Source organism: Homo sapiens, chromosome 2, assembly GCF_000001405.40.
Source record: "Homo sapiens chromosome 2, GRCh38.p14 Primary Assembly".
Taxonomy (NCBI): domain Eukaryota; kingdom Metazoa; phylum Chordata; class Mammalia; order Primates; family Hominidae; genus Homo; species Homo sapiens.
The window spans coordinates 98,975,476-99,263,833 of NC_000002.12; the positions used below are offsets into that span (position 1 = coordinate 98,975,476).

The 288,358-nt window shown below is 38.9% G+C and overlaps 6 protein-coding genes and 1 pseudogene across 48 annotated transcripts, besides 17 other annotated features; 4 read left to right on the plus strand and 3 right to left on the minus strand.

The window, feature by feature from the left end:
• Positions 1–21,785: 21,785 nt before the first annotated feature.
• TSGA10 (testis specific 10) lies at positions 21,786–179,491 on the minus strand. Of its 26 annotated transcripts, XM_006712781.3 has the most exons (22): positions 151,573–151,614; positions 144,945–144,976; positions 143,302–143,326; positions 143,076–143,211; positions 142,069–142,284; positions 135,375–135,440; positions 133,914–134,081; positions 133,358–133,516; positions 130,052–130,222; positions 129,884–129,961; positions 128,492–128,643; positions 105,807–105,922; positions 103,184–103,338; positions 97,543–97,598; positions 96,231–96,399; positions 93,413–93,523; positions 89,464–89,649; positions 59,755–59,964; positions 44,805–45,007; positions 43,061–43,165; positions 42,725–42,874; positions 21,786–22,746 (listed from the first exon to the last, which is right to left on the minus strand). In XM_006712781.3, exons 7-22 carry the CDS (start codon positions 133,962–133,964, stop codon positions 22,722–22,724), a joined length of 2,097 nt encoding a protein of 698 aa, XP_006712844.1. In that variant the 5' UTR covers positions 133,965–134,081; positions 135,375–135,440; positions 142,069–142,284; positions 143,076–143,211; positions 143,302–143,326; positions 144,945–144,976; positions 151,573–151,614; the 3' UTR covers positions 21,786–22,721. The 26 variants fall into 26 exon arrangements, 22 of the variants coding, with proteins under 22 accessions (XP_006712844.1, XP_047301887.1, XP_047301888.1 ...); XM_047445931.1 differs by lacking the exons at positions 143,076–143,211; positions 143,302–143,326; positions 144,945–144,976 and adding exons at positions 178,816–178,952; positions 179,362–179,491 and having other exon boundaries at positions 151,573–151,701; XM_047445932.1 differs by lacking the exons at positions 143,076–143,211; positions 143,302–143,326; positions 144,945–144,976 and adding exons at positions 178,816–178,970; positions 179,362–179,491 and having other exon boundaries at positions 151,573–151,701.
• Positions 65,049–66,248: an enhancer, noted in NCBI's record as "MED14-independent group 3 enhancer chr2:99656987-99658186 (GRCh37/hg19 assembly coordinates)". NCBI's record gives its function as "activates an origin of replication core promoter dependent on BRD2, BRD4, P300/CBP and CDK7 cofactors, and independent of MED14, by STARR-seq in HCT116 cells {active_cell/tissue: HCT116}" and the evidence as "EXISTENCE:reporter gene assay evidence [ECO:0000049][PMID:35650434]".
• Positions 65,448–65,727: an enhancer, noted in NCBI's record as "active region_16272". NCBI's record gives its function as "activates an Ori minimal core promoter by ATAC-STARR-seq in GM12878 lymphoblastoid cells {active_cell/tissue: GM12878}" and the evidence as "EXISTENCE:reporter gene assay evidence [ECO:0000049][PMID:35858748]".
• Positions 106,324–107,082: an enhancer, noted in NCBI's record as "NANOG hESC enhancer chr2:99698262-99699020 (GRCh37/hg19 assembly coordinates)". NCBI's record gives its function as "activates a minimal SCP1, AML or CMV promoter by ChIP-STARR-seq in naive H9 embryonic stem cells {active_cell/tissue: H9 hESC(naive)}" and the evidence as "EXISTENCE:reporter gene assay evidence [ECO:0000049][PMID:30033119]".
• SMC3P1 (SMC3 pseudogene 1) lies at positions 126,538–127,608 on the plus strand (annotated as a pseudogene).
• Positions 165,492–165,561: a silencer, noted in NCBI's record as "silent region_11805". NCBI's record gives its function as "represses an Ori minimal core promoter by ATAC-STARR-seq in GM12878 lymphoblastoid cells {active_cell/tissue: GM12878}" and the evidence as "EXISTENCE:reporter gene assay evidence [ECO:0000049][PMID:35858748]".
• Positions 165,632–165,941: a silencer, noted in NCBI's record as "silent region_11806". NCBI's record gives its function as "represses an Ori minimal core promoter by ATAC-STARR-seq in GM12878 lymphoblastoid cells {active_cell/tissue: GM12878}" and the evidence as "EXISTENCE:reporter gene assay evidence [ECO:0000049][PMID:35858748]".
• Positions 166,163–166,969: an enhancer, noted in NCBI's record as "H3K27ac-H3K4me1 hESC enhancer chr2:99758101-99758907 (GRCh37/hg19 assembly coordinates)". NCBI's record gives its function as "activates a minimal SCP1, AML or CMV promoter by ChIP-STARR-seq in naive H9 embryonic stem cells {active_cell/tissue: H9 hESC(naive)}" and the evidence as "EXISTENCE:reporter gene assay evidence [ECO:0000049][PMID:30033119]".
• Positions 166,232–176,194, plus strand: C2orf15 (chromosome 2 open reading frame 15). Of its 2 annotated transcripts, NM_001317992.2 has the most exons (5): positions 166,232–166,462; positions 166,810–166,926; positions 171,552–171,647; positions 171,927–172,018; positions 175,008–176,194. In NM_001317992.2, the coding sequence occupies exon 5, from the start codon at positions 175,084–175,086 to the stop codon at positions 175,357–175,359; it is 276 nt and encodes a 91-aa protein (NP_001304921.2). In that variant the 5' UTR covers positions 166,232–166,462; positions 166,810–166,926; positions 171,552–171,647; positions 171,927–172,018; positions 175,008–175,083; the 3' UTR covers positions 175,360–176,194. The 2 variants fall into 2 exon arrangements, with proteins under 2 accessions (NP_001304921.2, NP_653307.2); NM_144706.4 differs by lacking the exon at positions 171,552–171,647.
• Positions 179,099–179,720: an enhancer, noted in NCBI's record as "H3K27ac-H3K4me1 hESC enhancer chr2:99771037-99771658 (GRCh37/hg19 assembly coordinates)". NCBI's record gives its function as "activates a minimal SCP1, AML or CMV promoter by ChIP-STARR-seq in primed H9 embryonic stem cells {active_cell/tissue: H9 hESC(primed)}" and the evidence as "EXISTENCE:reporter gene assay evidence [ECO:0000049][PMID:30033119]".
• Positions 179,099–179,829: a biological region, named in NCBI's record as "H3K27ac-H3K4me1 hESC enhancer GRCh37_chr2:99771037-99771658".
• Positions 179,110–179,309: an enhancer, noted in NCBI's record as "active region_16273". NCBI's record gives its function as "activates an Ori minimal core promoter by ATAC-STARR-seq in GM12878 lymphoblastoid cells {active_cell/tissue: GM12878}" and the evidence as "EXISTENCE:reporter gene assay evidence [ECO:0000049][PMID:35858748]".
• Positions 179,370–179,599: an enhancer, noted in NCBI's record as "active region_16274". NCBI's record gives its function as "activates an Ori minimal core promoter by ATAC-STARR-seq in GM12878 lymphoblastoid cells {active_cell/tissue: GM12878}" and the evidence as "EXISTENCE:reporter gene assay evidence [ECO:0000049][PMID:35858748]".
• LIPT1 (lipoyltransferase 1) lies at positions 179,492–187,662 on the plus strand. Of its 7 annotated transcripts, none has more exons than NM_145197.3 (4): positions 179,492–179,576; positions 180,826–180,951; positions 181,252–181,379; positions 186,482–187,662. In NM_145197.3, the coding sequence occupies exon 4, from the start codon at positions 186,483–186,485 to the stop codon at positions 187,602–187,604; it is 1,122 nt and encodes a 373-aa protein (NP_660198.1). In that variant the 5' UTR covers positions 179,492–179,576; positions 180,826–180,951; positions 181,252–181,379; position 186,482; the 3' UTR covers positions 187,605–187,662. The 7 variants fall into 7 exon arrangements, 5 of the variants coding, with proteins under 5 accessions (NP_660198.1, NP_660199.1, NP_057013.1 ...); NM_145198.3 differs by lacking the exon at positions 181,252–181,379 and adding an exon at positions 182,822–182,937; NR_037935.2 differs by lacking the exons at positions 179,492–179,576; positions 181,252–181,379 and adding exons at positions 179,599–179,893; positions 180,007–180,069.
• Positions 179,630–179,829: an enhancer, noted in NCBI's record as "active region_16275". NCBI's record gives its function as "activates an Ori minimal core promoter by ATAC-STARR-seq in GM12878 lymphoblastoid cells {active_cell/tissue: GM12878}" and the evidence as "EXISTENCE:reporter gene assay evidence [ECO:0000049][PMID:35858748]".
• Positions 179,910–179,989: an enhancer, noted in NCBI's record as "active region_16276". NCBI's record gives its function as "activates an Ori minimal core promoter by ATAC-STARR-seq in GM12878 lymphoblastoid cells {active_cell/tissue: GM12878}" and the evidence as "EXISTENCE:reporter gene assay evidence [ECO:0000049][PMID:35858748]".
• Positions 180,020–180,069: an enhancer, noted in NCBI's record as "active region_16277". NCBI's record gives its function as "activates an Ori minimal core promoter by ATAC-STARR-seq in GM12878 lymphoblastoid cells {active_cell/tissue: GM12878}" and the evidence as "EXISTENCE:reporter gene assay evidence [ECO:0000049][PMID:35858748]".
• MITD1 (microtubule interacting and trafficking domain containing 1) lies at positions 185,952–205,583 on the minus strand. Of its 9 annotated transcripts, none has more exons than XM_011510581.4 (7): positions 205,356–205,583; positions 198,440–198,541; positions 196,035–196,171; positions 195,868–195,954; positions 195,062–195,177; positions 194,075–194,135; positions 185,952–186,193 (listed from the first exon to the last, which is right to left on the minus strand). In XM_011510581.4, exons 1-7 carry the CDS (start codon positions 205,579–205,581, stop codon positions 186,047–186,049), a joined length of 876 nt encoding a protein of 291 aa, XP_011508883.1. In that variant the 5' UTR covers positions 205,582–205,583; the 3' UTR covers positions 185,952–186,046. The 9 variants fall into 9 exon arrangements, with proteins under 9 accessions (XP_011508883.1, XP_016858803.1, XP_047299232.1 ...); XM_047443276.1 differs by lacking the exon at positions 185,952–186,193 and adding an exon at positions 192,160–192,237; XM_017003315.3 differs by lacking the exon at positions 185,952–186,193 and adding an exon at positions 192,301–192,372.
• Positions 205,251–205,390: an enhancer, noted in NCBI's record as "active region_16278". NCBI's record gives its function as "activates an Ori minimal core promoter by ATAC-STARR-seq in GM12878 lymphoblastoid cells {active_cell/tissue: GM12878}" and the evidence as "EXISTENCE:reporter gene assay evidence [ECO:0000049][PMID:35858748]".
• Positions 205,401–205,630: an enhancer, noted in NCBI's record as "active region_16279". NCBI's record gives its function as "activates an Ori minimal core promoter by ATAC-STARR-seq in GM12878 lymphoblastoid cells {active_cell/tissue: GM12878}" and the evidence as "EXISTENCE:reporter gene assay evidence [ECO:0000049][PMID:35858748]".
• Positions 205,651–205,700: an enhancer, noted in NCBI's record as "active region_16280". NCBI's record gives its function as "activates an Ori minimal core promoter by ATAC-STARR-seq in GM12878 lymphoblastoid cells {active_cell/tissue: GM12878}" and the evidence as "EXISTENCE:reporter gene assay evidence [ECO:0000049][PMID:35858748]".
• Positions 205,709–224,086, plus strand: MRPL30 (mitochondrial ribosomal protein L30). Of its 2 annotated transcripts, NR_028356.2 has the most exons (7): positions 205,709–205,774; positions 210,702–210,779; positions 212,702–212,782; positions 219,276–219,422; positions 219,641–219,714; positions 220,098–220,281; positions 221,679–224,086. NR_028356.2 is itself a non-coding variant. In NM_145212.4 (6 exons), exons 2-6 carry the CDS (start codon positions 210,729–210,731, stop codon positions 220,228–220,230), a joined length of 486 nt encoding a protein of 161 aa, NP_660213.1. In that variant the 5' UTR covers positions 205,709–205,774; positions 210,702–210,728; the 3' UTR covers positions 220,231–224,086. The 2 variants fall into 2 exon arrangements, 1 of the variants encoding a protein (NP_660213.1); NM_145212.4 differs by having other exon boundaries at positions 220,098–224,086.
• Positions 205,918–206,090: a silencer, noted in NCBI's record as "fragment chr2:99797856-99798028 (GRCh37/hg19 assembly coordinates)". NCBI's record gives its function as "represses an EF-1alpha promoter that drives an FKBP-Casp9 reporter gene in an ReSE screen in K562 erythroleukemia cells {active_cell/tissue: K562}" and the evidence as "EXISTENCE:reporter gene assay evidence [ECO:0000049][PMID:32094911]".
• Positions 224,087–266,770: 42,684 nt separating the features above from the next.
• Positions 266,771–286,047, minus strand: LYG2 (lysozyme g2). Of its 2 annotated transcripts, none has more exons than XM_017003751.3 (7): positions 280,128–286,047; positions 279,545–279,662; positions 278,743–278,815; positions 271,205–271,345; positions 269,787–269,983; positions 268,524–268,662; positions 266,771–267,007 (listed from the first exon to the last, which is right to left on the minus strand). In XM_017003751.3, exons 3-7 carry the CDS (start codon positions 278,783–278,785, stop codon positions 266,889–266,891), a joined length of 639 nt encoding a protein of 212 aa, XP_016859240.1. In that variant the 5' UTR covers positions 278,786–278,815; positions 279,545–279,662; positions 280,128–286,047; the 3' UTR covers positions 266,771–266,888. The 2 variants fall into 2 exon arrangements, with proteins under 2 accessions (XP_016859240.1, NP_783862.2); NM_175735.4 differs by having other exon boundaries at positions 278,743–278,810; positions 280,128–280,191.
• Between the last annotated feature and the right edge of the window lie 2,311 nt (positions 286,048–288,358).

The window sequence follows — 288,358 nt, forward strand, 5'->3', positions numbered from 1 at the left end:
TGGTATAACTGTAGAGTTCTTCTCCTTCCTTCTCTGAACTGATTTATAAAGCAATTATATAGAACAATATGTATATAATTACATTATTCGGTTTATAACATACAGAAATAAAATATATTTGGAAAAACAGCAGTCCCTCCATATCAGGAGGGAGGGGATACATTCCAAGACTACCAGTGGATGCCTGAAATCAGACACAGTACCAAACCATATATACCACGTTTTTTTTGATGTGATAACCAAGATGCCTACTAAGTGACTAATGGGTGGGTTGCCTATATAGCATGGATATGCTAGACAAAGGGATGATGTGAGTTTTCATTACACTATTCAGAATGGCATGCAACTTAAAGCTTATGAATTATTTCTGGAATTTTCCATTTAATATTTTCAGATCGTGTTGGACCATGGGTAACCATGGGTAACTGAAACCACAGAAAGCAAAACTGCAGATATCAAGAGAGTACTGTAATATCACAAAGGAGGTGTGTGAGAACAGAACTTTATTGGAATAAGGAAATAACACTAGTTGGTAATTTGAAGTCAAAAGAAGAAATAAGGAGAACCGAAAATAAAAAATAAGAAGGTTAATTTTTAAAAACCCTCTATAAGACTTGTGCTTTTCTTTTTTCCTTGAGCTTATTTAAAAGACATAAAATTATAAGAAGTAAGCATTATAACTGTGTATTACTGGGTTTGTAATATATAAATACTACATATACACATATATACACAGATGGAAGGGCAAAGAGTTATATGGGGTAACACTTCTATAAGTCATTAGAATTAAGTTAGTAAAAACATGAAGTAGATTCTAATAAGTTAAAATGTATACTGTAAGTCATAGGGCAATCACTAAGGAAATAACTTTTAAAATATCACGTAAAAATTAGGTCAATTAACATGTTAACTAGAAAGTATTCACTTAATGCAAAAAAATACTAAAGGAACAACACAGGGAAAACAAAACATGAGATATATAGAAAACAAAATATTAAATAGCAGAGGTAAATCTAACAATATCAATAATAATATTAAGTGTGAATATAAATAAAAAAATTCAATCAAAAGACAGATAGACTGAATGTGAAAAAGTGATCCAACTATATGCTATCTACTGAATACACTTTAGATTAAAAAAGATAATAGATTAGGCCAAGGCAGGTGGCTTACCTGAGGCCAGGAGTTCAAAACCAGCCTGGTCAACATGGCGAAATCCCATCTCTACTAAAAATACAAAAAATTAGCTGGGTGTGGTGGCAGACACCTGTAATCTCAGCTACTCAGGAGGTTGAGGCAGGAGAATTGCTTGAACCCAGGAGGTGGAGGCTGCAGTGAGCTGAGATTGTGACACTGCACTCCAGCCTGGGCAACAAGAGCAAAACTCCATCTCAAAACAAAACAAAACAAAACAAAATATATATATATAATATATATATATTCAATCTTATATATATAATATATATATTCAATCTTATATATATAATATATATATTCAATCTAACATATATATATTAAATTGAAGGCAAAAAGACTGAAAAAATATATTATGTAAACAGCAACCATAAGAGAACTTGAATGGCTATAAAGTATCAGACAACATATAAATTAAAACAAAAAATGCTATCAGAGGCAAAGAGAGAAATTTTATAATTATGAAAGAATCAATACATCAGGAAGACATAACAATTATAAACATATATGCACCACCTAAAAACGGAGCCCTAAAATACATAAGGCAAAAACTGATGGAGTTGGAGTGAGAAATACACAATTCAATAATAATAGTTGAAGACCAATATTCCACTTTCAATAATGGATAGAACAGTTGGCAGTAGACAAGGAAACACAAAAATATGAATAACACTATAAATCAAGACATAACTGACATCTACAGAACACTCCACACAAAAACAGTTTAGTACACAGTGTTCTCAAGTGCACATGGAAGATTATTCAGGACAGACAAAATGTTGGGCCATGACACAAACCTCAATAGATTTTTAAAAGATTTAAATTGTATAAAGTATATTCTTTAGCCACAGTGAAAATAAATTAGAAATTGGTAACAGAAGGAAATTTAGGAAATTCAAAACTATGTGAAAATTAAATAAGATTATTTATTGATTACTCCTGAATAATCAACAGGGCAAAGAAGAAATCACAAAGGAAATTAGAAAATGTTTTGAGATAAAGGTAAGAGAAAAACACAACATATTAAAATTTGTGGTATGCAGCTAAAGCAATAAAGGGAATTTTAAAAATTTATTTAGTAGAGGAAAATTTATAGCTACAGGTATTTAAGTAAAAAAAAATCTTAAATAACATAACATTTCATTTTAAGAAACTGTAAAAAGAAAGAGAAAATAAAATCCAAACAGGAATAGCTCCAGTCTACAGCTCCCAGCATGAGCAATGCAGAAGATGGGTGATTTCTGCATTTCCAACTGAGGTACCGGGTTCATCTCACTGGGGAGTGGCAGACAGTGAGTGCAGGACAGCGGGTGCAGTGCACCGAGTGTGAGCCAAAGCAGGTCGAGGCATCGCCTCACCCGGGAAGTGCAAGGGGTCAGGGAATTCCCTTTCCTAGTCAAAGAAAGGGGTGACAGATGGCACCTGGAAAATCGGGTCACTCCCACCCTAACACTGTGCTTTTCCAAGGGTCTGCACACCAGGAGATTATATCCTGTGCCTGGCTGGGAGGGTCCTACGCCCACGGAGCCTCGCTCATTGCTAGCACAGCAGTCTGAGATCAAACTGCAAGGTGGCAGCAAGGCTGGGGGAGGGGTGCCCACCATTGCCGAGGCTTGAGTAGGTAAACAAAGTGGCCAGGAAGCTCGAACTGGTTGGAGCCCACCACAGCTCAAGGAGGCCTGCCTGCCTCTGTAGACTCCACCTCTGGGGGCAGGGCATAGCCAAACAAAAGGCAGCAGAAATCTCTGCAGACTTAAATGTCCCTGTCTGACAGCTTTGAAGAGAGTAGTGGTTCTCCCAGCACGCAGCTTGAGATCTGAGAACGGACAGACTGCCTCCTCAAGTGGGTCCCTGACCCCCGAGTAGCCTAACTGGGAGGCACCCCCAAGTAGGGGCAGATTGACACCTCCCACAGCCAGGTACTCCTCTGAGACAAAACTTCCAGAAGAATGATCAGGCAGCAACATTTGCTGTTCACCAATATCCGCTGTTCTGCAACCTCTGCTGCTGATACCCAGGCAAACAGGGTCTGGAGTGGACCTCCAGCAAACTCCAACAGACCTGCAGCTGAGGGTCCTGACTGGTAGAAGGAAAACTAACAAACAGAAAGGACATCCACACCAAAACCCCATTTGTACGTCACCATCATCGAAGACCAAAGGTAGATACAACCACAAAGATGGGGAAAAAACAGAGCAGAAAAACTGGAAACTCTAAAAATCAGAGCACCTCTCCTCCTCCAAAGGAACGCAGCTCCTCACAAGCAATGGAACAAAGCTGGAAGGGGAATGACGTTGATGAGTTGAGAGAAAAAGGCTTCAGACGATCAAACTACTCCGAGATTAAGGAGGAAGTTCGAACCCATGGCAAAGAAGTTAAAACCTTGGAAAAAATTAGACGAATGGCGAACTAGAATAACCAATGCAGAGAAGTCCTTAAAGGACCTGATGGAGCTGAAAACCATGGCACGAAAACTACGTGACGAATGCACAAGCCTCAGTAGCCAATTTGATCAACTGGAAGAAAGGGTATCAGTGATGGAAGATCAAATGAATGAAATGAAGTGAGAAGAGAAGTTTAGAGAAAAAAGAATAAAAAGAAACGAACAAAGCCTCCAAGAAATATGGGACTATGTGAAAAGACCATATCTACGTCTGATTGGTGTACCTGAAAGTGACGGGGAAAATGGAACCAAGTTGGAAAACACTCTGAGGGATATTATCCAGCAGAACTTCCCCAATCTAGCAAGGCAGGCCAACATTCAAATTTAGGAAATACAGAGAATGCTACAAAGATACTCCTCGAGAAGAGCAACTCCAAGACACATAATTGTCAGATTCACCAAAGTTGAAATGAAGGGAAAATGTTAAGGGCAGCCAGAGAGAAAGGTCGGGTTACCCACAAGGGGAAGCCCATCAGACTAACAGCTGATCTCTCGGCAGAAACTCTACAAGCCAGAAGACAGTGGGGGCCAATATTCAACATTCTTAAAGAAAAGAATTTTTAACCCAGAATTTCATATCCAGCCAAACTAAGCTTCGTAAGTGAAGGAGAAATAAAATACTTTACAGACAAACAAATGCTGAGAGATGTTGTCACCACCAGGCCTGCCCTAAAAGAGCTCCTGAAGGAAGCACTAAACATGGAAAGGAACAACTGGTACCAGCCACTGCAAAAACATGCCAAATTGTAAAGACCGTTGAGGCTAGGAAGAAACTGCATCAACTAACGAGCAAAATAACCAGCTAACATCATAATGACAGGATCAAATTCACACATAACAATATTAACCTTAAATGTAAATGGGCTAAATGCTCCTCACACATAACAATATTAACCTTAAATGTAAATGGGCTAAATGCTCCAATTAAAAGACACAGATTGGCAAATTTGATAAAGAGTCAAGACCCATCAGTGTGCTGTATTCAGGAAACCCATCTCACATGCAGAGACACACATAGGCTCAAAATAAAGGGATAGAGAAAGATCTACCAAGCAAATGGAAAACAAAAAAAGGCAGGGGTTGTAATCCTAGTCTCTGATAAAACAGACTTTAACCAACAAAGATCAAAAGAGACAAAGAAGGCCATTATATAACGGTAAAGGGATCAATTCAACAAGAAGAGCTAACTATCCTAAATATATATATGCACCCAATACAGGAGCACCCAGATTCATAAAGCAAGTCCTTAGAGACCTACAAAGAGACTTAGACTCCCACAAAATAATATTAGGAGACTTTAACACCCCACTGTCAACATTAGACAGATCAACGAGACAGAAAGTTAACAAGGATATCCAGGAATTGAACTCAGCTCTGCACCAAGCGGACCTAATTAGACATCTACAGAACTCTTCACTCCAAATCAAGAGAATATACATTCTTTTCAGCACCACACCACACCTATTCCAAAATTGACCACATAGTTGGAAGTAAAGCACTCCTCAGCAAATGTAAAAGAACAGAAATTATAACAAACTGTCTCTCAGACCACAGTGCAATCAAACTAGAACTCAGGATTAAGAAACTCACTCAAAACTGCTCAACTACAGGGAAACTGAACAACCTGCTCCTGAATGACTACTGGGTACATAATGAAATGAAGGCAGAAATAAAGATGTTCTTTGAAACCAATGAGAACAAAGACACAACATACCAGAATCTCTGGGACACATTCAAAGCAGTGTGTAGAGGGAAATTCATAGCACTAAATGCCCACAAGAGAAAGCAGGAAAGATCTAAAATTGACACCCTAACATCACAATTAAAAGAACTAGAAAAGCAAGAGCAAACACATTCAAAAGCTAGCAGAAGGCAAGAAATAACTAAGATTAGAGCGGAACTGAAGGAAATAGAGACACAAAAAACCCTTCAAAAAATCAATGAATCCAGGAGCTGGTTTTTTGAAACGACCAACAAAATTGATAGACTGCTAGCAAGACTAATAAAGAAGAAAACAGAGAAGAATCAAATAGATGCAATAAGAAATGATAAAGGGGATATCACCACCGATCCCACAGAAATACAAACTATCATCAGAGAATACTATAAACACCTCTATGCAAATAAAGTAGAAAATCTAGAAGAAATGGATAAATTCCTTGACACATACACCCTCCTAAGACTAAACCAGGAAGAAGCTGAATCTCTGAATAGACCAATAACAGGCTCTGAAATTGAGGCAATAATCAATAGCTTACCAACCAAAAGAAGTCCAGGACCAGAGGGATTCACAGCCAAATTCTACCACAGGTACAAGGAGGAGCTGGTACCAGTCCTTCTGAAACTATTCCAATCAATAGAAAAAGAGGGAATCCTCCCTAACTCATTTTATGAGGCCAGTATCATCCTGATACCAAAGGCTGGCAGAGACACAACAAAAAAAGAGAATTTTAGACCAATATCCCTGATGAACATCGATGCAAAAGTCCTCAATAAAATACTGGCAAACCGAATCCAGCAGCACATCGAAAAGCTTATCCACCATCATCAAGTGGGCTTCATCCCTGGTATGCAAGACTGGTTCAACATATGCAAATCAATAAAACGTAATCCAGCATATAAACAGAAGCAACAACAAAAACCACATGATTATCTCAATAGATGCAGAAAAGGCCTTTGACAAAATTCAACAACGCTTCATGCTAAAAATTCTCAATAAATTAGGTATTGATGGGACGTATCTCAAAATAATAAGAGCTATCTATGACAAACCCACAGCCAATATCATACTGAATGGGCAAAAACTGGAAGCATTCCCTTTGAAAACTGGCACAAGACAGGGATGCCCTCTCTCACCACTCCTATTCAAAATAGTGTTGGAAGTTCTGGCCAGGGCAATCAGGCAGGAGAAGTAAATAAAGGGTATTCAATTAGGAAAAGAGGAAGTCAAATTGTCCCTGTTTGCAGATGACATGATTGCATATCTAGAAAACACCATCGTCTCAGTCCAAAATCTCCTTAAGCTGATAGGCAACTTCAGCAAAGTCTCAGGATACAAAATCAATGTGCAAAAATCACAAGCATTCTTATGCACCAATAACAGACAGACAGAGAGCCAAATCATGAGTGAACTCCCATTCACAACTGCTTCAAAGAGAATAAAATACCTAGGAATCCAACTTACAAGGGATGTGAAGGACCTCTTCAAGGACAACTACAAACCACTGCTCAATGAAATAAAAGAGGATACAAACAAATGAAAGAACATTCCATGCTCATGGGTAGGAAGAATCAATATCGTGAAAATGGCCATACTGCCCAAGGTAATTTATAGATTCAATGCCATCCCCATCAAGCTACCAATGACTTTCTTCACAGGATTGGAAAAAACTACTTTAAAGTTCATATGGAATGAAAAAAGAGCCCACATTGCCAAGGCAATCCTAAGCCAAAAGAACAAAGCTGGAGGCATCACACTACCTGACTTCAAACTATACTACAAGGCTACAGTAACCAAAACAGCATGGTACTGGTACCAAAACAGAGATATAGACCAATGGAACAGAAGAGAGCCCTCAGAAATAATGCCACATATCTACAACTATCTGATCTTTGACAAACCTGAGAAAAACAAGAAATGGGGAAAGGATTCCCTATTTAATAAATGGTGCTGCAAAAACTGGCTAGCCATATGTAGAAAGGTGAAACTGGATCCCTTCCTTACACTTTATACAAAAATTAATTCAAGATGGGTTAAAGACTTACATGTTTGACCTAAAACCATAAAAACCTTAGAAGAAAACCTAGGCAATACCGTTCAGGACATAGGCATGGGCAAAGACTTCATGTCTAAAACACCAAAAGCAATGGCAACAAAAGCCAAAATTGACAAATGGGATCTAATTAAACTAAAGAGCTTCTGCACAGCAAAAGAAACTACCATCAGAGTGAACAGGCAACCAACAGAATGGGAGAATATTTTTGCAATCTACTCATCTGACAAAGGGCTAATATCCAGAATCTACAATGAACTCAAACGAATTTACAAGAAAAAAACAAACAACCCCATCAAAAAGTGGGCGAAGGATATGAACAGACACTTCTCAAAAGAAGAGATTTATGCAGCCAAAAGACACATGAAAAAATGCTCACCATCACTGGCCATCAGAGAAATGCAAATCAAAACTACAATGAGATACCATCTCACACCAGTTATAATGGCGATCATTAAAGAGTCAGGAAACAACAGGTGCTGGAGAGGATGTGGAGAAATAGGAACACTTTTACACTGTTGGTGGGACTGTAAACTAGTTCAACCACTGTGGAAGTCAGCGTGGCGATTCCTCAGGGATCTAGAACTAGAAATACCATTTGATCCAGCCATCCCATTACTGGGTATATACCCAAAGGATTATAAATCATGCTGCTATAAAGACACATGCACACGTATGTTTATTGTGGCACTATTCACAATAGCAAAGGCTTGGAACCAACCCAAATGTCCATCAATGATAGACTGGATTAAGAAAATGTGGCACACATACACCATGGAATACTATGCAGCCATAAAAAATGATGAGTTCATGTCCTTTGTAGGGACATGGATGAAGCTGGAAACCATCATTCTCAGCAAACTATCGCAAGGACAAAAAACCAAACACCGCATGTTCTCACTCACAGATGGGAATTGAACAATGAGAACACACGGACACAGGAAGGGGAACATCACACCAGGGCCTGTTGTGGGGTGGGGGGAGGGGGGAGGGATAGCATTAGGAGATACACCTAATGTTAAATGACGAGTTAATGGGTGCAGCACACCAACATGGCACATGTATACATATGCAACAAACCTGCACGTTGTGCACATGTACCCTAAAACTTAAAGTATAATAAAAAAATTAAAATAAAAAAAAGTAATGTCAAAACCGCAAAAAAAAAAAGTTACTTGAACTTGTTTTGCACTGTTATTTTATGAGGCCCTGTAAACTTTCTTCTCTTTTGATATGTTTATTCCTGTGTGAGATAGCATTGCTTTAAATTTTCACTACCTGCTAACTAAAACAGCCTCAAAATGAAGCTGAAGATGTGATGTACATAGACTCACCCTAGTTTTCTTCTCAAGAATAGTTAAACTGACTTGAACATTTTTTATTCCAGTAGAATCATGAGTGGTTTGAAAGTTGTCCCTTGCCAAGAATCCTTAAAACTAGTATATTAAAAAGCTCAGGATCCTAAACCACCAGAGAATTATGAGTGACTGTCATTCACCAAAAATACCTCACATATGATATTAATAACACAGTCCAGGTCTTCTGAATATTTTTTCCAGGTGAAGATAATAGTTTAAGATGTAATATTTACAAATCTTCATGTACACCCAAGTCAGTTCGAAATATATTTGCTTAATTTGCTTCATGTATGTATCAGTCTGTGGCTGCTTTTAACTTTTGTGTTTAATGTCAAATATTTAAATTTCTTGAAATGAGTTTGCAGCTTCTAAATCCAAGTGCTTAGAATGGTGCTAAGCACATAGTAAGTTTTCAATATATGCTAACATCCTTATGGTATCATTCCCTTACTTATCCCATAGAGAAATTGAAAAGGACACAAAGAAGACCCATGCCCCTTTTCATTAGTACTTTCTGATATTAAGACTACTTAAGGCCGGGCGTAGTGGCTCATGCCTATAATCCCAGCACTTTGGGAGGCTGAGGCAGGTGGATCACTTGAGGTCAGGAGTTTGAGACCAGCCTGGCCAACATGGTGAAACCCCATCTCTACTAAAAAAACAAAAAATTAGCCGAGCATAGTGGCAGGCACCGGTAATCCCAGCTACTCGAAAGGCTGAGGCAGGAGAATCACTTGAACCCGTGAGGCGGAGGTTGCAGTGAGCTGAGATGGCACCACTGCACTCCAGACTGGGCAATAGAGCAAGAATCAATCTCAAAAAAAAGACTATTTAAAATTCTTAAAATAATTAATTTACCAAGCACAGCAGGGCTGCAAATTCACTACTGTTAAGAATTCTAATATGTCTTAAATGGTATATTTTAAATAAGTTTAAATGTTTATGTGTGCTAAAATATAAATGCCTTCTCTTTATTTTCAGTGGACAGTTGAACACCAGATTTTATTTTATTTTTTTCAACTTAACTTTAGGGGTACATGTGCAGGATGTGTAGGTTGGTTACATAGGTAAACATGTGCCATGGTGATTTACTACACAGGTCATCCCATCACCCAAGTATTAAGCCCAGTGTCCATTGGCTATTCTTCCTGATGCTCTCCCTCCACCCCCAACAGGTGCCCAGTGTGTACTATTCCTCCCCATGTGTCCAAGTATTCTCATCAATCAACTCCCACTTATAAGTGAGAAAATGCAGCGTTTGGTTTTCTGTTCCTGCGTTAGTTTGCTGAAGATAGTGGCTTCCAACTCCATCCATGTCCCTGCAAAGGACAGGATCTCATTTCTTGTTATGGCTGCATAGTATTCTATGGTGTATATGTACCATATTTTCTTTATCCAATCTATCATTGACAGACATTTAGGTTGATTCCTTTAGGTTGATGACTTTGCTATTGTCAATAGTGCTACAATGAACTTATGCATGCCTGTATCTTTATAACAGACGGATTTATATTCCTTTAAATATATACCCAGTATTGGGATTGCTGGGCCAAATGGTATTTCTGCCTCTAGGTCTCTGAGGAATCACCACACTGTCTTTCACAATGGTTGAACTCATTTACACTCCCACCAGCAGTGTAAAAGTTGAACATCATATTTTTTAAAACCCTCAAATCTCTCACAGTAGAAAAGGCAATGATTTTGAGCAAAATTCTTATATATTAGTATTATCTCTTTACTGTGCTTGTCCATATTTCTTGGCTCAGTACCAAAGCATTTGTTAAGTGAGGGAGGTTTAGCCAGATTGATACTTGTAAGCACAACATGTGAAATATTATTTCCTGAAATGATATCATCATGAATGACATAATGCTGAAACTCAGACATTCTGAGAGGTAAGTCAGACTGTAGTGTGCTGTTTTAATATGGATTGACATTTTCTTCATGGCCCTACTTTTTTAATAGTCTACTCATCATTTCCTTCAATGCATTTTCTTATGGTGGAATGGTTTGGTCTATTATTACTGAATCTGCACTTATTCTTCTGTATAAATTAAATAACTAAATAAATTACACCATGAAATGAACGTGTCCCTCTCAAAATCAGTACCATGCTCTCTCCAGATTGGAAGCATTTTGTTTAACATTTTCAGATACAATCCAGGAGCTTTGAGGTCAACTGAGAAGAAAAGGGGAACTGTGCCCCAGTTGAAGCCCAGAATCCTTTGCATTTGCACCTTGTGAACGCAGAGAGTATAAGAGGCTGGTTAGAGGAACCTGAAGAGAGGTTCCCCATGCATATGAGATAAGGAGCTTTTGGAAGACAAAGATGACTAATAATTATAGCTAACAGCAGAAATACATATATAATTATATTCACACACAATGTGTATTTGTATGTACATATATACACACATCTATAAATATACATAAATATTCATTTTTGCTTTAAAGATACAGTATTTAAACTTATTTTTGTTTAGATATTTGCTCATCCTCAAATAATTAACAGAGGTTAACATTCAAAGGGAAAAATGACCTAGACATTCCAATAGATGACAAGTTAATAAAAGCCAATACAAATGTGACTCCTTAAAAATTAATGCCAAAAAAGTTAATGCTATGGCTTATTAAAGTAGAAGTAAAATGCTCAGTTCAAGAGTGGTTATAACTATGCTGTGATCAGTTAATTTCTCTGAAGACAATGGGCTCAAGCTACAATTTTGCCAATTTTGTTGATATTTTGTAAGAACCGACTTTTGATTTTGTTGCTTTTCTCTACTGTTGTTCTGTTCTCTATTTCATTTATTTCCACTGTGATCTATATTAGTTCCTTCATTCTGCTTGCTTTGGATTTAATTTTCTTTTATTATACTTTAAATTTTAGGGTACATGTGCACAGCGTGCAGGTTTGTTGCTTATGTATACATGTGCCATGTTGGTGTGCTGCACCCATTAACTCATCATTTAGCATTAGGTATATCTCCTAATGCTATCCATCCCCCTGCCCCCCACCCCACAACAGGCCCCAGGGTGTGATGTTCCCCTTCCTGTGTCCATGTGTTCTCGTTGTTCAATTCCCACCTATGAGTGAGAACATGCGGTGTTTGGTTTTTTGTCCTTGCGATAGTTTGCTGAGAATGATGGTTTCCAGCTTCATCCATGTCCCTACAAAGGACATGAACTCATCATTTTTTATGGCTGCATAGTATTCCATGGTGTATATGTGCCACATTTTCTTAATCCAGCCTATTGTTGTTGGACATTTGGGTTGGTTCCAAGTCTTTGCTATTGTGAATAGTGCTGCAATAAACATACGTGTGCATGTGTCTTTATAGCAGCATGTTTTATAATCCTTTGGGTATATACCCAGTAATGGGATGGCTGGGTCAAATGGTATTTCTAGTTCTAGATCCCTGAGGAATCACCACACTGACTTCCACAGTGGTTGAACTAGTTTACAGTCCCACCAACAGTGTAAAAGTGTTCCTATTTCTCCACATTCTCTCCAGCACCTGTTGTCTCCTGACTTTTTAATGATCGCCATTGTAACTGGTGTGAGATGGTATCTCATTGTGGTTTTGATTTGCATTTCTCTGATGGCCAGTGATGATGAGCATTTTTTCATGTGTCTTTTGGCTGCAAAAATCTCTTCTTTTGAGAAGTGTCTGTTCATATCCTTCGCCCACTTTTTGATGGAGTTGTTTGTTTTTTTCTTGTAAATTCGTTTGAGTTCATTGTAGATCCTGGATATTAGCCCTTTGTCAGATGAGTAGATTGCAAAAATGTTCTCCAATTCTGTTGGTTGCCTGTTCACTCTGATGGTAGTTTCTTTTGCTGTGCAGAAGCTCTTTAGTTTAATTAGATCCCATTTGTCAATTTTGGCTTTTGTTGCCATTGCTTTTGGTGTTTTATTTATTTTTTTTTTTGTAAGAATTTATTTATTTATTTTTTTAATTGATCATTCTTGGGTGTTTCTCGCAGAGGGGGATTTGGCAGGGTCATAGGACAATAGTGGAGGGAAGGTCAGCAGATAAACAAGTGAACAAAGGACTCTGGTTTTCCTAGGCAGAGGACCCTGCGGCCTTCCGCAGTGTTTGTGTCCCTGGGTACTTGAGATTAGGGAGTGGTGATGACTCTTAAGGAGTCTGCTGCCTTCAAGCATCTGTTTAACAAAGCACATCTTGCACCGCCCTTAATCCATTAAACCCTGAATGGACACAGCACATGTTTCAGAGAGCACAGGGTTGGGGGTAAGGTCATAGATCAACAGCATCCCAAGGCAGAAGAATTTTTCTTAGTACAGAACAAAATGAAGTCCCCCATGTCTACTTCTTTCTACACAGACACAGCAACAATCTGATTTCTCTATCTTTTCCCCACCTTTCCCCCTTTTCTATTCCACAAAACCGCCATCGTCATCATGGACCGTTCTCAATGAGCTGTTGGGTACACTTCCCAGACGGGGTGGTGGCCAGGCAGAGGGGCTCCTCACTTCCCAGAAGGGGCGGCCAGGCAGAGGCACCCCCCACCTTCTGGACGGGGCGGCAGCCGGGCGGGGGCTGACCCCCACCTCCCTCCCGGACGGGGCGGCTGGCCGGGCGGGGGCTGACCCCCCACCTCCCTCCCAGAAGGGGCGGCTGGCCGGGCGGGGGCTGACCCCCCACCTCCCTCCTGGACAGGGCGGCTGGCTGGGCGGGGGCTGACCCCCCACCTCCCTCCCGGACGGGGCGGCTGCCGGGCGGAGATGCTCATCACTTCCCAGACGGGGTGGCTGCCGGGCGGAGGGGCTCCTCACTTCTCAGATGGGGCGGCTGCCGGGCGGAGGGGCTCCTCACTTCTCAGACGGGGCGGCCGGGCAGAGACACTCCTCACCTCCCAGACGGGGTCGCGGCCGGGCAGAGACGCTCCTCACCTCCCAGACGGGATGACGGCCGGGAAGAGGCGCTCCTCACTTCCCAGACTGGGCAGCGGGGCAGAGGGGCTCCTCACATCCCAGACGATGAGCGGCCAAGCAGAGACGCTCCCCACTTCCCAGACGGGGTGGCAGCTGGGCAGAGGCTGCAATCTCGGCACTTTGGGAGGCCAAGGCAGGCGGCTGGGAGGTGGAGGTTGTAGCTAGCCGAGATCACGCCACTGCACTCCAGCCTGGGCAACATTGAGCACTGAGTGAACAAGACTCCGTCTGCAATCCCGGCACCTCGAGAGGCCGAGGCTGGCGGATCACTTGTGGTTAGGAGCTGGAGACCAGCCCGGCCAACACAGCGAAACCCCGTCTCCACCAAAAAAATACGAAAACCAGTCAGGCGTGGCGGTGCACGCCTGCAATCGCAGGCACTCAGCAGGCTGAGGCAGGAGAATCAGGCAGGGAGGTTGCAGTGAGCCGGGATGGCAGCAGTACAGTCCAGCTTTGGCTTGGCATCAGAGGGAGACCGTGGAAAGAGAGGGAGAGGGAGACCGTGGAGAGGGGAGAGAGGAGAGGGGAGAGGGGAGAGGGGTGTCAGGCTGGTCTTGAACTCCCAATCTCGCTTTTGGTGTTTTAGACATGAAGTCCTTGCCCATGCCTATGTCCTGAATGGTATTGCCTAGGTTTTCATCTAAGGTTTTTATGGTTTTAGGTCAAACATGTAAGTCTTTAACCCATCTTGAATTAATTTTTGTATAAGGTGTAAGGAAGTGATCCAGTTTCAGCTTTCTACATATGGCTAGCCAGTTTTCCCAGCACCATTTATTAAATAGGGAATCCTTTCCCCATTGCTTGTTTTTCTCAGGTTTGTCAAAGATCAGATAATTGTAGAAATGTGGCATTATTTCTGAGGGCTCTGTTCTGTTCCATTGGTCTACATCTCTGTTTTGGTACCAGTACCATGCTTCTTTGGTTACTGTAGCCTTGTAGTATAGTTTGAAGTCAGGTAGCATGATGCCTCCAGCTTTGTTCTTTTGGCTTAAGATTGACTTGGCAATGCGGGCTCTTTTTTGGTTCCATATGAACTTTAAAGTAGTTTTTTCCAATTCTGTGAAGAAAGTCATTGGTAGCTTGATGGGGATGGCATTGAATCTATAAATTACCTTGGGCAGTATGGCCATTTTCACAATATTGATTCTTCCTACCCATGAGCATGGAATGTTCTTCCATTTGTTTGTATCCTCTTTTATTTCATTGAGCAGTGGTTTGTAGTTGTCCTTGAAGAGGTCCTTCACAGCCCTCGTAAGTTGGATTCCTAGGTATTTTATTCTCTTTGAAGCAGTTGTGAATGGGAGTTCACTCATGATTTGGCTCTCTGTCTGTTATTGGTGTATAAGAATGCTTGTGATTTTTGCACATTGATTTTGTATCCTGAGACTTGGCTGAAGTTGCCTATCAGCTTAAGGAGATTTGGGGCTGAGACGATGGGGTTTTCTAGATATGCAATCATGTCATCTGCAAACAAGGACAATTTGACTTCCTCTTTTCCTAGTTGAATACCCTTTATTTCCTTCTCCTGCCTGATTACACATAATTGTCAGATCCACCAAAGTTGAAATGAAGGAAAAAATGTTAAGGGCAGCCAGAGAGAAAGGTCGGGTTACCCACAAAGGGAAGCCCATCAGACTAACAGCTGATCTCTCGGCAGAAACTCTACAAGCCAGAAGACAGAAACTCTACAAGCCAATATTCAACATTCTTAAAGAAAAGAATTTTTAACCCAGAATTTCATATCCAGCCAAACTAAGCTTCGTAAGTGAAGGAGAAATAAAATACTTTACAGACAAACAAATGCTGAGGATTTTGTCACCACCAGGCCTGCCCTAAAAGAGCTCCTGAAGGAAGCACTAAACATGGAAAGGAACAACTGGTACCAGCCACTGCAAAAACATGCCAAATTGTAAAGACCATCGAGGCTAGGAAGAAACTGCATCAACTAACTAGCAAAATAACCAGCTAACATCATAATGACAGGATCAAATTCACACATAACAATATTAACCTTAAATGTAAATGGGCTAAATGCTCCAATTAAAAGACACAGATTGGCAAATTGGATAAAGAGTCAAGACCCATCAGTGTGCTGTATTCAGGAGACCCACCTCACATGCAGAGACACACATAGGCTCAAAATAAAGGGATGGAGGAAGGTCTACCAAGCAAATGGAAAACAAAAATAGGCAGGAGTTGCAATTCTAGTCTCTGATAAAACAGACTTTAAACCAACAAAGATCAAAAGAGACAAAGAAGGCCATTACGTAAAGGGATCAATTCAACAAGAAGAGCTAACTATCCTAAATATATATATGCACCCAATACAGGAGCACCCAGATTCATAAAGCAAGTCCTTAGAGACCTACAAAGAGACTTAGACTCCTACACAATAATAATGGGAGACTTTAACACCCCACTGTCAACATTAGACAGATCAACAAGACAGAAAGTTAACAAGGATATCCAGGAACTGAACTCAGCCCTGCACCAAGCGGACCTAATAGACATTTACAGAACTCCCCACCCCAAATCAACAGAATATACATTCTTTTCAGCACCACACCACACCTATTCCAAAATTGACCACATAGTTGGAAGTAAAGCACTCCTCAGCAAATGTAAAAGAACAGAAATTATAACAAACTGTCTCTCAGACCACAGTGCAATCAAACTAGAACTCAGGATTAAGAAACTCACTCAAAACCGCTCAACTACATGGAAACTCAACAACCTGCTCCTGAATGACTACTGGGTACGTAACAAAATGAAGGCAGAAATAAAGATGTTCTTTGAAACCAACGAGAACAAAGACACAACATACCAGAATCTCTGGGACACATTCAAAACAGTGTGTAGAGGGAAATTCATAGCACTAAATGCTCACAAGAGAAAGCAGGAAAGATCTAAAACTGACACCCTAACATCACAATTGAAAGAACTAGAGAAGCAAGAGCAAACGCATTCAAAAGCTAGCAGAAGGCAAGAAATAACTAAGATCAGAGCAGAACTGAAGGAAATAGAGACCAAAAAAAACCCTTCAAAAAATCAATGAATCCAGGAGCTTTTTTTTTTGAAAAGATCAACAAAATTGATAGACTGCTAGCAAGACTAATAAAAAAGAAAACAGAGAAGAATCAAATAGATGCAATAAGAAAGATAAAGGGGATATCACCACCAATCCCACAGAAATACAAACTATCATCAGAGAATACTATAAACACCTCTACACAAATAAACTAGAAAATCTAGAAGAAATGCATAAACTCCTCGATACATACACCCTCCTAAGACTAAACCAGGAAGAAGTTGAATCTCTGAACAGACCAATAACAGGCTCTGAAATTGAGGCAATAATTAATAGCTTACCAACCAAAAGAAGTCCAGGACCAGACGGATTCACAGCCAAATTCTACCAGAGGTACAAGGAGGAGCTGGTACCAGTCCTTCTGAAACTATTCCAATCAATAGAAAAAGAGGGAATCCTCCCTAACTCATTTTATGAGGCCAGTATCATCCTGATATCAAAGGCTGGCAGAGACACAACAAAAAAAGAGAATTTTAGACCAATATCCCTGATGAACATCGATGCAAAAGTCCTCAATAAAATACTGGCAAACCGAATCCAGCAGCACATCGAAAAGCTTATCCACCATGATCAAGTGGGCTTCACCCCTGGGATGCAAGGCTGGTTCAACATATGCAAATCAATAAAACGTAATCCAGCATATAAACAGAACCAACGACAAAAACCACATGATTATCTCAATAGAGGCAGAAAAGGCCTTTGACAAAATTCAACAGCCTTCATGCTAAAAACTCTCAATAAATTAGGTATTGATGGGACGTATCTCAAAATAATAAGAGCTACTTATGACAAACCCACAGCCAATATCATACTGAATGGGCAAAAACTGGAAGCATTCCCTTTGAAAACTGGTAGAAGACAGGGATGCCCTCTCTCTCACCACTCCTATTCAACACAGTGTTGGAAGTTCAAGTAACTTTTCAAGTAATCTGGATACCTTTCACTCCCAATCAAAATATCAAGCAAACAATGGAGAATTAAAAAAAAAATCTATACTGTTAGAAAATACAAAATTAACATCTTCTTTTTTTTTTTTTTTTTTTGAGATGGAGTCTTGTTCTGTCGCCCAGGCTGGAGTGCAGTGGCACGATCTCAGCTCACTGCAACCTTCACCTCTTGGGTTCAAGTGATTCTCCTGCCTCAGCCTCCCAGGTAGCTGGGATTACAGGCACCCGCCACCATGCCTGGCTGATTTTTGTATTTTTAGTAGAGATGGGGTTTCACCATGTTGACCAGGCTGGTCTTGAACTCCTGACCTCAAATCCGCCTGCCTGGGGCTCCCGAAGTGCTGGGATTACAGGTGTGAACCACTGCGTCCAGCCCACAAAATTACCACCTTATATCCTTAAAGGGTTGAATTTTATTTTGTAAGAACTAGACCCTATCAATAATGGATTATGATACTACATGGTCAGATTAAACACTAACCTCTAAGACCTAATTCAGAAAATAGCTTGAGTACATGAGGACTGAGCATCTCATGCTCCAATGTTTTTGTCACATGAAGTACTTTATTACTATGGGATCACACCACTCTCAGTGATTTACTATTTCAGCTAACCTATGATGGTAATATATATTGCCTTATTCAAAAATTTTCACACTTTTTTAGTTAAATTAAAAGAGGAACAACTAAAATTGCATGAATTAAAGTGGTTAGAGCAACAATCACATACAAGGTACTTCATGTTTAGTTGTTATTCAAAATTTTAAGTGCATTAGTGTAGTAAAAAGACTAGGCAACATTGTTTTCTGGAATGCCATGGTTTATAAGACAAAAAATGTGACCTTTTAATTGAAAACAGCTTCATAAATAACAGATATATCGTGTAAACCTTCTGAGTATCTGTTACTCTGAAGAATTACACCCATACTTGAATAAAATCTTGGTAAATCCAAGAAGCAACAAAGAAGCCTCAAAGTGAAAGTTCTTCAGAAAGCACAAAGAGATGATGAAGATTCATTGCTTATTGGCAAATACTCCAGTTAGTGAAAACACTATGATTGGCAGGCAATGATCATAAAAATCACAGCCAAAGATAAATGAGGCAGAAGAGCAAGGTGGTTAACAGCATGGTCATTGGCATAAGACAGACACATGTGTTCAAAGACCATGACTCAGATACTTATTTGCTTTGTGATTATATACAGGACAATCATATAACTTCTTTGAGATTCCATTCTCCTCTCTTTATACCCATAATATGGAAAAAATCATATCTATGTCACTGGCTGTTTGGGGAACTAATTACTTTCGTTCTCCAAAACTTAGTGATGAACTAAGAATAACTATATTTATTATTAAAGAAGAAAAGTTAAAATAAGAAAGAAGATGGCAGAGTAAAAACAGTGTGATGAAAGGTCATCAGTTTACAACAAAAACAGATCGGCAGTGATATAGCTGATGGGGTGGACCCTGCAGGGACATGATAAACAACATGCAAACAGCCCAATAACCTCACAGATGCCCCTAAACTATGCAAAGGTATAACAATCAAAAGAATGCTCAAGTAGGCTGCATGCCTTATGAAAGAGCAAACCAAGATTCACTCACTTAAGTTGTTTCTGAAGTTACCACCATAGGTAGCACACAAAGGTACATAATTCACTTCAGTAACTGACTAGAAAAGACCATTTATAGTAACGTGTAAAACATAAGGAATGTTACAAAACCAGAAAATAGATGAGTGTATTTGAGGAGCCATCCTATGATCCTAGAGAATCAAAGCAAGCAACATAATAAAAATGCACAAACTCTACGGGAGTGGGGGCGGGGAACAGCTGGTTGCCATGGCTCACACCTGTAATCCCAGCACTTTGGGAGGCTGAGGTGGGAGGATTGCTTGAACCCAGGAGCTCGTGACCAGCCTGGGTGACATAGTAAGACCCCATCCGTACAAAAAGTTTTTAAAAATTACCTGAGCATGATGGCATGCAACTATGGTCCTCACTACTGACCTGAGGCTGAGGAGGGAAGACAGCTTTATAGCCCCAAAGGGTTGGATTTTATTTTGTATGAACTAGACCCTATCAATAATGGATTATGATACTATATGGTCAGATTAAACACTAACCTCTAAGATCTAATTCAGAAAATAGCTTGAGTACATGAGGACTGAGCATCTCAGCTCGAATGCCATGATCGCACCACTGCACTCCAGCCTGGGCGACACAGCAAGACCCTGCCTCAAAAACATAAAATAAAAATAAATAAAAAATAATTAGAAAGAACATTTAAATGCATTTGAAAGAGACAAGTATAAAATAATTTGATTGAGTAGTATAATAATCATATATTTAAGTTAGGTCCACAAAACTCAGAAAGATGATTGGTTAGTCTTCAGAATTGGGTCACAAACTAATACTTATTACACAAGAAATGCAACTTTGAGCATAGCCTTTGGGAAGCTAAGGCGACTCTATTAAAGATGACAGCAAGGATTTATGAGAAAATGAGTAGGAAGACAGAAAAGAGAAAAGTAGCAGATTCTTATGATAGTGTTATTTTAAAATATTAATATATTTCAAGTATCTGAATTCATAATTTTAAATAATTTTTGAAGCAATAACTATTTAGGAATCATAATTGACTTCAAATCCAGTGGCTTCCACTCATAGTCTTTTTTTCTTCTTTTATTGCTCCAGGGTGAATGACTTATAATCATTGTGGCCAATATTTGTACAGAGTGTCAGCTAGAAATTTTCTTTACATCATTTACACTTTTAGTTGATTCAAATCTAAGCTTTTAGTAGCTGATATCATTATCAGAACATGTTTAATTAATTCATTATGCCCACTGGTTGCTAAACTGTAATAAGGGAGATGAACTCTAATAGTAATAATATACTAAAGATCAAAAAGATAACACCTGCTCCTTTTGAAACTATAGCTTATGAACTTCAGAATGGAGCCTCGTGTGAATGCCTTGCTCCTACTTCCAACAGAAAGTTGCATGATGTCTCAGATAAACCAAAGAAAAGACAGAGTTCCGGTGGTGCCTGGAATTTCAAAATAGGGTTTATATACAACAAATTTTAGATTTAAATTACTCAGAGGGTTAACAATTCTTTTTTCACAAACACCCTTACTTTAGCAGGAGTAGGTGTTTCATATTGAACATGATATTTGAAAGCTGAGAACTCTTTTTCAGGAGACTTCCTTGTCATCCAAGGAAGAATATGTTTGGTATAGTTTCATATATTGTATTTACATTAGGCAGTTTCTATCATAGCAACAGGCTATTAAATATTTATATCAAGCAATTAGAATCTCATTTAAAATAACAAATGTTCTTGAATATTACCAAAACAAAAATCTTTTCTTTGAAATTTTAACATACAATGCAGATGAATTTTCTCCTTCCTTTAGATAATGATGGTCCCTTTATACTTACTATATAATTGTCCCATATAAATGTTCTGTAATTAATGGCACAAGGCAAGTAAAGCATACTTTCAAACATGGAAATATTTTCTTACATACTTCATTCCTGCTTCCCTCATGCTCCCTTCTCACATACTGCCCTCCATACATAACATGTATTAAGTGCATATGACAGTAACATTCAGCTCTTTATCAGCTCTTCTAGGTGGATAGATTAAAGTTAATGTGATGATCTAGTGCTAAGGTCATTGAGTCACCCAATAAAGGTGAATTTTTCATGTTTATCAACATATTATTTAATAATAGCAAGGACAACTTTTTGCATATTATTTTTAAAAATGCTTATAAGAGGGCATTTTACTTTAAATTATTAATTCTTTAACCAATCTGTAATTAATGTCTTAAACCAGATGACTGAACCCAAAGGTTTTAAAAAAGCAAACCACAGTGAATATGTAGCATGAAATTATAGTAAAATATCAGCATGCTAGTGATTAAACGAAACCTAAATCAGAGCACTTTCCTACATCACTATAGTCATATTGAATAGTAACTATATAAAATGAGAAATTGTCTACATCATATGAATACTATTAATGACAAGCCTTTTTTTATTAAAATGGCAAGAATACAAATAGTTTATATCAGTAAAATACAGTAGCATTCAGGCTCTAATATGAACATTACATCAAAGCCTATGGATAGATAAGGTAAGAGATTTAGGAAATTGGGGGAGGAAGGAAACATCACTTATCTTATTACTCCAGATTACAGACAGCTGCCACAGACAATAAAATAAAATCGCAATTAAGTTGATTGCAGTACTTGAAAGAAAACTTATTAAAAATAAAGATTTTTAATAAAATCTTACATTCTTGACAGATATACCATCACCTACCTTTCTAAAAGCAGTAGTAGTAAACACAATTGTAGAATATGTATGTTACTTAGTCTTTGAGTGGTACAATACTATAGGTTTTAAAACCCTGACAACACTCCTACTTTCTGCTGCTTCAATATCAGATTATGGCATGGAATTCATGTAAGGTTGGTTCCAAAATGGAATATCAGATCCCAGACCAGTATCAGTAAGTTGTACCCATTTTGGCACAGATTTTCCAGCCATGAAAACACAAATCACAAAGAAAAAAAATTAACCAACCAATTATTTGAGATACCAAGAAAGGAAAGGAAAGCAGTTTTGTAAAAACACTTTTCCCTGTTTTAATAAGCTTCTTTATTTACTCCAGATAGTGAACAGAATAGTGTTCAATAGTGAAGTAAGCAGATTTTACACTCACTATCACTGCATGGATAGAAAGAGCCATATACATTTTTGTTTTTATAAGTCATCTCAGATCACTGCAACATGGCACATTAGAACAGAGATTCAGAGACACAAAGTTAATAAATACATTTAACATTGCCAAGCATTTAAAAGATAAATGCACTCATGTAGCAAAAAAAAAAAAATCAGTTTGTAACTTTGACCTTTCTCAGGGATGTGAAGAATCATTTCAGGTGTCAGAAATCTCTGTAGCAAAGATTCCTATAAGAGAAAAAATCATGCTGATTAATATTTTTAATTCAACTTTTTCAACATGTGTAACAAATTTATTCTAGTAAGTGTATCACTTCAGCAAAACGTAAGATTTTTCTTCATTTCTATGAAGGAAAACAAAAAACAATATATTTTTTCACTCAGTTTTCACAAACTGGTACATTCATACCATGGAATACTATTCAACAATAAATAGGAATGAACTATTGATACTTACAGCAGCTTGGATGGATCTCACGGGCATTATGCTGAATGAGAAAAGTTAATCTGAAAAGGTTATCTCAAAACGACAGAATTATAGAGATGGCGAAGAAAGTAGTGTTTCCCAGGAGACAGGGAGATGAAGAAGGTCAGGGCTACAACTATAAATAGGCATAATGAGGGAGTGAATTCTTTGGTGCTGATGGAACAACTTCACATCTTGATCATAGTTGTGCTGTGTGTGGATTGTAAAAAATATATATATACACATACAAACAAATGAGTGCATCTAAAAACTAGTGAAATCTGAATAAGGCCTTTAGACTAGTTAATCACACTGTGCTAATGTCAATATCCCAGTTTGTAAGATACTCCATTATAGAAGCTGGGGTAAGGATATGTGGGACTGTCTGTGGTATTTTTGCAACTACTTGTGAGACTATAATCATTCTATTTTTATTTTTTAATTACTATTTTTTGGAGACAGAGTCTCACTCTGTCACCCAGGCTGAAGTGCAGTGACATGATCTCAGCTTACTGCAACCTCTGCCCCCAGGTTCAAGCAAATCTCATGCCTCAGCCGCCTGAGTAGCTGGGATTACAGACATGCGCCACCACGCCCAGCTAATGTTTGTATTTTTAGTAGAGATGGGGTTTTGCCACGTTGGCCAGGCTGGTCTCAAACTCCTGGCCTCAAATGATCCTCCCACCTCAGCCTCCTAAAGTTCTGGGATTATAGTCAGGAGCCACTGTGTATGGCCAAGACTATAATCATTAAAAAAAAGTACCTGTGGTACATCTATACTATGGAATACTACTCAGCAGTTAAAAGGAATATGTGACAACTACTAATACATGCAACAACCTGGATAAATCTGAAATATATTATGCTGGGTGAAAGTCAACCACTAGAGGCTGCATACTGTATGATTCCATTTACATGACAACCTGGGAAAGGCAAAACTAGAGAGGCAGGAAACAGAGCAGTGGTTAGAGGAAAGTAAATTCAATGTGATGTCTGTTGTCTAGATAATAGGTGTCAGTCAAAGGACACCATTTGAAACTGAGAGTAAAAGATTAAGTGAGAAAAAAGGTGATTAAGGGCATTGTTAATCATATTAATAGAAAGGTAACAACTAAAATAAAATAAACTTTCATAAAAGCCAAAAGAAATTTGTTAAAAAGCAAAGAAGACTGATCAAATGAAGAAATACAACAAATATCACATAGTACAGAAAGTAATTATAACTATTGATGTGACATAACAGTCATATCAATAATGTAAAAGATTTTAACTCATCTATTTTATTTATACTGTTCTATTCTATTTTTGAGACAGGGTCTCATTCTGTTGCCCAGGCTAGAATGCAGTGGCATGATTATGGCTTACTGAAGCCATGACCTTCCAGGCTCAGTTGATCCTCTCACCTCAGCCTACCAAGTAGCTAGAAATACAGGCACGTGCCACCATATCTGGCTAATTTTTTTTGTGTGTGTATTTTTTGTAGAGATGGGGTTTCACCATTGCCCAGGCTGGTCTGTAACTCCTAGGCTCAAGCGATCTGTCTGCCTCAGTCTCCCAAAGTGCTAGGATTACACGTGTGAGCAACCACGCCCAGTGTAATTCACCTATTTTTTAAAAAGATTTTCAAAATGGCAGGGTGTGGTGGCTCATGCCTGTAATCCTAGCACTTTGGGAGGCTGAGGCGAGTGGATTACCTGAGGTCAGGAGTTTGAGACCAGCCTGGTCAACATGGTGAAACCCTGTCTCTACTAAAAATACAAAAACTAGGCCAGGTGTGGTGGCTCATGCCTGTAATCCCAGCACCTTGGGAGGCCAAGGCAGGTGGATCACCTGAGGTCAGGAGTTCGAGACCACCCTGCCCAACATGGCAAACCCCGTCTCTACTGAAAAAAAAAAAAAATGAGCTGGATGTAGTGATGGACACCTGTAATCTCACCTACTCAGGGAGGCTGAGGCAGGAGAATCACTTGAACCTGGGAGGTGGAGGTTGCAGGGAGCTGAGATCCTGCCATTGCACTCCAGTCTGGGGGACAAGAGTGAAACTCTGACTTAAAAAAAAAAAAAAAAAAGGGGATCGTTCCAAGATGGTCGAATAGGAAGAGCTGCAGTCCACAGCTCCCAGCGTAAGCGACACAGAAGATGGGTGATTTCTGCATTTCCAAGTGAGGTACCAGGTTCATCTCACTGGGACTTGTTGGACAGTGGGTGCAGCCCACAGAGTGTGAGCCAAAGCAGGGCAGGGCATCGCCTCACCTGGGAAGCGCAAGGGGTCGGGGAATTCCCTTTCCTAGTGCTCGGGACACTCCCACTCTACTACTGTGCTTTTCCAGTGGTCTTTGCAAACAGCACACCAGGAGATTATATCCCATGCATGGCTCGGTGGGTCCCACACCCATGGACCCTGCTTACTGCTAGCACAGCAGTCCGAGATCGAACTGCGAGGTGGCAGCAAGGCTGGGAGAGGGGCATCCACCATTGCTGAGGCTTGATTTGGTAAACAAGGCAGCCTGGAAGCTCGAACCGGGTGGAGCCCACCACAGCTCAATGAGGTCTGCCTATCTCTGTAGACTTCACCTCTGGGGACAGGGCATAGCTGAACAAAAGGCAGCAGAAACTTCTGCAGACTTAAACGTCCCTGTCTGACAGCTTTGAAGAGAGCAGTGGTTCTCCCAGCATGGAGTTTGAGATCTGAGAACGGACAGACTGCCTCCTCAAGTGAGTCCCTGACCCCCTAGTAGCCTAACTCAGGGACACCTCCCAGTAGGGGCAAACTGACACCTCATACAGCCAGGTGCCCCTCTGAGATGAAGCTTCCAGAGGAAGGATCAGGCAGCAATATTTGCTGTTCTGCAGCCTCCGCTGGTGATACCGAGGCAAACAGGATCTGGAGTGGACCTCCAGCAAACTCCAACAGACCTGCAGCTGAGGGTCCTGACTGTTAGAAGGAAAACTAACAAACAGAAAGGAATAGCATCAACATCAACAAAAAGGACACCCACACCAAAACCCCATCTGTAGGTCACCAACATCAAAGACCGAAGGTAGATTAAAACCACAAAGATGGGGAGAAACCAGAGCAGAAAAGCTGAAAATTCCAAAAATCAGAGTGTCTCTTCTCCTCCAAAGGAACACAGCTCCCCACCAGCAACAGAACAAAACTGGACAGAGAATGACTTTAACGAGTTGACAGAAGTAGACTTCAGAGGATCAGTAATAACAAACTTCTCCAAGCTAAAGGAGGACGTTTGAACCCATCGCAAAGAAGCTAAAAACCTTGGAAAAAGATTAGACGAATGGCTAACTAGAATAAACAGCATAGAGAAGACCTTAAATGACCTGACGGAGCTAAAAACCATGGCGCGAAAACTACATGACGCATGCACAAGCTTCAGTAGCCAATTCAATCAAGTGGAAGAAAAGGTATCAGTGATTGAAGATCAAATGAATGAAATGAAGCAAGAAGAGAAGTTTAGAGAAAAAAGAATAAAAAGAAACGAACAAAGCCTCCAAGAAATATGGGACTATGTGAAAAGACCATATCTACATCTGATTGGTGTACCTGAAAGTGACGGGGAGAATGGAACCAAGTTGGAAAACACTCTGCGGGATATTATCCAGGAGAACTTCCCCAATCTAGCAAGGCAGGCCGACATTCAAATTCAGGAAATACAGAGAACGCTACAAAGATACTCCTCGAGAAGAGCAACTCCAAGACACATAATTGTCAGATTCACCGAAGTTGAAATGAAGGGAAAATATTAAGGGCAGCCAGAAAGAAAGGTCCGGTTACCCACAAGGGGAAGCCCATCAGACTAACAGCAGATCTCTTGGCAGAAACTCCACAAGCCAGAAGACAGTGGGGGCCAATATTCAACATTCTTAAAGAAAAGAATTTTCAACCCAGAATTTCATATCCAGCCAAACTAAGCTTCGTAAGTGAAGGAGAAATAAAATACTTTACAGACAAACAGATGCTGAGAGATGTTGTCACCACCAGGCCTGCCCTAAAAGAGCTCCTGAAGGAAGCACTAAACATGGAAAGGAACAACTGGTACCAGCCACTGCAAAAACATGCCAAATTGTAAAGACCATCGAGGCTAAGAAGAAACTACATCAACTAACGAGCAAAATAACCAGCTAACAACATAATGACAGGATCAAATTCACACATAACAATATTAACCTTAAACGTAAATGGGCTAAATACTCCAATTAAAAGACACAGACTGGCAAATTGGATAAAGAGTCAAGACCCATCAGTGTGCTGTATTCAGGAGACCCACCTCACATGCAGAGACACACATAGGCTCAAAATAAAGGGATGGAGGAAGGTCTAACAAGCAAATGGAAAACAACAACAACAAAAAGCAGGGGTTACAATCCTAGTCTCTGATAAAACAAACTTTTTTTTTTTTTTTGAGAAAGAGTCTCACTCTGTCGCCCAGGCTGGAGTGCAGTGGTGCGATCTTGGCTCACTGCAACCTCCACCTCCCAGGTTCAAGCAATTCTCTGCCTCAGCCTTCTGAGTAGCTGAGATTATAGGCAAGTGCCACCATGCCCGGCTAATTTTTGTATTTTTAGTAGAGACAGGGTTTCACCATCTTGGCCAGGCTGGTCTTGAACTCCTGACCTCGTGATCCACCTGCCTCGGCCTCCCAAAGTGCTGGGATTATAGGCGTAAGCTACCGTGCCTGGCCTAAAACAGACTTTAAACCAACAAAGATCAAAAGAGACAAAGAAGGCCATTACATAATGGTAAAGGGATCAATTCAACAAGAAGAGCTAACTATCCTAAATATCTATGCACCCAATCAATACAGGAGCACCCAGATTCATAAAGCAAGTCCTTAGAGATGTACAAAGAGACTTAGACTCCCACAAAATAATAATGGGGGACTTTAACACCCCACTGTCAACATTAGACAGATCAACGAGAAAGAAACTTAACAAGGATATCCAGGACTTGAACTCAGCTCTGCACCAAGTGGACCTAATAGACATCTACAGAACTCTCCAACCCAAATAAAAAGAATATACATTCTTCTCAGCACCACATCACACTTATTCCAAAATTGACCACATAGTTGGAAGTAAAGCACTCCTTAGCAAATGTGAAAGAACATAAATTATAACAAACTGTCTCTCTGACCATAGTGCAATCAATCAAATTAGAACTCAGGATTAAGAAACTGACTCAGAACTGCACAACTACATGGAAAGTGAACAACCTGCTCCTGAATGACTGCTGGGTAAATAACGAGATGAAGGCAGAAAGATGTTCTTTGAAACTAATGAGAACAAAGACACAACATACCAGAATATCTGGGACACATTTAAAGCAGTGTGTAGAGGGAAATTTATAGCATTAAATGCCCACAAGAGAAAGCAGGAAAGATCTAAAATCGACACTTTAACATCACAATTAAAAGAACTATAGAAGCAAGAGCAAACACATTCAAAAGCTAGCAGAAGACAAATAACTAAGATCAGAGCAGAACTGAAGGAAATAGAGACATAAAAAACCCTTCAAAAAATCAATGAATCCAGGAGCTGGTTTTTTGAAAAGATCAACAAAATTGACACACCACTAGCAAGACTAATAAAGAAGAAAAGAGAGAAGAATCAAATAGATGCAATAAAAAATGATAAAGGGGATATCACCACTGATCCCACGGAAATGCAAACAACCATCAGAGAATACTTTAAACACCTCTATGCAAATAAACTAGAAAATCTAGAAGAAATGGATAAATTCCTGGACACATACACCCTCCCAAGACTAAACCAGGAAGAAGTTGAATCTCTGAATAGACCAATAACAGGCTCTGAAATTGAGGCAATAATTAATAGCTTACCAACCAAAAAAAGTCCAGGACTAGACAGATTCACAGCCGAATTCTACCAGAGGTACAAAGAGGAGCTGGTACCATTCCTTCTGAAACTATTCCAATCAATAGAAAAAGAGGGAATCCAGATGCAATAAAAAATGATAAAGGGGATGTCACCACCGATCTCACAGAAATACAAACTACCATCAGAGAATACTACAAACACCTCTACGCAAATAAACTAGAAAATCTAGAAGAAATGGATAAATTCCTCAACACATACACGCTCTCAAGACTAAACCAGGAAGAAGTTGAATCTCTGAATAGACCAATAACAGGCTCTGAAACTGTGGCAATAATAAATAGCTTACCAACCAAAAAAAGTCCAGAACCAGATGGATTCACAGCCGAATTCTACCAGAGGTACAAGAAGGAGCTGGTACCATTCCATCTGAAACTATTCCAATCAATAGAAAAAGAGGGAATCCTCCCTAACTCATTTTATGAGGCCAGCATCATCCTGATACCAAAGGCTGGCAGAGACACAACAAAAAAAGAGAATTTTAGACCAATATCCTTGATGAACACTGATGCAAAACTCCTCAATAAAATACTCACAAACCAAATCCAGCAGCACATCAAAAAGCTTATCCACCATCATCAAGTGGGCTTCATCCCTGGGATGCAAGGCTGGTTCAACATATGCAAATCAATAAATGTAATCCAGCATATAAACAGAACCAAAGACAAAAACCACATGATTATCTCAATAGAGGCAGAAAAGGCCTTTGACAAAATTCAACAACGCTTCATGCTAAAAACTCTCAATAAATTAGGTATTGATGGGACGTATCTCAAAATAATAAGAGCTACTTATGACAAACCCACAGCCAGTATCATACTGAATGGGCAAAAACTGGAAGCATTCCCTTGAAGACTGGCACAAGACAGGGATGCCCTCTCTCACCACTCTTATTCAACATTCTGTTGGAAGTGCTGACCAGGGCAATTAGGCAGGAGAAAGAAACAAAGGGTATTCAAATAGGAAAAGAGGAAGTCAAATTGGCCCTGTTTGCAGAAGACATGATTGTATATCTAGAAAACCCCATTGTCTCAGCCCAAAATCTCCTTAAGCTGATAGGCAACTTCAGCAAAGTCTCAGGATACAAAATCAATGTGCAAAAATCACAAGCATTCTTATACACCAATAACAGACAGACAGAGAGCCAAATCATGAGTGAACTCCCATTCACAACTGCTTCAAAGAGAATAAAATACCTAGGAATCCAACTTACAAGGGATATGAAGGACCTCTTCAAGGACAACTACAAACCACTGCTCAATGAAATAAAAGAGGATACAAACAAATGGAAGAACATTCCATGCTCATGGGTAGGAAGAATCAATATCGTGAAAATGGCCATACTGCCCAAGGTAATTTATAGATTTAATGCCATCCCCATCAAGCTACCAATGACTTTCTTCACAGAATTGGAAAAAACTACTTTAAAGTTCATATGGAACCAAAAAAGAGCCCGCATTGCCAAGGCAATCCTAAGTCAAAAGAACAAAGCTGGAGGCATCACGTTACCTGACTTCAAACTATACTACAAGGCTACAGTAACCAAAACAGCATGGTACTGGTACCAAAACAGAGATATAGATCAATGGAACAGAACAGAGCCCTCAGAAATAATGCCGCATATCTACAACCATCTGATCTTTGACAAACCTGACAAAAACAAGAAATGGGGAAAGGATTCCCTATTTAATAAATGATGCTGGGAAAACTGGCTAGCTGTATGTAGAAAGCTGAAACTGGATCCCTTCCTTACACCTTATACAAAAATTAATTCAAGATGGATTAAAGACTTACATGTTTGACCTAAAACCATAAAAACCTTAGAAGAAAACCTAGGCAATACCGTTCAGGACATAGGCATGGGCAAGGACTTCATGTCTAAAACACCAAAAGCAATGGCAACAAAAGCCAAAATTGACAAATGGGATCTAATTAAACTAAAGAGCTTCTGCACAGCAAAAGAAACTACCATCAGAGTGAACAGGCAACCAACAGAATGGGAGAATATTTTTGCAATCTACTCATCTGACAAAGGGCTAATATCCAGAATCTACAATGAACTCAAACGAATTTACAAGAAAAAAAACAAACAACCCCATCAAAAAGTGGGTGAAGGATATGAACAGATACTTCTCAAAAGAAGACATTTATGCAGCCAAAAGACACATGAAAAAATGCTCATCATCACTGGCCATCAGAGAAATGCAAATCAAAACCACAATGAGATACCATCTCACACCAGTTATAATGGCGATCATTAAAGAGTCAGGAAACAACAGGTGCTGGAGAGGATGTGGAGAAATAGGAACACTTTTACACGGTTGGTGGGACTGTAAACTAGTTCAACCATTGTGGAAGTCAGTGTGGCGATTCCTCAGGGATCTAGAACTAGAAATACCATTTGACCCAGCCATCCCATTACTGGGTATATACCCAAAGGATTATAAATCATGCTATTACAAAGACACATGCACACGTATGTTTATTGTGGCACTATTCACAATAGCAAAGACTTGGAACCAACACAAATGTCCATCAATGATAGACTGGATTAAGAAAACGTGGCATATATACACCATGGAATACTATGCAGCCATAAAAAATGAGCTTATGTCCTTTGTAGGGACATGGATGAAGCTGGAAACCATCATTCTGAGCAAACTATCACAATGACAGAAAACCAAACACCGCATGTTCTCACTCATAGGTGGGAATTGAACAATGAGAACATTTGGACACAGGAAGGGGAGCATCATACACTGGGGCCTGTTGTGGGGTGGGAGGAGGGGGGAGGGATAGCATTAGGAGGAATACCTAATGTAAATGACGAGTTAATGGGTGCAGCACAGCAACATGGCACATGTATACATATGTAACAAACCTGCACATTGTGCACATGCACCCTAGATCTTAAAGTATAAGAATAAATAATAAAAAAGAGTGTAAATTTCTCAAAAAAATTCACAATGACTCATAAAGCAAAACTCAAATCCATACTGTATATAAGAGATATATTTAAAATGCAGTTACTCAAAAAAGTTAAAAATATTTACCATGTAAATAGAAACAACAAGAAAATAGGAGTGGCAACACTAATACCAGACAAAGTAGAGTTCAGCAAAAGAAAAAAATCTAAATGCATCAGAAAAGGACACTTTATAAAAGCCACATTCCATGATGAAGAATGACAGTTCAGAATATCAATGCAACAAATAAAACAGCAAACCACCTATATAAAGCAAAATTTAGAGGATATGGAAAAAGCAATTAAAACATACTAATAATAGGAGACTTTAGAACACCACTCTTGATATAAAACAGGTCAGATGAACAAATATTAAACAGTGATATAAAAGATCTGCAAAAAATGAAAAAGTGGAGGTATTTACACCACAGAAATTGGCAAGTGCTACAGATCAGGGCCTCCCCCTCCTCTCTTTGGAAAGCCAGTTTACCAGCACACCACTGAGCTATCCCTACAGAATTAAAAATACCACATAGCCTCTATAATTAAATAGTGTGGGACTGCACATGAATAGGCAGATCAATGGAATAGAAATAGAAAGTCCAAAAAGAGATCTGAATGACTGGGACAAAGAGTCTTTTAAATCAATGATCTTGCAACTTGATAGTCAGTTGGAAAAAGATAAAATTAGATCCATTTCTCAAACCATACATAAAATAAACTCCAAATGAATCAGATATCTAAATGCAAAAAGTAAAAATATACAAGTACTAAAAGAAAACATTCCTCTACTATCTGGGGAGAGAGAAAGATTTGCTAACTGTGAATAGAAATCCAGATGCATTAAAGGAAAAGCTTTAAAATCTGACTACACAAAAATAAAAACTTTATAGAGAAAAAGGCAATACAGTAAGATTAAAAGACAAATGACAAAAAAGTGAGAAAATATTGGTAGCATATATCACCAATAAAGAGATAATTTCTGAAATGTACTAAAAATTTTTTTAACAAAAAGATCTAAAGTCCATTAGAAAAATAGACGAAGAAATGAATAGCTAATTCCCAAAAAGAGATATAATAATAGCCCTTAAACCTATGAAAAGATATTCAACTTCACTCACAATAAGAGAAATGCAAATTAAAGCTACACTGAAATACCATTTCTCATCCACCACAGTGGCACAAATTCAAAAGCTTGACAGTGTGTTCTATTAGTGACGCTGTGGGGAAACAGTACTTTCACACATTGCTGAAGGGACTGCAAAATGGAGGGGAATGTGGCACTGTCTAACAAAACTACATGTGTATTTACCCATTGACCCAGCAATCCCACTTCTAGGAATTTATTCTGAAGATACTGCAACATGAGAATACATATGTACAAGATTATTCATTACAGCCTTGTTTGTAATTGCAAATTATTGGAAACTACCTAAATGTCCAAGTTTAGGAGGTGGGTTGCATAACTATGGTACATCCATACACTGGAGTAGTGTGCACCTGAAAAAAAGGACTAAGGAGAATCTCTATGAATCAATATGGAGAGATTTCCAGGAGATAGTGTTAAGTGAGAAAAGCAAAGTGCAAAGAAGCATGCAACTTTTTGCATAAACAAAGAAAGATATGTATCTGTGTATCATTAGCACAAAACCACAAAGAAAGGGGGTGGAGGCATGGCTGATGGGATGGAAGGCATAAAGAGAAAGTGACACTTCTCTTAGTATTATTTTTTGCAGAGTGTTGACCTTCAAAAGCATGCTAATCTACATATTCAAAAATAAAATTAAGTTGAGGAAAAAACTAGGAAGTGGAAATATGAAAAATGAAAGCAAATTGAAACAAATGAATCCAATGTTACTTACAATGAATACCATGACCAAAATAAAAGATGGAAAAAAATTAATCCAAATAAGTTACAAACTCAGTATTTAACTAAATGCTCTCAAGACTTGGGCAAGGTAGCATACAGGCCTAAGAAGGAAGAACTGCAAACAGATTCTGAGCTTTTAAAAAGTTGGCCTGTTCAGGAGATCGAGACCATCCTGGCTAACACGGTGAAAACCCCGTCTCTACTAAAAATACAAAAAATTAGCCGGGCATTGTGGCAGGTGCCTGTAGTCCCAGCTACTCAGGAGGCTGTGGCAGGAGAATGGCGTGAACCTGGGAGGCGGAGCTTGCAGTGAGCCGAGATCGCACCACTGCACTCCAGCCTGGGTGACAGAGCGAGACCCTGTCTCAAAAAAAAAAAAAAAAAAAAAAAAAAAGTTGGCCTGTTTATTGTGGTGACATCGGTGAAGAAATTTTGAAACTATTGTAGATGCATTCTGGGATTGAGCAAATTAGTAACTACATTGATATTGTTGAGTAAACATGTTAATGTTGAGCCAAGGTTCTCACTGTAGAAGAAAGAACATATATATAAGTAATGGAAGAAAGCAAGGATGAAACCTGTGGGCATGGTTTGGAGTTTTGTTTATATTTTTAAATGAGCCTCTGTGAGTGTGTGTGCAAGTGTGTGTGTCTGTGAAGAAACATGCAAGCATGTGAGCACATGAGCCACCACATGTGTATATAAGAAAACAAATGGGGTAAAATTTTTTAAATAGTGAGTATGGGTAAAGGGCATGTAGATGTTCTTTGTATTCTTATTTTTGTAACTTTTTGAAAGGTTGAAATTGTTTCCAAATAAAAAGTTTTTATGAAATTTGTGATACATAGAAATATATCTAAAATATTTTCCTCTAAAAAACAAGCTGATTACTTTCCTAGAACATATAAATTTTGTGGTGCTATAACAACCAATGTTTTGTAATTAAATGAAAGAAGTTAATGTAGAAATAAAAAGGAAATCAAACTCTTAAAATACAATTTATGGGGCAGATGGAGTATGGCAGATAGGAGACAGGTCTAACGTGCAGCTCCCACATGGAAGGACAGAACAGTGTTAGAGACTCATATTGTGATCTTTTGCTCCAAGATTCACTGTAGGAATATACCAGGAAAACCAAAAGAATTCACATATCCTTCGAAAGAAGTGGCATGCTGCTGCCAATTCCATGAAACAGGTGAAAAACTGTGAGTTCCCAAAGTGTGAGAGGGAAGAAAACCTACCTCCGAACACGTCCCCACTGGGGAATCTAAAAATCCACATCACGGGAGAAAAATTTAACCTTATCTAGAGATGAAAGAGATTTATGGAGTCACGTAAAGTATAAAAGTAGAAGTAGCAGCAGGAAGTGCCTTGCACACACTCCCAGTCTCCAGCTCAAGCCCAGGGAAGCCAGCAATGGCTTCTCACAGGTGTCCTTGGGAAGGCAGCCAGCAGAATTGGGGAGGGGTCACAGAGTGAAGGAAGCTCCCAACTGAAATTGGTAGTGGTTTTGACTGGGCACAAATTTTCTTGAGCAGAGTCCAGGGGACGAGTGGAAGCTGCTGCAGATAGGAGCCAGGGCAAGAATAGCCAGACAGGGAAGGGCCAGGTTCAAATGCTGTGCTTGCTTTTTCAGTGGGGTAGCTCACGGCCTGGGGCAAAATCTGAGCAAGGCACTGCAGGAGCGAGGCTGGCCTTGCCAACTACATGGGAGCTGGGCAAGGCCTCTTGCTACTGGCTATTCCCCACTTCTCTGGCAAACTGTATGATACAGCAGAGGTGGCCAAGATCCCCTCTATAACATAAGCCCATTGGCCTGAGAACCATACCCCCATCCCCCAAGGTGGCCGTGGCAAGCCCTGCCCAAGTAGAGTCTGAGCCCAGACCCACCTAACCCTGCCCCGACCTAAAGTGATGCATCACTTTCCTGTCACCTCTACTAGAGCAGGTACTGGTATCCATGCTGTTGCCAGGCTGTAGTACGGTGGTGCAATCTCTGCTCACTGCAACCTCCGACACCCGGGTTCAAGCGATTCTCCTGCCTCAGCCTCCCAAGTAGCTGGGATTACAGGCATGTGCCACCCACCTGGCTAATTTTTGTATTTTCAGTAGAGACGGGATTTCGCCATGTTGGCCAGGCTGGTCTTGAACTCCTGACTTCAAGTGATCTGCCCACCTCGGCCTCCCAAAGTGCTGGGATTACAGGCATTAGCCACCATGCCCGGCCAAAGACAGGTCTTTAGAATTAGCCCAATCAGACAAAGACAAAAAAGAATTTTAAAAAATGAACAAATCCTCCAAGAAATTTGGGATTATGTTAAATGGCCAAACCTAAGAATAACTAGTGTTCCTGAGGAAGAAAAGAAATCTAAAAGTTTAGAAAACTTATTTGAGGGAATAATTGAGGAAAGCCTCCCTGACCTTGCTGGACCTCCTCCCTGACCTTTAAATGTGCCTCTGCAAGTATGTGTGTGTGCAAGTGTGTGTGTGTCTGTGAAGAAACATGCAAGCATGTGAGCACATGAGCCACCACATGTGTATATAAGAAAACAAATGGGGTAAAATTTTTTAAATAATGAGTATGGGTAAAGGGTTTGGAGATCTAGACCTCCAAACACAAGAAGCTCAAAGAACACCTGGGAAATTCATTGCAAAAAGATCATCACCTAGGCACAAAGTCATCAGGATACCCAAAGTCAAGACAAAGGAAAGAATCTTAAGACCTGTGAGACAAAAGCATCAAGATAAACTATAAAGGAAAACCTATCACATTAACACCAGATTTCTCAGCAGAAACCCTACAAGCCAGAAGGGATTGGGGTCCCATCTTTAGCCTTATGAAACAGCCAAGAATTTTGTATCCAGCAAAACTAAGCTACATAATGAAGGAAAGATAAAGTCATTTTCAGACATGCTGAGAGAATTTGCCACTACTAAACCAGCACTACAAGAACTGTTTAAAGGAGTTCTAAATCTTGAAACAAAACCTCAAAATACATCAAAATAGAAGCTCCTTATGACATAAATCTCACAGGGCCCATAAAACAATAACACAATGGGGGAAGAAAACACCAAAACAAGGTATTAAGGCAACAACTAATGTGATGAACAGAACAATACCTAACATCTTAATACTAATGTTGAATGTAAAGAGCCTAAATAGTCCACTTAAAAGATACGGAATGGCAGAATGGATAAAAATTCACTGACTAAGTATCTGCTATCTTCAAGAGACTCACCTAACACATAAGGACTCACATAAACTTAAGGTTAAAGGGTGGAAAAAGATATTCCACGCAAATGGAAAGTGAGCAAGAGTAGCTATTCTTATATCAGACAAAACAGACTTTAAAGCAACATCAGTAAAAAAAAGAAAAAGAGGGACATTATATAATGATAAAAGGAATAGTCCAAAAGGAAAATATTGCAATTCTAAATGTATATGCACCTAACACTGGAGCTCTCAAATTTAGAAAACAATGACTATTAGACCCAGGAAATGAGATGCACAGCAACACAATAATAGTGGGAGACTTCAATACTCCACTGACAGCACTAGACAGGTCATCAATACAGAAAGTCAAAGAAACAATGAACTTAAACTATACCCTAGAACAAACGGACTTAACAGGTATTTACAGAACATTCTACCCAACAACTGCAGAATATAAATTCTTTTCTTCAGCACATGGAACAATCTCCAAGATTGAACATATGATAGGACACAAAGCAAGTCTCAATAAATTTAAGAAAATCAGATTTATATAAAGTATCTTCTTTTTTAACTTATCTTTTGTAATTTTTTTGTCTCATTTTCATTGAGTTCTGCTCTGATCTTTGTTATTTCTTTTCTTCTGCTGGGTTTAGGTTTGGTTTGTTCTTGTTTCTCTAGTTCCTTCAGGTGTGACCTTAGAGTGTCTATTTGTGCTCTTTCAAACTTTCTGATGTAGGCACTAAATGCTATGAACTTTTCTTAGTACTACTTTTGGTGTATCCCAGAGGTTTTGATAAGTTGTGTTTCACTATTACCTCTCAGTTCAAAGAAGTTTTTAATTTCCATCTTGATTTCACTGTTGACCCAAAGATCACTTAAGATCAGATGATGATGATGATGATGACAATAATAATAATAATTATTAATTTTTTTGAGATGTAATCTTCTCTGTTGCTCAGGCTGGAATGCTGTGGCGCAATCTCGGCTCACTGCAAGCTCCACCCCCTGGGTTCACACTATTCTCCTGCCTCAGCCTCCCGAGTGGCTGGGACTACAGGTGCCTGCCACCACGCCCGGCTAATTTTTTGTATTTTTAGTAGAGACGGGTTTTACCATGTTAGCCAGGATGGTCTCAATCTCCTGATGTCGTGATCCGCCTGCCTCCGCCCCCCAAAGTGCTGGGATTACAGGCGTGAGCCACCGCACCCAGCCTGAAGTATCTTCTTAAACCACAGTGGAATGCAACTGGAAATTACCTCCAAAAGGAACCCTCAAAACTATAAAAATACATGGACATTAAATAATCTGCTCTTGAGGCTGGCTGCGGGGGCTCATGCCTGTAATCCCAGCATTTTGGGAGGCGAAGACAGGCGGATCACTTGAGGTCAGGAGTTCAAAATCAGCCTGGCCAACATGGTGAAACCCTGTCTCTACTAAAAATACAAAAATTAAGGCTGGGCGCAGTGCCTCATGCCTGTAATCCCAGCACTTTGGGAGACTGAGGCAGGCAGATCACCTGAGGTCAGGAGTTCAAGACCAGCCTGGACAACATGGTGAAACCCTGACTCTACTAAAAACACAAAAAAATTAGCCAGGCATGGTAGCAGACGTCTGTAATCTCAGCTACTTGGGAGTCTGAGGCACAAGAATCGCTTGAACCTGGGAGATGGAGGTTGCAGTGAACCGAGATTGTGCCATTGCACTCCAGCCTGGGCAACAGAGCGAGACTCTGTCTCAAAAAAATAAATAAATAAATAAAAATAAAAATAAGCCCGGCATTGTGACGCATGCCTGTATTCCCAGCTACTTGGGAGGTTGAGGCAGGAGAACTGCTTGAACCTGAGGAGCAGAGGTTGCAGTGAGCCGAGATCATGCCACTGCACTCCAGCCTGAGCAACAGAGCAAGATTCCATCTCAAAAAAATTAATAATAATTATCATCATCATCATCATCATCTGATCTTGAGTGATCTTTGGGTCAACAATGAAATCAAGATGGAAATTAAAAACTTCTTTGAACTGAGAGGTAATAGTGAAACACAACTTATCAAAACATCTGGGATACACCAAAAGTAGTACTAAGAGAAAAGTTCATAGCATTTAGTGCCTACATCAGAAAGTTTGAAAGAGCACAAATAGACACTCTAAGGTCACACCTGAAGGAACTAGAGAAACAAGAACAAACCAAACCTAAACCCAGCAGAAGAAAAGAAATAACAAAGATCAGAGCAGAATTAAATGAAAATGAGACAAAAAAATTACAAAAGATAAATCAAACAAAAAGCTGGTTCTTTGAAAAGATAAACAAAATTGATAGACCACTAGCGAGATTAACCAAGAAAAGAAGAGAGAAGATCCAAATTAGCTCAATGAGAAATGAAACAGGAGATATTACAACCAATACCACAGAAATACAAAAGATCATTCGAGGCTACTATGAACACCTTTACACATACAAACTAGAAAATCTAGAGGAGATGGATAAATTCCTGGAGATATACAACTCTCCCAGATTAAATCAGGAAGACATAGAAACTCTGAACAGACCAGTAAGAAGTAGAGAGATTAAAACAGTAATAAAAAAATTGCCAATAAAAAAAGTCCAGGACCAGATGGATTCACAGCTGAATTCCATCAGACAGTCAAAGAAGAATTGGAACCAATCCTATAGAACACTACTGCACAAGATAGAGAAAGACGGAATCCTCCCTAAATCATCCTATGAAGCCAGTATCACCCTAATTCCAAAGCTAGGAAAGGACATAACAAAAAGTGAAAACTATAGACCAATATCCCTGATGAACATAGATGCAGAAGTCCTAAACATCAAATTTGCTAACTGAATCCAACAGCATATCAAAAAGATAATACACCATGACCAAGTGAGTTGCATACCAGGTATGCAGCAATGGTTTAACATATGCAAGTCAAAAAATGTGACAGATCACATAAACAAACTTAAAAACAAAAATCATGTGATCATCTTAATAGATGCAGAAAAAGCATTTGACAAAATCCAGCATCCCTTTATGGTTAAAACCCTCAGCAAAATTGGTATAGGAGGGACACACACTTCACATAGATAGGTAATAAAAGCTATCTATGACACACCCACAGCCAACATTATACTGAATGGGGACAGTTGAAAGCATTCCCCCTGAGAACTGGAACAAGACAAGGATGCCCACTTTCATCGCTTCTATTCAACATAGTATCTGAAGTCCTAGACAGAGCGATCACACAAGAGAAACAAATAAAGGGCACCTAAATCAGTAGAGTCAAACTATCACTGTTCACTGACGATATGATCATATACCTAGAAAACCCTACAGACTCATCCAAAAAGCTCCCAGATCTGATAAATGAATTCAGTAAAGTTTCAGGATACAAAATTAATGTGCACAAATCAGTAGCACTGCTATACACCAACAGCAATCAAGCTGAGAAACAAATCAATAACTCAACTCCTTTTACAATGGCAGCAAAAAACAAACAAACAAACAAAAACACCAACTTAGGAATATACCTAATCAAGGTGGTGAAAGAATTCTACAAGGAAAACTACAAAACACTGCTGAAAGAAGTCACTGATGACACAAACAAATGGAAACACATCCCATGCTCATGGAGAATCAATATTGTAAAAATGACCATACTGCCAAAAGCAATATGCAAATTCAGTGCAGTTCCAATCAAAGTACCATAATCATTCTTCACAGAACTAGGAAAACAATCCTAAAATTCATATGGAACCTCAAAAGACCCCACATAGCAAGACTAAGCAAAAAGAACAAATCTGGAGGCATCACATTACCTGACTTCAAACTATACTACAAGACTATAGTTATCAAAACAGCATGGTACTGATATAAAAATAGGCACATAGACCAATGAAACAGAATAGAGAACCCAGAAATGAAGCCAAATACTTACAGCCAACTGATTTTTGACAAAGCAAACAAAAACATAAAGTGGGGAAAGGACATCTTATTCAACAAATGGTGCTGGGATAATTGGGAAGCCACATGTAGAGGAATGAAACTGGATCCTCATCTCTCACCTTATAAAAAATCAACTCAAGATGATCAAAGACCTAAATCTAACATCTGAAACCATAAAAATTCTAGAAGATAACATTGGTAAAAGTCTTCTGAACTTTGGCTTAGGCAAAGATTTCATGACCAAGAACCCAAAAGCAAATGAAACAAAAACAAATATAAATAGATGGGACTTAATTAAACTAAAAAGCTTCTGCACAGCAAAAGAAATAATCAGCAGAGTAAACAGACAACCCACAGAGTGGGAGAAAATCTTCCCAAACGTGCATCCAGCAAAGGACTAATATCTGGAATCTACAAGGAAGTCAAACAATCAGCAAGAAAAAACAAAACAAAACATAATCCCATCAAAAAGTGGGCTAAGGACATGAATAAACAATTCTCAAAAGAATATATACAAATGCCCAACAAACATATGAAAAGATGCTCATCATCACTAATTATCAGGGAAATGCAAATTAATACCACAATGAGATACCTACCTTACTCCTGCAAGAATGGCCATAATTAAAAAATCAAAAAGCATAGATGTTGGCATAGATGTGGTGAAAAGGGAATGTTTTCATTTACACTGCTGGTGGAAATGGAAACTAGTACAACCACTAAGGAAAACAGTACAGAGATTCCATTTAGAACTAAAAGTATAACTACCATTTGATCCATCTATCCAACTACTGGGTATCTATTCAGAGGAAAAAAAGTCATTATATGAAAAAGATACTTGCACACGCATGTTTGTAGCAGCATAATTTGCAATTGCAAAAATATGGAACCAGCCTAAATGCCCATTGACCAACAAGTGGATAAAGAAAATGTGGTATAAATACACCAGGGAATACTACTCAGCCATAAAAAGGAACGAAATAATGGCATTCATAGCAACCTGGATGGAGTTGGAGACCATTATTCTAAGGGAAGTAACTCAGGAATGGAAAACCAAATATCATATGTTCTCACTTTAAGTGAGAGTTAAGCTATGAGGATGAAAGTTATAAGAATGATACATTGGGCCGGGCGCGGTGGCTCACGCCTGTAATCCCAGCACTTTGGGAGGCCGAGGCAGGCGGATCACGAGGTCAGGAGATCGAGACCATCCCGGCTAAAACGGTGAAACCCCGTCTCTACTAAAAATACAAAAAATTAGCCGGGCGTAGTGGCGGGCGCCTGTAGTCCCAGCTACTTGGGAGGCTGAGGCAGGAGAATGGCGTGAACCCGGGAGGCGGAGCTTGCAGTGAGCCGAGATCCCGCCACTGCACTCCAGCCTGGACGACAGAGAGAGACTCCGTCTCAAAAAAAAAAAAAAAAAGAATGATACATTGGACTTTGGGGATTCAGGGGGAAGGATGGGAGAAGAGTGAGGAATAAAGGAGTACACAATGGGTACAGTGCACACTGTTTGGGTGTTGGATGCACCAAAATCTCAAAAATTACTGCTAAGGAACTTATCGGTGTAACAAAAAACCACCTGTTCCCCCAAAACCATGGAAATAAAAAAATATATAATTTATGCAAACAGATAAAATATTAGACCTTTCACTTTAGTATAATATATATAATTCTAATTTAATTATCAAAATCCTGTATTTTATATCAATATATCTTGGTAATCATGTTTAAATATCACTATTAAAGATAGACTATTGAGTTTCCTTATTACCCCAAATGTTCACTATACTAGATACTGCTATTTGATCTCAAGAGAATGGATCCTTAAATAGACTCACTCTTCTAATGATCGATCTAGGCCTCGGTCAGGAGATCGATGGTGAGCACGTTCTGGTGAATGACATTTTGTATTTGGCTTCATTGTAGAACTCATATGATAAGCATTACTTGAATAATTTTGGCGGCGAAGTTCTTGTACGGCCCTCTCCCTAAAGCAAAATAGTGATGCTTTAAATTTTATATCCAGCAAAATTATTAAAACTATCATAAAACTAGCTCAATTCATACTTGAAAATCTAACCATCATGAAAGAACTAAAACCTCTTGTTACCTAAGAAACAATGCTTTCCATGCTGAAAAGCATTGTTTTTGAGCTTGCATAGAGATAAACTTACCTTTCAAAGCGCTCTGTTCCTAGTTGTCTTTTGGTAATGTCTAAATCAGCTTCCAATTGTGTGACAACATTTCTGAACTGGGCCACATCTCTACTCTGGATGGCCCTGTTTAAAAGAAGATAAGAGTTATAGTTGACTAAACTTAAAATATGGCTATGATTCTGGGGTACATGAAACCATATTGATAGTGGTTTCTCAGCTGGATCCAAATCACATTGTGATTTTTATGGCCAGATTTATTAGTACATCTAAAATATGCCCATGTTAGACATAGTAAGTATGCAGAGTAGCCTACTTGAAAAGCCTAAGCAATCCCAGTCCCATTTAATTAGTTAATCCTTCTCTGTTTCAGCTTCCCTGTGGGAACATATTATACATCATCTGTCTATACTACTTACTATAAATTGTTTTTTATGTAAGTACTTAGAGGTATTCTATAAAGTAGTGGTATGATCAAATAATTAACACCGGAATTCACTAGCTCCATGATTAATATGGTCTGTTTTATATATATCTATTCAACCAAGTGCCTTATAATGAAATTTGACATACACAATCTTCAATTTAATAGAATCTTCCTTAAGGCTAAAAAATGCCTCAAAAAACCTGTAATAAGGCACAATATCATAGGGAAGATAAACATTGATGAATGCCACTCACACAGAACATTCTATCCTCTTCACTTGCTTTCAGGATAGTATCATAGACTGCTGAAATCTAAACTTTAGAGACTAATAACAAACACTTCTCATGCTAATTCTAAGTGTTAGTATTTACCAGCCAGTCTAAAACAGAGTATAGCCCTTAGGGTGGAAGTTTTGGCGTATTTCACAAAAGGTAGATTTCCACCTACCATCCTGAGAAAGTGATCCTGCAAAACCTGTTGAAGGAATCATAATAGGCTAGCTACAGTAATGGAAAAGAAGGACTCAGTCACCGCCACTATAACCTGAAAACAGTTTCTGAAGGAAACTGGCCCTGGCTCTGAAGCCCTTGCCTAGTCAGGGGCTCCTAGGAGTGGCTGATTGCTGAGACCATGCTTCTTATCCTTCCCCATGTCCTGACCTCAGATGTGAGGACAGAGTGGAGGCTGGATGAAAAGTGTTACAGATGGGACAGGTAAGAACAGGGGTTAAGGGTCCCCCATCAGTTTTTATGAGAGATGATCAAGTTTAATAGAAAAAAAATTCACTATACAGGGAGGCAATTCCACCCAATTCTCCAGCCAAATGTCTTTTAATAAGGTGCTAGGAGTGCTAGAGATCCTAAAGAAAAGAAAAAGAAAGAAAAGAAGCCAAAATCAATGTCCTGGGAAGTCTTCTGTATTTTGTGAATGCAGGTGTTCTTCTAGGTATCCAGTACATGCAATAGGTACAAAAGAAAATATGATGTGGCAAATGCAAACACTAGGTTGCAATATATTGGTCTAAATATGAAAATTCTTCTGGTTTCAAACTGGTTAATTTTTTTTCTCATTTTGTTATATTTCCTAAAGGCAGTATTTTAGATCAGACATTCTATCATACTCAAAACTCTGTTGGAAAGAATCAGTAGAGATCATTAAACTTAAATTTAGATAAGAAAAACATAATAGAAAAAGTACCACCTCTTAGGCAAATCACAGTATTTCTGATCCTTAGGCAAAGTATAGAAGGCAAATTCTCTAAATTCTAGCTTAAAATTTCTACTAAAGTACCAAAAAATTAAGATGTATGACTTTACTTTATATTGCTAAACAACTCACATTTTATTTTCTGCCAAACAAAGGTGTTCTTTAAGAAGCTGAATTTCAGATTCTTTTTCTTGAAGTGCTATCTGAGACTGATATTCTTTGTCTCGATTGGCCACCAGCAAAGCTTCTAGATTCTGCATGGAGATTCTCTCATTTGCCATCTGACTCCTCAGGAGTTCAATTTCAGAATGAGCAGAATCTAACTCATTCTCCCTCTGTTCAATAACAAGAAGATATCTACACTTATTCCCATTAATTCACTTAACTATTATATTATCAGGGACTCACAAAATTTTCATAATCTGTTATAAACTGGCAACTACTTTTAATGTGATTTGAAATTGTGTCCCTCCTTCTTACCAAATAAACACACCACACATGTATGTATAGTATCACTTTCTCCATCTCTCTGATCATATCAGAAAATTCATTAATTTAAGAAAAGGCTTATTAATTTCAAACTGCAACCAGTTTCTACTACCAGCTTTGATATTTCTTTATATACTCCTGCAAGACTGACAGGATGATATCTGTGAGCACTGCTTTGTCCTGAGTTAGGTGAGCTACATGCTTATAGAATGTCATTGGACTCCATAATTAAGGAATATAAGGAGTAATCTCTTATATTCTTATATAAAGAGTAATCTCTTATAGTCTCTTAATATAATTAATAATTATATTTAATAATGTAATTAAATATAATTATAATTAATATAAGGAGTAATCTCTTATATTCTCTTGCATAAACTTGTGGAAAGCTTCCTTTAGAAAATTATCTTGAGCCTTAAAATATGCTCAGTGAGACAAATGTTTTTTAAAAAGGAGGAAGAACAGTCACTAGTATTTAGAAAACAATTATTCCTTATCTTGTAATATACATAACAAATTCTATATGCATTTAAAAGTTAAATTTGAAAAGGTAAGCTTTAAATTCCAGTGAAAAGAAATAAAAATGAAATTACATGGAAGGGAGATAGGTAGGTAGGGAAATTTTCTAAGCTAGATACAATGCAAAAAAAAGTTTCATCACATTAAAAAAATAAACATTTTGATAGTCAATATAAACTTAACCAAAATTTGAAAGGAAACAACTGGAAGACAAATAAACTTAGTAAATCAAATTAATAGCTTATATCTCTACTAACATAAAGAACGCATATAAACTGATGAGAAATATGAGCTAAATGATAATGATCAGAAAATTTACAAAAGGAGAAATACAAGTAAATTATAAACGTATGGGGAAAATTTACCCTTACTAGTAATCAAATAAACTAAAACAAGATGCTATTACTAGTTCAGGGCTTCTTACCTCAACATTACTGATGTTTTGGGTTGGATAATTATTTGGAGTGGGGGCAGCACTATGCATTACAGGATGCTTAGCAGTATCCCTGGCCTCTGCCCAATCAACGCCACCAGCATTCCCCACTCTAGTCATGACCACCAAAAATGTCATTACTAAATGCACACTGGGAGCAAACTCTCTTTCAGCTGAACTGGAAAAACTCTACCAAAGACACTGTTCTAGTCTATCTAGTCTATTCTAGTCTATCGCAAATTTGTTAGTTTGTGTTAATGAACATTACATTGGGCAATGGCAATCTCATATACTTTGCTGGCAGGAGTAGAAAATGGACCGTGATTTTTTTGACAATAGCTTTTTTGAAATATAATTCACATGCCATCAATGATTTTTAGCATATTAACACAGTTGTACAATCGTTACCACAATCTAATGTGAGAACTTTTTCATCATCCCAAAAAGAAACTCAAGGTTGGGCATGGTGGCTAACACTTGTAATCCCAGCACTCTGGGAGGCCAAGGTAGGTGGATTGCTTGAGCTCAGGAGTTTGAGACCAGCCTGGGCAACATGGTGAAACTCCATCGCTACAAAAAATTCAAAAACTTAGCCAGGCATGGTGACATAGGCCTGTAGTCCCAGCTACTCAGCAGGCTGAGGTGGGAAATTGCTTGAGCCCAGAAGTTGAGGATACAGTGAGCCAAGATGGCACCACTGCACTCCAGCCTCGGCCACTGAAGGAGACCCTGTCTCAAAAAAAAAAAAAAAAAAAAAAAAAAAACACCCAACACAGAACGTTCTCTGGCCCTAGGCAACCCCTAAACTATTTTCTACTATTTGCCTTATTCTGGGTATTCCATATAAACGGAAACAAACAATGTGTATGCGGTCTTTTGTGACTGGCTTCCTTTATTAGCACAATGTTTTTAAGAGTTATCGATGTTTTAGCAGGATCAAAACTTCATCACTTTTATTGCCTAATAATATTCCATTGCATAGATAAACCACAGCTCTATTCATGAGTTAAAAATATTTGACTTATTATACTTTGGGACTATTATAAATAATATTGCCATAAAAATTTGTATACAAGTTTTTGTATGGACATGTTTTCATTCCTCTTGAATAGATAGAAGTGACATTTATGAGCTGTAAGGCAATCTAATTTTTAACATTTTGAGGAACTGACAAAATGTTTTACAAAGTTGCCTTACTATTTTACATTTCCACCAGCAATGTATGAGGGTTTCACTTTTTCCACATTTTTGTCAACATTTTTTATCTTCTCTCTGATTACAGCCATCCTAGTGGTTGTGAAATAGTATGGTTTTGATTTGCATTTTTCTATTAATGATGTTCAGCATCTTTTCATGTGTTTATTGGCCATTTATGTATCTTATGTAGAGAAATGTCTATTAATATCCTTTGCCTAATTTTTTAGTTGGGTTATTAAGTTTTTTGTTTTTTGAGACAAGGTCTCATTCTGTCACCCAGGCTGGAGTGCAGTGGCATGAAGATGGCTCACTGAAGTAAACCTCCCACCTCAGCCCCTCAAGTCTCTGGGAATACAACTGTGCACCACCACACCTGGTTAATTTTTGTATTTTTTGTAGAGATGGGTTTTTGCCATGTTGCCCAGGCTGGTCTTAAACTCCTGGGCTCAAACGATCCTCCTGTCTAGGCCTCCCAAAGTGCTAGGATTAGAGGCATGAACCACCACTACATATTTTGAATATGAATCTCTTATCAGATATATGGTTTGCAAATGTTTTCTCACATCTTGTGCATCGTCTTGCCACTTTCTTGATGATATCATTTGCAGCACAGAAGGTTTTTTTTTTTATTTTGATCAAGTCTACTTAATCTATTTTTTTTGTTTGTGTTTTTGATGTGTATTTAAGAAAGTGCTGCCTAACCCAAGGTCACAAAGATTTACTTCTGTGTTTTCTTCTTAATACAGTTTTGGCTGTTACATATAGCCCTATGATTCATTTTCAGTTAATCTTTGCATGTGATCCAACTTCATTCTTTTCCACATAGATATTAGGTTGTCCCAACGCCATTTGCTAAAAATACTATTCTTTCCTCATTGAATTGTCCTAGCACCTGTATTTTGAAAAATCATTTGGGCACAAATGTATAAACCATTTCTGGACTCTGAATTCTGTTCCATCAACCTCTATGTCTTTCCTTATGCTAGTACCACATTGTCTTGATTACTTCAGTTTTGCAGCCAGTTTTGAAATCAGGGAAGTGTGATTCTCCAACTTTCTTTTTCTTTTTCAAGATTGTTTTGGCTATTCACTTGCACTTCCATATGAATTTTAGATCAGTTTGACAATTTCTACAAGACACCTGGGATTCTGATAAGCATTGCATTAAATTTGTGGATCAGTTTTGGGAGTAATGCCATCTTAACAATGATAAGTGTTCTGGCCCATGAACATGGGATGTGTTTCCATTTATTTAGGTCTCCTTTAATTTCTGTTGACAATGTTCTGTAGTTTTGTAAAGTACAAGTATTTGTCTTTTTTTTTTTAGACAGAGTCTTGCTCTGTCACCAGGCAGAGTGCAGTGGCATAATCTTGGCTCACTGCAACCTCTGACTCCCTGGTTCAAGCGATTCTCCTGCCTCGGCCTCCCAAGTAGCTGGGATTACAGGCACGTGCCATCACACCCAGCTAATTTTTGTATTTTTAGTAGAGATGGGGTTTCACCATGTTAGCCAGGATGGTCTTGATCTCCTGACCTCATGATCTGCCCACCTCGGCCTCCCAAAGTGCTGGGATTACAGGCATAAGCCACCGCGTCTGGCCGTATTTGTCCTTTTTTAATGCTACCCTTTTTGATGCAATTCCGTTTGATATAATTTTTTTTTCAGATTGTTCATTGTTAATGTATAGAAATAAGAAATATGATAACTGGATATTGATCTTGTGTCCTACAACCCTGATGCTCATTAATTCTAATACGTTTTTAGTGGATTCTTAGGATTTTCTATATTTCAGATCATGTCACCTGCGAACAGAGATAGTTTTACTTCTTTTCCAATCTGGATGCCTTTTATTTCTTTTTCTTGCCTAACTGCCCTGCCTAGAACCTCTGCTACAGTGTTGAATAGAAAAGGCAAGGTGGGCATTCTTGTCTTGATACTGATCTTAGGGCAAAATCATTCAATCACCACTAAGTACAGTGTTTGCTGTGGGTTTTTCACAGGTGCCCTTTATGAGGTCAAGAAAGTTTCTATTTCTAGTTTATAGAGTGTTTTTATCAGGCAAGAATGTTGGATTTTGCCAAATGCTTTTTCTGCATCCATTGAGAAGGCTGTGTGGTTTTCGTTCTTGATTCTGTTGATATGATGATGTATTAATTGATTTTTCAGTTGTTAAACCAACCCAGCATTCATGGAATAAACCTTACTAGATGGTGTAAATTTCGTTTTATGTGTTGTTGGATTCAGTGTTATAGTATTTTCTCGAGAATTTTTCATCTGTATTCATAAGAGATAATGGTCTGCAGTTTTATTTTCCTGTGAGGTGTTTGTCTGGCTTTGGCCTCAGGGCAATAATGGCTTCATAGAATGCATTAAGAAGTGTTGTCTTCTACTTTTGGAAGAGTTTGCAAAAATGCTGGATCAATGCATCTTGAATCATTTGGAAGAATTCACAACTGAAGCCATCTGGGCCTCAGTATTACTTTATGGAAGTTTAAAAATTTCTATTTTCACCTCTTTAGGTTACAGGTTTATTCAGATTTTCTACTTTTCCTTAAGTCAGTTTTAATAGTTTGTGTTTTTCTGGAAATTTGTTGATTTCATCTAAGCATTTAATTTTTGGCATTCAGTTGTTCATGATATTCCCCTATGATACTTTTTTTATAAGGTTAGTAGTGATGTCCCTTCTCTTATTCCCGATTTTAGTAATTTGGCTCTGTCACTTTGCTAAAGATTTGTCAATTTTGTTGGTATTCTGAAAGAACAAGCTTGTGGCTTCTTTGATTCTTGATTGTTTTCACTTAGTTTCTGTTCTAATCTTGATTATTATTTTCATTCTTCTTGCTGTGGGTTTAGTTTGTTCCCTTTTTCCAGTGTTCTAAGTGGAAGGCTAGGTTAGTGACTTAAGAGTTTTCTTCTTTTTTAATATAGATAGGCATTTATAGCTATAAATTTCCCTCTAAGTACTGCTTTAGCTGCATCCTATATGTTTTGACACAGTACATATTCATTTTCACTAATCTCAGAGTATTTTCTTTTTTTCCTTTGTGATTTCTTCTTTGACTCACCACTATTTGGGAATGTGCTGCTCAATTTTCATATACTTGTGAATTTACAAAATATTCTTCTTTTATCAATCCCTAACAATTCCATTGTGATGGGAAAACATATTTTGCATAAGTTCAATCCTTTTAAATCTATTGAGGCTTATATTATGGCCTAATGTATGATCTATTCTGGAGGATCTTCCATGTTGAGAAGACTATGTATTCTACTGTTTTTGGAAGAGTGTTTTATAAATTTATGTTAATGCCAATTTGGTTTTTGTGTTGTTGAAATCTTATATTTCCTTGTTGATGTTCTGCCTAGCTGCTCTCTTCATTATTGAAAGTGGGGTATTGACATCTGCAACTATTACTGTTGAACTGTTTATTTACAGCTCAATACAGAAATGTTATTCCTACATAGCTGTTTTTCTTCCTTTTCTCACTAGTGATATTAGTCTTACACTTACATCTATATATGTCACAAGCCCAATGATATATTGTTACAATTATTACTTTTAAATGTTATAGCTTTTAAAGAAGTTGATAGAAGAAAGGACAACAAAAATATACAGTCAGACTTAGTAGCTCTTTTTTTTTTTTATTTTTGAGATGGAGTCTCACTCTGCCACCCAGGCTGGAGTGCAGTGGCATGATCTCGGCTCACTGTAAGCTCTGCCTCCCAGGTTCATGCCATTCTCCTGCCTCAGCCTCCCAAGTAGCTGCGACTACAAGCACCTGCCACCACGCCTGGCTAATTTTTTTGTATTTTTTTTAGTAGAGACAGGGTTTCACCGTGTTAGCCAGGATGGTCTCGATCTCCTGACCTCGTGATCTGCCCGCCTCAGCCTCCCAAAGTGCTGGGATTATAGGCATGAGCCACCACGCCCGGCCCAAAGCAGCTCTTTTAAATATGTTCAAAGAAATAAAGGAAGTCATACTTAAGGAGGTAAAGTAAGGCCATAAATGGATGAATTGATAAAGAAAACGTGGTATATATACAAAATGGAATACTATACAGCAGCGGTCCCCAACCTTTTTGTCACCAGGAACTGGTTTCATGGAAGACAATTTTTCCATGGACAGCAGTCGGGGTGGGGATGGTTTTGGGATGAAACTGTTCCACCTCAGATCATCAGGCATTAGTTAGATTCTCACAAGGAGTGTGCAACCTAGATCCCTTGCATGCGCAGTTCACAATAGGGTGCACGCTTTTATGAGAATCTAATGCCACTGCTGATCTGACAAGAGGTGGAGCTCAGGCAGTAATGCTCACTCACCCACCGCTCACCTCCTGCTGTGCGGCTAGGACTGGTACCAGTCTGTGGTAACAGGCTATGGGCCCGTACAGGTCTGCGGCCCAAGGGTTGGGAACTCCTACTATACGGCCTTTAAAAAGAAAAAAATTCTGTCATTCATGGCAACCTGGGTGGAATTGGAGGACATCATGCTAAATGAAATAAGCCAGGCAAAGAAAGACAAATACTGTATGATCTTACTTATAAGTGGAATCTAAACAAGCTGACTTTATAGAAACAGAGAGTAGAATGGTGGGAGGAGGAAGGATGGAGAAAGGGGAGATGTTGATCAGAGTCCAAAGTTTTAGTTAGACTGGAGAAATAAGTTTTGGTGATTTATTACATTGCATGGTGACCACAGTTAATAATAATCTACTGTATAATTCAAAATTGCTAAAAGAATAAAATTTTAATGATATCATGCAAAAAATAAGTTGATAAGTTGATTGATATGTTATTAGCTTAATTAAACCTGTCTGCCATACATACATCAAATCTGTCTACATACATAGACCAAAACATCACATTATACTCCATAAATATACATAATTATTATTTGTCAACTAAAAAAAGAAAGAAAAAAGTAAAAGAAGGCCTAATAACAATGTCTCATCAAATAGAGACTAATAATAAGGAAATAATAAGCTGCTCTAAAAGACAGTTTCTTTTGTTTGCTTTATTTTCCTATGGATGGGCTGCATTTTCCTGGCTTTTTGAGGGTTAAATTTTTGTTGTTGAAAACCAGAAATTTTAAATAATATATTGTAGCATCTCTAAATACTGATCCTCCCCATCTTGGGGCTTGTTATGGTTGGCTTATTTCCTTATTTATTTGTCTGGATTGTTTCTATGATGTCTGTTTCCCTTGCGGTATATAGCCTCCGATGTTGCTCCTCAGGGTATGCACATAGTTACCCCGATCCCTTCCCATGGGCATTTACACAGTCATTCTAGCCCCTCCCGCTAGGATGCAATGGATTTAGCCAGGCTCTCTTTGACTGTCTCTCTCTGATCTCCCTGTTAAGTGTCTGGCTGGTCTGTCCCTACTGGTATCAAATCCAACTATTAGCCTCTATTAATTGCTAGCTGACTGTTCTATTTATTTTGATAATCAACTGTGGGTTACCTTGCTTCACAGTCTGATCCAATTACATTTGATCCCTTTGCAGGGGTACTACTTCCCAACCCAAGCGTTGTTGAGGTACGATTGACAAATAAAAATTATATATACTTAAGGAATATAACATGATGTTTTGATACACACATACATTATAGAATGATTGCCACAATTAAGCTAACTAACATATCCATCACCTCTCAACTAGTTACTGTTGTATGTGTGTGTTAAGAACACATGAGATCTATTCACAGCAAGTTTCAAGTATACAGTATATTAACTGTAGTTACCATGCTGTACATTAGATCTCCCAAACTTATTCACCTTGTAACTGAAAATTTGCACCCCTTGTCCAACGTCTCCCTTCTTCCCCTACTCCCCTCACCCCCAGCCCCTCATCACCACCATTCTACTCTCTGTCAAACTCACAGAAGGGGTAGTTTTGAGGCAAGTTTTTGAGGCTTGCTCTGATCCCAGAAGGGCTCTTGTTAGCTGCTGCTGTCCATGGTTCTCTATTCAACTTCTAACTGGTCTATTGTTTCCATTTTTGTTTTCGTGATGTTTCCTCTTAATTGTGAAGCAGTGGCTTTTTGAAAGCTCGTTGGCTGTATGTGCCAAAATTTCCACTTGTGGGAATCCATCTTAAGGATATAATGCAAAATGTGATAAAAGTTTTACGTAAAAAAATTTTCCATGTTGTTTTATACAATAAAAATTTTACATTTTTTATACAGAAATGGTAAAAAGTAGAATAATCCATTTAATATATTATTTTGCAACTATGCAAAAGAACACAAAAATCTGGCCAGGAAAAGAAAAGGCCAGAAGGAAATGTGACAAAATGTCTATAGTGGGAGAAAGTACCTTATTCTAGTTTTAGGTTCTGAAATCCATTGTAGCCTAAGGTGATGACTACATTTTTAAAAATCCTTTGCTTCCTTCAAAAATTATATGAGATTCTCCAAAGCACTTCTCATATTATGCCTAAGGAAATCACCCATAACATAAGCATTCATTAAAAGATGCTAAAGGAAGAATATTTGGAATTCATGTTCTCAAAATTCCTTGAGAAGAGTTAGTTAATAGATATGGTATTAATTTAGAGATAGAAAATCAAGACCAGGGTATATTATATAGTGTGAATTATATATCAACAAATATATCTCAGTAAATGTATTTAAAAAAAAAGAAAAGCAAAGAAAACTAAGACTGAACAAAAGGTCCAGATAGTGCTTTAAACTATTTTTATAGGAGAATGAAGGTGGCAATATAGATATTTTTGACCCTAACTTCTCTTTTCTTATTTAAAATTACCTGAATGATCTCAGGGATGGAAGGCTGGTTCAATATTCAAAAACAATTAATGTGATCTATCATATTAATAGGCTAAATAAGAAAAATCATTGGATCTTATAATTAGATGCTGAAAAAGCATTTGACAAAATTCAATATCAATCTATGATAAAACCTCTTAGAAATATGGGAATAGAGGGGAAATCCCTCTACTTGATAAAGAACAACTGCAAAATACTACAGATAACACTAGTGGTGAAACACTGAATGCTTTCTGCCTAATATTGGGAAGAAGGTAAGATGTCCACTTTCACCATTCTTAACTGACACCGTGCTTAAGTACGAAACAGTGCAAGAAGGCAAGAAAAGGCAAACAGATCAGAAAATAATAAAACTGTTCTTATTTTCAGATATAGTGGTTGTTTACCTAGAAAACCCCATGGAATCTGCAGGAAAACTCCTAGAACTAGTAAGTGGATTTGGCAAGTTCATAGGACACAAGATAAACATTCAAAAATTAAAATTGTTGGCTGGGCACGGTGGCTCATGCCTGTAATCCCAGCACTTTGGGAGGCTGAGGCAGGCAGATAACTTGAGGTCAGGAGTTCGAGACCAGCCTGGGAAATATGGTGAAACCCCGTCTCTACTAAATACACAAAAATTAGCTGGGTGTGTTGGCACATGCCTGTAATCCCAGCTACTCGGGAGGTTGAGGCAGGAGAATCACTTCAACCTGGGAGGTGGAGGTTGCAGTGAGCCAAGATAGTGCCACTGTACTCCAGCCTGGGGGACAGAGCAAGGCTCTGTCTCAAAAAAAATTAAAATTATTGGCTGGGCATGCTGGCTAACGCCTGTAATCCCAGCATTTTGGGAGGCTGGGGCAGGAGGATTGCTTAAGGCCAGAAGTTCGAGACCAGCCTGGGCAACATAGCAAGACCCCATCTCTACAAAAATCAAAATATTAGCCAGGCATGGTGACACATGTCTGTAGTGCCACCTAGCTACTTGGGAGGCTGAGGTGAAAGAATTACTTGAGCCCAGGGGTTCAAGACTGCAGTAATCTGTGTGCCACTGCACTCCAGCCTGGGTGACAGAGTGAGACCCAATCTCTAAAACCAAACCAAAAGAAAACAAAAAACAAAAATCAATTGTACTTCTACATACTAGCAAGGAACACGTTGACAATGACATTAACACTAAAATACCACTTACAATAGCTCAAAAAAAGAATACTTCTTTTTATTTTGTAGGTGGAAATCCAAACATGTACAGAACTTGCATGCTGAAAACTACACAGTTAACAAAAGAAATCAAGGAAAATCTAAATAAGACATACCACGTTCATGAATTGGAGGCCTTAGCATAGTAAAGATGTTAATTCTCCCCAAGTTAATGCAATTTTAATGCAATTCCTATCAAAATTCAAGCAGGATTTTTGAAGATATAAAAAGATTATTCTAAAATTTATGTGAAAAATCAAAGAGATTAGAATACCTAAAACAATTTTGAAAAAAAAAGAATAAAGCAGATGAACCTAAATTAAAGACTTAATATATAACTACAGTAAACAAAATTCTGTGGTATTGGGGGAAAGACAGATACATAGGTAAATGTAAAAGAATAGAAAACCAAGAAATAGACCCACACAAATATACCCAATTGATTTTTCACAAGGGTACAAAATCAATTCAATGGCAGAAAGATAGCTTTTTAAACAAATGGTACAGAAGAAGGTGGATACTCATAGGCCAAAAAAAAAAAAAAAAAAAAAAAAAAGAACCTCTATGTCAACCTCACACTTTACGCAGAATTAACTCAAAATGGGTCACGGAATTAAATGTGAAAAATAAAACTATAAAACATTTAGAATAAGAAGTAGGAAAATCTTTGAGATTTAGAGCTATAGCAAATAATTTTTAGACTTAAAGCCAAAAGCACAATCCATAAAAGGAAAATTTATAAATGCGACTTCATCAAAATTGAAAACTTTTTAATTGAGAAAGACCCTGTTAAGAGAATAAAAACCACAAGCCACATACTTAGTGAAAGAAAATATTTGCAAACCACATGTCTGATAAAGCAGGAGTCCCTAACCCCTGGGCCACAGACTGCTACCAGTCTGTGGTCTGTTAGGAACCAGGCCACACAGCAGGAGGTGAATGGCAGGTGAGCCCGCAAAGCTTCATCTGTATTTACAACTGCTCCCCATTACTCGCATTACTGTCTGAACTCCACCTCCTGTCAGATCTGCAGCAGCATTAGATTCTCATAGGAGTGGAACCCTATTGTGTTCCACAGGCAAGGGATCTCAGTTGTGCACTCTTTAAAGGAATCTAATGCCTGATGATCTGAGGTGGAGCTGAGGCACTGATCTTAGCTCTGGGGAGCTGCTGCAAATATAGATTAACATTAGCAGAGAGGTTTGACTGCACAGAGACCTTAATAAATCAATTGCTTGCAGACTCATATCAAAACCCTATTGCTGAGTGGCAAGTGAAAATTAAGTTGCATCTGGTAGTAGGCTTTATAGTGGCAAGTGAGTTGATGTGCTTCAATTGTACAGTTGCATCTAGTGGCAGGCTTTAAGTCAGAATCTGACACTTATTTTAGTCTGCATGTGGCCTGCCCATTTTTTTATTTACCACTTCCATCCGTGTCTCTTTCCTGCACTGAGTACTTGTCTCAGTCATAGTTTTGGTAAACCCACAAGCTAACCATAGCCAAAATGAGTAAAAAACAAACATCACTAGAGAGCTCCTTTGAAAAGGGCAAAAGACCCAATGATGAGACAGCAGAAGAATCTAAGACTATCAACAAAAGGAACGCTGCATTTAAAAGAAAATACCAAGTCCCACTTAAATTACGGGTTCATTGCAACAGGTAGATTCACATTCTCCAAGTCTACTTTGTATAATATGTAGTGACCGGCTATCCAGTGAAACCATGAAACCTTCAAAACTGCTTTGCCACTTGGAGACCAAGCACCCTGTATTAAAAGACAAGACTTTGGAGTTTCTCAAAAGAAAAAAAATGTGAACACAAAGAACAGAAGCAATTATTAAAGGCCACCACTTCATCAAATGTGTCTCCACTGAGAGCATCATTCTTAGTGGCTAAACACATTGCTAATGCTAAGAAGCCCTTTGCTATTGGTGGAGAGTTGATCCTGCCTACTGATAAGGATAATGTCATAAAATTTTAGGAGAGGCTGAAGTTCAAAAGGTGGCACATGTTCCTCTTTTGGCTAGCACCAATAACTAGATGAATTGATGAAATAACAGAGGATATTGTGAGACAATTGTTAGAGAGGATTAATGAGTCACCGTGGTATGCAATCCAGGTTGACGAGTCTACGGATGTTGACGGCAAGGCAACAATGCTTGTTTCTGTGTGATATATTTTTCAGGAGCATGTGCATGAAGACATGTTATGTGCGCTTTTGTTGCCAACCAACATCACAGTTGCAGACTACTCAAGTCTTTGAATGACTACACATCAGGAAAACTGAATTGGTCATTTTGTGTCAGTATATGAGCAGATGGCAGTGGTTGCCATGGCTGGATAGCTTTCTGATTTCATTACTTGGGTCAAAGAGGTCGCTTCTGAATGTGAGTCTACACACTGTGTCATCTATAGAGAAATGCTGGCTATCCAAAAAATGTCACCTGAACTTAACAACGTTTTGCAGGATGTGATTAAAATTATCAGCCACATTAAAGTACATGCCCTTAACTCATGTCTGTTCGCATAGCTCTGTGAAGAGATGGATGCAGAGCAAACACGTCTTCTCTTATATACAGAAGTGAGATGACTTTCTAAAGGTGTATCACTGGCCAGAGTTTTTGAGTTATGAGAGCAACTTCAGAGATTTCTTTCAGAAAATGTCACCACTGGAAGCACATTTTAGTGACAGAGAATGGGTCTCAAAACTTGCTTACTTGTATGACCTATACAGCCTGCTCAACAAACTCTATCTGTCACTTCAGGGGAGAATGACAACTGTGTTCAAGTTGGCAGATAAAGTGGCTACATTCAAAACTAAACTGCTGTAATCCCAGCACTGGGAGGCTGAGGTGGGCAGATCACTTGAGGTCAGGAGTTCAAGACCAGCCTGGCCAACATGGTGAAATGCTGTCTTACTAAAAATACAAAAATCAGCCAGGTGTGGTGGTGGGCACCTGTAATCCCAGCTACTTGGGAGGCTGAGGCAGGAGAATTGTTTGAACCCGGGAGGCGGAGGCTGCAGTGAGCCAAGATCACGCCACTGCACTCCAGCCTGGGTGACAGAGCGAAACGAAACAAAACAAACAAAAAAAGCCAAACTGGAATTATGGGGGCAACGAGTGAACACTGGGATTTTTGACATTTTTCAAACATTAACAGAGATTTTGAAGGAGGGTGAGCCAGGGCCTTCTTTCTCCCAGTTGGTGTATGATCACCTAGCTCAGCTTTCAAAAGAGTTTGAGCATTACTTCCCAATCACAAAAGACCCCTGAACTTGGAAGGAATGGATCTGCAACCCATTTGTGAATATGCTAGGTGAATTGACTTTATCCATGCTAGAAGAGGATCAACTGCTTGAGAGTGCAAATGATGGTGGCTTTAAAAGTATGTTTGAGACAACTTCAAATCTCCATACATTCTGGATTAAAGTCGAGGAGTTCAAGACCAGCCTGGCCAACATGGTGAAATACTGTCTTACTAAAAATACAAAAATCAGCCAGGTGTGGTGGCGGGCACCTGTAATCCCAGCTACTCGGGAGGCTGAGGCAGGAGAATCGCTTGAACCAGGGAGTCGGAGGTTGCAGTGAGCCGAGATCATGCCACTGCACTCCAGCCTGGCGACAGAGTGAGACTCCATCTCAAAAATAAAAAAAATAAAGGTTCAATAGGGTTTGGTAATAACAGAACTTTAAACATGACCAAAATTTTCCACTATTTCAAATACACTATGCATCTTCTATACATACCCCTTTAAAATTCGGGCTCTATCTCTCCAGCCACTTCCTCCCATGCATGCTACACTAGCCATTACAAAGTACTTATTATTCACTCCATACCCTTGTCTGTGTTGTTTTTCCTTCTGAATGGGATGCCTCATTCCTTTAGAGCTCCTGAGTATCTCCTTGTGTACTCCTCCCTGATATTCCTGGGCTGAATAGAAATTTCCTCTATAAAGCTTTTAGTGTCTCTTATTAATATATCATTCATTACAAATTATTTGTATGTCAATGGGAAGTCCCTGAGGACAGGAACCTATATCTTTTGAATATTATACTCCCTGTGGCAAGTAGAATGTCAGGCACAAAGTAGATACAATCAACTGAGTTACAGTTAAAAGAACCCGGCCAATTAGTAAATAAATTTAGCTTAAAAGAATATCATTAAAGTTACAATTTAGCTAAATAAACCTCAACCTCATGGTTCTTTGCTGATCGCTATGTCAATGTGTTTTATGATTCTGCTGGCTAAAAGTAAATGCAAATTACATGCTCAAAGGAAGAGTTTCTGTTACAGTCTTAAGTTGTCTGGAATACAGCTGTCATAAACTAACCTCTTGGATTTTAAAAATAAAATCTAAGTTCAAAGACATGGATTCATGTAATATTACATAAAAAAGAACTTACTTTTCCAAAATTATACTAACTTTACAGTAATAGCAATTTTAAAGATTTTTAAAATATATTACATACCATTTCTATTTCTTGATCTTTAGCAACCAGCTGTCGATTAAGAAGTTCTTTGCTTGAGTCAAGTTTAATACAGAGTTCCCTAGTAGAAGACAAATCTGCAAGAGCGGACACTTTTTCAAACTGAACCTTCTGAAGCTCCTCTTCCATTTTTACAACAGATTTATGTAAGGTAGAAATCTGGGACTTGTAAGACCTTTCTGCATTTAAGTGCTGTAAGAATAAAATTATATATATGTATGTATACATATATATTAAACTGGAAGGAAACTATAACATGGAAAAATGAAGTGGGGCAAATCTAAGAGTAGTGCACTTAGATTGTATGAAGTTTAAATAATACAGGTGGTAACAATATGTACAAAACAGTCTAAGATAAATTCAGGTTTTGACTTTTTTTTTTTTTACATAAAATTCATGAGCAGGATGGTCAACTGGTCATTCTTTTTAATGTACTTAGGAAAAAAAAACCTTTCCCACTTAAAAGTCTCCAGCCCCAAAACTAGTTGAGATATATCATTTGACCAACAGTTTTACCTATATTAGCCAGTTTCAATTATTTTATAATACAAATGCTATTGTTGTTGTTAAAAACAAAAATGCTAGCCACTGTTTTATTCACAACATCTGTTTTTGAATTCTTGACTGGCATGTCAATTTCAATCATAATGTCATAAAATGAAAACTGATAACTCTTTAACACTTACTAATACCTCTGAGGGAAAGAGACTAAGGGCAAGTATAAATTAAGTATATATCCACATTATAGGAAATAAGAGTGTGTTTTTAAAACTATGAGATTCAAGTTACATAAATGCTTTCGAATGTTCAAGATAATTCCACCCCCACCCTTTTCTTTCAGAAAAATGTCTTATGTAAGTGCACTGCCACCTACAGAGAAGTATTTGTTTGCTATAATGTGAAGACAAGTAGAACTGAGAGGCAAATAAATTTATGTGTTTTTACAAGTGATTTTACAAGTGTAAAGCACTAGAATTTGCTCCCATTATAAGTTATTTGGCCATAATTCACTCCTACTTTCTCTCTATCTCTTCCCTTCCTTCCTCACTCACTCTTTCTTATTCTCCAAGCCAACTTTTTATCCATCCTTCCATCCACCCACCCATTCATCACATATATATTGAATATACTCTATGTTCCAGTCACTGTGGCTAGGTACATATTCGATGGTATGTGGTATCTGCTCTAATGAAACATCCAGACTACTAGAGAAGTCATATATTAATCAAATAATGATACAAATAACTATATAAATACATACAAAGAAAATATAATTAATACCCTAAGAGAAAAAACAAAATGGAATTATATAACATGCTCGATTAAAACCAGAAAAGGCAGAAGAGCAGCTGAAGACTAAACAAACAAATGAACGGGGCAATAAATTAAAGATACTTATAAATATGGGAAATATTAATCCAACTATAATTACTTTAACTGTGACTAATCTATATACCCCAATTAAGACAAATGGTCAGAGTGGATAAGAAAACAAGATCTACTTATTTAGCTACGATAAATTAATATTAATATTCAAATGTTAATGCTAATAAAAGGAAAGTTGGGGTAGCTACATTAATTTCAGACAAAGCAAATTTCAGAGAAAGGAAAATTATCAGTAATAAAGAGAGGGCATGACATAATGATTGTAAAAAGTTAATTTTCAAAGAAGACATAACAATCCTTAATGTGCACATTCCTAACAACAGAGCATGCCAACATACGTAAGCCAAAAAAATTGATAGGATGGCAAGGAGAGATACCCATATCTACTATTCTAGATTACTATTATAGATTATTATTGGAGAATGCAACACCCATGTATCAGTAACTGACAGATCAAGCAGGCAGAAAGTCAGCAAGGATACAATTCAACTGAACAGCGTTATCAATCAATTGGATCTAGATATTTACAGAGTACTTTATCCAAAAACAGCAGAATACACATTCTTTTCAAGCTCACATGCAACATTCACTAAGACAGACTACGTATGCCCTATAAAACACATCTAAACAAACTTAAAAGAGCAAAAATCATACAAAGTATACTCTCAGATCACAATGGAGTTGAACTAGAAATACATTAACAGAAGGATAGTTGGAAAATCCCAAAATATTTAGAAATTTAACAACATACTTCTAAATAACACATAGGTCAAAGAAGAAATCACAAAAAAAATTTAGAATATTTTGAATGAAACAAAAATTAAAATATAACTTACCAAAATTTGTGGCATGTAGTTAAAGCAGTACTTACAAGAAATTTATAGCACTGAGTGCATATATTAGAAAAGAAGGAATATCTAAAATCAATAACCTGGCCGGGTGTGGTGGCTCACGTCTGTAATCCTAGCACTTTGGGAGGCCGAGGCAGGTGGATCGCCTGAGGCCAGGAGTTCGAGACCAGCCTGGCCAACATAATGAAACCCTGTCTCTACTAAAAATACAAAAAATTAGCTGGGTGTGGTGGTGGGTGCCTGTAATCCCAGCTACTCTGGAGCCTGAGGCAGAAGAATCATGTGAATTCAGGAGGCAGAGGTTGCAGTGAGCTGGGATCGCGCCATTGCACTGCCCCTGGTCAACAAGAGCGAAACTCCATCTCAAAAATAAATAAATAAATAAATAAACACAAAAGAAAGAATCTTAAGATCTGTGAGGCAAAAGCATCCAGTAACCTATAAAGAAAAACCTATCAGATTAATAGCAGATTTCTTAGCAGAAACCATACAAGCTAGAAGGGATTGGGGTCCTATCTTTTACCTCCTTAAACAAAACAATTATCAGCCAAGATTTTGTCTCCAGTGAAACTAAGCTTCAAAAATGAAAAAAAAAAAAGTTTTTTTTCAGACAAATGCTGAGAGAAGTTGCCACTACCATGTCAGCACTATGAGAACTGCTGACAGGAGTTCTAAATCTTGAGACAAAACCTTGAAATACACCAAAATAGAATCTCTTTAAAGTATAACTCTCACAAGGCCTATAAAACAATAACACAATTAAAGAAAAACAAAGTATTCAGGCAACAAGTAGCATAATGAATAATAGTACCTCACATCTCAATACTAACATTGAATGTAAATGGTCTAAATGCTCTACCTAAAAGACACAGAATGGCAGAATTGATAAGAATACACTAAATAAGTATCTGATGTCTTCAAGAGACTCACCTAACACATAAGGACTCATACAAACTTAAGTAAAGGGGTGGAAAAACATATTCCATACAAAATGAAAACCAAAAGCGAGCAGGAGTAGCTATTCTTATATCAGACAAAGCAAACTTTAAAGCAACAACAGTTAAAAAAGACAAAGAGGGACATTATATAATGATAAAAGGAAGAGTCTAACAGGAAAATCTCACAGTTCTAAATATTTATGCATCTAACATTGGAGCTCCCAAATTTATAAGCAATTACTACTAGACCTAAAAAATGAGATAGATGGCAACACAATAATAGTGGGGGACTTCAATAGACAGGTCATTAAGACAGAAAGTTTAAAAAGAAACAATGGACTTAAACTATACCCTAGAACAAATGCACTTCACAGATATTTACAGAACATTCTACCGAACAATTGCAGGACATACATTCTATTCATCAGCACAAGGAACATTCTCCAAAACAGACCATATGATAGGCCATAAAACAAGTCTCAATAAATTTTTAAAAATCAAATTTATATCAAGTATCTTCTCAAACCACAATGGAATAAAACTGGAAATTACCTCCAATAGGAACCCTCAAAACTATAAAAATATATGGACATTAAATAATCTGCTCTTGAATGATCTCTGGTTCAACAATGAAATCGAGATGGAAATTAAAAAATTATTTGAGCTGAACAATAATAGTGCCACAACTTATCAAAACCTCTGGGATACAGCAAAAGTGGTACTAAGAGGAAAGTTCATACTATTAAATGCCTAAATCAAAAAGTCTGAAAGAGCACAATCTAAGGTCACACCTCAAGGAACTAGAGAAACAAGAACAAACCAAACTCAAACCCCGCAGAAGAAAAGAAATAACAAAGATCAGAGCAGAATTAAAATGGAAACAACCAAAAAAAAAAAAACCACTACAAAAGATAAAAGAAACAAAAAGCTGGTTGAGAAGATAAACAAAGCTGATAGACTATTAGTGAGATTAACCAAGAAAAGAGCAGAGAAGATCCAAATAAGTCCAGTTAGAAACGAAATGGGAGCTATTACAACCAATACCACGGAAATACAAAAGATCATTCAAGGCTACTATGAACATTGTTACATGCATAAACTAGAAAACCTAGAGGAAATGGATAAATTCCTGGAAATATACAACCCTTCTAGATTACAAGCAGCAAGATTCAAATGGTAAAAAACAAAAAAAACAAGAAACAAAAACAAAAAACTGCCTGCCAATGAAGAAAAGTCCAGGACCAGATGAATTCACAGCTGAATTCTGTCATTCAAAGAACTGGTACCAATCCTACTGAAATTATTCCACAAGGCAGAGAAAGAGAGAATGCTCCCTAAATCATTCTATGAAGCCAATATCACACTAATACCAAAACTAGGAAAGGACATAACAAAAAAAGAAAACTACAGACCAATATCCCTGATGAACATAGCTGCAAAAATCCTCAATAAAATACTAGCTAGCCGAATCCAACAGCATAACAAAAAGATAATACATCATGATCAAATGGGTTTCATATCAGGGATGCAGGGATGGTTTAACGTAAGTAAGTCAATAAATATGATAGACCACATAAACAGAATTAAAAACAAAAATCACATGATCATCTCCATAGATGCAGACAAAACATATGACAAACTCCAGTATTCCTTTATCATTAAAACCCTCAGCAAAATCAGCATAGAAGGGACATACCCTAAGGTAATAAAAGCCATCTATGACAAACCCACAGACAATATTACCGAATGGGGAAAAGTTGAAAGCATTCCCCCTAAGAACTAGAACAAGACAAGAATGCCCACTTTCACTACTTCTATTCAACATAGTACTGGAAGTCTTAGCCAGAGCAATCAGACAACAGAAAGAAATAAAAGGCACCCAAATTGGTAAAGAGGAAGTCAATTGTCACTGTTCGCCAATTATAGGATCATATACCTAGAAAACTCTAAAGATTCATCCAAAAGCTCCCAGATCTGATAAATGAATTCAGTATACAAAATCAATGTACATAAATCATCACTGCTATACACCAACAGTGACCAAGTTGAGAATCAAATCAAGAACTCAACTCCTTTTACAATAGCAAAAACAAAAAACAAAAAACAAAAAAACACAACTTAGGAATATACCTAACCAAGGAGGTGAAAGAGCTCTACAAGGAAAACTACAAAACACTGCTGAAAGAAATCATTTATGACACAAACAAATGGAAATACATCCCATGCTCATGGATGGGTAGAATCAATATTGTAAAAATGAGCATACTGCCAAAAACAATATACAAATTCAAGGCAATTCCTATCAAAATACCATCATCATTCTTCATAGAACCAGAAAAAAAAAAACCTAAACATCCTAAAATTCGTATATGACTAAAAAAGAGCCAGCATACTGTAGAAAGTAGAAAAGTTAATCTTCAAAGTTCGTCTTGATTTAAAAATAAAATAATAGACACTAGGAATAACAGTTCCTTACTCTAAAGCCTCCTATCAACTATTAGTTCTTACACTTTAGCCCAGTTAGTTGCTTTGGCTTACTCAGGCATGTCTGGACAGGCCCAGGCAAGTCTTAGCTCATAGCTTATGCCCCTTCCTTATTTGGAAATGTTATTGTTTCCTTAAACCTTTCATAAGCAACTTCCTCTTCTTTGTTCTCTCTTGCACTTACCTATTTAGGAAAGTTTTAGGTTATTAGCAAATTGGGTATCAGTTTAAGATTGTGAGGTCCAGCTCCAGCCAATGGATGCAGGACACTGCAGTAAGGATGACCCAAATGCATAAGAGATAAACATGTCTGCTTTTCCTTTGCTCAAGTGTGCTCTCACCATTGTTCCATCTGCAATGGGCACCCTTTCTGCAGAAAGTAAAAATGGCCTTGCTGAGGGAATTAAATTTATGTTCAAGTGCTATTTCTTTGCGACACCAGGGAACAAGCATTTCTAACAATACCCAAAGCAAGACTAAGCAAAAAGAACAAATCTGGAGGCATCACTTACCCAACTTCAAACTATACTACAAGGCTATGTTACCAAAATAGCATGGTACTGGTATAAAAATAGGCACATAGACCAATGGAACAGAATAGAGAACACAGAAATAAAGCCAAAACGTACAGCCAAGTGATCTTCGAGAGAGCAAACAAAAACATAAAGTGGGGAAAGAACACCTTATTCAACAAAATGGTGCTGAGATAATTGGCAAGCTATATGTAGAAGAATGAAACTGGATCCTCACCTCTCACCTTATACAAAAATCAACTCAAAATGATCAAAGACTTAAATCTAAGACCTAAAACCATAAAAATTCTAGAACATCGGAAAAACCCTTCTAGACATTGGCTTAGGCAAACCCTTCATTACCAAGAACACAAAAGCAAATGCAACACAAAGATAAATAGATGCGACTTAATTAAACTAAAAAACTTCTGCACAGCAAAAGAAATAATCATCAGAGTAAACAGACAGCCCCCAGAGTGGGAGAAAATCTTTGCAAATGACGCATCCAATAAAATAATAATATCCAGAATGTACAAGGAACTCAAACAAATCAGCAAGAAAGAAACAAACAATCTGATCAAAAAGTGGGCTATGCACATGAATAGACAATTGCCCCCCCACATTTTTTTTTTTTTTTTTTTTGAGACAGGGTCTTACTCTGTTGCCCAGGCTGGAGTGCAGTGGTACTGTCTCGGCTCACTGCAACCTCTCTGGTTGAAAATGACATTTTTATAGATAAACACAAACATTTTGAAGGTTTGAGTCACTCGCTTTGTGAGGCTTGGCCAGTGTTATATTGTTCTCTTCACAGCCTTTGTGAGCCAAGACAGGTCTTTGAGTTGAGATGTGCTGGGGCGCAGGTCTTATGTGGTACCACATTCTAGAACAGAAATGACTGGGTGCATTTTGTTGGCCCTGGGGCATCCTAAAAGGGCCCCTCAGTAGGGAAGAAAGCGCTGTAGACGGGACATGGCCAGCCCATCCAGCAGAGAGGGCCCAGCAGGTAGCACGGAGAAGGCTGGTCAGCTGTCTGGGGCTCTGACCAGACGAGATTTCCCTCACCTCAGTCAGGCTGCTCTTTGGCCACTGTGTAACATGGCTTGAAGCTGGGTACTGCAGTAACTGTCTCTACCGTCAAGCCTAGGAGTGGAACAGGAGCAGATCTCTTACAACATTTGGGGCATAGCTTTCTGAACTTCTGTCTGTGCTATACTGACTACACATACATACGTATATGTGCAAAAGTGCATATTTACCTGAAAGAGGTACTGTCTGCATTGTTTTGTGAGCTTTTTTTTTTTTTGAGACGGAGTCTTGCGTTGTGGCCCAGGCTGGAGTGTAGTGGCGTGATCTCAGCTCACTGCAACCTCTGCTTCCCAGGTTCAAGTGATTCTCCTGCCTCAGCCTCTCAAGTAGCTGGGATTACAGGCATGCACCATCATGCCCGGCTAATTTTTTTTAGTAGATACAGGGTTTCACCATGTTGGCCAGGCTGGTCTCAAACTCCTGGCCTCAGGTGATCCTCCCGCCTCAGCCTCCCAAAGTGCTGGGATTACAGGGATGAGGCCACCATGCCTGGCCCCATTCTTTATTTTGTAAGATTGAGGAGAACACATTTTCAAGCAACCAGATGTCATAATTAACAAGCAAAACTTCAAAGTAGGCATTAAAAATATGTTCAAGGACCTAATGATGCATGGTTAATGAAGTAAAGGAAGATATGATGACAATGTCTCATCAAATAAAGATTATAAAAAAATATATAAATCATTTTTTTAAAAGAACAAAATGGAATGTCTGAAACTTGAAATTACAATAATTGAAATGAAAAGGTTTCCCAGAGGGTCTCAGCAGTGGATTCTGAACTGGCAGAGGAAACAATTAATGAATTTAAAAAAGATTGATGAAGATTATGCAATTTGATGAAGAAAAAAAGCAGAATGAAGAAAAATGAACAAACCTCCGAAAAATATAGGACACTATTAAGCACACCAACCTACATATAATGATAGTAGTAGAAGGAGAGGATATAGAAAGGACCAGAAGAAATAATTGAAAAAATAATGGCTGGAAACTTCATAAATTTCAAGGAAAATTTTCATCTTCATATTTAGCATGCTAAATAAGCAAGTAGGATAAAAGCTAAGAGATCTACAATCAGACACATCATTATAAAAATGCTGAAAGCAAGGAAAATATCTTGAAAGCAGCAAGGGAAAAATGGCTTGTCAATTGCACAGGAACTCCAATAATATTAACAACTGGCTTCTAAGCAGAAACAATGGAATCCAGAAAGCAGTGATCTAACATATTCAAAGAGCTCAAAAAACAAAACAACCCAAAATACCAAGAATTCTTGTCAACCAAGAAGCCTACACCCAGGAGAACTACCTTTCAGAATGAAGGGAAAATCTCTACAGAAATGCTACAAGCCAGAAGAGAGTGGGAGCCAATATTCAACATTCTTAAAGAAAAGAATTCTCAACCCAGAATTTCATATCCAGCCAAACTAAGCTTCATAAGAGAAGGAGAAATAAAATCCTTCACAGACAAGCAAATGCTGGGACATTTTGTTACCACCAGGCCTGCCTTACAAGAGCTCTGAAAAAGCACTAAAATTGGATAGGAAAAACTGGTACCAGCCACTGCAAAAACATACCAAATTGTAAAGACCATCAACACTATGAAGAAACTTCACCAACTAATGGGCAAAATAACCAGGTAGCATCATAATGACAGGATCGAATTCACACATAACAATATTAACCTTAAATGTAACTGGGCTAAATGCCCCAATTAAAAGACACAGACTGGCAAATTGGATAGTCAAGACCCACTGGTGTGCTGTATTCAGGAGATCCATCTCACGTACGAAAACACACATAGGCTCAAAATAAAGGGATGGAGGAATATTTACCAAGCAAATGGAAAGCAAAAAAAAAAAAAAAAATCAGGAGTTGCAATTTTAATCTCTGATAAAACAGACTTTAAACCAACAAAGATCAAAAGAGACAAAGAAGGGCATAAAATAATGGTAAAAACATCAATGCAACAAGAAAAGCTAACTATCCTAAATATATATGCACCCAATACAGGAACACCCAGATTCATAAAACAAGTTCTTAAAGACCTATGAGAGACTTAGACTCCCACACAATAATAGTGGGAGATTTTAACACCCCAATGTCAATATTAGACAAATCAATGAGACAGAAAATTAACAAAGGTATTCAGGACTTGAACTCAGCTCTGGACCAAGCGGACCAGGCAGACAACAGAACTCTCCACTCCAAATCAACAGAATATACATTCTTCTCAGCACCTCATCACACTTATTCTAAAATTGACCATATAATTGGAAGTAAAACACTCCTCAGCAAATGCAAAATAACAGAAATCATAATAAACAGTTTCTCAGACCACAGTGCAATCAAATTAGAACTCAGGATTAAGAAATCCACTCAAAACCGCACAACTACATGGAAACTGAACAACCTGCTCCTGAATGACTACTGGGTACATAACAAAATGAAGGCAGAAATAAAGATGTTCTTGGAAACCAACAAGAACAAAGACAGAACGTAACAGAATCTCTGGGACACATTTAAAGCAGTGGGTAGAGAGAAATTTATAGCACTAAATGCCCACAAAAGAAAGCAAGAAAAATCTAAAATCGACACCCTAACATCACAATTAAAAGAACTAGAGAAGCAAGAGCAAACAAATTCAAAAGCTAGCAGAAGACAAGAAATAACTAAGATCAGAGCAGAACTGAAGGAGACAGAGACACAAAAAACCCTTCAAAAAATCACTGATGCCACAAAGATACTCCTCGAGAAGGGCAACTCCAAGACACATAATTGTCAGATTCACCAAAATTGAAATGAAGGAAAAAATGTTAAGGGCAGCCAGAAAGAAAGGTCGGGTTACCCACAAAGGGAAGCCCATCAGACTAACAGAGGATCTCTCGGCAGAAACTCTACAAACCAGAAGACAGCAGGGCCAATATTCAACATTCTTAAAGAAAAGAATTTTCAACGCAGAATTTCATATCCAGCCAAACCAAGCTTCAAAAGTGAAGGAGAAATAAAATGCTTTAAAGACAAGCAAATGCTGAGAGATTTTGTCACCACCAGGCCTGCCCTAAAAGAGCTCCTGAAGGAAGCACTAAACATGGAAAGGAACAACTGGTACCAGCCACTGCAAAAACATGACAAATTGTAAAGACCATTGATGCTAGGAAGAAACTGCATCAACTAACGAGCAAAATAACCAGCTAACATCATAATGACAGGATCAAATTCACACATGACAATATTAACCTTAAATGTAAATGGGCTAAATGCTCCAATTAAAAGACACAGACTGGCAAATTTGATAGAGTCAAGACCCATCAGTGTGCTGTATGCAGGAGACCCATCTCATGTGCAGAGACATACATAGGCTCAAAATAAACGGACGGAGGAGGAGCAAATGGAAAACAAAAAATGGCAGGAGTTGCAATCCTGGTCTCTGATAAAACAGACTTTAAACCACAAAGATCAAAAGAGACAAAGAAGGCCATTACATAATGGTAAAGGGATCAATTCAACAAGAAGAGCCAACTATCCTAAATATATATGTACCCAATACAGGAGCACCCAGATGAATAAAGCAAGTCCTTAGAGATCTACAAAGAGACTTAGACTCCCACATAATAATAATGGGAGACTTTAACACCCCACTGTCAACATTAGACAGATCAGCGAGACAGAAAGTTAACAAGGATACCCAGGAATTGAACTCAGCTCTGCACCAAGCAGACCTAATAGACATCTACAGAACACTCCACCCCAAATCAACAGAATATACATTCTTCTCAGCACCACACCACACTTATTCCAAAATTGACCACATAGTTGGAAGTAAAGCACTCCTTAGCAAATGTAAAAGAACAGAAATTATAACAAACTGTCTCTCAGACCACAGTGCAATCAACTAAAACTCAGGATGAAGAAGCTCACTCAAAACCACTCAACTACATGGAAACTGAACAACCTGCTCCTGAATGACTACTGGGTACATAACGAAATGAAGGCAGAAATAAAGATGTTCTTTGAAACCAATGAGAACAAAGACACAACATACTAGAATCTCTGGGACACAGCTAAAGCAGTGTGTAGAGGGAAATTTATAGCATTAAATGCCCACAAGAGAAAGCAAGAAAGATCTAAAATTGACAAACTAACATCACAATTAAAAGAACTAGAGAAGCAAGAGCAAACACATTCAAAAGCTAGCAGAAGGCAAGAAATAACTAAGAACAGAGAAGAACTGAAGGATATAGAGACACAAAAAACCCTTCAAAAAATCAATGAATCCAGGACCTGGTTTTTTGAAAAGATCAACAAAACTGATAGACCACTAGCAAGACTAATAAAGAAGAAAAGAGAGAAGAATCAAATAGACGCAATACAAAATGAAAAAGGGGATATCACCACTGATCCCATAGAGATAGAAACTACCATCAGAGAATACTATAAACACCTCTACACAAATAAACTTGAAAATCTAGAAGAAACGGATAAATTCCTGGACACATACACCCTCCCAAGACTAAATCAGGAAGAAGTTGAATCCCTGAATAGACAAATAACAGGCTCTGAAATTGAGGCAATAATTAATAGCTTACCAATCAAAAAAAGTCCAGGACCAGACGGATTCATAGCTGAATTCTACAAGAGGCACAAGGAGGAGCTGGTACCTTTCCTTCTGAAAGTATTCCAATCAACAGAAAAAGAGGGAATCCTCCTTAACTCATTTTATGAGGCCAGCATCATCCTGATACCAAAGACTGGCAGAGATACAACAAAAAAAGGATAATTTTAGACCAATATCCCTGATGAACCTCAATGCAAAAATCCTCAATAAAATACTGGCAAACCGAATCCAGCAGTACGTCAGAAAGCTTATCCACCATGATCAAGCGGGCTTCATCCCTGGGATGCAAGGCTGGTTCAACATATGCAAATCAATAAATGTAATCCATCACATAAACAGAACCAAAGACAAAAACCACATGATTATCTCAATAGATGCAGAAAAGGCCTTTGACAAAATTCAACAGCTCTTCATGCTAAAAACTCTCAATAAACTAGGTATTGATGGGATGTATCTCAAAATAATAAGAGCTATTTATGACAAACCCACAGCCAATATCATAATGAATGTGCAAAAACTGGAAGCATTCCCTTTGAAGACTGGCACAAGAGGGGGATGCCCTCTCTCACCACTCCTATTCAACTGTTGGAAGTTCTGGCCAGGGCAATCAGGCAGGAGAAAGAAATAAAGGGCATTCAATTAGGAAAAGAGGAAGTCAAATTGTCCCTGTTTGAAGATGGCATGATTGTATATTTAGAAAACCCCATTGTCTCAGCCCAAAATCTCCTTAAGCTGATAAGCAACTTCAGCAAAGTCTCAGGATAGAAAATCAATGTGCAAAAATCACAAGAATTCTTATACACCAATAATAGACAAACTGAGGGCTAAATCATGAGTGAACTCCCATTCACAATTGCTTCAAAGAGAATAAAATACCTAGGAATCCAGCTTACAGGGGACATGAAGGACCTCTTCAAGGAGAACTACAAACCACTGCTCAAGACAATAACAGAGGACACAAACAAATGGAAGAACATTCCATGCTCATGGATAGGAAGAATCAATATCGTGAAAATGGCCATACTGCCCAAAGGGATTTATAGATTCAATGCTATCCCCATCAAGCTACCATTGACTTTCTTCACAGAATCAGAAAAAAGCTACTTTAAACTTCATATAGAACCAAAAAAGAGCCCATACAGCCAAGACAATCCTAAGGAAAAAGAACAAAGCTGGAGGGATCATGCTACTGGACTTCAAACTATACCACAAGGCTACAGTAACCAAAACAGCATGGTACTGGTACCAAAACATATATATATACACACACACCAATGGAACAGAACAGAGGCCTCAGAAATAACACCACACATCTACAACTATCTGCTCTTTGACAAACCTGACAAAAACAAGAAATGGGGAAAGGATTCCCTATTTCATAAATGGTGTTGGAAAAACTGGCTAGCCATATGCAGAAAACTGAAACTGGACCCCTTCCTTACACCTTATACAAAAATTAACTCAAGATGGATTAAAGACTTAAACGTAAGATCTAAAGCCATAAAAATCCTAGAAGAAAACCTAGGCAATACCATTCAGGACACAGGCATGGGCAAGGACTTCATGACTAAAACACCAAAAGCAATGGCAACAAAAGCCAAAATTGACAAATGGGATCTAATTAAACTAAAGAGCTCTGCACAGCAAAAGAAACTGTCATCAGTATGAACAGGCAACCTAAAGAATGGGGGAAAATTTTTGCAATCTATTCATCTGACAAAGGGCTAATATCCAGAGTCTACAAAGAACTTAAACAAATTTAGAAGAAAAAAAACAGACGACCCCACCAAAAAGTGGGCAAAGGATATGAACAGGCACTTCTCAAAAGAAGACACTTATGCAGCCAACAAACATGAAAAAAAGCTCATCATCACTGGTCATTAGAGAAATGCAAATCAAATTCACGATGAGATACCCTCTCACACTAGCTAGAATGGTGATCATTAAAATGTCAGGAAACAACAGATGCTGGAGAGGATGTGGAGAAATAAGAATGCTTTTACACTGTTGGTGGGAGTGTAAATTAGTTTAACCATTGTGGAAGACAGTGTGGTGATTCCTCAAGGATTTAGAACTACAAATACCATTTGACCCAGCAATCCCATTAATGGGTATATACCAAAAGGATTACAAATCATGCTACTATAAAGGCACATGTGCACGTATGTTTACTGCAGCACTATTCACAATAGCAAAGACTTGGAACCAACTCAAATGTCCATCAATGACAGACCGGATAAAGAAAATGTGGCACATATACGCTATGGAATACTATGCAGCCATAAAAAAGGATGAGTTCATGTTCTTTACAGGGACATGGATGAAGCTGAAAACTATCATTCTCAGCAAACTAACACAAGAACAGAAAACCAAACACCGCATGTTCTCACTCATAAGTGGGAGTTCAACAATGAGAACACCGGGACACAGGGAGGGGAACATCACACACCGGGGCCTGTCAGGGGGTGGGAGGCTACGGGAGGGATGGCATTAGGAGAAATACCTAATGTAGGTGACAGGTTGATAAGTGCAGCAAACCACCATGACATGTGTACACCTATGTAACAAAGCTGCACATTCTGCACATATACCCCAGAACTTAAAGTATAATTTAAAAAAAAGAAAAAAAAAAAGAAAAATACATTCCTAGAGAAACAAAAAGTGAGAGCATGCCTTGTTGGCAGATCCACCATATAAGAAACACTAAAGGAAGTTCTTCAAACTGAAAATAACTGATCACAGATGGTAATTCAAAACCACACACAAAAAGCAAAGAACAACAATAAAAATAATTATGTAATTATAAAAGACAGTATAGCTGCATCTCTTTTCCATCTGAACTGATTTTAAAATCAATTATATAATATTACATAAGATGATACAAATATAATTGTACTATTGGTCCTATAACAGATGAAATACAATATATTTACCAATAAATGCACAAAGAACGTGGGTGGGAGCAAAGCTTTATTGGACTAAGGAAATGAAAAGAGACAAACTCAAAGCCAAAGTAACAATGAAGACACCCAGAAATGGGAGGGCGAGGGAAGGCTAACATAACAAAAATCTATAAATATATAGTTGCCCTCATTTTTCCTCTCAGGTTTTTAAAAAGACACACAATTGTATAAAGTTATAATAGCAACAATGCATTGTTTTGTAGTATACAGAAAATCCAAAATACTCCAAAATCCGAAACTTCTTGAGCACTGACATGACATTCAAAGGAAATGCTCGTTAAAACATTTCAGATTTCAGATTTTCATATGTATTTTGAAAAGCGCAACTAGTAAGTAAAATTCAAATATTCCATAATCAGAAAAAAATCCAAAATCTGAAATATTTCTGGTCCCAAGCATTCTGGATAAGGGATTCTCAACCTGCAATATGTATAACAGTAATAGAAAAAAATGGAGGAAAAGGGAATAGAACTATGTAACAGTAACAGTTCCATATATCATCAGAATTAAGTTAGTATAAACCTGAAGTAGATTCTGGTAAGTTAGATGCATGTAGCAAACACCAATAATTCACAAAATGCAGGGATGAAAATCACAAAAAAATTTTTTAATGTTTTATTAGATAATATACACTTAATGCAAAAGGAAACAGTAAAGGAGGAATAGAGGAACAAAAAGGCATAAGTCATATAGGAAAAAGTAAAATGGCAGATATAAATCCAACTACAGTCATGTGACACATAATAATGTTTTGGTCAATGATGGACCAGCACACATGATGGTGGGCCCATAAGATTATAATATCATATTTTTACTGTGCCTTTTCTATATTTAGATATGTTTATATACACAAATACTATTGTATTACTATTGCCTATGTATTCAGTACAGTAACATGCTGTACAGGTTTATAGCCTAGGCACAACAGGCTATTCCATATAGCCTAGGTGTTAGGAGATTAAACCATCTAGGTTTCCAGAAGTACACTCTATGATGTTCACACAAAGAAACTGCCGAATGGCACATTTCTCAGAATATATTTTCATCATTAAGAGACACATGACTGTATATCAATAATATTAAATGTAAACTGATAAAGCAATTTAATCACAAAAACTGAAAAACTAAGTAAATAAGCAAGGTTCAACTATATGCTGTCTGTAAGGGACACACTTTAGTTTCAAAGTCAAATAGAATGAAACTAAAAAGATAAAAAATATATCATGCAAAGAGCAACATAAGAAAGCTGAAGTGGTTATGATAATATCAGAGAAAACAGACTTTTTAAAAATGTTACTAGAGATAAAGGAGGACATTTTACAGTGGTAAAGGGTCAAGGCCATCAGAAATGCGTAAGAATATACGTATATATGAACTCAGTAACAAAGCACTAAGTAAATGAACCAAAAAGTGACAGAAATGAAGGGAAAATGATAAAATTCAATGCTCATATTCAGACTTCAATACAGCACTTACAATAATGTTACCACAATAAGGCAGAAGATAACAGGTAAATAGAAGACTTAAACAACATTATAAACCAATCAGGCCTAGAAGACATCTATAGATCATTTCATCAAACAAAGTAGAATACATATTTTTTTCAAGTGCACATGAAACATTCTCTAGAATAGACACTACACTGGGCAATACAACAAAATCAAGAAATTTTTTTAAGCTGTAAAAATATAAAGTATGTTTTCCAACCATAATAATAAAATTAAATTAGAAATGAATAACAGAAAAAAAGGGGAAACTAACAAATATGTGGAAATAAAAAATATAGTCCAAAATAACCAATGGGACAAAGAAGAAATCAAAAGGAAAATTGGAAAATACTTTGAGATTACTTAAAATGAACATACAACATACCTGAACTTATGAGCTGCCGCTAAAGCAGTGCTTAGAAGAAAATTGATGCAGGTAAGTACCTATCTTTAAAAAGAAAAAAAATCTCAAATCAACAACCTAACTTCTTAAGACACTAAAAAAGAAAGGCAAACAAAATCTAAAGCAAGCAGAAGGAAGAAGAAATAAAAATATAAAGGATTGGAGCAAAAATTATAATAATAAAGACTAGAAAAAATAGTAGAAAATATCAATGAAACTAAGAGTTGATTTCTGAAAAGATAAACAAAACTGAGAAAACTTTAGCCAAACTAAGAAAAAAAGAAGTCTCAAATATACAATTATAAATGAAAGAAGAGACACAACAAGAAATACAAAGAATCATAAGTGACTACTGTGAACAATTATATGCCAACAAATTGGATAACCTAGAGGAAAAGAATAATTCCTAGAAATATACAACCTACAAAGATTGAATCATGAAAAAAAATTTTTTTAAAGCCTGAAGAGACCAAAGCAAGTAAGGAGATTAAATCAGCAATAAAAATAAATCTGTCCCAGAACTTTGGGAGGCCTAGGAGGGCGGATCACGAGGTCAGGAGATTGAGACCATCCTGGCTAACACGGTGAAACCCCGTCTCTACTAAAAATACAAAAAATTAGCCGGGCGTGGTGGCAGGCGCCTGTAGTCCCAGCTACTTGGGAGGCTGAGGCAGAAGAATGGCGTGAACCCAGGAGGCGGAGCTTGCAGTGAGCCAAGATCGCGCCACTGCACTCCAGCCTGGGTGACAGAGCGAGACTCCATCTCAATTTAAAAAAAAAAATTAAAATAAATAAATAAATAAATAAATAAATCTTGCCAGGTGCAGTGGCTCATGCCTATAACCCCAGCACTTTGGAAGGCTGAGGCAGGTGGATCACCTGAGCTCAGGAGTTCAGGACTAGCCTGGGCAACATGCCCATCTCTACCAAAAACACAAAAATTAGCTGAGCATAGTAGCGTGCACTTGTAGTCTCAGCTACTTGGGAGGCTGAGGTAGGGGAATAGTTTGAGCCCGAGAGACAGATATTGCAGTGAGCCTTGATGGCACCACTGCACTCCAGCCTGAGGGACAGAAGCAGACCCTGTCTCAAAGATTAAATAAATAAATAGTGTATTCCTGATAGTTAAGATTTAAAAAAAAAATCTTACATCAAAAAAAAGCTCAAGACCAGATGGCTTCATGGGTGAATTCTACTAAGCATTTAAAGAACTACCACCAATCCTCAAATTCTTCCAAAAAATTGAAAAGAAGGGAAGACTTCCAAATTCATTTTAGTGGTCAGCATTATCATGATACCAGAGCAAGACAATGTTTTCTACAAATTTTCTACAAGGGAACTACATGCCAATATTCTTCCTAAATACAAATTCAAAAATTTCCAAAAAAAAAAAAAATACTAGCAAACAAAATTGGATAACATGTTAAAAGGATCATACACCATAATCAAGTAGCATTTATCCCTGAGATGCAAGGATGGTTCAACATATACAAATCAATCCATGTGAAAGGCCACGTTAACAGAATGAAGGATAAAAGTCGTATGATAATCTCAACACATGTAGAAAATGCATTTGACCAACTTCAACGTCCTTTCATAATAAACATAAAAAAGCTCTAAAGAAACTAGGTATAGAAGGTATGTACCTCAACACAATAAAGGCTATATATGACAAGCCCACAGTTAACATCATACTCAGTGGTGAAAAGCTCCAACAAAAAATGGTTAGAAGTAATAAATTCAGTAAATTTTAGGATACAAAATCAACATACAAAGATCAGTAGCATTTCTATACACTGACAGAATGGAAATCAATAAAATCAATAAAACAATCCCATTTATAATAGCATAAGAAAAAAGATGCTATATGTTCACCGAAAACTATAAAACACTGATGAAAGAAATTGAAGAAGACACAAATAAATGGAAAGATATTCCATGTTTACAGATCAGAAGAATTAATAATGTTAATGTTCATACTACCCAAAGCAATCTACAGATTCAGTGTAATCCCTATCAAAATTCCAAGAGCATTTTTACAGAAATAGAAAAAAAATCCTAAAATTCATATGGAACCACAATACACCCTTTAGACAAAGTAATCTTGAGCAAAAAGAACAAAGTTGGAGGCATCACACTACCTGATTTCAAAATACTACAAAACAACAGTAATCAAAACAGAATGGTAGTGCCATAAAAAGCAGACATAGAGACCAATGGAACAGAATAGACAGCCCAGAAATAAATCCATTCATTTACAGTCAATTGACCTTTGACAAAGGTGTCAAGAAGATGCAGTGGAGAAAGGACGATCTCTGCAAATGATAATGGGAACACTGCCTATGGAGAAGAATGAGATTGGACCCTTATTTCAACATATACAAAAATCAACTCTTAATGGATTAAAGACTTAAATATAAGACCTGAAACGGTAAAACTGCTAGAAGAAAATGGAGAGGAAATGCTTCTTGACATTGACCAGGGTAGTGATTGTTTTGGATATAATTCCAAAAGCATAGGCTTCAAAAGAGAAAATAGAGAAATGGGGTTGGATCAAAGTAAAAAACTTCTGCATAACAAAGAAAAGTGTGAAGAGAAAATCTACAAAATGGGAAAAAATTTGTAAACCATACAGCTGATAAGGGCTTAATATTCAAAATATACAAGGAATTCAATAGGAAGAAAACAAATAACCCAATTTAAAAATGGGCAAAGAGCCTGAATAGACATTTCTCAAAAGAAGTCATACAACTGGCCAACAGGTATGTTAAAAAACACTCGACATTGGTAATCATTAGGGCAACATTGCTAATTATTAAAGAAATGCAAAGTAAAAACCACCTCACACCTGTTGGAATGGCTATTACAAGAAAGACGAAAGATAAATGTTGGTGAGGATATGGAGAAAAGGAACCCCTTCCCTTGTACACCATTGGTGGGAATGTAAATTAGTATAGCCATTATGGGAAACAGTATAAAAGTGTCTTTAAAAATTTAAAACAGAACTACTATATAATCCAGCAATCCCACTTCTGGATATACATCCAAAGGAAATGAAATCAGTATGTCAAAAAGACATCTGCATTCCCATGTGCTCTGAATTATTTACAATAGCCAAGATATGGAATCAACCTAAGTGTCCATCAGTGGCTGAATGGATAGCAAACTTGTGGTATATAGATATACAATGAAATACTATTCAGCCTTAAAAACAAAGAAATCCTGCCATTTGTGACCACATGGATGACCCTAGAGGTTCATTATGCTAAGTGAGATAAGCCAGGCACAGTAAGACAAACACTGATCTCGTTTATATGTGGAATCTAAAAAAGTTGAGCTCATAGAAGCAGAGAGTAGAATGGTGGTTACCTGGAGCTGATAGGGCAGGGTGAGGTGAGAGAAAGCTTCAGTTAGACAGAAAGAATAAGTTTTGGGGACAATAGTTAATAATAATGTACTGTATGTTTGAAAATTACTAAGAGGGTAGATCTTAAATGTTCTCACCACAAAAAAAAAAATGGCAAGCATATGAGGTGCTGGATATGTTAATTAGCTTGATTTAATCATTTCACAATTTATACATATATTAAAATATCACATTGTACACTGTAAACAATACAATTTTTTATTTGGTAGATTATACCTTAATAAAACTGGTGGGGGAATAAAGCCAGGCAGAGTTCCTACTGCCAGAAAGAGAGAGGGAGAGAGAGAGAAAGAAAGAAATTAACAAAACAGCCAGGCAGAGTAGCTCACACCTGTAATTCCAACACTTTGGAAGGCTGAGGTGGGAAGATCTTGAGCCCAGGAGGTCAAGGCTGCAGTGAGCCGTGATTGCACCACTGCATTCCAGCCTGGGCAACAAAGCAAGACCCTGTATCCAATTAACAAAAAAAAAAAAAAAAAAAGGAAGAAAAGAAATTACTGAAATAAAGAAAATAACAATAGTCGGCCAGGCGCGGTGGCTCACGCCTGTAATCCCAGCACTTTGGGAGGCTGAGGAGGGTGAATCACGAGGTCAGGAGATCGAGATCATCCTGGCTAATACGGTGAAACCCCGTCTGTACTAAAAATACAAAAAAAATTAGCCAGGCGTGGTGGTGGGCACCTGTAGTCCCAGGTACTCGCGAGGCTGAGGCAGGAATATAGCGTGAACCCGGGAGGCAGCGCTTGCAGTGAGCCGAGATCACGCCACTGCACTCCAGCCTGGGTGACAGAGCAAGACTTCGTCTCAAAAAAAAAAAGAAAATAACAATAGTCAACACAACCAAGTAACCAAGTTAGTTTCTGAAAAGATCAACTAAATTGACAAGTCTGTAGCTAGATTGATCTAGAAAAAAAGACTCAATTAATAGAATCAGAAATGAAATAATGTAGTAACGCAATCCTTACATACTGCATTAGTAGTAATGTGACCTTACTGAAATGAAATAGATTATAAAAATACACTATAAACAACTGTATGCCAATAAATTAAATATCTTGGATGAAATGAACAAATTCCTAGAAAACACAAACTAGCAAAACTGTCTCATGAAAAATAGACTATCTGTATAGATCTATAACAACAAAGAAATTGATTAGCAATTTTAATACTGCCCATAAAGAGGTAATTTTAAAACTTCCCATAAAACTTCTCTACCAGATGGCTTTACTGGTAAATTTTTACCAAACCTTTAAAGAAGAATCAATGCAAATTCCATACAAACTGTTTTGAAATACAGAAGAGGAGGAAACATTTTCTAACTCATTCTATGAGGCCAGTCTCACTCTGATATTAAAAACAGACAACACATTACAAGAAAAGAAAATTACAGACGCTCCTAGAAATACACAAAATCCTTCAAAAAAAAAAAAAAAAAAACTAGAAAGCCAAATCCAGCAACATAAAAAATAATTACATACCATGACCAAGTGGGATTTATCTAAAAATGCAAAGTTGGCTTAGCATATGAAAGTCAATTAATGTAATATACTATATCTATAAAATAAAGAAAAACTACATGATAATCTCAATAGACACAGAAAAAGCATTTGACAAAATCCAACACCCTTTTTGATAAATACACTCTTCAAAGTAACAATAAAAGGGAATTTCTTCAGTGTCATAAAGGTTTTCTATAAAAAACCAACAGCTAACATCATACTTGATGGTAAAAGATGAAATGCTTTCCCCCTAAAATCAGGAACAAGATAAGGATGCCCCTTCTGGACCCTTCTATTCAACACTGTACTAGAAGTTCTAGCCAGGGTAGTTAGGCAAGAAAATAAAATAAAAGGCATCCAGATTGGAAAGGAAAAAGTAAAAACTATCTCTATTCACAGATGACATGATCTTTGATATAGAAAATCCACCAGCCCAGGTGACAGATATAGAAAATCCTAAGGCATTCACTAAAAACTTTTAGACTTAATAAATAAGTTCAGCAAGGTTGCAGGATACAAGATCGATATACAAAAATCATTGTATTTTTATACACTTGCGATGGAGAATCTGAAAATAAAAATAAGAAAACAATTCTATTTACAGTTGCATTCAAAATAATAAAATACTTAAGAATAAAATTAACACAAGAAGACCTAACTTATACTCTGAAAACAACAAAATATTGTTGAAAGAAATTAAAGATCTAATAAACGAAACTACACCTTGTGTTCATGGATCAGAAAACTTAATATTGTTAAGACAGCCATATTCCCCAAATTGATCTACCAGCTCAGCATAGTCTCTATCAGAATCCCAGGTGGTTTCTTTGTAGAAATTGACAAGCTGATCCTAAAATTTATATGAAAATTCAAAAGTCTCAGAATAGCCAAACAATCTTGAAAAAATGAAAACAAAGCAGGAGGACTTTCACTTTTCCATTTCAAAAGCTACTACAAAGCAATAGTAATTATGCCAGTGTGGTACTGATATAAGGATAGACATACAGATCAATGAAATAGAATTAAGAGTCTAGAAGAAGCCCATGTGTCTATGATCTATTGATTTTTGATAGAGGTGCCAAGACCATTCAAATGGTGGGGGGAGGGGAGAAATAGTCTTTTCAACAAATGTTACTAAGATAACTAGATGGACACATGCAAAAGAATGAATTTGGACCCTTACTTCATACCATGTGAAAAAAAATGAACTAAAAATGCATCAAAGACCTAATGGAGGGTTTGGTGGTGATAAAGGGTACAGTGATTCTTTTCAAAGTGATGAAAATGTTCTAAAATTGATTGTGGTGATCATTACACAACTCTACGAACATCTAAGCACTATTAAATTGTATACTTTAAGTGGATAAACTATATGGCATGTTAATTATTCTCAATAAAGCTGTTACAAAAAATAGCAACACAAAAATATGTAGAATACAGCTAAAGCACTGTGTAGGGGAAAATACATACCTTAAATGCTTAGAAAAGAAGAATGGGCTAAAACCAATGACCTAAGCACCTACATTAAAATACGAAGAGAAAAATTAAACATATATTATTTAGAAGGAAAGAAATAATAAAGAGAAGAAATCAATGAAATAGAAAACTAGTTCATTAATAGAGAAAAATCAATTAAATTAATACTCCTTCTTTGGAAAGATAAACATAAATGATAAACTTCTGGCTAGACTGATGAAGAGAATAGAGAAATGCTACAAATTACCAATAACAAGAATGCAAAAAGGAATATAACTACAAAGTAAGAACAAATTTGCCTACAAATTTGACAACTTAGATGAAATAGGCAAATCCTAGCGAAACAGAAATTACCAAAATGACCTAAGAAATCAGAAATCCTGGCTGGGCATGGTGGCTCACGCCTGTAATCCCAGCACTTTGGGAGGTTGAGGTGGGTGAATTATGAGGTCAGGAGTTCGAGACCAGCCTGACCAACATGGTGAAACCCTGTCTCTACTAAAAATACAAAAAATTTGCTGGGCATAGTGGTGGGCACCTGTAATCCCAGCTACTCAGGAGGCTGAGGCAGGAGAATTGCTTGACCCAGGAGATGGAGGTTGCAGCAAGCTGAGATCACACCAGTGTGCTCCAGTCTGGGCAACAGAGTGAGACTCTGTCTCAAAAAAAAAAAATAATATATATATATATATATATTTATATATTTTTATATATATATATATATGCAATCTAATAATGTATGTTTAAAAATACATCATGACCTTGCACCACGAGTGCAGCCTGGGTGACAGAGCTAGACCATGTCTCAACAAAAAACAAAACCACCATGACCTACTATCCAGGAATTATTTTTTAAAGCAATGTATTAGCCAGTTTAACAAACTAAAAAATTAAAGTGATATGACCATCTCAATAGCTGCAGAAAAAGCATTTGATAAAATTTTATACCCATTCATGATACAAACTCTAAGTAAACTTAGGCCAGGCATGGTGGCTCATGCCTGTAATCCCAGCACTTTCGGAAGCCGACGTGGGCAGATCACCTGAGGTCAGGAGTTCGAGACCAGTCTGGCCAACATGTCAAAACCCCATCTCTATTAAAAATACAAAAAAAAATTAGCCAGGCATAGTGGCAGGCACCTGTAATCCCAGCTACTCGGGAGGCTGAGGCAGGAGAATTGCTTGAACCTGGGAGGCGGAAGTTGCAGTGAGCCGAGATCACGCCACTGCACACCAGCCTGGGCGACAGAGCAAGACTCAGTCTTGGGGGAAACACACACACACAACTTTAAGTAAACTTGTAAGACAAGGGAATGTTTTCAACTTGACAAAATGCTTCTACAAGCCCGGCCAACATGGTGAAACCCCGTTTCTACAAAAAAATGCAAAAATTAGCCAGGCATGGTGGCACGCTCCTGTATTCCCAGCTACTCAGGAGGCTGAAGTGGGAGAATCCTTTGAACCCAGGAGGCGAAGGCTGCAGTGAGCCAAGACTGCGCCACTGCACTCCAGCCTGGGCGACAGAGCGAGACCCCATCTCAAAAAAAAAAAAAAAAAAAGCTTCTACAAAAAACCTGCAGCTAATATCATATTCAAAGATGAAACACTGAGTCCTATTTCCTTATGGCTATATATGAGGCAAAAAATATCCACTCTCACCACTTTTATTCAATACTGATATTTGAAGTACTAGGCAGAAGAAAAAGGCGTTCTGAGAAGAGTAAAAGAGAAGAAGTAAAACTATCTTTATACATTTAAGTCATAATTGCATACGTAGAAAATCCTTTTAAAATCTACAAAAACCTACTAGGACTAAAACATTGAATTTAAACAATGTTACAGAATAAAAGGTCACAAAATTCTATTCTACTTTTGTGTATAGGCTATCAAAACCTGGAACATAAAATTCAAGAATAAAATATCATTTTTACAATGGCATTGTAAAGACTGAGATATTCTATAAGAGCCATAAAAAACCCCATGAGATAATATGGGATACATTTAACAAAATATATTTAATACCTATACACTGAAAAGTACAAAACATTGTTGAGAGAAATAAAAGACCTGCCTAAATAAATAAATGAGTGGATACACCATGTTTATGGATTGGAAGACTCAATATTGTTAAAATCTCAACTCTTCCCATACTGAACTGTATATTCAAAATAATGCTAATCAAACCCCAAGTAGGTTTTTTTTCTGTAGAAAATGATATGCTCATTCTAAATTTATGTGGAAATGCAGAGGACCCATAGTAGCCAAACATTTGAGGAAAGAACACATTTGGAGGATTTAACTAACTCATTTCAAGATCTACCATAAAGATATATTAATCAAGTCACTGGGTTACTGGCTAAGGATAGATGTATACCCAGAAGAGAGTATAGAAACAGATCCACACATATATGATCATTTGATTTTTGTGAAAAATTTGTAGATAATTCAATGATGAAATAAGTCTTTTCAATAAGTGGTGCTGGATACCTTCATATCTGTATGAGAAAAAATGAACCTTGACCCTTATCTTACATCATACACAAGTATTAATTCAATTGTAGCATAGATCTAAATATAAAATCTAAAAATATAAAATTCCTAAAAGAAAGTCTATGCACCTTGGTGCATGCAAAGATTTATCAGGACATAGAAGTACAAAGTATAAAAAGAAAATTGGTAAACTGGACTTCATCAAAAATGTAAAACTTCTGCTCTTAGAATGATTTTATTAAGAAAACAGAAAGGCAAGCCAATGACTGGGAGAAAATATCCAAAATCTAAAGTGTTCAAAAAATATCTACAATTTAATAACAAGAAGATAAACATGCCAATAAAAAGATGGGCAATAGATTTGAACAGCTACTTCACAAAAGAAGATAGACTCATGACCAGTAAGCATGTGAAAATCTGTTCAACATCATTAGTCGTGAGGAAAAGGTAAACTAAAATATGAATGTGATAACCTTACTCATCTATTAACAATACCAAGTGTGGGAGAAGATTTAGAGCAACTATCACACAGTGCAAGCGGGAGTGTAAACTGATATAACCACTTTGTTTTTTGTTTCCATCTCCTCCAGCATTTATCCTTTGTGTTACAAATAATACAATTAGACTCTTTTAGTTATTTTTAAATGTACAATAAATTACTGTTGACTATAGTCACCCTGTTGTACTATCAAATACTAGATATTATTTATTCAATTTGTCAGGTTTTTACAAAGTTAAGCATACTTACCATATAATCCAGCAATTCCACTCCTAGTTATTTATCCAAGAAAAATGAAAACTTACATGAACGCAAAGACTTGAACACAATGTTCACAGAAATTATATTCCTCACGGCCAAAAACTAGAAACAACCTGTTATGGACAAAACTGTGTCCCCTCCAAATTCATACGTTGAACCCTAACCCCCTAGTGTGACTATATTTGGAGATAGGACCTTTAAAGAGGTAATTAAGGTTAAATGGGGTTATAAGGATAGGATCCTAATCCAACATGACTGGTGTCCTTATAAGAATAGGGAGAGACACCAAGGATGTGCATGCACAGAAGAAAGGCCATGTGAGAATGTAGCAAGAAGGCAGACATTTGCAGACCAAGGAGAGAAGCCCCAGAAGAAACCAAACCTTCCGGCACTGTGATCTTAGATTTCCAGTCTCCAGAACTGTGAGAAAATCATTCAGAGGGAAATAAACAAATCCACAGTTACAGAGGAAGATTTTAACATGTCTTTCAGTATTTGAGAGATCAAGAATACAAATATAGTAAGGATTTATAAGACTTGACTGACACTATTAACAAGCCTAATCTGTAAATATATATAACATACATATATGTGTCCACCAAGAAGTGAGCACAGATGCTTTTCAAGGTCATGTAGAATATTATCAAATATTGATTACATAATCTGCCACTAAGCAATTCTTAGCAGATAACAAAGAATTAATTATCATAAGCCATTTTATCTGATCACAATATTAGAAACATTAGACAATAAGATATTAGACACAACAAAGTAAAAATAGACTAATAACCTCAAGTCCCCTGCACATTGGAAAGTTTTTTAAAACTTCAGGTCAAGTGTGGTGGCTCATGCCTCTAATCCTAGCACTTTGGGAGGTTGAGGTGGGAGGATCACTTGAGGCCAGGAGATCAAGACCAGCTTGGGCAATATAGTAAGACTCCATTGCTACAAAAATATTAAAAATTAGCTGGGTGTGGTGACTCACACTTGTAGTGTTAGCCACTTGGAGGCTGAGACAGATGGATCACCTGTGCCCAGGAATTGGAGGCTGCGGTGAGCTATGATTGTACCACTGCACTCCAGCCTAGGAACAGAGTGAGACTCTGTCTCAAACAAACAGACAAACAAACTTTAGTAATTAAAAATAAATCATAATGAAACGAGATGATATTAAAAACTGAATGGCAATGAAAGGATTATCTCAAAACTTGTGGGCTGCAGGTGGCTGCACCCAAAAAAATAGAAATTTCCAGTCTTCAATGCATAGAAAAGAAATAAAATCATGAAATCTGATACATTTATTCTAAAATTCATCTGAGACAGGTTAATAAGGACCAAGTACAGTCCAGATAATTTGAGGGAACATTAATTCTTCCAGATATCAAGACTCAACATAAAATTATAATAGCTACAAGAGTGTGTTATTGACAAGGGGATAAATTGACCAATGGAGCAGAATGTATGGGAACTTATTTTTATGACAAAGTAGACTTGACTTATATTTCAGAGAAGAAAGGACAACGGATATCTATTCACAAAAATAAAAATTATATGTCTACTTCGAACTGCACAAAATCAATCTCAAGCAGGTTAAAGTCCTAAATGTAAATGGCAAAATTTCACATACTTTCAAACATTTAGAAGAACTTTTAAATGAAAATATAGGAAAATATCTCTCTGGCCTTGGGATTGTATAGGATTTCTTAAAGAAGACATAAAAGTATAAACTATATAGGAAAATATTGATAATAATTCTGAGTATATCAGAACTGAACATGTCTGTTTATACTGCAAGGAAGGTGAAAAGACAAGCCACAGACAAGGACAATATAATTGTAATATCTTTAAGAGGATTATTATCAAGAATACATAGAGAATTCCGTTAAAAATCAATATGAAGGCAGGGTGTGGTGGCTCAGGCCTGTGATCCCAGCACTTTGGGAGGGCAAGGTGGGTGGATCATGAGGTCAAGAGATCGAGAACAGCCTGGCCAACATGGTGAAACCCCATCTCTACTAAATACAAAAAAAAAACTAGTTGGCCAGGGTGGTGCGCACCTGTAGTCCCAGCTACTTGGGAGGTTGAGGCAGGAGAATCACTTGAATCTGGAAAGCGGAGGTTGCAGTGAGCCAAGATCACGCCACTGCACTCCAGCCTGGCGACAGAGCGAGACTCCATCTCAAAAAAATATATATATATGAAAAAGATAAGCTATGCAATAGAAAAATGGCCAAAGTTTACAAAAATTTCATTCAAGAGAAATTCAAGAAAATGTTCATAGAGGAAGAATCCTAAATGGCAAAGAAACATGAAAAGGTCCTCAATTTCACTTGCAATCAAGGAAGCACAAGACAAAAAGTATGGAAAAAATTGTCTGACAATATCAAGTATTGATTCACATTTGAGAAAATAACTCAGGATTTCTTATGGCAGAATGACACTTTAGAGAGCAATTTGACAAAAACTTAGAAGAGCTGAAATTGCACATATCTTGGATCTACTCCAGGCATATAGCTTTTTAAAATTCACTTCCAGGCATAAATATAGGGAAACATGTAGTCAAGGAGAAATGTAAAAGGTTTGTTGCAGTGTTTTATCACAGAAAAAAGTGAAAAAAAATTAACTTTCCTTCAATATGGGAATGAATTTTAAAAAGGGAATATTTATACAATGAATATATGCAACTGTTTGAGTAAAGCAGTACACTATATATATATCAAAATAGATGTGTCAAAATTATAATATTGAGCAAAGAGGGCAAGTTGCAAATGAATATCTCCAACTATGTTTGTTTTCACTTAAATAAAAACCAAAACATACCAAATAACATTATACATTATTTGTGGGTGTAAGATTGTAGAAAAAGTATAAACATATGCAAAGGAGTTAGACACACTGACAGGAAAGTTATGCACACCAGCAACTAGGGAGGTAGGAGGGAAAAGGATGAGAGAAGTTTTATCTGTAATGTTTTATTTCTTTAAACAAGGAGACATTTGAAGCAAACATGGCAAAATGTTAGTATCCTTACATGTGGGAGCTGGGGATATGTTTATCTGTTTTGTTACTTTTGCACTTTTATGGTATGTTTGAAATAGTTTCTAATTTTAACAAATGCTAATGATTGTTCTGGATGTAGGGTAGATAAGAGATTGTAGAAGAATCAAAGTATAAGGAGAATGGTTAGCATGCTACAATTCACAGTACATTTAAATAATTTACGTGTTTGTTCATACATTTAATTTATGGAAGGCCAAACAAAACTCTTTTAAATATGATGCAGGATGTATTATAAGCATATTTTTCCAAACTTACTTGCTCAACCTCTCTGTTGAGGGAATCTACTTTTTCTTTTAATCTGTTACCCTCTGCCTCAGCAGTGATAAGTTCCAGTTTGAGGGTATTGTTATCTGCCTCTGATTGACGGGCTTTATTTTCCCAGTTTTCAGCATCTTCATTGGCTTTTCGAAGTTGTTCCATCATTTGCCGGTTCTCAGATTCCTGAAAAGCAAACTTTAGCTATTACTTTAAAATGCTGAACATATGATAAAAATTAAACATTATTATCCAAGTCATTGGGAATTCACTTGCCATGAGAAGCGTTTATAATAGAACCCTGAGGAAATATATCTATACTCTTAGTTTAGAAAACAGGTCATCCTGTAATTAACAAAGACTGCAATCAGCATCTGCCCTGGCTCCTGAGTAACACTCAGTGAACACTAGTAAATAGTAAATTTAGGTAAATTACTCTTTTCTTCAAGACCTGAATGAATTTGTTCTTATATTTCCTTTTGTTTGAAGTCCTCCACAGCCTGCTTTTCCCATATGTCTGCTTACTGACTACTTGCTGGTCTGGATTCTGAGCCTCTGACCTTTCGTACTGGTGTATTCCCTTGTTCTTGACCAATTTACCGGGCTGTGCTGGCTACAGAGCTTCTGAGTACTTGCATATTTTAAATGTCAGCTTCTGATAATTTCCTGTCTGGTGTCTGCCTTTTATTCATAGCCCCAGCCTTAATTATCTTGATCATGAACTGTTCTATGATTATCTTTTACCTGCTAGTCTAGTAACTTTCCCTGCCAGTCTAGTAACTTTCCTGAAATTGCTCAGAAGTAAACTATCAAACCTATGCCAATAAACACTAGTTGTAAATATGCATTCATGTATAAATTGAGCATACAATAAGAACCAGATTTTTTGAACTTTCAAAATTCTATCATGAGCAGAGTAACTGAAGTAGGGTCTGATTTCTAGTAGGGAAATAAGGAGGGAAAAAAATTCAGCTCCACAAACAATATAATAGACCGAGTAATCATTATTAGGCTATTTAAAAAAATATTTTATTATGGTTTGGTGAATTCATTCTAAAAAATTAGTTGTAATTTTGGTAATTTTTTAAAAGGCACTAGATCTCTTTCTCTCCTGTTAATAAATAGTGCACGTCCCTATCAGAAATCCTGGGCTAAATAAAATGACCAAATTGCAATAAATAATGTCTAATACTCCTTTCAAATCAGATAAGCCATTTCCTGATTATGTTTACTGGTGGAAATTCAGCTAATATTGCCACCTTGTGGCCTCTAATGTGAAAGATCTTTGCCAAGTCTGTGTTAGTCAACAATATACTAAACTACCTTATTGGCTTTCAAGATTCAGATACTCCAACTGTGTCAGCAGGAACCTGATATGTGTTTTCCATGATTGTACTAACAATCATAGTTGTGTACAGAGTATGTACTTGGAGGGTGCTTGTACAATATACTTAAACGAATTGTATTCACATTGATCTTTACCCTCTTTAACTTTGTGCAGTACTTACTGTCTATGTCATTCACTTAAAACTGCCTTACAGCTTTGTGTTGCTAGGTGTGGATGTAAAGCCTCCCTGATAACACCTTGTATTTCTCTAAAGCAGGAACCATTTTTATATTAAATTTAGTTCTGTGACCAGGTAGTACATTATTCAAAGTGAAAAGGGATTCCGTAGAATGTCTCTCCTGTCCTCCAACCACCCAGTGCTCCCTCCTTCTTGGCAAGCAGAAAGCATATTTTACCCTTTTTCATATCCTCCCATAGAGGCCAGAGCAGTGTTGAGCATGAGAGGCAACACTATAAAGAAAATGAAACTGTTCTTTGGTATTCTCTATTTCCTGCTTTCAGGATCTCTTTACTTCTATATGGTGCCTCCCCTGTATCCACAGCTCCCTCTGGCCACCCACAAGTCTCACTGCAACACTCCGTAGGCCTCAGCTGGAATCCTTTGCATTTCTTGCCTAAATTATGGTTACAACCTCTTCTAACTGCTCTCTCCACTTCTGATTTTGTTACCCTTCTGGTTTATTCTTGACGTTTCCAAAATAAACTTCCTAAAAGGCAATCCTTAAATAACTTATATGTTTTAGTTCTAACAAAAGCTTCTGAAAATAGGGTTCAAAGAAGGTCTTTCTTACCTCTCCTTTATCATCCACTTGTACACACTACTCTACCTACAGGACCTACTTTTTCCCCTACACCTTTGCTCATGTTGTTCCCACTGCCTGGCAGTCATTCTGTTTCCTCTCCATTTTTCATCTCTGGCACTCCAGCACCTAGCACGCTGCATGAATGAGTGAATGAATGAAGTACTCCACACTTCTTGATGGTCTATCCCTATCAAAATGGATCCGTGGTTCATTCTCTCCGGGCCTGCATCCATCCAGTGTTATGCAATCTCATAAACAAATTCATACTAGGATGCTAAAATCCCCAGCACTTCGGAAGGCCGAGGTGGGAGGATCACTTGAGCCTAAGAAGCTTGATGTGTGATGTCTGAAAATATAATTCTAGAATCTAAAAGTTATAATCCCTAATGGTGGAATTTCAGGTAATGTTACTAACAGACAAGGGAGATAAAGGGAAGTGTTTAACACTGGCTGAAAGCTTACTATGTTAAATGTTGCTCTGGGGTGAGTGCAGTGGCTCATGCCTGTAATCCCAGCACTTTGGGAGGCCGAGACAGGTGGATCACTTCAGGTCAGAAGTTCGAGACCAGACTGGCTAACATGGCGAAACCCCGTCTCTACTAAAAATACAAAAATTAGCCGGGCATGGTTGCATGCACCTGTAACCCCACCTACTCAGGAGGCAGGAGAATCGCTTGAACATGGGAGGCAAAGGTTGCAGTGAGCCACGATTGCACCACTGCACTCCAGCCTGGCAATACAGTGAGCCTGTCTCAAAAAAAAAAAAAAGTGTTGCTCTGGATATTCATTTATTTATTTCTGACCTATTCTAGAATAGATTCAGATGGCTCACTGTGCTAGGTGTTTTAAATTATCTCACTTACTTGGGTGTTCTTCCCGATTACAGATGGGAAGAATCAGAGAGGCTGAGTAGCCTGCATAAATAAAAAGCCTTTTGTTCATTTATGGTATTACATTGCTGGAACCTTAAAATCAGGAAGTGTAGGAAACCACGTGCTTTTCCTACACAGGCTGCTTGCTGCCTGAAAGCAAGGATTGCAATTTAGAAATCCTTAGAATCTCTTCTGTCTCAAAGCCCTTAACAGTACTATGCATACCATAAATAAATGTTCAAGATATGTTTGTGGACTGACATGAAATGATAAAATAGTATAGGTGGATTGATTATTATAATAGGTATAGTGTTACCTACATACCACTCAAACCATTAATGGGAACATCCTCCCTCAATTTTAGATAATATTTTACCTAATAGACATATCTAAAATCCTCAGTAAAGCTGCCTGTTTATTCCTGAGTTGCCACACATGCACCACACTTATTGGAGTCATCTGATGTCATGTACATGTGCCTGGTCAAATGATTGCTAACAGAGAAGTGTGAGGAGAACCATCTGCCTTGTGGTCCTAAAAAAAATAGATGGTCCCATAACAGGGTAACCAATTCTGATCTGCTACATAATCAGGTGGAACCTCTTTTGTCAGAGGTTTATAACTGGAAACCCCACCACTTTCAATTAATTATAAGCGAGGTCAAATTGATTTTAGCCCTTTGTCCATCATCCAGTTAGGAAGATTCTGCTTGTCTAGAGTGGCAGAGTTGCAAAACAAAAGGGGCATATTCTCCAGGCATCTTTCTGAACATTCTAAATATGTAGTTAACCCACCATTGTCAAAACTAAAATATACTATGTATTAAAGAAAGCTTTGATTCACCTGTCGTTCTGAGTATACCAACTTCTAAATTAACTCTAGTGAAAACTAAGTATCATGAGCAAAAAGAAAAAAAAAATACATACTTCAGACTTTAATATATTCTTCAGCTTGTTAACCTCCAAATTAGTATCTTGAACCTTCTGTTTTATGTCATTAAGTTCATTATGAGTGTCATTCAATTTTTTGGACAGTGCCTACGAAAAAAAGATAGGTATATTTGACTATGAAAAATAAAAAATTTCTATATCTCAAAAATACCATAAACAAATTTTTAAACACTTGGAACAAATAAAATTAACATACCTAATATATAAACTCATATAAAAAAAGAAAACACATAAGCCCAATAGCAAGTGGGCAAATGACCCAAATAAGCAATTCAAAAAAGGAAGCATAAGTAGGTAAGACCTGAAAAAAACTCTACTAGCAACTGAAGATATGCTAATTAAAACAACACATTACTATTCTGCTTATCAAATTAATAAAGATTTAAAGCTATTCAGCTATGGTAAAGAATGGGCATTTCCATGTACTACTGGAGTAAATGTAGATTTGCAGAAAGCAAATCTGTGATCAGGAATCTGGTGATGTATCAAGAGACAATTTTTAAATGCTCATAAAAACAAGAAAGACAAAAATGTTGATTATTTTTGAAGGTGGGAAATGGCACATGGGGATTCATTATATTTGAAAATGTCTATTTACATTTTTTTAATTTAAAAAAGAAACCTCAGCTGGGTGTTTTTCCTGTAATCCTGGCACTTTGGGAGGATCACTTGAGCCTAAGAGTTTGAGACCAGCCTGAACAACATAGTGGGAACCCAACTCTACAATAAATAAATAAATAAATAAATAAATAATAATTAAAAAGAAACCTGATAATCTGTGATTCACTCTGAAATGAAATCTAATAAAATTTAATGAGATGCTGTCATTAAGGCATTTGTTACAGTGACAATATTTATTCACATTAAGTGAATCATGCAGTAAATAATAGTATATCTACATAGTGGCATAACCACATAATGGAATATTACATACCTGTGAGAAATGTTTGGAATGATTTTTAATAATACAGGGAAATATTTGCCTATGTTAAGTGAAAAAAAAATCGTGCTAAAACACAAAAATACCTCATTATCCCAATTTGTTAAAAATTGTGGTATCAAGGATAAATTTTTTTTAAGTTTCCACTTTCTCGTCTTCTGCAATACTGGTTCTTAACCTGTGGTCCACAGAGAGAGACCTCTCTTCTACCTTGGGCCTATGACCATAACGAAGAAAAAACTACTTTTGAGCATATGTAAATTGTTATGACAACAGTTTTCTTCTGATTATAAAAAATGTTTACAAAGTTTGAACAAGGCAGGAAAATGCTTACAATATTATAGTAAGCTAATAATAGCTATAAAATATTTATTGAGTGATATACTGGACAGTACAGTAAGTGCTTTCCAGGTATAGTCTCACTTATTAACCATTTTTACAGATGCTACAGAGACTCAGAGAAGTTGGTTTATATGATCACACACGCAGAGAGCAAGATTCAACCCATGTGAATCTTACTCGACTCTACTGCCTCTTCATGTAGAAAAAAGCATGATCTAAAGTGATAGGTGATTTTATCCCACTACATTAGAAAATGTGTATAAAAATAGTGTTAAAATTTTTAAGTGCACTGTATAGCAATTAAAAAAATATGTCAAATATAACAGTAACTGAGTATCAAAAACATGGGGGCTTTTCTAAACTCTTAACTTTTTGTTTAGAAAAAAGACTTTCTATAATAAGCTTCTATTTCTAAACCAATCAAAAAAATAGAAACTAAATTTCTAGGTTTTCATAAATAAGATATATCCACCTTTAGCCCATATGCTCTAGCTGTAAAGAGTACACAAAGGCAAACCTTACAAATTCCCATGTTTTGGTTTTTATTGCTATTCATTAATTTTTTAAATAAACTTTTAGAATAGTTTTAGATTTACAGAAAAGTTGTGAAGACATTATAAAGGGCACCTCTATTGTTAACATTTTACATTAGTATGGTGCATATGTCACAATTAATAAGCCAATATTGACACATTATTATCTGAAGTCCATACTTTATTCAGATTTCTTTCCTTTTTTACATAATGTCCTTTTTCTATTCCAGGATCCCATTATTCATTTACTTTTAAACAAAATACTTTAACATCTCAGATAATTTTTTATGATTAACAAAGTATTACAGCTTTATAGCTGTTTAAGTAAATTAATAATCTTCAACAGTTAAAGAACACAGACTTTCAGGATGCAAACTAAACACACTGAAAGTGATACAAAGTGGGGAAAACCATTTGGTCTTAAAAATTTTGAGAAGGGAAGAAATTTTCCAAATAGGATTTTTAAATGTTCACGTTAAAATAAATGTTATTGGAAATGAGAACTGCAGATTAGACTTAAATATATTGCCTTAGGGAGAAAGAGTAATTATAAGAGGAACTTTCCTAAAAAGAATCACAGTGCTAATGAGAACCAAAAAACAAGGCACAGTCCATACATTCATACTTAAAACAGAATAATATGTAGTCCATTTTTTTAAAAAAAAAACACCTATTCTTTTCTTTAAGGTTTCTCAAGGTTTTTATTCTCATTTTTTGATTATTCAAATATTTATCCTTCAGCAAGGAAGTACTAAGCTTTAATACAAATATAGCCCTGTTCTCTCTTTTCTTTAATATTTAACCCTTTGTGTCTGAGAATTCCATTTAAAAATTATGTGGCCTATTTTGTTATTTTTTAAAAAAAAGAAAAGGCTAGTTCCAGTGTCTGAGCTCTTCTATAAAATAAAATGAGGGCTGTTCCTCACAAGAAATTCATATTTTTTTTTCTTGGAGAAAATGATTCTAGGAACAAGTGTACCTGGTTTTCTTGTTTAGCTTTAGCAAACTGTTCCTGGAGATTGTCATTGTCATGAGCCAAGATATCTCTTTCCCTGGCGATCTGGGCCAGCTCATCATTTGTCTCATCCAATTGCCGACGCATTCTGGAAACGTCTTGTTCACACACAATTAGGGCCTCAGTACACTGTCTATTCCACAAATCAAAGAGTACATAAGAAGAGACATTTTACTGAAACAGAGCAACAAATTCTCACAAGACAGAAGATGGACAGTTAGTATGAAAACATTTGAAGAGATTTTAAACACGTTTGAATTTATAGGAATAAATACTGCAAAGACAGTGCATTAGAGTTTCTCAATGTTGCCATCATTTCGCTATGAAAAGGATACAAAGTATACATAATAGTCAATGATTTGCCAAATATTTCAAAACTTCTTACATCAAGTATTAGGAAGGCTTTCATCCTACTTCTGTTATGGCTTAGTCTCCTTTACAGATTCCTCTTCCTCTGCCCACTTAAAAATTAATGCTTTTCAGGGCTCAAGCCCTAGCCTCCCAATTATTCTCACTCTAACCCTTCTCTCAGACAAACTCTATTCATATCCATGGTTCCCAACCCCATCTAGATCCAATGACTCCAAAATAATTATCTCCAGTTTTAGACCCTCTGTTATACTCCAGACTTATATTTAACTGCTTACTAGACATGTCTACAATAAGGTCCCAAAGGTTCTTCAAATTCAGAGGTAAAATCATTTTTTCTCCTCATACTTTCTTCATGTTCAGTATTTGTCCCTGGCCAGAAACTTGGCATTTTCCTGGTGTCTCTCCCTCATACAAAAGCATTTCACTCCTTCTGTCCCACAACTCCTAAACCCCAATTTATCACCACCTCTTCTGCTTAGGTATCTTTCTAACACAAAATTCTCCTCAGAATTCTTTAATGATTTCTTATTGCCCAAAGGATATAACCAATACTCATTTGTCTGTTACACAAGCCTCTGCCTGCCTATTTAGTCTCCTCCCTTCACTTCTCCCCTTACACTCTAGGTTTCAACAACACTCACCCACTTGTAGGTCAAGAGGCTTGTCAACATGATCTGTGGTTCTTTGCTATTCTTTCTACTTTAAATGCCCTTCCCTTCCCCTTATTTTACTTGGCAAACACCATCCCCTCTTTTAGTTCCTTAGACAGACTTAGGCCTCCTTTGATGAGAGAGTTAGCACCTTACACGTATCATTAAGCCCCTTGTTTCTTACTATCTTTGTACCTAACATGGTACTTGGCCCCCCAGTAAGAGCTCATATATTTGTTGCACGACTGATTTACCTTGATGCCTGTTCCATCTCAGCAATGATATTCTTCATGCCTGAAATGGTCTTTTCCTTGAAAAATAATATAAGTATTAAATAAAAAAATCTTAAGCTGTTATTTCTGTTAAAATTGAATGAACAAAAAGAAAATTTCCCTTTCCCTTTAGGTTTCCATTTGGTTTTAAAAACATGTATGTCCTATTCTTTTCCACACTTTAAAGCCTAGTATATCAATGTGAATATTTGCACTGGGTAAAAATAGATTATGTTCATTAAAGTAAAGGCTATACTTAGGTGTAATTATGAGATCAGTATATCAAATTCTTTGTCAAAAGATATTTTATGCAGTCACCCAGCAATACAAGAACCCTATAACCACCTGTTTTTGGAGGCAAACCAATGGTTTGGCATTGGAGTATTGGCATTTTATACTGGGATTTAGAACTGGTTCTCTTGCTCACATTCTTTATGTTATAAAACCCAGAGAAGCCAATCATGTATACCTAAATTTAGTTTTTAAGAATAATTTTGATTAAGTGTATTATTTATATTAGCCAGCAACAAAATCTTCAAAAAGCTGTTCCAATCCAATTACTTATAGAAGTATACTACTGATATTTAGGTGAGAGCTAATAAGAAGGTAAGCATTAGGCCTCGAGCAAAGGTAAGAGAAATAAACTATATTTTCCTTTTTCAAAGGCGTGATGAGGGAGTAGAAGTAGTGGAGTCAGTCAAGGCAGAAATGGGTTTGAATATCTTAATGCCTTTAATACCATTCCCACACCTCTTTTTAAAACTTCCATTGACCCTGAACTAGTCCAACTATAAACAGATACTTAGAGCTAACATTAGCCCTAAAAAAGTAAGAAAGTTATTTCACTAAGTAATAACTAGATTTCACCTTGCCATTTGAATTTTCAAATTTTAAGTAACTAAGTAAAAAGATTTTTAAAAACCCAAACCTATATTTTCCAACCAATTCTGTTCCTGTTTCTTTTCTTTTTTTTTTTTTTTTTTTTTTTTTTTTTGAGATGGAGTTTTGCTCTTGATGCCCCGGCTGGAGTGCGAGGGCGCGATCTCGGCTCACTGCAACCTCCGCCTCCCAGGTTCAAGCGATTCTCCTGCCTCAGCCTCCCAAGTAGCTGGGACTACAGGCATGCGCCACCATGCCCAGCTAATTTTTTGTATACTTAGTAGAGACGGGGTTTCACTATGTTGGCCAGGCTGGTCTCAAACTCCTGACTTCAAGTGATCCACCCACCTCGGCCTCCCAAAGTGCTGGGATTACAGGCGTAAGCCACTGCGCCCGGCCGTTCCTATTTCTTTAGCGTTAGTTTTACACATATTTGCGTGTGTGTGTGTGTGTGTGTGTGTGCTATCTTCCTTTATTCATGTGCTCTTCTCCAGGGTATTTTTAGCTACAGTTTCCCATTCTGCTTTCTCATGGAATGGTACAGATTCCACATCTGGCAGTAATAGATACTGGTGTGTTGTTAAAATATGCATTAAAAAAAAAGTTAAACCCCTTCAAGAAGGACAAGCCAACGAAGGAAAAACTAAAAGACAAAATACTCCATAAAATGGAATGTTTACACATTTTTGAAATATAATTTAATACATTTCTAAACAAATTCTGAAAAGCTAGTTGAACTAGTGCTTTTGAAAGTCTTTACTTGAGGCCGAATGCGGTGGCTTATGCCTGTAATCCCAGCACTTTGAGAGGGTGAGGCAGGCGGAACACGAGGTCAGGAGTTTGAGACCAGCCTGACCAACATGGTGAAACCCCATCTCTACTGAAAATACAAAAATTAGCCGGGTGCAGTGGTGGGCGCCTATAATCCCAGCTACTCAGGAGACTGAGGCAGGGAATCACTTGAACTCGGGTGGCGAGGGTTGCAGTGGGCTGAGATTGTGTCACTGCACTCCAACCTGGGTGACAGAGACTCCGTCTCAAAAAAAAAAAAAAGTCCTTTCTTGATTAACCTTAAAATATGTTTGATAAGCCTAAAAAGGGCTTCACTTTATCAATATAAGTGCATCTTAAAAAAAAATACTCTAGAAACATTGTAAAGTATCCAGGGCAACAAAATTTCTGGGTTGAATCCAATAACATATACTCTTAGCCTATTTTTCTCTTAATATGACCCTAATACCACCATTTCTCAAATGTGCCATCATTCCTTGTACAACCTCAGTATGTTCTAAGATGTATTCCTTGTACAACTTCAAGGTTTAACAATTTTTTAAAATAATATTTAATATTTCTTATTCAACCTCATATGTTGTCCAACTAGGGATGTAGATTCATGTTAACTGTCAAAATTCAGTCTGGACAGGATGGTGCTAAGTATATTTAGAAAAAATAAACTATAACTTTATTCAAATAATTCTGGTTTTTCTTACCCAAAAATCTATGAAGTTGCCATTGAGTTTTCTAATTTTAATTGGTAGCAAGTAGTAAAACATCTTTTTAAACCATGGATACTAGAAAAAAATCACTTTATTCACTATAATGTAGACTTTTCCATGCTAATTTATTTCTGTAATCTCTATATGAACAGTATTAGTTTTCACTGAGTAGCCTTTGTTAGTTCAGCTCTGAGGTATCATTATAGAGAACATTTCCTCTTTTGATTGCCTAATGGTACCTTGCAAGTTATTTTCCCTACAGAGGATGGATGTGTTTACTTTCATAAAATCTTATACAAAGTTCTTGATTTTGAAGTAGACTTGTAACTCAATATTGCTTGTGAAGGAAATATAACATTGTTACGGTTCGCAGAATGGAAGAAATGTGAAATATTAGATATAGCACAAGAAAATGAGATTTTGAAAGATGTGAAGAATTTTGCTTCTAAATGTTAGTGTTGTGAAAGGAAATCATGCTTAAATATTCAAAAATGTTTTGAATATAATGAGAAGCAAAATTCTACCTAAAAAACCTAAAATTTCAAAACAATGAGTCAGCCTTTTCCACAAGTATTTACCATCTCATGCCCTTTGATGACCTCAATTATGTTCATGATTCCCAAATCTATTAACTTTAATTAAATTTTCCTCCAAACCTAAAAGTCCAAGAGCCTTTAAATATTTCAATATTTCACCTACATAACCCAAAGACAATTCAAACTCAACATGTCAATAACTTTCCTTTCTAAGCCTGTTCTAGTTCCTGTTTCTTCCTTCATACATAGGAACTATCCATGTGATTCTTAAGCCAGAAACCATACCTTGTCAATTTTACTTCCTTAAGAGACCTATTTCTCTCACTGATACTCCTACTATTCTAATATAGCTCTCAACACTGTTTTCTTAACTAGTGTCCCTGTCACTACTCTCATTTCCCTATAATCCATCTTTTATACGAATTTACAAATGCCAGAATATTTGTTATAAAATAAAGACCTAATTGTAACATTTCATTATCATTATTTCAGTGACCCTCTATATCCATGATGATAGATCTCACACTCAACATCACATGTACTTTTATGATTTTTTTGCTTAACTATCCCATCTCTTCATGTATCTATATCTCTATGGGATATAGATATAGATACATGAAGAGATGGGTTATATACATATATACACACACACATACACACACTGTAAGGTTGCAATGAGCATCACAGCAGAGAAGGGACTGTATGCCTATCCCATCTTTTCTTTGCCCTCCCATATCTATCTCTCTACAACCTGTTCTCTGGCCATGCTAAACTATCAGGAAGTCTCATGAAATTCTCATGAAAGCCACTGGACTCTCACTTAAGCTGTTCAACCTGTCTGGATCACCCTTTCTCATTGTCTTCTTTCCCTGACTACTATCTAGTCATTCTCCTGACTACTATCTAGTCATTCAGTGACTACTATCTAGTCATTCAAATATTCTCCTGACTACTATCTAGTCATTTTTCAGGGTAGTCCAGGCACCATCACTTAATGGAAGATTTTTCCAGACCTTCCTCCTCCCTTAACCCAATTCCCAGGCTGAATCAGGTGTGTTTTTGCCCAATTCCAACAACACATTGTGCATATGTCATTATGGCACTTAATGTATTCTGTCATAACAGTATCTTTATCTCTCTCCTTATTACACTAGAGGCTTTGAGAAGGCGGACCATTCACCTTTTTTTTTTTTTTTTTTTTTTTTTTTTTTTGAGACAGAGTCTTGCTCTGTCATGCAGGCTGGAGTAGGATGGCACAAACTAGGCTCACTGCAACCTCCACCTCCCAGGCTCAGGTGATACTCCTGCCTCAGCCTCCCAAGTAGCTGGGACTACAGGCATGTGCCACCATGCCCCTGCCTCACCCTCAGTTTCTAACATAACATCTGGTACATGTCAACAAATGTTTGTTGAAATAATGAATGGATGGATGGAAACATAAATTAATGAATGAGTTACCTTAGTAATAAAGTAAACTAATAAAGCCCTTATTCCAATGATGCTGCTTTTGCTTAAGATATTTGTGAAAACAGCTTAGGAACTGCTTTCAGAAATCAGTTTATAAGCTAGAAAATAATATCAGTATCTCTGCCTTGTTGGCAACACCTTTTATTTATTTTATTTATTTATTTTTGAGACAGAGTCTCGCACTGTCGCCCAGGCTGGAGTGCAATGGCCCAATCTCGGCTCACTGCAAGCTCCGCCTCCGGGGTTCAAGCGAGTCTCCTGACTCAGCCTCCTGAGGAGCTGTGATTACAGGTGCCCGCCACCACGCCCAGCTAATTTTTTGTATTTTTAATAGAGACGGGGGTTTCACTATGTTGGCCAGGTTGGTCTCGAACTCCTGACCTCATGATCCGCCCTCCTCGGCCTCCCAAAGTGCTGGGATTACAGGCGTGAGCCACCGCACCCGGCCTGCACGCGGCCGGCAACATCTTTTTTCAACAACAAAAATGTGGGATGGAGGTTATCATCCAGCTTTATTCACCAGCCCTATATGATCTATTCTCAAAGCCTGAGGATGATGTAAAAATGTGCTCCTAGGGCAGGGTGCAGCGGCTTATGCCTGTAATCCCAGCACTTTGGGAGGCTGAGGTGGGCGGATCACGAGGTCAGGAGATTGAGACCATCCTGACTAACATGGTGAAACCCTGCCTCTACTAAAAATACAAAAAATTAGCCAGGCGTGGTGGCAGGCACCTGTAGTCCCAGCTACTCGGGAGGCTGAGGCAGGAGAATTGCTTGAACCCGGGAGGCGGAGCTTGCAGTAAGCCGAGATCGCGCTACTGCACTCCAGCCTGGGCAAGGGAGGAAGACTCCCGTTTGAAAAAAAAAAAAAAAAAAAAAGTGTTCCTAGTTCTAAACACAATTACAAAGGGTAACTACCTGAAAATATGCTTTTAAGAAGAAATCAGTCTCACTACTTTATTGTCATGCTTTATATTTTGATATCTGAATTAGTTCTTGCCAATTGATATTAATTACTAATTCATGATAGAAAAATCAACTTAAAATATTAGCTACTAGATTTGTACACATGCTTCCTAAGACTATCTTAAAATATTTCAAAGTCAGATTTTGAAGTTCCAGCTTCTAGAAAAACATTTGAGAAAATTCAAATATTTTATTCAGATTCTAGTTCTTTTAAACCATAGTTTAACATTTAACATTTCATTTAAACGTTTCTTATAAACCACAGTTCTCAGAACATACTTTCATTGCCAAACTCTCTCCAAGGGATGCAATATTCTCAGATTTTTTATCCAAACATGCTTGCAGGCATTCCTTTTCTTTAGCCAGATCATTGAGGGTTCCACCAAGAATGCTGATTTCTTCTCGCTGTGCAATATTTTGCCTTGTAAAGTTATCTATGTATGCAATCATAAAAGTGTTGTTTTAATCAAAATAAAATCTTTTTTCTATTTCAAGCAGATTATCGTACTTTTTGAACTTCTCCTTACTTCTAATATATATTATATTCAATTACTAACAATGAGTACTATATCCCAAATTAAAAAAATTTTTTTGGTTAAAAACTACAGTGAATCACAAAACTCTAAATGATGCATAAACACAAAAGCACAATAACAATGAATTAGAATAGTGAAGGAAAGCTCTACATCGCAAGCTGTCAAAGTAGACTTAATGTATGATGGGAAAAGAGAGAGTGGGTGGATGAAGTAAGTGGAATATCAAAACAATCTGCGGCATTTCTCTCCTGTAGTTTCCCCTCCCCTCCCTCTAGCCTAGAATCACTGTTGTATATAAAGTTGGTAAGTAACAAATCTTAATAAAATATTCAATTAAGTCATCTTTAAAGTAAAATGTCTTCTAATATTCTGGTATTTCTAAAGTAGTGTTATAAAAATTCCTAGGAAAAAAAATCATCCCAGGAAGTATGATTCAATCTGTGAGAACTCTTGCAAGCCAGTGTCAACGTTGAAGGCCTGAATGATTGGTACAGAAGAATAGTTTTCAAATTGTGGTTTCTCAACCAGCACCATCAGCATCACCTGGGAAATGTACATTCTTATGCCTCCACTCCAGACCTACTGAATCAGAAATTCTGGGGGAGGGCACAGCAATTTATGCTTTAAAAACTCCTTCTTTCCCCAGTGATTCTAATGTATAATGAGGATTGAGAACCACTCGTCTAGAGGAGTTTACCTACTCTAGGTATTAGATTTACCTACAGAAACTGTTAGAGACACAAAAGCTCTGGTTCTAGCCTACTTCAAGGAGGCTGGCTCCAGTGATCTTTATTAGCTCTCAAGGTGATTCTGACACAGATGAAAGTTTGAGAACCACTGGTCTAGAGCTCTACAAGGGAAGCTCTGTTAGACAGACTTCTAGGTTAATCCCTACTAGGTTAATACCTGTGAGGGCCATCCAGGAGCAGTGCTATGGGAGATAATACCATATTGTCATATGCCAAAAGCTTGATCTATATAGTACTGGAGAATACACCATGTCTCTTTTTGCAGGCAGTATTGCCTTTAAGACAACCCGCATGTTTTGTGTGTCCTGATATCTGAGTTCATTCCCACTGGCAATCAAACAATCAATACATCTCTAAAATAGCTCTAGTATCTCCTAGCTTAAAAAAATTATCAACCTAACAGCCCACTCAAACTATTACCTTATTTTCTTGCTACCCTTTAATAGCCAAACTTCTTGAGAGACTTCTATTCTTTTCTGTCCTGACTTCACTTCCCATTTATTCCTCAACCCACTCTATCTTCTACATCCAACACTCCATTCAAACTTTTTTTTGGTGTTACCAAATCTTCCAATGTGCCAAATCCAATCAATATTTTTCTTTAGCCTCACTTATTTCACTTCTCAAAAGTGTCTGACAATTGATCATATCCTCCCCTTTTAAAAACACTTCGCTTTCTGGTCTTCCAAAATAACACTCACTTCTGGGTCTTCTTCCTACTTCTTTGGCTTCTTGTTACTCAGTCCTGGATCCTCTTCTCATTCTCTATATTTCCCTAGGTAATTTCACGGTTTTAAAATATCATTTATATGCTGATGTGTCCCAAATATGTATCTTTCTCTTCTGAGACACAAACTTAAATATTCAGCTGCTTACCTTAGATCTTTATTGGGACTTAAAATACCCAAATGTGAGTTCTCCTTCAATATTATCTTTTATATTTCTGTTTTAATATTTCCCGGTTTGATAAATAGTATCTCCATCTACCTAGTTGGTTATACCAGACATTCTTGAACTATATAATAGCAAGTGTTAACAATATTTCCTCTGCTTTAAAATAGGCTCTTCTATAGCCCTGACCAAAATTTTACCCTGTAAGATTAAGTTAGGACCATATTTTCATACTGATCACTAACAAGAAACATAAATAAGAAACTTTAAAAAAGTAACTTTCTCTATAAACCCCAGTAATATCATAGACATAACTAACACTATCCCCTTGGTGATAAGTGAGTTCTCGCTAGACATAACTAAACATATGTACACTTTCCACCAAAAGTAATATATAGGTACTGTTTCATTACAGCAGCTATGGACAAGCTACAATATTACACAAAAAATTCAAATTTAAGTTATCATCGTAAGTTTACAAACTGTTGCTGCTGAGTTTAGCTATTACTTCATTGATAAATTTTAACTTATCACTAAGTACTTATGGTGCTAAATCTAAAAAATTTTGCTGTCAAAGAAAAATGAATTTCTCTACTATTTTTTATTCATAAACTTAGTTAAGGGCTTGTTTCCAAGTTTTTCTATGTTATACTGAAGAGAAGAAAATACATCTTTGCTACCAAACTTAAGAAAAACTAAAAGTAATATTAAGAGAAAAAAACTCACCAATTTTTTCATCCAAGCACATAATTTTCTCCTGAGTAAGCTGTAGCTCATATTTTTTCTTAGCAAGGTGTCGCTGAGTATCAGAAAGATCTTTTTCTGTGTTTTCATACAAAAGTCTGCAAATATTTTAATAATAAAACTAATTCTGAAATTTTTGTTTTGTCATCTTGTAGTGTGTTTAAATCTAAAAACTTTTAAGGACACTAATATATTTATTTCCTCTTAATATTTTTATACAGTTTTAATATTTTCATTATAAAACCAGGAAGTTTAAAAAATAAAGGGTAAGAAGGGATCTTCAATCCACCACTCCAACATAAGCTACTATTAGCATTTTGGTCATAATACCTTCCTTAGGTCCCCTAATGCCAAATCAGAGCAATCAGATTAGGAACTACTATGTTAGCTCTGGTTGGGGTTTGTCTGTCTCAATAGCCTAGGGTTTTATGTTTTAATTCAGAAACAAGATGAGGCCATAGAGATGTCTGCAACACAGGAAATAGAACTAAGGTGTCCCATGTAAATATGGAGAGATATACCATTAGTGAGAAGGTCAGACTAGAGAAAAACACCTTGTCAATTGCTGCTAGGCTCAGGAAAATAATAACAACTGTAATGCCTAACCTTGTTTTTTACTAACTCTATTTTTAAATTTTCCCTTTTTGTCTCCTTAACTACCTAGCCTTGTTTCCCATATAAATAAGACTCTCCCTTAGCTGGGAAAGCCGGACAAACTCCATTTGGCCCCTTGATTTACAAGACATTAAGGGCTCCTTACCCGACCCCCTTCCTCAAGGAGTTAACCTGTGTAAGCAGACCCTCAGCATTTCAAAGGAGCCAAATTAACTGATAAGGTACTGGAACAAACAATGTGTGAAGTTCCCAGGATTTTGCTCAAAAAGATAACAACATAAAGCCTTGAGTCTGTGTCCAGCATAGCATCCATATCTAACAAAGGATTTAGAGCCCCGCACCTGGTTCCGTTGCTTTTTTTTGTAACCATTTGCCTTTTAAATTGTTAATCTCTCTGTAACCATTTGTTTTTTTGATTCTTGCATGTTTTTACTTCTGTAGAATTATTGCATTTGAGCTCCCCTCCCCTTCCTAAACTAAGGTATAAAGTTAATCAAGCCCCTTCCTCGAGGCTGAGAGAATTTTGAGCGTTAGCCGTCTCTTTGGCCGCCGGCTTAATAAAGGACTCTTAATTCGTCTCAAAGTGTGGCGTTTTCTCTAACTCGCTTGGGTATAACACAACAAAGAGTCTTAATCTCAATCTAAGCATCAAAATAAAATTTGGTTCCCGATTGGTCATATAATCAGGAACCCCTTGCAAAACTCTGGAGGCATGCTCTCAACCCAAGCACAGAACTAACCCCAGACAAAGGCCTATGGAAAAGGATCTCATAATTCAAAATTTAAAAATACATCAAGAAACAATCCAACCTTAGTGGGAGTCAAAAGACACACAAACTAAATTAGATCCCTAAGAACTTCAGACTACAGCACTATCAAATAGAAACTTAGAAATACATGTGTTTAAATACAAACACATAAAATAATAGGATATATAAAGAAAAAAATAATCAACAAATTTGGAAAAGAACCAAATAGAACTTCACAAAATTAAACTAACATCAAAATTTTAAAGATTACAAAACTCAGTGGACAAGTTAAAAATACAGAATAGACACTGTGAAAGAGATAACTGGTAAACTGGGGAAAAAAACAGATCAGAGGTCCTATATTAGAGCACAAATAAAACAATGAAAAAATACAAAATAGAGGTTAACAGACATAAAAGACAGAATAAGAAGGTCCAATATTTACCAAATCAAAATCCCAGTAGGGAAGAATAAAGACAATATTCAACAAAATAATACCTAATAAAAGATGAAATCCAAGACTAAAGAGGTATTAACCTGTATCTATTAAGACAATTATAAATGGGGGAGGATAAAAGGACTTAAAAGGAGACAAGATTTCTATACTTTATGCAAACTGATAAAATGTGACACCAGTGGATCGTGATAAGTAAGTACAATTCACAGAGCAACCACTGAAAAATCTATAGACACTCAAAAATACTACAGATATCAAAAATGGGATTCTAAAAAATGTCAAGTAATCCATGAAAAGGCAGGAAAACAAAAACAGAGACATGAGAAACAGAGGAAAGAAACAAACGAAAAACACCCCCAAAAAATAACATGGAGAATTGAGCCCTACCAATAATTATATTAAATGCATATGGTCTACCTTATTTTTAACAGCCAAAACCTGGAAAAAATCAAAATGTCCCTCACCAGGTGAATAGCTGAACAAATTATGGTACATTCATACTATGGAATGTTACTCAGCAATATTAAAAAGTAGCAAAATTTAATACTTGGCTGGATCTCAATGGCATTATTCTGAGTTTTCAAGCGAATCTTGAAAATCATGGCTGTATGACTCTTCCTATAACATTCTTGAAATGACAAAATTACAGAGTTGGACAACAGATTAGTGTCAGATATTAGGGATCATGGTGGGGGAAGAGGAGATGTGACTGTAAAGGAGTAGCATGAGGGATATTTTTGCGGTAATAGACTTTCCGTGTCTTGAATGTGGTAGTAGTTACATGAAACTACATATGTGATAAAATGACAGAACTATGCACACACATTGTACCAATGTCAATTTTCTGGCTTTGATATTGTACTATAGTGATATAAAATGTAATCATTGTGGGAAAGTGGGTGACGGGAATACATCGACTTATCTGTATATTTTTGTAACTTCCTACAAATTATGAAATTATTTTAAAGCAGCAAAACAAAAAAAAGTCCTAGAGTTAGGCTGCACAATTATGCCAATTAAATTAAAATCTCTGGGAATGAGAATTAACATCACTATTGTTTTTTAAAGCTCCTCATTTGATTCTAATATGCAGCCAAGGCTGTTAAGGAATGCATCTGATATGGTTTGGATGTTTGTCCGCTACAAATCTCATGTTGAAATGTGATTTCCAATGTTGGAAGTGGGGCCTGGGGAAGAGATGACTGGATCACGGGGGCAGGTCCCTCATGAATGGTTTAACACTATCCCCTTGGTGATAAGTGAGATCTCGCTAGTTAGTTCACATGAGATCTGGCTGTTCAAAGAAATCTGGGACCTCCCCTTTTCTCTTGCTCCTGCCCTTGTCATGTGATGCACTGGCTCCCCCTTTGCTTTCCACCAAGATGGCAAGCTGTCTCGTGCCCTCACCAGAAGCAAATGCCAGCACCATGCTTCCTGTACAGCCTGCAGAACCATAAGCTAAAATAAATTTCCTTTCTTTTAAAATGACCCACACTCAGGTATTTCTTTATGGCAACACAAGAATAGACTAATAGAGCCTCCTGATGTCTCTTCATCTAGGGTAGCAAAAGGTGAAAAACTGACAAAGCAGGTGTATATGAGGCAGAAAGTGATAGTGGTTTTATGGCATCAGCGTCTCTCCCATCCCCCCATACCATGAACTCAAAGAGGCTGATATTGTTAGTCACCCAAGAGCATTGTTTTACACAATAACTTATATCTCCATGGCAAAATGTGTCCCAGGGCCAAAATTATAAGACATTTGAGATGGCCAGTCATTTAAAAACGAAACAAAACCCACTGATTACAAAATCAAGCAGAAGCTGGTATATTAGAATAAGTGCATCCAGGCCGGGAGCGGTGGCTCATGTCTGTAATCCCAGCACTTTGGGAGGCCAAGGTGGGTAGATCATGAAGTCAGGAGTTTGAGAACAGCCTGAACATGGTGAAACCCTGTCTCTACTAAAAATACAAAAATTAGCCGGGCACAGTGGCATGCACCTGCAATCCTAGCTACTCAGGAGGCTGAGGCAGGAGAATTGCTTGAACCCAGGAGGCGGAGGTTGCAGTGAGGTGAGATCGCACCACTGCACTCCAGCCTGGGTGACAGAGTAAGACTCCGTCTCAAAATTAATTAATTAATTAATTTAAAAAATGCATCCAAAAAAGTAATTAGCCCAAAAAAATTTAAAAGAAAGGAGAAGCCAGGCATGATGGCTCATGTCTATAATCCTAGCACTTTGGGAGGCCAATGTGGGAGGATCACTTGAGGCTGGGAGATCAAGACCAGCCTGGGCAACATAGGAAGACCCCCATCTCTATAAAAATTTTTTTAAAAATTAGTCAGGCACAGCGGCACATGTCTGTGGTCCCAGCTACTTGGGAGGCTGAGGCAAGAGAATCACTTGTGCCTGAGAGGTCAAGGCTGCAGTGAGCTGTGACTGTGCCGCTATACTCCAGCCTGGGCAACAGAGGGCAATCCTGTCTTTAAAAAAAAAAAAAAAAAAAAAAAAAGTTGTTTTTTTGGAGGTTCTAGAAAAATTTAAAAAACTAAAAGACACTGCTAGATATTATCAATATGAAAAAAGACAAGGAAAAAAGTTACAAATAACAGTTATAAGAAATGTAGTAGATGAAGTTAAAAAAAATACATGTTGTAAATAGTAGAATGGATACACTTGATAAATGAATTAGCACACTGACAACAAATTGAAGAAATTTCAGTAGAAGGATAAACAAATAGAAAACAAGAAATAAATGTAGAAGACTTACCAAAGCTGACTTTGAGACTTACTACAGTATTCAAGATGGTATGGCATTAGTCTACGGATCAACAGACTAATAAAGCAGAATACAGAGCACAGAAATAGACCACAGATATATGGTCAATCGATTTTCAATAAATACACCAAAGCAATCCAATGGGGAAAGGAAACAATTGGTGCTAAAACAACTGCATTGCCCTGAGTGATGAAATATTCTGTACAACAAACACCCATGACAGGGGTTTACCTACATAACAAACCTATACATGTACCCCTCAACTTAAAAGTTGAAAAGTAAAATAAAATGAACAAAAACAAACCAAAAAACACAATTGTATTCTTTTGTGGAAAAAAAAGAACTCTGACCACTACATGACACCATACACGAAAAACCTAACCATAAAATGTAAAATTACAATGCTTTTGGAGAAAGCATAAACATGTATGTTAAAAGTTTTAACCAATCCTGGTAATCAAATCCAACCAAATCAGAATCTACTATGACCAAGTGGGGTTTACCCAGGCATGCCAGGTTGGTTTACAATTTGAAAACTAAAAATTAATCAATAATAACTCATCATATTAACAGACTGATAAAGAAATAATTATGATCATATCAACAGATGCAGAATAAGCATTTGACAAAATCCAATATCCATTCTTAATAAGAACACTCAGCAAATTACAAATAGAAGACACTTTTTCCAATCTCATAATAGGCATCTATGAAAAGCTTATTGCTGACGTTACAAAGATGAAAGGCTGAATTGCTTTCCTTCCAAAACCAGGAACAAAACAAGGATGACTGTTCTCATTCTTCTGTTGAACACTGTACCAGAGGTTCTACCAAGTAAATAAGGAAAGAAAAAGAAACACAAGGCATTAAGATTAGAAAAGAAGCAAAACTCTTAATTCACAGGTGACATGATAATCTACATAGGAAATCCTATAAAATCTACCAAAAAACTGAGGCTAGATGTTCAAGACCACCCTGGACAACAGCAAGACCCTGTGTCTAAAAAAAAAAAAAATTTGGGGGCCGGGCGCAGTGTCTCATGCCTGTAATCCCAGCACTTTGGGAGGCCAAGGAGGGCGAATCACGAGGTCAGGAGATTGAGACCATCCTGGCTAACACAGTGAAACCCCGTCTCTACTAAAAATACAAAAAATTAGCCACGTGTGGTGGTGGGCACCTGTAGTCCCAGCTACTGGGGAGGCTGAGGCAAGAGAATGGCGTGAACCCGGGAGGCAGAGCTTGCAGTGAGCCAAGATCATGCCACTGCACTCCAGCCTGGGCGACAGTGCAACACTCCGTCTCAAAAAAAAAAAATTTTTTTTAGGCCAGGCACGGTAGCTAATGCCTGTAATCCCGTCACTTTGGGAGGTCGAGGCAGGCAGATCACCTGCAGTCAGGAGTTCGAAACCAGCCTGACCAACGTGGAGAAACCCTATCACTACTAAAAATACAAAATTAGCCTGGTGTAGTGGCGCATGCCTGTAATCCCAGCTACTTGGGGGGCTGAGGCAGGAGAATCGTTTGAACCCGGGAGGCGGAGGTTGCAGTGAGCCGAGATGGCACCACTGCACTCCAGCCTCGGCAACAAAAGTAAAACGCCGTCTGAACAAAAAATAAAAAATAAAATTTTTTTTAAATTGGCCAGGCATGGTAGCGCATACCTTTACTCCCAGCTACCTAGGAGGCTGAGGCAGTAGAATCACTGGAGCCTAGGAGTTTGAGGCTACAGTGAGCTGTCATCGCACCACTACTGTCCAGCCTGAGTGACGGAATAAGACAGTGTCTCTAGAAAAAGAAATACTAAAATTTTTTGTTCATCAAAAACAAAGCAATTACAAGCAAAAAACAAGCCACAGACTAGTTTAAAAAAATCATACATTTCAGATAAACGGCTTCTACAATAATGCCTACAAATAAACAATAAAAACCACCAAGCAAAAAAATGAGCAATAGAACTGAACAGACACTTAACAAAAGAAGATATATAAATGGCACACAAACAGGCACTCAACATCATTAGGAATCAAGAAAATACAGATTAAAACCACACAATTATACCTCTTTACATCCAGTAAAATGGCTAAAATTAGAGACTGAAAACACTAAATGTTGCTAAGGATATGGATGGAACAAAGTAAACTCTTATACAACCTTTCTCACATGGGGTTCTGTGGGAGAAAGAACTAGATAAAATTAATTCAGTGACTATTTTCTCAATTCTCTCAAGGATAGCCCAAAGCTAGTACAATTCTAGACTCCTATGAATCTAAGAGAGATGATAATTCGGTGTAGTAGTCCCCTCTTATCTGTGGTTTCTCTTTCTGTGGTTTCAGTTACCCACAGTCAACTGAAAACAGAGAGACCACATTCACATGACTTTTACAATATGTGGTTATAATTAGTTATTGTTGTTATATTTTATTATTAGTTATTGTTGTTAATCTCTTACTGCACCTAATTTATAAATTAAATATTATCATAGGTATGTATATTTAGGAAAAAACACATAGTACATATAGGGTTCAGTATTAATATCTGTGGTTTCAGGCATCCACTGAGGGTCTTGGGACATATCCCCCCTCGATAAGAGGGGACTACTATACATACAATAGGTATCTTAGCAAATTAGAACTCAGTTCTCATTCTCTCTGAAAGGCCTGATTTAAAAGGGCTGCATTATAAATTGTTACTGGGACTGTAAAATCACACAATCACGTGGAAAACTGATCATTCCTTATGAAATTAAATGCATGCTTACCATGTAACCCAATAATTCCACTCTTATTTATTCAAGAGAATAAAAACATATGCCCATAAAAGGCATATGCAAAAATTTTACAGCAGTCTTATTCATGAATTACAGCTAAAAGTGGGTGACTAATCCAAATATCTATCAACAAAGTATTAATAAAAGCATGTGGTTTATCTATACTATGGACTACTACTTCACAATTTTAAAAAAGGATTGTGGTGGGGAAAATGGCAGATAGGAGGCAGGACTAATTTGAAGCTCTCACTCAGACGAACAAAGCAGTGTGTGGAGACTCACGTTGTGAACTTTTGCTTCAAGAACTACAGAAGGAACATACTAGGAAAGCCGAGAGAATCCACAGACCCTTTGAAGGAAGAGGATTGCTCCTGCAGGACCTGAGAGACAGCCCACATAATTTGAGTGCCCAAAGTGGGAAAGTGGGAAATGGGGATCATCCACCCCTGAACACACACCTTCACTGGGGAAAGTGAAGGTCCAGATCACGGGAGAAGGATTTGACCTTACCTGGAGCTGAGATACTTTAGAGAGCCAAGCGAAATACAGGAGTAGAGTAAGCAGCGGGAAGAGCCCTGTGGGCTCTCTCAGTCCCCAGGGAAGCCATCTCTGACATTGTCTCACAGGGGTCCTTGGGGAGGGCTGCCAGAGGAACTGGGAAAAGACCACAGGGAGAAGGAAACTTCCAACTGAATTTTGTAACAATTCCAACCAAATGTGAACTTTCTTGGACAGAACTCAGGGAAAGAGGTGAAGCTCAAGTGCAGATGCAGGCAGGAGGGGTGGCACAAAACCTGAAAGCCCTGCTTGCTTTCTCAGCTGGGAGGCTGGTAGCCTGGGGCAAGTTCTCAGCCCTGCTTGCCCACTGCCTGGAAACAAACTTGGTGTTGTTGGTGGGGAGGGCACAGTGGGAGTGAGATTGGCCTTTTGGGTTGCATGGGAGCTGGGTGAGGCCTGTAATTGCTGGCTTTCCCCCACTTCCCTAGTGACCTGCATGACACAGGAGAGGCAGCCATAATCCTCCTGGGAGCATAACTCCCTTGACCTGGGAACCACACTCCCATCCCCCAGAGCAGTGGTAGCAAGCCCCACCCAAGGAGAATCTAAGCTCTGACATGACTAACCCTGCCCCACCTGAGGGTCTTCCTCTATCCACCTGGTAGCTGAAGACAAAGGTCATATTCTCTTGGGAGTTCTGGGGCCCCACTCACCACCTGATCCTCCCTATACTACCATAGCTGATGCTCTCTTGAAAGTGCCACCTCCTGGCAGGAGGCCAACCAGCACAAAACCAGTGCAATAAACAACAATAATACAACCAAGGACCCTCACAGAGTCCATTTCACTCCCCTGCCACCTCCACCAGAGCAGGTGCTGCTATCTATGGCTGAGAGACCAGAAGATGGTTCATATCACAGGACTCTGTACAAACACCCCCCAGTACCAGCCCAGAACCTGGTAGACCCACTAGGTGGCTAGATACAGAAGAGAAATAACAATCACACAGTTTGGCTATCAGGAAGCCACATCCCTCTAGGAAGAGAGAGAGAATACTACATCAAGGGAGTACCCCATGGGACAAAAGAATCTGAACAGCAGCCCCTGAGCCCCAGATCTTCCCTCTGACATAGCCTACCCAAATGAGAAGGAACAAGAAAAACAATTCTGGTAATATGACAAAACAAAGTTCTTTAACACCCTCAAAAAATCACACTAGCTCACCAGCAATGGATCCAAACCAAGAAGAAATCCCTTTTAGATTTCTTCTTGCCAGAAAAAGAATTCAGAAGGTCAGTTATTAAGCTAATCAAGGAGGCACCAGAAAAGGGCAAAGTGTAATTTAATGAAATAAAAAAATGATACAAGATATGAGGGAAGAAATCTTCAGTGAAATAGGTAGTATAAATAAAAAACAATCACAACTTCTGGAAATCAAGGGCACACAGAAATGCAAAATGCACTGGAAAGTCTCAGCAATAGAACTGAACAAACAGAATAAAAAACTTTAGAGCTTGAAGACAAGATTTTCAAAATAACCCAATCCAACAAAGACAAAGAAAAAAGAATTTTAAAAAAATGAACAAAGCTTCCAAGAAGTTTTGGATTATGTTAAACAACCAAACCTAAAAATAACTGGCATCCTGCGGAAGAAGAGAAATCTAAAAGCATGGGAAACGTATTTGGGGGAATAATTGAAGAAAACTTCCCTAGCCTTGCTAGAGACCTAGACATCCAAATACAAGAAGCTCAAAGAACACCTGGGAAATTCATCACAAAAAGATCATCACCTAGGCACATAGTCATCAGGATATCTAAAGGCAAGACAAAGAAAAGAATATTAAGAGCTGTGAGGCAAAAGCATGAGCTAACCTATAAAGGAAAACCTTTCAGATTAACAGCAAATTTCTCAGCAGAAACCCTACTAGCTAGAAGGAATTGTTGTCCTATCTTCAGCCTCCTTAAACAAAACAATTGTCAGCCATTAATTTTGTATCCAGTGAAACTAAGCTTCATACATGAAGGAAAGAGTCTTTTTCAGACAAACAAATGCAGAGAGAATATACCACTACCAAGCCAGCACTACAAAGAACTGCAAAACGAGCTCTAAATCTTGAAACAAATCCTCAATATACATCAAACAGAACCTCCTTAAAGCATAAATCTCACAGGACCTATAAAACAACACAGTAAGTAAATACATACATGCATGCATGCATACATACATACATAAATACCAAGGTATTCAGGCAGTAAATAGCACAATGAATAGAATAGTGTGTCACATCTCAATAGAAACATTGAATGTAAATGGCCTAAATGCTCCACTTAAAAGATACAGAATGGCAGAATTGATAATTCACTGAACAAGTATCTGCTGCTTTCAAGAGACTCACCTAACACATAAGAATCCACATAAACTTAAGGTAAAGGGGTGGAAAAAGACATTCCATGCTAATGGACACCAAAAGCAAGCAAGAGTAGCTATTCTTATATCAGACAAACAAATTTGAAAACAACAGCAGTTGAAAAAGACAAAGAGGGACATTATATAATGATAAAAGGCCTTGTCCAACAGGAAGGTATCACAATCTTAAATATAGAACAGTTACTACTAAACCTAATAATTGACATAGACAGAAGCACAATAATAGTGGGGGACTTCAATACTCCACTGACAGCACTTGACAGGTCATCAAGAAAGAAAGTCAACAAAGAAACAATGGATTTAAACTATACCCTAGTACAGGACTATACCCAAATGGACTTAACAGGTATTTACAGAATATTCCACCCAACAACCACAGAATATACATTCTATTCATTAGCACATGGAATGTTCTTCAAGATAGACCATATCATAGGCCACCAAACAAGTCTCAATAAATTTAAGAAAATTTAAATTATATCAAGTACTGTCTCTGACCACAGTTGAATAAAATTGGAAATCAACTCCAAAAGGAACCTTCAAAACCATGCAAATACATGGAAATTAAATAATCTGCTCCTGAATGATTACTGGGTCAACCATGAAATCAAGATGGAAATTTAAAAATTCTTTGAAGTGAACAATAATAGTGACACAACCTATCAAAACCTTTGGGATACAGCAAAGGCAGTGCTAAAAGAAAAGTTCATAGCTTTAAATGCCTACATCAAAAAGTCTGAAAGAGCACAAACAGACAATCTAAGGTCACACCTCAAGAAACTAGAGAAACAAGAACAAACCAAACCCAAACTCAGCAGAAGAAAAGAAATAATAAATATCAGAGCAAAATGAAATGAAATTGCAACAAAAAACACAAAAAAATTCATCAAAAAGCCAGTTCTTTGAAAAGATAAGTAAAATTGATAGACCATTAGCGAGATTTAACTAAGAAGACAGAAGATACAAATAAGCTCAATTAGAAATGAAATGGGAGATATTACAACTGACATCACAGAAATACAAAAGATCATTTAAGGCTACTACAAACACCTTCACACGCATAAACTAGAAAACCTAGAGGAGACGGATAAATTCCTGGAAATATACAACCCTCCTAGCTTAAACCAGGAAGAATTAGAAACCCTGAACTGACCAATAACAGGGGGATTCAAATAGTAATTTAAAAATTGCCCACAAAAAAAGTCAAGGACCAGCTGAATTCTATCAGACATTCAAAGAAGAATTGGTACCAATTCTACTAAAACTATTCTACAAGATAAAGAGGGAATTTTCCCTAAATCATTCTATGAAGCCAGCATCACCCTAAATACCAAAACCAGGAAAGGACATAACAAAACATGAAACTATAGACCAATATATCTGATGAATATAGATGCAAAAATCCTTAACAAAATACTAGCTAACCAAATCCAACAGCATATCAAAAAGATAATTCACCATGATCAAGTGGGTTTCAAACCAGGGAGGCAGGGAAGGTTTAACATACGCAAGTCAATAAATGTGACAGACCACATAAACAGAATAAAAAACAAAAATCACATGATCATCTCAATAGATGGAGAAAAGGCATCTGACAAAATCCAGCATCCCTTTATGATTAAATCCCTCAGCAAAATCAGCATAAAAGGGACATACCTTAATGTAATAAAAGCCGTCTACGGACATACCCACAGCCAATATAATACGAAACAGGGAAACACTGAAAGCACTCCTGCTAAGAACTGGAAAAAGAAAAGGATGCCCACCCTCTCCACTTCTATTCAACATAGTACTGGAAGTCTTAGCCAGAGCAATCAGACAAGAGAAGTAAAGGGCATCCAAATCAGCAAAGAGGAATTCAAACTGTCACTGTTTGCTGATGATATGATCGTAGACCTAGAAAATCCTAAAGACTCCTCCAAAAAGCTCCTAGAACTGATAAATGAATTCAGAAAAGTTTCAGGATACAAAATCAATGTACACAAATCAGTAGCACTGCTATACACCAACAGCAATCATGCAGAAAATCAAATCAAGAACTCAACACCTTTTTTAATAGCTGCAAAGAAAAAAAAAACAACTTGGGAGTATACCTAACCAAGGAGGTGAAAGATCTCTACAAGGAAAACTATAAAACACTGCTGAAAGACATCACAGACGACACAAACAAATGGAAACATGTCCCGTGCTCATGGATGAGTACAATCAAAAATGTGAAAATGAACCTACTGCCAAAAGCAATATACAAATTCAATGCAATTCCCATCAAAATAACACCATCTTTCTTCACAGAACTAGAAAAGACAATCCCAAAATTCATATGGAACCAAAAAAGAGCCCACATAGCCAAGGCAAGACTAAGCAAAAAGAACAAACCTGGAGGCACTGCATTATCCAACTTCAAACTATACTACAAAGCTACAGTTATCAAAAAAGCATGGTACTGATATAAAAATAGGCACTTAGACGAATGCAACAGAATAAGAACGCAGAAATAAGGCCAAATGCTTAAAGCCAACTGATCTTCGACAAAGCAAACAAAAATATGAAGTAGGGGAAAGGACACCTTATTCAACAAATGGTGCTGGGATAATTGGCAAGCCACATGTAGAAGAATGAAACTGGATCCTCATCTCTCACCTTATACAAAAATCAACTCAAGATGGATCAAGCACTTAAATCTAAGACCTGAAACCATAAAAATTATAGAAGATAACATTGAAAAAACCCTTCTAGACATTGGCTTAGGCAGTGACTTTACGACCAAGAACCCAAAAGCAAATGGAACAAAAACAATAAGTAGGTAGGACTTAATTAAACTAAAAAGTTTCTGCACAGCAAAAGAAACACTCAGCAGAGTAAACAGAAAACACAAACAGTGGGAGAAAATCTTCACAATCCATATATCTGACAAAGGACTAATATCCAGAATCTACACGGAACTCAAACAAATTAGCAATAAAAAAACAAACAATCCCATCAAAAAGTGGGCTAAGGACATGAATAGATAATTTTCAAAAGAAGATATACAAATGGCCAACAAACAAATTAAAAAATGCTCAACATCACTAATGATCAGGGAAATGCAAATCAAAGACAAAATGTGATACCACCTTACTCCTGCAAGAATTGGCCATAATCAAAAAAATTAAAAACCAACAGATGTTGGTGGGGATGCAGTGAAAGGGACCACTTTTACACTGCTGGTGGGAATGTAAACTAGTACAACCACTATGGAAAACAGTGTGGAGATTCCTTAAAGAACTAAATGTAAAACCATTTGATCCAGCAATCCAACTACTGAGTGTCTACCCAGAGGAAAAGAAGTCATTATACAAAAAAGATACTTGTACACACGTTTATAGCAGCACAATTAGCAATTTCAAAAATATGGAACCAGCCCAAATGTCCATCAATCAATAAATGGATAAAGAAATTGTGGTATATATATACCATGGAATACAATCCAGTCATAAAAAGGAATGAAATAATCACATTCGCAGCAACCTGGATGGAACTGGAGACCATTATTCTAAGGGAAGTAACTCAGGAATGGAAAACCAAACATCTTATGTTCTCACTCATAAGTGGGAGCTAAGCTATGAGGATGCAAAGGCATAAGGATGATACAATGGACTTTGGGGATTTAGGGGAAAGGATGGGAGGTGGGGTGAGGGATAAAAGACTATAAATTGGGTACAGTGTATACTGCTCGGGCTATGGGTGCACCAAGATCTCACAAATCACTGAAGAATGTACTCATGTAACCAAACACCATCTGTTCCCCAAAAACCTATGGAAATTAAACAAATAAAATAAAATAAAAAATAAAAGGTTCATATTAGAAATATTAAAGATTGTACTATTAATACTTTTTTAAGTGATAATGATTCTTTAAAAAATTCTATTGAAACAAGCCAGATACAAAAAAGTATATACTTTATACTTAAAAAAGTATATACTTTAGTGAGATTTAACTAAGAAAAGAAGACAGAAGATACAAATAAGCTCAATTAGAAATGAAATGGGAGATATTACAACTGACATCACAGAAATACAAAAGATCAGACAGAGTTTCGCTCTGTCACCAGGCTGTAGTACAGTGGTGCAATCTCGGCTCACTGCAACTTCTGACTCTCTAGTTCAAGCGATTCTCCTGCCTCAGCCTCCCCAGTAGCTGGGATTACAGGCACACGCCACCACGCCCAGCTAATTTTTGTATTTTTAGTAGAGACGGAGTTTCACCATTTTGGCCAGGCTGGTCTCAATCTCCTGACCTCGTGATTCACCAGCCTCGGCCTCCCAAAGTGCTGGGATTACAGGCGTGAGCCACTGTGCCTAGCCAAAAAAAAGTATATTGTATCAGTACGTATGTAGGCAGCCCCAACTTTGACAGCCATGCAGGACCACAAAAATGACTGTACAAGCTGTCCAGGCAAAGTAATCTTTAATAATCAATGAGAAAAATAATTTTTCCATAATTTTTAAATTTTAAGTCAAAATATAACTTTATTACTGTCATTTATAAGTGTATAGCAAAATTTTAAAAACTAGTATTTATTGAGTACATTGTAAATTAAAACATTAGGTACATTGAGAATTAACATGTTTTATTCTTTATAAAAAGTTTATCAAGAGTAGTTTGAACAGTGCTTGCCGCCCCTTATCAAAACAAAATACAGAGCAAGCATGTTTTTTATGTCTTGGCAAGTTGTTATACACCTTTCTAAGTTTGGATCAGCTTCCGTGTTTTACCCTTTATGCTTTCAATGGCATGAAACATCTCGGAGAGTTCTTTTAATGTGATGGCTTTTGCCAATGTCACGTCTACTGGGCTGCCTTCATCCTTTTTGTCACAATCACTTTCTTCAATTATGTTGATAAGGTTGCCTTTATTAGTTTCCCTGGCTGCATATCTAGAATCTCTTTAATGGCAGCAGTGTCAACATTTCCATGACAGCTATTTCTTCCTTAATTCCCTTTACATTTGACTCAAATTTTGCTTCCAGTGTTGTAACTCTTGGTTTCTTTGTAGCATTTTCATCTTTGATGGCCAATTCCCCCCTTTCAACTATCCATTTTATAAAATGTCACATGTTCATCACTGGGAAACGAGGAGGCAACAGAAAACAGACTTTGCTATCTAAGCATAAACTGATTAACATGTCACTGATCAATCACCCACACACTTTAAAAGAAGTGATGTGATTGGTCACTGGTCATGATTTATATCTGTTATTTTCTTAGGGATTTGTAGATTAAAGAGCTAGCAGTAAGTTTGTACTTCATGCAATTACTCACAGTAATTACTCTGGTAACTGAAACTGTGTTGGTAGAGAACTGATATTACTAAACTAAACCCTACTAACCAAATTAATGCATATAGAAACCATGCAAAGTGGGGACTCCCTCTAAGAAACCCAGATACAGGCAAAATTTACCTATGGTAATAAGTGTCAGGCAATGGGGAGGAGGAGAACTGACTGGAAAGGAGAATAAGGAAACTATCTGGAGGGAAGGAAACGCTCTGTATCTTTTTTAAAGTATGGTTACACAGTTATATACAATTGTGTACATTCATCAAACTGACCATATGTTATTGCATATTAATGACCTGAATCTGAAAATATATATATATAGGACCCCAAAAACTTAAATTCAGACAAAATTCTAAAATAAATTCTAAAGGATATTTTTTCTAACAGAAAATAAAGGACCCCAGATCACTCAAAGGCAACAAAAGGAATGAAGGGCAATGAAAAGAATAAATGTACAGGTAAATCTAAACAAATATTGACTGAGCAAACAACAGTAAGTGTTTTATTCAGTTTATATATATAGTTATACACACATGTATGTATATGTGTTATTAAAATATTTGGCTAAAAATGGTACAGAAGTTAAGATGGGTAAATGGAGTTACTGTTCTAAGGTTCTTGCAATTCTCAGGTAATCACTAAAAGAATAATAAATGAGTTTATGACTTCTAGAATGATTTCTAAGCTGACAGAAAACAATAAAATGATTTTTTAAATACCCCATCAATCCAAAAGAAGGCAAGAAAAGAATCATACAATTGATAATAACAGAAAGCATACAAGACATTAGATTTAAACCCAAAGATATAAGTAAATAAAATACAAATGGACCAAATGATCCAGTTAAAATACAAAAGATGTCAGATTAAATTTTAAAAACTTAACATATGCTATTTGTGAAAGATGTCTAAAACATAAGGACACTGAAAGGTTGACAGCAAAAGAAAATATTTTTCATGAAAATGAATACTGAAAGAAAATTGGTATAGCTATGTTAATATCACACAAAGAGGTAAGAAATATGAGTAGAGATAAAGAAAGTCACTTAGTAATAGAAAAATTGTAAACGTATATGCACCTAATAACATACCATCAAAATATATAATGAAAAAATTGACAGGTCTCCAAGGACAAAAAATTTTTATACAGAAAATAGTAAATATCAAAACCTTTAGAATATACCTAAAGAAGTATTTTGAGGATAATTTAAAGCTTTACATGTTTCTATTAGAAAAAAAGGCCTAGCCGGGCACGGTGGCTCACACCTGTAATCCCAGGACTTTGGGAGGCTGAGGTGGGTGGATCACGAGGTCAGGAGTTTGAGACCAACCTGGCTAACACGATGAAACCCTGTCTCTACTAAAAATACAAAAAAAATTAGCCAGGCGTGGTGGCGGGCACCTGTAGTCCCAGTTACTTGGGAGGCTGAGGCAGGAGAATGGCATGAACTTGGGAGGTGGAGCATGCAGTGAGCCGAGATCGCACCACTGCACTCCAACCTGGGTGACAGAGAGAGACTCTGCCTCAAAAAAAAAAAAAAAAAGAAAAGAAAAGAAAAGAAAAAAGAAAAAAAGGCCTAAAAAGTAAAAATGTAAACATTCATCTGAAGAAAATTCAAGAAAAAAAGAAATCTAAAAAAAATAGAGGAAAGGAAATAATAAGAACAAAAGTAATGAAATAATAAAAACAAAAAACAAACAATAGGATCAAAACCAAAGCAAAATGTTGGTCTTTGGAAAAAACTAATAATAACCACCAACTGCAGAATAGAAAAACAGGAAATAACTACAGACTCTATGTACATTCAAATGTCCACAGGATATTATAAATAACATTATACTAAACATCCTTTTAAATTTAGACAAAATGAAAACTGCTTACATATATATACTAACTTGCGTAAGAAGGAAATTCTAATTATTTCTTTAATAAATAAATGAAATAAAACCTTCCCTTAAAGAAGAGATCCAAATGACTTTATTGGTAAGTTCTACAACTCCAATCTTATACAAACTGTTCCACAAAATGACAGAAGAAAAAATGAATTGAAAAGAGTATTATAGTATGAGTTTACATTACCTTGCTATCAAAATCTGATTTTAAAAAGCCATAAGAGACAGCTGGGCGTGATGGCTCACACCTGTAATCCCAGCACTTTGGGAGGCCAAGGCAGGTGGATCACCTGAGGTCGGGAGTTCAAGACCAGCCTGACCAACATGGAGAAACCACATCTCTACTAAAAATACAAAATTAGCTGGGGGTAGTGGCGCGTGCCTGTAATCCCAGCTGCTCGGGAGGCTGAGGCAGGAGAATCACTTGATCCTGGGAGGCGGAGGTTGCGGTGAGCCAAGATCGCGCCATTGCACTCCAGCCTGGGCAACAAGAGTGAAACTCCGTCTCAAAAATAATAAAAAATAAAATAAAGCCATAAGAAAGGTAAATTATCAGCCAATCTAAATTACAAAAATAGATGTAAATATACAAAACAAAGTATTAGTTAACATAGACCAACAATAAGTAACAAGCATAATATAGTGTGACCAATCTATATTTATTCTACCCTGTAAAGTTGGTTTAGTATTACAAAATTAATCAGTGCAAGTTCACATTTTAACAGAATAAGGGAGAAAAATAATGTGACCATCTAAATACATGAATAAAAATTATCAGATCAATTTCAACATTCATGTATGATTTTTTAGTATCTGGGCAAAATAAAAATAGGAGAAAATTTTCTTAAATCTAATATTACATAGTTATCAAAGAACCTACAAGAAATATATTGAATAGTTAATTAGAAGTAATTCACATATAACAAGGCAAGAAAAATAAAATGTATAAGAATTAGAGAGGCAGGAAAAGAATACTTGCAGATAACATGATTTTATGTACACAAATAAAAAAACTTCTGTAGGTGGGTTATTAAAATTAATGAAAAGTTAGCAGGACTGTTGGATACCACACCAAAATACAAAAATCAATTTTATTTTTACATAACAGCCACAATTTTTAAAAACAGTTAAAATCATCTCAAAATACTGAGTACCTACGAATTTAACAAAATAAATGTAAGACCTCTCTACACACAAAAAATAGGAAACATTATAGAGCAAAACTGAAAAATATAGAGAGATATACAATGCTTATGGTGGCCCAGAAGACTCAAATAACATAAAAATAAATGATTTAAAAATTAATCTATGATTCAACTCAATGCCATTAAAATCTTAATAGTGTTTTTCTTTTTTGGGGTGGACTTTGACCAGCTCACTCTAAAATTTATATGAAAATTGAAAATGCAAAGGGCCGGCAATAGTCAAGACTTTCTTGATGAATAACAAGGTAGATTTGTTCTTATAGGTTTAACACTTTTACAGTTATAGTAATTAGGAAAGTTTTGTAATGGTACAAGAACCATGTAAAAGACAAATGGAACAGATTATTGACCCTAGAAATAAACACATACATAGATATTTATTTTTAAGAAAAACATCTCTGCAGAGCAGTGAAGGACAATCTTTTCAACAAATATTACTGGGAAAATTGAGTAATCATGTATTAAAAAGCAAAATAAAACAAAACTTGACCACTGCCTCACAACATACACAAAAATACACTCCTGGTAGGGCCGGGTGCGGTGGCTCACGCCTGTAATCCCAGCACTTTGGGAGGCCGAGGCGGGCAGATCACGAGGTCAGGAGATCGAGACCATCCTGGCTAACATGGTGAAACCCCGTCTCTACTAAAAATACAAAAAATTAGCCAGGCGCGGTGGCGGGCGCCTGTAGTCCCAGCTGCTCAGGAGGCTGAGGCAGGAGAATGGTGTGAACCCCGGAGGCAGAGCTTGCAGTGAGCCGAGATTGTGCCACTGCACTCCAGCCTGGGCAACAGAGCGAGACTCCGTCTCAAAAAAAAAAAAAAAAAAATACACTCCTGGTAAATTACACATATAAATATGAAGATAATATAGGAACATACCTTCATGATCTTAAGGTACAAAAATATTTTCTCAGTTAAAAAAAAAAGCATAAATTAGGCTGGGTGAAAAAAAAAAAAAAAGCATAAATTAGGCTGGGCGCGGTGGCTCACGCCTGTAATCCCAGCACTTTGGAAGGCCAAGGTGGGCGAATCACGAGGTCAGGAGATTGAGACCATCCTGGCTAACACCGTGAAACCCCATCTCTACTAAAAATACAAAAAAAATCAGCCGGGCGTGGTGGCGGGCACCTGCTAAGGCAGGAGAATGGCGTGAACCCGGGAAGGCGGAGCTTGCAGTGAGCCGAGATTGCATGACTGCACTCCAGCCTGGGCGACAGAGTGAGACTCTGTCTCAAAAAAAAAAAAAAAAAAAAAAAAAAAGCATAAATCAAATGGGAAAGATGAATAAATCTGACTACATAAATAACGTCTGTTAATAAAAAGATACTTTTATTTTTGTAGAGACAAGGTCTTGCTATGTTGCCTAGGCTTATTTCAAAGTCCTGGCCTCAAGTAATCCTCCTCCCTTGGCCCCTCAAAGTGCTGGGATTACAGGCATGAGCCACTGTCCCCAGCCCAAGACAAGCTTTCTTGGAGAACATCAACAGTAGGCTAGATGAAGTAGAAAAAAATAATTTGTAAACTTGAAGGCAGGTCATTAGAAAATACCCAGAGGATAAAAAAGAAAAAAGAGTAAAAAGAAATGAAGAAAGCCTATGGGATATATGGGACACTATCAAGAGAGCTAACATTAACAAAGAATTATAAAAACAAAAGGAGAGAGAGAGAAAAGAACAAAAAGATAAAGAACTAAAGATTCAGCCTCAAGAAAGGAGGAAATTCTGTCATATGCTACAACGTGGACAAACACTGAAATTATGCTAAGTGAAATAAGACAACCAGAGAAATACTACTCAATACTCCACTTACAAGATGTCTCTAAACAGTTAAACTCAGAAACAGAAAGTAAAATGGTAGTTGCCAAGGATTGACTGGAGGGGGAAATAGGGAGTGCTGTTCAAAGGATACAGAGGTTCAGTTGTGCAACACGAAAAACTCTAGAGATCTGCTTTACCACACTGTTCTTACATTTAACAATACCGGATTATACACTTAAAATTTTGTTAACAGAATTAAAGAAGTACAGCCATGTTAACAAAAAGGCTTTGGATCAGTTTGTAAATTTCTCTGAGCAGAAAGAAAAGTTAATAAAGCGACAAGAAGAGTTAGATAGGGGTTACAAATCGATCATGGAGCTGATGAATATACTTGAACTTCGGAAATATGAAGCTATTCAGTTAACTTTCAAACAGGTATCCAAGAACTTCAGTGAAGTATTCCAGAAGTTAGTACCTGGTGGCAAAGCTACTTTGGTGATGAAGAAAGGAGATGTGGAGGGCAGTCAGTCTCAAGATGAAGGAGAAGGGAGTGGTGAGAGTGAGAGGGGTTCTAGCTCACAAAGCAGTGTCCCATCAGTTGAGCAGTTTACTGGAGTTGGAATTAGGGTGTCATTTACAGGAAAACAAGGTGAAATGAGAGAAATGCAACAGCTTTCAGGTGGACAGAAATCCTTGGTAGCCCTTGCTCTGATTTTTGCCATTCAGAAATGTGACCCGGCTCCATTTTACTTGTTTGATGAGATTGACCAGGCTCTGGATGCTCAGCACAGAAAGGCTGTGTCAGATATGATTATGGAACTTGCTGTACATGCTCAGTTTATTACAACTACTTTTAGGCCTGAACTGCTTGAGTCAGCTGACAAATTCTATGGTGTAAAGTTCAGAAATAAGGTTAGTCATATTGATGTGATCACAGCGGAGATGGCCAAAGACTTTGTAGAAGATGATACCACACATGGTTAATTGGAAAATACTACTTACTGGTTTGGGAGTTGTGTATAGTAATATGATTCTCATACCCAGAACTGTAAATATAAACCTAAATATTTGGCCAATAGTTTTCAGACTTAAAGCATCATAGTCCTTTTATATTTGTCTTTGTATTTTATAAGATACTCTGTAATGTCATGTTTGTACTTACAGTTTTAGAATTTAATTTCCTGTACAACTTTTTGTAAAATGTTCTGCTCCTATTTTAAATGTTTTGAAACATGCTAAATATTCTTTCCTAATTATTTTATCGCTTATACTGCCTTTTTTATAGCTTCAATTAAATAATTGGTTTTATGACTAAAAAAAAAAAAAAAAAAAATTGTTAAGAAAGACCAGGCCCGGTGGCTCATGCCTGTAATCTCAGCATTAATAGGAGTGTGAACTACTATTTTTCTTTCTTAAGTTCCGGGGTACATGTGCAGAACATGCAGGTGTGTTACACAGGTAAACATGTGCCACGGTGGTTTGCCGCACAGATCAACCCGTCACCTAGATATTAAGCTATTACTATTTTTCAATGTTCATAGATGCAATGAAATTCAACCTTACTGAATCTGTAGAACCTCTGTTTCTCACAGCAACAGATACTAAAAGTAAAACCACTCATGTAGAGGTCTTCAAAAACTCATTCTCCCAAGCTTATTGCTGTAGGCTGCTTCAATTGATACATCTTCGGCAACCATGCCAGTACACAGGAAAGGCTAAGTATAGTACTTGCATTCAATTAATAGATGCTCCATCACGTGCTCCTATTTCTCTGTTACGGCTTTTCATTATATTCTAAATCACCCTTTTTCTAAGCAACTGCCAAACCTGTGCTTTGTGTTTTCTTATACTGTTCATATCCCCAAACAGAATTTAAAGTTATAAAGGTAAACAATCAAAGTCAAATATATTCTGTACCCAGAAGAGCTTTGTAAAAGCTATTTCAGTTAAAAGTTGAAGTTTTTTACAAATGTAAAGTAAGATTACTAGAAGTGTGATTCCTAGTTAAGTGTGGCATTACCAGCCTGTGATTGAGCTCAGGAAAATTGTTCACTGTGTGCCAAGGGTTCCTACAACTGCTTTTCAATAATCCTCTCAGAAACTGAACTCAACAAATAATTTTCATTATAAAATACACTATAAAAAGCAGAGCTATAGTTATAGTAAACTGTTGGTTGTTTAAAGGTGATTTAGTTTACCTCAAAGAATTATTCTCTGCTTTTTGTCTGCCAAGTTCACTTTCGGTATCCATTGCCTTTCTTGCTAGTGATTTCATTTCTTTTTCCACAGTGCTTATGGTTTCCTTCATCAAAGTCATATTTGACATTTGCTCCATACGTTCATCATCAAGCTATACAAGTAGAATGACAAGGTTACTGCCATCACTAAAAACACCTTAGTAATCTTCCTGAAGGGCATACTCCCTCTGTACAAACTGGTTTATGGCAAGACTGACAGGATGAGATTATCAGGTTAGACCTGACTGCTGTAGAAGGTTTTACAGATAAGGTGTTGTGAAGTAGGACCAAGGAAAAGCCACTGCAAAGTAAAGCTTATCACAGTATATCAGTCTATATTTTTCAATCTGGTTCAATTTGACTATAGTATAAATATGCTGTTTGCAAAAGAATTTATTTGTTGCCCAACATTAATAAATTACACATATAATGTAGAATTATGAAAACAAAAATTATTTTCTCCTGTCTAGTAATTTTTTTTTTTTTTGAGACAGAGTATCGCTCCATCGCCCAGGTTGAAGTGCAGTGGCGCGATCTCGGCTCACTGCAATCTCCACCTCCCGGGTGCAAGCAATTCTCCTGTCTCAGCCTCCCAAGTAGCTGGGACTACAGGCGCATGCCACCACACCTGGCAAATTTTCATATTTTTAGTAGAGACAGGGTTTCACCATATTGGTCAGGCTGGTCTCAAACTCCTGACCTTAGGTGATCCACCCGCCTTGGCCTCCCAAAGTGCTGGGATTACAGGCATGAGCCACCGTGCCCAGCCCCTATCTCATATTTTTAACTCATTACAATAAAACAGTACAGATGAACTTATAAATATATTCAATTATATTTGGTAATAGAAAGTTAAATTCTCTTATGTTTATATAGTGACAATATCATCAATATATATTCGTAGCAATATCAAATCTGATTAGGAAAAAGGTGATGTTTCACATTTAAATTTAGTTTAAATAAACTTTGCTTATAATTTTTATTTCATCATAATTTTCTCTCCTTATCCACTCTTTAGGTAGAATAAACCATTTTCTTTACATCTGGCAATATTATCTTTAACAAAATATGGAGATGAGAAAGTAGATAAGATCCCTGAAAATGAATGCCTAATGATTTTTTTAAAGTACATACTTTGCAACCTAACACCAAAAAACATTTACTCACATTTTTAGAAGGAAATAAACAAATGAAAAAGTGACAATTTACACTATAAAATACCTTAAGTATTTTAGGACTATAAACACTATCTTAGAAAAATAAAATAACTTCTCTGAATACAGAAAAAGGAGAAAGGGGAAAGCCATTGAGTGTTTATAGCCAAAAGAGACTTTTCTTTTTTTTTTTTTTTACATTATGAACTGTACACTCCAGCTCCTCTATCCTTTGTTCCAGGTGAGCCTTCTCATTAAATGCTGTCTCTTGAGCAATCTGATTAAAAAGCAAAAACAAAATAAAGTGATTTCAATATCCCTGAATTTGTGTTTCACATATATTCACGTAAATAAAATCCTTTCCAACCTTTAGCCTCTCCCTTAGACTATCTCGTTCTGTGGTCATTCTTCGTAAATCAGTAAAGGCTACATCTCTTTCAGTCTCCACTCGCCGGAGAATAGCATGTGCCGTTGTTGATTTAGGACTCTTACAGCTTTTCATCATTTCTCGTCGAAGTCGGGTAATTTCTTCCTGTGCCTATTATTTAAATCATAGACTTTGGTTGAACAAGCTTTAGAACACATAAACATAAAAAATTTTATGTATCTAGCCAGTTAAAATGCAAACCTACATCAACATGCATGCAGCAGGGTAATGGTATCGCTTTTATTTTAAAATAAGCTTATACAAATAAATGAAAATGAATATATTTAAATAGAAGTTCATGTTACAACATCTTTGCCAAAAGTCTAAAATAAAATTAATTTGGAGGAAGTCATTGCAACAGAGAATGTTTTGCTAAGAAATATATTTGGTATACTCCATTTATTCATTTTGTAGTGTAAATTTAAATTCAGCACAATTTAGACAGACTACCGGTTTAATGAATATTATCATAGTGTTTCAGTCTTCCTAAATATAAATGCATATGCCATTCCTATGTCTTGGCTACTTCTGCCCTGACAGAAAGGCCCACCAATCCTTACTGATAACCCAACAGAGTCTCTGCACGTCTGTTCAACCATCCTTGGGTCCCAAATCTATTCCAAACCTGCAGATTATTTAATATCACAGTTCGCTGCACAGGTCTCTTTTCCTCTTGATTTTGATCACTGTCTATTCAGATAGTCTCCAAGCCCCAAAGGAAAATATATAACTTCCCAATTTCCACAGCTAAGCCTTCACCAGAACCCCAAACCTCATCTCCTAAAGTGTCTTCTAAGATCTCCCTGACTCAATTATAATTATTTCTTCTCATCTTGAATAGTACCCTCTCCACTGGCACTTTCTCCCCTGCCTTCAGTCATGTACAGTGCTCCCTTATCTTGAAAACCTGTCACTTGATCCTGCTGACCAATTTACCATCCTATGTCTCTTCTTCCTGCGACACATTAAAAAAAAAAAGTCCCATGGTCTATAACTATTGCCAATGGTTCCTTACCATCCATTCTATCACCCCAGAACAACCTGGCTCCCACCCTCCCACCTTCTGTGGAATTTCAACTAAAGACCTAACCAAATATAATGGTCTTTTCTCAGTTCCTGTTCTCCTTGATATTTCAGTGGTCTGTTGCTGCTCACAACATCCTTCTTCTTGAGATTCCTTCCTCCCTTTTAACATTGTTCCTCCCTAGCTGTCTGTCATCTTTGTCTCTTTCAAAGGTTCCCTTCTGCATCTTGAATATTATAACTTAACGTTTCTGCTCCTCTATGTACAGTTTTCTCATTCAGAGACTTCATCCACTCTGAAGGCTCGAAGCTCACCTCTAAGCAGATGACTTCCAAAGCTAACTATTTAACTCTTGCCTCTCTCTACTCCAGTCCCACATTTCTTACAGTCTGATGGCAATTACGACCTGAGTGTGCTATCATTATCTTACTCTGTCTAAAAACAAACTCACATCTTTTTCCTCAAACCACCAATGACTCTCCTATTTTTTATTTTATTACCACATTGCTGAGTCATTCAAGACAGAATTTTAGTCACTGTCATGCAACCCTCCTTCTTCCTAAAAGCAAATCATGTCAAATCTTCCTTCACAGGGTCTTTTGCATCTGTCCCTATATTTATCTCCATTGAAACACCCTTGCTTAGTCCCTTAATGCCTTATATGTGCACTAGTGTAACAGCCTTCTAAAGAGGAGTCCATGGTCTCTCCCTCCATCAATTCTCTCAAAGGAGAAATTGTTAAATAAGAAGACAGTATAGAAAGATTATGTGAGAAATAAAAATTTGCCATAAGGTTAAAATTGTAAAATTGTAAAAATGATACTTTGTTCATATTTTGCCTGCCTTTAAAAAAAAAAGATTGTTTGTTGCTTATGAAGCAAAATATAAACCCCATATAAGGCCCATTGAACAGCCTGTACCATTTAGTCCAGAAGTCAGCAAGCTATATATAACTCACAGGCCACATCTAGCCTGCCTCCTGTAGGTCTGTAAGTGGAGAAATATTTTTGCATTTTTAAATGGTTGGGGAAAATATCAAAAGAGTATTTTAAAACAAGTAAAAATGATGTGAAATTCAAATTTCAGTATCCATAAAGTTTTACTGTAATACAGCCAAAGTTATTCATTTATGTATTGTCCAAAGCTGCTTTCACCCTACAACAATAGGGCTGATTAGTTACAACAGAGACCACATGGCTTGCAAAGCAGAAGATATTTTTTGTCTGGGCCTTACAGAAAAAGTATATTGATTCCTGCTCTAGTGCAATCTTACCTTTCAAGTCTTAGCTCTCTCCCTTCTCCACTGACACATACCCTCTATTCTAGTCTTAAACCAATTTATTTATCTGCTGATTTTCCTACCTTTATCCTTTGCCTCATACCATTCCTTTAGTTTGGATTGTTCCTTCTAGCCCCTTTCAGGGTAATAGAAACTCCATTCATTTTTCAGGGCTCACACTTTGTATCTTTTAATAAAGATTTCCTTGATCACCATATCTAAAAATGCCCACTTCTTTTGTTTCTTATAATATCTTCTAGACCACTTAATAAAAATCAATAAATACAATATACTTTATCTCCCTAACTAGACTGTAAATTTATAGGAAAACATGGTCAGCATCTTATCATTTTTCTATCCCTTAGAGTAGTGAGCCTAGAACCCTGTGTATAGTAGCTATAATTTGTTAAAAAATTGTGATACTTTTAAAAGAAGTTATATGGGTGATTTATAGGATTTAATACTTGTTGGGTTAAAGAAGGTATTTGATTAATAAAAGCTATGCAATTCTAAGCTAGAAAGCAGAGATAAACTACATACTTCTTTTATTCTCTAAAATTAAGCAAATTATATAAAAGTTCCTAAAGTGATGTGATAAGGTGTGGCAAGTTCAAGGTAAAAAGGTCAGGATTTGATCTTTTTACCTTGAACTCATAACAACTTATCATTTAACGGTTTCTTCATATCTTATTCCAAAAATAAGACTATTTTTATACATGTGTATGATTTTTGGCTATGGGGATAACATACGTGTGTACTCACATACCTACTGTATTGGAAATGTACTACATTTCATTAAGAATATCTTAAAAACATATGTAATCCCCAAATGTTAGATTAACTTGATTTGCAGGTTTAAGCAGTCTCATAAAACTCAAAGAAGAATTACATAACTCTAGAACTCAATGTTATTACTTATATAATTTGTTTTTTGTAAGTTTACCTGTTCATAAAGAAGGAAGATCTTGTCTCTCTCAGATTTAAGAACCTTGACATTACCCTGAATTTCTGCCAAATGGCGCTCATATTTTTCCAGCATGCATTTAAGTTCTTCACGATCTCTTGTTGTTGTCTTCAAAAGTTCTACATCACAGTTTGCACCCTATAATTATATAAGGAATTTGAAATCTTCTTTGATATATAGTACTGATAGAAAGGTGCTACTGATGGTAGTGCCCAATTTCTATTTAAGAAAATAAGACTATATAATGAAAGGAAATTATAAAAAATAAGTTTAAAAACCACATCTTTTTAAAACAGCTTCATTCCAAATTATTCCACATTTGCCTGATTACCTCCCAAGTGCTAATTATGCTGAGGATAAAGAACCAATATCAGTAGTCTACTGTGCCATCAAAGAGACCTCTGTCTCTCAACCCCTTTGAAACAGCAATTCACAGCAAATCAAAACAAATTATTTTCAAATTAGGTAAAACAAAGAATAAAAGCCAGTGTCTGGGCAACAAACTCCAAAATATTTGTAAGTTTATAAAACCTACCCGGGCAGTTGGTGATGGGCGTCTTGGACTTTTAGACCTACTTCGCATCATCTTTCTCAAATGTTGAGCTTCACTCTTATAGTGATCTTTGTCTGCTTCCAAAGTCTTGACAAAGGAATCAAGTCTAGAAGGAGATTTATTTTGTGCTTTTTCAGTATCTAAAATTATCTTGCCAAAGAGGAAAAAATTAGACCATTATTTCAAGCTAAACTATAGCATCATTTTCTAAGTGAAATTGAAAACAAACAGGATCCTTAAAAACATTTAATTTGGTATTTTTTAAATACAACATTTAAAAAATTATATATCAGTAATTTTTAAAAAGCAGTTAGATATCTTTCTTTTCCAGGATTTCTGGGTATGCTATATTTTAACTGAAAGATAATTTTGGAGAAAAAATGGTAAAGAAATTTTAGAGAGGCCAGAAATGTCCACAGACCTAGCACACATCCTAGAAATGGCATGGATTTGCTTTAGAAAAACATATGCTACTAGGCTGGGCATGGTGGCTCATGCCTGTAATCCCAGCACATTGGGAGGCCGAGGCGGGCAGATCATGAGGTCAGGAGTTCAAGACCAGCCTGGTCAACATGGTGAAACCCTGTCTCTACTAAAAATACAAAAAAATTAGCTGGGCATGGTGGCGTGCACCTGTAGTCCCAGCTATTTGGGAGGTTGAGGCAGGAGAATCATTTGAACCCGGGAGGCGGAGGTTGTGGTGAGCCGAGAATGCGCCATTGCACTCCAGCCTGGGCAACAAAGCAAGACTCCATCTCAAAAGAAGAAAAACACATGCTACTACTAAAGCAACTGTTATAGCATCTAAGTTTTGTCCAATATTGTTCAATGCGTGAATAAATTAACTGAATGCTGGATATTCCATACTTGTAAGCATTCCCACAAATTTGCATTCACTTTCATATATTTAGAAACACTTCTTTGACAACATTTATTTAACAATACTTTATTGGGAGAAAATTATAGATATACTTTCAGATAGAGGGTTTTAAATATTTTAAATAACACTAAAATGTTTAAACAGAACAGTTTTCATTTCACATTGTTAGATAAATAAAACATTGTTTGGAATTATGTAACAAAATTTATGGCTTAAAAGTATTTACTATTAAGGGGGATAAAAGTTAATGTGTAAACAAACTTCATATTTTGAGAATTATTCAGTCATCATTTTAAATCAATTAACAGATAAGGACATTAATAAAACCAACCAAAAGTTGTTCTTTGCCTCTAGGAAACAAAGGAATAGTGATGAAAGCAGCAAAAAAAAGTCACTCTTACAGATGGGGGTTCCCCTGTGTCCCTAGCAGTTGGTGCAGATTTTAGAAAACAAACATATTTTATTCCTCACAAAACGTGTGAGAGCCAAAGATATAATTTTTTATAGCTTACTGACCAAATAAAAATGATTCCGTAACACATATTTATGAAAAATGTACTTACAGATTTAAGCCTTTTTATTGTATCTTCCAATACTATAATATTATTTTGCTGGCAAATGAGATCAATCTGAAGAAAAAGTAAAAAAAAAAAAAATTATTTCTATTAAAGATGTTTAAACTAATTGGAAAAAGAACATCAAAAAAAAGGAAGCCACTTAAAATAAAAACATGAAGGCAGTGAATATTTTAAAGAAGAAATAACCTGTTTAGCAACCTTTGATGATAAAAGATAAAAGATGATTTACCCAGAATGAAATAACAATTCTCTTAAATTCAATCTTTTGTATAAAATGTTAATTGATTGTATTTTACCAAATTATTCCCCATAAACTGGAACAAAATGTTAGTACTAATTACAATTCTGAAGATAATAGGAAAGCAATAAAAGAATGACTAGAATAAAATAAGTTGACCCAAATTACCCCATTCAGAAAAGATTGCTTTCTCTTCTGAACTCAACTGCTTAGTTCAATTCAATCCACAAAATACTTTTTGTATCAATTTATGACAGTGAACATACCCAGTCTTATAAGATAGGTACCTATAGTCATATATTTAGCATATGACTACATTATATGTTCCTACAGGACAGTGACTAAGTTTTTATGCAAAGCAGTAAAGTTCTTTGCTAATAGCATATTCACTTAATGTATTTTGCAATTCATCAACCTTTCCCTCATTATTCTAAACTGCATCCTGATCTTGCCTACTACATTTTTAATTTGAATTCTCTGGAATTATTGTACTTCATTTGTCCTTTAGACCAACGTTCTCTTCTACGATTTTTCTGGCAGTCATATTTTAAGTTTATGAAATATTAAGGGGTGCTATTATTTGCAACGTTTTTCTCACAAGTGAAGTACTTAGAAATAGAACATAATTACATAGAGTTTGGATAACCTTATGTATAGCCTTGAATAGACAATTTTCAATGTTTTAATGTATACTACTAAGTAGACACTAAAAAGATACAGGTCTACTCTGAATGTGTTAAGATTTCCACATTAAGTATAAAAATTCACTCTGCAAAACAGAGTATCTGGTATGACACATTCTCATAAAAAATAAATTTATACGCAGACATCCTACATATAAACATAACCAAATAAACTGAAGATTATGTCTAGGTATAACAAGGTATGATTATGGTAGATGTTATTTTCTTCATTTACTTTTCTATATGGACTAAAATTTTGTATAATAAATATGCATTAATTTTACAGTGATTTAAAAAAATGTTGATTCCACTCTGAAAAACAAAATAACTGGCCCAAATGAAAAACTGCTAACTCAGTGTTTTCACTTACTTAACAATTAATGAATGCCTACTACCTGCCTGCCATTGTGTTATGTGCTGGGTAAAGTAATGAATAAAAAAGGTAAAAATCTCTGCCCTCATGTAGTATATATTCTAGCCAAAAAAAGAAAAACAAAAGATAATAGTCAAAATATGTTAGTGATTGCATCCCTCAAAAAAATAATACAAGGAGCGCTCACGTTCTAAGCACTTGAGTTAAGTAAACAAGAGAGACAAAGATTTCTGCCTTTGTGGATTCTACATTCCAGCTAGAATAGACAATAATAAACCTAACAAATAATTATATAGTATACTAGAAAAAGAAGAGCAGAGTTAAGGATACTGGGAATATTTATGGAGGAACAGGTTGGAATTTTAAATAGGGTGGTCAGGAAGTCCTCATTGAAAGGTGACCTTTGACCAAAAACTTCAGAGGAAAGGAAGTCAATCATGTGAAAATCTGGGCAAAAAACATTGCAGGCAAAAGTTACAGCTCTAACAAAGGTCCTAAGGCAAAAGAAGGTCTGGTTGGTTCTAAGTATGGAGACCGGCATGGCTGGAGCACAGTGAGGGAAGGGGAAAGGAACAGCAAAGTGCTACAGGGAAAAATAAAGCGAAGGAGAAAGACAGGGAGTGTGTGCAGGGAATGTGGGGATGGGTATTTCAGAGCCCGCTGTGTGGAAGACATTGTGTAAAGTCTTTGTTGTCCCCCACCCCACCCTTTGTTTGTGGGGGACAAACAAAGACTTTACACAATGTCTTCCACACAGCGGGCTCTGAAATACTTTTTATTGAATCACACACAAAAGTAACAATAATGATAAGGACTATCAGAGATCCAGTCCAGTAACATAGCCCCTAGGTCAATTAAAAATATAAATTATAGGAAGAAATAATGGTAAAATTTTAATTCTGCTTCACATTTCATAGTGTCATGTTCAATTATCTGGGAAATGCCATGTTAACACATGAATGATAAACAACTCAAGATGAGAGAATAAACGAAGGCATATAGTTGAGGTGGTTTTAATGTATGTCCACAAATTCTAATACTCCTTCCTTCAATAGCTGGAGCTTAATTTCCCTCCCCTAGAGTGTGGGTTATACTTAGTGACTCACTTTTAAAGATTAGAATATGGAGGAAGTGATGAGATATAACTTTTGAGACTGGGTCATGCTAAGCCCTGCAGATCCTCCTTATTATCTCTTGGATTGTTGGCTGGGGGAGAGGGGAAGGTGGAGGGAGAATAAACTTCCACAAAGAATACATGAAGCAACCCTAGAGAGAGGTCCACCTAGCAAGGAACAGGCCTCCTGCCAATAGCCAAAAGCCATCTGAGTGAGCCATCTTAGAAGTAGATCCTCCAGTAGCAGTCAAGCCATGACTGTGGCAATCAGCTTTTTTGTTGTTGTTTTTTGAGATCGAGTCTCTCTTTGTCATCCAGGCTGGAGCGCAGTGGCGTGATCTCGGCTCACTGCAACCTCTGCCTCCCGGGATCAAGCAATTCTCTGGCCTCAGCCTCCCGGGTAGCTGGGATTACAGGTGCCCACCACCATGCCCAGCTAGTTTTTTGTATTTTTAGTAGAGACCGGGTTTCATCATATTGGTCAGGCTGGTCTTGAACTCCTGACCTGAAGTGATCTGCCTGCCTTGGCCTCCCAAAGTGTTGGAATTACAGGTGTAAACCACCAGCCCTGGCCATCATCTTGATAACAATTTCCTGAGAAACAGTGAACCAGAACAACCCAGCTAAGCCACTCTTGAATTCCCAACCCAAGAACCTGTGAGGTATCAATATTTGTTGTTTGAAGGCATTAAGGTTTCAAAGTAATTACATAGCAATAGCCAATAGTTAATATTGAAAATATTTTAATGAAGTAAATCATGGAAGAAGTTACTGTTGACCTTTAAAAATAAGACTAAAAGTAAATACTTCCCAGTGAATACATTTAATACTATCTCAATTCCAGACAAACTAACAGTAGCTTTAGCCTCAGACTCTACCTCCGCATACCCAGAGTATAATCTTAAACACTAGAAACCCAAATATTTTTTCTCAGCAATCGAATTAGAAATCTTGTTTCAAGTGCCACCCCACAAATTAGGCAAGGAATCTCTCCCACATAAATATAAACCTAAAATGCATATCTAATGTCTTAGGATGATGACAACACACACTGGAGTTCATATCCCCAGTGTTGGTTTTGCATCTTTCTAATCCCCATTCTACTTGGGGACATTCACTTAACTGAGGTTGGTGATTTCCTCATTTCAGGGCATTCTACCAACCCAAAGGCCTATTTCCATTTTGTTCTCTCTTTATTAAGTTTCTGATGTTTTTCCTGTGTCAGCAATGGTATCTCTACTCCAAGACTTACTGCTTACCTCTTTTTCACCCAATAGCTTTCCAACCCTCAAATACACCCAACATTCCACATTATTTATGAAGATCTATTTTCTAGAAATACTCTTTGCCAAACCAGGCAAAATTCCACCTGTAAATTTAATACTTACAGTTTTAGGTAAATCCTAGCTCTTATATTTTAGATGTTTTCCATTCCAAAAATTCTTCCTTTTGAAAGCAGAGAATTTACCCTGACATAGTACTTACTCTCTCTAGAACATAAACCCTAACAACCCTTTAAAAGTGATGTGATGACTTCTAAACAGGGCATTCTCATTGTTGGAATTCAGTCAACTTGGTTTCCCGCAGTCTGGGAAGGAGTGCAGTTAATTTTTAATTTGAAAACAAAAACAAGGAAGACATACTAAAACTCTTCAATATTGATATATATATATTTTTTTGAGATAAAGAGTCTCACTCTTTTGCTCAGGCTAGAGCGTGACGTGATTTTGGCTCACTGCAACCTCTGTCTCTCAGGCTCAAGCTATTCTTGTGCCTCAGCCTCCCAAGTAGCTGGGATTACAGGCGTATGGCAACACGCCCAGCTATTTTTTTGCATTTTAGTAGAAATGGGGTTTCATCATGTTCACCAGGCTGGTCTCAAACTCCTGGCCTCAAGCGATCCACCTGCCTCGGCCTCCCAAAGTGCTGGGATTACAGGCATAAGCCACCATGCTTGGCCCAATTTTGATAATTTTTATAATTAAGACAGATGGAAATCAATTTACCATTAAACTGTGAATGTTACTTTAAAAAAAGTAACAATACATTCCACCTGAAGTGGCATTAAAAAATTAAGTTAAAAAAAATTTTAAAGTAACAATACAAACAAAAGTATTGAAAAATGTTTAAAATATTCAAGCTACTTTTAAATATCCTTCAAATACTTTAACAGCATCCATTTGAAGATAAATAATTCAAAAGTTAAAAACAAATCATTCTTATCTAGTATTTCAAGCAGTTCTAAGGACCTGTTCCAGACAACATGGTTAAAGAAGACTGTATCCTTAAAGTAATAACTCGTGTATTTAAATATTGCACTATTATGGCCAGGTGTGGTGGCTCATGCCTGTAATCCCAGCACTTTGGGAGGCCAAGGTGGGCGGATCACTTCAGGTCAGGAGTTCAATACCAGCCTGGCCAACATGATGAAACCCTATTTCTACTAAAAATATGAAAATTAGATGGGTGTGGTCGTGGGTGCCTGTAATCCCAGCTACTCGGGAGACTGAGGCAGGAAATCACTTGAACCCGGGAGGTGGAGGTTGCAGTGAGCCGAGATCGCGCCACTGCACTCCAGCCTGGGTGACAGACGGAAACTCTGTCTCAACAACAACAAAAAAGTTCTATTATTTGACTTTCCACTAATTTAAACTCATCCATTAAGCAGTCTCAATGAGGTTACTGCATAAAAATACATACAATCCTAGAGGTCATCAATTGGACTCATATTTCAAATTACTTTAACAGTGACTTCAATAACGTTTCACCTGATAATTTAATTGCTTTATTATTTGCTATAAGAGTCCTGTTACATTAAAAGAATGTTTAAGAAATAACACGTAATAACAATTAGCTTTGGGAAATTACTCTGTTACAGACACAATTTACTAATTTGGTGATTAATAAAATCAAGACAAATAAGCATGTTCACAAGCTATCATTTAAAAATTCAACAGGTTGTTTTTTGGCCTTCAAATATGCTCTATCTTGCTTATCAGCCATTAGGCAGCAATGGAGAAGTGAGACTGTCATTTTATAATTACATTTAATCTCTAGTTTCTAAATTTCATGGCAAAGTACTCAATCAAGAAAAAAAATGTTGATCAAAATATCATAAAGCTACAGTAACTAAAACAATGTGATGGTGGCACAGAAAAAGGCAAATGAATCAATGAAAACAAATAGTCCAGAAAGTCACAGATATCTGAGAATTTAGTATCTGTTAAAATGATATGTCAAGTCAGTGGAGAAAGGACTAGGCAACCCTACCTCATATTAGAACAAAAAGAAACTAGCAGTATCAACAGAAGGAAAACTATTAAAAAGTATTAAAAGAAAACTTTAGAAAGTATATCTGTAGTTCTTGAGGTGAAAAAAAAACCTTCCTGAACAAGAACCAAATCTCAGACATCAGTAAGAAAAAAAAAAGATTGGCAAATTTTCAAATGTTAGTTAAAAAAAAGTTTTAAATTGACTTTTTATTGATACATAATAATGGTACATGTTTATGGGGTACATGTGATATTTTAATACATGCATCAACGTATACTGATCAAATCAGGGTAATGGGGATATCCATCACCTTAAAAATTATTTCTTTGTTCTGGGAATACTCCAAATCTTCTCTTTCAGCTATTTTTAAATATGCAATAAATTGTTAATGATAGTCACCCTACTGTGCCATCAAACACTAGAATTTATATCTTCTCTATAACTGTATTTTTGTACCAATTAACCAGCCTTGATTCCATATCTTGGCTATTGTGAATAGTGCTGCCATAAACACGGAAGTGCAGATACCTCTGTGACATACTGATTTCCTTTCTTTTGGATGTATACCCGGCTGCGGTGTTGCTGGATCACATGGCAGTTCTATTTTTAGTTTGGTAAAAATCTTTTTTAATGGGTATTGAAATCAATTACATATGTGAAAATAGACGAAAATAAATGTATCTATTAGTTTGTAGATATCTCTGCAGAGGAGAGAGGAATTGGGAAGTGGGAGCAACATTTAGTTCACGGAACATTCCTGTTGCTTTCAAATTTTTTACAATGACTGCATATTACTTAGGAAATGTTTTGAGTAGAATTTGTTAAAAGAAGTAAAATGTGAGAAACAATTTAATCCTTAGAACAGACATTTAAATATACTGTCAAATCTAAAAAGCTTCCAAATTATACAAATGAGAATGCTACTTTTTCCATTGCATTTAAAAATTACATGATGTTTAAAGTAAAATTAAAATCCTTATCCGTGGTAAATCTGGTACCTTGGCTTCTTCAAGTTCCTTGTTGGCGGAATCCACCACAAAATTTTTCTCTTTTTCGAGTTGCTCTGCTAGTTGGTCAATTTTAATCAATTCTTTACAAAGATGCTCATTGTGGCTGGTTAAATCATCTACTTGACTGCTTACCACCTCCTTACTATCCAAGAGTTTCCTAACATATTCTTCCAAGCCATGATTTGTCTGTTTGAGATCTTCAATCTGTTATTATCAGAAAAAAAATCACATTAAAATAATTCCTTAGCTTTTTTCTGGGGAGCAGCTGTGTGACTGGAATCAGGAAGGGAGATTTGCTTCCCTGGCAAAGAAACTTAACTCTATACCTTTTTGTGCCTTCTGAATTTTGTACCATGTGAATGTATTACCTATTTGAAAAAATATATTAAATAAACATTTTAAATTTTATAGCAATATCTTTCAAGACAATTTATAGTTTATTTTAAAAAGAACTTAATTACTATTGATTTTTAGCCAATCTATTAGAAAAATGGCCAAATATTTATATCTGCAATAAAGAAACTTCAATAGCTTTGAAATTAATTTTAATACCATTAAGAGTTCTTTTAATTAAATTTCTAATTATTGTTATTAAAATATATTAACTCTTTTAGGCCAGGCATGGTGACTCACACTTGTAATCCCAGCACTTTGGGAGGCTGAGGCGGGCAGATCATCTGAGGTCAGGAGTTTGAGACCAGCCTCGCCAACATGGTGAAACCCCATCTCTACTAAAAATACAAAAATCAGCCGGGCATGGTGGCGAGTGCCCGTAGTCCCAGCTACTTGGGAGGCTGAGGTACAAGAATTGCTTGAACCTGGGAGGCAGAGATTGCACTGAGCCCAGATCCTGCCACTGCACTCCAGCCTTGGTGACACAGCAAGACTCTATCTCAAAAAAAAAAAAAAAAAAGTATATATACATATATATATACGTATATATATGTGTATTATTAACTTTTTAAAAAGTCCTTTTGAAAGTATCAGTAACTTACTTGACTAAGCTAAATATCAAATCAATCAAGTATTTGCTGCCTAATGTGGAGGAACACAGCTTTCCTTCCCAGCCCACTATCAAACCATCAATGGATGAAGAAAAGGGCCTTTTCTATCACAAAGGTATCCAAATGCCTTTAAAGGAAAAAAAAAATTAGACCCATTGAACAATGATTATGTCAGGAACTATATTAAATTCCAAAAATACAAAGATAGGTTAGATACCTGCCCTCAGGGAACTCTTTGTTTACTTGAGGAAATACAAAGACAACATGTTAAGTGCAATAACAAAAATAACTACGAGGTAAAGTCATGGTACAAATTCTTTTCCATAGTACTTGTCTCTCATTGTGTATTTAACAAATATTTATTGAGCACCTATTGTGTCTAAGATACTGTGTTAGTACCCTGTAAAAGATGCATTAAAAACAACAGCAACAAAAAAAAACACTCGCACACAGAAGTTTCAGTCTGTAAGGAGCATCTGAAATTGCTAAATACCTGACCTCTTAGTTCTAGCATTATTCTTGCCCTGAGGTTGCCCTTTTCAAACAGCTATAGAGTTATCGTCTTCCAAACCATTAAAAACAAAGTTGTCTTCAAAAAAACTTTATAAGTTGTCACTACATAAAAATATCCTAAGTCATGAATTATTTTTAAATATGCTACAATGCCATTTATTGTACCCAGTAAATAGCCCACCAAGAGGCATAATTAAAGTCATTATTTTAATCCAGTGTCTCCTACTCTCTTCTCTTTTGGCCTTCTCCCATCTGCTCTCAAAAATTCTTCGAAAATGCAAATTTGAGGTCATTCCTATAACCTTATGTTGCCTCATGACACTGAGAATGAAATTTTAAAATGCCATTTATGATCCAACTCGACTTAGCTGTCCAACCTAACTTCCCACCACCAGACACACTATAAAAAACAATCTCATTAAATTCATTTAAAAACTTCTTTTAGGGGAGTTATTGAAATGTACACACTTGAAATTGAAGTGTTATCAAAGAACCCTCCTTATGAGAATCCTCAAGGAAAACCCTACTTAGGCTTCAATTTCAGGAAAATACGTGCCTTTTTTGGAAACCTGGTTTGTTCTTACCCTAACAATCATTAATTATTTAACTAATATTTCTATTTGCCTTTGCCTCTAGAAATTTTAAAGCTTAATCCAAAGCCCACCTCTAGCAACATGCACAGAAACTAGGTACAATGATCTGTTCGTTATTGTCATCCCAGGCTTTCACTGTTTACTTATTTTACCCTACCCTTATTATTTCAGCTACTTTCTTTTAAAACAAACAGACAAACTACAGGACGTGAAACAGATAAACTTCAAGTTGTGTTTTTCATCTTTGTTCGTGGCTTTTCCTATGCCATGTTTCTCAGCAACAAGAGCACACTAAAAATGTCTGTTAACTTCCCACTGCACCAGGAGATGTTCTTGGTGCTTCTCCTTTCCAGTATGTGTGCCCATAAAGCCTCTTATATAAGTTTATCTCAATATTTTATAAGATGCATTAAAATCATTTATTTCCCTGTCCCTTCTACTAGATTCTAAACAACTTAAAAGACTGTATTGTCTCATTTCTGTATCAACACATCACTTGTTTCTGCATCATTTATTACGTATCTCACATATAATCCTCAAATTATTAAGTAAGCAAATAAAACAAATTATTAGTAATATAAATGAACACTCCCCTCCCTTCTCTCATGAACTTTACTTTTACTCAATTCCAAGACAAAAGTACTTTAGAAGAGGCAGTCTGGAGTAACACAAAGGATATGGGCTCTGGACTTCGGCAGAGTTAGGTTTAAATCCTGTTGTAGTTCTTTACCAGTTATGTAATTGGGGAATTTACCATATTTTCTTGATCCTAGAAGATGCACCTGACTTAAGAAAAAAAATAAATGAGAGTCTCTTGAGTTTCTTCTGTTAAAGGGACAGAATGCCTAGAATTTGCAGAATTGTCATTAGACATTATATAAGAGCTCAAGTAAAATTTCCAGTATTATAGGTACTCAATTAGTTTTGTTAAAAATTTTTATTTTTAAATAAGATTCACAGGAAGCAAATGTAGTACAGAGAAGTCTCATACGCCCTTTACTCAGTTTCCGCTGATAGTTGTGTCATAAACAACATAGTATATCATACCCAGATACACCATGTGCATGGTGTTCTATATGATTTTTCTCACATGTGCAGATCTCTGTAACTACCACCTCAAGATATAGAACTGTTCCATTACAACGAGACCATTCTTCTGCTGCCCCTTTATATTCTCCTTCCCCGCCCTCAATTCTTCCCACCAATGTGTACAATTTTGTCATTTTGAGAATGTTACATAAACAAAATCATAGAGCATGTGATCTTTTGAGATTGCTTTCTTTCACTCAGCACAGCGTCCTTTAGATCCACGCAAGTTGTTATTTGAACCAAATAGGATCATTCCTATTTATTGCTGAATAATATTCCATGGTATGGAATACCACAGTTTAACCATTCACCAATTAAGGAAAACTGGTTGTTTCCAGTTTGGGAATATAACAAAGCCGCTATGAACAACTGAGTAGGATATAAGTTTTGAGTAGATATAAGTTTTCCTTTCTCTGGAATAAATGCCCAGGAGCACAACTGCTGGGTTGTATGGTAAATGTATGTTTAGTCTTACCAAAAACTGCCAAATCATTTTCCAGAGTGGCTGTACCATTTCATATTCTTACCAGGAATGGATGAGTGATCCAGTTTCTCCTCATCCTTGCCAGCATTTGGTATTGTCACTATTTTTTATTTTAGTTACTGTATTGTTATTTCATCATGGCCTTAATTTGCATTCCCCTGATGTTTACAGAGGCTGAACATCTTTTTCTAGTATACCAGACATCCTTCTGTGAAGTATATATATTCATATATATATATGTGTGTATATATATTTGAGACAGAATCTCATTCTCACCCAGGCTGGAGTGCAGTGGTACAATCTCAGTTCACTGCAACCTGCCTCCTGGGTTCAAGTGATCCTCCCACCTCAGCCTCTCAAGTAGCTGGGACTACAGGCATGCACCACCTGCCTAGATAATTTGTGTAATTTTTAGTAGAGATGGGGTTTTGCCATGTTGGCCAGGCCGGTCTTGAACTCCTGGCCTCAAGTGATCCATCCACCTGCCAAAGTGCAGGGATTATAGCCACGAGCCACCACACCCGGCCAAAAACTTCAATTTTGATTAAGTCCATATTACCAATTTTTCCTTTTATGAGTCATGCTTTTGGTATCATATCTAAGAACTTTCCATCCAAGCCTAACTTCCTGCAAATTTTCTCCTATGTTACCTCCTAAAAGTCTCATAGTTTTATGTTTTACATTTACATCTATGGTCCATTTAATTTTTTATGAAGTGTGAGATTTAAGTGGAGGGTAACTGTTTTCCCTGTATCTAAATGCTCCAACACCACTTGTTGAAAAGACTATCTTCCACTGAACTGCATCTGCATCTCTGTCAAAAAATCGTTTGGCTGTACTTGTATAGGACTATCTCTAGATTCTCTGTTCTGTACCATTCATGTATGTATCTATCCCTCACCAATATCACAGTCTTGATTACTGTAGTTATAAGTGTTGAAATCATGAAGAGTTTTGTTTTTGGTGCCTTCCTGTGGATTATCTCAACATTTTTTAGAATTCTACGTTGATTTATTTATAGTGTTTCTGAGTGTAACTCTTGTTTGATCTTTTTCTACCAGTTGTTCTAGGCATTACATTATATATACAGAACTTATCATAGCCTACATTTTAACAGTTCAAGTGAAAGTACAGAAACCTTACCTGTTAGCTCCCTTTACTCTCCCCTATTAATAAAATAATTTAAATATTTCCTGTACATGCATTTAAAACCACATTCGACAGTTAAATACAATTTTGTAAAATTAAAAAAAAATTTGAATCGGAGTAGTGGCTCACATCTGTAATCCCAGGACTTTGGGAGGCTGAGGCAGTGGATCACTTAAGAATGGGAGTTCAAGACAAGCCTGGGAAACATGGCAAAACTCCATCTCTACCAAAAAAAAAAAAAAAAAAAAAAAAAATCAGCCAACCATGGTGGTGCATGCCTGCAGTCCCAATTACTTGAACGGCTGAGGTAGGAGGATTGCTTGAGCCCAGGAGGCCAAGGCTGCAGTAAGCAGAGATGATGCCACTGCACTACAGCCTGGATGACAGAGCAAGACCCTGTCTCCAAAAAAAAAAAAGAAAGAAAGAAATTCTGTTTCATTTACCCATATTTTTTGCTCTATATATTGTTCTTCCTTCCTACTGCTCCAAGATTACTTCTTTTATCACTTCCTTTCTGGTTAGAGAAATACTTTTAGCTATTCTTTTAGGGTAGCTCTGCTGGCACAAATTATCTTAATTTTTCTTTATCTGAGAATGTCTTTACTTTCCCTCAACCTTCAAGGATACTTTCTCTGGATATAAAATTCTGAGTTGACAGGTTTGCTTTTTTCTAGCACTTGAAAAATGTCGTGCCACTTCCTTCTTACCTCCAGTTTTTCAGATGAAAAATAACTGCTGTCACTTGAATTGGTGTTCTTCTATAGATAATGCATGGTTTCTCTCTGGTTACTTTCAGGATTTTTTTAGTGTCTTGGCATGCATTTCTTTGGGTGACTCCTGTTAGGTATTCCATCACCTTCTTTCATCTGTTTTATGTCTTTGTGTCAAATTTGTGGGAAATTCAGCCATTATCTCATCAAATTTTTTTAGCACCACTTTCTCTCACTTTTTTGTCGAACATAGTTTTACCTGTCTCTGAGGCTCTATTCAAATTTTTTTCCATCTATTTTCTCTCTGATGTTCACATTAGGTAATTATTTTTCTAGTCTCGTGTTCACTGATTCATTCCTCTCCTCCATTCTATTGAGAACATTGAGCTTTTATTTTCAGTTACTTTATTTTTAAAGCTTGTTTTATTGTCACAAAATATATATACATAATTTTCATTTTAACATTTTTAAAGTATATAATTCAGTGGCATTAAGTATATTCACAATGTTGTACAACCATCACCACTACCTATTTCCAGAATTTTTTTATTCCCCTCCCCCAAAAAACTCTGTACCCATTAAACAACAATTCTATCTCCATAATTTGCCTATTCTAGGCAGAGGTGGAATCAAGCATTATTTGTCTTCCTATGTCTGGCTTATTGTACTTAGTATGTTTTTGAGGTTCATTCATTTTGCAGCATGTATCAGAATGTCATTCCTTTTTGAATCTGAGTTATATTCCATTGTAAGCACATGCCATATTTTGTTTATCCATTCATTTGTTGACATTTGGGTTTTTTCTACCTCTTGGCTACTGTGAATAATGCTGCTATGAGCATTTGTATATACGTATCTACTGGAGTCCGTGTTTTCAACTCTTTAGGATATATACCTAGGAGTGGAATAGCTGGATCATATTATTAGTCTGTCTTTAAAATTTTGAGAAACCATCAAATGATTTTCACCAAGGTGGCTCCATTTTACATTCCCATCGGCAATGCAAGTGTTCCAATTTCTTCACATCCTCACCAACACTTGTTATTTTCCATTATAACAACCACCCTAATGGGTATGAAGTGGTATCTCATGGTTTTGATTTGCATTTCTTTAATGGTTGATGATGTTGAGCATCTTTTTCATGTATTTATTGACATTTGTATATCTTCTTTGGAGAAATGTCTGTTCAAGTCCTTTGCCCATTTTTGAATTAGATTTTTCTGGGGGGAAAGGGGCTAATTGTAGGAGTCCTTTGTATATTCTAGATATTAAGCCCTTTTCAGATATGTAATTTGGAAATATTTTCTCTCATGTAGTTAACAGACTAAGTTTTTGGAGTAGTTTTAGGTTTACAAAAAATTGATTAGGAAGTACAAAGAGTTCCCACACACTCCTCTCTCTCTTCCTCAACACAGTTTCCTCTATTATTTACATTTTGTATTAATGTGGTATATTTGTTACAATTGATGAAATAATACTGTTACATTATATATATATATTTTTTTGAGACAGAATCTCGGTCTGTCGCCCAGGCTGGAGTGCAGCGGCATGATCTTGGCTCACTGCAACCTCTGCCTCCCGGGTTCACACAATTCTCCTGCCTCGGCCTCCTAAGTAGCTGGGACTACAGGCACCCACCACCATGCCCGGCTAATTTTTTTCTATTTTTAGTAGAGACGGGGTTTCACCGTGTTAGCCAGGATGGTCTCGATCTCCTGACCTCATGATCCGCCCGCCTCGGCCTCCCAAAGTGCTGGGATTACAGGTGTGAGCCACTGCGCCCGGCCTACTGTTACATTATTAATAACTAGTATCTATAACTTACCTTAGGGTTCACTCTTGGCGTTATTCATTCTGTGAGTTTTGACACACATAGGATGACATGTATCCACTATTAGTATATCATACAGAATAGTTTCACTCCCCTAAAAATCCTGTGCTCCACCTATTCATCCCCTCTCCCTCCAATTCCTGGTAACTACTGCTCTTTTTATGGTTTCTATAGTTTTATCATCTCCATATAGTTGGAATCATACATTTCGTAGCCTTTTCAGCTTTGTAACATGTTTTCAAGGTTCACTCTGGGTCTTTTCATGGCTACGTAGCTCATTTTTAAAATACACTGAATACTATTCCACTGTATAGGTGTACAACAGTTTGCTTATCCATTCATCTATTGAAAGATATCTTGGTTGCTTCCAAGTTTTTGGCAATTATAATAATGCTGCTATAAACATTCATAGGCTGATTTTTGTGTGGACCAGTTACTTTATTTTTTAGTTCCAAAATGTCCATTTGGTTCTTCTTTACATCTCTTATTTTTTCCTGAGACAACTTTTCTTCATTCGTTTCCAGCATGTTCATAATTGCTTGCTGAAGCATTTATATGACTGCTTTAAAGTCCTTGCCAGATAATTGTAACATCCGTTCCATTTCAGTGTTGGCTTCTCTTGTCTTTTCTCAAATCTTCCTGATTCTTTGGATTACAATGCCTTTTTTAAAAATTGAGACCTAGCATTGTAAGACTCTGGATCTTATGTTTTAGCAGGCCTCCTGTGACAATGCTCCAACTAAAAAGAAGGGACATTGCCTTATTTCTGTTAGATCAAAGTAGAAGTCCAGTTCCTCTACTTGGCATCTGTTGATATCTGGAAAGGGTGGTGTTCCTAGATACTGCTAGGCAAGAATGGGAGTTCAGGCTCCCCACTAGGCCTCTGCCATTACCACCAGCCTGGGAAGAATCCCAGAGGTGCCTCATTACAGTTCCCTACGTGTCCCCCACTGACACCATGGATGGGTGGCCTTTACTGCTGATAGGTGGTAGAAGTTCAGGTCTCCACCACAGCAAGAAGGAGTGCCTCTTACTATAAAGTAGGAGTAGATGGCTTGGCTCCTCATGTTGTCTCTGCTGACATCACGGGGTTCAGGGCCTCCTTATCCCCTGGTGAGGATAAAAGTCCTAGTTTCCCACTTAGCCTTCTCTGATATCACCCTGGTGTGGGAGGAGTGGGTAGGTGTAGGCACAAGTGGGGCACAAGTGTGTAGGTGAGGCACAAGTGGGGCTCCTTGTTATAGTCTGGCAAGCGTGGAAAGTGTAGGCTCTTTACTTGGCCTGAGCTGGCAGGAATGGGGCTGTAGTTTTTTCTGTGGTATTTGCTTGGAGTGGATAGTTACTCTCTTAAAAGTTGTCTGCCTTGATAGGCTGCTCCTTTCCTGGTCCTTTTCTTCGGTCTTTCTTTTGTGCCTATTGTTATTTCTAGTTGCCAGTTTTTCTAGCAGCTGTCTGCGACATACGGAGAAAAAGAAACCCAGGAACAAACATGTTGTTCTTTGTGTCTTGAGATCCTTAGCCAATGTTCCTTCTCCTCTCCACCTTTCAAAGTCTTAAATTCTTTTATACATAATGTTCAGAGTTTTTAGCTGTACTTAGCAGGAGGAATAAAAAAAAGTAAGTCTACTCTATCTTCCTGGAAAAAGAAATCTCTTTTAATAGCCTTTATTAATAGCTATATTACATGTCAAGCATCAGGAGAACAGGAACAATACTGAACTTGAAGTTCAGAGAATTGAGTTCAAATCCCGGCTAACACGGGAGTTTGGAGAAATCGTAGTTCTGTCACTTGTTACTCAAGTGTCATAATTATTTAACCTCTTAGAACTTCAGCTTCCACATCTATAAATGGAAACGGCATCACTTTTTCGCAAGTTGGGGATGATTAAGTAAAAACTGTATACCTGAAAACATCTGACACAACACTTGACACGTAGTTTGCACTCACTGACTCTGACTCTATGTTTATCAAAATGGTTAAGATAAAAATTGAATGATTTTAGACCCATAACATTTAAATGAGCTCTGAATTAGTAGTTATTTATTCTCTATCTTCTTGTTTCAAAATAGGCTCCCACCCCAAATTAAGTCAGGAAAATATGTTGTAACTAAACGCAACCTGTAATTTCAGTGTCGAGATGAATCTATCTTGGTTTCTCACTTCTTGTTCTAGCTGGAGAGTATTCTGGTAGTTTTCAGCTTCAGAAACTGGAGCCCCTAGACCAAAATCATATTCTTTGGTGGTAACCTAGTACAAAGAATGGGAAATAATACAGAGGCATTCAGTTTAAAACAGCTCTGTGATTTCTTACATCAATACATTTTGAAAATTGATAATATTCTTAGATTTTTTTTAACCATTTCCCACCAGCTAAGAGGATTTCATCAAACTTTACCTTCTTAAAATTTATAAAACTTTTTCTGTGTGTTGTCCAAATGGTACTGAACATGCTTTTCAAAGACATTCCCTACACTATCCTTTTGGTAATCATGGTTCTACAGAAATATGGATCAGTAGCAAATTAAAGAGTCTACCTCTAGGCTTGTGTTGTCCAAAATAGCTATTAGTGAGTTACGTTTGCTGTTGCTACTCTATACAAGAAAAAAGGTTTGCAATTAATATCACAAAGAGTGAATTTCCTGAATATAGAAATAATCCCTAGAAATAAAAAAGATTAAAAAAGTACTCTAATAGAAAAATTGGCAAAGAATGTGAACATTTACAGAAACGGCTCCTAAATATTAAGATGTTCAATCTCAACCTTTAGTGACACAAATTAAAACACTGAGATACCCCCTTTTAACCATCACATGGCAAAGATCAGTAACATGGATATAGCGTCCTTACGTATCACCGGTGGGAGAGTAAACTGATACAATATTTATGGAGAACAATGGTATAAAATCTATCAACATGACAAATGCACATAGCTTCTGTTCAAATAATTTCATTTCTAGAAATTTATACTACAGCTATATATATGTACACTTATGCAAAATAACAAATGTTAGAGATTTTTCACTTTAGCATACTATACATACTATTCTGCATCACGCTATTTTACTTGACAACATATCTTAGAGACTGTGTAACTTAGGAAAACAATTTTTTCTTTCCTTGAATCAAGGCTACCATTGTGTTAAAAAAGAATTTGTTATGAGCATCTTAGATCTTTCCTCAAAACACAGCTGCTGTTCTCCAAAATCCTACCTAGGGAATTACAGAATCAGGATCTCCCCAGTCACTGACCTTATGATGCACTCTGTGTAACCCAGCACTTAGACAGGCCGGCAGATTTATTTCCCTTTTTTCTCTTCTCTAAACAAGACACAACTCTTCTTCATTGCAACAGTTACTGCCCCACCTGGAACCTCAACATTAGATCTCACAGAATATTTCAAATTATGAAGCATTTAAACCCCCAGGGGCTGGACTGAACTCCTAACTACCATTTCTTACATGGTTTCTGTTAAAAATGTATTGCTAGTTATAAACATGATTTAGAATAACAGAATGAAACGACTCCTCACTAGAGCAGTACTGTTCAATTTTTACTGAATTTAAGAATCATCTGGGAATGTTGTGTGAATGCAGATTCTTATTTACAGGCTGAGATTTGACATTTCTATAAAGCTGCTTGGAGATCCCTATTTGGTTGGTACAGAGACCACATGTTGAATCATGCTGTGCTGTAATTTCTGATTTATTTGAATAGCAAGGATCTATTTAAGTCTAAACCCATCCAATATTCAGAGTACTTCTGTAATTTTGTCCCTTCCTACTTCTCCAAATTTACCTCCTACTTGATACCTCCAAGAATCCCTCTATGAAAGACAAACTATGCAACACTTAAGGGTCTCACCCTGTCACCCAGGTTGGCATGATCACGGCTCACTGCAGCCTCGAACCCCAGGCCCAAGCAATCTTCTCACCCTAGCCTCCCAAATAGCTGGGAACACAGGCATGTGCCACCACAATTGGCTAATTGTTTTAAATTTTGTAGAGTCAGGGTCTCCCTATGCTGCCCTGGCTGGTCTTTAACTCCTGGGCTCAAGAGATCCTCCCGCCTAGGTCTCCCTGGGATTACAGGCATGAGCCACTGCACCCAGCCAACACATTCTTAATACATATATTCAAAAGTATTTTATCATCTGTTCAATGAGCCTTGCCCTCACTATTTTCTCCATTTAACTTAAGACATTTTTAAGGCTCAGCTGGAATTCCATATTCTCCAGGTTTTCTCTGTCTTCTCCACTGCATAATGATCATCTCTTAATTGATATTTATATATATAGAAGAATTTATGTTCTAAATTTTTCTGGATGTCTTCCTCACACATTTATTAGACTCTTAAGAACAAGCAATGTCCAAAAACTCTCTCTATCCCCATTAACCTGCACAGTTATTTACGTAATAAAAAGTGTCAAAAAATTTGTTGAGGTTGATAATGAAGCAGTGTGATAAAGCATACAAAATTAAACTTTCTTCCTCCTCTTTGGTAAACCGAATAAAGTGGGGCTTTTGCAAAATTACCTATCAGGCCCAGCTAGGAATTAAAAATAGCAAGAGACCACAAGTCCACCTGACAATCCTAACCAATCATGCTGGAGTTGCTATCCTCCCTCCACCAGCTTTGGGGGCAATATCACTAGAGGAAAGACACATCAGTGTATCTGAAATTCCCATGCCTGGTCTGCCAGCTTCCCTACCTCAGGCCACATAAATATCCTCAACCTTGCTGCAATCTCATCATTAGAATGGAACTTGTGCTCCTGTACCGTTCTCAGAGAAGGCAAGTGAAACAATGTTCCTTCTTAAAAAAAATTATTTTTTCTTTTTTATGCTATCCCTCCCCTAGGCCCCCAACTCCCTGACAGGCCCTGGTATATGATGTTCCCCTCCCTGTGTCCATGAGTTCTCACTGTTTAACTCCCACTTATGAGTAAGAACATGCTGTGTTTGGTTTTCTGTTCTTGTGTTAGTTTGCTGAGAATGATGGTTTCCAGCTTCATCCATGTCCCTGCAAAGGACATGAACTCATCCTTCTTAATGGCTGCACAGTATCCATGGTGTATATGTGCCACATTTTCTTTATCTAGTCTATCATTGGTGGGCATTTAGGTTGGTTCCAAGTCTTTACTATTATGAACAGTGCTGCAATAAACATACATGTGAATATGTCTTTAGAGTGACTTATAATCCTTTGGGTATATACCCAGTAATGGGATTGCTGTGTCAAATGGTATTTCTGATTCTAGATCCCTGAGGAATCGCCACACTGTCTTCCACAAATTAGTTGAATTTACACTCCCACCAACAGTGTAAAAGCGTTCCTATTTCTCCACAACTTCTCCAGCATCTGCTGTTTCCCGACTTTTTAATGATCGCCATTCAAACTGGTATGAGATGGTATCTCATTGTGGTTTTGATTTGCATTTCTCTAATGACCAATGATGAGCTTTTTTTCATGTTTGTTCGCTGCATAAATGTCTTCTTTTGAGAAGTGTCTGTTCATATCCTTTGCCCACTTTTTGATGGGGTCGTCTGTTTTTTTCTTGTAAATTTGTTTAAGTTCCTTATAGATTCTAGATATTAACCTTTTGTCAGATGGGTAGATTGCAAATATTTTCTCCCATTCTGTGTTTCCTGTTCACTCTGATGATAGTTTCTTTTGCTGTACAGAAGCTCTTTAGTTTAATTAGATCCATTTGTCAATTTTGGCTTTTCTTGCCATTGCTTTTGGTGTTTTAGTCATGAAGTCTTTGCCCATGCCTATGTCCTAAATGGTATTGCCTAGGTTTTCTTCTAGAGTTGTTATGGTCTTATGTTTTATGTTTAAGTCTTTAATACATCTTGAGTTAATTTTTGTATAAGGTGTAAGGAAGGGGTCTAGTTTCAGTTTTCTGCATATGGCTAGCCAGTTTTCCCAACATCATTTATGAAGTAGAGAATCCTTTCCCCATTGCTTGTTTTTGTCAGGTTTGTCAAAGATCAGATGGTTGTAGATGTGTGGCGTTGTTTCTGAGGCCTCTGTTCTGTTCCATTGGTATATATATATTGGTATATATCTGTTTTGGTACCAGTACCATGCTGTTTTGATTACTGTAGCCTTGTAGTATAGTTTGAAGTCAGGTAGCATGATCCCTCCAGCTTCGTTCTTTTTGCTTAGGATTGTCTTGGCTATATGGGGTCTTTTTTGGTTCCATGTGAAATTTAAGGAAGTTTTTTCTAATTTTGTGAAGAAAGTAGATGGGGACAGCATTGAATCTATAAAATACTGTGGGCAGTATGGCCATTTTCACAATATTGATTCTTCTGATCCATGAGCATGGAATGTTTTTCCATTTGTTTGTGTCCTCTCTTATTTCTTTGAGCAGTGGTTTGTAGTTCTCCTTGAAGAGGTCCTTCCCATCACTTGTAAGTTGTATTCCTAGGTATGTTATTATTTTTGTAGCAATTGTGAATGGGAGGTCACTCATGATTTGGCTGTTTGTCTATTACTGGTGTATAGGAATGCTTCTGATTTCTGCACATTGATTTTGCATCCTGAGACTTTGCTGAAGTTGCTTATCAGCTTAAGGAGATTTTGGGCTAAGACAGTGGGGTTTTCTAAATATACAATCATGTCATCTGCAAACAGAGACAATTTGACTCCTCTCTTCCTATTTGAATACCCCTTATTTCTTTCTCTTGCCTGATTGCCCTGGCCAGAACTTCCAATACTATATTGAATAGGAGTGGTGAGAGAGGGCATCCTTGTCTTGTGCTGGTTTTCAAAGGGAATGCTTCCAGGTTTTGTCCATTCAGTATGATATTGGCTACAGGTTTCTCATAAATAGCTCTTATTATTTTGAGATACATTCCATCGATACCTAGTTTACTGAGAGTTTTTAGCATGAAGGGGTGTTGAATTTTATCGAAGGCCTTTTCTCCATCTATTGAGATAATCATGTGGTTTTTGTCATTGGTTCTGTTTATGAGATGGATTATGTTTATTGATTTGCGTATGTTGAACCATACAACTTCATCCCAGGGATGAAGCCGACTTGATCATGGTGAATAAGCTTTCTGATGTGCTGCTGGATTTGGTTTGCCAGTATTTTATTGAGGATTTTCACATCGATGTTCATCAGAAATATTGGCCTGAAATTTTTTGCTGTTGTTGTTTCCCTGCCAGGTTTTGGTATCAGGATGATGCTGGACTCATAAAATGAGTTAGGGAGGATTCCCTCTTTTTTCTATTGTTTGGAATAGTTTCAGAAGGAATGGTACCAGCTCCTCTTTGTACCTCTGGTAGAATTCAGCTATGAATCCATCTAATCCTGGGCTTTTTTTTTGGTTGGTAGGCTATTAATTACTGCCTCAATTTCAGAACTTGTTATTGGTCTATTCAGGAATTCAACTTCTTCCTGGTTTAGTCCTGGAAGGGTATATACCCTTCCAGGAATTTGTCCATTTCTTCTAGATTTTCTAGTTTATTTGTGTAGAGACGTTTATAGTATTCTCTGATGGTAGTTTGTATTTCTGTGGGATCAGTGGTAATATCTCCTTTATCATTTTTTATTGTGTCTATTTGATTCTTATTAGTCTGGCTAGCGGTCTATTTTGTTTATCTATTCAAAAAACCAGCTCCTGGATTCATTGATTTTTTGAAGGGCTTTTCGTGTCTCTATCTCCTTCAGTTCTGCTCTGATCTTAGTTACTTCTTATCTTCTGCTAGCTTTTGAATTTGTTTGCTCTTGCTTCTCTAGTTCTTTTAATCATGATGTTAGGGTGTTGATTTTAGATCTTTCCTGCTGTCTCCTGTGGGCATTCAGTGCTATAAATTTCCCTCTACACACTGCTTTAGCTGTGTCCCAGAGATTCTGGTATGTTGTGTCTTTGTTCTCATTGGTTTCAAAGAACTTAATTCTGCCTTAATTTCGTTATGTACCCATTATCATTCAGGAGCAGTTTCTATACAGTTGCGTGATTTTGAGTGAGTTTCTTAATCCTGAGTTCTAATTTGATTGCACTGTGGTCTGCGAGACTGTTATCATTTCCATTCTTTTGCATTTGCTGGGGAGTGTTTTACTTCAATTATGCGGTCAATTTTAGAATAAGTGTGATGTGTTGCTGAGAAGAATGTATATTCTGTTGAGTTGGGGAAGAGAGTTCTGTAGATGTCTGTTAGGTCCGGTTGGTCCAGTGCTAAGTTCAAGTCCTGAATATCCTTGTTAATTTTCTGTCTAGTTGATCTAATATTGCCAGTGGGGTGTTAAAGTCTCCCACTATTATTCTGTAGGAGTCTAAGTCTCTTTGTAGGTCTCTAAGAACTTGCTTTATGAATGAGGGTGCCCTGTATTGGGTGCATATATATTTAGGATAATTAGCTCTTCTTGTTGCATTGATCCCTTAACCATTATGTAATGCCCTTCTTTGTCTTGTTTTGATCTTTGTTGGTTTAAAGTCTGTTTTATCAGAGACTAGAACTGCAACCCCTGCTTTTTTTTGCTTTCCATTTGCTTGGTAAATACTCCTCCATCCCTTTATTTTGAGCCTATGTGTGTCTTTGCATATGAGATGGGTCTCCTGAATACAACACAACAATGGGTCTTGACTCTTTATCCAATTTGCCAGTCTGTGTCTTTTAGTTGGGGCATTTAGCCCATTTACATTTAAGGTTAATATTGTTATGTTTGAATTTGATCCTGTCATTATGATGCCAGCTGGTTATTTTGCCCATTAGTTGATGCAGTTTCTTCATAGTGTTGATGGTCTTTACAATTTGGTATGTTTTTGCAGTGGCTGGTATGTTTTTCATTTCCATGTTTAGTGCTTCCTTCAGGAGCTCTTGTAAGCCAGGTCTGGTGGTGACAAAATATCTCAGCATTTGCTTATCTGTAAAAGATTTTATTTCTCCTTTGTTTATGAAGCTTAGTTTGGCTGGATATGAAATTCTGGGTTGAAAATTCTTTTCTTTAAGAATGTTGAATACTGACCCCCACTCTCTTCTGGCTTGTAGGGTTTCTGCAGAGAGACCCAATGTTAGTCTGATAGGCTTCCCTTTGTGGGTAACCCAACCTTTCTCTCTGTCTGCCCTTAACATTTTCTCTTTCATTTCAGCCTTGGTGAATCTGACGATTATGTGTCTTGGGGTTGCTCTTCTCGAGGAGTATCTTTGTGGTGTTCTCTGTATTTCCTGAATTGGAATGTTGGCCTGCCTTGCTTGGTTGGGGAAGTCCTCCTGGATAATATCCTGAGGATATTTCCAACTTGGTTCCATTCTCGTCACTTTCAGAGTATACCAATCAAAGGTAGGTCTGGTCTTTTCACATAGTCCCATATTTCTTGGAGGCTTTGTTTGTTTCTTCTCATCCTTTTTTCTCTAATCTTGTCTTCATGCTTTATTTCATTAAGTTGATCTTCAATCTCATAGCCTTTCTTCCACTTGATTGATTCAGCTATTGATACTTGTGTATGCTTCACCAAGTTCTCACGCTGTGTTTTTCAGCTCCAACAGGTCATTTATGTTCTTCTCTAAACTGGTTATTCTAGTTAGCAATTCCTCTAACCTTTTTAAAGGTTCTTAGCTTCCTTGCATTGGGTTAGAACATGCTCCTATAGCTCAGAGGAGCTTGTTATTACCCACCTTCTGAAGCCTACTTCTGTCAATTTGTCAAACTCATTCTCTGTCCAGTTTTGCTCCTTTGCTGGCGAGCAGTTGTAATCCTTTAGAGGAGAAGAGGCGTTCTGGTTTTTGAAATTTTCAGCCTTTTTGTGCTGGTTTTTCCTCATCTTCATGGATTTATCTGCCTTTGGTGTTTGATGTTGGTGACCTGCAGATGGGGTTTCTGGGGTTTCTGTGTGGACGTCATTTTTGTTGATATTGATGCTATTCCTTTTGTTAGTTTTCCTTCTAACAGTCAGGCCCCTCTGCTGCAGGTCTGCTGGAGTTTGCTGGAGGTCCACTCCAGACCCTGTTTGCCTGAGTATCACCAGCAAACAGCAGAAGCTGCAGAACAGCAAAGATTGCTGCCTGTTTCTTCCTCTGAAAGCTTCGTCCCAGAGGGGCACCCACCAGATGCCAGCCAGGGCTCTCCTATATGAGATGTCTGTTGACTCCTGCTGGGAGATGTCTCCCAGTCAGGAGGCATGGGGGTCAGGGACCCACTTGAGGCAGCAGTCTGTCCCTTAGCAGAGCTTGGGCACTCTGCTGCTCTCTTCGGAGCCAGCAGGCAGGAACATTCAAGTCTGCTGAAGCTGCACCCACAGCCACCCCTTCCCCCAGGTGCTCTGTCCCAGGGAGATAGGAGTTTTATCTATAAGCCCCTGACTGGGGCTGCTGCCTTTCTTTCAGAGATGCCCTGCCCAGAGAGGAGGAATCTAGAGAGGCAGTCTGGCTACAGCAGCTTAGCCAAGCTGTGGTGAGCTCCACCCAGTTCGAACTTCCCACCAGCTTTGTTTACACTCATTTGGAAATGCAGAAATCACCTGCCTTCTGCATTCATCTCACTGGGAGCTGCAGACAGAATAGAACAGTTCCTATTTGGCCATCTTGCCAGCCACTAAAAAATTATTTTTAATTTATTCTTTATTTTTTTCAATGTGAAGTCTAAAATAAGGAAGAACTTTTATTCTCAATTAGGAAGTCACACAGCAGAGTGGTTAATATCATGTATTTTGGTATCAGCCTGCCTACATTCATTATCCTAGTTCTGCCACATCTTAGCTGTGTGATCTTGGGCGACCTGGTTACTTCTCTGACTATAGCTTCCTCATTTATAAAACAGGGATGATAATAAGAGTATCTGCATTGGCTGGGTGCAGTGGCTCATGCCCATAATCCCAGCACTTTGGGAGGCTGAGGCGGGCGGATCACCTGAGGTCAGGAGTTTGAGACCCACCTGGCCAACATGGTGAAAACCCATCTCTACTAAAAATACACAAATTAGCTGGGTGTGGTGGCAGGCACCTATAATCCCAGCTACTCGAGAGGCTGAGGCAGGAGAATCACTTGAACCTGAGAGGTGGAGGTTGCAGTGAGCCAAGATTGCACCATTGCACTCCAGCCTGGGGGACAAGAGCGAGACTTCGTACCAAAAAAAAAAAAGGGTCTGCATCATAGAGTTGCGTGAGGAGTAAATGAATTAATATATGTTTTAACTTTAGCACTTAGAATAGTGCCTGGCACATGATAAGCACTATATATATTATTTACTATTATTACTAATTCCTCTCACTGAGTCAACTTATTTAATTGGCTATCAAGTCCTACTGCTCTTTTCACTAAAAATTATCTCAGTTACATTTCTTCCATCCCTACTATCACTGTTTTAGTTCATGCTTTCAGACTGTAGCAGTCACATGTATTCACTTTATATGTAAACTTATAAATAGCTAGAATAAGAATGAACCAGAAATATGTTTCTGGGGATAAAAAGATGTAAAACAAATAGAATCTTACAATTTCAACCCTAAATGAATCTAGGAAAGTCCAGAACAAATAAATCAGAAATTACACCACAGCATGATTACTGCTACATCAGAGTAATGCACACAGATGCTAAGGTAACACTGAGAAAGAAGCTACAAAAAAAGTATTTCTGCCGGGCGCGGTGGCTCACGCCTGTAATCCCAGCACTTTGGGAGGCCGAGGCGGGCGGATCACGAGGTCAGGAGATCGAGACCATCCCGGCTAAAACGGTGAAACCCCGTCTCTACTAAAAATACAAAAAAAATTAGCCGGGCGTAGTGGCGGGCGCCTGTAGTCCCAGCTACTCGGGAGGCTGAGGCAGGAGAATGGCGTGAACCCGGGAGGCGGAGCTTGCAGTGAGCCGAGATCCCGCCACTGCACTCCAGCCTGGGCGACAGAGCGAGACTCCATCTCAAAAAAAAAAAAAAAAAAAAAAAAAAAAAAAAAAAAAAAAAAAAAAGTATTTCTGACTTCTACTTCTTCAAAAAAGACTTAGGATCTACTCTTCATTCCAAAAGAACTATGAACATATCCCTTCTGGAGCACTTAATGCATTATATTACTTTTATGGGATGTCCACAGCCATGGCTACTTTAACGTGTCTAAAACAGACTTCCTTTTTTTTTTTTTTTTTGAGACAGTCGTGCTCTGTCACCCAGGCTGGAGTGCAGTGGTATGATCTCGGCTCACTGGAACCTCCACCTCCCAGGTTCAAGCAATTCCCTGCCTCAGCCTCCCAAGTAGCTGGGATTACAGGCACCTGCCACCATGCCCAGCTAACTTTGTATTTTTAGTAGAGATGGGGTTTCACCATCTTGGCCAGGCTGGTGTTAAACTCCTGACCTCATGATCCACCCGCCTCAGCCTCCCAAACTGTTGGGATTACAGGCGTGAGCCACTGCACCCGGCCAAGACTCTGCCTCTTAATGTGATCACCTTAGGGGTTAGAATTTCAACCTAAAAATTTTGTGAGGACACAGAAATTCGGACTGAAGCCACACATTAGAGGAACAGAAAGAAAAAGCTATTGGGCGAACAAAGAAGGGAGTACTAGATCTTGTAAGTGAAGACAAGGGCCAAATCATGTAAGGCCTTACAAAGTTTGGATTTTATTTTTAATTGCAGTGGGAAGCCATTGGTGTATTTTTGAGCCAGGATCATCTTATTATAATTTTCTTTTTCATTTTTTTTTCCCTCTCCCTTCTCCCCTCCCACAGGATCTCATTATTTTGAAGTGATTGATATGATATCAGTGTGGAGAATAGGTTGTAGGGAGCAACAGTGGAAGCGGAAAGATAGCAGGGAATGGTTGCAGTATTTTAGGTGGGAGATGATGGTGACTTGGACCAGGGAGGTGGTAACAAAAATATAGAGAAGTGGATGGATTTAGGATATATATTTGAACCAACAACATTTGCTAATAAATTAGAAGGGATTTATTGCAGTGAGCCGAGATCGTGTCACTGCACTCCAGCCTGGGCAACAGAGTGAGACTCCATGTCAAAAAAAAAAAAAAAAAGGCACAGCCATGATGAGTTGCCTGTATATAATAGGCCCCAGAGAGCTCCCTTGCCCCTTCTAACATATGAGGACAGAGTCTGAAGGTACCATCTATGAACCAAAAAACCTCAGACATTGATTCTGCTGGCAACTTGGATCTTAGAATTCCCAGTCTCCAGAACTGTAAGAATTAAATTTCTGTTGCTTATATGTTATTTCATTATAGCAGCCTGAATGGACTAAGATATTTGCCAGTAACATTTGACTTCAGGTCCTCTGCTCTTGCTTTTCCTCTCTCAGGAACACTTTCTACCCAGCCTTTCACATGGCTATCTTCTCACCCTCAGCTCTTTGGCTGAAATGTCAGAGGGTCTTCCCTGACTTCTTACCTAAAGTAGCCTCTCTCCTAGTCACTCTCTCAAATAAGTGATAAGCTATTTGCACTTATCACTACTTGAAATTATATCATTTGCTGACTTGTTTACTATCTCCCCATACTAGAATATAAAATTCAAGAGCTCTAGGCTTTTGTCTTGTCTCTGTTTTATCCCTAATGCCTTAAAAGTGCCCAGCACAAAGGTGAAACGCAATAAAACATTTTCAAAATAAGAAAATTTAATGATTCGAACAAAGCAGTTTCAATGGTGGGTGAAAACAAGTCTGAAGGGGACTAATGAATGAATAGTAAAGAAAAAGAAATGGAAAATGTAAACTTCTTTTAGGAAGCATGATTGTGAGAGGAAGAGAGGTACAACAAAGGTGGAAGACAACCAAGGTTGTGGAAACGTCATTATGGGAAGAGAAAAACTTGTTCCTTAATTCTCTTTACATAAGGATCCTCTTTCAGAATTAAAAGTCCTGCATCCTCTCCTCAGAAAAATGCAAATACACCTTTACAAACAATTTCAGGGGATTTAAGACTCTATAAGGTCCTTGGACTCCAGGTGAAGAAGCCCTACAGTACAGAAACAATGAAGATTCCTAAGGCATGAGTTAATGTTAATTGATGGAGAAAGACAGCTGAGGTAATAAGAGGAAACCCAGATAAAGATGTATTGCCCCGACACAAGAAAGACAAAAGCAAGGACAGGTGAAGATTTAGACACTTGTAATCCCAATAATCCCAACACTTTGGGAGGCCAAGGCCAGAGGATCACTTGAGCCCAGGAATTTGAGACCAGCCTGGACAACATAGTGAGTTCCTGTATCTACAAAAATTAAAAAATAAATTAGCCAGGCATAGTGGCATCCACCTGTGGTCCCAGCTACTTGGGAGGCTGAGATAGGAGAATCACTTGAGCCCGGGAGGTCAAGGCTGCAATGAGTCATGATCGCACCACTGCACTCCAGCCTGAGCGACAGTGAGATCATGTCTCAAAAAAAAAAGGTAAGTGTCATGGAAATCTGAGGAAGTTTCTGTCTGGTTGAATTTTAATTTTTCAGTGAAACAGGAGCTAAGATTATATAATAAAAAGTATCATCGGTGTTGAGCAAAATATGAAGCACATAATATGTATTCAACAAATTATTGATTTTTTGATAGAATGGAAAATACTGGAGTACTTCAATGGAATTCTGAAATCTGGTTCCACAAAAGCTTACTACAGTTGAGGTGGGTTTTTCTTTTTAAAAATATTGTCTCCAAAAGTGTAGACTTATAGACATTGAAGTAGAAAGGAACTGCCTCACTAACAGAAGGATGTGGAAAACCATACAAGATTTATGAATAATTCTGAGAGAGTATTTTATATAATAAAAATAAGTGGATAAATATTTTGGGAAACAATCAGCAAACTAAATACTGCGAGCAACAATAAAGATTAATCTTAAAAAAAATGTTGAGTAAAGAAGCAAGATGTAAATGAATACTTAGTACAATTCCATTCGAAGTTCAAAAACAAGCCAAACTGTAATGTGCATGTTCACATACAATGATGTGAAACATTAAGGAAAATCAAGGAAGTGGCTATCTTAGAAGTCAGGAGAGTGGCTATCTCTGGGGAGGGAAAGAAATATGTAATCTGAAAAGGTGATAAATAGTAATACCTCTAACTGCCTCTGTGTATGGAGGACTTCAAAACCAAATCGTCCTAAACAAACTAGTCTAAGCAACTCAAAAAGAAGACAGAAAAGATCTCCCAGAGAATCTCTACACCTGATTATATTCTGGGCTACAGGCAGTGATTTTTCTTCAGAAGGTAAACAGTACGCGAGATATTGTGGAAGCTGCCATTAAATAATGCCAAAGTTTAGGATTTAAAATTAATATTTAATTAATGTACCGTCCTAGTTATTTCCCACTAATTAAGACTGAAGAGTTTGGCTCATTAATCAATTAAAATACAAACAAGAATCTGTCTTATCCTGGAAGCAGATTCGAATGCGACATCCTACTTCTATAACTAACCTGTTTTTTTCTACTTACAAACCTATTGTTATTCTACTTATGTCCTTACACGTAAACAAAGTATACTTGAAATGCTGAACACCAGTACAGAAAATTTTAAACAAGGAAATCTCCTAGGATATAAGGTCCTGGAATGGAAGAAGGAAAACGTTGGGACACTATAATCTATGCAAACTTTCCCGAAGCTGCGAAAAAAAAAAAGTGAAAAAAAACCATATTTCTGTGAGTTTTTAGGTATCAAGTCCATGATCACCTAGTTATCCAATTTAAGTCTCAAATAGTTTTTCAACAAAAGCCAGCTTTCCCTGCCTTTACTGTGTATAATTTTTACTAAAATTATCTGAGATTTTCATGCAAATGCCTATGTAATCTCAGCCTTTCACCACCCCAAGTCTAGAAAGAGGCTCAGAAATGAGCGATCGGGAGTCAGGCTGAACTCCCAAATCTGTGACTTCCAAATTCCTCGGCTCCACCAGAGCTTCCAGAGCGTTTCTAAACTGAACAGTCTCCCCAACAACCAAGCGGAGAGCTGCGGGAGGACGCGAAGCAGTGACCATAGGAACTGGGCTCAAACCTAACCTCCCAAGAAACAGGGGCAACTCGTGCTGCCGAGCTTCCGGCCGGCAGCTGTGCCCGCCGCTGCCCCTCACAGCCGCTCCCGCTGCTAGCGCCCAACTCCGCCCGCCACGGCCCCGCACCCGCCACTCCTGCCCGCTTGCAGCCGCCTTCTCAGAGACCTTCCAGTCCAGTAGCAGCACTCTCCCCACCCCGCGCACCTCCGCAGCTTCTACCTGGAGCTCCGGGTCCCTCCCCGGGCTCCTCGGCCCGCCGTCCTGCCCAGAGCTCATCCCCGCGACTGTCAGCTCTCGGCCTCAGCGGGGGATACAAGAACCGCCCACTCTCCATCCTCCGCCCCTTTCTCCTCCCTTCCCACCCCCAAATCGTCCTGGCCCCGCCCCGGCGGATCGGAGGAAGGACGGAGCCCGCGGGAAGGAGGAGGGGGCGGTTAGCGCCAGCCAGTGCCGCCGTGGCCCCGCCCTCACGCTCTGTACCGGAGTGGGGCTCGTCTTCCACCTCCCCGGCGCCCCAGCTTTGCTTCCGTCCCGCTCGCCCCCAGGCCCGGTGCGCACGCGTACCTGGCTCGACCTTCCTTCTCGCGGGGTCTACAAGCCGTGCGCGCGCTCCTACGCACGGAGCGACGCGTACGTCTACCTGCCTGCCTTACAGGGCACCTAGGAGGGACCCCTTCCTGGCCCATCCGCGCCGCGCAGGCGCACGCCCACGCAGCGCCTAGACGCCCGAGCCGAGCGTCCCGTCTCCTAGTAACCAGCCGCTAGCCCCCTTTTCCACGACTCATTTCTTAATCTCTGCCTGAGGCTGCCGCACCTGGATGGAACGCGCATGCGCAAGGCTGTCTCTCGCAGCCCCGCCTTCCCTCAGCTTGAAACACCTGCTGCTTCGCGGCGGTGGCTTTGTGCCACTTTTCCCAGGGCTTGGGCATCATTCTGGACCCATGTTCGGTGAACCGGTTACTCTCAGAGCTGCTTTCGGGCGCAGCTCCTGCTGCAGCCAGGGCCCGTTTTAAGAGAGGCTTCCAGGTCCAGCCCTCCCGCTGCAGCCTGCAGGGAGCGAGCCGGCCTGTCCCGGTGAGCGTGGGCAGCCTGGAGTCAGGGGAGCCTGGGGACCACGGCCTTGGTCAGCTCTGCACGATCAGGGCTGAATCAGGAAGTGGCAGATCTAGCAACAAAGTCCAGATTCCTGACCGATATTCCTTCTCCACATGCCAGTCCTTTTCCAAATCCCCTCACCTTAAAGTGACAAATGAGCTTTTTAGTGAAAAAGAATGAGCGCTGCATTCTTCTACCAATTTTTTGGAGCCCAGAATGGGGGGGAAAAAAGTCTTCTTAATTTTTCTTAATACCTACCATGTCCCTTCTTAAATAACTCAAGAGCTTCTGGATGATAATGGTGACTTTATCTCCTTTTCCTGCAGATGACATAGACACTAGGTTTTTACAGCAATTCTCTGATGACCTTGATATGGTAGAACGCTGTGTATTTCAAGAGTAAGCTCTCGTTTGAGGAGACTAACAATTCCTGTTTTCGCCAGGTGAGTACTCATTTTTCCCCCCACAAGATATCATTGGCAGGGATAAACAACTTTTGTGTAGAACAAATTTAGTCATAAAAATACATTTAATATAAATGCCATGTTTTTCCAATGTCTTTTCATCGTGTTATTACATGGTCTCATATTTTGTCGCATTTATTTTCAGATATCATATACTTTGTAAGTATAATTAGATACCAAAAAAAATTAAGTGTCCCTGTTATTTTAGATTAAGAGGTTAGAGGACACAAGGAGCACATATCCTCGGAAATGTAATTTTTTAAATGCACAAAATAACAAACTGAGAAGTTATGTTAGAGGGAATAATGTATAATCTCATTTCCTCTTCAGATACTAAGATTATTTTGAATACATTATCTAGCATTATTAAAAACAAATAGGAAAGAATGTTCTAAGTTTAAAACTATCAGCTGGAGTTGAAGACTTCGGGGGTGGGGAGATTATTAATATAGGAAGTAGGAAAGTACTTCCCTTATAGAAAGAATAAGAAAAGTTTAAGCACTTATGTATGCCACCTAGACGGTACTGAAGATTATTTGGAAAGAATATAAGGAAATGATCATTTTAAGGCCAAAAGAGGGTGAAAAGATTTTCCTTTTTTTTCCTATCAAGAACTGTTGACTTTCTCCCCTAACCTGAGAAAGTAAAAATTTCCTTCCCTCTGTGGAAACCCAAGGGGTAGTGAGTGTCCCACCCTGCCCCAACTAAACCTTTTTTTTTTTTTTTTTTTTTTTTTTGAGACAGAGTCTCACTCTGTCGCCCAGGCTGGAGTGCAGTGGCACGATCTCGGCTCACTGCAACCTCCGCCTCCCGGGTTCATGCCATTCTCCTGCCTCAGCCTCCCAAGTAGCTAGGACTACAGGCGCCCACTACTACGCCCAGCTTTTTTTTTGTTTGTTTTTTGTTTTTTGTATTTTTAGTAGAGACAGGGTTTCACTGTGTTAGCCAGGATGGTCTTGATCTCCTGACCTCATGATCCACCCGCCTCAGCCTCCCAAAGTGCTGGGATTACAGGTGTGAGCCACTGCGCCCAGACTTTTTTTTTTTTTCCTTTTTTTTAAGACAGAGTCTCACTCTGTTGCCCTGTACCCAGGCTGGAGTGCGTTGGCATGATCTCAGCTCACTGCACCCTCCACCTTTCAGGTTGAAGCAGTTCTCCTGCCTTAGCCCCTTGAGTAGCTGGGACCACAGGTATGTGCCACCATGCCCAGCTAATTTTTGTATGTTTTTGTAGAGATGCGGTTTCACCATGTTGCCCAGGCTGGTCTTGAACTCCTGGACTCAAGTGATCCACCCACCTCAGCATCCCAAGTGCTGGGATTATATGCATGAGCCACTGTGCCTGGCCCAGGCTAAGCCTTATATAGTACCCTGTGCTTGCTCTCTCGTGACAGACACCTTCTAAGGTCTTGGTTTTCTAGTCCCTTAATTTTTCCATCATTTCAAAAGCTTCACTACAAAAACCTCTGTTATTACTATTTTTTGTTTTGTTTTCACTGTCCTCTTCCTGATCCCCTCAAAAAAAAATCTGGGACTCCAATTCCATATGTGTTAAGCCACTTGATCTTGTTCCACAGCTCACTGATGCTGTGTTCCTTTTTTTTGTTTGTTTTTTTGAGATGGAGTCTCGCTTTGTCTCCCAGGCTGGAGTGCAGTGGCGCGATCTCCGCTCACTGGAAGCTCTGCCTCGCGGCTTCACGCCATTCTCCTGCCTCAGCCTCCCGAGCAGCTGGGACTACAGGCGCCCACCACCACGCCCGGCTAATTTTTTTGTATTTTTAGTAGAGACGGGGTTTCACTGTGTTAGCCAGGATGATCTCGATCTCCTGACCTCATGACCTGCCCGCCTCGGCCTCCCAAAGTGCTGGGATTACAGGCATGAGCCACCGCGCCCGGCCTGTGTTCCGTTTTTTAAATCAGAGAGTTTCCTCCTTATGCCGAGGCCTGAAAGTTCCAGGCAATGTCCATTCATAGGGCTCACTTTATTTCCTGTTTCTCAAGGATCACTCTCCCGAACTGCCTGTTGTCCAATATCTAAAAGCCATTGCTTCATGTGTTTTGTGTTTTGATGCTGAAAGCAGGCGGGGCACGGTGGCTCATGCCTGTAATCCAGCTACTCGGGAGGCTGAGGCAGGAGACTTGCTTGAACCCGGGAGGCAGAGGTTGCGGTAAGCCGAGATCGTGCCATCGCCCTCCAGCCTGGGGGACAAGAACAAAACTCTGTCTCAAAAAAAAAAAAAAAAAAAAAAGATGCTGAAAGCATGAGGATAAGTCTGGTCTCTGTTACTCCATCATGACTAGCAGCAGAAGTCTGCCATTCTTCACAGTTCCAGGCCCCATGTCACTAACTATCCTCAAGGGATGTGGTTTGCAATGCAAAAATTGCTTCAGGCTGGGGGAACTGTAAGTGCAAAGGTCCTGAAGCAGGAGAAGGTTTGGCATAGAATATGCTTGAGGAACAGCAATGGGGTGATAGGTCTGGGGTCGAATAAGGCAAAGAGACAGGAGAGAGTGCTTGCTAGTAGAGTTGTTTGCTACGGCTGTGCAACAATTTACCACACACTTGGTGTCTTTAAGCAACACAAATTTATTATCACACGGTTCTGGAGATTTACAAGTTCAAATTGGGTCTCACTGGGCTAAAATCAAGATGTCAGGCAGGTCTACATTCCTTCTGGAGGCTCTAGGGGAAAATCCCCTTTCTTGCCTTTCCAGCTTCTACTGGCAGCCCATGTTCCTTGGCTTGTGATCCCAGTCTATATTCAACGCCAAAAATGGCCAGTCAAGTCCTCCTCACATTGCATCATGGCTAACACATTCTACCTCCCTCTTTCACTTCTAAAGACTCTTGTGTGGCAGGTGCGGTGACTCACACCTATAATCCCAGCATTTTGGGAGGCCAAGGCAGGTGGATCACTTGAGGTCAGGAGTTCAAGACCAGCCTGTTCAACATGGCAAAACCCTGTCTCTCCCCAAAAATACAAAAATTAACTGATCGTGGTGGCAGGCACCTGTAATCCCAGCTACTTGGGAGCTGAGGCACGAGAATCACTTGAACCCAGGAGGCGGAGGCTGCAGTCACCCTAGATCACACCACTGCACTCCAACCTGGGCAACAGAGTGAGACTCTGTCCCAAAAAGAAAAAAAAAAAAGACCCTTGTGATTACATTAGTACCACCCAATTAATCCAGGAGAATTTTCCCACCCTCAGAGTCAGCTGATTAGCAACCTTAATTCCCCCTTGCCACATAACATAACATAGTCCCAGCTTCTGGGGATTAGGACAAAGACATCTTTGAAGACTATTATTCTGCCTACCACAGCTGGGGACCAGATATGTAGATAATTTTTTTCTCTGATATGGGAAGCAACTAGAGTGTGTTGAGCAGAGGACTGCTGTGATCTGGGTTTTGTTATAAAAGGTTCAAACCAGTCCAGGCATGGTGGCTTACGCCAGTAATCCCAGCACTTTGGGAAGTGGGAGGATTGCTTGAGTACAGGCATTCGAGACCAGCCTGGGCAACACAGTGACACCCTGTCTCTACAAAAAAAATGAATTTTAAAAATTAGCCAGATGTGGCCAGGTACGGTGGCTCATGCTGTAATCCAAGCACTTTAGGAGGCCAAGGAGGGCAGATCACTTGAGGTCAGGAATTCGAGACCAGCCTGGCCAACATGGCGAAACATCGTCTCTACTAAAAATACAAAAATTAGCCGGGCATGGTGGCAGGTGCCTGTAATCCCAGCTACTCGGGAGGCCTCAGCAGGAGAATCATGTGAACCCAGAAAGGCGGAGGTTGCAATTTCTTTGCAACTTGAATTTCTCTGATTCCTAGTTAATTATCTGTTTGGGATTCCTCAATCTGTGAATTATGTTTTTATATCCTTTGCCCATTTTTCTATTGGGTTTTCTTTTTCCTTGCTAATTTCTAGGTGTTCTCTTTTTATTCCAGCCATTAAATACCATCAGCTTTGGACACAGAAAATATCTCCTTCCAGTCTCTTATCTATCTTTTTGTTTATATTTTTTTCATTGAATAGAAATTCTCAATTATGAGTAATCAAACTCACTGTTTTCCTCCCTTATTGTTTAAGCTTTTTAGTCTTGTTCAAGAAATCTTTCTTCACTCCAAGGTAACAGATATTTTCTTCTATTGCATTTACAGTTCTGCCATTCACATTTAGGTCTTTAATGCATTTGCACTCCACTTTTTTTTCTTTTTGAGACGGAGTCTTGCTCTGTCGCCCAGGCTGGAGTGCAATGGTATGATCTCAGCTCACTGCAACCTCCACCCCCTGGGTTCAAGCGATTCTCCTGCCTCAGCCTCCTGAGTAGCTGGAATTACAGGCACCCGCCACCACACCTGGCTAATTTTTGTATTTTTAGTAGAGACAGAGTTTCACCATGTTGATCAGGCTGGTCTCGAACTCCTGACCTCGTGATCCGCCCACCTCAGCCTCCCAAAGGGCTAGGATTACAGGCGTGAGCCACCGCGCCCAGCCTACTTCTGTGTTTAAGATCCTGCTTATGTCCACATAGTTAGCCAATGTTCACGATACCATCATACTAAACTTAGTCTGTTCTATCTCCTTTGTCTTATAGTGCCACCTGTGATATATGTGAAGTTCCTGAAATACCTAAGTCCAAGTTACAGCTCTGTCATATTCTACTGATTATTTGTTCCTGTACCTGTACAAGGTTATTTTTATTACTTTCACTTTGTGGCATATCTTTTTGTTTTTTTTAATTTTTTTCTGATAGGGATGAGGTCTCCCTATGTTGCCCAGGCTGGTCTCAAACTGCTGGACTCAAGAGATCTTTCCACCTTGGCCTCCCAAAGTGCTGGAATTACAGGCGTGAGCCATTGTGCCCAGCCGCGTAGCCTATCTTAATATCTAGTAAAGAAAGCCACTTTGTTCTTTTTCTCCAGATTGATTTATCTCTTTATGTACCTTTATTCTTACATATATATTCCAGATTTCTTCTTGAATGGCAACCTAAATGCCAGTCCAAAGAGGCCCCCAATAGACTTGTTCACCCTTCATGTCCTCAACTCTGGGGAAGTTAAGGTAAGACTCACAGGGCCAAGTCTACCCTATTATACTTGGTTCCTCCTCAGTCCTTTTATTAGATTGAAGTTTAATGTGCAAATTGATAATTATATGTTACCATTCTTTTACGTTTGTTGATTTCAAATGCCATGTTTTAGAGTTTTGTGTTTTTTAAAACGTTTTTTCAATTTTGTATTTTGAAAAAGTTTTAAACCTACAGAAATGTAATAATAATAATATGTAGAACAACTTTTTAAGCTTTACCTCCTAGATTTAACAGTTGTTAGCATTTTGCATATTTTACTGTCTTTCTGTATCTATGTATCTATCTATCTATTGCTAAACAATTTGAGGGCAAGTTGCAGATACAATTCTTCACCCCTAACTATTTCAGTATGTATTTCCTAAGAACAAGGACATTGACTTATATAACCACAATACAATTATCATATTCATGGCATTTATCACATTGATCCAATATTATTATCTAATATTGTCCCATATCCAAATGTTTCAGTTATCTAAGTAATGATCTTTGTAGTACATTCCATCCCCTTCCCAATTCAAGAGCATTGGTTGCATCTGAAATAATGTATCTTTAGCCTCCTTTAATCTGAAACAGTTCCTCAGCCTCTCTGTGTCTTTCATAACATTGACATTTTTAGGTAGAAGCTATTTGTTTCATAGAAGATACTTCTGTTTGGGTTTATCTGATTGTTTCCTCATGTTTAGATTCAAGTTATGCATTTGACAGGAGTATTTCCTTTCTAAGAAAAAGAGAAACCAAATAGAATAAACTCAATTTTATTCATTTGAAGGCAGTATTAGATATTCCTTTGATGAGGAAGAAAAATTCATCTTCAAGTTCCAAATCTAAAAATCAAATATACCCATATTTCAGAATTTCATCAGAGATATTAAAAAATTTAGCTAAGTTGTATTTGAGTCCCAGAAAGCCAAATATATACTATTTACCTAATTGTTATATTAATATTTGAGTAAGTACTATATTTAGGCTACTACAGTAGACCCAGGACTCTGTTTTGTTATAAACACTGATATTCAGTCACAAATATGGATAAACAGGGTTTCAAGATGATTCTTTAGAAATGTTCAGTCAGTAATTACAGCTTGATGAGTATGAAATTGTAAACTATCAAAGATACCACAGTAGGTAAATATTAAAGACATAATACATTCTAAAAAGTGGGTGAGGCTGAGCGCAGTGGCTCATGCTTGTAATCCTAGCACTTTGGGAGCTGAGGTGGGTGGATCACCTGAGGTCAGGGGTTCAAGACCAGCCTGGTCAACATGGGGAAACCCCGTCTCTACTAAAAATACAAACGTTAGAGTTTCTGTTTGGGATGATTAAAAGTTCTGGAGATGGATGACCATGATGTTTGCACAAAAATGTAAATGTACTCAATGTCATTGAATTGTACACTTAAAAGTGTTTAAAATGGTAAATGTTATATATATTTTACCACAATAAATAAAATATAGACTGGAAAAAAAATAAATAAAAATAAAAATAAAAATACAAACATTAGCTGGGCCTGGTGGCGGGCACCTGTAATCCCAGCTACTCAGGAGGCTGAGGCAGGAAAATCACTTTAACCTGCCGGGTGGAGGTCCAGTGAGCCGAGATCGCACCACTTCACTCCAGCCTGGGTGAAAGGGTGAAACTCCATCTCAAAAAAAAAAAAAAAATGGGTGAGGGATTTCGATCGAAGCTGTGGAATCTGCTCCAGATCTCAGGTTGCTACTATAGCATCTTGGGTAGATCACTCTTCTCCAGTAAGCCCTGGGCTTTCTCAAACCTTTTCTGTACAGGAAGCCTGTCCCTTCTGCCATCCTGGTCAACTCTGCCTACCAAATTCCTGCCCATCTTTGAAAGCGAAACCCTAACCTAGGCTCCCCTCCTTTGGGAAACTTCCCAAGGCCTCCCTCCATGCTACATGATCATCTTTTTTTTTTTTTTTTTTAAGACGGAGTCTCGCTCTGTCGCCCAGGCTGGAGTGCAGTGGCGCGATCTCGGCTCACTGCAACCTCAGCCTCCCGGGTTCACACCATTCTTCTGCCTCAGCCTCCCGAGTAGCTGGGACTACAGGTGCCCGCCACCACGCCCGGCTAATTCTTGGTATTTTTAATACAGATGGGGTTTCACCATATTAGCCAGGATGGTCTCGATCTCCTGACCTCGTGATCCACCCACCTCAGCCTCCCAAAGTGCTGGGATTACAGGTGTGAGCCACTGCGCTCGGCCGATCATCTCTTTTTACAGACTAGACATCCTTAATCACAAGTATCTTTTTTTTTTTTTTTTTTTTTTTTAAGACAGAGTCTCGCTCTTGTCGCCCAGGCTGGAGTGCAGTGGTGCAATATTGGCTCACTGCAACCTCCGTCTTCCAGGTTCAAGCTATTCTCTTGCCTCAGCCTCCTGAATAGCTGGGATTTCAGGTGCATGCCACCACACCCAGCTAATTTTTGTATTTTTAGCAGAGATGGGGTTTCACCATGTTGGCCAGGCTGGTCTCTCAATCCTAACCTTTGGTGATCCACCCGCCTCGGCCCCCAAAGTGCTGGGATTACAGGCGTGGGCCACCGCACCCAGCCAATCACAAGTATCTTTATAGGACATCTTTATTTTTTACAGAAAATAAAGTACTAGCAGAGTACTTGGCCTTCAGTCGTTATTTCTTTAGCCCATTAGTAATGAATAAAGAGGTTTCGCTAGCAAGAATGAAAGAAAGGACTAAGAGAAGCTCTACTATTTTCTGAAAGGTGATAAAACATACAATCAGATAAATTTCCTTTTAAAAAGACTTTCAAATAAATCTTTAGAACCTGCAAACCCTCCCACAAAGAAAATGTAAACACTGAAAGGTAGGAGGCAATTTTACTTTATATTTCTAGTATCACCACAGCTTTTCATTCAAACAAACATTGCCATGAAGTTAGGGAAATTCCTGCTGCATTCACTTGTTACTTTTTTTTTTTTTTTCAGTAATCAAGTTGAAGAAACACTTCCACTACTTAAAAAGGTACCTGCAAATTACTTTCACATTTGTTCAGCTATCCTAATGGGATTTTCACTTAGTAAATCTGCTACTCAGGTATCTGCTATACATATGGATTCAAAAGTGGATGATCACTTAATACGAGGGACTGAAAAAAGCAGGTTGGAACCAGCGACTCAGTTATTTCAAAACACCAAGAAAATAAGATTAGAAGACACAAATCAAGAAAACTTTACAAGGATTGAAGGGACTGGCACAGGATCTCTTTCTGGGAAAGCCTTGGGTTCAGTGGTATATGTCAAAGAAAGTGATGGACTAGAAATGACAGATGTGGAATGAAGCAATTTGTACGTATTACCAAAGAAACCAAAAACTGCCTTTGACTAAGGGGGGTGTTGAAAGAGAACTTAACCTTATTAGGAAACCCTGACAAAATGATGGAAGACTATTGCCTTATTTTGCACTATTTGTGAATCATCTTACACTGCATTTTTTTATGATGCTTATTCAAAAGGCAGTTGCTTTAGGGTGAAAAAGCCTTCCAAGATTCAAAGCAGATTTCTCTGGTATTATATTATATCCTTCTTAAAAACCAGAGTTTTTAAGTAACAGTATTTGAATGGCATCAAAACATTTTCATTTTAATGTATTTCTTTAACAAGTGGTTAAAAAAAGTGTCCAAGCAGCCGGGCGCAGTGGCTCACACCTGTAATCCCAGCACTTTGGGAGGCCAAGGCGGGTCAATCACCTGAGGTCAGGAGTTCGCAACCAGCCTGGCCAATATGGTGAGACCCCATCTCTACTAAAAATGCAAAAAGTTAGCCAGGCATGGTGGTGGGCACCTGTGATCCCAGCTACCTGGGAGGCTGAGGAAGGAGAATCGCTTGAACCCTGGAGGCGGAGGCTGCACTGAGCTGAGGTCATGCCATTGTACTCCAGCCTGGGCAACAAGAGCAAAACTCCGTCTCAAAAAAAAAAAAAAAAAAAAAAAAGTCCAAGCAATGTGACATCCGTATTTCACAATATTTCTGGTGTATCAGTTTTGTATGTTACATTTCCATTTTGGGATTCTGCTTTATGATACTTTACTTTCTTACATTTTGCATTTTTGTTCTGTAAAAGATCACTGCCAATAAACTGCAAAAGACCAATAAATTGCATATCTTCAGAAGGATTTCACATTTTAAATCGTGCCTTTAAAACTGCTTTTTCCCCCCACATAGAATCCATTTTAGAGTTAGAAAAGTGTTCTTTCCAAGTGTTAATAGTTTGTCTTGCAGATGGTACCATTTTATGTCACCAATATTTAATATGAGAAAAAACAACCTGTTTAAAAACCTTGTTTTGTATATCAGTTATGAAAATATCTGGTAGTTGGAAATCTCTTTAATATTCATTTTAAAAGAGGAAAGGGCATCTTTTCCGGGGGGAAGCTATATTTTATTAATCAGAAAAATACTAAACAAATGTGTTTGTAGGGAATATTGAGAGTGAAAAACAATTGTTGAATGGGACATAAGCCAAAAAGACAATGCTTTTTATTATTTACAGAACGTAATTCTTTAGAAGAGAAAAAAAATACATAAATCATTCATTTGTTCACCTAGCCTGGCACTGTGCTTGGTGCTGGAGATACAGTAGTGAATAAAATAGCCAGTGCCTTGTAGAGTTTTGTGCCTGTCTACTAGGAAAGACAGGAGATTATACAGTAATTATATAAGATGCAAATTGTGATATGCCATGAAGAAACGTATAGCATTCAGAGGGACATAACACAACACAAGACATACCACATAAAACTGATTTTTTTTAAGATGGTCTCACTCTGTTGCCCAGGCTGGAGTGCAGTGGAGCGATCATAGCTCAGTGCAGTGTCGAATTCCTGTTCTTAAGCGATCTTCCTGCCTCAGCCTCCTAGTAGCTAGGATTACAGGCATGTGCCACCATACCCAGCATGTTTTTGTATTTTTTTAGAGACAGAGTCTTACAATGTTACCCAGACTGGTCTCAAACTCCTGGCCTCAGGTGATCCTCCCACTGGGCCATAAACTTGATTTTAACGTGGGAAATGGGAAAGCGTATCTCAGGACATTTTTGAAAGCAAGTTGATTAAGAAAGTAAAGAAACAGAATGGCTACTCCATAGAGCAGCCTCTGAGGACATTTATAGCTTTTGCAGTGACATGGTTGTCTAAGTGAATGATGGTGATGGTCATAAAAGTGGAGAGAAGGGGATAGAGTCCAGGTGAAGTCTGACAGGATGTAGTCATGGTTTGGAAGCGGAAAGTGAGGAAGAAGAAAGGGCTTCTGGCAAAAAAGGCTTTAGCCTTTATGCATGCAGGATCCCTGGGGGGAAAGAGTGAGTTCAGGAGCATGGCTTTTAGACTTACCAGGTTTACAAGGCAGTTGTATCTATGGAACTAAAAAATATAAATTTTGAAGTTGTATACAGAAATGGTACTTAGAGCCATAGAATGAATGAAATTGCTTAAGGAAAATGTAGTGTGAGATAAAGATCTGAGGAACTCCAACATTTAGGGCTGACTAGATCAGGGTAGCTGGCAAAGGGGACTGCGGAGTTGGCAGTGAGGCTGGAGGAAAACCTGGCAAAAGGGACTGAGGAGTTGACAGGGTAATGTCAAAGTTGTCCACAGGAATCTCCAGGTTGAGGTAGTCAAATGAACACTTAGATGAATACTGAAAAGTCCAGTGGATCTAGCAATATGAATGTCACCCGTGACCTTAGCAAAAGCACTTTTGCTGGAATAATGGGGAAAAGCCATTTTGGAGTACGTTGAAACAATGAATGGGAAGTGAGAAAGTAGATACTGGATGTATAGCAGTTTTTCCAAGAAGCTTGGCTCAGAAGGGTAGCAGACAGGATGACAAGTGGAAAGAGAAATGAGGTCACTGGAGGATTGTTAAAGAGTACAGCATGTTTGAGTGTCACTTGAAAGGTTCCAGTGGAGAAGCTGAAGAAGTAGGTAAAGGTAAGAATAACCAAGGGACAGAAGTCCTGGAGCAGGGAGGAGGGAATGGGATTCTTTAAAACCTCTTCATCAAGAAACTAGGAAAAAAAACCAAAGTTGTACCATCTCAGATTTCAGAGAAAGGGAATTTAGAAGGAAGTAATATAAGCAAAGAGCAACAATATTCTGTGACTGTTTTTAATAATAACTAGGAAAATTCCTAGTGCAGTTAACTCTGAACAAAATTCATTCCCACCTGCATAATACAAGATAGACTTACTCAGAGTGACCTTGGTAAAAGGTGTGATAATAAAGAAAGGAGGTGTCATTATGTCTTCATTGTAGCTTTATATGAAGCCCTGGTCATTTACCGTATCAGCATCAGCAAACTGAACACTGAATGATTCTTACTCCAAGAGGCAAGTCTTAGTGGTTTCTATTTTAACTGAAGGAGAGATTAATTTCTGTGCAAGGTTGAAAAAGGTGACCACAAATTCTTTGGGCTTCTTTCATCAAGAGGTGAAGTCCATTACCCCACGCCTTAACTCTGGGCTGGCTTTGTTGTTGTTTTGGCCAATAGAATATGGCTGAGGCGCTGCTTCCAAGATTAGGCCTGAATTGAGATGCCCTAGCAGCCAGGCAGCACCTGCCAGAGCATGAATAAGGCTATCTTGGACCGCCCAGCGTAGCCAACCTGTGCTGAATGAAGCCACATGAATATGCCCAGGAGAAACTAGCAGAAGAATCACCCACCTTGCCCACGTTAGAGATATAAACCACTATTTGAGGCAGTTTGTTATGCAGCAAAACTTAGCCGAAACTATTACCTTGCTACCTTGACTGCTGGTGTAATTTCCCATCTCATGGAGTCACAGAGTTTTCTTGCCAACTGCAGTGAGTTGGCAAATGGGAATGATCAGTAGCCTCAGTGTGTTTTCTGATCCACTCCATCCTGTATTATCATCTGCGAATACCGTTTTTCCTTTAAATGCAATGTGTCTTTCAAAGCTGACTTGAATTTCTCACCTTTCGAGTTACCTGCCATTTGGACTCACTTATTTGGAGGAGATATGTAAAGACCCAGCGTAATACCTGTATGCTCAATAAAAAGTATTTGCTGGTACTCCTTCCTGCCCGTCGTGTGACCTGACTGCTCTGGGCTTCTGGGGGCTCCCCCTAAACTCGCTCCACGAAATGACCCCTCCAACCTGGCACGCCCGCTCTCCTACCTTCGCCCAGGGCTGGCCGTTATCTCTGTGCTGTCACGCGGGGAAGTCCCATCTGAACTGGGGCCTTATGACCTTCGGTACTTTTATTCGAACGTAGCCTGCGTCCCTGCCTGGAACCTGGTTCCCGCCCTGAAGGACCCTTACTTAGCACTCCTGCGGGCTGCCGGGACCCCACGGCTCCGCAGGCGGAGAGACTAGGCGCGATCCCTGCGCGCCCCTCCTTCTCTTGCGCTTCAGGGGGCCGGCCCTCAGGGGGCGGGGCAGCATCGCGCGCAAGGCCTGCCGGTTGCTCGGGGTCGTATGACGCACTTTTCCAGCTCGAGCCCTCACGAGGCCGTGGGTACGACCGGAAGCCGCAGGTGGGTGAAGCGGAAACGCTTCAAACCGGGATGTTGCGGGCCGTAGCGCGTGGGCGGCCGTGGGGTCTTGGGCGCGCGCGGTGTTTCTGGCGGTGGGTCAGGACTTGCGGGTCGCCTCCGCCGGTGTTGAAGCCTCTTGTGTGCACACTTTCTCCTCAGCACTTGGGACGACCTAATTTCACTGTTAGGAACGGTTGATCCCGAACACAGGAGGGAGGGTAAATATCGTAAAACATGTTGGACGCTAGCTGTGTGCACGCCCCCTGGGAGCCAAAAGGGCGAAGTAAAACATGCACACGACCGTAATGAGATTCTGAGTAAGTTGTATATCATTAGAGAGGGGACAAAATAATAGGGTCTTGGCGAGGTCTTATGAAGAAGCTGCGCCTGCCTAGAAAGATAGATGGGATTGTGCTGTTTTCGCTTTCAGTTCAGTGATGGGGAGCCGTGTTTGGCAGTGCAGAGGTAGCGAAGTGTCCCAAGAACATGGAAGGTAAGGAAGTCTTCCGAGGAAAAACTTCAAAAAATTAGTCATTAAAGGGTGAGAGTAGAAAGATTCAAAGTGATTTTGAAGGAACAAAATTTAACCAGAACTTCAAAGGCTTGACACTATCCCAACGACTGTGAAATATCCTGAAATACCGTGCATTACTCAGTCGGGGTCTGATCCGCTACTGGAGCATAGAATAAAAAAAGAGGGGCACACCTGTGCCAGATGAATCCACGCCTTCTCTAGGGGAGAGAGGGTATCCCGGCTTAAGAGCAGGGGCTCTCCTGAGTTAAGGAAGTGTCTTCCCCAGAGCCCATTCCGTCAGACGTTCATATCATGTAACTCAGTCCTTTTCTGATTATGTATTCACCAAGCAAACTTAAGAGTTGGCTTGTCACCAGACCTACAGTGAATAATTGCACAGGCTCATCTGAATATCTGATAGATGGTCTATAGTTCTCTTTGTAAATCAATAAGCTGGCAGTCAGGGATTTTTGGACATCCCTTTGTTTTCACTTTTTCTCACTCTGTGTGATTTTTTCTTATCTTTCGGGGTTCAACTGAAATGTCACATCCTCACTGAGGTCTGTTTATTGGTTTACGTGTTCAGGTGCTTAGAACAGCTTCTTGCATCTTTTCTCACATGATGCCTTTTTAATGAGGCTTAGCCTAACAACCCTATTTAAAATTGCAATGTAAGTTTTCTCACATACACAGTTACAATCCTCCCTTTATCAGCTCTACATTTTTTTTTAATAGACTGAATCTCGCTCTGTTGCCCAGCCCATCTCGGCCCACTGAAACCTCCACCTCCCGGGTTCAAGCGATTCTCCTGCCTCAGCCTCCCGAGTAGCTGAGATTACAGGCGCCTGCCACCACGCCCAGGTAATTTTTGTATTTTTGGTAGAGACGGGGTTTCACCATGTTGGCCAGGCTGGTCTCAAACTCCTGACCTCAGGTGATCTGTCCACCTTGGCCTCCCAAAGTGCTGGGATTACAGGTGTGAACCACCTCGCCCGGCCATCTACTTTTTTTAATAGCCCTCCTTATCACCTTTATTCATTTGACTCACTGATGATTCCCAAGTGCTAAGAACAATGTCTGTCATGTAATTGATGAAAACTTTGTTGAATTAATACCTTTGTTGTGTTTTATTCACACTGTATATACAATACCTGGATGAAGAGAGATATTTTTAGCACTATTAAAATACATGCATTGGCTCAATACATGAATTGGATCAATTCTGGAACCCTAACAAGATCACATTTTTGACCAAAGTCAATATCTTGGACTATAGTTAATTTATCAAGGTAAATGCCACTTTGATGTGTCTTGGTTAGGAATCTTTGTTCACTTGAGGGAATACATGGTATATGATAGGAACAGTAAGCACAGAATAGAGATGGGAAAGGGAGAACCCTGTCATAACAGTTAACATTTCATATTTGCCAAACATGAATGGCTTATGCATATTAACACATTTAATTCTCTCAACCATTTTATGACGTCTGAGGCCACTGAAGCAGCTAGAGGTTAAACCACTTCCCTAAAGTCATTAGTAAGTGGCAGAGCCAGGATTAAAAATTTAAGTCCTTAACTACTTTGCCATCCTGCCACACTCTGCACATGCAGACAAGAGTAAGAGCCTTAATCTTGGGAAAAGATATTTCACAAGATCTTTGACAATTTCCATATCCACAGACACCATCCAGCTTATTAGTGACCACCACTCCTATTTGTTACTTTCTCCTTTAAGGCTGCCCCTACCTGAACTCTGGATCCCAGTACCATCACTTTCTCAAGGACCTCCCTTCTCCAGTGTTGCCCTCTCTTGACTCCCCTACCAGCATCTAAACATGCTCAGATCTATTGCATCTTAAGTCCTCTCCTAACTCCACATTCCTTTCTACCTACTGCCCTAGCTTTTCCACTTCACAACTAGAATACCCTCATTGTATCCACCTTGGGCCTCCTATTTACTCAGTACATCTGGTTCTTACCAAGATCACTGATAACCTTCTTGATACTGTTTAATAGATCCTTTTCAACCCTCATCTTATTTGCTCAATCTTTGGCATTTGGCACTGTTGACCATCTTGTCTCCTTGAAGCTTCCATAATAGCATATTTAAAATTTTTCTGCCTTTTCTTCTATCCTCAGCTTCCTTTGGGAGCTCTCCCTCCTTCTTCTGTATGTCCGTTAAATGTTGCTGCTCTTCAGTCTTATGTCGCAGGCCCTTAAATCTTCTCACTGAACCACCTTCCTGTGGCCTCAGTTACCATCCATTGAGCTCTGTGCCGTTGGCCGCTAGTTCAACAGTCAAAATGAACCAATTATCTTAACCCCATACTTCCTCTTCCTATAAAATCTGTCCTAGGAAATTTCACCTCTTTGCCAGGCCAGAAATCAGGGCATAATATTAATAAAATAGTTAGCACATATTGTGTACTTTCTTCAGTGCCAGGCACTCTTCTAACCACTTTATATGTATTAGCTCATCAGACTCAGCCTGATAATATGAGATGAGTCCTGTCATTATCCACATATTAGATAACAAATCTGAGACATAGAAAAGTAATCTGCCTTAGGTCATTCAACTGATAAAGGATAGAGTTGGGATTTGAATGAGGGCACTCTGGTTTGAGCTTGTAATCATTATATCATAAAGGACATGATGCTTGACTTCTCTTTCTCTCACCCTAATTCAACCTATTGCCAAGTATTGTACATTCTCCATGCTTAAAATCTCTAGGCGGTGTCCCTGAAGTATAAATCCAAAGCCTTCATGCCTGTAATCCGAGTGCTTTAGGAGGCCAAGGCAGGAGGACTGCTTGAGCCCAGGAGTTTGAGACCAGCCTGGACAACAAAGTGAGATTCATCTCTACAAAAAAAAAAAAAAAAAAAAAATAGCCAGGCGTGGTGGCACATGCTGGCTAAAGGGGGAGGATTGCTTGAGCCCAGGAGGTCGGGGCTGCAGTGAGCCGTGATCACACCACTGCACTCCATCCTGGGCAATAAAGTTCAAGCATTTCACTTGGATTTAAGGTTCTTTATAATCTAACATCTACTTCTCTTGCCTTCTTATTAACTCCCCATTCTTGTATTCCTAATAACCAGCCAGTAGAATTAAATTATTTGCATGGGTCCTATCTCCTTTTCCACTAAGCTGTTGCACATTGTTAGAATTCTTTTCTTTATCCCTTTTATGTCTCAGCTTCAATGTCACATCCACTAATTAGAGCATTAGATGGCGCTCTACTGTACTTAACACCTATCACAGCATTTAGGACACTGTATTTTAATTATTGCCTTACTTGTTTTTTAGTATCTCCCACTAGATTGTGGAGGTACTTGTTTCTTGAAGGCAAGGACAGGTTCACCTTCTTTTCTTTTTTTTTCTTTTAGACGGAGTCTTGCTCTGTCGCCCAGGCTGGAGTGTAGTGGCACGATCTCGGCTCACTGCAAGCTCCGCCTCCCGGGTTCACACCACTCTTCTGCCTCAGCCTCCAGAGCTGCTGGGACTACAGGCGCCCGCCACCATGCCCGGCTAATTTTTTGTATTTTTAGTAGAGACGGGGTTTCACTGTGTTAGCCAGGATGGTCTCAATCTCCTGACCTCGTGATCCGCCTGCCTCGGCCTCCCAGAGCTGCTGGTACTACAGGCACCTGCCACCATGCCCGGCTAATTTTTTGTATTTTTAGTAGAGACGGGGTTTCACTGTGTTAGCCAGGATGGTCTCGATCTCCTGACCTCGTGATCCGCCTGCCTCGGCCTCCCAGAGTCCTGGGATTACAGGCATGAGCCACTGCGCCCGGCCAGTTCACCTTCTTAATGTCACTCATATCCATCCCCTTCTCTCTCTCTCTCTCTCCTACCGTACTTTAGGCCCTCATTATCTCTAGCATGGACAACTGCCTTAGTCCATTAACTGTTCCCCCTGTCCCTAGTCCATCCTTTATTTAATCCATACTCAACCCTGCAGAGGCAGATTCGTATAACAGCTGAGTTAACACTTCCTGCTTAACACTTCAGTGGATCTTAGCTGCCTTTTAAAAAGTCCAAATATTTTGGTTCATTACATGAATTTATCTCCTCCCATTTTCTATCTCCTTATTACCTTGTACCTAGTAGGAACTCCATAAATACTTGTTGAATGAATATGGTACTGTGTCAAAGTCAGTCAAGCAGAACCAAGAACAAAGAGGTTAACCAAAGTAATGCAGTCTCGGTTGCGAGGCTTCCTAGGACAGTATAGCCATAGGCTTAAGTGGAAGTCGAAGACTAGTAGTGTAACTCTTTCTCTTAGGAGGGAATCCCCAAACATACCTTACTATTAGATGACTCTTTGTCTTTGCATATGCCTGGAATATGCTCCTCGACCTGGCAAACTTATCAGATTTGGTGACTCAGTTCAAGTATTCCTTCCTCTATTAAACCTCTCCACACCTTTCTAGACAGAATGTAAACTGATTCAACTTTTTGTAGGTTAGTTTATAAACTACAACAAGAGTGATGAAAATATGAAGACTCTTTAATCTAGAATTGTACTTCTAAGATATTACTTAACTAAATGATTTGGGGCCAGGTGTAGTGGCCCATGCCTATAATCCCAGCACTTTGGGAGGCTGAGGCAGGAGGATCACTGAAGCCCAGGAGTTCAAGATCAACCTAGGCAACGTAGGGAGACCCCCATCTCTACAAAAAATTTAAAAATTAGCCAGGCATGGTGGCGCATACCTGTAGTCCCAGCTGCTTCAGAGGCTGAGATGTGGAGATTGCTTGAGCCCAGGAGGTCGAGGCTGCAGTGAGACAATTACAGAGTGATACCCTGTCTTAAAAATAAAAAATAAAAAAGCCTAGCTACCTAGTTATGAACTTTCTTTATTTAGAACCAAACTCTTAACCTCAAGTTATACACTTTAATAATCCATTCTATTCCCAGTTCTTCAACCTGAAGGAAAATTATATTCTAAGAAATAGAATTGGAATAGAATGATTTAAGACCATAAGTAATCAAAATACTTCATTTTCATAGCTAGTATTTTCAACCTTTTGCTGCCTAATATTTCATTAGCAATGGTAACATGAATAATGTGGAAAGCATCCAAACATAGTGAATTTATTCTTAGCCTTTGTATATAAACCTGCATACTCCCAGTTGCCTCTCTCTCTGACCTCAAGGGTTCATCCTAAGTTAATATTGATCTAAATAAAAGTTATGCTGCCAGTAAATCATATATCCCAAAGTCAAACAGGAAATTATTTTTAAAGTGTTATAAAGACATAATGAAAGCTTTCCACGGAAATGTTCATGAACACATCGTTGATAACCAGAAAAACTAGAAGCCACCTAAAATTACAGACTAAGAGACTGAGTAAACTTGTTAACAATGGAATATTAAACAGTCATTAAAGCTGATGCAAAATAGATTTAATGGGCCAACGCGGTGGCTCATGCCTGTAATCCCAGCACTTTGGGAGGCTGAGGCGGGCAGATCACCTGAGGTCAGGAGTTCCAAGACCAGCATGGCCAACATGGTGAAACCCCATGCCTACTAAAAATACAAAATTTAGCCACACGTGGTGGCAGGCGTCTGTTATCCCAGTGAGGTAGGAGAATCGCCTGAACCTGGGAGGCGGAGGTTGCGGTGAGCCAAGATCACGCCACAGCATTCCAGCCTGGGTGACAGGGCGAGACTCCGTCTCAAAAAAAAAAAAAAAAAAAAAAAAAAAAAAAAAAAAAAAAATATATATATATATATATATATATATATATATATATATATATATATAGATTGAATGTCGAATGAAATAATAGTATGGGGAGGGAAATGTGTGTGCGTATACATGCTTAGAAATAAAATGGGTTTACACCAAAATGTTAATTGTGATTAGGACTATCAATGCTTTTATTTTTTTCTTCTTGCTTGTCTGTATTTTCTCATTTTTCTCGATGAACATTTGTTACTTGTGAATTCAACATAATTTGGCTTTAAGATATAGGTAATGTGGCTGAGTGCAGTGGCTCATGCCTGTAATCCCAGCACTTTGGGAGGCCAAGGTGGGAGGACTGCTTGAGCCCAGGAGTTTGAGACCAGCCTGGGCAACATGGTGAAATCCTGTCTGTAAGAGAAAAAAAAAAGATATATTACATAATGTATTTGCAGCAGACTTATTGTTTGAAAACTGTGAAATTATTTCAACTGAAATTATTTGAAATTTGTCTTCATTTATTTCTTTTGAATACTTGGTTATAGCATTGCTAAAGACTAATTGTAAAGCTAAAAGCCAAAAGCAACTGCACTGGATACTTTAAGTTTGGATTAAATAACCGATAATTGATAGTTAGAAAATAGAATTTAATGTTCCTTTTCTCGATGAATTAATTTGTTTGTCTTCCATTTTTAAAAGCATGCTGATCCCATTTTCAATGAAGAATTGCTTCCAGTTACTTTGTAACTGCCAGGTCCCAGCAGCTGGCTTTAAAAAAACAGTAAAAAATGGGCTCATTTTACAGTCAATTTCCAATGATGTCTATCAAAATCTGGCTGTGGAAGACTGGATCCATGACCATATGAATCTAGAAGGCAAACCAATTCTATTCTTTTGGCAGAATTCTCCCTCTGTTGTAATTGGTAGGCATCAAAATCCTTGGCAGGAATGTAACCTGAATCTAATGAGAGAAGAAGGTATAAAACTGGCTCGGAGAAGAAGTGGAGGAGGAACAGTCTACCATGATATGGGTAATATCAATTTGACTTTCTTTACAACCAAAAAAAAGTATGATAGAATGGAAAATCTGAAATTAATTGTGAGAGCTCTGAATGCTGTCCAACCCCAGCTGGATGTGCAGGCTACCAAAAGATTTGACCTTTTACTTGATGGACAGTTTAAAATCTCAGGAACAGCTTCTAAGATCGGCCGGACTACTGCCTATCACCATTGCACTTTATTATGTAGTACTGATGGGACGTTCTTGTCTTCTTTGCTAAAGAGCCCTTACCAAGGGATCAGGAGCAATGCCACTGCTAGCATACCTTCCTTAGTGAAAAATCTTTTGGAAAAGGATCCCACTCTGACCTGTGAAGTACTAATGAATGCTGTTGCTACAGAGTATGCTGCTTATCATCAAATTGATAATCACATTCACCTAATAAACCCAACGGATGAGACACTGTTTCCTGGAATAAATAGCAAAGCCAAAGAACTGCAAACTTGGGAGTGGATATATGGCAAAACTCCAAAGTTTAGTATAAATACTTCCTTTCATGTGTTATATGAACAGTCACACTTGGAAATTAAAGTATTCATAGACATAAAGAATGGAAGAATTGAAATTTGTAATATTGAAGCACCTGATCATTGGTTGCCATTGGAAATACGTGACAAATTAAATTCAAGTCTTATTGGCAGTAAGTTTTGCCCAACTGAAACTACCATGCTAACAAATATATTACTTAGAACATGTCCACAAGACCACAAACTAAACAGTAAATGGAATATTCTCTGTGAAAAAATTAAGGGAATAATGTGATTCCAAGTAAATGTCTTAATACAGTTTCAATTAGAAAATAAAATGTCTCATACTTGCACATTGTATGTCAAAAAAAAACCTAGTCTCTTTTAGTAACGTCAAAAAAAAAAAACAAAACACAACAACCTAGTCTCTTTCAGTAACTTCTCCCCATCTGAAATTCTTTATCACCTATCCCTATCTGTGTATTTCTTCTGACCTCTAGGATCCTCTTTCTTCTCTTTCTTCCTTCATTTATTTTATTTTATTTATTTCATTTATTTATTTTGAGACAGAGACTCACTCTCACCCAGGCTGGAGTGCAGTGGTGCGATCTTGGCCCACTGCAACCTTTACCTCCTGAGTTCAAGTGATCCTCATGCCTCAGCCTCCCGAGTAGTGGGACTACAGGGTTTTGTCACCATGCCCAGCTAATTTTTTCTATTTTTAATAGAGACAGGGTTTCACTGTGTTGGCCAGGCTGGTCTCAAACTCTTGGCCTCAAGTGATCCGCCGACCTCAGCCTCCCAAAGTGCTGGGATTACAGGTGTGAGCCACCATGCCCTGTCTGTTCATTGATTTTAATACCTGGCATGTATTTATATTTCAGCTGCTGCTGCTTTTACTCTCTTGGGGCTATATATAATATTGGACACTCTGACCTCAGACTTAGTTCTCTGTTTTTCTTATCTCTCGGAGATATAACCCAGATTTCTTGCCACCTCTCCTCATATCTCAAACTCTAAAATTCTCCCTTTTAGTTATATTTTCTTATCTTTCTACTCTCCCACTAAAAATCAAGGCTGTTGCACTTTTCTAAGCTCTTAACCCTTCCCTAATCTCTCCTTGCATCATTTCCCTTCTATCCCAGCCTGAAATTTACTTTATGCTTTACTTTCTTACCAGTATTCTCATTTGCTTCTCTCCTTTGACCTTCTACCATAGCCACTTTTTAATTTTAGTCTAAACAATTGATTTTCTACTCTTTTTGGCAGGTGATGCTGGGGGGAAAGATCATATAATCATTGAAGATTAGCCCAATTTGATATTTATAATTTTCAACTTATGTATCTTTCTGCTGGTGTCAGATTTAATTCATCTCTGGTTGAGTTCCCCTCATTCTTAAGGGGAATGTTTCCACTCTTCTCAAGCTCAGAATTTCACTACTCTTACCTTGTCACAAACCTTGATTCATAATTTGGTGAGAGTTGAGGCCTTCAGAAATGAGTCCCTCCAGCCCCCATGGCCCCCCTCCTCCCCTCTCCACTCCCTTTCTCTTCTTTCAAGACAGGGTCTTACCCTCACCCAGGCTGGAGTGCAGTGGCATGCTCATAGGTCACTACAGCCTTGAACTGGGCTCAAGTGATCCTGTTGCCTCAGGTTCTGGAGTAGCCGGAACTACAGATGCTCAACACCATGCCCAGCTCCCTCTGTTTATGAGTTATTTTCTTTTAATATATCTCAGTAGTTCCAGGCCCCATCCTTTTTTTATTTTTAGGAAGAGCAGGCATGGACACAGGGTTTTGCCTACAATTGATTATCTCAGACTGGGGGTAGGGTGAGTGATTTTATTTTTCAAGGTGTTCTTGGGACAAACATGATTGGCAGTTTAGCAGGTTTAATGGGCAGGTCCTTTTGTTATTTAAAAGCAATATTAAATACCAAGTAAACACAACTTTGAAGAGATTACTCATGAACATTTCACACTTGTTACCACCTATGAAAATTATTTTTTGAGAAAGGTTAAAAATCCTGATATGATGTGCTTTGGTGCAGTAATACCATGTTTCTCCAGAGAGAGGATATCATCAGGCAAAGGGTGTTAAGGGCTTCGAGTTCCAAATTGGAAATTTGACCAAGTAACCCCTGAAACATATGGACTCAAGGTATGTTTTGCAGTGGTTTCCCCAGAACTTTCTGAATGTTTGCATATGGGGATGAGAGAGGAGTCAAAATGGCATACACACACACACACACACACACACACACACACACACACACACATATATATATAGTCTTATTTTTTTGAGACAGAGTCTCATTCTGTCACCTAGGCTGGAATACAGAGGTATGATCTCAGCTCACTGCAACTGCTGCCTAGTGGGTTCAAGTGATCTTCCTGTCTCAGCCTCCCAAGTAGCTGGAACTACAGGCTTGCACCACCACGCCTGGCTAATTTTTGTATTTTGAGTGCAGACAGGTTTCACTATGTTGGCCAGGCTGTTCTTGAACTCCTGACCTCAGGTGATCTGCCTGCCTCAGCCTCCCAGAGTCCTGAGATTACAGGTGTGAGCCACTGCACCTGGCCTTTACTCCTAGATTTCTTATGAGATTGGATGGATGGGAGTATACATGGGGAGTAGGGCAGTGTATATCAAAAGTTAGGTTGGGGTGTATTATATTTGAAATGTTTGTGTGCTTCTGAGATGTCATACAGGCAGTTGAATAACTCCAAGGAGAAGTCTTGGCTTAATTTATAAATTTGAGGGCTGACCGCATATAAATAGTATTTTAAGTCATGAGAATGAATAATTTTAGACTTTTATAATTCATCTAAAGTTTAAATTTTAAACTATTAAATATTCAGCATCTGGGTCCCCTTATATGTTTGCGGACTTCTCCACCTGGTAGGAGGTAGAGCCTACTTCCTTCTATGGAAACAAAAGTTTACTATACTCTTTGCTGGCCTTCCTTGAAGCTCAGACGTGGGCACATGACTTAAGCTGTGCCAATCAGATGCAACTGCTCCATATTTTGAATTAGACACTAGTGATGCAGAACATCTGGAATGATGAGAACCCTTCTCTGGAAGTAGCGACAGGGGCCTGAATTTCTGGGGTAATGAAGGCAGTGAGGCTAGCGTGATAGTTTCCAAGCCAGTGATATCAGTGGTGTAGGCTACTGCATCCAGCCCTTGCATCAGTGTCAGCAGGGGTGTCATCTGATTAGTTCTGGGTAGTGATTCTAGATGTGATTTTTCACTCCAAAACCTCTGTGTCTCAGTCTATAGCTCAACTACCTACTATTCTTATAATAAACCCCTTTTTTGCTTATATCAGGTAGGAGCAGTTTTTGTTGTTTTTTACTAAGAACACTTAACCATGTAATCACTTAGGGAAAGAGTGTGAATTAAAAAAAAAAAAAAGAGGTTACTACCTAGTACCTAGCTTGGGAGAACTTCGGTATTTAAAATGTAAGAAGAATGGAGGAAGAGAGTGTGTTTCATGAAAGTCAAGAGTTTCAAGAAGGGAGTAGCCAACTGGGTCAAATGCTTCTGAAAGGTCACATAGTACGAGAGTTTAAAAGTGCCCATTGAATATGGTAGTACAGAGATCACTGTTGACCTTAGCAAAAACGATTTCAGTGGAGTACCTGGGGCAGTCGCCAGACTGAAGTGAGTTAAAGCAAATAGGTGGTGAGGAAATAAGAAAAAAAAAAAAAAAAACATACAGAGAACACTCTTTGAAGAAATTTTTCATGAAGAATGAAAAAATAGGGTGGCATCTGGCTCGAGATGTGTGTACTAATAGGAATGATGCAGTACAGCAGGAGAGATTGCTCTAAGGCCCAAGTCCTTGTGGAGGCTAAAGGAGGTCAGATCAAGGTCACTGCTAAAAATCTGGCCATCATCCTTATATATTAGGAATACTGACTCTAATTTTATAAATTTGATCTCTCATTTTTTTAACTTAGCTTATGTTTCCTTTTACTCAAGTTTTGTATATTTACATGACCAAGTCTTTTGCTCTTAAGAGTTCTGGGGCTTTCTGTTATACTCAGTTCATTAAGTGGGGTTTTAAATATATATATATATATATATATATATATATATATATATAAATTTTTCATTAATTAGCTCTGTAATACGTTTAGATTTCTTTGTATGGTGTCAACATCATTACAGAAAAATTTCTTTATGCGGAGTAAGACAGAGGCCTTAATGTTATTTTTTCCAACCATTTGTTGAGCTCTTTCTCCACTAACTTAAAATGTCACCTTTATTACATATTAAATACTCATTCATACACAATTTCTCTCTTTCAAATGTGTTTCTGGACTCTTTTATTCTATCCCACTGATTTATTTGCCCATGCCTATGCCCATACATTTTTAAGAAAATTATTGTAGCTATGTCTTTATAGCTGGTCAAGCAAGTCTCCTGGTGTTACTCTCTTTTGTCATTTAATTTATAAATTAAGTTAGAGAGAACTGACATTAAGTCTTCCCATTCAGGAATACAATTTGTCTTTCTAGTTACCCTAATTTTCTTTTATGTCCCTCCATAAAGCTTATAGTTGTTCATATAGTTCTTAACACATTTCTTGATATATTTAAGCTGTACCTGGTAGGCTTCTGGTGCTCTAATTAGATCTGGGGATAGAACTCCAAATATCTAGAATGGATAGCATGTCTGTAGACTCTTTTCTTTAAATATCACTATGTCTTAGCCAGGATTTTTATAGAAGTTGGATAAAAGTTAATTGCACAGGGTTGTGGATTGCTAATTCTCCATAGTAACGATTCATATGCTTTAGAAATCAGAATTGTTATTTTAACATGAAGGTAAAGAGGCCTAACACATGTTCTTACCTTAATTAAGAGCCACTCCATTTCCACGTGGCATCGGGTACTGGGCAAGATAAGCAAAGATACTCTGCAGAAAGGAACTTCGGATCAGGCCAACACTTGTTCAAGTGTTTTCCTGAGACCCTGAATTTCCATATGATACAGCTTAGTAAATTAGTTTGAGTCTAAAATTTTTCAGATTCAGTATTATCAGCACCTGAACCTGAAAAGATTTAAAAAAAAATCAGGAACTGTTCTGGAAGCCCTTCCTGGCCTTTTATGCCAGCTCCATCTTGTACCTACCAGCTGTCCCACAAAAGGAAAACAGTGTCCAAGGCTTGCCCAAGACCACTCTGTCCAACCTTGTTCCCATGGTCTCTACCTTTGGTCCTCTACACTGTTTTAACTCTGTTGAATAGTCCTCAGATGTGACATTTATATGTGCACTCTCCAATACTGAACACTGGTACTATAGTTTTCCTCTTACATATGTTAGCTTAGCTGGGTTTTTTTATTTGTTTCTTTTTTTATTTTGAGATGGAGTTTTACTCTTGTTGCCCAGGCTGGAGTGCAATGGCATGATCTCCGCTCACCGCAGCCTCCACCTCCAGGGTTCAAGCAATTCTCCTGCCTCAGCCTCCCAAGTAGCTGGAATTACAGGCATGCGCCACCACGGCTGGCTAATTTTGTATTTTTAATAAAGACGGGGTTTCTCCATGTTGGCCACGCTGGTCTCAAACTCCTGACCTCAGGTGATCCGCCTGCCTTTGCCTCCCAAAGTGCTGGGATTACAGGCGTGAGCCACTGTGCCCAGCCAGCATGTTCTTTGAGCTGTGGACCGCCCACTACCTCTAGCATACAACCCCTCTTCAGCCTGTCTCCATGGAATCTATTCTGTCTCCAACCACACAACTGGCATCTGGATGAAAAGCTTACCCAGAACAGTTGATTCTAAGCTGCAAGGCTTTACAAATGTGCCAGCCAAAGTGAATGAGCTGCAAAATGCATTTGGATAACTGAATGGGTTGATTTGCCTTCATGGAGTTAGGTAATACTGCACAACTGCATGATGGTAAATGTTTACCAAAGACAATTCTCTTAATTGTAACAAAATTAACATTTTACTTTCCTGTTTATTAGACCCCAAGCCCATCTGTCTCTTTTTTTTCTTTTGAGACAGGGTCTGGCTCTGTCACCCAGGCTAGAGTGCAGTGGTGCAGTCTCAGCTCACTGCAGCCTCAACCTCCTAGGCTCAAGTGATCCTTCCACCTCAGCCTCCCAAGTAGCTAGGACTATAGGCACATGCCACCATGCCCGGCTAATTTTTTTTTTTTTTTTTTTTTTTTTTTTTTTTCTGATACAGGTTGCCCAAGCTCCATCTGTCTCTTTAAAAGCACTCTAATCCATGGTGTCTTTCCCTCCTGGACTTAAAACTCCCACAGGCAAAATTAAGATCTAATTCATCTTCCTAATAGATGCTTATTATTTGTTGACATGCTCCCGCAGCCAAGTAACAGAGAAGCTGGTAAAATGTTTAAATTAGCTGTATTACTTGAAAGAAACATTGTAAATCTGCTGAGTAATATATTTACAAAAATATTTAGGATTGTTCCCACAACTGAATGATGGATCCATAAATTAGTAGAAATATAAAAGTTTATTGTTAAATTCATACATTATAAAAGTGATCTTTTAAAAAAAATCCAATATTCACTTAAAGTAGACATAATACAAATTAGGCTACCACCCATCATATATTTTTTGTATGCTTCTTATGAAAAATGTCTACTGTTGTTTCATGACATGGTCTTAAATCAAAATCACAATATCCAAGGGAAAAACGACTCTAAGAAGAGAAGAAAAGAGTATCATTAAAAATGATACAAAAACAGTGCTACACATTTACTCATAAGATTATATCCTACCTGTGGTTTCTTAAAATAATCAAGTCCCCTTCCAATCTTAATCATCCATCCATTGTTGAACCTGTTGAAATTAGTATATAGTATTATATTCAAGACATTTAAGTCAGACTATTAATAAAGCTGTAGTGTATTAAGTGTCAGCAAAATTTCCCCCTAACAAAGCAAACCACTTCCTCCAGTGGCATGAGTTGAATCAAACCTGGGGTTCATTATGAGCTGTGTCCACAATGAAAACAGTCATAGAAACAATCAGTTGATTTAATTATCTGATAGTTTAATCTTGAATTTCAGCTTGTTGATAAAACTTTTTCGTGTTCTGCTAACAAGTGGTGGCAAAGTGTATTCAGGGAAACTGGTGGTGTTTCAAGAGTTCCCCTACCTAGAGATGGGGAATGTGCAGGAGGAGCCCTGGACCCTGACCTCTGCTTTAACTACAGCAGCTGCATTTTCATCTGTTTTGCATATTTAGTTTGTGATTAAGTTTTTATTAAAACTGAGTGCCCTTGCTATAAACATAACCACTGTGCTAAACAAAAGGAAGATATCACTAAAATAACTGCATATTCTGTTTTCTTATAGACTCAGCAAATTGTCATGCCTACTAGAATATTTAATAACCCCTAAGAAGTAAAGCCACATTAAGTAAATATTAAGTTCACTAGAAAATAAATTATCCTAATATCATAACACTATATATACAGTTGAGTAGACAGAAAAGTGTTCTCTTTTTCTATATGACACAGAACATGTAAATACTATTCCATTAGGAAATATTAAACTCACACACAAAACACTTGGCTTACTTTGTCAAAAAGAAAGCCAAGTGTTTTTTTTCTTCTCAAAAGTGAAAAAGTACTAAATGGAGTTTTATTTGAATTTTAAATATTTATAAATTATTAAATATTTATAGGCAATTATATAAAACATTTACAAAAATTTTAAGTATATATCAACTGCATAAAAATTAAAACATTATTGTAGACTAACCTAATTTCTCGGTCATGTATTGAAGAAGAGTATTGAACTTCCAACAGCACTCCGTGACTCCTGAGTGACTCTTCTATTTCTTGCAGGCCTCTACTTTGCTGCACTTGCTCAATGCCCTGTTAATAGCAAAAATACGATTATCTGCCGCAGTTATTATTACTATCTTAAATTATCCCTAAGCTATACAATCTATATCACAGGTGGATTAAGATGGAAATGTTCTATACTAGTTTCAATGTCTATTATCTCAAAAAAACAACCAATGTGAGGTAGTTTAAAGAGCAATTATTTTTATCAAAATCATCTTTTTTTCTAATGTGAACATAACTCCATCCTGTCTCCTTAAATGTAGTTTAGAATAGTTTTAATCATCCAGGTGGAGCTGACTGCTTTTGAAATCAATCGTAGAAATCATAATTATTTAGAAGCATTCTTATTTTAAGTCAAAACCAAGATAGAGATGCCCACTACCATATCATATCATGCTACCATCCCCCAGATATAATAATTGGTAAAGAAACAAAATTGTTCATAGTGCAGACAGTGTGATTGCCTCCTAGAATATCCAAGAGACTAAACTAACAAACTATTTGAATAAGTGCATTTAGCAAAGTGGCCAAATACAAAATCAGCATCCTAAAATCAATAACTTTTTTTATGACATGTTATGCATACTGTTAGATAATAAGTTAATTCCCAAGGAAACAAATCTAGCTGAAGCACTGCATCTGTGTTCTCCTTGACTGGACTACATCTTGTAACTGAATAAAGTTAATAAGAAAGAGTAAGTGCTTTCAGGTACCTACTTCATCCAGAGAGGTGAGAAGGTGAATAGTTTTTACTTTACATGGTCTCTTAATAAGCATCTCACAAAATCGAAGAAAGTTATACAGCTAAAAGACATTAGAATGGATTATTACTAATTTAGTACATTGAATATGATATTTCATTATATTTTAGTATGTTCACATACCTGATGAGTATGTCTAATATAAGGATCTTCTATCCAAACTTCTGTAACTGTCTCATTAAGGTATTCGCGAAAAAGTGACTCATAACTGAAACCTGTTGCATTCTCTTCTATTTTAATTTGCTTGTGATATTTTCCATCTATAAAACACAGGCTTCAACAGTAAAACCAGTGACCATTTTTTTTTTACACATTTTATATTTTATATAGAGTGATTAATCAGCATCAGATACATATTAATTTTTTTAACTTATTCAGCAAATACTTATTGAATGCCTACTAAATATCATATACATTGCAGGATGTTACACGTACAAAGGTATTTAAGGCAAACCACTCCATTAGTGATTTCTGCCTTCACAGAGGCTAGGCAAGGGGGAAAATCTAGAGGTTTCCTGGAACAGGTCCTTGAGCAAGATCCTATAGACCAGGCAGTTTGTTGAAGGGAGTAGTGTATATATAAAGGTATCCAATAACTCCCTGTCGCCATGGGTAGCACCACATACTGAAACTCAGTGGCTATCTGGTCCTCCTCTTCAGACTTGTCTTTTTATGTCTTGCAATCTAATAACTAAAGTGAGTATTAAACATGAATGCAGGGCAGAGCGCGGTAGCTCACGCCTGTAATCCCAGCATTTTGGGAGGCCAAGGTAGGTAGATCATTTGAGGTCAGGAGTTCGAGACCAGCCTGGCCAACATGGTGAAACCCCAGCTCTACTAAAAATATAAAAAGTAGCCAGGCATGATGTCAGGTGCCTGTAGTCCCAACTACCTGGGGGGCTGAGGCAGGAGAATCACTTGAACCCAGGTGGATGTTGCAGTGAGCTGAGATCATGCCACCGCACTCCAGCCTGGGCAACAGAGCAAGACTCTGCCTTAAAAAAAAAAAAAAAAATTAATGCAGTATAATATGAAGCTTCAAAGTCTTTCTTGGCACGTGTACAGTTTTAAACAGAAATTTATAGTACTTCTTAATAAGCTAAAGACTGGGATGTCACAGGATCAAGAGGATAGATCTATTGCTTTTGTTCATTCAAAATGAATATTGAAAAAGTTATCAGAAACCTTTAAGGTTTTAAAAAAATATGACCCCTGGCTGGGCATGGTGGCTCACACTTGTAATCCCAGCACTTTGGGAGGCTGAGGCGGGAGGATCACCTGAGGTCAGGAGTTAGAGACCAGCCTGACCAATATGGCAAAACCTCAACTCTACTAAAAATACAAAAATGAGCCAGGCTTGGCGGCGGGTGCCTGTAGTCCCAGCTACTCGGGAGGCTGGGACAGAAGAATTGCTTGAACCCAGCAGGCAGAGGTTGCAGTAAGCAGAGATCGCGCCACTGCACTCCAGCCTGGGCGACACAGCGAGACTCCGTCTAAAAAAAAAAAAAAAAACCCTAATGGTAGCCCCTAAATTATACTTTACACTTTGTTTAAAAATCAGTAGTTTGGATTCTGTTCCAAATATTTCCACATAGATAACATTGGCAACTATGCCTTATTTTTTAAGCCAAGATAGCCGTATAGAGGTTAATTTAATTCCATGTACTCAAAACCACAATGCTGGAGGTACTATATTTCATCAATGTTTTGGAGTAAAATTTCATTCTAAATTTCAAATCGGGGCTAAGGAAACATAACTTTATTCCCACTGAACAAAGGAGCTCAGTGGGGGGTCCCCAGGGTATGTACTGATACAGGATAGTAGGAAGAGATGGGGAAAGGGGTGTAGAAAGTATAGAGAGGAAGAAAAGCTGGGGCCTGGGGGCACTGGCTTTTGAGGGCAGCAGTACCTTTGGCTATAGAAAGCAGCAAGTATGCACTCAGGTAAGGGTGGAAATGGCCATTTACAGACATTTGTAAACTGGATGCTTAGGAGTAGGGAACTAATAATAGGGAACAATACCTACCTGACCTCTAATCATTAGGAATGCTTAACTCCTGAGGTGTTTTGATTCACAACAAAATCTGAGAGAAATCCCAGGAGTTTCTTTAGCTTCTTTCATGATTTTGGTCATTTCATAAAGGGAAATATAAATAAAATACACAATTTACATTCAGTATTCCCTGTAGTATTTCTTAACATAGGGTCCACACATAAGCTTCATAGGGATTTGTGAACCCCTTAAAAATGGCATGGAACATTCTCCAGTAAGTATAGCTTTCATGAGATGTTCAAAGGGGTGTCTGATATTCCCACCCCCAACTAAAAACAAAAGCCAAAACAAACAAACAAACAAAAAATTAAGAACAACTCCTGTATGGGAGTGGAAATACAGATTAAATCCTGTAAGCTCCCAGGGACAACTGGTCCAGACCACACAGAGCTCCAAAGGGCAGGAGCCAGAAACATTGGGTGAATGGACAGTCACAGTTGTTTATGGATGCATTTTCTAAAACAACCTCTTTACCTTCTTTTTCTTGGTCCAAGTACTTCTTTATGTTTTCCGCTCTGTCCATGTATTTGGAAATTTTTTCTCTGAGATTACATCTCTTAGTATTATCTTTGGTACCTACAAATTTAAAAATATATATTATCAAGTATCAAAATAGTTTTTCTATTTAATTTGGGCATTATTTTCAGTTTCTCAAGTTTTCTACAAATTTCCTATCCTCTAGTATGGCTTGCCTCAGTCCTCAAACACACACAATAAACTCAAATTTGGCTTGAACATACAAGACCTTCATATTTACACGAAGCGTGATGCAGCTTGGTTTAGGAGTGGGAGCTCTTGACACTATGTCTCATCTCTGGGACATCAAATCTGGTGGGATGAAAGGTGGCTCATTACATGTCAAACTCATGTCTGAGCACTATTTTATCCTAACTACCCACAAGTTTGAAATTTTTGCATAATTAAAAGTAGCAAAAAATATTTATCTTCCACAAAACCAGCTACTCTTCCAGACCTCCCCATTATAGTTAATGCACATTTTTCCAGCTACCACAAAAATGTTATTTTTGAATATACATGATCATAAAGTTTTACCCAACCACCCCTCCTCCCAAATCAGTCAACAAATCACTTCTTGTTCCTTCCCTTTTTTCCTTTCAACATCGCTTATATTTTCCATAAATAATCTCATTTTTTGTTTGTTTGTTTTGAGACGGAATCTCGCTCTGTCGCCCAGGCTGGAGTGCAGTGGCATGATCTCGGCTCTCTGCAACCTCCACCTCCCGGGTTCAAGCAATTCTCCTGTCTTAGACTCCTGAGTAGCTGGGACTACAGGCGCCCACCACTATGCCTGGCTAGTTTTTGTATTTTTAGTAGAGACTGGGTTTCACCATGTTGGTCAGGCTGGTCTCGAACTCCTGACCTCAAGTGATCCTCCTGCCTCGGCCTCCCAAAGTGCTGGGATTACAGGCGTGAGCCACCGTGCCCGGCCCATTTTTGTATTTTTAGTAGAGACGGCGTTTCACCATATTGGTTAGGCTGGTCTCCGACTCCTGATCTCAGGTGATCCGCCCACCTCGGCCTCCCAAAGTGCTGGGATTACAGGCGTGAGCCACACTGCCCAGCCAATAATTTCATTTTAATCTCTCATTTTAAAAAACATTTTGAGTTAATTTTTTATATTTACAGAAAAGTTGCAAAAATGGTACAGATAACCTCCTTCACCTAGATTCTCTTAATGTTAACATATCACAAACCATACTACAAGTATCAGAGCTAGGAAATTAACACTGAAACAATACTATGAACTTATCTACAAACCTTATTTGAATTTCACCAATTTTCCCACTAATGAAAGTTTGCTTTCTGGTCCAGGATCCCATATTGCATTTAGTTATGTGTCCTTAGTCTCCTCCAATCTGTGTTAGTTCCTTAATCTTTCTCTGCCTTCTATGTCCTTGACATTTAGGAATAATATTGGTCAGTTATTTTTGCAGAATGTCTCTCATTTTGGACAGTCTGATGTTTTCTCATCATTAGACTTGGTTTATGCATTTTTGGCAAGAAAATCACAGAAGTGATGTGCCTTGCTCAGTGGGTACATGATGTTGATGTGTCTTACTGCTGATGATATTAACTGACCATTTGGTAAAGGTGTAGTTCAGATTTCTCCACTGTAAAATCACTATTTTCTCTTTTGTAATTTGTAAGTACCTTATGGAAAGATATCCTGCTTCCCATCACTCTTTCTCCCACTAATTTTAGCATCTGTTGATGGTCCTTGCCTGCAACAACTATGACTGTGATGTTTGCAAAATGGTGGTTTTCTATTTCCGTCATTCCTTCTCAATCTATTTATTCAATTAAATAGTATGGGCTCAGGGATATTTATTTTACTCTATGAGTTATAATCCAATACTATCATTTTCCTGCTCAAATTTTATCAGCTTTGGCTTTGACATCTCCTTCATGTTAGTTCCTGTGTCCTTTTGTCAAGCCCGCATCGCTATTATGTCCTTACATTTTGATTCAGGATTTTTTTGTTTCATTTTGTTTCGCTGAGACACAGTCTGGCTCTGTCGCCCAGGCTGGAGTGCAGTGACATGATCTCGGCTCACTGCAACCTCTGCCTCCCAGGCACAAGGAATCCTCCCACCTCAGCCTCCCAAGTAGCTGAGACTACAGGCACACATTACTATGCCTGGCTAGTTTTTGTATTTCTTTTCTATTTTCTGTAGAGATGGGGTATCACCATGTTGCCCAGGCTAGTCTCGAACTCCTGGGCTCAGGCAATCCGCCTGCCTTGGCCTTCCGAAGTGCTGGGATTACAGGCATGAGCCACCATGCACAGCCACAAGATGTTTTAAACCAAATTTGTCCAACTCTTGCATGTGGCCCAGGACAGCTCTGAATGAGGCCCAACACAAATTCATAAACTTTTTTTTTTTTTTTGAGACGGAGTCTCGCTGTGTTGCCCAGGCTGGAGGCGCAATCTCGGCTTACTGCAACCTCCGCCTCCCAGGTTCAAGCGATTCTCCTGCCTCAGCCTCCGGAGTAGCTGGGATTATAGGCGCCCGCCACCACACCCGGCTAATTTTTTGTATTTTTAGTAGAGACAGGGTTTCGCCATGTTGGTCAGGCTGGTCTTGAACTCCTGACCTCAAGCAATCCACCCGCCTGGGGCTCCCAAAGTGCTGGGATTACAGGCGTGAGCCACCACACCTGGCCATTCGTAAACTTTCTTAAAACATTATGAGGGGTGTGTGTATGTGTGCGTGTGTGTGTGCGCGTGTGTGTGTGTTTTAGCTCATCAGCTGTCGTTAGTGTTAGTGTATTTTACATGTAACCCAAGACAATTATTTTTCCAATGTGGCCCAGGGAAGCCAAAAGATTTGTTAAAACTCATCTTGTTTATTTTTTGCCCCAGCCCTGAAATACCCTTTTCCAAGGAGCCTCGGTCACTTTTATTGAAGAATGGCATTGAGAAACCAAATTCTGGGTGCCAGCTGTGTTCATTGCTGCTGGGGGAGTCCCACCACTACTTCTAGACCCTCTCAGTCAATACAGCTAGGAGGTATATGTAGGCTTACTAACACATACATCTATATATACATACATCTATATGTATTTGTTTCTGTCCATCTATATAAATATTAAAAACCATGAGTTCATGCTGATAACTTTGATTCCACAGAGCTCATTCTAGCTTTCCCCCATCCCTCTCCTGCCCAAATAAAAGCAAAACACAACCTTTCCTCAACCTTGCTAGACTTTAAATTATGTAGTAGTTCAGTCTTAGTCATTGTCCTTGATCAGCTGGCAGTGTCTCACACATAGACCCATCCTTCAATCATTACGCTACAGTTTCTCAGGCTTGGACCCTTACAGCCATCTTTGATTCCCATTAACCTTACTCCCATATCTAATCATGTGCCAGTGCCCCCTCCTTATCTTAATACTGGTATCATCTCCCTGGTTCATTCAGGCCCTTATCATGCCTCATCTTTTTAAAAAGGTTTTATTAATTTTAATTGGCACATAATAATTATACATATTAATGGGGTACAATGTGATGTTTTGATACATGTATACATTGTGTAATGATCAAATCAGGGTAATTAGGATATCTGTCATCTTAAATATTTATTGTTTCTTTGTGGTAAGAACATTGAAAATCCTTCATTCTAGCTATGTTGAAACATACAACACATTATTAACTCTAGTCACCCTATTGTGTAATAAGACACCAGAATTTATTCCTCTTATTTAACTGTAAATTTTTTTTTTTAAGAGAGGGTTTCACCATGTTGGCCAGGCTGGTCTCGAACTCCTGACCTCAAGTGATCCACCCACCTCAGTCTCCCAAAGTACTGGGATTGCAGGCGTGAGCCACTGCACCTGGCATCTAACTGTAATTTTGTACCCTTTGACCAACCTCTCCCCATTCCTCCTACCCACTGCCCTTCCCAGCTTCTGGTAACCACTATTCTACTCTCTACTTCTATGATATTAACTTTTTTAGATTCCACATATGAGTTAGATCATGTGGTATTTGTCTTTCTGTGTCTGGCTTATTTCACTTAACAATTTCCTACAAGTTTGTCCATGTCACAAATGACAGGATTTCATTTTTTATGGCTGAACAGTACTCTACTGTATATATGTGCCATATTTTCTTTATTCATCTGCTGATAGACACTTGGGTTGATTCCCTATCTTAGCTATTATGAATAGTGCTGCAGTAAGCTTGGGAGTACAAATATCTCTTCAACATAATGATTTCATTTCCTTTGGATATATACCCAGTAGTGGGATCAATGGATCATATGGTAGTTCTCTTTTTAATTTTTTGAGGAATCTCCATACTGTTTTCTATAATGGCTATACACACCTCTTATTTTGATTCCAGCAGGAGCTCCTTAATTGGTCTGCTTAACTTCAGTCTCTACAGGTTAATGTCTACTTTACATCCTTGCCATATTCAGTCCTTTATTCAAGAAATATTTATTGAGAACTAACAACATGCCCAGCACTGTTCTAAGTGCTGTGGATACAGCAGTTCGTAAAACAGACAAAATTCTCTTCTATTGTTCAAGTAGGAAGAGAACAATAAAAATAAATTGGCAAAACATGTATATTAGATTGAGGTAAGTGCTATTAAATAAAATAATGAAGGAGGACAGGGAGTGCTGGGATGGGGTTATAATTTTACACTGGAGGTCTGGGAAAGCCTCACAAAGAAGGTGGTATTTGTGTAAAGGCCTGAAATAGGAGAGAGAGTGTGCCATGCAAATAAATATCTGTGAGAAAAGAGCACATTCCTGAAAGAGACAAGCCCTGAAATGCAACTCCAATTATGTTACTCCTTTGTAAAAACCTTAAATGGTTTCTCCTTGCCTGTGGAATAAGTTAAAATCTCCTGGTAGTCAAGGCCATCCTCAATGTGATCCAAGCCCCTATCTACCTTTAAACTTTACTTCTCACTCTTCCTCTTCAGATACATGCTCAACCAAACTACTTATTTCGTAAGACAGCACAGGAATTTGAAGACTCTTAGATGAATTTCTGACTTCTGAAATTATTTTTCCTCCAAAGCCCCAATCAAACTCCACCTCTACCTTTCCACCCTCACATGACCTTTAACTGTTTAAATCCTCATTGCGTTTATCTATAGATATCTCTCTCCTGGCACTTATTCCCTGTATTAGCGCTATTTGCATTTTGGTCTTAACCCATCTATGTGACATCATTGTCTCTGTAACCTCTACGGGATCAGTGAAGCACCCTAGAGCAGAACTGTGATTCTCCTGCTTCAGATTCCTAGTGCAGCCAAAACTTGAGCAGTGTTCCACCTGACCAACACAGTACACCATCTCTCTTTTGGGATTCAGTATACCAGAGTCGTTGGGGCCTTGGGCTCCGACTGTGACTCTACCACCTCCTAGTGGCAGAACTTGAAAGCGAACAATACTTTTTATGCTGTAAAACGAGAATACCATCAACTCCTACTTGATAGGGCAATTGGTACGGATGAAACGAGATCATGCTTTTAATGTTTTCTGCAATGCCTGGCACTCAGCACTGAAACGTGATATCTATGCTTATTGCTGTTGTCACTGTCATCATTATCATCAAATAATGCCCCAGGCAAGGTAGAGTTTACAGTTATTTTTTCTTTTTTTTGAGACGGAGTCTTGTTCTATTGGCAGACTGGAGTGCAGTGGCGCGATCTCGGCTCACTGCAACCTCCGCCTCCCGGATTCAAGCAATTCTCCTGCCTCAGCCTCCCAAGTGGCTGGGACTACAGGTGCGTGCCACCATGCCCGGCTAATTTTTGTATTTTCAGTAGAGACGGGGTTTCACCATGTTGGCCAGGATGGTCTCGATCTCTTGACCTCATGATCCACCTGCCTCGGCCTCCCAAAAAAGTGCTGGGATTACAGGAGTGAGCCACCGCGCCCGGCCGGTAGAGTTTGTAGTTCTGACCAAAGCACCAAACCATAAAGGGCTCCCCTCTGCTGCCCCAAAGCTTCTGTAACACTTTAATTATAAGAAGCTTAAACTAGAAAGAACAGAGGGAGCTTAGTCCAGACCGGGAGTGTCGGGGGTTGGGGAGCAGGAGCTGATCTTATCAATTTAATACATAAATATTGAGTGTCTACTGTGAGCCAGGGTTGTGCTGGGTGTTAAGGAATATTTGGGTATTTCTCAACATTGAATAATACGAAAAGTCTCACTTGTCTCCTCCACAACCCTGCGCATTTCTCACACCGAACCTCATCCGTTTAAGAAAAACTTTTCTTCTTCTACCGCTACATAATTTTACTTTGGCTTGCTTTAAATGCAAATGTTTAAACAGAAAATTAAAAATAATCGTATAATAAACACCCTTATTACCCATCACCGAAATTTTTAAAATTAGCATTTTTGCTCAAATAGAGCTTCGATTTTTAAGAAATTTTTGCTTAAGGAAAATTAACTAAAGACATCATAGCATCTCTTTCTAAAACACTTTGGTCTGCATCTCTAAAAATTAAGGAAAGTTTTGGAAAAAAAATCATATTGCCTAAGAAAATAATTTTAATGCCCCCCAATCTATATTCAAACTTTTCTAATAGATCCAAAAATGTCTTTTAAAGTTCGTACAAACCCAGGTCCTATCAAAGCTTATATATTACATTGCGTTATATCTTATATCTCTTAAGTCTTTTAAAATCTAGACTAGTAGCCTCCCCACCTTTTCTAGGTAACATCAATCTATTAAAGATCTAAAAGAAAGCGGCCCAGTTGTCCTATAGAATATCCCACCTTCTGTATTTAACTGCTTCTTCGTGGTGTGGAAAAATCATTTTTAACTCTTTCACTTCACCCCAGACACAGCAGGAACCAGCTCCTTTTCCTCAGGTCCTCCCCGCCTTGGCTCATTGCTCACCTTTCAGAACCTGCAGGAGCAGATCAATCCCCTCTTGGTAACACACCAGAGCCTGCGGATACCGCGACTCCGAATCTAGTTCTACTGCCCGCTTTAGCACAGTGGCTGCAGCTGTGCTCTGCGGGTCCTGCCTCAGCCCGGACTTCGCCATAATTCTGGAAGTTCTCCTCCGCCTCAACCCAGGATGAAGTTGAGCGGGTCTGCTGCGCTTCCGGGAAGTGGTCATGTGATACCCAGGCGCCTGCGCTCTCTTTCTAGGGACTTTCCTGAGTGGGAGGGATTTCGCCGGAACAAAAATGCCTCAGTTTGGAGGTCGCGCTCACTGCGACGGCAGGCTTTGAGTGTAGCACTTGGTAGTTCTTCCTCTGCTCTGCTTCCCTTCGGAGGAAAATTTCAGGCTGAAGGTTTAGCGGGTGCCGGTGAGTGGGGAATGAGTGGCGGAGAGTGCGGCATTCTTCGCAAGGTGTATCCGGGAACCCTCTGCAGATCCTAATTGATTTTCCCTATTGCGTACTGAATTGGCCGGTTACGGCAACCTAAATGGGTCTGCCCCTGATCCCGTCACATTGGCTCCCGTAAGGCCATTGGCCTGCAGGATCCCCCCGTTTCCCAATTTGCAGGATCCAGGGCCACGCGGCTTTTTGTGCCCAGACTCTTGGAGCTCAAGAACGGAGCCGCCGAGGCTGGACAGCTTGGGAAAGGGAACCCAAGCAGCATTTTCTGTGCTGCTGCTTTATTCATAACTTAGGGTTGCCACTGGGTATTAAGGTTGCTTTTTTTTTTTTTTAATGAAGACAGAAAATTGCCTTTATCTTTGTATTGCTTCATTTTATAATGCAAACATCCAAGAGTTGGCAGTTAGAATATTTGCCATTTTATTAAAACTGTGATTTGTTACCATTTTGATCGAGACCTACCAAAAGCTGTTTGTTCTGCCCTTTTTGCCAAGAGGCAGTAATGAGGGCTGCCTACTGCTTGTTAGGCACTAGGAGTTCAGAGAAGAGACACGCTTCCAGCTTTCAGAGATCTCTGGTATCTCTGCAAGAGTGATTCCATGTTTTGCATTTCAGAAGTGTTTTTCCCCCTTTAATAATTGTATACATTGTCGGTTTAGAAAAAGAAATCGATTTTTAACATTCCTGTTGCATGCATGCTCATTGTAAAAAGACAAAAGAACTATCGGTCGCTGGGGGGGAGAAGGGGGAGGAAAAACGCCTTTTTTCATACCCCCAGGGGTATGTTAACGTTTTTCTGACAACCTTCCAGAGTTTTTCTGTGATTACACACGTTCACAGACATTTAAAAAAATAGAAATGGGATCATACTTCTCCTGTGATGCCTGATATTTTCCTGTTTTACAGAAGACAGCGTAATTGTTTCAGGGTCCAGGAGTTACGTGCCTAATTATTAACAGTAACTTTTACTTTATTAAAACGTATTCCTTGCCGGGCGTGGTGGCTCACGCCTGTAATCTCAGCACTTTCGGAGGCCGAGGCGGGAGGATCACGAGGTCAGGAGATCGAGACCATCCTGGCTAACACGGTGAAACCCCGTCTCTACTAAAAATACAAAAAATTAGCCGGGCGTCCGGGCGGGCGCCTGTAGTCCCAGCTACTGGGGAGGCCGAGGCAGGAGAATGGCGTGAACCCGGGAGGCGGAGCTTGCAGTGAACCCAGATCGTGCCACTGCACTCCAGCCTGGGCGACAGAGCGAGACTCCGTCTCAAAAAAATAAATAAGATAAAATAAACGTATTCTTTGAGTCAAACGTGGTGACACACACCTAGCTCCAATTACTGGGAAAATTGAGGATTGCTTGAGGCTGAGTTCAATACCAGAAACATAGCGAGACTCTGTCTCTAAAAACTTGTAACTTTTGACTATCACACCTTCAGAAGTCTGTAAATATTTAAACTTCAGTTATTCTGCAAAAATATATTATATGTCTGCTATAGGGCAGATACCGCTTTACACAGATGTTTGGGATACTTCTATGAATATAACAGACCCAAAACAACAAAATCTAAAAACCCTTTTCCTATGGAATTAGCGTGCTATTGAATGTACATGCACTAAACAACAAAACCTAACAGATAATTAAGTTACGTTAGAAGATAAGCACGATAGAAAGCAGTGAAGAGGAATTGGGAGTGTTGACAGTTGGGGTATGGGTGAAAATGTTAAATGATGTGATCTGGGTTGACCTCATTGAAAAGGTGAGATTTGACCCAAAAATTGAAAAAGATAAGGAAATTAGCCATGTAAATATCAGGATCATTCCAGGAGAGGGAATGGTCAGTCAAAGGGAGCATGCCTGCTTGACTAGTTCTAGATCAAACAAGGGGGGCAGCATGTCTGGTGATTGAGCAAGAGAGTAATTGGAGATGGAGTCCTGGAGGTGGGGAAGGTTGGTAGTGCTGTACTACAAAGACATGAGAGGGTGAGGGTTAAGAATTAGAGTTGGGGGTGGTGGCCCATGCTTGTAACCCCAGCACTTTGGGAGCCCAGGCGGGCGGATCACCTGAGGTCAGGAGTTCAAGAGCAGCCTAGCCAACATGGTGAAACCCCGTCTCCACTAAAAATACAAAAATTAGCTGGACGTGGTGGCAGGTGCCTCTGATCCCAGCTACTCAGCAGGCTGAGGCAGGATAATCGGTTGAACCCAGGAGGCGGAGGTTGCAGTGAGCCAAGATTGGGCCACTGCACTCCAGCCTGGGTGACAAAGCGAGACTCTGTCTCAAAAAAAAAAAAAAAATTGATTTTCACTGTGATCAAAATGGACAAGCATTGGAGGTTTTAATTTTTTCATAAATAAACTTTATTTTTGAATAGTTTTAGATTTTCAAAGAAGTTGTGAAGATGGTATGGAGTTTCTGTATATGCTACACTGTTTCCCCCTTTCATGTTTGGTATACCTGTGTACAGTTGATGAACCAATATTGATACGTTATTAAAGTCCATACTTTATTTAGATTTACTTAGTTTTTGCCAAATGTCCTTTTGCTATTCCAGGATCCCATCCAGGATACCACATTACATTTAATGGTCATGACTTCTTCCTTAGGCTCCTCTTAACTGTGACAGTTTCTCAGACTTTCCTTGTTTTTGATATCATTGACAGTTTTGAGGCAGTTAGGTGTTTGGGAAGATACTGGAAGAGAGTACCTACATAAATTATTTGGAATTCTTCTGAATGGGATATTTGTTCTTTCTCATTAACTTATTCACCTATTTATATTAGTATGAATTTAGGGTTATTTATTTATTTATTTTGGTTTGGATTATAAGCCAGTAATACTTTGTTACTTATTTTGTTGCTGAAATTGTTCCAGCTTTGGGTACAGTTGACTGCAGTGTCACTTTGACATACCCCATCGTTATGTTTTTTCCAGTAGTTCCTTTCTAGCATTACAAAGTGCTCCAGACATAATCAGCCATTTCTCAAAGGAGCACTGGTTCCTTTTATTAAAGAATGCAGCCAAGATCTGGGCACTGGGTGTGCTCCTTGCCACTGAGTGCTAGTGCTTTAAGTCCTCTCAGCTAACAGAGCTAGCCCATGTATATATGCATATCTGTAATTACTTCTATATCCCTCAATAGCTATATTAAGCTAAACATGAGTTCCATTTCCAATCTAGTATATAAGGATCATTGTAGCCTTCCCCTCTTGCTTATATGTAACCTCCCACTTCAACAGTGAGAATCCTGGCTCTCTGGAAGATTTTTGAGCAGAGTGACATGATCTAAGATTTAATGAGATGATTTATTGCTGATATACAAAAAAGATATTAGGGGAATTGGAATGGAAGCAGAAGTCCAGTTAGGATTTTGTTGAGATCTAAGTGATCAGAAAGATTTTTTAAAGTGTGAAGCTAAGTATGTTGGATTAAGTACCTAACCTTGATACGAGGAAGTCTGGTAAAATAATTTAGCATTAGATAGGTTCAGTTGCTGAGGAATGTTTCTGAGGTCTGGCTGTCTTCAGGAGATGTCTTGCGTTGATTCTCACAGTTCCGTTGCTTTATCCACATCACAGGAAAGACTTGCAGAACTTGAATGAGCTAGAATCTGCGGGACACTGAATTACAACACTTAGCCTATTTTAGTGTGTTAGAGCAGAGGTCTCCAAACCCCAGGCCTTAGACCCAGACCATTTGCTGGCCCATTAGGAACCAGATGGCACAGCAGGAGGTGAGCTGTGGTTGAGTGAGCATTACCACCTGAGCTCCACCACCTGTCAGAGCAGTCCAACATTAGATTCTCATAGGAGCGTGAACGCTACTGTGAACTGTGCATGCAAGGGATCTAGATTGCATGCTCCTTATAAGAATCTAATGCCTGATGATCTGAGGTGAACAGTTTCATCCGGAAACCTTCCCTTCCACCCCTCCCTATCTGTGGAAAAATTGTCTTCCATGAAACTGGTCCAGTGTCAGAAAGGTTGGGGACTGCAGTTTTAAGAGTATTCTTATTAGCTTTGTAGTAATTTAATAATAATAAAAGCTACTATTTATTGAGGGCTTCCCACATGCCAGGTACTGTTTTAGGTGCTTTGTAGAATAACTCATTTGCAAGACAGGTATTTTCTTTCTTTTCTGGGGGAAAAATTGTAACGCACGAATTAAGTAACCTGTCCGAGATATACATGTAGTTCATGAACTTAATCTTTCTGCTATCAGTATAAGTCAGTATAGTAGGCTACAGTTGTTTTGTGTGTAATTAAATAAATATGACCTTTTTAGGTTATAGAAGCAATGCGTGTGCATTGAGAATAGTTTAAAAAGTACAAACAAGCAAAAAAAATTCTACTTTTTAACAGAAAGGTGTTATGATTTAGTGAAAATGCACTTGCCTAGGAATTAGGAGAATGGGGTTCCAGACCACAAACTTTATTGATAGCTGGATGCACTTGGATAAGTTATTGAACTTTCTGGAATTCATGATCCTCATTCATAAAGTAAGGATGTGGGCAGTCAGTTCTAATTATAGGAGTTGGAATTTCTTCAGTCCCTTCTAGCTCTTTAATTTTCTGTGATTCTATGGCAAAGCATTCTTTATCTGCCTTCATTGTTGAAGAAGACACTTTAAATGATAGTAATTTTGTGGAATCAATCTAGGACTGACTCATTTGATGAAAGTGGGATGTGGCTAATGTGTATAATTACTACCTGTGGTTGAATAAAACATTTATAAATTAATTCGTGCCCTTATTATATTAAAATAACCAATAATTTTACTGTTAAGTTTACAATTAATTTGCTGCTTAGTTTTTTAATACTAGAGAAGGGGAAACCTGTTCATTTCCAAGACATAGTTGACTGATGGGTCTACTTCCTACTTCCCACAGCCTCTAAAGAGAGCAATCACTACACTTATGGCTGGGATTTTGCGCTTAGTAGTTCAATGGCCCCCAGGCAGACTACAGGTAAGTGTTTCTTTTCAAGAATTTGTCTTTTCTACCCCTTATGAATTTTTTTTTTAATCATTACAAGGCAAGCTAAGTTCTTTTTTTTATTTTTTTGAGACGAAGTCTCTCTCTGTCACCCAGGCTGGAGTGCAGTGGCACAATCTGGGCTCACTGTAGTCTCTGCCTCCCTGATTCAAGCAATTCTCCTGCCTCAGCCTCCTGAGTAGCTGGGACTACAGGTGTCTGCCACTATGCCTGGCTAATTTTTGTATTTTTCATATAGTCGGGGGTTTCACCATATTGGCCAGGCTGGTCTCCAACTCCTGACCTTGTGATCCACCTGCCCCGGCCACCCAAAATTAAGTTATTTCACCAGTTCCTTTTCGAAATGGTTTAGATATTGAGAGTTAATCTTGTTTATGTATGGTTTTTCTGCTGTTTTATCCCTAAAGATCTAGAATCAAAAAAGATCTTTTTCTGGAAAACATGCCAATAAAAAATGGCTGTCATTGATTCCCCTTGGTCTGTCTTAATCTTAAAGTTTTAGGTTGTTTTTCCCCTTAGATTATGGAAGGAGTGCATTTTCAATAATAAAATATTAGAAAAATATAGAAAATCAGAAGGAAGAGAAATAATCTGTAAGAGACCCTCAGTGTTAGTATTTTCATGTGTCTCCTTCTAGGCTTGCTTTTAGAAAGTGCAGTGGTGCTGCCTAATCTGCTCATAAGGGCCAGAGCCTAGATGAGCCTATTGACCTGCTCCTGGCTGCAGAGGACAACAATGTAAGGGGCTTTGTATATATTACCTTAACCTCAGATTAATCCTGTGAGGTCAATATGAGTTCCTTTTTAGAGCTGAGGAAACTGACCCTCTGAGAGAGTAAGTGTCTCATGTCTCACAGCTGGTAGGCAGCAGAACTCAGCCCAGTGCCTGTCTTCTAGTGGTTTATGCCATCTCTGCAATGCAGGAAATGCTGGGAGGGAATGATGGGAATGACTGTTGCCCATTCCCACAGCAGTATCCTGGTATGAAAGGTTGGCAGTGAATCCTTTTTCTTCAGCAGCCTGAGAGAAATGGGATTGGAGGAATGTAGAGCAGGAACAAGAGGTAGGAACTAGGAGTGATGACATTGTTAGAACTAGGAGGGAAACTAGAAACTCATTTTGGATTTCTTTTGTATTGTCTTGTTAAATGTGAGTTATTGCACATTGTCTAGAGCAAGAGTTGATAAACTATGGCCTTTAGGCCAAATTCAGCCTCCCACCTATTTTTGTAAATAACAGTTTTATTGAAAAATATCCACACCCGGCTGGGCGCGGTGGCTCACGCTTGTAATCCCAGCACGTTGGGAGGCCAAGGTGGACGGATCACGAGGTCAGGAGATCGAGACCATCCTGGCTAACACGGTGAAACCCTATCTCTACTAAAAATACAAAAAAAAATTAGCTGGACGTGGTGGTGGGCGCCTGTAGTCCCAGCTATTCAGAAGGCTGAGGCAAGAGAATGGCGTGAACCCAGGAGGCAGAGGTTGCAGTGAGCCGAGATTGCGCCAGTGCAGTCCAGCCTGGGTGACAGAGCGAGACTCCGTCTCAAAAAAAAAAAAAGAAAAGTTTGCATATTGTCTGACTGCTTTTACCCTGTGATGGCCAAGCTGAGTTTTGGCAATGGAGACTACATAGCTCTAGAGCTGGAAATGTTTACTATCTGGTCCTTTACAGAAAACGGTTACCAATCCGTGGTCTAAAAGTATATTTATATGCTTTTAGCTTTATATTATGTTAGTGCTTAGATGGGATGCGTTCACTCAGCTAGGGAGCTAAGATATACCTTTAATAATTATAGGGTAGGTTGGAACAGACTTCTGTTACCTAAAGATTGGTGGGTATGGATTTCTCTACTGACAGAATTCTAAAAAACAAATGATTTATATCATATTTTAGACTGTGACAAAAGGTGTGGAGTCTCTTATTTGTACAGATTGGATTCGTCACAAATTCACCAGATCAAGAATTCCAGAAAAAGTAAGAACAAAGTTTGATTTTTTTAATGTTAGTGTTGTTTTAAAAAATGTTTTAAGTGGTACCCGTTTTTGTAATATTGGAAGATTTTATGTTAAATTATATGTGGATGTAGGTGATGGTACAGAGTTTAAAGCATAGTGGGATTTATGTGAATGGTGATCATAAAAATAAAACTGTTCTGTCACTTGTGTCACTGGCCTTCACAGTAATGGGTTTTTATTATTTCAGTCTACTTATTCCTGCTTGTGGTTTGTACATGTGTGTTGGTATCACCATTGTCCTGAGAAAGCAGTGGGTCTTCCTACTCAGGCTCTCACTGTGTCACTCTTCATTTTCACTTTCCGTATCGATCATTGTTACTTTGGATCTTTCAGCTTTTTCTATTTCATTTCTGTGTACCTATCATTCTTTTAGATAATATTGACTAAGCCCGCCATTGATTTTTGTTTAAAATTTTTTTTTAAAGAGAGTTTTGCTTTGTTGCCCAGGCTGGAGTGCAGTGGTGCAATCTCATCTCACTGCAACCTCCGTCTCCCGGGTTCAAACAGTTTTTGTGCCTCAGCCTCCAGAGTATCTGGGACCACAGGCCCGTGCCACCACACCCGGCTAATTTTTGTATTTTTAGTAGAGATGGGGTTTCATCATGTTGCCCAGGCTGGTCTTGCACTACTGATCTCAAGTGATCCACCCGCCTTGGCCTCCCAAAGTGCTGGGATTACAGGCGCCTGGCCTGTTTTTATTTGTTTTTTAATTAATAGTCTTTATTTCTTAAAGCAGTTTTAGGTTTGCAGAAACATTGATTGGGAAGTATGGAGAGTTCCTATGTGCTCCCTCCGCCCAGCATATACAGTGTCCCCCACAACTGATGAACCAACGGGACACAGTATTATTAACTAAATACCATAGTTTACACTAGTGTTCAGTCTTCATGTTGTGAAGTTCTATGGGTTTTGACAAATGCATAATGTCATGTATCCACTATTACAGTATTATACAGAATAGTTTCACTGCCCTAAGTATCACCTGTGGTTCACCTATTTATCCTTCCCAACTCCTAACCCCTGGCAAGCACTGATCTTTTTATTATCTCCATAGTTTTGCCTTTTCTAGAATGTAATATAGCTGAAATCATATGGTATGTAGCCCTTTCAAACTGGCTTCTTTCTCTTAGCAATATACCTGTAAGGTTCCTCCATGTCTTTTTGTGGCTTGCTTGCTTATTTTTTATTGCTGAATAATATCCCATTGCATAGACATACACAGTTTATGTGTGCATTCATCTATGGAAAAACATCTTGGTTGCTTCTAGTTTTGGACAGTAATGAACAAAGCTGCTATAAACATTCATGTATAGATTTTTGTGTGGACATAAATTTCCAACTCATGAGTTAAATACCTGGAGCATAATTGCTGGATTGTATGGTAAAGACTACATTTAGCTTTGTAAAGCCTGGGTTTTTTGTTTATTTGTTTTGGGTGGGGGGTTCCTAATATTTTTTATTGTGGTAAAATACACATATAACATTTACCATCTTAACCACTTTTAAGTGTGCTATTCAATGGCATTAAGTACATTGACACTGTTGTGCAACTATTACAACCATCCATCTCCAGAACTCTTTTCATCTTGCAAAACTGAAACTCTATATCCACTAAATAATAACTGCCAACCTAGGCAACATAAGGAGACCCAGTCTCTACCAAAAAAAAAAAAAAAATTAGATGGGTGTTGTGGTACACACCTGTAGTCCTAGCTACTCAGGAGGCTGAGCGGGGAGGATTGCTCAATCTCAAGAGGTTAAGGCTGCAGTGACCTATAATTGTGCCACTGCACTCCAGCCTGGACAACAGAGCAAGATCCTGTCTCAAAAATTAATAATAATAGTAACTCCCCATTTTCCCCTCTCCCTAGCTTCTGGTGACTACCATTCTCCATTGATTTTCTTAAAAGATAAAACAGTATTACCATTGACTACTTTGATACCTTTAATGTGCTTGGTGTTCTTTTATCAGAAATCTCATCCAGGTACAATGGTTCACACCTGTATTCCTAGCATTTTGGGAGGCTGAGGCAGGAGGATCTTTTGAGTCCAGGAATTCAAGACCAGCCTGGGCAACATAGTGAGACTCTGTATCTACAAAAAATTTAAAAATTAGCTAGGTGTGGTGGTGCATGCCTGCAGGCCCAACTGCTCAGGAGGCTGAGATGAGAGGATCACTTTAGCAAGAGGTCAAGGGTGTAGTGAGCCATGATCGGATCAGTGCACTCCAGCCTGGGCAACAGAGTGAGACCTTGTCTCAAAACAAAATAAAGAAATCTTTTTTATTTTTCAAGTCATTGTCTTTCCACTGCTATTCTTTCCACAACTATATTGTCTTATATCTTTCCATGTTTCTTACTCTGTATTTCTGGAAGGATAGATACAAATGTTGGCATTCATTTAAAATATGCAAGGCTAGGCACAGGCAGGAGAATAACACACACTGGGGCCTGTAGGGGGCGAGTGGAGGGAGACCACCAGGAAAAATAGCTAATGCATACTGGGCTTCATACCTAGGTGATGGGTTGATAAGTGTAGCAAATAGTGCAGCAGATTGCCATGGCACATGTTTACCTATGTAACAAACCTGCACATCCTATATTTGTGCCCTGGAACTTTAAATAAAATAAATGTGCAAGGCAGTGGTTTTGATCATCAACTGTGATAAATATGAAAACCTTTAAACCTCATGAAAATAGCCCCTGACTATCTTTTTTTTTTTTTTTGGAGACGGAGTCTCGCTCTGTCTCCAGGCTGGAGTGTGGTGGCGTGGTCTCGGCTCACTGCAACCTCCATCTCCCGGGTTCAAGCAATTCTCCTGCCTCAGCCTCCCAAGTAGCTGGGATTACAGGCATGTGCCACCACACCCAGCTAATTTTTGTATTTTTAGTAGAGACAGGGTTTCACCATGCTGGCCAGGATGGTCTTGATCTCCTGACCTCGTGATCCACCCCCCTTGGCCTCCCAAAGTGCTGGAATTACAGGCGTGAGCAACCACGCCTGGCCCCTGCCTATCGTCTGAACTTATTCCTGTATTCTCCTGTATTCTCAACTGGTTTCTAGACATTGCTACTTGGATAACTTATAGGTATTTCAAGTTCATATCCAAAATTCAACTCATCTTACTTTCCCTCCAAACAACCAAATAAAAAAGAGGGTGCGTCTCTTGTATTAGTTATGTCAGTTAATGCTACCATCCTCTATCTAATTTCCCAGACTAAAGACATCTGAATCAAGCTCAGCCTCCCTCTTCTTCACCCAACACAAATCCATCTATATTACTGCCCAGAGTTCCCATATCAGTCCTTTTTCTGTTACAGCTACTGTAGTTCAGGCTCTTAAACCATGGTCATAAGTGCCTCCTAACTGGGTTTCCTTGTATCAGTCTCTATCCCCAGTTGGTTTTATTCTTAGGTAAGAGTTTTCTTTGCAAATCTCATAGAAACATGGTCCTATTGGTTCTAACCTTCATTAACTCTGTATCCCCAGCGGTAATTTCTAAAGGCTCAACATAGTCGCGCATAGTTTAACTTCATCCTCTGCATTACTTTTCGTGCTTTTTTCTATATTAGCCACCCTGAACCACTTGCCTTTCCAAAATATTTTGTGCTCCTTCATACTGTTCCTTTAAATATTCTCACCTTTCTTTAGTGCACCTACCCCTTCCTCTGATCTCCACCATCCTTCTCATCCTAATCTCTTCAAAATCTCTAGAAAAATATAAACAAGCAAAACTCACCAAAAAATACTCTTAATCTTACCCACCCCGAGATAACTGCTGCCAACTCCTTCCACATCCTTCTTTGTTGTATGTTTTATTTTTTTCTTTTAGACTAGTCAAGTGCAGTAATGAGGAGGAAAGAGTAGAATACGGAGTTCAATCTGTGTTGTGTGTTTTAAGATGTGATTCATCTCATATGAATCAATGCTTCTCTAGCTGCTCTCTCTGTTTAGTAATATAATATGAACCTCTCACTGTATACATTTTTTTTTAAGTTCCGGTATACACGTGCAGATTTGTCACATAGGTATATATGTGCCATGGTGGTTTGCTGCACCTATCAACCCGTCATCTAGGTTTTAAGCCCTACATGCATTAGGTGTTTGTCCTAATGGTCTCCCTTTGCCCCCGACTCCCCGTGTGTTCTCATTGCTCAACTCCCACTTATGAGTGAGAACATGCGGTATTTGGTTTTCTGTTCCTGTATTAGTTTGCTGAGGATGATGGCATCCAGCTTCATCCATGTCCCTGCAAAGGACATGACATCATTCCTTTTTATGGCTGCATAGTATTCCATGGTGTATATGTACCACATTTTCTTTATCCAGTCTATCATTGATGGGCATTTGGGTTGGTTCCATGTCTTTGCTATTGTAAGTACTGCTTCAATAAACATACATGTGCATGTGTCTTTATAGTAGAATGATTTATATTCCTTTGGGTATATACCCAGTAATGGGATTGCTGAGTCCAATGGTATTTCTGGTTCTAGATCCTTGAGGAATCACCACACTGTCTTCCACAATGGTTGAACTAATTTACATTCCCACCAATAGTGCAAAACCATAAAAACCTCAGAAGAAAACCTAGGCAATACCATTCAGGACATAGGCATGGGCAAAGCCTTCATGACTAAAACACCAAAAGCAATTGCAACAAAAGCCAAAATTGACAAATGGGATCTAATTAAACTAAAGAGCTTCTGCACAGCAAAAGAAACTCGCATCAGAGTGAGCAGGCAACCTACAGAATGGGAGAAAAATTTTGCAATCTACCCATCTGACAAAGGTCTAATATCCAGAATCTACAAGGAACTTAAATTTACAAGAAAAAAACAAACAATCCCATCAAAAAGTGGGCAAAGGAAATGAACAGACACTTCTCAAAAGAAGATATTTATGTGGCCAAGAAACATATGAAAAAAAGCTCATCATCACTGATCATTAGAGAAATGCAAATCAAAACCACAATGAGATACTACCTCATGCCAGTCAGAGTGACGATTATTAAAAAGTCAAGAAACAATAGATGCTGGCAAGGCTGTGGAGAAATAAGAACGCTTTTACACTGTTTACATTTCTACAAAACTGTTTTTAATCATGAATGATATTCTTTTTTATTAAAATACCATCTTTTTGGGGGTCAATTTTTTTTCTAAATCTGCTTCCCCAGAGCTATGACTCTTGATCTAATGTCTTTGAGACCTTTATATATATTTTATATGAGTCTTAGAAACAGTATTTATAGAATATATCACATATGCACACTCATGTATTTGGTACAGATGATGCACATAACAGCTTACAACACATAATTGTGTGGACATTTCTTTTTGGTTTTTGGCTCAAGAATATATTATGGCCATCATTCAATGTGAAGACCTGCAAAGATAGTAAACCTCATTCATTTTAATGGTAGTATTGTATCCTATAGGATACATCAGAATTTGTGTATTTGCGCCAGGCGTGGTGGTTCACACCTGTAATCCTAGCACTTTGGGAGGCCAAGGCGGGCGGATCACAAGGTCAGGAGTTCGAGACCAGCCTGGCCAACATGGTGAGACCCCCATCTCTACCAAAAATAGAAAAATTAGCTGGGCACGGTGGTGTGCGCCTGTAATCCCAGCTACTCGTGAGGCTGAAGCAAGAGAATCGCTTGAACCTTGGGGGCAGAGGTTGCAGTGAGCCAAGATCGTGCCATTGCACTCCAGCCTGGGCGATAGAGCAAGACTCCATCTCAAAAAAAAAAAAAAAGAATTTGTGTATTTGTATCATTTTACTTAGTTTTATTATTAATCATTTTATTTAGAATGGATGCATCATAATGTAGTTATCATGGTGAGGAACACGGGTTGCCTTTAAACTTTTCAGTGTTACACATAGTGTTAGAATACACATCCTTATTCGGTATATTTTGTATACTTAGAGGAGTGTTTCTGTGGGATAGTTTCTTAGAACCTTTTGATTCTTAGATAATTAATTCAAGTATTAGCTCTGTGGAGCTGTTTCTGATCGCTCATAGGCAGAGTTCATTAGTCATTTGCCTGTATTCTCATAATACTTTGTAGATTCTTTTTATAATACTTATGTTTTATTTTCATTTTTAATTTACATGTTTGTTTTCCCACTTGATAGTCAGCTCTTCACCTGAGAATAGGGAGGGAAGAGGATGCAGCCCAGTGCCCAGCTCATAGCAGTGCTTACAGATTCTCCTGACATTTAAATTATTTAGTGTTGTCTGGTTGCTCCTGCTTTGTTCTACAGGTTAAACTCCATCTATCTGCATAATCAGATTGATAGAAATGTTCAATCTGAGGTTGAGGATTACATGATGATTAAGGATGAGGTAATTATGTAGTTGTGTATGTGTGTGTGTCTTTTAAGAAAAAATGGGAGGTACACAGAAACTGTGTAAGTTGGAAATTTACCATTTATAATTCTTTCCTTTCTAGGTGTTTCAGGCCTCACCTGAAGATCATGAAAAATACGGTGGGGATCCACAGAACCCTCATAAACTGCATATTGTTACCAGAATAAAAAGTACAAGAAGACGTCCATATTGGGAAAAAGATATAATAAAGATGCTTGGATTAGAAAAAGTATGCAATTATTTTAATCATCTTTAGTGTTGTTTACATTGCTTTAAATTTTATACTTTTAAAACTTTGCGGTATACATTTATTATTTATTTTGTATTACTTAGGGTAATTTATTTATAAATTTGGCTTAGAATGAACCTTCAATTTAACATTTTACTGAAACATGGAACTATCTGCTTTTCAGATTGATAACGTTGCTTTGTTGTTGTTGTTCACAGGCACATACCCCTCAAGTTCACAAGAATATCCCTTCAGTGAATGCAAAATTGAAAGTAGTTAAGCATTTGATAAGGTTTGTTGTTTCTTCTCAGCTCTTTTTAAAATGTATTGCCTAGTGTAATTCTAAATGCATTTTTCTTTTTTCGTTAATGTTCTGAAAAAAACTTTTTAAAAAACTAAAATTTTATTTTGTTTTTTTTTAATTGACACATAATAATTGTACATATTTATGGGGTACATAGTGACGTTTCAATATATATAAAGTATAGTGATCCGATCAGGGTAATTGGCATATCCATCATCTCAGACATTTACCATTTCTTCATGTTGGGAACATTCAACATCCTCCTCCTAGCTATTTGAAACTATGTGTTATTGTTAACTGTAGTTATCCTGCGGGGATATAGAACGCTAGAACGTATTCCTCCTATCTAAACGCATTTTCTTGTGTCACAGAATCAAGCCCTTGAAGTTGCCACAAGGACTTCCAGCAGAGGAGAACATGTCTAACACGTGCCTCAAAAGCACTGGGGAGTTAGTAGTGCAGTGGCATCTGAAACCTGTGGAGCAGAAAGCACATGAGTCCTAATGCCCCAGCAGCTTCCGATTGGAAAATGCAAATTGTTTTTATTTAAAGATGGTGAGAAAGTGTTTTCATTAAAATATGTTTTCAAAACCATTTTCAGGCCGGGCACGGTGGCTCACCTGTAATCCCAGCACTTTGGGAGGCCAAGGCGGGCAGATCACCTGAGGTCAAGAGTTCGAGACCAGCCTGACCAACATGGAGAAACCCCCATCTCTACTGAAAATACAGAATTAGCCAGGCATGGTGGCACATGCCTGTAACCCAGCTACTCGGGAGGCTGAAGCAGGAGAATCACTTGAACCCGGGAGGCAGAGGTTGCAGTGAGCTGAGATGGTGCCACTGTACTCCAGCCTGGGTGATAGGATGAGACTCCATCTCAGGGGAAAAAAAAAAATTTTTTTTTCACTGACTAAACCTGCTGCAGCTCTCTTTTACTACAGACTTGGAGATTTTAGTTTAATTTGGTTTAATTCTCTGTCCTTTCCCTTTCACTGTTTCACTCCAAAACATGTAAGAATGGCAATGTTTGAACATCTGCGTTTGGGTCTACTGCCACCTTAGCAAGCCTCATTAACCATTTTATAAAAATTGCGTTAGTATTGTTGTTGTTGTTTTTGAGACAGGGTCTTGCTCTGTCACCCAAGCTGGAATACAGTGGCATGATTTCAGTTCACTGCAGCCTCGACCTCCCAGGCTCAAGTGATCCTCCCACCTCAGCCTCCAGAGTAGCTAGGACTACAGGCAGTGTGCCACCACATCCAGCTAATTTTTTAAAGTTTTTTCATAGAGACAGGGACTCACTATGTTGTCCAAGCTGGTCTCAAACTCCTGGGTTCAAGCCATCCTCCCACCTCAGCCTCCCAAAATGCTGGGATTACAGGCATGAGCCACTGTACCCAGCCAAAATTGTTTTCTTTTTTAAGTGAATTCAACAATTTCTGTGAGTGGCTCTTTGCATGAACACTGTGCAAGGTGTTGGAGAAATCCAAAGCTGACCAAAACATGGTCCCCACCTTTTGGAGCTTACAGTCTGTTCTGGGGAACAGAGATTCAGCCAAAGTCAAGAAACACTGGATGCCAGCTAGATTATCTGTTCTGTGCTTTGGTGTCTATAAGTACATATGTGGATATGGGTTCATTTTATCCCTAAACTTAGTACCAAACCAGCATTTAATATCTAATTATAAATCTAATTTGGCCTAAACTTTATTATTGCACACTGCCTGAACAAAACCTATTTGTCTCTATGTAAATTTTTTCCTCATGGAACAAGGGTGTGAAATGAAAATATTTTAGGATTTATTCAAAAACAGACTATTCTGTTTTCAGCTTCAGAATTGTTCTTTGAATCCTAAGGAACCTCTGTCAACAGTTGAGGTTGCTGTTGAAAAGAAAGAAGAAGGAGGCGGAAATCTCTCAGGGAGAATTATTTCCTTTCTTTTCTATTTTAGATACCTGGAGGGGTGGGGAGAAGTAAGAATTGTAAGGGAGGTTCAGTAGTGGGGAATTCTGTGACAGCTGATTGAAGATGATGATGAAGAACCTCTGCATTCTAGTTACCCTTTGCTTCCCTTCACCTCTTGTAAAATTTGGCTTGGCAACAATGACATTGTCATGCTTATTGTCCCAATATCCATCCTGTCGTAGATCTTAATGTTTTTGATCGTTGCGTTAAAGTGGAAGTGCCACCCACAGTGAAACCAGATCCCATTAATAAATAAGCTTAAAGGCAACTGCAGTTTTAATTCCATAGTTATTGAATATCCAGTGTGTGTAAGGCCTGGAGGGGAGCCAAAGGACACTAACTTCTAAGAGCTCCGTCTAGTTGGAGAGAAACCTGTGTGCCACAACATACAGTGTCCTTGCTTATGTGGGGTCGAAGACATCTGTGAAAATAAAAGCAGCCTCTGCTAATTTAGCGCCATCTCTTTTACTGTGCTAATTTTTTTTTCTTTAGAGACAGGGTCTCACTCTGTCGCCCAGCCTGGAGGGCAGTGGTGTGATCGTAGCTCACTATTACCTCCAACTCTTGGGCTCAAGTGATCCTCCCACCTCAGCCTCCTGAGCAGCTAGGACTACAGATACATGCCACCGCTCCCGGCTAGTATTTTTTAAAATTTTTTGTAGAGCCAAGTGTTGCTATGTTGTCCACACTGATCTGGAGCTTCTAATCTCAAATGATTCTCCTGCCTCAGCCTCCCAAAGTGCTGGGAATACAGGTGTGAGCCACCATACCTGGCCTTACTGTACTAATATTAATATTGTGTAAATAGGGGAAAATACCATGGTTAATTTTTACTCAAACAGTAAGAAAGTTTGAGTAACTAATTTTAATCTCAACAGCCCATAGCTAGAAGAGGGGATCTAAATGTTAAGTTGAATATTTAGAAATAAAAGTGTCTACAAGAAGAAAAGTCTTTAGTGAAAATATGGGCATAGGCCAGCAGCATTAGCTTTCTATTGCTGCAGAACAAATTACCACAAACTTAGCTGCTTAAAACAACACACACTTATTGTCTCACAATGTTTGTGGGTCGGAAGTCTAGGCGTGGCTTAGCTGGGTAGTCTGTTTAGGATCTCAGTGCTGGAAAAACGTGTCTGGCCAGGTGCTCATTGTAGCTTTGACAGGGAAGGGATCTGCTCCCAAGCACTCTCAGGTTGTTGGCAGAATTTGTTTCCTTATGGCTGTAGGATTCATGGCAAGTTGCTTCTTCCAAAACCAGCATTGGAGACAGACTAGCAAGATGGGCACTACACTCTTAGATAATCAAATAAATGCAATCATGTGCCTCGTGTCACCTTTTTTGCATTCCATTCATTAAGAACAAGTTGCAGTTCCTACCTACACTCAAGGAAGGGAGGAATTACACAGAAGTGTGACCACAGGAGGCAGGGCTCATGGAGGCCTCCTTAAAGTCCCCCAGCCAAACCTGAAAAGTCAATCCTGGACCTTATCATAGTGGCTGTATAGTTTAGAAGGTTTCTTCAGATTGGCATTCCTTTGCCTCATATCATCACTTCAAAACCCTATAAGGGTTTGTTCCTCGGTCTTGACTTTGTGTCTTTGAGGATTGCTTTGTTTAGTGTCACCTGCCTTCTTTCAGGAGGTTTTGCCTGACATCTGGTGGTGACCGTGGCCACCAAGTCAACCCAAACACTACCTTTAAGGACGACTGCAGTTCTCTTAGGGTCTCCTCAATCTAAAATTGTACCTCTTTCAGGCCAAACACCTATTTTCTTCATTTTTTTTTTCTCATAAGAATGCTAGCTAGTATGCCTATTATCTAACTGGCACAGTTTCACCAAGGACAGTTTGGAACTACACAGGCCATTTTAGGGAGATTTTGACATGAACAAGATTGCTTCTTTGGGAGGTACCTTAAAATGAAAAGCAAAGAAACTTCCATGCGGAGATTGTCTTGTTTTTCTCAAAATGGGATAATTTTGCTTAACATAAGTAGTATCCCTTCCTTCCTTTCCATACTTTGAGAATTAATAAGGACTAGCTTTTTGATCACACAGCTTGATAAAATTTTCAAGGGTCCAAATTACTGTCTAAACCATTTGCCACTCTTTGTGTATATTTGTCAAAATCTGCTTTTCTATATCAAAACTTTTCTCTCAAGACCTGAGGGAATTAATTAATAAGGAATCCTTGGAACACTGGAAATTCTAAAATAAGAGTCAGATACAAAACACTGGTCACTAAAATTCTTACCTTTATGTATTAGAATGGCAATCAATGAACAAACTGAAAATGTCTTTGGATATTATTTCTGTTTATTTTTTGCCTCAAAATTATTAAATGACATGAAATAAGTGCTCAAGAAGAAAAATAAACAATTCTTCATTTCCTGTTCTCTAGTTTTCCGTATTACCTGGAAAAAAGAAAATTTGTTGGTCACTTTAAAGATAATATAAACAGCTGAACATGGTGCACACCCCGACTCCCCACCCCACTCCCATGCCTGTAATCCTAGCGCTTTGGGATGGCAAGATGGATCACTTGAGTCTAGGAGTTTGAGGCTGTGATGAACTATGATTGCACCACTGCACTCCAGCCTAGGCAACAGGGCGAGATCCTGTCTCAAAAAAGAAAAAAGAAAAACAGAGCGGTACAATTACTGTCTCCCAAAAGATTATTTCCATTATTCTAGATTCACCAGTCCTCCATACCTCTTTTCTTTTTATTATAAAGCTGAACAGGCACTAGGGTACTGATTGAACTAAGTGGAAATCACCAGGGGTCCATTGCTTATTTCGTAAGATCCAGTAGCCAAGACATACTCACCCCATCTGAGAACTATAGCAGTAGCAATAAAAGTGAAAACTTCAGTTGATTTAGTTCCAGGGTTTCCACTAAACTTGACAGCTTCCCATGCTGTGCTGTACAGGGTCTTCTACTGACAGTAAACTCGCAGGATTTTTCAGCTACTTACCTAGTCTCCCATGAATTTTGTTGCTTTGCTTTTACACATCACTGGCCTATATTACAACACTCTAAACTCAGCCACTTCCTTCACCCAAAAAAGCAACCGCCCATAATTGCTTACCCCTCTTAGGGAACGATCCATACCCTGCACAGACTTAGAGATTCCCTTGGAGAACTGATTTAATTGTGGTTTTAGATTATTCACACTTAAAAAGTGAAACTAAAAATTGCCAAGTACAGTCAGGCGTGGTGGCTCATGCCTGTAATCCCAGCAACTTGGGAGGCTGAGGTGGGGGGATGGCTTGAGGCCAGGAGTTTGAGACCAGCCTGGGCAACATAGTGAGACCCCATGTCTAAAACAACAAAACAAAAAATTTTAACTTAGCTGGGTGTGGTAGCACATGCCTGTAGTCCCAGCTGCTGAGGAGACTGAGGTGGGAGGATTGCTTCAGCCTGGGATTTCAAGGCTGCAGTGAGCTATGATTGTGCCACTGCACTACAGCCTGGGCGACAGACTCCCCTGGGGTGGGGCGGGGGGGAATGCTATGTAGACTATCATCATAGTCAAAGCTTTTCTCAGAAATCGTATTCATTTAGTTTGGCTAAATTAATTGCCCCCTCCCAGATCTGCCAAGTTACAAAAGTAAATATTTATATTGATACAATAGGAGGTATTTGATGTGGGGGTAGTGTATGACTTTGCAATGCTTTAGAAACAACAACAAAAATCACCTGACCACTACAGGAACCCCTGTAGAATTGACAATGAATTAAAGAGCCTTGACATGCTTTGCTGTTATGGAAGGAGATGGCCATAAGAAAAATGGAAATTAGCAAAACTATTTTGTGATATTACCCACAATAGCAGAGAAGAATTGGCAAAAGTATTGAACCAAGATTGATAGGGTAATTTAAGCATATTGCTGAGGATGTTTTGAATGTGTGTCCCACCTGCCAGTGACATAATCCTGACAAGATCGTTATAACAGGACCTAGGAATCTTGAGGCCCATTGAACACCTTGATTTTCTATCAGCTAGCCAAGGAGGACTTGATACTATCACAAACATTTCTTGCTGTACTTACACACTACAGGGCAAGCAAAACAGAAAATATTAAGATAAACAAAAAAGCCACCTGACTCCCTAAAAGACCCATCTGGATTCTGGGACATGTTTCTTCACCTGGGTTTTATAATCTGGTATCCCAGCATTAAGACCCGTTATAAGACTCATCATCCTTTTGTTTCTGGTAATGGCCTGTTACAGTTGGTTGATGTACACTGTCCAAAATCTGGAATGCTGCTCTGTACCCACTGTCAAGTCAAAGGTCTCAACAGCTCATCCTGCAACAGGAGAAGGGATTAGCTCTAGCCCAACTACAGACCATGCTTCCGGGACATCCTCCTGGTCTTGACAGTGGTGAAAATCTGGATGTCATGAATTCTGTGGCCTGACTTCACCTGCCCTTGACTAAAGAGGGGGATTGAGGAAAAGAAAAAGCAACTTCTGACAGCCAGGAACTGGCCTGGAACTCTCAGGCCTTGGTGTTTCCAGGAGCTGGCCTGGCCTCACAGGTGGTGTTCTTCTGTTGAACATAAGGAATTTCACAGAACATCAACATCAGATAAAGCTGCACTGAATGTAATGGATCATGGCAAAAACAAGACCACTCTAGAGTCATGTCTGAGCACAGACCAAAACATGAATGTGATTCAAGTCACAAAAATAACCAAGCATCCACCTATTCTGGCTAATGTGGGTCACTGCAGCTTTGCCAATCACAGCTTGAGCTTCATTTCATTTCTCCCTCCTTCTAGGTAACATTGATTAAGATACCAATCACAGAATCATCTTTCTCCTGACAGCATCCAATCCAGAGCAAAACCTACTTTTTGAAACACTCACCAAAATAACCTGATAAAAGCCCAGATCCTTTCCAAACCCCTCTTCCTGGACTGCTCCACATGGGGACATGGGGTGGTTCTCCTCACTGCAGTGAGCACAGGCCTTCACTTCTCAGTGGACCCGACCAGGCCTGTTTGTCACATCCCTGCTGGAGTGCCTCATGCAGGTCTGTTTGCCCACTCTGTCCCCTGTCTAGGCTCCCAGCAATTATCCCTCATGGTCTCCTCCTGATTAATGGGCCCTGCCCCACCACACTTTTTCCACCCCATCCCTGGCTTTCCTTCTGCCAGCACAGCCTTCTCTACTGTTGCCCCAGCTGTTCTCAGACATTTTCTCACTCCCACCGTGGTGGTAAGACTTACCACCTCTGCTCCAGAGTCTCAGGCCACTGTGTCCTCTTCACCATCCATCCGACCCCTACCATGTGCTTCCTCATCTTGGCCACCAGGGTCTTCTTGGTCATCAGACCCTACTTCTTTTTTTATTATTATTTTTAATTATTATGGATACATAATAGCTGTATAAATGTATGGGATACATGTGATGTTTTGATACAGGCACATAGTGTGTAATAATTGTATCCAGGTAATTGGTGTATTCACCACCTCGAGCATTTATTATTTCTGTTAGAAACATTCCAATTCAATTTTCAGTTATTTTTAATTATACAAGAAAAATTTGGGAGGCTGAGGTGGCAGGATCACTTGAGGCCAGGTGTTCAAAACCAGCCTGGGCAACATAGCAAGACCCCGTCTTTACAAAAAAAATTTTAAAAATGAGCTGGGTGAGGTGGTGCACACCTGTAGTCCTAGCTACTCAGGAGACTGAGGCAGGAAGATCACCTGAGCTCAGAATTTGAGGCTGCAGTGAGCTATGATTGTGCCACTGCACTCTGGCATGAGCAACAGAGTAAGACACTATCTCTAAAAAATAAAAAATATGTATATAATAAATTATTGTTGACTATGGTCACCCTGTTATGCTAATACTAGATCTTATTCACTCTATATTTTTGCACTCATTAACCATCTATACTTTTTCCCCCATCCCCACTACCCTTCCCAGTCTCTGGTAACCATTATTCTACTATCTCTATGATCTCAATTGTTTTAATTTTTGCATATGAGTGAGAACAAGCAAAATTTGTCTTTTTGTGCCTGGGTTATTTCACTTAACCTAATATCCTACAGTTCCATCTATATTGTTGCAAAAGTTGGGATTCCATTTTTATGGCTCAATAATATTCCATTGTACATATGTACCACATTTTCTTTATCCATTCATCCACTGATAGACACTTAAGTTGATTCCAAATCTTGGCTATTGTGCAGTGTAAATGTAAATCTGCACTCCATGCAATAAACATGGAGTGCAGATATCTCTTCAATATACTGGTCTTTCTTTTGGATATATACTTAACAATGGCATTACTGGATCATATGGTAGCTCTATTTTTAGTTTTTTGAGGAACCTCCATAATGTTCTGCATAGTGGCTGTACTAATTTACATTCCCACCAACAGTGTACAAGGGTTTCCCTTTCTCCACATCTTTGGCAGCATTCGTTATTGTCTGTCTTTTGGATAAAAGCCATTTTAACTGGAGTTAGATATTATCTCATTGTAGTTTTAATTTGCATTTCTCTGATGATTAATGATGTTGAACATTTTCTCACCTACCTGTTAGCCATTCGTATGTCTTCTTTTTTTTTTTTTTTTTTGAGAAATGTCTAATCAGATATTTTGCCCATTTTAAAATTGGATTATTTGATTTTTTCCTATTGAGTTGTTTAACCTCCTTATATATTCTGGTTATTAATCTCTTGTCAGATGGGTAGTTTGAAAATATTTTCTCCCATTCTGTCGGTTGTCTCTTCACTTTGTCGATTATTTCTTTTGCTGTGCAGAAGCTTTTTAGCTTGAAGTGATCCCTGTTACCCATATTTGCTTTTGTTGCTTGTGCTTTTGAGGTATTACTCAAGGAGTCTTTGCCCAGATCAATGTCTTGGAGCATTTCCTTAATGTCCTTCTCTTCTCTTCTCTTCTCCTCTTTTCTCTTCCTTTTTCCTTTATTTATTTATTTCTCTTTTCTTCTCTTTCTTTCAACAAGGTCTCACTCTGTCTCCCAGGCTGGAGTACAGTGGTGCATTCATAGCTCACTGCAACCTTGGACTCCTGGGCTCAAGTGATTCCCCAATCTCAGCCACCTGAGTAGCTGGGACTATAGGTGTTAGCCACCACACCTGGCTATTTTTATTTTATTTCTGTAGAGACAAGGTCTTACTATGTTGCCAAGGCTGGTCTTGAATTCCCAATGTTCTCTTTTAGTAGTTTCATAGTTTCAGGTGTCAGATTTAAGTCTTTAAGCCACTTTGATTTGATTTTTTTATATGGTGAGAGATAGGGGTCTAGTTCATTATTCTGCATATAGACATCTAGTTTTCCCAGCACCATTTATTGAAAAGACTGTTCTTTCCCCAATGTATGTTCTTGGCAGCTTTGTCAAAAATGAGTTCATTGCAGATGTGTGGATTCATTTCTGAATTCTCTACTGTTACATTGGTCTATGTGTCTGTTTTTATACCAGTACCATGCTGTTTCGGGTCTCTAGTTCTACAATAAACTTCAAAGTCAGGCAATGTATTTTTCTGGTTTTGTTCTTTTTGTTCAGGATGGATTTGGCTATTCTGGATCTTTTGTGGTTCCATATAAATTTTAGGATAATTTTTTCTATTTCTGTGAAGAATGTTATTGGTATTTTGATAGGGATTGCACTGAATCTGTAGATTGGGTAATATGAACATTTTAACAACATTGATGTTTTTCAATCAATGAACATGGAATATCTTTCTTTTTTTTTTTTTTTTTTTTTTTTTTTTTTTTGAGACAAAGTTTCACTCTTGTTTCCCAGGCTGGAGTGTAATGGCACAATTTTGGTTCACCGCAACCTCCGCCTCCTGGGTTCAAATGATTCTCCTGCCTCAGCCTTCGGAGTAGCTGGGATTACAGGCATGCGCCACCATGCCTGGCTAATATTTTGTATTTTTACTAGAGATGGGGTTTCACCATGTTAGTCAGGCTGGTCTCGAACTCCTGACCTCAGGTGATCTGTTGCAGGAAGTCAGAGACCCTGAACGGAGGGATCTGCCGAAGCCATGACAGAAGAACATAAATTGTGAAGATTTCATGGACATTTATCACTTCCCCAATCAATACTCTTGTAATTTCCTATGCCTGTCTTTACTTTAATCTCTTAATCCTATCATCTTCATAAGCTGAGGATGTATATCGCCTCAGGACCCTGTGATGATTGCATTAACTGCACAAATTGTTCATAAAGCATGTGTGTTTGAACAATGTGAAATCTGGGCACCTTAAGAACAGGATAACAGTGATTCTCAGGGAACAAGGGAGATAACCTTAAAGTCTGGCTGCCTGTGGGCTGGGCTGGACAGAGCCATATTTCTCTTATTACCCAAAATGGGCAAGAGAAATATCGCTGAATTCTTTCCCCAGTGAGGAATATTAATAATTAACAGCCCTGGGAAAAGAATGCATTCCCAGGGAGAGCCTCTAAAATGGCTGCTCTGGGGGTGTCTGTCTTGTGCAGTTGCAGATAAGGGATGAAACACTCCCTGGCCTCCTGCAGCACCCCCAGGCTTGCTAGGATTAGGAAATTCCAGGCTGGCGAATTCTAGTCAGACCGGTTCTCTGCCATTGAACCTGTTAAGATGTTTACAATGACAATGCGTGCACAGCGGGACATGGAACTTCATTAGTAACTCTAGTTTTGCCCTGACCTTGTGATCTCACCCTCACCTTCTGCCTTGTGATCTTTTGTCACCCTTGAAGCATGTGATCTCTGTGACCCACACCCTGTTCGTACACTCCCTCCCCTTTGAAAATTGCTAATAAAAATTTGCTGGTTTTACGGCTCAGGGGGCATCACGGAACCTGCCAACATGTGATGTCTGCCCCGGACACCCAGCTTTAAAATTTCTCTCTTTTGTACTCTTTCCCTTTATTTCTCAGACCGGCCGACTCTTAGGGAAAATAGAAAAGAACCTATGATGAAATATTAGGGGTGGTTCCCCCAATAGTGGTCCACCCACCTCAGCCTTCTAAAGTGCTGGGATTACAGGCGTGAGCCACCACGCCTGGCCTATCTTTCCATTTTTTGTGTGTCCTCTTCCATTCTTTCATATGTGTTTTATAATTTTTATTGTAGAAATATTTCACATGGTGAGCCACCCTGGCATCCCAGGGATGAATTTCACTTGGTTATGATGAATGACCACTTTCATGTGTTGTTGAATTCAGTTTGCTTGTATTTTATTGAGATTTTTTGCATCTATGTTCATCAGAGGTATTGCCCTGTAGTTTTCTTTTTTAGTATGTCTTTGTCTGTTTTTGGTATCAGAGTAATACTGGCCTTATAGAATTCATTTGGAAGTATTCCCTCCTCCTTGATTTTTTTGTAATAGTTTGAGTAGGATTCATTTTAGTTCTTCTTTAAATGTTTGGTAGATTTCAGCAGTAAAGGAATCAGATCCAGGGCTTTTCTTTGCTGGAAAACTTTTTTTTTTTTTTTTCAGACGGAGTCTTGCTCTGTCACCCAGGATGGAGTGTAATGCCACGGTTTCAGCTTACTGCAATCTCTCTGCCTCCTGGCTTCAAGCATTTCTCCTGCCTCAGCCTCCCGAGTAGCTGGGACCACAGGTGCGTGCCACCATGGCTGGCTAATTTTTGTACTTTTAGTAGAGACGGGGTTTCACCATGTTGACCAGGCTGGTCTTGAACTTCTGACCTCAAATGATCCACCTGCTTCGGCCTCCCAAAGTGCTGGGATTACAGGCGTGAGCCACTGTGCCCAGCCTGGAAAACTTTTTACTATCTCTTTGATCTTGTTACTTGTTATTGGTCTATTCCGGTTTTGGATTACTTCATGTTTCAATCTTGTATGTATCTAGGAATTTATCCATTTCTTCTAGGTTTTCCAATTCATTGGCATATAGTTGCTCATAGTGCTTTCTAGTGATCCTTTGAATTTCTGTGGTATCAGTTGTAACATCTCTTTTTAAAATCTCTGATTTCATTTATTTTAGTTTTCTCCCTTTTTTCTTAGCAGGATAAAAGTTTCTCAGTTTGTTTATCTTTTCAAAAAAAATCAGTTTTTCATTTCATTTATTTGTTCATTTATTCTTTTTTTTTTTTTTTTTTTTGAGACAGAGACTTGCTCTGTCTCTGTCACCCAGGCTGGAGTGCAATGGCACAATCTCAGCTCACTCTAACCTCTGCCTTCGGGGTTCAAGTGATTCTCATGCCTCTGCCTCTTAAATAACTGGGATTACAGGTGCACATCACCATGCCCAGCTAATTTTTGTGTTTTTAGTAGAGATTGTGTTTCACCATATTGGCCAGGCTGGTCTTGAACTCCTGAGCTGAAGTGGTCAGCCCTCATTGGCCTCCCAAAGTGCTAGGATTACAGGCATAAGCCACCATGCCCAGCCTGTGTTTTTTTTTTTTTTTTTTAGTTTCACTTTTGTTTATTTATGCTCTGATCTTTATTTTTTTTTCCACTAATTTTGGATTTGGTTTGCTCTTGCTTTTCTAATTATTTAAGATGTATTGTTAATGTATTAGTTTGTTCTCACACTGCTATAAATATACTACCTAAGACTGAGTAATTTATAAGCAAAAGAGGTTTAATTGACTCACAGTTCCACATGGCTGTGGAAGCCTCAAGAAACTTACAATCAGGGTGGAAGGTGAAGGGAAAGCAAGGCACATCTTACATAGAAGTAGGTGAGAGAGAGAGAGTGTGTGTGCAGGGGAAGAGCCACACACTTATCAAACAACCAGTTATCATGAGAATTCTATCACAAGAACAGCAAGCGGTAAGACCACCTCCATGATTCAGTCACCTCCAACCAGGCCACTCCTCTAACATGTGGGGATTACAATTCAAGACAAGATTTGGGTGAGGACACAGAGCCAAACCATATCATTTAGGTTGTTTGATGTGAAGTTTTCCTACCTTTTTTGATGTAGGTGCTTATTGCTATAAACTTTCCTCTTAGTGCTGCTTTTCTTGTATCCTGTATGGGTATGTTGTGTTTCCATTTTCATTTGTTTCAAGAGACTTTTAAATTTCCTTCTTGATTTCTTCATTGACCTGCCGGTCATTCTGGAGCATATTGTTTAATTTCCATGTATTTGTATAGTTTCCAGAGTTCTTTCTATTGATTTCTAGTTTTATTCCATTATGATCTAAGAAGATACTTGATATTATTTCAATTAAAAAAATTTTAAGACTTTGTTTTGTGGCCTAACATATGTTCTATTCTTTAGAATGATCCATGTGCTGAGAAGAATGTGTATTCTGTAGCCATTGGATGAAATGTAAATATCTGTTGTGTCCATTTGGTGTATAGTGCAGATTAATCTGATGTTTCTTTGTTGAGTTTCTGTTTGGATGGTCTGTCCAATGCTGAAAGTGGGTGTTGAGGTCTCTAGCTAATATTGTATTGAAATCTATCTCTCTCTTTAGCTCTGATAATATTTGCTTTATAAATCTGGGTGCTCCAGTGTTGGGTACATATATATTTACAGTTGTTATATCCTCTTGCTCCCTTTATCACTATATAATGACCTTTTTTGTCTTTTTTTATAATTTTTGTCTTGTCTTGAAATATATTTTTTCTGATGTAAGTGTAGCTATTCTTGCTCTTTTTTTGGTTTCCATTTGCATGTAATATCTTTTTTCAACCCTTTGTTTTCAGTCTGTGTGTATCTTTATAGGTAAAGTGAGTTTCTTGTAGCCAGCATATAGTTGGGTCTTTTTTCTTAATTCCTTTAGCCACTCTATGTCTTTTAATTAGAAAGTTCAGACCATTTACATTCTATGTTATTGATAGGTAAGGACTTACAAACTGTTGCCATTTTGTTATTTGTTTCTGGTTGTTTTGTCAGCCTCTCTTCCCTCCTTCCTTTGGTCTTTCTTTGTGTAAAAGTGATTTTCCCTGATAGTATGTTTTAATTTCTTGATTTTTATTTTTCATGTATCTCTGTAGGTTTTTTGATTTGAGGTTACTGTGCAGCTTGCAAATAACATCTTATAACCTATTATTTTATTTTATTTTATTTTATTATTTATTTATTTATTTATTTATTTTTTTAGATGGAGTCTTGCTCTGTTGTCCAGGCTGGAGTGCAGTGGCACGATCTCAGCTCACTGCAAGCTCCGCCTCCTGGGTTCACACCATTCTCCTGCCTCAGCCTCCCAAGTAGCTGGGACTACAGGCGCCCGCCACCACGCCCAGCTAATAACCTATTATTTTAAACTGATAACAACTTAATTCTGATCACAAAAAAACAACAAACAAGCAAAGAGAAAATAAAAACTATCCTTTATCCCCATTTTAAAACTTTTTGTTGTTTCTATTTATATATTTTTATACTATCTCTTGAAAGTCATCATAGTTATTATTTTTGATAGGTTTGTCTTTTAGTCTTCCTATTCAATATATGAGTATGTAACCAATATATGTGTCTTATACATCACAATTACAGTGTTGGGGGTGTTGGGGTATTCTATATGTGTCTGTGTACCCTCTGTTATCAGTGAATTTTAGATGATTGCTTATTGCTTTTTAAAATTCTTTTCTTTCCGGTTGAAGAACTCCCTTTGACATTTCCTGTAGGACAGGTCTGATATTGACAAGCTCTTCCCTCACCTTTTATTTGTGTGGAAGAGTCTTAATCTCTCCTTCATATTTGAAGGGTATTTTTGCTGGATACAATATTCTGAAATAAAAGTTTTATTCTTTCAGCACTTTGCATATGTCATACCACTCTCTCCTGACCTTTAAGGTTTCCACTAAGAAGTCAGCTGCCGGTTGTATTAGAACTCCTTTATATGTTGTTTGTTTCTTTTCTCTTGCTACTTTTAGGACCCTTTCTTTATCCTTGGACTTTGGGAATTTGATGATTAAATGCCTTAAGGTCTTATTTGAGTTAAATCTGCTTGGTGTTCTATAACCTTCTTGTACTTGGATATTTTCTCTAGGTTTGAAAAATTCCATTTCTATTTCTTTGAATAAACTTTCTACCTTCACCTCGCTCTCTACCTCCTATTTTAAGGCCAATAATGCTTAGATTTGCCTATTGAGGCTATTTTCTAGATCTTGTAGGGTTACTTCATTCTTTTTTATTCTCTTTTTATTTTTTCTCTTCTGACTGTATTTTCATATAGCTTGTCTTCAAGCTCACTAATTCTTTCTTCTGCTTAATCAAGTCTGCTATTGAGAGACTGATGCATTTTTCAGTTTGTCAATTGAATTTTTCATCTCTAAAATTTCTGCTTGATCCTTTTAAATTATTCTAATCTCCTTGTTAAATTTCTCTGATAGGGTTTTGAATTTCTTCTCTGTGTTCTCCTGAAGTTCACTGAGCTTCCTCCAAGCAGCTATTTTGAATTCTGTGTCTGAAAGGTCACATATCTTTGTCACTCTGGGATTGGTTACTGATTCTTTGTTTAGTTCATTTGCTGAACTAATATTTTCCTGGATGCTCTTGATGCTTGTGAATGTTCATTAATATCTAGGCATTGATGATTGTGTTAGTCTGTTCTCACACTGCTGTAAATAAATACCTGAGACTTGGTAATTTATTAAGAAAAGGGGTTTAATTGGCTCACAGTTCTGCAAGCTGTACAGGGAGCATGTCTGGGAAGGCCTCAGGAAACTTACAATAATGGTGGAAGGGCAAAGGAGAAGCAAGCATGTCTTCACGGTGGCAGAAAGAGAGAGAGAGAGAGAGTGAAGGAGGATGTGCCACACACTTTTAAACCATCAGATCTCATGAGAACTCACTCACTATCATGAGAGCAGCAAGGGGGAAATCCACTCCCATGATCCAATCACCTCCCACCAGGTCCCTCCCCTAACAGTGGGAATCACAATCCAACATGAGATTTGGGTGGGGACACAGAGCCAAACCATATCAATGAGTTAGGTGTTTATTCTAATCTTTGCAGTCTGGGCTTGTTTGTACCTGTCCTTGTTAAGAAGGCTTTTCAGATTCAAAGGGAATTGAGTGCTGTGATCTAAGTCTTTGGTCACTGCAGTCTTATCTGTACTAGAAGGTATCCCAAGCCCTCTATCTGTACATGGAATGGGTGGATGGATGGATAGTATGAGTCTCTTGAAGACTCATAGAGGTACCGCCTTCATGGACTTGGGTGAGATCTGGAAGAATTCCCTGGATTACCAGGCAGAATCTCTCATTATCTTCCCTCATTTTCCCTAAAAGGAGTCTCTTTCTCTGTGCTGGGCTGTCTAGAGTTGGAGAATGGGTGATGTAAGCACTACTATGGCCACCATAGGTAGGACTGCACTGGGTCACACCCAAATTCAGCACAGTACTGGGTCTCATCCAAGGCCCTTGGCAACTACTGCCTGGCTACTGCTGATGCTTATTCAAGACCCAAAGGCTCTTTCCTCAGCAGGTGGTGAATTTTGCCAAGACTAGGTCCTTCTCTTTAGGGCAGCATGTTTTCTTCTAGCCTAGGGTGAGTCTAGAAATGCCATCCAGAAGCTAGGGCCTAAATTCAGGGGCTTCAGGAATCTGCTAAGTGCCTTATTTTACTGTGGCTGTGCTAGTACCCAAGTTGCAGGACAAAGTCCTCTTTACCCTTCCCTCTCTTTTTTGCAAGTGGATGGACTCTCTCCCAGAGCTGCACTGCCTGGAATTTGGGGAGGGGTGATGCAAGCACTCCCTTGGCCAGTACAACTGGTGTCTCACTGGGTCACATGTACCCCAAGTTCACAGGCTCTGAGCCCATTGCAGTACCAGGACTTGCCCAGGGACTGCAGTCCTTGTGGCTAAGACTGCCTTTCAAATATATTTAGGACCCCAGTCCACTTAAGTCAGCAGGCAGCAAAGCTGGCCAGAACTCAGTTTCCTATTGCTAGGGCAGACAATTCCTCTCTGGCCAAAACTGATCTAAATGCTCCCTCCATGGGCATTAGCCGAATTCATCTCTGTGTTGCTTTTGGCTGTGACAGGGCAGCAGGGAGTTCCAGTGCAGAATCCCATGATCACTTCATTCTCCCTCCCCTGAGCACACAAATTCTCTTTTGGCACATGACACTGCCAGGGGATGGGGAAGGGATGGTTAGGCCAGTGGTCCCCCGCCTTTTTGGCACCAGGAACCAGTTTCATGGAACACAATTTTTCCACGGACCAATATGGAGGGGATGGGGATGGTTTCATGGTGATTCAAGTGTATTATATTTATTGCGTAGTTTATTTATGTTATTATTACATTGTAATATATAATGAAATAATTATACAATTCACCATAATGTAGAATCAGAGGGAGCCCTGGGCTTGTCCTCCTGCAACTAGACAGTCCTATCTGAGGGTGATGGGAGACAGTGATAGATAATCAGGCATTAGATTCTCATAAGGAGCATACAATGTAGATACCTTGCATGCACGGCTCACAATAGGGTTCACATTCCTATGAAAACCAAATGCCGCTGCTGATCTGACAGGATGCACAGATCACGTGGTAATGCTCACTAGTCCACCGCTATGTGGCCCAGTTCCTAACAGGTCATGGCCCAGTACTATCTTTTTTTTTTTTTTTTTTTTTTTTTTTTTTTTGTGGAGTTGTGGGGGGTAATTATTTTATTTTACTTTTTAAATTTAAATTGTTTAATATTAAATGAACATGGCCACATTATAAACATTGAAAACTAAAGGAAACAAAGGTACTAAATGCTAACATAACTATTTCTACTTTAATATATCTCTTTTTACATAATGTATATTCAAATATATACTGTATATGCAGTGTTATAACTCAACAATGTATTATAAGCATTTATGTGTTATCACAAAGCCCTCATAACCACTGTTTCAATAGCTGCATCATATTCTGTTGGTTAAATATAGCAAAACTTATTTAAATAGTCTCCTATGGAATATATAGGTATGTGGTCTAAGGGTTGGGGACCCCTGGTTTGGGCAATGCAAGACTGTCTTTCCTGCCCTCTTCAGTACCTTTTTCCTTGATATGATATTAAACCCAGTACTGTGATTGCTCACCTGATTTTGAGTTCTTATGAAGGGACTTTCTTGAATAGATAGTTGTTGAATTTGGTGTTCCTCCAGAGGGATGATCACTGGAGTGTTTTATGCAGCCATCTTGCCCTGCCTCCTCCCAGCTTCAAAAAATCCCTACCTCTTCTCAACTTCTCCCTTGGTCACCATCAATTCTAGGCTTCTTTCTGTTACCTGAGCCCTATTTGCCCCTAGATCCTACAGTCTTAATGGACCACCTCCCAACCCCCACCCCCACCAGAGCACACTCAGATAATGAATCTGGTTTCTCAACTAGACCCCCACCTCGTCTCTAGACTGATCCTCCTCACCAGATCCCACCCTCACCCAGGAAATCAACCTTTCACCCAACTTGATTCCCCCGTGAATTCTACTGAATCATTTGCCTGGCAACCCACCCCCACCAATCCTCTTGCTATGGTTTGGCTGTGTCCTCACCCAAATCTCATCTTGAATTCCCACATGTTGTGCGAGGGGCCCAGTGGGAGGTAATTGAATCACCAGGGCAGGTCTTTCCCATGCTGTTCTCATGATAGTGAATAAGTCTCATGAGATCTGATGGTATTATAAGGGGGAGTTCCCTGCACAAGTGCTCTGTTTGCCTGCCACCATCCACATAAAATGTGACTTGATCCTCCTTGCCTTCTACCATGATTGTGAGGCCTCCCCAGCCATGTGGAACTGTAAGTTCATTAAACCTCTTTCTTTTGTAAATTGCCCAGTCTCAGGTATGTCTTTATCAGCAGCGTGAAAACGGACTAATATACCTGTCTACTGCATGACTATCAGACACCTGCATAACTCTGACTCAATCTGACTTAATTCCTGTCCAACTCTATATTGTCCTAGAGAACTCATGTCCACATAACACCTGTTGGTTGGCCTCTTCTGTCCCCACAATCTCAGGCTTCAACCACTCAATTCTGCCCAGTTCATTCTTCTTCTGGTAACAGGCATCTGCCCAGGACTTGTTCCTCCCCACCTGATCACACTGATTTCTAGCAAGAGCTTCTTTTCTTCCATCCATAAGAGGCTTCTCTCTGAGGAAATCCTGAAATAGTTGTGTGGAGACCAGTAGCTTCTTTCTCCCCAGCCATGAAAGCCAGGAGCTCCTGGAGACACAAGTCACAAAGACAGAGTAGTTCACAACGTCCACTAATAGTAATAGCAACTGACTATCAGAATATGTCAAAGCTCAATGGACTTTTTTGACTCACCCATTACAAATGATGTGATCATTTACATAAGTAGTTTTTTCTGAGAGAGGGTCTCACTCTGTCACCCAGGCTGGAGTGCAGTGGTATGGTCACAGCTCGCTGCAGCCTTGACCTCCCCAGGCTCAGGTAATCCTCCTGCCTCAGCCTTCCAAGTAGCTGGGACTACAAGTGCATGCCACCACACCTGGCTAATTTTTTAAATATTTTGTAGAGACGGGGTGTATTAGTACATTTTCATGCTGCTGATAAAGACATACTGAGACTGGGTAACTTATAAAGAAAAAGAGGTTTAATGGACTCACAGTTCCATGTGATTGGGGAGGCCTCACAATCATGGTAGAAGGTGAAAGGCACGTCTTACATGGCAGCAAGCAAGAGAGAAAGATGAGAGCCAAGTGAAAAGGGAAACCCCTTATAAAACCATCAGATCTTGTGACACTTATTCACTACCAATAGAACAGTATGGAAGAATCCACCCCCATCATTCAATTATCTCCCACCAGCTCCCTCCAACAACATGTGGGAATTATGGGAGCTACAATTCAAGATGAGATTTGGGTGGGGACACAGCCAAACCATATCGTGGGGTTTCACCATGTTGCCCAGGCTGGTCTCCTGATCTCAAGCTATCTGCCCATCTTGGCCTTCCAAAGTGCTGGGATTACAGGCATGAGCCACTTGCAGCCAGCCCACGAAAACATTTTTTAAGTTAGAAGAGAAATTCTTGCACCCCGATAAAAGCGGGAGCATTTGAGGAAATGTGGTTGGGACTTCTGGGGCTCTCCATCCTCATAGCTGGGGACTGAATCCCAGGCTTGGATAGAAGACTCCTTCCCAAAGAGATGACTCTGGCAGCAGCAATGTTTTCTCCTCCCCTCTGCTGTCCAGCTCAGCCTGGGGCCTGAGGTTGAGCTTGTGAGACTAGCCTTTACCCACTGGCAAGGAGAAATACAGCCCTGTTGGGTAGGGGTCCCCCAGCTCCATCCAGCTCAGCCCACTCTCCACAGGCTTCAAAGCAGGTAAACTTCTATCCTGGAGCAGGTGAAATGGAAAGAAAACAGGAGCAAGAGATTATTATTATATATTACATTGCAGGACACCTTTTCTGAACTTAGGATTTCAGGCTGTCTGCTCACCACCTGTTCTGGCTAATGTGCTGTTTAAATAAATGGATGAATGGATGGATGAACAGATAGATGGATGGGTGGATGCAGAGATGGATGGGTGGATGGATAGATGGATGGATGGATAGATGAGTGGGTGGGTAGGTAGATAAATGGGTGGGTGGATGGGTGGATGGATGGATGGATGGATGGATGGATGGATGGATGGATGGATGGTGTGATATACTTTTTAAGTGCTGTCCGGAGCCAGCTTTGAGGCCAGGACTAGGGGCCAGTAAGTTCTTTTCTTGAGCAGGTGATTAAGTCCACACTCCCAACAACCGCCCTTGTTGGGGTCTCATACTTGGGGCCATTATCCACCTGTGCTAATCAGTCCATGGCCAGGTACCACACAACCAGGGATAGTCCTATACCCAGAGCCCACTGAACTTATTCAAATGAGCCAATCTTAAGCCTGCTTACCCTGCTTCTCCCACTCCTTTCTGCAGAAACCACAACAAAGGTGCTTGCCCATGGCTCCTCGCTTCCCTCTGCCTCATGACTGATGCCAATTATTCCCCTTGTGGCCCCCTGTGGTGTGACATGTACTCCCTCTCCGGGGATCCGTGAGTATAGAAAATTATCTTTTCATTGGCAGTCATCTCCTAATCTGTTGGCCTTACCCTACCTAAATAATAATAAAAGCTACTCAAACAAATGGATAGCTTGATGGATGGATGGATAGATAGATAGATAGATAGATAGATAGATAGATAGATAGATAACAGATGGATGGATGGATAGATAGATACATAGATAGATAGATAGATAGATAGATAGATAGATAGATAGATAGATAGATAGAAACATGAGAGAATAAACACTTAAGTAAGGAAACAAGCAGCTATAGTGACTGCTCCTGTAACACAGTATGGCCCTAACAGCAGCCACAGGGCACACCCCTCTTCCCAATGCACCTATATCCTTATCACCCCAGCACTTCACCCTCATGCTGGGGCTCTGGCCCAGACTCACTGGGATGTGGGAACAAAATGGTAGGTTCTTACAAAAGGAACTTTTTCCTCCTGAAATGAATGCCTCCCTAGGCTCAGTCAGAGCAGGACTTGCAGGAAGGGAGGTAAAGAGCAGCTGGGGCTTCTCACCTGACTCAGGGCCCTGCAGGAAGAGAGGAGCACAACACACCTCTCAGCTTTTGTTTTGTCCACTTCGGAAATTTCTAGCTGGTGTGTTTAACCTAATCAATCAGAATCTTGGTGCCTTGATAAATATGTTTCTCACGGTTCAATGTTCCCATGGGTTTGTGGCATCATATTCAACCTCAGAAATATAGATCTGGGCATGGTGGCTCACACCTGTACTCCCAGCACTTTGGGAGGCCAAGGCAGGCAGATCACTTGAGGTCAGGAGTTCAAGATCAGACTGGGCAACATGGTGAAACCCTGTCTCTACTAAAAATACAAAAATTAGCTGAATGTGATGACAGGTGCCTGTAGTCCCAGCTATTTGGGAGGCAGAGGCATGAGAATTGCTTGAACCTGGGAGGCAGAGGTTGCAGTGAGCCGAGATAGTGCCACTGTACTCCAGCCTAGGTGACAGAGCAAGACTCTGTCTAAAAAAAAAAGAAATTCAGACAAGAGGGTCAATAATTTCTCAGGGAGAATTCAACCCTTCTAAAAGAGTAGACCCTAAATTCCAGGTTCCTGTTGGGATGTTAAAGTATTTATTTTACACTGTACCTCATTAAGTTCTCCCTCTTTAGTCTGCAGTCATGCTCACTGAACTTTTTTTTTTTGAAAGTTAAATTCTGTTTGTCTTGCTCAGTCAGTCTCCTGCTTTGAAGAGTTCTTACTTTTGGTTACAGTTGTCCCCAAACTGTCAGTTTGTCACTTATACTCACATCTCATTTATTGCTTTCTCACACCCTCTGGTTCAGAAATTTGGGGGGCCACTGGCAGGGGGTGTTGCTTTTATTAAGTCATTTTCTATATTTACAATGTTAATTTGGTAAAATCTGTCTGAATGTAGAGCCTTGACTTAGCACAATTGCAAGAAACTGCCTTCTCAAGATGAGAGTATAGAATAGAACTTGGAAAGGGCCCTTGCCCAAAACATCTCCCTATCACTCTGCCAAGGGGTGACATTCCACAATCAGAAGTATAGTTATTTAAATAAGTTTTTTGAGATCTATTGTACAGCATGGTGGCAATAGCTAATAATAATGTAATATATATTTCAAAATTGCTAAGAGAGCAGATTTTAAATGTTCATAGTATGAAAGAGTGATAAGTATATAAGGTGATGGATATGTTAATTAGCCTGATTTAATCATTCCATAATATACATATGTCATCATTCCATAATATACAATATACATATGTCACATTGTACCACATAAGTAGATACATTTACTATTTGTCAATTAAAAATAAAATAAGTTAAGGCTTTGAGTCTTTAAAATCCCCTAGGAAGGGGCAACTCTTCAGAAAAGAGCGAGGTCTGAGCCACTAACTATCCGAGATGCTCAGGCCAACATTTCAGTCTGATGGGGTTGGGGAAGGAAGTGGGAGTGTGGGGTCCTTGCAAAGCAGCAGCCTAGAGGAGCACAGAGGAGATCCACCAGGGAGGAAGCCCCATTTGGGTGTATGAGGGCTAGAGGTGCAGGGCAGATGGGACCTAGAAGGGCACATTCTGCTGACTTAAGGCAGAGTATGAGTTAGGATCATTTTCGTGCTATAAGATAAGCAGTCCCTGAATCTCTTCTCATGGTTTATAGCCAGAATTCACTGGCTAACTGAGCCAGCCTTCACCACTCTGCTGTCACAGCCCGAATCCATTTCCTGTACCTCCCCAATCATTTCAGAGAATTGCAGTCAGCCACAAGATAATAGCTGCACACAGCAATGGCATTTATACCTACAATAAACTATAAGATAAGACTTCCTTTACAAGTCCATACTAGGCTTGTTCCTGACTTGATTTTAGGGAGAAACTATTGAGTAGTTCAACATAAGTAAGACGTTAGCTGACATTTTTGTTGGTGTCCTTTATCAGATAGAGAGGTTTTTTTCTCTTTCTGGATTGCTAAGAAGTTTTCTTTTTTTTTTTTTTTTTAAATCATGGATGCATATTAGATATCGCCAAATGCTTTTTCTGTATTCTGAATTTTAAGTCAACCTTAAATTACTGGAGTAAACTCCACTCGGTATTGAATAATTATCTTTCTTATATATTGCTAGATTTAGCTTGCTAAGATTTTGTTAAGAATTCTGATGGATATTGGTCTTTGACTTTCTTTTCTGTTTTTCTTTTCTTGCAATTTAGCCGCATCCCACTAATTTGGGTATATTATGTTTTCATTATTATACAATTTGTATAATAATTGTATAATAAATAATTTCATTTTTATACAATTTGAAATATTTTTGGCCAGGCATGGTGGCTCACGTCTGTAATCCCAGCACAGGAAACGGAGGTGGGCGCATCACATGAGGTCAGGAGTTCAAGACCAGCCTGGCCAACATGGTGAAGCCTCATCTCTACTAAAAAAACAAATTACAAAAATTAGCCAGGCATGATGGCGGGTGCCTGTAATCCCAGCTACTCGAGAGGCTGAGGTGGGAGAATCGCTTGAACCTGGTAGGCGGAGGTTGCAGTTAGCCAAGATCGCATCCCTGCACTCCTTTCTGGGCCACAGAGCAAGACTCCATCTCCAAAAAAAAAAAAAAAAAAAAAAAAGAAGAAGAAGAAGAAATATTTTCTACTTTGCTTTGTGATTCCTTCTCTGACTCATGGGTTGTTTCAAAGTATGTTGTTTTGTTTTCAGATATTTAGGGATTTTATAGATATTTTAACATTTTTACTCTCTTTTTTTTTTTTTTTTCGGGCAGTGTCTCACTCTGTTGCCCAGGCTGGAGTGCAGTGGCATAATCCTAGCTCGCTGCAACCTGAAATTCCTGGGCTCAAGCAATCCTCCTGCTTTAGCCTCCCAAGAATCTAAAACTACAGGCCTACCACCAGGCCGGCTACTGAAAAAAAATTTTTTGTAGAGATGGGGTCTCATTATGTTGCTCAAGCTGGTCTTAAATTCCCAGCCTCAAGCAATCCTCCCGCCTCAGCCTCCCAAAGTGCTGAGATTACAGACATGAGCCAATGAGCCTGGCCATTTGCTCTTAAATTTAATACTCTTGTGGTTACAGAACATCTCTGGTAAGATTTTAATCTTTGAAATTTATTGAGACTTGTTTGATGGCACAGATTTGGTCTATCTGAGGGAACTTTCCATGTATTCATGCACAGAATGCCTATTTTTTTGTTATTTACTTGAATGGCTATAAATGTCAATTAGGTCAACATGCTTGACAGTATCTTACAGGTCTTCTAGATCAGCACTGTCCAAAAGAAATGTAATGTCAGCCACATATGTAATTTTAAATTTTCTAGTAGCCACAATCAGTGACGAAAAAAGAAACAGGTGAAATTAATTGTAATAATACGTTTTATTTAAGCCCAAATATCCAAATAGCATTTTAACATGTAATCAACATAAAATTACTTATTTTATTTTATTTTTTTGGAAACAGAATCTCGTTCTGTCACCCAGGCTGGAGTGCAGTGGTGCGATCTTGGCTCACTGCAACCTCCGCCTCCTGGGTTCAAGCAATTCTCGTGCCTCAGCCTCCCGAGTAGCTGGAATTAAAGGTGCGCACCACCATGCCCAGCTAATTTTTTGTATTTTTAGTAGAGACAGGGTTTCACCATGTTGCCCAGGCTGGTCTCGAACTCCTGAGCTCAGGCAGTCCACCCTCCTTGGCCTCCCAAAGTGCTAGGATTACAGGTGTGAGCCACCATGCCCAGCCTGTAATCAACATAAAATTATGAATAAAATATTTTACATTATTGTTTTCATTTTAACTCTTTGAAAATCAGTGTGAACTTTTCATCTCCCAGCAAACCTCACTTTAGACTAATCATGTTTCAAGAGCACAATAGCCGCTTGTGGCTCTAGTGGCTATCATATCAACAGCAGAGTTCTAGATCCTCACCAATTTTTTTCCTTTTATTTTATTCCATCAAGTGCTTAAAGAGGGATGTTAAAATCTTCAACTATGATTGTGGATTTGCCTATTTATCCCTTTATTTTTGTCAGTTTTGCCTCATTTATTTGGTACATATGCGATCAAGTAGGCTTCATCCCTGGAATGCAACGTCAGTTCAACAGACACAAATCAATAAATGGGATTCATCATGTAACAGAACTAAAGACAAAAACCACATGATTATCTCAATAGATGCAGAAAATGCTTTCAATAAAATTACACATCCATTCATGATAAAACAAAACTCTCAATAAACTAGGTATTGGGGAACATACCTCAAAATAATAAGAGCCATCAATGGCAAACCCACAGCCAACATCATACTGACTGGGCAAAAGCCAGAAGCATTCCCCTTGAAAACTGACACAAGACAAGGATACCCTCTCTCACTACTCCTATTCAACATGGTATTGGAAGTTCTGGCCAGGGTAATTAGGCAAGAGAAAGAAATAAAGAGCATCTAAATAAAAAGAGAGGAAGTCAAACTATCCCTGTTTGTAGATGACATGATCCTATTTTACAAAGCCCCGTAATCTCAGCCCAAAAGCTTCTTAAGCCGATTAACAACTTCACCAAAGTCTCAGGATACAAAATCAATGTGCAAAAATCACTGCTTGATCGTGGTGAATAGGCTTTTTGATGTGCTGCTGGATTTGGTTTGCCAGAATTTTGCTGAGGATTTTTGCATCAATGTTCTTCAAGGATATTGGCCTGAAGTTTTCTTATTTTGTTGTATCTCTGCCAGGTTTTGTATCAAAATGATGTTAGCCTCATAGAATTAGTTAGGGAGGAGTCCCTCCTCCTCAGTTACATTCACATATGGCACAGGAGAACCAAGATATGCTCTAGTGGATCTTCTGAGCCCCAGGCATAGTTATCCATGCCTCCATTAGTAAAAAGAACTCTTGTCTTCTTGAATCTTCTCTAAAGGGTTACTAGAATAAGACCTCGTCTTTGCCTGCTATTCCAACAGCACAAGAGCCCCCAAATAATCAGATGGCAGCCATAGTTTAGGTTCAGTGAGTTACTGGGTCCCTTGGTAGATATGTTCTCTACTATCATCCTCCATGCCTCTGCCCCTAGAAGCCAGATCCTTCAGACCAACCCAACTTAGTGTTACAGAGACTGGAAACAAAAATATCTCTAGTGGCTCACTGGGAGTGATGCTGAGAGATGTCCCAACTATTTCCAATACTTCATTTCTAGAACCATATATACTCTACCTATTGAGGACCTACCATAAAATGGCCGTTGGTTCCAAGTTGTGGAAACAAACAACGACCCCTTGTTCGAGAAGCAGGAAAAAGGTGCCTTTAAAAGTATGAAAGGTGTGGTGGCTCATACCTGTAATCCCAGCACTTTGGGAGGCCAAGGCGGGTGGGTCACTTGAGGTCAGGAGTTCAAGACCAGCCTGGCCAACATGGTGAAACCCCATCTCTACTAAAAATACAACAATTACCTGGGCATGGTGGCAAGTGTCTGTAATTCCAGCTACTCGGGAGGCTAAGGCAGGAGAATTGCTGGAACCCAGGAGGCAGAGGTTGCAGTGAGCCGAGATCACATCACTGTACTCCAGCCTGAACGACACAGCTAGACTCTATCTCAAAATAAATAAATGAATAAATAAATAGATAAATTTTTAAAAATATAATAAATAAATAAATCTTATTGGAATTTGTTGGCTTGAGGTCCCTGGAAGCATTTTGGGTCTCTGGCCAGAAACCAACCAATTCAGCAATTGTGGTATGTCTGGTGCCCCAGTGTCAGGAGAACAGAGAGAGTAAAAGAACAATGGGGTTTGGTTCCATTCTCTTAGAGCTGCAGCTGCACAAAATTAAAAGGGAATTCCCCTACTCCAGTGGTTTGGCTTTTGCTGCTGCCATCACCCCTGCCAAAGGGTTTTTTATGGACCAGAGCATGAGAGAATGGAGAAAAAGTAGAACAAAAATATGTGGGATTTTTATCTGTGGCATTTTTCTATTTGGCCCCTTAATTCAGAACTAGAAAGTTTTCCTCAATGTTTTTCTGTCTCTACTCAGTTCTCACTTCTGGGTTTGAGATGCTTAGAGTTCATGCAGGGGAATACTAGAGGGAAAAATAAGGGTAAATTCATCGCCAGTTTGGTGGTATTCTCATATCAAATTCTGATGTTTTTCCCTGATAATCCTGCTGATATTTATTTGTTGGAGTTTTTAAACAGCTGCCCATGCATTTGTCCAGATTTTATAGTTGTATTTAGTGTAAGAGAAAAGTAGTCATGTGTTTGCTCCATGTTATCCAGAACTAGAACCCTTCCCTTAATATCATAACTTCAAAATATAGAAAGCAAAGCTTACCAGAACTAAAAGGGAGAATGGAAACTTTTAAAATTATAGTTGGAAACCTTAATACCCTCCTCTCAACAAGTGTTAGACAAACATTTAGTAAAAATAAAAGATGGAGATGATATAATTAGTTGACCATCCTATTTTTACTTACACAGGGCACTACATCCAGCAACCACAGAATGCACATTCATTTCAAGTGCACACACAAGATAAAAAGCAAATTCCAGGCTGAGAAAAGATAGTTACGAAGTATGTATCAGATAAGGAATTCATATCCAGAATATATAAAGTAATCCTAAAAAGCAATTGGGAGGCTGAGGTGGGCGGATCACCTGAGGTCAGGAGTTCGAGACCAGCCAGACCAACATGGAGAAACCCCACCTCTACTAAAAATACAAAAATAGCCAAGCATAGTCACACATGCCTCTAATCCCAGCTACTCGGGAGGCTGAGGCAGGAGAATCGCTTGAACCTGGGAGGCGGAGGTTGCGGTGAGCTGAGATCGCGCCATTGCACTCCAGCCTGGGCAACAAAAGCAAAAACTCCATCTCAAAAAAAAAAAAAAAAAGAAAAAGAAAAAGAAACCACTAAAAATTGGTAAGAGATTTTAAAGGCACAAAGCAAAAGAAGATATCCAAATGGCCAATAACTAAAACTAAGACTAATAACTAAATAAATAAAACTAATAACTAAAACTAAGACTGACAATAGCAACTGTTGGAGAAGTATGAAGTAACTGGAACTCTTCATACTTTGTTAGTAAGAGTGTAAACTGGTAAGACCACATGGGAAAACTTTTTGGTAGTTTATTTGTTAAAAATTTTTATTCATTTATTTTTAATTAGGTTTTTTTTTTTTTTTGAGACAGAGTTGCACTCTTGTTGCCCAGGCTGGAGTACAATGGCATGATCTCGGCTCACTGCAACCTCCACCTCCCAGGTTCAAGCGATTCTCCTGCCTCAGCCTCCCAAGTCACTGGGATTACAGGCATGTGCTACCACGCTCGGCTAATTTTTGTATTATTAGTAGAGACGGGGTTTCACCATGTTGGCCAGGCTGGTCTCGAACTCCTGACCTCGTGATCCGCCTGCCTCAGCCTCCCAAATTGCTGAGATTACAGGCATGAGCCACCACCACGCTGGCCTTTTAAAAATTTTTTTGAGATGGACCTTGTCCTGTCGCCCAGGCTGGAGTGCAGCGGCATGATCTCAGCTCACTGCAACCTCCACCTCCCAGGTTCAAGCAATTCTCCTGCCTCAGCCTCCCGAGTAGCTGGGATTACAGGCGTGCACCACCATGTATGGGTAATTTTTGTATTTGTATTTTTAGTAGAGACGGGATTTCACCATGTTGGCCAGGCTGGTCTCGAACTCCTGACCTCAGGTGATCTCCCCACCTTGGCCTTCAACTAAAGTGCTGGGAATACAGGCATGAGCCACTGTTCCCGGCCTGGTAGTTTCTTATGAAATTAAACAGACATCTACCCTATGACCCAACAACTCTATTCATGAGAATTTACTCAAGAGAAATAAAAGCATGTATCTACAAAAAGACTTGTAACAAAAACGTTCATAGTGGCTTTATTTTTAAAAACCAAAAAATGTCTGTCAACCTAAGGGATAAACAAATTGTAGTGTGTTCATACGATGGAATACTACTCAATCATAAAATGAACCAACCACTGATCCATGCAACAGCATGCATCTCACAGGCATTATGTTAAACAAAAAAAGCCAGGCCAAAACAGTATAAACTGTATGACTGTATTTATATAACAGGCAAAACTAATCTATGGTAATACATGTTGGAATATTGGTTACCTTTGAGTGGAGGGCCACATTGCCTGGGAAGCGGCATGAGGCAACCTTCTGTAGTTATGGAAATGTTTTTTATTTCGTTACAGATATTGTATTTTTTAGTTCTGGAATTGCCACTTGATTGCCATCTCTATTTCTATGTTGAGATTTTACTACCTTTTCATTCATTAGAAGTTTAATTTCCTTTATTTCTTGAGCATACTAACATACTTATAATATTTAAAGTCCTTGCCTGCCATTTCTAACATCTGGGTCATCTTGGGGTTGGTCCCTCCTTGTTGATTTCTCTCTTGATCATGGGTCACATTTTCCTGCTTCTTATATGTCATATGTAAGTAATTTGGGATTGTAGCTTGGACATTGTGAAGGTTATATTATAAATACTTTGGATTATGTTAAATTTATCTGAAAGTTATTGATTTGTTTGTTGTAGCAAAAATTGATCTGGGAAGGAAGGAAGGAAGGAAGGAAGGGAGAGAAAGAGAGAGTGAGAAAGAAAGAAAGAAAGAGCCAAACTGAACTTCTAGAATTTAAAAATTCACTGCAGGAATATCAAAATACAGTTGGAAGCCTTAAGAACAGACTAAACCAAGCTGAGGAAAGAATTTTAGAGGTCAAAGACTGGTCCTTTGAATTAATCCAGTCATATAAAAATAAAGAAAAAAGAATTTTTTAAAAATGAACCAGACCTCCAAGAGATAAGGGATTAAAAAAGACCAAACCTACACTTCATTGGCATTCCCGAGAGACAGTAAGCAGCTTAGAAAATGTATTTGAGGATATAGCCTGTGAAAATTTCCCCAGTCTTGCTAGAGAGGTCAACATGCAAATTCAAGAAATTTGGAGAACTCCTGTGAGATACTACACAAGATGACCATTCCCAAGACACAAAATCATTAGACTTTCCAAGTTCAATGTGAAAGAAAAATCTTAAAGACAGCTAGAGATAAGGGTGAGATCTCTTACAAAGGGAACCCCATTGGGTTATCAGCAGACTTTTCAGCAGAAATCTTACAAGCCAGAAGAGATCTGGGGCCTGTTTTCAGTATCCCTAAAGAAAATAAATTCCAATAAAGAATTTAGATATACAATCATGTCATCTGCAAACAGGGACAATTTGACTTCCTCTTTTCCTAATTGAATACCCTTTATTTCCTTCTCCTGCCTGATGGCCCTGGCCAGAACTTCCAACACTATGTTGAATAGGAGTGGTGAGAGAGGGCATCCCTGTCTTGTGCCCGTTTTCAAAGGGAATACTTCCAGTTTTTGCCCATTCAGTATGATATTGGCTGTGGGATTGTCATAGATAGCTCTTATTATTTTGAGATATGTCCCATGAATACCTAATTTATTGAGAGTTTTTAGTATGAAGGGTTCTTGAATTTTGTCAGAGGCCTTTTCTGCATCTATTGAGATAATCATGTGGTTTTTGTCTTTGGTTCTGTTTATATGCTGGATTACATTTATTGATTTGCGTATGTTGAACCAGCCTTGCATCCCAGGGATGAAGCCCACTTGATCATGGTGGATAAGCTTTTCGATGTGCTGCTGGATTCGGTTTGCCAGTATTTTATTGAGGATTTTTGCATCGATGTTCATCAAGGATATTGGTCTAAAATTCTCTTTTTTTGTTGTGTCTCTGCCAGGCTTTGGTATCAGGATGATGCTGGCCTCATAAAATGAGTTAGGCAGGATTCCCTCTTTTTCTATTGATTGGAATAGTTTCAGAAGGAATGGTACCAGCTCCTCTTTGTACCTCTGGTAGAATTCGGCTGTGAATCTATCTGGTCCTGCACTTTTTTTGGTTGGTAAGCTATTGATTATTGCCTCAATTTCAGAGCCTGTTATTGGTCTATTCAGAGATTCAACTTCTTCCTGGTTTAGTCTTGGGAGGATGTATGTGTCGAGGAATTTATCCATTTCTTCTAGATTTTCTAGTTTATTTGTGTAGAGGTGTTTATAGTATTCTCTGATGGTAGTTTGTATTTCTGTGGGATCAGTGGTGATATCCCCTTTATCATTTTGTATTGCGTCTATTTGATTCTTCTCTCTTTTCTTCGTTATTAGTCTTGCTAGTGGTCTATCAATTTCGTTTATCTTTTCAAAAAACCAGCTCCTGGATTCATTAATTTTTTGAAGGGTTTTTTGTGTCTCTATTTCCTTCAGTTCTGCTCTGATCTTAGTTATTTCTTGCCTTCTGCTAGCTTTTGAATGTGTTTGCTCTTGCTTTTCTAGTTCTTTTAATTGTGATGTTAGGGTGTCAATTTTAGATCTTTCCTGCTTTCTGTTGTGGGCATTTAGTGCTATAAATTTCCCTCTATACACTGCTTTGAATGTGTCCCAGAGATTCTGGTATGTTGTGTCTTTGTTCTCGTTGGTTTCAAAGAACATCTTTATTTCTGCCTTCATTTCATTATTTACCCTGTAGTCACTCAGGAGCAGGTTGTTCAGTTTCCATGTAGTTGAGCGGTTTTGAGTGAGTTTCTTAATCCTGAGTTCTAGTTTGATTGCACTGTGGTCTGAGAGACAGTTTGTTATAATTTCTGTTCTTTTACATTTGCTGAGGAGAGCTTTACTTCCAACTATGTGGTCAATTTTGGAGTAGGTGTGGTGCTGAAAAGAATGTATATTCTGTTGATTTGGGGTGGAGAGTTCTGTAGATGTCTATTAGGTACGCTTGGTGCAGAGCTGAGTTCAATTCCTGGGTATCCTTGTTAACTTTCTGTCTCGTTGATCTGTCTAATGTTGACAGTGGGGTGTTAAAGTCTCCCATTATTATTGTGTGGGAGTCTAAGTCTCTTTGTAGGTCACTCAGGACTTGCTTTATGAATCTGGGTGCTCCTGTATTGGGTGCATATATATTTAGGATAGTTAGCTCTTCTTGTTGAATTGATCCCTTCACCAAACCCCATCGTCTCAGCCCAAAATCTCCTCAAGCTGATAAGCAGCTTCAGCAAAGTCTCAGGATACAAAATCAGTGTACAAAAATCACAAGCATTCTTATACACCAATAACAGACAAACAGAGAGTCAAATCATGAGTGAACTCCCATTCACAATTGCTTCAAAGAGAATAAAATACCTAGGAATCCAACTTACAAGGGACGTGAAGGACCTCTTCAAGGAGAACTACAAACCACTGCTCAATGAAATAAAAGAGGATACAAACAAATGGAAGAACATTCCATGCTCATGGGTAGGAAGAATCAATATCGTGAAAATGGCCATACTGCCCAAGGTAATTTATAGATTCAATGCCATCCCCATCAAGCTACCAATGACTTTCTTCACAGAATTGGAAAAAACTACTTTAAAGTTCATATGGAACCAAAAAAGTGCCTGCATTGCCAAGTCAATCCTAAGCCAAAAGAACAAAGCTGGAGGCATCACGCTACCTGACTTCAAACTATACTACAAGGCTACAGTAACCAAAACAGCATGGTACTGGTACCAAAACAGAGATATAGATCAATGGAACAGAACAGAGCCCTCAGAAATAATGCCACATATCTACAACCATCTGATCTTTGACAAACCTGACAAAACAAGAAATGGGGAAACAATTCCCTATTTAATAAATGGTGCTGGGAAAACTGGCTAGCCGTATGTAGAAAGCTGAAACTGGATCCCTTCCTTACATCTTACACAAAAATTAATTCAAGATGGATTAAAGACTTAAATGTTTGACCTAAAACCATAAAAACCCTAGAAGAAAACCTAGGCAATACCATTCAGGACATAGGCATGGGCAAGGACTTCATGTCTAAAACACCAAAAGCAATGGCAACAAAAGCCAAAATTGACAAATGGGATCTAATTAAACTAAAGAGCTTCTGCACAGCAAAAGAAACTACCATCAGAGTGAACAGGCAATCTACGGAATGGGAGAAAATTTTTGCAATCTACCCATCTGATAAAGGGCTAATATCCAGGATCTACAATGAACTCAAACAAATTTGCAAGAAAAAAAAAAAAACCCCATCAAAAAGTGGGTGAAGGATATGAACAGACACTTCTCCAAAGAAGACATTTATGCAGCCAAAAGACACACAAAAAAATGCTCATCATCACTGGCCATCAGAGAAATGCAAATCAAAACCACAATGAGATACCATCTCACACCAGTAAGAATGGCGATCATTAAAAAGTCAGGCAACAACAGGTGCTGGAGAGGATGTGGAGAAATAGGAACACTTTTACACTGTTGGTGGGACTGTAAACTAGTTCAACCATTGTGGAAGTCAGTGTGGCGATTCCTCAGGGATCTAGAACTAGAAATGCCATTTGACCCAGCCATCCCATTACGGGGTATATACCCAAAGGATTATAAATCATGCTGCTATAAAGACACATGCACACATATGTTTATAGCGGCACTATTCACAATAGCAAAGACTTGGAACCAACCTAAATGTCCAGCAACGATAGACTGGATTAAGAAAATGGCACATATACACCATGGAATACTATGCAGCCATAAAAAATGATGAGTTCATGTCCTTTGTAGGGACATGGATGAAGCTGGAAACCATCATTCTCAGCAAACTATCGCAAGGACAAAAAACCAAACACTGCATGTTCTCGCTCATAGGTGGGAATTGAACAATGAGAACACCTGGACACAGGAAGGGGAACATCACACACCGGGGACTGTTGTGGGGTGGGGGGAGTGGGGGGGGAGGGATAGCATTAGGAGATATACCTAATGCTAAATGACGAGTTAATGGGTGCAGCACACCAACATGGCACATGTATACATATGTAACTAACCTGCACATTGTGCACATGTACCCTAAAACTTAAAGTATAGTAATAATAAAATAAAAAAATGAAAATAAAAATAAAATTTAAAAAAAGAAGTAAAAACCTCACAGCAGCTTATGTTAATTTTTCAAACAAAAAATCATTTATTCACAAGTTACACAAAATATTTTTTTTACTGTTTACCTGACATCTAAAGTAAAAGCAGAATAAAATAAACTTCTCACCAATAGTTAAAAAAAAAAAGAATATTCTGCCGAACTAAACTTCATATATGAAGGAGAAATGAAATCTTTTTCAGATAAGCAAATGCTAAAGAAATTTGTTACTTCTAGACCAGCCTTACACGAGGTCCTTAAGGGAGTTCTAAACATGGAAACAAAGGAATGATACCTGCCAGCACAAAAACACAGTTAAGCCCAGAAACATACGTAGCCTAGAGATCCTCTAAAGCAACTACATAATTGAGGCTACAAAGCAATCAGCTAAGAGCATCATGACAAGATCAAACCTCACATATCAATATTAACCTTTTGTTAATTGTCTAAAATGCCCCACTTAAAAGGCACAGAGTGGCAAGTTGGATAAGTAAACAAAACCCAACAGTCTACTGTCTTCAAGAGACTCATCTCACATGTAACAACACCCATAGGCTCAAAATAAAGGAATGGAAAAAGGTCTATCACACAAATGGAAAACTAAAAAGAGCAGGAGTCTTTATATATTCTGTTATATCAGATAGAACAGACTTTAAACCAACAACAGTAAGAAAGGACAAAGAAGGAAATTACATAATGATAAAGGATTCAATTCCACAAGAAGACCTAACTATTCTAAATATATTTGCACTCAACATTGGAGCACCTAGATTCATTAAAAAGTACTTCTAGACCTACAAAAAGACTTAGAGAGCCAGACAATAATAGTAGGGTACTTCAACACCCCCGCTGATAGCATTAAACAAATCACCAAGGCAGAAAACTAGCAAAGAAATTCTGGACTTAAAACTACACTTGACCAATTGGACCTAACATCAATCTAGAGAATACTCTGTCCAAAATCACAGAATACACATTTTTCTTGTTTGCACGCAGAACATACTCTTAAGACCAACCACATCAGCCATAAAGCAAGCCTCATAAAATTAAAAAAGAATCAAAATCTGTCCAGGTGCGGTGGCTTACACCTGTAATCCCAGCACTTTGGGAGGCTGAGGTGGGTGGATCACATGAGGCCAGGAGTTTGAGAACAGTCTGGCCAACATGGCAAAACCCCATCTCTACTAAAAATACAAATATTAGCCAGGTGTGGTGGCACATGCCTGGAGCCCCCGCTACTTGGGAGGCTGAGGCACAAGAATCACTTGAACCCAGGAGGTGGAGGTTGCAGTGAGCCAAGATTGCACCACTGCACTCCATCCGGGGTTATAGAGTCTTCAAAAAAAAAAAAGAATCAAAATCATATGAAGCATACTCTCAGACCACAGTGGAATAAAAATGAAATCAATACCAAGAAGATCTCAAAAGCACACCATTACATGGAAATTAAATAACTGCTCCTGAATGACTTTTGGGCAGATAATGAAATTAAGGCAGAAATAAAACAAATTCTTTGAAATTAATGAAAACAGAGATACAACATACCAAAATCTCTAGGATGCAGCAAAAGCAGTTTAAGAGGAAAAATTGTAGTGCTAAGTGCCTACATTAAGAAGTTAGAAAGATCTCAAATTAATAATCTAACATCACACCTAGAGGAACTAGAGATACAAGAACAAACAAACCCCAAAGCTAGCAGAAGAAATCACTAAAGCCAGAGCAGAATGGAATGAAATTGAGACCAAAAATCCATAAAAAAGATCAACAAAAGCTTGAAAGCTTGAAACCTTGAAAGGAAACGTTGGTTCCTTGAAAGGATAAACATGACTGATGAACTTCAAAAGTAACCTTGGTTCCTTCAAAGGATAAACATGATTGATGAACCACTAGCTAGATTAACAAAGAGAAAAAAAAGATCCAAATAAGCACAATTAGAAATGACAAAGGTGACATTACAACTGATCCCACAGAAATACAAAAGATACTCAGAGACCATTATGAACAAATCTATGCACATCAATTAGAACATCTAGAGGAAATAGATAAATTCCTGGAAACACACAACCTCCCAAGATTGAATTGGAAATAAAATGAAACCCTGAACAGACCGATAATGAGTTCTGAAATTGAATTAGTAATAAAAGAAAAAAAAACATAACAACCAAAAAATTCCCTGGCCCAGATGGATTCACAATCAAATTCTACCAGACATACAAATCCTCAACAAACTAGGCATTGAAGGAACATACCTCAAAATACTAAGAGCCATCACTGATGAACTCACAGCCAACATCATACTGAATAGGCAAAAGTGGGAAGCATTCCCCTTGAGAACTGGATCAAGACAAGTGTGCCCACTCTCACCACTCCTACTCAACATAGTACCAGAAGTCCTAGCCAGAGCAATCAGGCAAGATAAATAAATAAAAGGCACTCAAATAGGAAAAGAAGAGGCCAAACTATCTCTCTTCATGGATGATATAATTCTGTATCTAGGAAACCCTAAACTGGAAGACAGCTAGAACTCATAAACAACTTCATTAAAGTTTCAAGATACAAAATCAATGTACAAAAGTCAGTAGCATTTCTATACACCAATAACGTTCAAACTGAGAGCCAAATCAGGAATACAATCCCAACTATAATAGCCACAAAAATATTTTAAAATCTAGGAATACACTTAGTAAAGGAGGTGAAAGATCTCTACAAGGAGAAACACAAAACACTGCTGAAAGAAATCATAGATGATACAAACAAATGGAAAAACATCCATGCTTTTGGATTGGAAGAATCAATATTGTTAAAGCAGTCTACAGATTTAACACTATTCCTATCAAACTACCAACATCATTTTTCACATAATTAGGGAAAAAAAAACTATTGTAACCCAAATGGAGGCTGAATAGCCAAAGTAATCCTAAGCCAAAAGAACAAAGCCAGAGGCATCACTTTACCTGATTTCAAACTATATTACAAGGCTACAGTAATCAAAACAACATGGTACTGGTATTAAAACAGATACATAGACCAATAGAACAGAACAGAGAACCTAGAAATAAAGCCACACATCTGCAATCATCTGATCTTTGACAGGTGACAAAAATAAGCAATGGGGAAAGGACTCCCTATTCAATAATTGGTGCTGGGATAAATGGCTAGCCTATGCAGAAGAATGAAACTGGACCCCTACATTTCACCATATACAAAAATGAACTCAAGATGAACTAAGAACTTAAATGTAAGACCTCAAACTATAGAACTCCTATAAGAAAACCTGGGAAATACCCTTCTTGATGATGGCTTTGGGAAAGAATTTATGGTTAAGTCCTCAAAAGCAATTACAACAAAAACAAAACTCGGCAAATGGGACCTAATTAAACTAAAGAGCTTCTGCACAGCGAAAGAAACTATTAACAGAGTAAACAGACAACAGAATGGGAGAAAGTATTCACAAACTGTGCATCTGGCAAAGGTCTAATATCCAGGATCTATAAGGAAGTTAAGCAAACCAACAAATAAAACACAAATAACCCCATTAAAAAGTGGGCAAAGGACATGAACAGACACTTCTCAAAAGAAGATTTACAAGCAACTAACAAACATATGAAAAAATGCTCATCATCACTAATCATCAGAGAAATGCAAATCAAAACCACAGTAAGATACCATCTCACACTATGGCTATTTAAAACTTTTAAAAATAAATGCTGGCAAGGCTGTGGAGAAAAGGGAATGCTTATACACTGTTGGTGGGAATGTAAATTAGCTCAGTCACTAGGGAAAGCAGTTTGGAGATTTCACAAAGAACCAAAAATAGAACTACCATTCAACCCAGCAGTCCCATTACTGGATATACACCCAAAGGAAAATAAATCATTCTGCCAAAAAGACACATGCACCCATATGTTCATCACAGCACTTTTCACAATAGCAAAAACATGGAATCAATCTAGGTGCCCATTAATGGTGGACTGGATAAGTAAAATGTGGTGCATCATCAAAAAGCTTATCCACCACGATCAAGTCGGCTTCATACCTGGGATGCAAGGCTGGTTCAACATACGCAAATCAATAAACATAATCCATCATATAAACAGAACCAACAACAAAAGCCACATGATTATCTCAATAGATGCAGGAAAGACCTTCGACAAAATTCAACAGCCTTTCATGCTAAAAACTCTCAATAAACTAGGTATTGATGGAACGTATCTCAATATAATAAGAGCTATTTTTGACAAACCCACAGACAATATCATACTGAATGGCCAAAAACTGGAAGCATTCCCTTTGAAAACCGGCACAAGACAAGGATGCCCTGTCTCACTACTCCTATTCAACGTCGTATTGGAAGTTCTGGCCAGGGCAATCAGGCAAGAGAAAGAAATAAAGGTATTCATATAGGAAGAGAGGAAGTCAAATTGTCTCTGTTTGCAGATGACATGATTGTATATTTAGAAAACCCCATCATCTCAGCCCAAAATCTCCTTAAGCTGATAAGCAATTTCAGCAGTCTCGGGATACAAAATCAATGTGCAAAAATCACAAGCATTCCTATACACCCATAACAGACAAACAGAGAGCCAAATCATGAGTGAACTCCCATTCACAGTTGCTACTAAGAGAATCAAATACCTAGGAATCCAACTTACAAGGGATGTGAAGGACCTCTTCAAGGAGAACTACAAACGACTGCTCAAGGAAATAAGAGAGGACATAAACAAATGGAAAAACATTCCATACTCATGGATAGGAAGAATCAATATTGTGAAAATGGCCTTAGTGCCCAAAATATTTTATAGATTCAATGCTATCCCCATCAAGCTACCAATGACTTTCTTCACAGAATTAGAAAAAAACTTCTTTACATTTCATATGGAACCAAAAAAGAGCCCGCATAGCCAAGACAATCCTGGGCAAGAAGAACAAAGCTGGAGGCATCATGTTACCTGACTTCAAACTTTACTACAAGTCTACAGTAACCAAAACAGCATGGTACTGGTACCAAAACAGAGATATAGACCAATGGAACAGAACGGAGGCCTCAGAAATAACACCACACATCTACCACAATCTGATCTCTGACAAACCTGACAAAAACAAGAAATAGGGAAAGGATTCCCTGTTTAATAAATGGTGTTGGGAAAACTGGCTAGCTATATGCAGAAAACTGAAACTGGACCCCTTCCTTACACCTTATACAAAAATCAACTCAAGATGGATCAAAGACTTAAATGTAAGACCTAGGACCATAAAAAATCCTAGAAGAAAACCTAGGCAATACCATTCAGGACATAGGCATGGGCAAAGCCTTCATGACTAAAACACCAAAAGCAATGGCAACAAAAGCCAAAATTGACAAATAGGATCTAATTAAACTAAAGAGCTTCTGAACAGCAAAAGAAACTATCATCAGAGTGGACAGGCAACCTACAGAATGGGAGAAAACTTTTGCAATCTATCCATCTGACAAAGGGCTAATATCCAGAATCTACAAAGAGCTTAAACAAATTTACAAGAAAAAAGCAAACAACCCCATCAAAAAATGTGCAAAGGAAATGAACAGACACTTCTCAAAAGAAGACATTTATGCAGTCAACAGACATATGAAAAAATGCTCATCATCACTGGTCATTAGAGAAATGCAAATCAAAACCACAGTGAGATACCATCTCATGCCAATTAGAATGGCAGTCATTAAAAAGTCAGGAAACAACAGATGCTGGAGAGGTTGTGGAAAAATAGGAATGCTTTTACACTGTTGGTGGGAGTATAAATTAGTTCAACCATTGTGGAAGACAGTGTGGCGATTCCTCAGGGATCTAGAACTAGAAATACCATTTGACCCAGCAATCCTATTACTAGGCATATATACCCAAAGGATTATAAATCATTCTACGATAAAGACACATGCACACGTATGTTTATTGCGGCACTATTCACAATAGCAAAGACTTGGAACCAACCCAAATGTCCATCAATGATAGACTAGATTAAGAAAATGTGGCATATAGCTGGGCACGGTGGCTCACACCTGTAATCCCAGCATATTGGGAGGCTGAGGTGGGCAGATCACGAGGTCAGGAGATCAAGACCATCCTGGCTAACATGGTGAAACCCTGTCTCTACTCAAAATACAAAAAATTAGCCGGGCGTGGTGGTGGGTGCCTGTAGTCCCAGCTATGTTGGGAGGCTGAGGCAGGAGAATGGCATGAACCCGGGAGGCGGAGCTTGCGGTGAGCTGAGATCGAGCCACTGTACTCCAGCCTGGGTGACAGAATGAGACTCCGTCTCAAAAAAAAAAAAAGAAAGAAAATGTGGCATATATACACCATGGAATACTATGCAGCCATAAAAAAGAATGAGTTCATGTCCTTTGTGGGAACACGCATGAAGCTGAAAACCATCATTCTCAGCAAACTATCACAAGATCAGAAAACCAAACACCACATGTTTTCACTTATTAAGTGGGAGTTGAACAATGAGAACACATGGACACAGGGAGGGGAACATCACACACCGGGGCCTGTAGGGGGTGGGGGGCTAGGGGAGGGATAACATTAGGAGGAATACCTAATGTAGGTGATGGGTTGATGGGTGCAGCAAACCACCGTGGCACGTGTATACCTATGTAACAAAACTGCACATTCTGCACATGTAACCCATAACTTAAAGTATAATATAAAGAAAAGAAAGAAAATATGGTGCATATACACCATGGAATACTATGCAGCTATAAAAAAAGAACAAAATCATGTCCTTTGCTGCAACATGGATGCAGCTGGAGGCCATAATTCTAAGAGAACTGATGCAGAAAGAGAAAACCAAATACTGCATGTTCTCACTTATAAGTAAGAGCTAAATATTGGGTACACATGGACATAAAGATGGGAACAAGAGACAGATTATAAGTGGGGTGAAGTAGGGAGGAGCGCAAGGGTTGAAAAACTACCTATTGGGTACTATGCTCACTACCTAGATGATGGGTTCAATTGTACTCCAAACCTCAGCATCATGCAATGTACCCTTGTACAAGTCTGCACAAGTACCCACTGAATCTAAAATAAAAGTTGAAAAAAAAAAAAACATTAGGTTAATTAAGAAGAGAATGGAGAAAGGCAGAGGGCAGGTCTTAGCATGGTAGAAAATTTTAAACAGCAATTAAGAAATAAGGTGCTTGGCCAGGTGCAGTGGCTCACGCCTGTAATCCCAGCACTTTGGGAGGCCGAGGTGAGCAGATCACCTGAGGTCAGGCGTTCGAGACCAGCCTGGCCAACATGGTGAAACCCCATCTCTACTAAAAATACAAAAAAAAAAAAAAAAGAAAGAAAAAGAAAACATCTGGGCGTGGTGGTGGCACATGCCTATAGTCCTGGCTACCTGGGAGGCTGAGGCAGGAGAATCACTTGAACCTGGGAGATGGAGGTTGAAGTGAACCGAGATCACGCCATTGGACTCCAGCCTGGGCAACAAGAGTGAAATTCTGTCTCAAAAAAAAAAAAAAAAACAAAAAAGAAGAAGAAGAAGAAAGAAAGAAGGTATGTAAAGCAAATATTGACAGAAGCAAAAAAAGAAGAAAAAGAAAGAGGAGTCATGGGACTTGTCCCAGCAGGGTGGAAAGCTTTAGATGGTTATTAAGAAGTGGGATGAATAAAATGGATATTGATGGATTAAAACAAAGGATTTAACACAGCACTACCAAAGGTTGAGCAGGCCCAAGGGAACCCCTGCTGGTCCCTCAACATTAAAGGGTTCCAAATAAGCCTGCTCTATTTACTCCAGTTTGGAGAAATTTAAAAAGCCAAAGGCAAAGTTTATCATGAGAAACCTGACCAGCAATCACTGTGACAGTTGTTAGCAGGTTCATCAAGATGAAGATTGACAAAAGGGTCACAGTCCCTTGGCTCTACCCCTTCTCAGTGGAGACCCAAAGCCTTATGCACATCAGTAGGTAAAATGGTCAGCGGTGGGGGCAGTGTGGAGAAAAGATTACTGGGACTCAATACAGGAGCCCCCAGCACTGTGGTACCAAAACCCATTGATGAAGCCCTGAGGCAGGCTGCAGTTAGAATGAGGGAACCGTAAAAGGTAAGGGTTTATAGGATCATGAAAGGTGGAATGTTTAAACAGACTTTAGGTAAAGCTGTGTGTCCTTTACCTGAATGTTTTATGGGAATGGATATTACATCCGGCTGGGGAACACTTTTTTGAGATGGAGTCTCGCCTTGTTGCCCAGGCTGGAGTGCAGTTGCACGATCTCGGCTCATTGCAACGTCTGCTTCCCGGGTTCAAATGATTCTCCTGCCTCAGCCTCCCCAGTAGCTGGGATTACAGGTGTGCACCACCACGCCCAGCTAATTTTTGTATTTTTAGTAGAGACGGGGTTTCACCATATTGGCCAGGCTAATCTCAAACTATTGACCTCAGGTGATCCACCCACCGCAACCTCCCAAAGTGCTGGGATTACAGGCGTGAGCCACGAAGTCCGGCCTAACACTTCTTAATACCTAGTATTGTAACACCAAAACCTGTTAATTAAGTCCTAATGGAGGCCGCAGTTAGGGATGTAGTGGTTGATGGAATTAAAGTCTGTAGGCGAATTGGTGTTTTTCAGCAGGCTTCGTGAGAAGTGCTTGCGTGCGTCTCTTACCTGATTGTATTATGGGAATGGACATTGTGTCTGCGTGGGGAATGTTTCCCCTACCTAGCATTGTAAAACAGAAGCGCGCAGCACTTCAATCATCAGTGTGGAGAGCGTTCTTAGAGGTCACCGGTGTGGAAGCTGAGGCTTCCTCACCTTGCTTCCCCTGCACCACACTGCAGAGGCCAACACCTATTTCTTATTAGGTCACAGTTCTCTCAGCAGGTGAGGCATTAATGGCCAAGAAAAAGAAAGGATGAGAATACAATCATGAATAAGTCTAGCAAGGGAAATATTTTTAGGTGTTTTTATTATTTTTTATTTTTTATTTTTTATTTTTTTGCTCTGGAAACTGTTAGTCCAAACTGCACCATTTTGTAACCCCCCAGCCATTTCGCAGACCTCGGTCAAAGTGAAACATTCCACAGGGGTTCGGGCTGTGACAAACAGCCTGCCCAACCGCTTGACTCTCTTATTATATTCTGCTGGAAGAAAGTGTAAGGAACCTCACACTGCACTGGAACAGGCACCAAACTGCCTAATCATGGGAACATGTTATCAACATTTTCCCAGGCAGCAGGCCATGCCCCCTGTTCCAGACCCCTCCCACCTAGCCTATAATTGCCCCAGCCTGTAAGTGGCGATGGCCATTGGCATTAAGCTGCAGGTCTTATGCTGGACATAAAGCCGGCATTTGCTGTAAAGCCACCACTCTCTCTCTTTGTGTCTTTCTTTAACCCTAGCCTTCCCTTCAAAACCCAACAAAAACTATTTATAAGACAATTTTTCTTCATCCTCCAGTAAGAACCTAATTTTTTGTTTGTTTGTTTTGGTTTGGTTTTGGAGTTTTTTGTTTGTTTGAGACAAGGTTTTACTTTGTTGTCCAGGCTGAAGTGAAGTGGTGCAATCATGACTCACTGCAGCCTCGATCTCCCCGGGCTCAGGTGATTCTCCCCCTTCAACCTCCTAAGTAGCTGGGATTGCAGGCGTGTGCTACCATGCTTGGGTAATTTTTGTATTTTTTGTAGAGATAGGGTTTTGCCATGTTGCCCAGACTGATCTTGAACTCCTGGGCTCAAGCAATCCTCCTGTGTTGGCCTCCCAAAGTGCTGTGATTACAGGCGTGAGCCACCATGCCTGGCCTAAGAACCTAGTTTTTGGACAACTATGAAAGTGCTGTTTTACATAATAGGATGTAGACATGTAATAATTCATAACACCTGAAGGGGGCACAGGCAAAAAATATAAAGAAAATTGAGAATGACTGGATATCATATCTAATGGTGCCACATTTGTGTCTAACATCTTTGACATTGTTCTCAGCAAATCCCTGGGAATCAGCTGTTGAGCTAGATGGAGATGGGAAGAGGATAAAGACTGAGATAGATGGCTGGGCACAGTGGCTCACGCCTGTAATCCCAGCACTTTGGGAGGCCAAGGAGGATGGATCACCTGAGGTCAGGAGATCGAGAACAGCCTGACCAACATGGAGAAACCCTGTCTCTACTAAAAATACAAAAAAAAAAAAATTAGCCGGGCGTGGTGGTGCATGCCTGTAATCCCAGCTACTTGGGATGCTGAGGCAGGAGAATCGCTTGAACCCGGGAGGCAGAGGTTGTGGTGAGCCAAGTTTGCGCCATTGCACTCCAGCCTAGGCAACAAGAGCGAAATTCCATCAAAAAAAAAAAAAGACTTGGATAGTTGTATTATATCTATTAATTCTAACAGGTTGTGGAGAAGCTTGGCATGAAAATCATGAGGCATAATGAAGTTTGTGTGTTATTTCCAGATTGTTCTTACCATGTTGTTAAGTCATAGATGAAAACAAGCAATGTTTGAAGGATAGTCCCAACCTCCAGGTGTACCTAATCCTGATGAAGCCGATGCTGTTAGCACCCTCCCATATCCCTGGGCCTTTTAGAATTTTCAGTTGATTTCCAACTGTCAGTATTTGTACCTCTGTACCTGCAGCCCCTTTTCCTTGGAAATATGTGTTGCTTATTTGCAAGGCAAACCGGAGTAGCAAAGAATTAACACCCCCCAAAGCCCTACAGGCAGATCCCTCAACCAACGGCTCTCAGGAGTTGATGTATAAATGCCCCAGCTCCTTGTACCTTGGGCAGAATAATTCTGTGGTGTGGGTTTTGCACCATTCCTAGAAGTTTTCTTGCAAGGTTGAGCTCAGGTGCCCACTGTGGTAGCTGGCTCGGTGACACGTTTTATTGGCTGTCCTACTGTCCCTGTATCATCCAGCCACCTCATACGAGCGTTCCAAAATAAACTACCCACACTGGAAACCTTGCCTCAAGTTCTGCTTCTGGGGAACCAAACTAAGACAACTTGAATGTGAGGTCTCCCATGGGACATCTCTTGCATCCTAGTCATAAAGAGAACACTGGGGGAATACATTCAGGGAACACGTGAGCGTACTATTTCTTGTTTTTCAAATTACCTGAAAGTGATCTCATCTAGATGTACTTTATTGTTGAAGTAGTGACATTGAAGGGGCTAGTGATTAGATGAAATTCATGCATGTGAGGGAAAGCCCAAAATAAATCATTCCTGAGCAAAGTGAACATCTGAAGAGCATCCTGGATGGCCCACATGCAGGGAGGATAATAAAAATATTTAACACCTGGTACAGCATGGGCCTCAACCAGTCATAGAAGCTGCTGGCCTACCTGCTAAGGGCCTGCCACACAAACTGACCATTGGCCCTGCCCAGTGAAACAAGGATTCCTGGTGCTGCCTGGGTCAAATATTCAGGCTGGGTTGAGAGGTCAGTGGGCAAAGAAGGATTTACTTGGCTTTCTCCAAGAGGGCTCAGAGGCAGGTGTGTATGATTTTGATTCCTTCTCAGAAACAGAAGTGATGGACTGAAACATTCATTGAACATCTCCAAAGGGAGTTAAAGGCCCAGCAGGGCCACAGTGTCACACGTCCACTTTACACTCCAACGTGTTATCACTTGTGTCCTCTCCTGACTATGGAAGTAAAGGCCACAAACAGCACACAGTTTCCTTCCAGAGAGTTGTCTCTTCTCCATTGTAGGTAGTGTGAGCAAGACCAAGGTAGCAAAATAGCCAAAGGGTAGGTTTGTATGTGACCCAAGATAAATAGCTCCGAACCTCTCCTGGCACTATGAAAGTGACGCAGAATGAAGACATAATCAGAAACAGGTGTTTGGAGTACATATATGAGGATACTGGTGAGGGTGCTAATTCATTTGCTTACTATGGATGCTGTAAAGTATGGTTAACCCATTCCTGCTACCCAGACCCCAGAGTTGCCTGGTGTCTCTTCATCTCCTTGACCTTCTTAGTTTGTTCTGTTAGCCTTCCAGTAATTTCTTTTTAATGCTTAAAATTTCTATAAGTGGTTACTTTTGCTTGCAACCAAAGAACCATAATTGATTTGGGTCCTACATGCTTATCTTCAGCCATGTTTTGTGAGGGATGGACCCCGTGAAAGAAAGCGTGTGGCAGCAACTGCTGAAAATAAGAAAAGCCAGTCCCTGGATCTTCACAGACAAAAGAAAACACAGGAGGTTGCTGTGGGTTTGAAGGACTTGGTGTATCTAACTTGAATGACAGCTTCACCTCAGTTGGCTCTCAGTTTCCCATGAAGCTAGAATTCCATCCCTATTTCTTCCATTGTCCCATGGATTGGCTGGCTTACGAGTCAGGAACTTCTCATAAGCAAAGCCTGAGGGCTCTGGGCAGATACTGGAAAAAAGACAAAGGCTCGGGTAAGGCTTACTTAACTTGTTAGCAATTCTGGTAGACAGGGAGTAGGTGGGCATTGGAATCACAGGCTAAAATGAAGCCTGGCTGGAATACCTAGGGACCATTTGCCATGATATTCACATTTACTGCAAAGTAATTATATATATGTCTATGTCCGTTTCCTAGGAACCATATTGTGAACTGGATGGATTTCTTTTATTTTTCTTTCCTTTTTTCAATGCTTATTTTCATTCAGAAAATTGGGAAATGAATTTTCTTTCATGATTTTAATCATTTCTTTGCCAGTGTTGTATACAACACATTCACGTAAAACTCTCAAAGGCGGCCATCTGAGCACTCTGCCAACCTGGCCCACCCACAGAGCTTTGCCTAGAAGCTTTGTCTTTTATAGAACTTAGCTCGAGCAATGATATCATTGACGAAGTCATTGTCTATGTCCGATGGGGTGGCAATCGCTTCAATTCCTGACTTAAAAGCTGAGAGACCACCTGAAATGAAACACAGAGAATTAGGCTCAAATATTAACTTTCAACAGAAATAAGCAATGAGCATTGCCAAGATGTTAGCTTTCCAGGCAAATCTTCCAAAGCAGGCAGTCCCAAATCCTCCTCCCTCTCCCTCCCTTTCTGAAAGGACGTGCTATCCCAAGAATCACTGGGAAAATTCCAGATTGCTTTCTTTCTCTTTTTCCAAAGTCTTTGGTTTTTCTTGTTGCAAAAATCAGATTTGCTTTTTTATGTAATCCAGGCCTGGCAGAACTAGACTCCCAGTACATCCTCTGCTGAAAATGCTTGTAACATTCTCTCATTTATTCAATAATTCACTCATCTATTCACTCACTCATTTATTCATTCAGGAAATGTTTTCAAGCACCTACTATGTGCCAGGAGAGGTGCCACACTGACTGCAAGGTACCCAAGACACACTTATTTCTTTGGGTATGTGTACATATGCATGTGTGTGCTATTTTACCCTAGAATTTTATCTCTAGTAGTTATGTATGTGTTTAACATAATTGTGCTCTGCTCTGATATCCAGAGAGGAAGATGCCTGGTCCTGATCCCTGCCTTCAAGGACCTTGAAGTAGAGACTAGAAACTGTTCTGATTAAGGCCGTTAGAGTGTGGAGGACATAACATTGGCCAATAGGAGGCAAACCTAATAGGAATTGATGTGGTTGGGTGTGAAGAGAGAAGGAACCAGAGAGCCTAAGAAAGCAATCTGGTTTTCAGGCTGGGATGACTGGCTATATTATGGTGCCTCCAAGACATGTAAAATGCAGAAGAAAGAGCAAATTTATAGTGGGAAGTTAGTGAGTTAATTCCATCTGGGAGATGCTGAACTTGAGGGGGCCTGTGGTCAGCCAAGCAGAGATTTCCACTTGGATATATAGCACCTGAAGTCCCGAAAATACTCACAGAGTAACATTGTTCAGACAATTTGGAAAGTTGTTGACAGTTTCTTATAACAGGAAAAAACCTATGAGAGGTAGGCAAACAGATAGATAGATAGATAGATAGATAGATAGATAGATAGATAGATAGATAAATTTTTTTTTGAGAGATGGGGTCTCACTCTGTCTCCCAGGCTGGAGTGCAGTGATGTAATCAATGCTCACTGCAGCCTTAACCTCCCAGGCACAAGCAATCCTCCTGGCTTAGCCTCCTGAGTAGCTGGGACTGTGTGTCACCATGCCCAGCTTTTTTTTTTTTTTTTTTTTTTTTTGTAGAGACAGGGTCTCACTATGTTTCAAGGTATCACTCAATAGCTCAGTAAGCAATGAATAAGAACCCCAACATTCTGCAGAAGAGGAAATGGAGGTTGAGGATGGAGGACCTCTCAAAGTAACTCAGTGGTTCAGGGAATGCAAATGCAGCCTCTAGACAGCTCCTCCCAGGGCCACTGCTGACCCCGTGGAAATGCTCCCAGGGAGTCTCGGGTCACACTGGCCTTCAGTGGTCTCATTCATTGCTCATTTAAACAAAGTACTCAGAATACAGCCTACCTTTGAGGTGCTGAGCAACACTCCACGTGGGGAATTTTTTCTGGATTGCCTTAATTCTCTCTGTTAGAATCCCAGTAGCCTGTGAAAGGTGCTCTTTGCTATCCCAGGCACCGACAGGGTGGTACGTTTGTTTATCAAGCTAGAAAATTCAGATAATAAAGTCAGCATCTGGATGAGGTAACACATTTTTTCTGCCATTCCTAATTTCCTCTCCTGGTATTCAAGTCATAGATACCGGCCTTTATCCCCAAAGAGTCAATTCTATTGTTCTTTCTTTCATATAGATGAGAGTCAGAGAAACAAAGTAAGGTTTGGGAGAAATGGACATGGTATAGTTTTAGCTAAACATTCTAATATACAAAAAAAAAATTTAAGTTGTTTTGAAACAAATAACACCCAAAGTCTACACATTTATAGTAATAAATAATTATCCAGCTAATTCAGATAAAAATTTGTTTCTAACTGGGAAGGCCAGAAGTCTGTATTTCTACAGACAATTTAAAATCGAGCCTGGAAGCAAATATCCAGATAATTTGGATCCCCTTCCTCCAGTTTACCCAAAGGAACAAGTTGTTTCAAGTAGGGCACAGTTATACCATGTTTTGATCCACATGGATGAAATTTACTACTTCATGAACCCCAAGAGGACACCTGTAACAATAATGCTATTTATAAGATTTTCTCAGTTTTAGTGTATTACATATTATTTATTGCAGAATGGTAGTTATGAAACTCCTAAAATACTTTTTAAAATATATCTAATAATGAATAAGCCTTGAATAAAATAAAAAGATGTGTTACAGAAATCCCAGATCAAATTATGCTGGAGTGGCCGGGCACAGTGGCTCAAGCTTGTAATCCCAGCACTTTGGGAGACTGAGGTGGGTGGATCACCTGAGGTCAGGAGTTCAAGACCAGCCTGGCCAACAAGGTGAAATCCCGTCTCTACTAAAAATACAAAAAATTAGCTGGGCATGGTGGCGTGTGCCTGTAATCCCAGCTACTCAGGAGGCTGAGGGAGGAGAATCACTTGAACCCGGGAGTGGAGGTTGCAGTGAGCCGAGATCACGCCATTGCACTCCAGCCTGGGTAACAAGAATGAAACTCCATCTCAAAAAAAAAAAAAAAATTATGCTGGAGTACCTGTAGCCAGATGCCAGGGTATTTTGGGGCTTGGAAGCACTGCAAATGGATTTCTAGTTCAGGTTGAGCTTCTGTGAGGAGGGATGCAGTGGGGCTGATAGAAAGTTTCTAGCTAAATACCTGCATCAAGCCAAATTTAAGTCCCCTGTGGTCCCAGCCGTCTTGCAGGACAGATCCGCCATGGCTTTCCCTGGAGATGATGGCTGCGATGACAGCAGGGTCCACGCAATGTCTCTGCCCGACTTCTTTGATCAGAGTCTGGTAAGGTTTTATGGCCCTCAAATCCATCTCAGCAAACATTTCAGAACCACGGATCCCTACGTCAATAGAAAAGAAACTGTTTTTCCGGGCATGGTAGTGTGTGCCTGAAGTCAGTTCCTGCTACACAGGAGGCTGAAACAGGAGGATTGCTTGAACCCAGGAGGAGTTCGAAACCAGCCTGGGCATCATAGTGAGAGCCCATCTCTAATTAAAAAAAAAAAAAAAAAGAATTTAAAGTTAAAAAAAGAAAAGAAACTGTTTCTTCTACTTCAGAAGAAAACCATTTTTAAAAATTTGCTAAGTTAGCCACAGCCTCTGATCACTGCTAATGACTTGGGACAACCATTCTAAGACATCCTTTTGATCTCTGACTGCAGAAACAAACAGATCCACAACCCCCAACAGGTGTCGCTTCTGCTCTGTTTCTCCTTCAAATTGCTCATGCCTGTAATCCCAGCACTTTGGGAGGCCGAGGTGGACAGATCACTTGAGGTCAGGAGCTCAAGACTAGCCTGGCCAACATGGTGAAACCCCATCTCTACTAAAAATACAAAAATTAGCTGGACTTGGTGGCAGGCACCTGTAACCCCAGCTACTCAGGAGACTGAGGCAGGAGAATCGCTTGAACCTGGGAGGTGGAGATTGTAGTGAGCCGAGATCATGCCATCGCACTCCAGCCTGGGTGACAAAGCAAGACTCTGTCATACACACAAAAAAAATTCTGCCACACTAGTGCACTGGGAAGCCTGTTGTACTAGGAGTTAGCCAATGCATGTTTTAGCCTGGCTCCGCCACTAGTTGGTTCTGTTCTATTGGGAAGTATTCCCCTCCTTGCTGAGTCTTTGGGCTCTGATTTGTAAATTTGAGGGGTTGGGGTCTGATGTGACCTTGTGGTTGCTGCCAGCTCCGACACTCTAAAACCAGGATAACGTGATGAAGACGACTTTGGAACAGTATTGCTTCAAATGGTCATGTGTAACATGAAGCAAACACAGCAGCACCACCCAAAAAACAAAGCCAGAGTCTAATATTTATTCAAGCAGTAGTTTCAATACATGGAAATAAACACAGCTGGACAAAGTTTGGAAAGAATGGGGGTGGAAAATGAAAAGAAGCTGGTTGTTAGATTGGTCAGGATTGTGGTTTTTGCTCATTTTTAATTTTGATACTATTGTCATAATGATGATTATACCTTTTCAAAATTAAGTGACTTCCTAAGAAAGAATCTGAAAACGATGAAAGGGGGAAGCCAGTCATTTGCTCTGCTTTTCACTTACCGCAGTTCATCACACTGTTTGCATCACAAGTGGCCCCAGAGGTCTTCATGGTCATGATGTCCCCATAGCAGCCGTGGTACAGGCGTGGATGTAGGTGAGGCTTCATTGAGTGACTGAAGGGGTATGAGCCCCTGGAAGTGCCTAGGAGGCAGAAGTGTAACTCACATGAATCCTCTGAGAAGATATTACTTGGGTTGCTGCAATAAACATCACTAAACCAAAGGCAGAAGGCCACAGACAGAACTCCCCAACTCTCTTGTTGCCATTATTTGTTCCTCAGACAGAAGTTCCCCATGCCCACTCTGCTCCGATCTTTTGTTTTGTTTTGTATTAACACAGGACGTAATCTGAAAACTCTATGCAAAATATTATGAAATTCATCTCTTATAGATCCTAAATACATGTGCAGTCTTTTTTTTTCCTTTTTTTAAGAGACAAGGTCTTGCTCTGTTGTCCAGGCTGGAGTGCAGTGGCATGATCATAGCTCGCTGCAGGCACCAACACCTGGGCTCAAACTATCCTCCCACCCCAGCCTCCTGAGTAGCTGGAACCACAGGTGCATATCACCAGGACTGGCTTATTTTCTCTTTTTGTAGAGATGGGGTTTTGCTATGTTGCCCAAGCTAGTCTCAAACTCCTGTGCTCAAGCGATCCTCTCTCCTTGGCCTCCCAAAGTGCTGGGATTACAGGCACTGTAGTCATACCATGCTCTATGTCAGAATTAAAACTGACAGGTTTTTAAGCAGGAAACTTGAGAGTTTTTTTTTTTTTTTTAAGATTCAGGGGGTACATGTGCAGGTTTGTTACGTGGGCATATTGTGTGATGCTGAGGATTGGCCTTCTATTGATCCTTCACCCAAATAGTGAACACAGTACCTGATGTGTAGTTTTCAACCCTTGCCTCCCTACCTTCCTCCCTCCCTCCTTCCTTTTACAGTCCCCAGTGTCTATTGTTTTGAGAGGAATTTTAAAACATTTCTGACACAAATGCCTCTGGAGATGTGAACATCTAGATTAACAATTTGCCTTTCTTAAGCCAAAATTGACAAATGGGGTCTAATTAAACTAAAGAGCTTCTGCACAGCAAAAGAAACTACCATCAGAGTGAACAGGCAACCTACAAAATGGGAGAAAATTTTCGCAACCTACTCATCTGACAAAGGGCTAATATCCAGAATCTACAATGAACTCAAACAAATTTACAAGAAAAAAACAAACAACCCCATCAAAAAGTGGGCGAAGTACATGAACAGACACTTCTCAAAAGAAGACATTTATGCAGCCAAAAAACACATGAAAAAATGCTCACCATCACTGGCTATCAGAAAAATGCAAATCAAAACCACAATGAGATACCATCTCACACCAGTTAGAATGGCAATCATTAAAAAGTCAGGCAACAACAGGTGCTGGAGAGGATGTGGAGAAATAGGAACACTTTTACACTGTTGGTGGGACTGTAAACTAGTTCAACCATTGTGGAAGTCAGTGTGGCGATTCCTCAGGGATCTAGAACTAGAAATACCATTTGACCCTGCCATCCCATTACTGGGTATATACCCAAAGGACTATAAATCATGCTGCTATAAAGACACATGCACACGTATGTTTATTGCGGCACTATTCACAATAGCAAAAACTTGGAACCAACCCAAATGTCCAACAATGATAGACTGGATTAAGAAAATGTGGCACATATACACCATGGAATACTATGCAGCCATAAAAAATGATGACTTCATGTCCTTTGTAGGGACATGGATGAAATTGGAAATCATCATTCTCAGTAAACTATCACCAAGGACAAAAAACCAAACACCACATGTTCTCACTCATAGGTGGGAATTGAACAATGAGAACACATGGACACAGGAAGGGGAACATCACACTCTGGGGACTGTTGTGGGGTGGAGGGAGGGGGGAGGGATAGCATTAGGAGATATACCTAATGCTAAATGACGAGTTAATGGGTGCAGCACACCAGCATGGCACATGTATACATATGTAACTAACCTGCACATTGTGCACATGTACCCTAAAACTTAAAGTATAATAATAATAAAATAAAATAAAATAAAATAAAAATAAATAAATAAAATTCAAAAAAAACCAATTTGCCTTTGTTTAGAAAGATAAGAAAGAAGGGCACCATAACAATTTAAATATATTCTTATTATATATCATTTACTGTGAAGTTGAGTTCCTATGTATATTTAATAAAATTAGAAGTAAAAATTGAATTTGCCAAAATAATTTAAGTCAAATCTATTCTTGTCTTTTTGTTCTGTCATTAAAAAGTGAATTTCTGTCCAAGTCTACCTGTTACAGGAGAGGCAGAGCTTTTGCTAAAGGAGATACAAAGTTATTTTCTGTAATGTTGAAAAGTTTGTTCTAACGGTTTCAAGGACTGTTAACTTGTACCTTAAGAGTCCAAATATTTGTTATAAGACAGTACTTAGGGCTGGATGTTGTGGCTTATGCCTAGAATCCCAGCACTTTGAGAGGCTGAGGCAGGACGATTGCTTGAGCGTAGGAGTTTGAGACCAGCCTATGCAACATGGCAAAACTCATTTCTACAAAAAATACAAAAATTAGCCTGGTGTAGTGGCACATGCCTGTAGTCCCAGTTGCATGGGAGACTGAGACAGGAAGATTGATTGAACCCGGGAGGTCGAGGCTGCAGTGAGCTTTGATGGTGCCACTGCACTCCAGCCTGGGCAACAGAACAAGACCCTGTCTCAAATCTCAAAAAAAAAAAAAAGGATTTTGTTAAAATGTTTGATGTAAAAAAAATAGAATCTGGTTGGGCGTGGTGGCTCACACCTGTAATCCCAGCACTTTGGGAGGCCAAGGCAGGCGGATCACCTGAGGTCGGGAGTTCAAGACCAGTCTGACCAACACGGAGAAACCCATCTCTACTAAAAATACAAAATTAGCCAGGCATGGTGGTGCATGCCTGTAATCCCAGCTACTCGGGAGGCTGAGGCAGAAGAATCGCTTGAACCCAGGAGGAGGAGGATGCAGTGAGCCGAGATCGCGCCATTGCACTCCAGCCTGGGCAAAAAGAGCGAAACTCTGTCTCAAAAAAAAAAAAAAAAAAAAAAAAGAATCTAACCACTTCTCCCACCTCTGCTTCTGCCATAGTCCCAGCCAGCATCATTGCTCATCTGGACTCTCCTAACAGCCTTCTAACTGACCTCCCTGATTCACTCTTGCAGCCCATCCTCTACTTAGTAGACGGAGTGGCCCTGTGGGAATATGCATGGGCTGCTATCAGTCTTCTCTCTTAACCTTCCAGTGGCTTTCTCCTCCTTTAGGGGAATAGCCAAGTCCATCCTGCAGCCTCCAAGACCTACTAGATGTGGCCCTCTGCTCCTGTTCCTACTTCTCTTTCCCTTTGTTCACTCTCCTCCAGCCACATTCTTCTTTGTGCTTATCCTTCAACATGCCAGGCAGGTTTCTGCCTCAAAGCCTGTATGTTTGTGGTCCCTTTTGCCTAGAATGCTATTCCTCCTGGTATCTACATGATCATGCCTTCAGGTCTCTGTCCAAATATCACCTTATCAGCAGAATATATAGCGAGTTTATAGACAAAAAAAGAAAATAGTCCTTAAACATATAAAAGACGTTAAACCACACTCAAAAGAAGAGAAAGGCCACATTAAAACATCATTATAACAGCATTTTCCAACTCTTTTTTTTTTTTTTTTTTTGAGACAGAGTCTTGCTCTGTCGCCCAGGCTGCAGTACAGTGGTGCGATCATGGCTCACTGCAAGCTCCGCCTCCTGGGTTCATGCCATTCTCCTGCCTCAGCCTCCCCAGCAGCTGGGACTACAGGCGCCTGCCATCACACCCGGCTAATTTTTTGTATTTTTAGTAGAGGCGGGGTTTCAGCATGTTAGCCAGGATGGTCTCGATCTGCTGACCTTGTGATCCGCCCACCTTGGCCTCCCAAAGTGCTGGGATTACAGGCGTGAGCCACCACGCCTGGCTGCATTTTCCAACTCTTTAGTTGGCAAGAGCCCAAAGGTTTGGCAATACCCTCTGTGGGAGAGGTTGTGAGGAAATAGGCTGTCACACACATTGCTGTGGAACACAGTTTTGTGATAGGCTGTTCATTCCAGCACTGTTGATAAGAGCAAAGGACTGCAAACAACACAAATGTCATTAATTTAGGGACTGGTTGAGTAAGTGATGCTACGTCCACAGTGGAGCACTATGCAGCTGCAAAAGGAAAGAATAAGACCTGTATATACTCCTGTAAAATTCTCTCCAGGGACAAAATAGTATTTATAGAATTGTACTCTTTGTGTAAGAAAGGTAAGAAAATACAATCGTATATTTTGTGTGATTTGCTCATATTTTCAAAAGAAACAATACAAGGATGAATGAAAAACTGATAAAAATTGTTAGTTATGGAGAGAGTAAGAGGAAGGTAAAGGGAACAGGGATAGGGGATAGACTAACTATCTTTTTTAAAGTTTTTATTTTGGAACCATGTAAATGTTATCATAAATTTTAAAATTAAATCAAATGGGGAAAAATGGAATCATAAAAAAGAAGAACAAATGAACATAACTCTATAACAAATTGAAAGATTAATAAACACATAGAGGAGAATTATCTTAAGTGACTTTAAAATATATCCATATAAGTCTATACCACTACATAGGAATCCATCCTGTGAACATAAATAATCACAAGAAAATCTTAAATTATATTTACTGTCTCATTGTTGGTTGGTAATACTGTCATACTTATTTTGACACTATTGTATGTAAATAAGTAATAATGCTAATGTCATTAGAACTAGGATTTTTAGTGTAAGATAGCAGAGGTACAAATATAAAACTGATGTAAAATGCTTGCATTCTTAAATATAAATGTGAAATATCTGAATGCATAGTTGTTTTCCTTTTAAAAATATATATTTTCTAGTTCCTGCCACTGAAAACACCTGAAATAAACGACAGCTCCATAGCAATGGAGCACTTTTACTTCCCACACTGTGGTCTCTAAATACCATTTCCTGCTAAGTGGAACCAGCGCTCCTCAGAATAATGGCTGATTGCCTGCCTGGGGCAGGAAATGTTCAAGATGAACCAGGAACATCTTTTTGTGCCAGAGCTGGTCCTTATATGTTAGAGACACATTAAAAAAAAAAATTTTTTTTTCCAGATGGAGTCTCACTCTGTCGCCCAGGCTGGAGTGCAGTGGCCATTCTCCTGCCTCAGCCTCCCAAGTAGCTGGGACTACAGGTGCCTGCCACCACACCTGGCTAATTTTTTGTATTTTTAGTAGAGATGGTGTATCACTGTGTTAGCCAGGATGGTCTCAATCTCCTGACCTCTTGATCCGCCTGCCTCGGCCTCCCAAAGTGCAGGGATTACAGGTGTGAGCCACCGTGCCCAGCCCAAAAATTTTTACAGGTGAAATGTTTTTATCTCACTGCAAGCTCCGCCTCCCAAGTTCATGCCATTCTCCTGCCTCAGCCTCCCAAGTAGCTGGGACTACAGGTGCCTGCCACCACACCTGGCTAATTTTTTGTATTTTTAGTAGAGATGGTGTATCACTGTGTTAGCCAGGATGGTCTCAATCTCCTGACCTCTTGATCCGCCTGCCTCGGCCTCCCAAAGTGCAGGGATTACAGGTGTGAGCCACCGTGCCCAGCCCAAAAATTTTTACAGGTGAAATGTTTTTATCTCCCTCCCTTCCTCTCACTCTTTCCCTCTCTCTTCCCTTTTTCCTCTCACTCTCTTACTGTTCGTTCCTCTCACTAGAAGATAAATTTCATTAGGTCAGATACTAGATGTTTTTCTCTGCTATATCCTCCTCAGCACCTGGAACAATGCTTGGCACAAAGTAGACATTTAATAAACATTTGCTGAATGGAAGAATGGATAGTTGGATGGATGAAGGAATGAGACAGAAAGGGATTGTTTAAATTATCTGGATCAAGTGTCCTTATATTGACAGGTTCAGTATCCTTTCACTGGGAGGCAGTCTTTGCCAGGCTCACTGTGTGGCCCACAGACCACAGGCATCAAAGTTACCCAGGAAGCTTATTAAAAATGCTTATCACTGGGCCGGGCGTGGTGGCTCACACCTATAATCCCAGCACTTTGGGAGGCCAAGGCGGACGGATCACGAGGTCAGGAGATCAAGACCATCCTGGGTAACACAGTGAAACCCTGTCTCTACTAAAAATACAAAAAAATTAGCTGGGCATGATGGTGGGCGCCTGTAGTCCCAGCTACTTGGGAGGCTGAGGCAGAAGAATGGTATGAACCCAGGAGGCAGAGCTTGCAGTGAGCTGAGATCGCACCACTGCACTCTCCAGCCTGGGCGACAGAGCAAGACTCTGTCTCAAAAAAAAAAAAAAAAAAAAAGGCTTATCACTGGGCTTTTCACACCAGATCTACTGCACCAAAATCTTGCAGTATAAGGCGAAAGAAGCTGCCTTTTACCCAGCATTCCCAGTTGACTCTTACACATGTTTATGAACCACTGCTTTAAGGGAACTGGAATATGACCATGGACCCTACGCTGCCTGTGTAGGCCTTATAAACACACAAGCCCTTTTTAAATTAAGAGTCACCTTTCAGCTATACACAGCTAATATGGTAGCTCATAATTAATCTACTGGCTATTTAACTCTGCTCTCACCTGGCAATCTAAAAAGAGTAAAAATTTAAAACTATGTTGCCCTGTTTTGACCATAAGTAACTGGAAATTACTTTCGGGTAGCCTTGTTTTTCCAAATTTAGAATTAAACATTTTAGAAACACTTTCCTTTCAGTCACCATTCTATAATTAAAGACAACTTGAACATTGCTCATAATGGCTTTTCATTTTGCTTAGGTCAGAGTTTTCACATTCTCTTATTCAAGATCCCTTACCAACTTACCAACCTATCTTTCCAGCCTTCCCCCCAGAAACCCCCTCGTCTGTCCAGACCACACTGACCCAAAGACTTTTCATTCATTTCTGCCTCTGCTTTTTTACTGAAATCTTTCTTCCCATCCAGCAGGCTCTTCCTTTTTCTTATTAAATCACCAAGCATCCTTCAATTGACATGTCCCCCCCAAAAGCCTTTCACATCTGAGCATTCTAGTTGGATGTGAGCTCTTCCTCCCAAACCTTTCCCAGACTAGTGCTTTTTTCCCACCTATACACATTGAACTCTCATCCACTGCTTGGCATTGATAATTGTCTCTTCATGTGTTTTGCTTCCAAGGCACTGTTCCATATACCTCTCGGTAAGGTATCCAGCCTGATAGGTGCATTGTCAGACAGGAAGTAAGCAGATCAATAAATATTAGATTATTTGAAATTCCCATAGATCCTGTTTTTCACCTGCTTAGCAAGCAGAACACACTGTTAATTATAGAAATAATAGTTGATTAATGGCCAAGCTGGTCAGAATGAGAGCCCACTCTTCCATTACAGGTAATCATTGCTCTTTCTGATTCATGATTGTGCTGGAGGTTTTTGTGGACACCCTGTGAACAATGCTAAATCTCAGCCAGTGACTTACCAATGAGGGCAATTAGTCCCCAAAACACCACGGAGGATAACATGGCGGGGAATCTTATCTTCCAGGACCTGCTCTGATTTGAAATAGAAACTGGTTAATTTTAAAACCTGAAAATTTCCTAAAGAAAAATTTGCTTTGATATTTTAAAAAGTTTAGAGTTATTTCCAATTCACTACTCATTTCCCTGTTTCAAGATAGTATTCTCACAGGCTCAGTACATAGTTTGTTGGCACACTCTCTTTCTTAAGCATAAACTCCTAATCTCACTTCAATCCAATTTCATATTGACATGAGTCATGCGTATCTTACATATGTAACTAAATATACACTCCCATCCCACCTCTAAGCTTGGTAACACCACAATTTTGTTCCCTTTCTTTTTAAAAAAAAAAATACTGATCTTTTCATTCTAGTTATTCACCCTACCCCTGGCTTCAAGGATCAGTTTTGGTCTTTCATTCATTTATTTAGAAATGGGATCTTGCTCTGTCACCCAGGCTGGAGTGCAGTGGCATAATCATAGCTCACTATGGCCTCAAACTCCTGGGCTCAAGCGATCCTCCCACCTCAGCCTCCTGAGTAGCTGGGGCGACATATGCGTGCCACCATGCCTGGGTGTTTCCATTCTTATACCAGGGTCTCCGTAGGGAAAACAAAATAAAACAAAATACCAACAGGAGCATGAGAACGTGACTTAGAAGAGGTTTCCTCTGCTCCATTTCTTCCTCAATCAACTCTATTCTTGGTTTCATTCAAATGGTAGCTTATAAGTTTTACAAGACATAAGAAGGCCAGCACTAACCTTGTTTGCAACCTTACAGAGAAAATCTCCCCTCTCTGTTTGCAAAGGTCTTCTGTACTCAGCAGCAAACTGCACTTCAAGCTTTTACAAAGCGACGGCCTTTGTCCTGTAACATAGGCTTAACAATTGGAGAATCCATTAGTCAGTAGATCACTGCGCACCTGGCTTCAACAGAGTAGACATCAGCGTGGCTCTACTGCTGTGGAGGAAACTTTTAAACACCAGCATGAAGACTCACCTGGCTTTTCTTACCTTCGTCCTGTACCAATGATCATTAGAGGAGCTTTATATATGGTTTAAAACCCTCTCTTTAAACCATTGACCTCATTAGGCCTGGTTATAATAGTACTTAGGACTTAGGTGACCCAATTAATAAGAGGATTTCAAAGGGCTTATTAACCACTATTAATTAATTAACCTAATGAACCCCCAAGTTGCTCAGGAGGCATATTTTGATAGATTGTTTCTAGATATCTAAAATTGTGCCAAACAGCTTCTAAATTTGCGAATAAGAAACAGATAATTCACTTTAAAAGGATAACAGGAAATACTAGCAATTTTTATTCTTGGATTGGTTATTTACCTGAAATATTGGGTCTCCTGCTTTTTGTTCCCATTCCAATGTCATATGATCCCCGTACCAGTATGTCACATGATCTCAAACCACTATGTCACATGATCATGATAGGTGAACTTGGCTCCTTACTCCAATCCCACTTCTGAGAAAAAGGTGCAAGTGTGGCCACCTGCTCTAGGAGATCAATGCAAAACCAGGGAGTAGCAACGTGAGTGCTCATTTGCCCATACTTGCTAAGGATATGGGAAAAAAGATTATAGCCAGGGATGAAAACTTCTTCAAGAAGAGAGTATCTTTCTTCAGGCTTATGTCCAAAGGAAGAGAGGAAGCATATTGTGCAGCCCCAGGAACAGGAAATGGAAGGGACGTTCTTGAAACAGGCAAAGCACATTGCGCTGAGGGGAGGAAGAAGTCTGGTCTGGGTCCTTCCACAAGCGTGTCCAGTTTCTCAGACTGCACACAGTCCTCCCCCACATCCACTGAGTGAAGAAAGGTGGAAGGCAGCTGTACAGGGAACAGGAAGACAAAACCACAGGCAACTTCCCAGCTCCCTGGCAATAAAACCACCTCCACTCCCAGGAGAACATGCCCTCCCCAAGCTGAGGTCTGCACAGTCCACTGGCATTCACTTCTGCCCTGCCTGCCTTCCTGCTTGTAGAACAGACGTCTCTGGCATGGCCTCTAGCCTTCCATCCCTGGAAGAGTGGCAGGGCTGTTCTGAGCCAATGGATGATTCCTACCTGACTCTCAGGAAAGTGACCCATGGAGGGTCTGCTCCACCACCATCAACACTGCAGTCAGGACCACTCTTGAATAAGGGATATTGCAGGAGTCTAACTGCCCTGAGGCAGGCCTTAGAAACCCATAGTCTATGACCCAGCGACATTGTGCCCGTGACCCACTTCACTGCAGGGTGAGTAGAGCCACTTACCTGAGGCTTCCAGGCTAAGTGCAATGAGAAAGCTCAAGAAAGGGAGATTAAGAAGTTACGAATGATAAGTTAGGTAAAAGAGAGTAGGTGGAGGCTGGGGCTCTCCCTACATGCACTGGAAGAAGACATTGTTAATAAAACATTTAAAGCACTGTTGAATGTGAAGAATACTTATCCTTCTGCTCTCAGTTAGTGGGGCTACGAGTCCTTCTAGGTATGAGGTCCTTAATGTCCAGGCTTCTGCAACTCAACCAAAATTGTTTTCAAACTGATGTGGATTGTTCTGTTCACTCAAGCTGTGAGAGAACAATTGAACATTTATTTGACACCCAACATTAGTCAGGTTCCTATGGATATTATATGACTCAATCCTCCACTGGCCCTGTGAGGCAGGTATTATCCCTTATTTTAGAGATGAGGAAACTGTGACTCAGAGAAGCTAAGTAACTTGTCAAAGATGGCACAGTTAGCATGTGACAGAGCCAGGATTTGAATCTAGGCCTGTAAGATTCCAAAATCCATGCTCTTCCACTGTATCGAAGTGCCAGCACGATGGACAAATGCCTCTGCAGAGCAATCATTGCAACAGGTCCAAATCAATCTGGATACAAAGCATTGTCCGTGGTCTGGAAAAATAACACCACTCACAGATTTTTATACCACTATCTGTCAAATGTTTGTAGGTGCTGTTGTAATTTCTAAAATGCAAATTAATATAAGTTAACTAAGTCCAAAGTGGTTTTTTGTCACTTTATATTTTCTCCACCAGTAATAATAATGTAGTTAATACGCACTGACCTTGTATGGTATGACTGGTAGAATAATAGGAAGGGGCATAACCTAAGTTTGTTACATTCTGAAGCCTAACTCTTAACTGCAGTACCCTACTGACCCAGTGGATGGTTAAGTGTGGGTACTATTGTATAATGACCTTAGAAATTTCTTGTCACTAAGAAGAAATGTACTGAATAATTCTCCATCTCTTCCCAGGGATACCAAGAATGACTACATGTAAGTTGTACTGTTATTTCCAGGAGGGGCTTGAAGGGAACTTGGCACCTGTCATAATCTCTATCAGTCCCCAAAATAAAAACACAATCTATATGCAAGCAATTTCTGTGCTATACAAATAAAACTCTATGGCCTGGTCCCCTACCCCTCAAATCAGTTGCCTGCTCCTAAGACTCTTCAGTGCAGCAATTCTCTGGCAGCTTCTGGGGAGTCCTAACAGATTTGGGGTTCCTGGCTTCAGTGGTGGAGACTCCAATCATCCCTAACGACTAAATGGCCTCAGCAATTGGAAAACTTCAATGGGAAAGTTTAAGCAGTACTGTCCTAGTTAGGAGGAGAGGAATGATTATGAAAACTGAGGTACTCTGTATAGCCAGGGAAGTAGATTCTGGTAGGAGTTCCTGGCAAGACTTCTCAATTCATACCACACAAAGACCTGCCCTTGTGCCCTGAGCTACCCTAGGTTAGCACTTTTGGGAGTTAAAGGAATCCAGCACCTCAGGCTCCCTTGGTCCCCTCGCCCTCTGCGTCCCCACCTGCCTCCCTCCCAACACTAGTCTGTGCTAATAGAGACTGGGTTGTCTCCGCCATGTCATTATTTGTGAATCCCAGGCACAGCTTTCCCTTCTCAGGAACAACAGCCAAGGAGGATGACCATAGCCAACTCATTTAACCTCCCTGAGCCTTAATTTTCCTCATCTGTAAAATGGAGATGATAATAATGCCCCATGACTTTGTTTTGAAGACAAAAATAAATTTTATATGTAAAAACATGTTATAAACTACAGTGCTTCATAGAGATGCCAGTTACTATCATGATGGGTTTGCACTCAAGTCCTGATGGCTTAGCTTCTTGTTGATTTATTCATTTGTTTGTTTATCCATGCACTCAGGAAAAATAAACAGCTGAATTATAGGACAGGAAGTAGGAGGTGAAGTCTCTCTCCAGCCATGAAGAAAACTTGGCAGGACAAGCAAGAGCTATTCATTGTCAGGACTCTGTAGCCTGCCTGGTAGGAGTGGAGGAAGGATAAGTTCAGAAACAGCCACACAAGCAGCTGCAGCCCAAGCATCTGTTTCACAGCTCTGAAACCTATAAAATGGGGGAGCTGCCCAAGAATATGTGGCAAAGGTACTTTGGCGCCAATGGCTGGTAAGAAGGCAGAAGGGGAGCCCTTCCATAAAATTTCACTAAAACATTCAACTTAACCCCAGGATATATCAATGTCAAGCTTTAACTGCTGTGTGCTTTTCTTGTCTTGGTTTTAATCTACTATATGATAGGTAAAATGCAGGGTATGCCCTGTTGAAGAAGCCACTTATATGGTTGCATTATTGGTCTTCCAATGTCAAACATTTGACCAACATTTCAGGAAAGAAGATATACAAATGGCCAATAAAGCTCATGAAAAATTGGTAAACATCTTTACACATCAGGGAAATGCAAAATAAAACCAAAATGAGACAGTATTTCACACTCTCTAAAAAGGCTAAAACCAAAGACTAGCTATATCACATATTGGTGAGAATATGAAACAAAACAGAACTCTCATACATTGCTGGTTGGAGTATAAAATGGTATGATTGCTTTGTAGTACTGTTCAGCAGTTTCTAACAAAGTAAATAACTATATGCCTCAGGAATTTTATTTCTAGTTATTTACCCAAGAGCAATGAAAAAAAAAAAAATGTCTCCCAAAAGACTTGTATGAGAATCTTCACAGATTGTAAGTTCTGCAAAGAGAAAAGAAAAAAAAAGAATTTTTACAGTGCTTTATTCATAATAGCTCAAAACTGGAAACACTCCAAAAAATTCATCAACAGAAGAATGGACTAACAGTTGTAGTATAACGATATAATGGAAAAATACACAAGTTAAAAAAAAAATCCAGGAAAAAATTCCAATGAACCTGGGCTGGGTCAGGTGCCCACCTCTGGATCATTCAACCATGTCTAGGAATATATTTGTTTGAAAAAGGGACTCCCTGTGGTTTGGAAAGGAGAAGGGAGAAGTCTGAAACAAAATTTTAAAGTAACGTTTTCATTTTGAAATAGTTTAAATTTCACAAGAAGCTTCAAAAATAGTACCAAGAGTTCTCATGTACCCTTCACCCAGCTTCCCCCAATGGCAATGTCTTACATAACTATAGTACATGTCAAATCCAGAACATTACCATTAGTATTATACAATACTGTAAACTTAGGTACAGACCTTATTTGGATTTCCCCAGTTTGTTTTTACACGCTCTTTTAAAAAAAATATTTATTTATATTTCAGAAGCGTATAGTACTGTGAACGTTTATCCCACAGGTAGATGCAAGTAACCATCACCATAATCAGGATACAGAACTGACCCATCACCATAAAAAGACTGCCTCATGATATCCCCTAACTATGTCTTTCATTGTGCCAAAAGTAAACTTTTTTTTTTTTTTTTTTTTGATGGAGACTCACTGTTGTCAGCCTGGGCTGGAGGGCAGTGGCATGATCTCGGATCACTGCAACTTCCACCTTCCAGGTTCCAGCAATTCTCCTGCCTCAACCTCCTGAGTAGCTGAGATTACAGGTGCCCACCACCACACCTGGCTAATTTTTGTATTTTTTAGTAGAGATGGGGTTTCACCATGTTGGCCAGGCTGGTCTCAAACTCCTGGCCTCAGGTGATCCATCTGCCTCAGCCTGCCAAAGTGCTGGGACTACAGGCATGAGCCACCGTGCCCGGCCAAGTAAGCTATTTTTTAAAAACAGCTTGATTTGAGGTATAATTCACATATCATAGCCTTCACTCATTTAAAGTGTGCAATTCAATGGTTTTTAGTATGTTGATAAGAGTTTTGCAACCATCAGCATAATCAATTTTAGAGTATTTTCATTATCCATGGAAGAATCTCCACAACCATTAGCAGTCATTCCCAGTTTCTCTCCCCTCCCTCTTCTCTCCTGTTCACCCTCTGACCCCAGGCAGTCACTTACCTAGAAGTCTGGATGATTTTGTAAAAAACTGCTCTATAGTTGTTCACTATACCTGTGATGGAGAGAAGAGCTGGAGCAGTATCTGGAGAAGGACTTGTGTCAAAGACAGTCCTTTTGTCATGGTTTAACCTGGGAGTGACTTGAATATAATCAAATGCTGTAGAAAATGAGGATACAAAAAACAATAGGATTATTTGGTCAGGTAATGATGTTGAAGACGCTAGTTCAAAAGCTTAAGCATAGAAATTGGCCTGAGGCAGGAATGGGACTGCCTCTTCCATTGTAACAGAAAGAAAAGAGAAAAAAATCAGATAGCAATGCAGTTCAGTGTATAGAGTTGATAGGAGAAAACTGAGGGAGTTATCTAATGATTTTTAAGTCCTTTGTGAAACAGGAGGTCAAATCATGTGCTGAGAGTAAAAACTACGTGGACTTAGAAAACGGAGAGCATGTGGAAAAGCTACCCGGTAGAATTGGAGAGACAGCTGAAAGAGAGCCAAAAAGATGAGTGGGGTTTACATATGGACTAGTTGAGATTGGAGTCCATAAATGTTCATTTGGAGGTATTGAAATGCTGGGGTCTGACACGGCAACCTAAGTACAGACAAGGAGAAAACAGAGGGCTGGAGTGGTCCAGGGCTGAGGTGCAGCTCTGCGGGGGCCATGCAAGGAGGATACAGGGACAAGTGAGATGGAGTTTGGCAAAGGAATGGCTTAAGTAATGGCAAGTGGATTGGAAATGAAGGGAAGAAAGTAAGGGGCTATCATGGGGCCAGTGGGAAGATTTAAGCTTAAGGTTTTGGAGGTGGAGTGTATCGGCCATCCTTTTCTCCCAGCTTACTTCTCTTACCTTACCTCTAACTCCACCCGCAGTTACAACAAACAGTAGCATACAAGCTTCAGCCTGCTTTGCTCAGGCCCTTTCCCAAGTGCTTGCTCACTCCCTCGTGCCTGCTTCCTGCAGTCTTGATTTCTAGGAGAACTGGAATCCCCTGTGGACCTCTCCAACTCATTCTCCTTAGTAACCTGACCAAAATCAAGGGCAGAAGGATGAGGGGGTGGATGGTGAGAGGAATAAATCAGGCATGCAGGGGCTTGGGCTATCGCATATCCCCACAGACAGTGGAGGAGCAGGCAGGTGTGGGTGATTCTGGGCTGTGTGTGCAAAGATTCTGGTGACCTTTTATCAGGCCAGAGGCCCTCACAGTGCAAAGAGAGGAAGCAGGGGTTAGGAGCCTCAGCTGGAGGCTTCTTAATAATAAGTTTTCTTGTTTAACAACAGAAGGATGTTCATACTGTTAAGCTCTTTACTTTACTTAAGCAGGTTATTAAATGGTATTAATGAATGTTTCCAATTTTGTTTTAAGTGTGTGTATATGCAGGCATGGAAATTAAGCTGAATTGCATCTTCAACTATACCAGATGTTACAAAATTCTTCTTCAAAGCAGCTGTACCACATTTACCCCTCTAAAGCAGGATGTAAGTGTTTCCATGCTCCATATCTCCACCGAGGTTTGCTATAATTAGACTTAAATTGGGTGAGAAAAGTCAGTTTCCTGACTGAGGTTGGGCATCTTTTCATATATGCTCATTGGCAGTGTCAGTTTTACCTGCTCTGAACTGCCCGTTTGTATTCTTTGATCACTTTTCACTGGGTTGTTTGCCTTTTTCACATTTTATTTATTTGGCTTTAAAAATTTTTTATATCACAAGATATCATCAACTTTTTCTCATTTTTTAAAATAGAAGTCCTCATATACTATAGTCTGGGTCCTAGTCTTTTTTTTTTTTTTTTTTTGAGATGGAGTCTTGCTCTGTTGCCCAGGCTGGAGTGCAGTGGCACGATCTCGGCTCACTGCAAGCTCCGCCTCCCAGGTTCACGCCATTCTCCTGCCTCAGCCTCCCAAGTAGCTGGGACTACAGGCGCCTGCCACCACACCCAGCTAATATTTTGTATTTTTAGTAGAGATGGGGTTTCACTGTGTTAGCCAGGATGGTCTTGATCTCCTGACCTCATGATCTGTCCACCTTGGCATCCCAAAAGTACTGGGACTACAAGCGTGAGCCACCATGCCCAGCCCTAGTCCTTTGATAATCATATGCCAAAAAAAAAAAAAAAAAAAAGGAAGAAGAAGAAAAAAAAAAAAGAAAGAAATTTTACAAAAAATTACATAATTAAAAGGGATATAATCAGTACCTTGCAGTAATTTTCAAGTGTTCTACAAGGAACTTGTATTAATTTTCAGAAAGACATGCTATATTAAAACTCTTTAGCCATGTCTGATCCCACAGATGATTGCTGTGGAGGGCTACCCCTTAGATGGCCTTCGACCCCAGGTTTTATGAGAACTGCAAGGGCGTCTTCTAGAGTTCTGGCCCTGTGGTGACTGGGATGGTGAGTGTCTTAGTCTGCTATTTTTGCTGCTATAACAGCATACCACAGACTGGGTAATTTATGATAAACAAAAATGTATTGGGCCCATGGTTCTGGAGGCCAGGAAATCCAAGAGCATGGTGCTGGCATCTGACAAGGGTCATCCATGGTGGAATGGCAGAAGGTGGAGGTGAACACACAAGATGGAGAGCAAATGGGGCTGAGCTGATCCTGCAGAAATAAAGCCCCCCTGAGAGAACAGCATTATTCCATTCATGAGGGCGAAGCCTCATGACCTCATTATCTTTTTTTTTTTTTTTTTTTTTGAGACAGGGTCTCCCTCTGTTGTCCACGCTGGAGCGCAGTGGTGCAATTACAGCTCATTGCAGCCTCAACCTCTCTAGGCTCAGGTGAACCTCTTACCTCGACTCTCGAATAGCTGGGACTACAGGTGTGTGCCACCACTCCCCACTAATTTGTATGTGTTTTTTTTTTAGAGACAGGATCTTACCATGTTGCCCAGGCTGATCTCAAACTCCTGTGCTCAAGTGATCCTCTTGCCTCAGCCTCCCAAAGTCCTGGGATTACAGGCGTGAGCCACTGCACCCTGGCACCTATCATCTATTAAAGTTTCCATCTTCCAATACCAGTACATATGATAATTAAATTTCAACATGAGTTTTGATGAGGACGTTTGAACCAATTTTTCACACTTCTCAGGGTTAAATTCAGGGGTGAAGGGATATGCAATGAATTTCAGTTCCAGATGTGTACAGCAATAGAGAGGCATAGGAAATTGTTGGCCTCCCTGAGGCCTCACCCAGGACAAGCAATGGAGAGAGGATGGCTCAGGAATCACCATTGTCAGCAGTTACTCCCAAGATTTGACCCAGGCTCAGTGGGTTTTCCTGAGGCTGGAACAGGAGTGAGAATGTCTCAGCCATGTT

Bases quoted from the DNA above. Each gene is read 5' to 3' on its own strand.
- TSGA10 (XM_011511934.1), bottom strand. From the start codon at position 165,664: ATGAGCTCTGGGCAGGACGGCGGGCCGAGGAGCCCGGGGAGGGACCCG. The intron at 130,223-133,357 runs GTAAACTTACAA...TTTAAATAATAG, and splicing joins TCTTCCTTCTTTATGAACAG to GCACAGGAAGAAATTACCCG. The intron at 22,747-42,724 runs GTGAGTCTATTT...TTTCTCTTATAG, and splicing joins CTAGATCGATCATTAGAAGA to GAATCTTTGCTACAGAGATT.
- MRPL30 (NM_145212.4), top strand. From the start codon at position 210,729: ATGGCTGGGATTTTGCGCTTAGTAGTTCAATGGCCCCCAGGCAGACTA. The intron at 212,783-219,275 runs GTAAGAACAAAG...TTTCCTTTCTAG, and splicing joins GATCAAGAATTCCAGAAAAA to GTGTTTCAGGCCTCACCTGA. The intron at 219,423-219,640 runs GTATGCAATTAT...TGTTGTTCACAG, and splicing joins AGATGCTTGGATTAGAAAAA to GCACATACCCCTCAAGTTCA.
- C2orf15 (NM_001317992.2), top strand. From the start codon at position 175,084: ATGGGATTTTCACTTAGTAAATCTGCTACTCAGGTATCTGCTATACAT.
- LYG2 (XM_017003751.3), bottom strand. From the start codon at position 278,785: ATGTTATCCTCCGTGGTGTTTTGGGGACTAATTGCCCTCATTG. The intron at 269,984-271,204 runs GTAAGTGAAAAG...CTATTGACGTAG, and splicing joins AAACAGTGTGATGAACTGCG to GGATCCGTGGTTCTGAAATG. The intron at 268,663-269,786 runs GTATTTAGCTAG...TGAATTTTCTAG, and splicing joins TTAAATTTGGCTTGATGCAG to CTTGATAAACAAACGTACCA.
- LIPT1 (NM_145197.3), top strand. From the start codon at position 186,483: ATGCTGATCCCATTTTCAATGAAGAATTGCTTCCAGTTACTTTGTAAC.
- MITD1 (XM_011510581.4), bottom strand. From the start codon at position 205,581: ATGACCACTTCCCGGAAGCGCAGCAGACCCGCTCAACTTCATCCTGGG. The intron at 198,542-205,355 runs GTGAGCAATGAG...TTAAATTTGTAG, and splicing joins GCTCCTGCAGGTTCTGAAAG to GTACCAAAGATAATACTAAG. The intron at 195,955-196,034 runs GTATGTGAACAT...AATGTCTTTTAG, and splicing joins ATATTAGACATACTCATCAG to CTGTATAACTTTCTTCGATT.